Below are 253,497 nucleotides of genomic sequence, written 5' to 3' on the forward strand. Positions count from 1 at the left end.
TTTCTTACAGGAACTTCAAACTGTCCTTTGATCAATGGTCATGAAACCTTCAAATGTATTTTCAAATGGTCCCTGTTGATAATTCTACCCTTTGGTTAACAATTTATTTTTAACATTTCATTTGCTTCATTTCAAAACATTGTTCTTAATCCTGCAAACAGTCAGATTTTAGTGCATGAAAATCGACCTAATTTGTCACCGAAAACCCACACTCTCCGTGAAGGAGACAGGACTACATCGTTTGAGAGATTCTTTGCAATTTTCGCCTCTTTGCTTGCTTTGGACCAGTCTTGCAGATAGCTTAGGGTATGATTTTGGGAGTAGAAGAATTTGAACAATAGAAAGGAAGAAAGAGCCGCTGGCATTTCTAAATAACCTTCCTGTGTTTGCCACTAAAGTAGAGAAGAGCAGGTAATCGTGGAGGCAGAGAAAGGGCCATTTCAGTGCCCCCCAGGAAACTTCTGATGTGATAACTTGGCGGTGGACGCCCACGCCATCGGGGTCCCCAAGTGGTCCCCATGCAGCCTCTACGCTAATGCGGAGTCTTCGTCGTACCCCCCTCCCCGCCCCCATTCCCTCTTTCTTCTCCTTCTCCTCCCTCCTCCTCCTGCTGCTCCCAGGCGAGTTCCTGCCTGCTCTCAGCCGTCCGCCCTGCCCCGCCCGCCCTGCCCGGCTCGCCCGTCCTCCCGCGCCGACGCGGCGGAGCGCACCAGCCGGCGGGGTCAGGTGGTTGGGTGACGCCCGGGGAAAGCGCTCCCCGACCGCGCGCGGGCGGCGCCACCGCGCCCGACGCCTCTGGGGGAGGAGACTTCCCGGGAGCTGCCAGCGGAGGCCAGGAGGAGCGCGGCGCCGTGGGCGGGCGGGCGGACGAGCCGATCCGGGACGGGCTGCCGGCAGGCGGGAGACATGGACCGCGGCGAGCAAGGTGAGGGAGCCTCCAGACTGGGCGCGGGGTCCGGGTGCGGGTCGGGGTAGGGGCCGCGCGGGGCGGTGCGCGGCCTGGCGCCCAGGCAGGTGCAGAGCCTTCGCTGCCCGCGCCGCAAGTTACATCTCCAGGATCCAGATCCGGCGTCCTGGTGCGGCCGAGCTGCAGGGAGCGGAGAGGGCGGATGGGGCCGCGAGGGTGTGCGAGTGTGTTGGAGCGAGACAGCAGAAAGAAAAAGAAAGAGAAGGTTCTGGGAGGCGGCGAAGGGCTGGCGCCGGGCTCACCGAGCCGGGGCTGCAGATTGAGATGCGCTTTGGTAGAAAGCAGCGCCGGGGAGTACTGTTTAGCCAGCTCCGTAAGCGGTGGAAACTGAGGGTCTGAGGACAGCGGGTCTTTTCGCTCATCAAGATGGGAACATGAAATCCTCCCCACCTCGCGTGTCAAGACTCTTCTGCCCTCTTCTACTAACGTGTTTAGGATTTTCGGTGGCGTTTGAGCCCGTTGCGATGGTTCTGGATGCAAACATTTAACATGTGGAGTGGTGTCTCTCGGTTTATTTGGAGGCTGGGAGATTTTCATAGGAAAAGTTCTCTTTTACCCATCAAGGTGAACCCCCACCCAACACAAAACCCTTAGTCTGATTACTCTAGCTTTGGATGCACTTGTTTCTGAAAATAGTATCTCAAGTGAAATTGCCTCCTGTAGACTCATTAAGAGAGATCTGGCAGTAGTCGGGCAACGTTTTCAGATTTAAATTATTGCTACATCATAGAGATCTTTGCTGATAATAACCCAGCAACTGCACACAGATTCGTGGCATGCTTTTAAAGAGATATATAAAGGCTAAAATGAAGATAACACTATAATGGTAAATTTTAGAAAGTGGGGTTAGGAATTATTCCTATTTTGAGTCCTGTCACAACCATTTTCATTTAAAAAATGGTTTTACCCTCCAGTATTTACTTTCATGCATGTGAGTTTTTATTTAGATAAAACCGTATGCCATATATACTATTTTGTATTTTACTTTTGATAAGTTGTAAGATAGAATCTTCAGGGTCCTTCCAACCCTTCCTTTCTCCCCACCCTCAAGTTAATCTCACGCCTAACCTATGAATGCTTATATTATAAACATTTTATACAGTATGTAATATATAGTATATATGTAATGCATTATATATGTGTATATATGTGTGTGGGTGTGTGCGCATATTGTCTAGACTTTATACTTCCTGAGGTTAGAAGCATAATACTTCATCTTTGTCTACATTGGGTAACCTGGTGATTTCCACATGGTAGATATTTAAATATTTGAGTCAGAAAGTTCCCCACAGGTCTTGTATGTATTGTTAGAAGAAGGCCTAAGGGCCACCACATAAGCCAGCATTTTTCTATTTGTATCGTAATGGGGGCAGTGAGGGTGTCAAACATATGAACGTGTGTATTCGTATGTGTCTTCATGGTCATATTTAACATAATGATGTATTTAGAATATGTAACTATGGTACTTGTCAAAGTGGGTGAAATAGCTCTGTTTGACTTAGGTTGAATGGAGTGACTGATTTTATTAGATTTTTGTATTCTAGTTTAGATGGTAAGAATCACAGCCATTAGTACTTCTATAATATTCCAATCTGCTGCTGTACTTTATGGGGTTTTGGGAGGACTAGTTTGTGTGGATGTGTGTGTCTGAGACGTATGTAATAAATTCTTGGTTTATAAGAGGGGTCTTTTTCTGTCTCTAATTTTCAGATGTTTTCTTTGGTCGGGATATTTGTTAGTCATGTTAGTCCTTGCTTTTAATTGTTCTTCCTGGAGGGTGAGGGAAACCCATCCTCTTAAAGTGAAGAATCTGGAGACTCTAAATGAAAGACAAGCCACCTGCCTGGGCTGGTGTGCGCTGCTTTGCTGACTTATGACTACGTGGCTTTTCCTTATCCTTTTGGTTCCTTCTGCCTGTCTATTTTGCCTCTTATGTTACATAGTAGGTATTCAGAAATATCAATCGGCTGCCTCAGATGAAAGAGAAAGGTGCCCAAGAGCCAGCACCTCACAATTGTTAGACCCTCAGTTGTCCCGCTCAGTTGGTCACTGGCTCCCCACTTCCTCCTGTTCTGCCCTTCCTCTGTGTTTTAAAGAAGCAGAACTCTGGTTGGGCGGAGAAGGTTGCTGATGAGGCTGGGTTGGGCTTAGAAGGTGAGTTTTTACCTGTCAGGCCTTTGAACTAATAGAGAGGTTGGGTCAGTGAAAAAGAAGGCATGTGGTTCTGTAAACAAGGTTCGCCAGCAATGTCTGTTGGCTGAAATATGGTTTAGAAAACTCTGTGATTGTCTCTTGAATTTGTGATTTTTTTCAAAGTATCTAAAACCAAATCAGAACATTGCAGGATTTTTTTAAACTTTTTTTTTTTAAACATGCATGGAGTTTGCTTTGTTTGTCCCTTAAAAAAAAACCCAAAAAAACACTAGATGCAAGATTAAATGCCCCACCTCTTGTTTTCAATGCATATCTCTATTGAAATGTCCCCTTGTACCTCCCTTCTTGAATGAAGTTGGCAAACTCTATTCTTTGCTACTGATTTTAACAGAGCTATAAAGTTTTAAAAGGAACATTTCCTTTGTTTTCAATGATGTATTTTTACATTTTTTTTATTAGGGTATAGTTGATTTACAATATTTTTTCAAGTTCTGTTGTACAGCAAAGTGACTCAACCACACACATTTCCCTGTGCTGTGTAGTAAGGCCCCATTGCCCATCCAGTCAATGCTTTTCAGTATCAACCTGAGTTTCTAGTGTTTTTCCTACCTTCTCCTATACCTAGACTTTGTATCCAATACTCTGCTTATTTTGAAAGCGGTCAGCATCAAATGATTCAAAATATACCTTAAACTGCATAGTGTCTCCCAGGAGTGTCTGCGTGTTCAGCCTAGCATAGCACACTTAACGTGTGTGGCATTGCCCACTTTGAAAGCTCAGTGTGGCCTGTTAACGGGAAATACATTGTGTTAAAAAAAACAAACAAACAAACCAAAAAAACTCCCGACTACCTTTTATGGGGCCGAATAGATAATTGTACTGAGTACTCTCATGTTAGTAATAACCTGAGTTTAATGCCATTATATTGAAGTGACAGCCACTTAGCCACTAGGCACATTATCTGTGTTTGAATTAAAACAATAACAACAACACCAAAAGCTTTATTTTAAGGGGACTGGGGAAGGCTGCAAAAAAAAAAAAAAAAACAGTGATATAGTAAGAGCTTACTATACTTTCAGCATGGCAATTAGGCCTTAGAAGTAATTAAAAAAAAAAAAAAGGTGAGATGTTGCTTATTTACAGGTAAAACAAATGTAGAGATGAATGAATACCATTTTGAGGGTTTGCTCACAGATCTCTGGGTGTGACCCACACAGGCTCTCAGTTTCTTTGGTCAGACCTGACTTTCTGTATGGTGCTAATGTCTTTGTCAGCTCACATTCACTTCCTGTGTGTATTTCTGTGCAGCAGTCTGCCTGGTCCCTAGGGGAAAGCTGAGTGGTAGGAGGGGTTGTGCTCTTTCTGCAAGATCTCTAAACAGAATAATCTGTGTACACAATAAAAACAAATATACGAGTTCCTGTTATGGCTCAGCAGTAACGAACCCGACTAAAATCCATGAGGATGTGGGTTCAATCTCTGGCTTCACTCAGTGGGTTAAGGATCCATGTTGTCATGAGCTGTGGTATAGGTTGCAGACAGGGCTCAGATCTGATGTTTCTGTGGCTGTGGTGACTCCATGGCCGCAGGTGAGGCCCTAAAAAGACAAAAAAAAAAAAAAAGGCAAATAAACTCACAGATCCAAGCAAAAAGGAACAGCCAGATCCCCTGAACTTCTGTGCTCCTGGTTCTTTTGTTCTAGGCTCGCATCATTTTATTTTCCTTGTGGGGTTAATTATTTCTGTTTTGATTACTGATGGTTGTAAAATCTCTCCTCTGAGACACTCCCAAATTTTATTTAAATTGGATGGGTCCCAGCTGTACAGAAACCATAATCTTAGCAATGTATTTTTATTAGAAAAGTGTTCAAGGGATCAAGGGATTCAATGTTTTATGGAAATTAAAAAAATGTTTGAATTGAAAATACTTTTGGTAGCTGAGAGTAATTGTTCATTTTAGAAAAATCAGAAAATATAGATGGAGGGAAAAAAAAACATAAAATCACCTATAACCCTACTCTGGAAAATCACCATTAGCATATTGGTTCATACACATCCATATATCTATCTTGTTAAATCACAAAATAATCTCTTATTGAATATTCATTTTATATCTTAACCCCTCTTTTAAGCACAGTATATATTTAAATTTTTTTTATTAAAGTATAGTTGATGTACAACAATTTACGTTGATCAGTTTCTTCTGTACAGCAAAGTGACCCTGTCATACATATATGTGCATTCTTTTTCTCATATTATCTTCCATCATGTTCTATCACAAGTGATTTAAACTCAGTTTTGTTTTGTTTTTTTTTCTTAGCTTTTTAGGGGCGCACCTGCGGCATGTGGAGGTTCCCAGGCTAGGGGTTGAATTGGAGCTAAAGCTGCCAGCCTACACCACAGCCACAGCAACACCAGATCTGAGTCGAGTCTGTGACCTACACCACAAATCATGGCAACGCCAGATCCTTAACCCACTGAGTAAGGCCAGGGATTAAACCTGCATCCTCATGGATACTAGTCAGATTTGTTTCCACTGAGCCACGATGATGGGAACTCTAAACTCAGTGTTTTTTGTTTTTTGTTTGTCTTTTTAGGGCCAAACCCGTGGCATATGGAGGTTCCCAGGCTAGGCGTTGAATTGGAGCTGTAGCTGCTAGCCTGTGCTACAGCCACAGCAATGCCAGATCTGCATTTGCGACCTACACCACAGCTCACGGCAATGCTGGATCCTTAACCCACTGAGCGAGGCCAGGGGCTGAAGCTGTGTCCTCATGGTTACTAGTCAGATTCGTTTCTGCTGAGCCATGAGGGGAACTCCCAGTGTGTTTTTAAAGTACCCTTTTCCAACATCACTTTAACTAGTGTGACTGAGTATTTAATACACATGATACAGTGTTCAGAATGACTGGAAGGTTGCAGAATGCAGTCTGCCTTCCATTCCTGTCTCCTAGGCTATTTCCCTTGGGTAGTGATGTCACCATTGTTAGTAGTGCTCCTCCATCCATCGGAGAGATTCTACTTGTGTAGGTGTGCATACACTTATATTTAAATGCTGTGTGTGATCTGGCTCTGTTGCTCAGTGGATAGTGGATTGGATTTCTAAATATTCTTTGTGTGTGTGTGTGTGTGTGTGTGTGTGTGTGTGTGTGTGTTATAAGCTGTAGCACACAACTTGTTTAGCACCTAACTTCTTTCACTTAAATACAGTGTATGGGAGTTCCTGTCATGGCTCATTGGAAACGAATCTGACCAGGGACCATCGGGTTGTGGGTTTGATCCCTGGCTGTGTTCAGTGAGTTAAGGGTCTGGCATTGCCGTGAGCTGTGATGTAGGTCGAAGACGTGGCTCGGATCTGGCGTTGCTGTGGTTGTGGTATAGGCTGGCAGCTGTAGCTCCGATTAGATCCCTAACCTGGGAACCTCCATATGGCATGGGTTTGGCCCTAAAAAGCCAAGATAGATAAATAAATAAATTAATTAAATAAATACAGTGTATATTTCAGAGATCGCTCAACATAATGTTCTATAGAGCCATTTCATTTTTCGTTGCTATTTGCAGATGTCTCTTTGTAGATGTACCGCAACAGGTGATATTTCCCTTGTTCCCCATTGATGGACATATAGGTTTCCCCTAATAGTGTGCTATTAAAACAAAGCAATAGCAGATCATTTCATATGTGAGTTATTTGATAAATGTGCCAGCATGTCTGTAGGAAGAATTCTTAGAAGAATGTGACTGTTCAGTTTGGATCGTGCTAAGTTCCACTCCATGCAAGTGGTGCCAGTTATACGCCACCAGCAACGTGTGAGCATCTGCTTCCTCCGTCATGCAGCCGGGGTGTTGTCACATTTTGCCATCTTTGCTTATCTTGTAAGGGAGAAGGGGTCTCTCAGTATATGTTTTATTACATATTTTTCTTAATATGGTTGTATTGCTTTTAATATGTTTAAGATCTATATTTTATTTTCTGCGAAATGTCTGATTATACACATTGCCAATTTTTCTATTGTTTTATCTGTCTTTTCCTTTTTGAAAAGAAGGATGTGGCCCTCTGTCCACGGCATGAATTGCTAATATACCCTTGCCCTTGTCTTTCCTTTTTTTTGACTTTCTAGTGATTTTTTTTTCTTGAGCAGAAATACTAATTGATGGCTGTTTTCATTTATAGCTTCCAGCATTTGAATCATTCCTCGAAGTGCTATCCTCACTTTTGAGTCTATGTATTTAGGTTTTTATTTTTTCACATTAAAATCTTTCTTCCAACGGGAGTTTATTTTGGTAAAAAAGTCAGTTATGAATCTTAACCCCTTTCCACCAGCCCCTCAATTGCCCACTCAATTGCTCAGCACTGTTCACTGACTAATGGATCTTTCCTTTACTGATTTGAAATAGTGCTGCTGTCAATACTAAATTGCTGTATTTTTTTCCCATTGATCTCTCTGTTCATTTCCAGCAACTAAACTGTTAAATTGTTGTAACTTCATAATGTGTAAAAATATCAGGAAGGGCTGGTCTCTTCTAATCACTGTCCTTTTTTATTGCTGGATTTTTTTCCTCCTAGCTATTCTTGCCAGATTTTATTTCCAAATGAACCTTACAATCAACTTGTCTGGATAAAAATTCAACAGAAATCCAATTGGTATAGCTCCCCCTCCCCACCCCATACCCTCCCTCCATCTCCCATTCCTCTTTCTTTCTTGCTTGCTTTCTTTTTTAAAATTAGACCTAGCTTCTTTCTTTACTAGATATCCTAGTATATGTTCATCATAGTCACATTGTATAATCAGTTTTGTATTCTTTTGGATACTGTTAGATAATGAAAATTTTTAACACATCATTTAAAAAAGTATCTCTGAACTTGTATTTGTTGATACGTGTTGATACCCTTTTACCACTTGATGTATATTTAACTGTCTCTTTGCTGGAATATGGATTGCTTTCCAATTTAGCTATTATAATACTTAAAAGAGAAATTGTTTTAAGATAAATTTCCTGAGATAGGACAAAGGATGTGCAAATGTTTAGGGTTTCTTTTTTTTTGTCTTTTGTCTTTTATCTTTTTTAGGGCTGTACCCAAGACATATGGAGCTTCCCAGGCTAGGGGTCTAATCAGAGCTGTAGCTGCTGGCCTACACCACAGCCACAGCAACACCTGATCCGAGCTGCATCTGCGACCTACACGACAGCTCAAGGCAACGCTGGATCCTTAACCCACTGAGCAAAGCCAGGGATCGAACCCAAAACCTCATGGTTCCTAGTCGGATTTGTTTCCTCTGCGCCATGATGGGAACTTCTCCAGAAGCTTGTATTTTTAATAAATCAAGAAGAAAATTGTACTTTTTTTATTGTAGTAGAAAATACATAACTTAAAATTTGCCTTCAACATCTTATCGTATAATATAATGGAAAAGAATTTGAAAAAGAATATATGTATGTACATATATAAAACCGAATCACTTTGCTGTACACCTGAAGCTAACACAACATTGTGAGTCAGCTATACTTCAATTGAAAAATAAGTAAAGGGAAAAAAATGTTCTGGAAAAATTTTTTTTTTTTACCTTCTTAGCCATATTTAAGTGTACATGATGGTACCTTATATATACCTTATGGAATCTAGAACTTTTCCATTTTGAGGACTAAAACCCTTCACCCTTTGAATAACACAAATTTCTCTCTCCCCATAGCGCCTGGTAACCACCATTCTGTTTTTTGTTTCTATGAGTTTGATTACTTTAGATACATCATTAAAGTGGAATCATACAGTATTCGTCTTTTTGTGAACTGGCTTATTTCACTTAGCATGAGATCTTCAAGGTTTATCCATGTTGTTGCATATTGTAGGATTTCCATCTTTTTTTTTTTTTTCTTTTTAGGGTCACACCTGAAGCAGGCTAGGGGTCTGATCAGAGCTGTAGCCGCCAGCCTACACCAGAGCCACAGCAATGCCAGATCCGAGCCGTGTCTGTGACCTACACCACAGGTCATGGCAACACCAAATCACTGACCCACTGATTGAGGTCAGGGATTGAACCTTCATCCTCATAGATACTAGTCAGAAATGTTTCTGCTGAGCCATGACGGGAACTCCAGGATTTCCATTTTTTTAAAGGCTGTATAACATTCCATTGTCTGTATATACCACGTTTTCTTTATCATGCTTTCTTTCCTTTCTTCATCCTTCAGTGGGCATTTAGGTTCCTTCTACCTCTTGGCTGTTGTGAGCATGGGTGTGCAAGCACTCTTTGTGTCCTGTTTTCCATTCTTTGAGGTATATATTGTAGGGGAGGAAATTTTTTTCCCTCTACCTTTCTTGGTTCTTTGGCTGGTCTAATGATCAAAATAAAGTAGGACAGATTGACAGGAGAAAAATAAATTTCATTACATACGTACAGGGGTCCTACAAGAATATAAGACCCATGGGCAGTCAGGCAGTTGAGGCTTCTATAGACATTCTGAGCTCAGGGGAAGGGGGTAGGGCTCTGGGTGTTCTAAGGGGGGAAGACAATGCACAGGACGATGGGAAGACCAGATGTTTGGTAAACACCTGTTTGCAGTGCCCTGCAAGACAAGGGGACCCTGAGAAGACTTTGACCTCTAGGCCTGGTCCAGCTGCCCCCAGCTCCCCACACCTAGTTACCTGTGTGACAGTTCCCTTCCTGGACTAGACCCTCTGTCTAAATTCTTTTAGGTTGTTCAGGGAGAGGTAAACACTTTTCTTGAGTCCTCTGGGTCTTGATTGGCTTCAGCTCAAAATAGTCAAATGCCAAGGTGGCATATTTGAGGGAGGCTTATTCTGAACCTCTTCAGTATGCAGAAATAAAATTGCTAGTTCATATGGTAATTCTGTTTTTAGGTTTTTTTTTTTTTTTTGGTGAACATCTATACTGTTTACCATAGTGGCTGAGTGCTGTGCACTTGACATACCCACCAATAGTTATTTTACAGGGACGAGGGAGGGTTATGGGGATCAAAAAACTGAAGGGGAAGGGCGGCATTGGTTCTAATTTCTCCACATTCTCAGCTCCACTTTTTATTTTCTGTTTATCCTCCCCTGCTCCCTTTGCCTGGGCCCATGCCATGTGGAAGTTCCTGGGCCAGGGATCAAACCTGCACCATGGCAGTGACAATGTCAGATTCTTAACCCACTGTACCACCAGGGAACTCCCTATTTTCTGTTTTCGATACTGGCCTTCCTAACTGGTCTGAGGTAATATCTCAGTGTGGTTATGCTTTGTATTTTCCCAGTGATTAGTGATATGGAGCATCTTTTCATGTGCTTGTTGGCCATTTGTATATCTTCTTTGGAGAAGTATCTATTCAAGTCTTTTGCCCATTTTATGACTGGATTATCATTATTATTATTTTTTTTTCTTTTTTTTTGTCTTTTGTCTTTTGTTGTTGTTGTTGTTGTTGCTATTTCTTGGGCCGATCCCACGGCATATGGAGGTTCCCAGGCTAGGGGTCGAATCGGAGCTGTAGCCACTAGCCTACTCCAGAGCCACAGCAACGCGGGATCCGAGCCGCGTCTGCAACCTACACCACAGCTCACGGCAACGCCAGATCGTTAACCCACTGAGCAAGGGCAGGGACCGAACCCGCAACCTCATGGTTCCTAGTTGGATTCGTTAACCACTGCGCCACGACGGGAACTCCTTCATTATTATTATTAATTTTCTGTCAAGTCATAGGAGTTTTTATGTATTCTGGCTACTAAGCCCTTATGAGATGGAGGGTTTGCAGATATTTTTCTACTTTCTGTAAGTTACCTTTTCACTCTTGGTTGTTTTCCTTTTCTGCATAGATGTCATTGCCTTGAAAAAAATAGAATTACTAAGCTTATAGGTAAAAAAAATGCCATCTCCTTTCATTCAAAATTCCTCTAGGGAGTTCCCTGGTGGCTCAGCAGGTTAAGGATCTGGCATTGTCACTGCTGTGGCACAGGTTCAATTCCTGGCCTTGGAACTTCTTCATGCCACTGGCAAAACCAATAAATAAATAAATAATTTAAAAATAAAATAAAATATTTAAAAAATTCCTCAATTTACTAGAGAGGCTAGAGATGATCTTAGCCATTTGTGTTCCCCTCTTGTGATTGTTACTTACTTTACACAGTTGGGATCTTAGCGTGTCTTTGCTCCCCCCCAACCCCGCAACCCTCTGTTCATATTAAACCTTTGTGTTTTAGGGCAAATATTTACTTATTCTAGTTTTATTTTCATTTTGGTTATGGTGGGTCTTTTTGTGTCATTTTTGCTAACAAAAGACATCATGACAAGCGGTATTTCCTCGGTGACAGTTTTTAGATTAACTTGCATGGCTCTGAGTCACTTTCAATACTTCCTTCTCTGTGTCTTTGTGTCTTCTCTTTAGACACTTTTGTAATCAATCCTAAAAGTAGTGGTTTTAGGCAAGACTATTAATTTTCATGCCCTGGCATATAGGCATGGTGAGTGTTTCATGTTACAGCTATGCAAATGGAAATGTCAGTTTAAAAAAGGATATAAAACATTTTGGATTAAGACTTTACTTAATAGGATAAAACTTCACCCATTATTCTGAGCTTTGTTGGTGGCATTGTGGTGTGGAAAAAGAGCTTATGGTGCAATCAATAAGGCTATAGACTAAAGATAGTTTATCCATCCCACTAGGATCTGTACTTAGCTAGAAATGAAGTGTCAATAGGAGACTGTTCCTTTTTTGTGTGTGTGCTTTTTTAGCGCCCCGTGGCATATAGAAGTTCCCAGGCTAGGGGTCGAATTGGAGCTGCAGCTGCTGGCCTACCCCACAGCCACAGCAATACCAGATCTGAGCCACGTCTGTGACCTATACCACCATTCAGGGCAACATTGGATCCTTAACCCACTGAGTGAGGCCAGGAATCAAACGTGTATCCTCATGGGTAGTAGTTGGGTTTGTTATCATTGAGCCACAGTGGGAACTCCCAGCAGGAGAGTGTTCTTAGGTTTGTATTTCCAACTGTCAATTGAGTGTGCATGTGGTAGATAATCCATAAAGATTTATCCTATTGCAATGCATTAATTAGAAAGATTTCTAGGAGTTCCTGTTGTAGCTCAGTGGGTTAAGAACCCGACTAAGTATCCATGAAGATGCAGATTCAATCCCTGGCTTCGCTCAGGGGGTTAAGGATCTGGCATTGCTGTGAGCTACAGCGTATATTATAGATGCGGCTTGGATCTTGTGTTGCTGTGGCTGTGGCAAAGGCTGGCAGCATACATTGAGTTAAAGGGGTTTCGATGGAAAGGTTAAGAATTAGGGAAAGATAATGATTTGGCAGGGATACTAGGATATATGTTCCAAATGTACTTATAGTTTTATATTTAATCACTGAAATTCTGATCTGTAAATAGAAGTCAAATTGGCATTTTACTTCCCAAGTATATAACATGAGTGTGTGTGTATACAGTTACAGATGGAGGAAGAGACAGTGCTGATTCCATTTTTATTCTCCAAAGGATGTTGGGTTGCTCAATAAATCCTTTCATAAATACATTTTCTATGCCTTTTTTTCAAAGTTAGTTATTATTGGCTTCTAATGTATCCTGAACTTAGGAGGCAAGGATGGTGTTGATACATTTTAGAAGTTTTCTTTGTTTGTTTGTTTTTATGTTCTTTTTTAAAATGATTTTTATTTTTTCCATTATAGTTGGTTTACAATGTTCTTTCAATTTCTATTGTACAGCAAAGTGACCCAGTCATACATATATATATTTTTTTCTCACATTATCCTCCATCGTGTTCCATCACAAGGGACTAGATATAGTTCCCTGTGCTGTACAGCAGGATCTCATTGCTTATCCACTCCAAATGCAATAGTTTGCAGCTATTAACCCCAGACTCCCAGTCCATCCCACTCCCTCTCCCTCCCCCTTGACAACTACAAGTCTGTTCTCCAAGTCCAGGAGTTTCTTTTCTATGGAAAGGTTCATTTGTGCCATTTATTAGATTCCAGGTATAAGTGATACCATATAGTATTTGTCTTTCTCTTTCTGACTTCTTCACTTAGTATGAGAGTTTCTAGTTCCATCCATGCTGTTGCAAATGGCATTATTTTGTTCTTTTTCATGGCTGAGTAGTATTCCACTGTGTGTACGTACCACATCTTCTTAATCCATTCATCTGTATATGGACATTTAAGTTGTTTCCATGTCTTGGCTATTGTGAATAGTTCTGCGTGTATCTTTTTCAAGGAAAGTTTTGTCCAGATATATGCCCAAGAGTGGGATTGCTGGGTTCTATATTTGGTTTCCTGAAGTACCTTCATACTGTTTTCCATAGTGGTTGTACCAATTTACATTCCCACCAACAGTGTGGGAGGATACCGTTTTCTCCACACCTCTCCAGCACTTGTTATTTGTTGACTTGTTAATGATGGCCATTCTGACAGGTGTGAGGTGGTACCTCATAGTAGTTTTGATTTGCTTTTCTCTAATCATTGGGGATGGTGAGCCTTTTTTCATGAGCTTGTTGGCCATCTGTCTATCTTCTTTGGAGAAATGTCTATTCAGGTCTTCTGCCCATTTTTCACTTAGGTTGTTGGTTTTTTTGCTTGGAAGTTTTCTTTGAATGCGATTGAGAAGGGCAGCGGGTTTGTTGGCAGTGGTAGAAAGGGTTTGCTACCAGCGAACCAGAATGAAAATTATGTAAAGAAGAGTAAAGGCAAACATTTTGACTGGTTGGGGCTTTTAGCAGAGTGATGACCAACTTTCCATTTTGGTGCATACTGACTGTATCACTCTCAGAGTATCACTTTATTAGCAGCCAGAATAATGATGATGATGCCTCCTGGCTTTAGCAGCACTCTTTCTAATTTTTATTCATATAATTTCATTTCGATCTCTCAATGCTGAAGGGCAGTAGGACCAGCATCATTTTTATTTGATGTGTGAGGAAATGGAAGCGGGGTGATCACGGCTTCCCCATAGATATTCTGCTGGATGTGGAGAGTGTTACAAAAACTTGGTCCCACACCTCTTGTCTCTAACAGCATAACCTGGAGGTCAAGGACCATTTAAAGGACGTTTATAGAGTGACTGTTGTGGCTCAGTGGAAACAAATCTGATTACTATCCATGAAGACACAGATTCGATCCCTGGCCTCGCTCAGTGGGTTAAGGATCTGGTGTGGCTGTGAGCTCTGGTGTGGGTTGCAGATGTGGCTCGGATCTGGCGTGGCTGTGGCTGTGTCATAGGCCAGCAGCTACAGCTCTGATTCATTCTACCCCTGGCTTGGGAACCTCCATATGCCTGGGATGCGGCCCTAAAAAGATAAAATAAATAAATAAATGAACAAACAAACCGCATTTGCAAACCCCTGTAAAGGGCCGGAGACGCTTCATACTTCTTAGAAATGTTTTCCTTCCGACTACTTAAAACAAAATTAGAATCCGAAAAGTCACTGCTTTGAGCCCTGCAGTATAATTACCTAAGTTTTCCAGCTGGGGTTTTACTGGGTCACTTAGAAATACCACTACTACCAGTAATACCAACAACAGCAACATCTGCTGGATCTTCTCTATATACCAAGTTCTGTTCTTAGTGCTTTACATGTTTCGTTTTGACAATTTCTATAACCAACCTGTGAGCCACCCTCCTAATAGCCTTGCTTTACAAATGAAGAAACATGATGTGAAAGTAATAACTTCTCCAGGGGCACGCAGCTTGTCACAGACAGAGCTGGCTTTTAACTTTGAAATATTTGGCTATAGAGTTCACGTCCTTATGCGCCACGTCCTTATACATCCTTTAGGTAGGGTATTATACTACCTCAAAGTTCTAGATCCTCTCTCTTTTTCTTTCAAAGCTGTTGTTCAGCAGGGTGCTATGCCATGGTAGCAGCGATGGAAGGAGCATTAAGAAGCACATGGCTTGTCACGGTCAGCGCTGGCCCCCTTTTTTTTACTTTTCTGTTTAGGCCGCCCCATGGTGTATGGAGTTCTCGGCCAGGAGTCAGATCTGAACCTCAGCTTCATCCTAAGCTGCAGCTGCAGCAACACCCAATCCTTAACCCATCCTGCCAGGCTGGAGACTGAACCTGTGTCCCAGTGCTCCCAAGATGCTTCTAATCCCATTGTGCCAGAACTGGCTTTTATTTTATTATTATTATTTGCTTTTTAGGGCTGCACCTACAGCATATGGAAGTTCCCAGGCTAGGGGTCAAGTTGGAGCTTCAGCTGCTGGCCTGTGCCACAGGCACAGTAACCCAGGATCTGAGCTGCATCTGTGACCTACACCACCACTCAAGGCATTGCCAGATCCTTAATCCACAGAGTGAGATCAGGGATCAAACCCTCATCCTCATGGATGCCGTTTGGGTTTGTAACTCTGAGCCACAGCAGAAACTCCCAGAGCTGGCTTTTAAATCTAAAATATTTGACTATAGAATTCATGTCCTTATGCGCCATGTTATACTACCTAAAAGTTGTATATCATCTCTTTTCCATTCAAAGCTGTTCAAAAGTGTGCCATGCAATGGTAACAACCATGGAAAGGAAGCACTAGGACCTCTGTCTACACCAGAATATGACCCTACATCTGTCCTCGTGCACCAGAACTAATTGAAAATGCTCAAGGCAAAGAATGCTGGCCCTGAACTTACATCTGGGTTCAAAATTTGACTTCATCTTTTTCCGGTTAGGAGACATTGGATAGGCCTCTCGGCCTCTTTGAGGCTGATAATACCTCAGCTATTTGCAAAAATTAAGTAAAAATCCATGACTAGCACTGGGCTGCAGTAGATCCTTATTCAGAAACTGAATAATAGCTAATTCAGTGGTTCGCAATTCAGATTAAAATTTCCTTTATTTAGAGACAAATATGAAATGATGCCTACCTTGAGGTTCACAGGCCAGGCTGGAGAAACACACATGCAGCTCGGCTGCATCACTGGCTGAGGAGGAAGTGAGCAGCTTCAGCTAGTCATTGGGAAAAAGACTCTCACAGCAGGTGACCTTTGAACTTGGACTTGAATGCTAAGTGGGAATCTAGTTAAGAGGTGAGAGAAGGAAAGGTGAGGAAGGGAATTTGGGAAGAAGTTTCAGCATGTGCAAAGGTGCAGAGGCATGAAAGGCAAAGAGGGGCTCGCCACCCTCAGAAATCCCCTGTGGCAGGAGATCAAGGTGGTCACCAGGGGTGCCAGGATCAGGAATCAGGACTGGGTTCTGATGGGCGGGAGGGAGTTGAGTTTTAGAGTAGCATTTTGGCACCTGTGTCAAAGGTACTAGCAAACCAGGTAGGAGGGTCACCATGTTCCCCACCAGGGGTGGGGTGCTAAATTCCCAATAGAATTTTGGGTAGAACAGGTCAGATGCGGGGGGGAGAGGATCTGAGGATAAAGAAGAGCATCAGACCATGAGAAATAGGAAGGAGAGGAAGAAAGAGTGAGTTTCATTTGGTGTGTGTCATGCCTGAGGTCTGTTCCAGTTGTCTGAGGCTGCACAGCAAACCACCCCCAAACCTAGTGGGTTAAAACAACAGCATTTTTTATACTTTGGGCAGGACTTGATGGAGACAGCTTGTCACTGCTCCACTCAGTGCAGCCGGGAGGCTTAAAGCTGAGGCTGGGCTCATTAGAAGGCTTACTCACACAGGGGGCAGCTGGGCTAGGAAGACACCAGCAGCTGGGGCTCCTTGGGCTCCTGACTCAATCTGCATGGTCTCCAGTGAAAACAGCACGACCTGTTTGAGGATGCTCATTTGCTTACCTGTGCTGAGTACTGTTTTTAGCTGGAGACCATGCTGTGGACCCAACAACACGCAGACTGAGGATGCTCGGGCTTCTTCTTGTTCCTTTTTAGGGCCACACCTGCAGCATATGAAAGTTCCCAGGCCAGGGGTCGAATCAGAGCTGCAGCTGCCGGCCTATGCCACAGCCACAGCAATACCAGATCTATGCCACATCTGTGAACTATACTGTAGCTTGCAGCAACGCCAGATCCTTAACCCACTGAGCAAGGCCAGAGATCGAACCTGCATCCTTATGGACACTATGTTGGGTTCTTAACTTGCTGAGCCACAATGGGAACTCCTGCCTGGGCTTCTTATGTGTGACCCCAGGGCTCCCAACTTATCGGTCCTAAGAGAGAGGCTGGCAGAGGTCATGTGGCTTTGTATGACCAACCTTGAAGGCATGTGGCATTGCTTTTGTTAGTTAGACATGTGTCACAAGGGCCAGCCCAGATGCAAGGAGAGGAGAGTTCGAATCCAGTTTTGTTGGGAAGAGGGTGTGCCCAATAAATGCATGCATGGGTTTTATGAGAATGGTCAAATGTGGTAAGAAACACACACACATACATACACACAAACACACACTGAGAAATTACTCTTTTGAGAAGCCAGGTAGTATTTTTAAGAGGAAATTACGTTGGTGATTCGCTTGCCTGTGTGGAGTGTTGTTTTTTGGTTTTTGGGTTTTTTCTTTTCTTTTTTTAGGGCCACACCTGCAGCATATGCAAGTTCCCAGGCCAGGGGTCAAATCGGAGCTCTAGCCGCTGGCCTTCGCCACAGCCACAGCAACGTCAGATCTGAGCCGCATCTGCAACCTACACCATAGCTCATGGCAACACTGGATCCTTAGCCCATTGACTGAGGCCAGGGATCAAACCTGCATCCTCATGAATGCTAGTCAGATTTGTTTCCATTGAGCCACGACAAAAAGTCCTGTTTTTTTTTGTTTTTGAGCCCAGAAAGGATGCTGGTTTGACCTTTGTGCAGGTTGGTGAAATGAGAGAAGGAAGCGAGGCAAGGGAGAGGAACTGGATTTGCTATTCCTGTATATGTCACTGGTTTTAGTTAAGATGCTTTTAATGCAAAATGTATTTTAATAGTCCTCTCCGAGTTTGACCTTCAAGGAGCTCAAGTCTGTAAGCAGTAATTCACTTTAATGTGTAAGAGCCTTGAAGAGAATAAGTGCTTATTAAATATCTGTAAAATGAAAGCATTATACATTTTTTGGGAGGGATGAGGGCCAGAGGAGCAATTTAGCCTCGAGGTCACATTAACCATATCACTGTAAAGCTGTAATTTTTTTTTTTAAACCAGTGATTTCTCAGGGTAGACCTGACATCATGAGCACCCTATTTTCATCATGGAATGTCTTGGCTACAGGGTTGATTTATGCAGCATCTGATTCAGTCAGATAGTCTCTTGAGAAATGACTTCAGAAATCCTTCCAGAGTGACAGTCCCCACACTGGAGAGTCAGCCAGCTGTTCTCCTCTGGTCACTGTTTGACTTTCCAGGTGGATTCTCTTGGTGGTTTTTCACGGGTTGGCTATTTACTGCTCACTGCTTCAGGAATTCAGTGAAGATTTTTGACTAATAGTAAAGATAACATGGCAGATTTCTCTTGGTTTAGGGGCTTTTGTTTCTTCCCAGCATTACAATCCCTTCCCAAACTTCCTACCTCTTTTTAGTCCTGAGAAAGAACTTCAGTCCTGGGAGCCTTGTGGCCCTGCAGGTGGCCTCTGGCTGGGGCTGTCGTCACAGCTGCTCATGAAGGTCTGATGACTTTGTCCAAGTTTGATTATTCTCTTCACAGTGGCAACTGTAGATGTTAAATTTGAAAAGTGGTGACCTCTGATGAAAAGACCAACCTTTCAGGGCACACTGGGTATCCAGTGTTCATAGCAGCATTATTTATAATTGGCAAGGTGTGGAAGCAACCTAAGTGTCCATCAAGAAGTGAATGGATAAAGAGGATGTGGTGTAGATATGCAGTGGAATACTACTCAGCCATAAAAAAGAAGGAAAACTTGCCATTTGCATGATGGACTTGGAGGGCATTATGCTAAGTGAAATAAGTCAGACAGAGAAAGACAAATATTGTATGGTATCACTTATATGTGGAATCTAAAAAATACAACAAACTAGTGAATATAACAAAAAAGAAGCAGACTCACAGATAAAGAGAACAACTAGTGGTTTCCAGTGGGGAGAGAGAATGGGAGAGAGGTGTGGGGGGGAAAGGATATTTTAGGATTATATGAGACTGGGCATGTTAATTTTTTTTTTATTTTTTTTATTTTAGAAAAAAATTTTTGTGGCTGCACCTGCGGCGTATGAAGGTTCACAGGCTAGGGGCTGAATCAGAGCTGCAGCTGCTGGCCTTTGCCACAGCGACAGCAATGGAGGATCTGAGCTGCATCTATGACCTATACCACACCTCAGGGCAATGCTGGATCCTTAACCCACTGATCGAGGCCAGGGACCGAACCTGCATCCCTAGTTGGGTTTGTTACTGCTGAGCCATGACAGAACTCCAGTATTTTATTCTTTTTAATGTGATATTCATAAAATTGTATCCTTAATTTCTCTTTCTGATCTTCTATTGTTAGTGTATAGGAATGCAAGAGATTTCTGTGTATTAATTTTGTATCCTGCAACTTTATCTAATTCTTTGATGAGCTTTAGTAGTTTTCTGATAGCATTTTAGGATTTTCTACGTATGCTATCATGTCATCTGCAGACCACGACAGTTTTACTTCTTTTCCAACTTGGATTCCTTTTATTTCTTTTTTTTCTCTGTGTGCTGTGGCTAGGACTTCCAAAACTATGTTGAATATAAAAGTGATAAGACTAGATATCCTTGCCTTGTTGCTGAACTTAGAGGAAATGCTTTCAGCTTTTTACTGTTGAGTATGATGTTATCTGTAGGTTTGTCATATCTGGCCTTTGTTATGTTGAGGTAGGTTCCTTCTATGCCCACTTTCTGGAGAGTTTTTATCATAGATGGGTATTGAATTTTATGAAAAGGTTTTACTGCATCATGGAAATGATCATGTGATTTTTATCCTTCAATTTGTTAGTGTGATGTATCACACTGATTGATTTGTGGATATTGAAAAAAATCCTTGCAACTCTGGGATAAATTTACTTGATCGTGGTATATGGTCCATATAATGTATTGTTGGATTCAGTTTGCTAGTATTTTGTTGAGATTTGTGTGTGTGTGTGTTCACCAGTGAAATTGGCATATAATTTTCTTACTTTGCACTATCTTTGTCTGGTTTTGGTATCAGGGTGATAGCAGCCTCAGAAAATGTGTTTGGGAGTGTTCTTTCCTTTGAAATTTTTGGAATAGTTTCAGAAGGATAGGTGTTAAAACTCTACTCCAAATGTTTGATAGAATTTGCCTGAGAAGCCATCTGGTCCTAGACTTTTCTGTTTGTTGAAAGTTTTAAAATCGCAGTTTCAATTACAGTGCTCGTGATTGGTCTATTCATATTTTCTATTTATTCCTGGTTCAGTCTTGAAAGATTGTACCCGTGTAATAATTTGTCCATTTCTCCTAGGTTGTCCATTTTATTGGCCTATAGTTTCTTGCAGTCATTTCTTACCATCCTTTGTATTTCTGTGGTGTCTGTTGTAATGTCACTTTTATATTCCTAGTTTTATTGATTTGACCCCTCTACCTTTTTTTCTTGATGAGTCTGGCTAAAGGTTTATTGATTTTGTTGAGCTTTTCAAAGAACTAGCTTTAAGTTTCATTGATCTTTTTGTATTGTTTTCTTCATTTTTATTTTATTTGTTTTTGCTCTGATCTTTATGATTTCTTTCCTTCTACTAACTTTGGGTTTTGTTTGTTCTTTCTCTAGTTGCTTTAGGTGTAAGGCTAGGGTGTTTGAGATTTTTCTTGTTTCCTGAGGTAGGATTGTATTGCTATAAACTTCCCTCTTAGAACTGCTTTTCCTCTGTCCCACTGGTTTTGGATCATTGTGTTTTCATTGTTATTTCTCTCTAGGTATTTTTAATTTCCTCTTTGATTTCTTAAATGATCTGTTGGTTGTTTAGTAACATATTGTTTAGCTGCTATATATTTGTATTTTTTAGTTTTTTTCTTGTAGTTGATATCTAATCTGATAGTGTTGTGGGTAGAAAAGATGCTTGCTATGATTTCAGTTTTCTTAAATTTACTGAGGCTTGCTTTGTGGCCCAGCATGTGATCTATCCTGGAGAATGTTCCATGTGCACTTGAGAAGAATGTGTTTGTTTGCTGCTGCTTTCAGATGGAATGATCTGTAACTATCAATTAAGTCCATCTGGTCTAATGTGTCATTTAAGACCTGTGTTTCCTTCTTGATTTTCTATCTAGATTATCTATCCATCGATATAAGTGGAGTGTTAATATCCCCCACTGCTGTTATGTTATGGTCGATTCCTCCTTTCATGGCAGTTAGCATTTGCCTTATATATTGAAGTGCTCTTATTTTGGGTGCATATATGTTAACAACATATGTGTAAAAAAACTTTGAAAATTGCAAAGCATTATAGAATTTAAAGCATCTTTCATTCAATATAAAAAACAAACAAAAACCAAAGTGCACTAGGTCACTTTGATAGTTCCCTGAAATCCAAAGTGACGCATAAACCTCAAATGCCAGGTCAGTCTGTCCATTCCCCTCAGTTTGCTTGCATGCATGGTTGTTGCTCTCAGTTTTCTGTTGTCCAGCTTCGCTTTTCCTTTCTCCTCTCCTTAGCCTCTCTCTCTTTTCCTGTCTTTTTACTCCACCTAATTAACATTTTCTTCTTTCTCTTTTGATTTTTCCCCATTTGGGGCCATAAAATGGAACTCAGGAGTTGAGTTGTATTGCTCTTGTTCTTTTTGTTTTGCTTTTACTTAAATGAATTTGCTACCCACATAACTTTGCCTAAATGGAGCTGATTTATTTGCTGTCATCAAGTCTCAAATGTAAGGAATCTTGACTGTGAATTGTTGTGTGAATCATCAAGTGAATGGAATGTTTTGAGGGCAGTATGGCAAAATCCTTGGGTCTGCAAATACAGACTTGAGATTGATGTTTTGCAGAGAACAGCAATGGATGGTGAGAGAGCTGGAAAGGAAACTATTTTCTCACCCCTGCCCAACTACATGATAGAACCTTAGCTTCCTTTGAGGAATTAGTTTTTCCTACCGAGGCAGCACACCCTTGCTTATTCCAGTGGGAAACAGTGGGCAGCCCCTGTGTAGTGTCATACATTTCCCCCCCTTTTTGGATGCAGCTATGTCCATGATTAATTTCCTTCCGTTACTGGCATTATGTTGTTAAAGCAGCTGTACCGAACATGTTTAGCAATTTTCTATGCTTTGCAGTAATTCTTTATCATTTTTTTTTTCTGGCAGAAGTTAATTATAGTCTTTGTGGAGAAACATGTAAAAAAAGCAAAGCAATAAAATTTTTTTTCAAAGATATTACATAATTATAGACTGTAATAAAACATTTCTTTTAATGAAAAACCTAGTGACCTCTGTAATCTTAAGCACTCTTCCCCCACATTTATTTGTTACTGTGAAAGCATCATTTTGTCTTTGAATATTGCCTGTTAATTAAGGGCCAGCTCTACTAATGAAACATAAACACATTCTAATGAAAGTTTAATGCAAGGTGCTGGCCTTATTTTTTTAATTTGCTACTGTTAGTCCACCCCCCCCACCCCACCCCGCCCTGCACACACCCTGTCGGGTCAGGATTCAGGTTCTTAATCACAAGCTCTTACTTGAAACACAGGCTGCTTTCTTTGGCAGGCCTTCAGGAGGTCAGGTTTCCTCTGTTCAAAGGGAACCCAAGGCCTGCCTGTGCCTGACATCTTTCACACAAGAGATCAGCTTTAAAGCCGGGTTTGCCAGTCACAGTTTCGGATATGAAAGGCAGTGGATATTTCGGTGGGGGTGGGCAACAAGGAGGGCCGGTGTTTTCACAGCAGCATTGCAGCTTCTCTGGGAGCTTTGCCTGTCTTGGGTCACTGAGCCCAGGTGGCCTTAGTTCCTGCCCATGTGGTTCTGTCAGTTACTGTGGTGGGCTGGCCAGGCTCCTCTGTGTCTGGCCTCTCATCTCCGGGTTGGCTCTCTGCCTCTGGGTGGAGGGGATGGGGATGGGGATGGAGAAGGGCTGGGGGAGGGAAAAGATGCTTGGGATGCACCTGTTCCCCAGGTGGGGGCCGTGGCCTGGAGGCAGGGGCACTGCTCGCCATCTTCCTTTCTCCAACTGTTACTGGGCATTCAGTGATGCCTGTTCTAGAAGGTGCTTATCAAGCCCCACCCCACCGCCAGGAAGGCACGGCTTCTCAGAGCTGCAGTACTCTTTTATGGAACTAACAGGAGAGGTGCCAAGCTCTTGTTCACATTGAAAGCTGCTTATCAGTAAACACCTAGGCCTTCTCTGGCAAATATTGACCTAAAGGTAATTATAACCTGTGCCTTGCTTTTACCTTCCTTTGCTTCCTAACACTCTGAAGCATAGATATATTACAATAGACATATTGCAAGATGATCTTATAATACAGCGTACACCTGACGGGCTCCTTTTCTCAAGTTTTAAGTCTGTCCTCTTTAGAAGTCAAGTCTGTTTTTCTCACTACCCTTGATGTAGTGGCAGATCTTTTTCTTTAATTGGGTATTTCTATTACATGAGGCTAACATCACTTTTTTGCTTCATCTTCTCTGGGTGAGAAAAACCCAAGCTTCTTACATGGATATGGCTAAAAATCCGGCCTTGTTAAAGGAAGACAAAATAATGGGCCGAATGATGGGAGATGAGGAGGAGAACTGGGCTAGCTTTTCGGCTAAAAAAAGAAATTCTTTTTCTCTGTACCATGGAGGAACATGGCCCAGAAAACTGAATGGTGTACAGCTGTTTCTTTGTAGTTCTGCAGTCGCTTCGAGCAGGGGGTTTGGCTTGTATCAAAGAACAAGTGGGTTGTGATGACCTCAAAATATCTAAGAGAATCAAGCTTGAAACTGGAGTAGCTGGTGTTCCCAAACCCCAGGGAGGCAGGGAGAGTACTTTTATTCAGCGTTTTCTCTTCAGTGAAATTTGAAGAGTACTTGTTCTAGAGAGTGAAACTTTTTACTTGATCTTTTGTGGCAAGGTTAAGGTAAGAATACCTAGGCTGTTTTAGATGTTGGCTTTTGAAATTGTTGCAGGTGTCAAAAGTGACAGCATGCACTCTTGATAGCAAATCAGTTAAGCTCTCACATTGTTACAAAAGTGTAGAAGTGGAAAATTTATAAGTCTTTATAAAATACCACTTACTTTTATCCCTGGGTTAGAGCATGACTTACAGCACCAGTATGGGGATTAATAGATCACCTCTTACTGCCATCTCTCAACTGAAAATTAACTATAGCTAACCCTATTTTTAGATATACAGCTTTCTATAAACCTGATTTTAAAGAGTTGCTGACTATGCTTGTGTGTTTATTTTATTTTTAGAAATATTGGCAGTAATGGTTGCTTTTGCTCCTGATGATCAAGTTAAGAAATAAAGTACAATGTGTGTTTGTGTGTTTGTTTATAGGCCTGACTCCCTGGAAGGGGGGTGATCAAGGCTTAGAGGGATAGTGGCTAGACATGGGCACTAAGATTTGTGACTTAGATTTCAAAGGTCCCTTTCTTGTCACCTGCCAAACAGTCCCAGCAGATGTAAGGATGACAGGGGAGGCTGCGAGCGGCATTGGCCACCGCAGTGTGTAATGCTGGAGAATCAATAGAACAGGACAACAAAAGACTTTGTAAAAGTTTAGCTTTTCCAAAACAATGCTTGCATTGTTCCATCTTTTTTCTCCTTTGGTAGTTTGCTGTCCATCCTGCTAGAGTTGACTCTGCTGCACTCTCTCCTCAGGAGGCAACAGTAAGACCAGAGGAACTCTGTTGAGATTTCAGGAGTACAATTCCTCCTGGGCTTGTTTTTTTTATGATGTTTGTGACCTCCAGCATGTCAGTGGCTCTTAGGAACCCCCCGTTCTCCCATTCCATCAGCTTTTCCTCCATCGCAGTTGCATAGCTAATAATCACTCTCCAACCTCCACCTGCAGTATCTTTAAAAAAAATGAGTTTGAGAAGTTCTCTTGTGGCATAGTGGGTTAAGGATCTGGCCTTGCCAGCAGCTACGGCACAGGTTGCAACTGCAGCGCAGGTTTGATCCCTGGCCTGGAAACTTCCACGTGCAGCCAAAAAAAAAAAAAAAAAAAAAAAAAATAGACTAAAACAAAGAGAATCTAAAAAAAAAAAAATTTAGTTTTTGCTTACAGAGCAAATGCATGAATAAAATCTCCTTGTTTGAAAGGGGAGGTAGGGGAGTTCCCTTCATGTGTCAGTGGTTAACAAACCCAACTAGGATCCATGAAAATGCAGGTTTGATCCCTGGCCTCCATCAGTAGGTTAAGGATCCAGCATTACTGTGGCTGTGGCATGGACTGGCAGCTGTGGCTCCGATTCCACCCTTAGCCAGGGAACCTCCATATGCTACAGTGTGGCCCTGAAAAAGTAAATAAAAAGTGGGGGGAAATATAAATAAAGAACTCAGTTTGGTGTGAATCCTGTTAGATCTTTATTTAGGGATGTGCAGATAGACCCGTGTAGACCAGCAGCTTGCTGGCTTTTGCTTGCATTAGAGGACTTGCTCAACACATATTGCCAGACCTGGATTGCTGATTCAGTCCTTCTGTGGGGAGGCTTGAGAATCTGCATTTTGAGCAAGTTCCTGGGTGATGCTGATGCTGCTGGTTTATGGCCACACATTTTTTTTTTTTTTTTGGCTGCACCCTTCGCATATGGAGGTTCCCGGGCCAGGGATTGAAACCAAGCCACATCCTTAATCCACTGTGCTGAGCCAGGGATCAAACCTGCACCTCTGCAGCAACCCAAGCTGCTTCAGTTGGATCCTTAACCCCCTATGCTGCAGCAGGAACTCCCAGGGACCACACTTTGAGAACACCCATAGAACCGATTTGTGCTTATATGTATATATGTGTGTGTGTTCCTTTTTTTTTTTGGTCTTTTTAGGGCCCCACCCATGGCATGTGGAAGTCCCCAGGCTAGGGGTTGAATCAGAGCTACAGCTGCTGGCCTACGCCACAGCCCCAGCAACACCAGATCTGAGCTGCGTCTGTGACCTACATACAGCCCATGGCAACGCCAGATCCTCTTAACTGCTGAGCGAGGTCAGGGGTCGAACCCCTATCTTCATGGATACTAGTCAGGTTCATTAACTGCTGAGCCATGATGGGAACTCCGTGTGTGTGTGTGTGTGTGTGTGTGTGTGTGTGTGTGTGTGCCTTTTGAAAAAGCAAATGCTATTGTACCATACATGCTTCTATATTTCTCATCAGCTCTGTGCCGTGGATGGTGGAGAGCTTTCTGTGCTGGTGCATATAAATAATTTCAGTTTTTTTTTTTTTTTTTTGGCTGCACCTGGTGCAAGTGGAAGTTCTCAGGGATCAAACCTGTGCCATAGCAGTAACTGAGCTGCAGCAGTACCATGCCTGATCCTTAACTGCTAGACCGCAAGGGAACTCCTGGATCATTTCATTCTTAACTGCTCAATAGTGTTCCATAGTATAAATAGGCCTTAGTTTGATTTTTGTTAGTGGACATTTTGGTTCATTATAGTATTTTAAAAAAACTATTATGAATGAATGCCGCACTGAACATCTTTTTTTTAATACCTGTTTTATGCAAGCAGTTCAATTTAGTGTAGTATGGAGAAGTGAAATTGCTGAACATGTATAGTTTTTATTTCATTTTTTTTCTAATAGATGATGTCCCCCTAACTGTCTATGATGGTCACTGCCTTAATGCCCAGCTTCTGGGTTATTTGTTTTATGCACCTTCTAATCTTGGGCTAAGCCAGAATTGCCAGGAAAACTGTAAAAATGTGCTGGCTGAGCTCTTTCCAGATTCAGCCTGAAATGAACTTCAGGCTGCTGGCCAGTCCTTTTTCAATTTTTGTTGACTTCCTAAAACAGTGATACTCAATTGTTTTTCTTCCCCTTGATAATCTTGGTGAATCATAATTGCCCTTAGTAACAATGGCTTGCCATAGCTTCTAGAGGGTTTAGGCCAAATGTATCTTTCTTTTTTATTTAAAAAAAATTTTAATTGTATGGTCACACCCTCAGCATATGGAAGTTCCTGGGCCAGTTTTCTAAGCTGCAGCTGCAGCAATGCCAGATCCTTTAACCCACTGCACCAGACCAGGGATTGAACCTGCCCCTCTCTGTAGGGACTGGAACTGTTGCAGTCAGGTTCTTAACCCACTGTGCCACAGCAGGAACTCCCCAGATGTATCTGTGAAGTCATTGTTAGACTTCTCAACACTGGATGTTCTTTCCCCTGGTCAGACTCTATATACTTATTTATTATTATTTTTAAGAAATGTATAATGTTTTCATTTCTGCTGTACAGCAAAGTGCTTTTATACACACATACACACAAACACACATTGTTTTTAAGACTCTATATATTTATAAGCAAATGCAACATTCCTCATGCCCTCTATCTTCTAAACCAGTTATTCCTCCTTTCTGTTCTGTCCTGGGCAGTGAGTGACATGTGTTAGGTGAGTTGGCAAGTATTAGTGGGGCTGTGGTAAGTCATAGTTCCACCATTCCTAATACCTTGGAGTTCATAGATTGGTGAAGTTAAAATTGGGGGTGGGGAGCTCATGCCGGGTCCTCAGGTACTTGCTTTGCCAAGTCATTAAAACCAACCAACAAAGAGCTGCCATGTCTAAAATTAAATAAGAGATTTTCTAACACCCTTCTACCCCTCCAAAATCAGGAAAAATACCTCGGAATAAAGGTTATTACTTTTAAGTTCAACTTCAGGAAAATTGTGTCTGTTTTCTCCTTTGCCTCGGACAAGCGAAAGTATTGAGATGTAAAGGAACCAGTATCTTTTTGGAGGAAAGTTTTCTCTTTTTCTTTTTCATTTCTTTTTAGGGCTGCACCTGTGGCATATGGAGGTTCCCGGGCCAGGGGTCAAATCGGAGCTGTAGCAGCCACAGCAACACAGGATCTGAGCCGTGTCTGCAACCTACACCACAGCTCCCGGCAATGCAGGATCCTAGCCTCATCTTTGACCTGCACCACAGCTCACAGCAACGCCAGATCCTTAACCCACTGAGTGAGGCTGTGGATCGAACCTGCATCCTCATGGATGCTAGTCAAGTTCATTAACCACAGAGCCACCACAGGAACTCTGGTTTTTTTTGTTGTTGTTGTTTTTTCATTTTTAAAAGTTTTATTGTAGTTGATTTACAATGCTGTGTTAATTTCTGTTGTACAGCAAAGTGATTGAGTTCTACATATACACATATCCACCCTTTTCCAGATCCTTTTCCCATGGAGCTTATCACAGAATATTGAGTAGAGTTCCCTGTGCTATATACACCAGGTCTCCATTGACCAGCCATTCCATATTCAACAGTGTGCATATCCCATCCGAAACTCCCAGTCCGTCCCTTCCCCACCCCTGCCCTTCCCCTTTGGTAACCATAAGTTTGTTTTTGAAATCTGTGAGCCTTTCTGTTTTGTAAATAAATTCCATTTGTATCATTTTTAAAGGATTCCCTATATAAGTGATACCATACATATTTGAAAGATTTGATGTCTGTATGAGGCTTTCCTAGTCTTTCAGAACCTCCGTGATGCCGTTGTCACAGGATTGGGGTGGCTGGGGGTGGTCCTATAATGTGCAGCTCTTCTGAAGGGGAAAGATGCTTAGGATTCTTAGAGTCACTCCTTCCCCTGCTTTGAGCACCTACGGTGGGCCATGCACTGAGTGAGGTCCTGGATAAAAAGAAGCAGAGGAAGAAGTTCTTGCATATCGGCAGCTCCCTGCTAATTCTGTAGCACACAGACTACTGTCCCATGAAAATGTGTTCCAACTTGTATGGAGACAGCTGCCTTGCTGGCCCGAGATCATTTGCCATCAAAACCTTTACTCTTGTTACTCACTTCCAGCCCCAGAATGGGCTTAAACCAAGATCATTGATGTTGGAGTTCCTGTGGTGGCTCAATGGAAACGAATCTAACTAGTACCCATGAGGACGCAGGTTCGATCCCTGGCCTTGCTCAGTAGGATAAGGATCCAGCATTGCTGTGAACTATGGTGTAGGTTGCAGACACGGCTTGGATCTGACATTGCTGTGGCTGTGATGTAAGCTGGTGGCTTCAGCTCCGATTTGAGCTGGGGACCTGGGAATCTCCATATGCCACAGGTGTAGCCCTAATAAGACAAAAAATAAATAAATAAATAAATAAAAGATCACTGATGTATCTTCGAGCTTTTTGGGAGAATCTGCTTTTCAAGCAAAGAAAACCTTTTCTGTCATTAAGGAAACCTGAGTATTACCCACTTTTCACTTCTGTTTTGGGACGTGAAAATACCCTAATGAATTACAACAAAATTTGTGCTCATTTTAACATGAGGGCTTCCCAAATACACGGCAGGCTCCTCCGGTAGTACTTCAGCTGAGCCTGAGACAGTTGTGCAGTGGGAACCTCATGGGGTGTATGGAAACAAATTAAACAATAACCCACAGAATAACTCATTGCAATGTTAATTCTTTTCAAGCAACTAAGATCTAATAGATTTATTAGATTTTAAATAGATACAGTGCATTATTAAACTTTTTTCCCTGTTACAATTTATTGTATGAGGTGCTTGAGGGGATTGAGATGACCTAAAAAAATTGAAAACCCTTAGGTTTGGTTAAAATGGGTGCTGAATGTCATGTAAGGAAATAGACACTGACTACCATATTAAAGGGACATGCTAACACATGCCTGACCAAAGGAACCAGTTGTGGGCCCTCCCTTGCTGGGTCATTTTAGTGAATCTGGTAGAAAGATTTTTTTTTCTGTCTTTTCTTTCTTCCTTTTTTTTTCTTTTTTATTTTTTTTAAAGGGCTGCATCAACAGCATTTGGGAATTCCCAGTGTAGGGGTCGAATCGGAACTACAGCTGCTAGCCTATGCCACAGTCACAGCAACACAGGATCCGAACCACATCTGAGACCTACGCCAAAGCTCATGGCAACACTGGATCCTTAATCCAATGAGTGAGAACCCACATCCTCGTGGATACTAGTCAGGTTCATTACCACTAAGCCACAACAGGAACTCCGAAAGAATGTTTTTGAAGGAAGAACGGTAAGCTCTGAGTCGTCTATACATCCAGTGAACTTCCCCAAGAAGACGCTCTTCTGAAATCTAATAAATATTTAATGTAAGGGGAGGAATCTAAAGGCCTTGTAGAGTCTTCAGCTTGATGTAGTTGCCATAGAGAGGAGGGCGCTGGTCTCAGCAGTGTGACAAGACACTCAGGCCCTTCAGGAAGAGTGGCAGGAAAGGTCATTTGACCTCAGTCAGTTTGAAGAGCCCTGTTGGTTGTGATGAATATTGATCAATTTCCTTATGGATTCCCATGTTGTAATATGTCTGCTGTCTTAACTGTTGAGCATTTTTTTAAGCACTGTATTATTATAGTCAGAATTGGCTTCCTGGTGCAAAATTCTAGCTTTGTGTTTTGGTAAAATTAAATTGTAATTTACTTACTAATTTTTCAAAATACTATCATGGGATTTTTCATAGTAGAGAAAGGAAAAAAATAGGAAAATATACATTTGCCTGACAAGGATTACTTTCATTTGAAGAATCATGACTGCCTTGGTTTGGTTCTGACTATATCGTGAATTTTTTTTAAAGCCGATTACAAAATGTTACTTGTAATTTAAATTTCAAAGTCTTTTATATGGATTTCACCCTACAGATTAACTGACAAATGAAGTAATTATGGCTTTTGTGATTGTTTAAAAATGTCTTACCACCTCACCCTGGTCATAGTGGCTCTCATTAAAAACTCTACAAATAACAAATGCTGCAGAGGATGTAGTGAAATGTGAACTGTCCTCTGTCATTGGTGGGAATGTATGTTGGTATAGCCACTACCAAAAATGGTATGAAGATTCCTCAGAAACTAAGGTTAGAGCTACCATATGATCTAGCAATCCCACTCCTGGGTATATATCCAGACAAAACTATAATTCATAAAGATACTTGTACCCCAATGTTTACAGCAGTGCTATTTACAATAGCCAAGACGTGGAAGTAACTCAAATGCCCATCAACAAATGTATGGATAAAAAAATGTGATACATATATACAGTGGAATACTACTCAGCCGTAAAAAGAGCAAAATAATGCCATTCACAGAAACATGCAACTAGAGATTCTCATACTAAGTGAAATAAGTCAGAAAGAGAAAGACAAATATATAGGATATCACTTATATGTGATAGTGGAATCTAAAATATGACACAAATTAATCTATCTATGAAACAGAAACAGAGTCATGGATAAGGAGAACAGACTTGTGGTTGCCAGGGGGGAGGGTGTCGAGGGAGGGGTGGAGTGGGAGGTTGGGGATAACACATGTAAGCTATCATACATGGAGAGGTTAAACAGCAATGGCCTACTTATAGCACAGAGAACTATACTCAGTGTCATATGATAAACCATAATGGAAAATAATATAAAAAAGTGTATATAGAAGTTCCTATTGTGGCTTAGTGGGTTATAACCTGACATGAGGATGAGGGTTTGATCCCTGGCCTTGTTCAGTGCGTTAAGGATCTGGCGTTGGTATGAGGTGTGGTGTAGTTTGCAGGTGTGGCTTGGATCCCATGTTGCTGTGACTGTGGTGTGGGCCTGCAGCTGCTGCTCCAATTCAACTTCTAGCCTGGGAACCTCCATATGCTTCAGGAGCAGCCCTAAAAAGCCAAAAAAAGTGTGTGTGTGTGTGTGTGTGTGTGTGTATAAAACTGAATCACTTAGCTGCACAGCAGAAATTAACGCAAATTGTAAATCAACTATACTTCAATAAAAAGAAATACATCACAGCTGATCGATTTGATGGAGCCAGTAAAAACAACTCTAAAGGCTATGTGTCATAGGAAAATGTTTATGCTGTAATGTTAAATGAAAAAAAGAAAAACAGAATACAAAATTGAATGTACAGCGACTACTACAAGAAAAAGTAGAATAGCTGGAAATGGTGTTTGTGTTAGGCTGGTAGAATCATAGTGATTTCCTCCCCCCTGCCCCCAACCTCAGCCTCTATTTTCCAAGCTTTCTGAGTTCTTGTCAATTTAAAAAGTTAAGAAATAAAAAATGTAATCTTTATATTCGTGAATAGTGTGAGAACATAACATTCTTTTGAAAAACGTTTTGCTTCTTTTTGTCTGTTTTGGTGCCTCATACTGGAATGTGCTAGAATCTTAATAGATGTCAAAAATTGAACTAGCTAATCCTTAGCGTGTTTTTTAATGTTTCTACTTTATTAGTTTCCAGAGTAGGATTATGTGATACCTGTAAGTTCTAGAAATAATAATTTCTAGTTGATTGGTCAAGTAGTTGCTTTTAAAGTGGTGGACATTGTGTTAATTATGAAGCATGAAACACACACATACACACACCCACACCCACATGGCTGGGACTCCTAAGGAAGGTATAGTGGGGGTACCAGCATATGAATTGGTTACAATTCGTTATATGGCCTAGGATATGCTTATGGGTGGCTTTTTGCTCAGTTTTAATGAGTTCTGGTTAAAGAGAAAATGTATGTTCGACAGGAACCAAATTTTAAAATTGGAGCTGTAAGTCAATACCTAAGTGAATTTGGGCATTGTCTCCCTGACCATAGAGCCTCTTTGGGGATTTGTAGCAACAAAGGTAAACAGAGATGGCTTGACTCTGGGTCCTCGTGTTAGGGCTTAGACCCTCCATTTGAGGCCCTGCTTCTCCAGAAGGCTGGCTTCACTGAGGAGAAGGGAAGTGGATAAGAGAATCACCACTCTTACATAAACTTATAGACTGAGTTACCTTTGTGGCGCAGCAGAAACATATCTGACTAGTATCCATGAGGATACGGGTTCGATCCCTGGCCTCACTCAGTGGGTCGGTGATCCTTTGTTGCTGTGAGCTGTGGTGTAGGTCAAAGGAGAGGCTCAGATCTTGCGTTCCTGTCTGTGGTTGTGGTGTAGGCCAGCAGCTGCAGCTCCGATTGGACCCCTAGCCTGGGAACCTCCATATGCCGCGGGGGCAGCCCAAGAAATGGCAAAAAGACAAAAAAAAAAAAAAAAAAGAAGAATGCCCTGGACTGTCCCCTCACCAGAATTACTCATTCCTTTCTCTTGGTTCAAATTGCATGGGGTCGCTCTTTAACACTGAGGTTATTCTGTCTTATGCTGCAATGAAGGCCCACAGGCCAGCATCCCATAAGCTCACTGAGACACAGATCAGGTCAGGGATTCTCACCCATCCAACATCCGTGTATTCAAAAAACAAAAACCAACCAAACAATCAAAAACACCAAAAAACAACTAGGAAGTAATTCTACCAGGCTTTAGTTCAGATTGGGCTTGTCCCCAACTGTAATAAAGATCTGATTATCCTTGGAGAAGCCTGCTCTGGTCAGACACCACAATGTGAAAAATGGGGAGAGTCAGGGAAAAGGGGGGACAAAACACAATCAGATTGGTCCTGGGCAGAACTCAAGCTTCCCTTCCCTTCCCTTCCTACCCCAGTGCTTTTCCCGGTAACCCTATAAGAGAGTGAGAGCAGAGGAATAATGGAAAGAACCATCGCATGTGCACCTTCCCCAGGGAAGTGAGGAGAGCAGGAGTTCAGGAGGCAACAGAACAACACCCTCCAAGTTAGCTGCGCTGGCTCCCAGCAGCTGATGAGCGTGGTCACGCAGCATAAACTTGGGAATCAGACCGATTTGGGTTTGCATCTTGATCCCACGTTTAGGAAACATAAGACCTAGGAAGAAAGCATCCAGTTCTTGGAATGTCAGATCTCCCACCTGTAAATTACAACAAATTACTATGATGCTGTTGAGAAGATGAAATGATATCAATCTACAATTTTTTTATTTTTATTTTATTTTTTTTTTACTTTTTAGGGCCGCACCTGTGGCACATGGAAGTTCACAGGCTCAGTCTACAAGTTTATGTAAGAGTGGTGATCCTCTTACCCGCTTCCCTTCTCCTCAGTAAAGCCAGCCTTTAGGAGAAGCAGGATCTCAGAGGGTCTAAGCCCTAAACATTTGTGGCTTAAGGGCTCCAGGGAGTAACATCCCCAGGGGCCTTGTTTACTATAAGGAGTGTACCTACCCCCAGATGGACATTGATCCCTAATCCCCTGTGACTCAGTTTATGGAAAGAAAAGGGCAAAGAAACCATGAGACTTCTGGGACATTTCCACCCCTAACACCCCTATGGGACAAGGACTGATACAGGTAACTGAGCAAGGCCAATGGGAGAAAACTACATCTTTCTGGACCCCACGTTGGTACCCCCCCCCCATCTTTAAGGGATAAAAATCCTTATGGGACAATAGAGAGGGGGACTCTTCTTCCCCCTCCCAGCTGTCCTGGGAACTGTTTGCTCTCCTATAATAAAGACCTTGCTTGCTTGCTGCCTGTGTGTTCGCAGAGTTCATTCTTCGGCTCCGTGAACAAGAACCCGGATTCTGGTCACATCTTTCCGGCATCAGCCTCATCAGGTGGTGGGATTGTGTTGACCCCTCCACCTTTTCTCTGTTTTTGAGTGGTGCAGGAACAAAGGGTAGTAGAAATGTTTAATTTCCTAGAGGGCAGTGCAGCTAACCATTTTATTTGTGTGTTATTGTGCAGAATTTGTTACTATGTGTGACCAGTACATATAAAAAGAAAGCAAGTGTGGGAGAGAAGTGTGTGTGTGTGTGTGTGTGTGTGTGTGTGTGTGTGTGTTTGTATAAGTGCATGGCAGTGTCTAGGTGTCCTGCACTGTTTTCTGTAGCCACAGGGAAGCCATAGCCATTGTTACTGACAGTGGATGACTTTCCAGAGATACAGTTAATCTCTTTCAGGCCATTAAAGGCTTAGTGACTTTAATGACCAAACCCACTAAACACTACCTCCTGTCTGGAAAAAGAGTTCCTGTTCCTGGAAAAAGCAAGCTGTTTTCTCTCGTTAACCAACTGGGGCTGGGTGTTCCCAGTGGCTCAGGTTCTATTAAGCACTAGGCAAGTAAGAGATGATGTGATTCAGGAGACAATTAGAATTTTAAGTAATTAGAATTTTACTTCATTTTAATTAAAAGTGTCTTATTCTAACCCATCTTGTCAACCATTTGGTGCTTCTCCTTGTCAGTCAGACCCCACTTGTGCTTTCGGGGTGACCTCAGGACAGCCCAGGACGTGGGCTTTGGAGAGTCTTCACGTTCTCTCTGCTAAACAAAGAAAAAGCATTTACAGAGGCCATCGAACCATTCGTGTGTGTGCGCGCACGCGCGCGCACACGCATCACAGCTGGACCAGTGCTAACAAAATCTCCAGGGCCTCCGCAGAAAACAAAGGCATGTTTTGTTGTGTTGTGAGTATCAGTAGGCTTTCTTTCTTTTCCTTTTTCCAGGCAAATATGAAATTAGAATTGATTAATGGTCACACAGATCCTGCTCCTTGCACTGGCCATGCACTTCCCCCCAACCTGGAGTGCAAGAGTGGAGAAAGTGTGGGTCCAGGAAAGAGACAGAGTCAGAAGAGCTGGACTGGGGGGGGCCTGCCTGGGTGACTGTGTGGGTCAGGCGTGCACCCCTGAACTTCAGGTTCCCCACTTGTAAATGCCCTATATACCTGTCTGGATGCCTGGGAAGATAGAAGAAAATCCATGTATTTGAGTGTATTTTGTAAACCATGAGACTCTATTTAAATACTCATTTTAATAGTTGTCCTGAATGTTTCCCCCAAGGGAAACTTTTTCCTCTGCCCTTTAAGTTATATATACCCCACAGTGGATAATTATTAACTGTAGTATAATAATTATATACTACATCCTGTTTTTGGATAACATGAGTGTTTTATAATCTTAAGTGTTCTAAAGTTTACAAGTCTGAAACTGAAAAAAAAAATTTTTTTTTTTCATAAAAGCACTCTCCTAGATGCAAATGGGTACAGGGTTGTTTCTTTTTGGGGTGACGGAATGTTCTAAAATTAGGTCATGGCGATAGTTTCACACCTCATGTATTCTATAACTACTGAATTGTACCCTTTTAAAGGATGAATTTTTATGGTATGTGAATTATGTCTCAATAATGCTGCTCTTATAAAAAACAAAATAGGGGTTCCCATTAGTAGGTTACGAAGCTGACTAGTATCCAGGCTGTCTCCTGTTTAACCTAATCTTCTACTGAGAAACATTAAATTCTGAAGGACCAAAGGAGCCCCTCCCTGAAAGGACAATGTGAACTAGCACCTCAGTTCATGTGGGACAATCATAGAAGTCTCGCTACTGAGGGCTTCTCACCATCTTCCTTTCATACTTATGAAAAATAAAGCATGGTCAAGGCAAAAGATATCAAGCAGTGCGAAAGGATATGCAGTTAAAATCAGACTCTCTCTCTCTCTTTATTTTGCTTTTCAGGGCTACACCCAAAGCATGTGGAAGTTCCCAGGCTAGGGGTTGAATCAGAGCTGCAGCTGCCAGCCTATACCACAGCCACAGCAATATGGTAATCTGAGCTATGTCTGAACCCCTACACCGCAGCTCAGGGCAGCACTGGATCCTTAACCCACTGAGTGTGGCCAGGGATCGAACCTGCACCCTCATGATACTAGTCAGATTTGTTTCCGACGCGCCACAATGGGAACTCCAAAATCAACCTCTCTTTACCCAAGACCCATCTCCCAAAGGTCACTGTCTTGATCAGGCTCCTTGGATACCCTTCCAGAAATGTCCATGCCGGTAATGTGTAAAACCATTCAAAAAATCCAAGTGAGAACACGTCATACGCTTTATTCTACACTTTATTTATTTATTTATTTATTATTGTGGCATATGGAAGTCCCCAGGCCAGGGGTTCAATCGGAGCTACAGCTGCTGGCCTACACCACAGCCACAGCACCTCAGGATCTGAGCCATGCCTGTGACCTAGATCACAGCATACGGCAATGCTGGATCTTTAACCCACTGAGCGAGGCCAGGGATCGAACCCGAAACCTCATGGTTCCTAGTCAGATTCATTTCTGCTGCACCATGATAGGAACTCCCAACACTTTATTTTAACTACTATGTGTTTTCTTGGATGTTTTTCCTTCTCTAACACACCTGGATTCTTTTTCAAACAGCTTTATTGAAATATAATTTGCAATAATTATATCTGTTCTACTTAAAATTTGCTAGTTTTAAGGCTACAATTCAGTGACTTTTAGTAAACTTAGAGTTGTGCAATTATCACCACAACCCAATTTTAGAATCTTTCCATCAGTCTTGGGCCTATTTGCGGTCACTCTGCATTCCCACCCCCAGGCAACCACTAATCTACTTTCTGTCTCTATAGATTGATTTTCCTCTTTTTAACTGCAACCAGTGGTCCATTTTGTGGAAGTACAAAAAATGTGTTTAACTCTCTTCTCTCCAAGCAAAATTTTTTTTTTTTTTTTTTTTTTTTTTTTTTTGCTGATGTTTTATTTTGCTGCCTTCCTACTTCCTTTTAAAAAAAAATTGACAAGACTGAAAATTTGCCTTTGAGCTAGACTTGGTCAGAGTGATAAGAGACTTTTAGCCAGGGTTGTGTGTGGATTTTTCTAGTCACTTGCTGTAGTACTGGAAGAAAAACTTCAGGGCCTGGGTAATTATCTGCATTTGAATAAAACTGCCTGAGCTTGTCTTTGATTAGATGGAAGCCTAAGCATTAAAGTGCAGTTTATGAATGGGGGGAAGTGGAATTAAGAATTGATGCTTGATTGGGGCTGAGTGAAATTTATTATTTCGATTTCCCTTTTCCTACTTTAACTAGGAGGATTTCAGGAGTTGCTGAGTGTTCAGGAGTATGTCTTAGGGATATATTTTTCACACTGTATGTTAGAATCCATGTATTGGGTGTGGATTCTGACCAATTTTTTTTTTTTAAGTAGAAGAACAGAATAATACTAAGACGCCTTTCGTGTTATAATGGAGAGCATGGTTTGCTGAAAATTCAGTTTTAATTGTAAGTTGTGTGTGTGTGTATGTGTGTGTGTGTGTGTGTGATGTAAATACCAGAAGTGTTGCAAAGTCCAAGCGTTAGGAGTCAGAAGTTCTCAATTTCAGTCAAGGGCACAGATGTTATCCTCAGGCTTCCTTGTCATCTCAGCTGGACTAGGGCTCTTCCTAGCGATAGGCAGGGTGAGCAGACTAGGGCAGGGTAGTCCATTGAGGTCAGATTTGATGGGCTGGGAAAATGAGCCAGCTTGTTTTATGCCATTTGGTATAGACGATGGCTATATAGAGGAGCTATAAGGAGCCTTGCGGCTGACTGGCCACTGCGTCCCTCGTCTTTTAGTGTTGTCTTTTCATAGGGGTCGCTGCAAGGCACCCAGTCCCCAGGAAGACTGCATGTGGCCAAATCTCAACGCTGTTGACTTGGAGGGTGGAGGAAATGAACTGTTTAGCATGGGCCCAATGACTCTTGCTACAGAAGCTACCTTGTTGGTGGTGCTGGCCGTAGAACTGGGGTATTCAGCTGGAGTCTGGCCCAGGAATAGTAGAAGTAGAGGGTTTAGGAGACATACTGATGTTTTGAAGAGAAAGGAAGAGGATGCCACCCGGATATTAGAAAATATCCCATTAGCACTTAAAAGGGTATCTGTTCTTTAGTGTACCAGTTAATATTTGAAGGTATACATTGTGAGTATTTTAACTCATATTTTACTGTGAGTTATGCATACTGTGATTAGCAAATAGACTTCTCGTCCTCAGAATAATAGTTTAGTAATCCCAAAGAGAAACATAACAATCAAGCAAAGTGGAATCATGTGGCTAGTTGGCCAACTTTCTTCCCTTCTAGTAGGTGAGCCTTTTTTTTTTCATTTTTTTGAAAGTTTTATTGAAGTATAATTGATTTACGATATTGTGATAATTTGTGCTTCACAGCAAAGTGATTCAGTTATGTGTATACACACATCCATTCTTTTTCAGATTCTTTTCCCATATAGATTATCACAGAATATTGGGTAGAGTTCCCTGTACTAACAACACCAGGTCCCCTTGGCCATCTATTCCATATACCTCAGTGTGCCTATGCCAATCCCAAACCCCCAGTCCACCCCGATTCACCTTTCCCCTCGGTAATCATAAGTTTGTTTTTGAAGTCTGTGAGTCTCCTTCTGTTTTGTAAATTTATTTGTATCATTTTTTTTGGATTCCACATATAAGTGATATCACATGGTATTTGTCTTTCTCTGTCTGACTTACTTCACTTAATATGATAATCTCTAAGTCCATTCATGTTGCTTCAAATGGCATTATTTCATTCTTTTTTTATGGCTAATATTCCACTGTATATTTGTACCATGTCTTCCACATCCATTCCTCTGTCGATGGACATTAAGGTTGCTTCCCTGTCTTGGATTTTGTAAATAGTGCTGCAGTGAACATAGGAGTGCGTGTGTCTTTTGAAGTAGGTTTTTCTCTGGATAGATTGCAGGAGTGGGATTGCAGGATCACATCTTAGTGAGTCAACTTTGCTGATTCTTCATCTCAACACAAAGCTTTCTTCTTGGCCTTCTGCTCTGTTCCATTGGCACTCTCTAGGTGCTGTTCCCCAGGACCATCCATGGCTTTAATCACCATTCAGTCACTGACTCCTAAAACTACAACTCCTTTCCCTTTAAAACCTGTAATGATTTCCAGAAGGCACTCTGTATGTGAGTGGGAACAAAAAAATAACTCTAACTCTAAAGACTTGGGAAATGTCTGGGAGAACTTCCAGGTAAACTACTTCCTTCCTAGATCTCTCTCTTTAAAAAAATTTTTTTAACCCCTTGTATTGAATGATCATTTATTTTGTATGGTGAAGATAGTTTAAACATGTAAAAATGGTTCCTCTTTTTTTTAATGGAACCGTGAAGTCAGATACTAATTTCCCATCCTTTAGTTGATGTTGTAGTGAGTTTAGGACTCTTCTTGGGAAGAAAATATTTTTAGCGGGTGGGATAAAGGGTGACTGCTGATCTTGAGAGGCAGGCAAGGTTCCACTGGGCATTTCTGCACTGTCCAGCTGGTAGCTCTGTATTTAAATGCTTAACTCCTACCACAGAATACTACTTCAAGCGACAAGCTTCACATTTTTTTTTTCTAGTGTGTCTTGCTTATGCTTTCTAGACTTCATATGGTCCAATTTAAGAGGGTAACTACAAATCCCTGCTGTGTGTGAGAGGAGTGCTTTGGAGGGAACAGCATGTGTAACTGCTCACCAAAGAGAATGGTTAGTGTATGGACTATGATGGGGTTGGTATGCAGAAACCAGAGGGGTCCGGGGGCCAAGGTCTTCAGTGCCCATTAAGGAGTAAGTTTGGTCCTAAGGGCAGTGGGGCATCCTTGTGGGAGTTTACGCTGTGCAGTGACATGTTCTGGCCTTTGTTTGCAAGGTCATTGCGAAAATGAGAAGTTTTTTGTTTGGTTTTCTTTTCTTTTGGCTGCCCTGTGGTATATGGCGTTCCCAGGCCAGGGACCAGATCTGAGCTGCAGTTGCGACCTATGCCACAGCTGAGGTCACACCAGATCCTTTAACCCACTGTGCCCGGCCGGGGATTGAACCTGTGTCCTGGTGCTATAGAGATGCCGCCGATCCCATTGTGCCACAGCGGGAACTCTGGTCTTTAAAAGTGGTTTCATCTACCTGCACTATAGACTTCGTGTGCTTTTCTCTGTGTCATTTCCCTCGCTCTCTCTGCCCACTCTGATCATCATGTCCATCCCAAACTTGTACAAGTGTTTCGAGCCCTGTATTCAGCCCCTGCCTCGTCCTCCACTCAGCAGATGCTCTTGCCTTCCTTCACCCTCATCTGAGCCAGTCACATGTGAGCTCCCTGGCTTCTGACCTTTAAAGCTGAATCACTTTCCCTGTTGAGAGAATGAAATGTGTGGGCCAACTATCTTCTCATCCAGGGAGAAATTCAACGAGAGAAGTGGAGGCTAAGAGGGAGGCGGTGCTAAAGTCAGTGAAATGAGCTGTGTACACTCTGGAACACGAATTGTGGTTCTTTTTTTGGGGGGGAGTGTCTTTTTTTTTTAAGGCCACACCCTGTGTTATATGGAAGTTCCCAGGCTAGGGGTCCAGTTGGAACTGTAGCCGCCGGTCTATACCACAGCTGCAGCAACTCAGGATCCAAGTCGCATATGCAACCTACACCACAGCTGATGGCAATGCCAGATCCTTTAACCGACTGAGCGAGGCCAGGGATCGAACCTGCATCCCCATGGATACTAGTTGGGTTTGTTTCTGCTGAGCCATAAAGGGAACTCCAAATTATGGTTATTTAGGGAAAAATAAAACAACTCCACCAAAAAAAAAAATAAATACAAGAGTGAATAAAAGCTTGAGCACTTAGGTAGAGCTCAACCACCAGATTCCAGTGTTGACATTTATGTGGCTGGTGTTCTGTTTCCAGTGCACAGGAGTTTGTTCCTGTCAGGGCCTTAGGAGATTTTTTAAAGCTGGCATGTGAATTTCACTATAGATTTAGTGGATATATGACTTTCAAATCAATACTGTTTAATTTTAAGAGAAATGATGTGCTTTATTTTAGATATTTTGTAATTAAACATTCATTTGTTCAATATTTTGTGTCTGTGATTTTTTTCGTTTTTTAAAGTTTTATTGAAGTATAGTTGATTCACAAGGTTGTGATGATTTCTGTTGTACAAGAAAGTGATTCAGTTGTACACATACACATATCCATTCTCTTTCATATTCTTTTCCCATAGAGGTTATCACAGAATATTGGGTAGAGTTCTCTGTGCCATACAGCAGGTCCCTATTGGCCAGTCATTCCATATACCTCAGTATGTATATGCCAATGCCAACCCCCCAGTCTACCCCCCATGCTGTCCCCTTTGGTAGCCTTAAATTTTTAAGGTTACTCTTTTTTAAGTTAAGGTTTCTGTTTTTACAAAACAGAGTCTGTTTCTGTTTTGTAAATAAGTTCATTTGCATCCTTTTTAGAAATTTTTTTTCCCTTATAGCTCGTTTACAGTGTTCTGTCAGTTTTCTACTGTACAGTATGGTGATCCAGTTACACATACATGTATACATTCTTTTTTCTCACATTATGCTCCATCATAAGTGACTAGACATAGTTCCCAGTGCTATACAGCAGGATCTCATTGCCTGTCCATTCCAAAGGCAATAATATGCATCTATTAAGCCCAAGTTCCCAATCCATCCCACTCCCTCCCGCTTCCTGTTGGCAACTACAAGTCTATTCTCCAAGTCCATGATTTTCTTTTCTGTGGAAAGGTTTTGCTGTATATTAGATTCCATATATAAGTGATATCATATGGTATTTGTCTTTCTCTTTCTGACTTATTTCACTCAGTATGAGAGTCTCTAGTTCCATCCATGTTGCTGCAAGTGGCATTATTTTGTTCTTTTTTAAGGGCTGAGTAGTAGTCTATTGTGTGTGTGTGTGTGTGTGTGTGTGTGTGTGTGTGTGTGTATATATATACACACACCACATCTTCCTAATCCAATCATCTGTCGATGGACATTTAGGTTGTTTCCATGTCTTGGCTATTGTGAATAGTGCTGCAGTGAACATGTGGGTGCATGTGTCTTTTTCAGGGAAAGTTTTTTCCAGATATATGCCCAAGAGTGGGATTTCTGGGTCATATGGTAGTTCTATATACAGTTTTCTAAAGTATCTCCAAACTGTTTTTCATACTGGTTATACCAACTTACATTCCATACGTGAAGCATTCTCTGACATCAACCTTACAAATGTTTTCTCAGGTCAGTCTCCCAAAGCAACAGAAATAAAAGCAAAAATAAACCAATGGGACCTCATCAAACTGATAAGCTTTTGCTTAGCAAAGGAAGCCAAAAATAAAACAAAAAGACAACATACAGAATGGGAGAAAATAGTTTCAAATAATGCAACTGACAAGGGCTTAATCTCTAAAATATACAAACAACTTATACAATTCAACAGCAAAAAAGCCAACAACCCAATTGTTGAAAAATGGGCAAAAGACCTGAATAGACATTTCTCCAAAGAAGATGTACAGATGGTCAACAAGCACATGAAAAAATGCTTAGCTTCACTGATTATTAGAGAAATGCAAATCAAAACTACCATGAGGTACGGCCTCACACCAATCAGAATGGCCGTCATTAGTAAGTCCACAAATAACAAATGCTGAAGAGGGTGTGGAGAAAAGGGAACCCTCCTGCACTGTTCGTGGGAATGTATCCTTTTAAAATTTATTTTTATTTATTTATTTATTTATTTTTGCCTTTTCTAGGGCCGCACCTGAGGCATATGGAGGTTCCCAGGCTAGGGGTCTAATTAGAGCTGTAGCCACCAGCCTATGCCAGAGCCACAGCAACGTGGGATCTGAGCCACGTCTGCAGCTTACACCACAGCTCACGGCACCGCTGGATCCTTAACCACCAAGCAAGGCCAGGGATCGAACCCGCAACCTCATGGTTCCTAGTTGGATTCATTAACCACTGTACCAGTATCCTTTTTTTAGATTCCACATATAAGTGATATCATATGATGTTTGTCTTTCACTGTCTGACTAACTTCACTTAGTATGATAATCTCTAGTTCCATCCATGTGGCTGCATATGGTATTATTTCGTTCTTTTTTATGGCTGAGTAATATTGGTTGTGATTTTTAAAACCTGTAGCAATTATTCAAATATTGTCCTTCTTTTTCAGAATTCATATTCTGATGCAAGCACATAGGAGTAGTAGGAATAACCAAGAACTTTCCATTAGAAATAAAGTCATGTATATTCAGTATAAATAAGGAGATGAGGATGTGTCAATCTGGAATCTTGCTTATGTATTTAAATTCTTGAAAATAAGTGAAGGAATATATTAACCAAACTTTGCCTGCTAGTTAGAAGATACTCAGGCAAACCTGAAAGGTTCAAAGATTTAAAAGATTCTGTAATTTATATTTTTTAATAGTTGGAATAAAACATTACAAAGGATGACTTCATTCTGGTAGTATTCTATTCACCCTTCCCCCAAAAGACTCTAGATGGAAAAATGATCTGGAGAAATTGAAAAAACACGAAGAAGGCGAAGTGAATATTTATTTATTTATTTGTCTTTTTTTTAGGGCTGCACCCATGGCATATGGAGGTTCCCAGGCTAGGGGTCTAATCTGAGCTATAGCTGCTGGCCTTTGCCATAGCCACAGCAATGCCAGCTGTGTCTGCGACCTACACCACAGCTCATGGCAATGCTGGATCCTTAACCCGCTGAGCAAGCCAGGCATTGAACCTGCAACCTCATGGTTCCTAGTCAGATTCATTTCTGCTGTGCCATGATGGGAACTCCCTGAAGTGAATATTTTTAAAGTTACTGCAAATTGTGATGGAAAAGGTAAAGCATTCAATGACAAGTGATTTTTCTATTCATGTAAGATAGAAGAAATGGAATATACCTGAAATTCACAGATGTTTTCCTTATTGAAAACAGAACTTAACCTCTCTACAGTGTGCCATGTCTTTTCCTTCTGGGTGTAAATATAAGTAAAAATCAGAATAAAAGCTAAAAGATTAAAAAAATCATTTTATGAATTCTTAAGCTAATATGTACAAAATGAACAAATTGCAAGTAAAATAAAAAGACTGAGATATACTAGGACATTATAAATGAGATCATCATTCTGTTTATATAGTGATATGATAAGGTGGTCTGTAGACTGTGGACAGATGGCGATTTGTTTAAGATAACCGTTGACATTTGTGTAGCTCTCTGATTTTCACAAATGCCTTTTCCGTAAATGTAGAACAACAGCAACCTAAAACACCAAACACAGAGGGGCGTAAAGTGGAAAGCAAAAGCATCCCTATCTACTTCCCTGATCTCTAGTCCCATTTCTGAGAGGTAACAGCTGTTAATGGTTTAATATTTACCTTTACATTTTCATATGATATATCTATGTGTAGGTGTGTGTGTGCATGCACGTGCTCATGCATGTGTGTTTATTTAGAGATCACAAGTGGGACCTGTATTTGTCAGGTTATAGGTTATAAGATGACTCTTGTAATAACCTCAACATTTCAGTGGTTTCACATTTTGATTCTCACTCATATGGTGGTTGAGTGTGTGGTATCTTGGTTGGGTGGTGCCTCTTGGCAGCTTTGTATTAAGCAGAATCTTGGGGACTTAGGCTCCTTCCATCTGGCATCTTTACTCCCACTTGTAGGAATGTGGACGTGAGAACATCAGAGGAGACTTATGGGCCAGGTGTGAAAGTGACAGACATCACTTTGACACACATTCTATTGGCTAGTCTTAGTTACAAGCCCCCACTAACCGCAGGGAAGGCTGGGAGATGTAGTCTAACTCTGTGCCCTGGAGGAAGAAGAAGTGTGATTTAGTAAACAAGTATCTAAGTCCCGTAGCACTTTGCTTTTTTTCATTTTAGTGATGTTTCAGGGCAGGTTTTCATATTGATGTTTATAGCAATCAGACTGTTCCATTGTATAGCAGTATCACAATGGACACTTCTTTCCTCCCTTTGTTATAATAAACAATGCTATAAAGAATATCTTTGTATATGATCTAAATATAGCAGTGGGATAAACTCCTAGAAGTAGAATTGCTGGCCCCTTGTTTACTTAGTGTGGTCTTCACAGTATGTATGGCTCTGTTTCCTAGAATGAATACACATCACTTGGCCTGACCATTCAAATCCATGGAGGGTGTTCATTTCCTTCTGTCATACATGGATCATGGTGGTGATTCTGGGATGGGATTTCTTAACTGAATTGATAGACCTTACAGCCATCAGTGGTTTTATGTAGAACTATGCTCTGTCACCTTAGAGACTGTTACCCAGGCTAAGCACATACTGCTCACTGCATAACAGGCACAGTAAATTGAGAGGTGAGGTGTTGGGGCAAGGAATAGCAATTTTATTCAGAAAGCCAACAGACTGAGAAGATGGTGGACTCATGTCCCAAAGAACCACCTTGCCAGGTGTAGATGCTAGTTTCTTTTGTAGAACAAATAGGGAGGTGAGGAGGCAAAGTAAAAAGGGAATAAGTTTTCTTCTTTGTTGCAGCCATTCACTAAAATGGGATGACATCATGGAAGTGAAAAACTATTTATTTATTTATTTGCTTTTTAGGGAAGCACCAACAGCATATGGAGGTTCCCAGGATAGGGGTCAAATTGGAGCTACAGCTGCCAGCCTATGCCACAGCCACAGCAATGCAGGTCCTGAGCTTTGTCTGTGACCTACACCACAGCTCACAGCAAGGCCAGATGATCAAGGCCAGCTATCAAGCCAGCAACCTCATGATTCCTAGTTGGATTCGTTTCCACTGTGCCACGACAGGAACTCTGAAATGAACAGCTATTAAAATATTCTACTTGATTAATTCTAAAATTGGGATACATACCATAGTCAGTGGCATCTCAGATTAGATGAATTGCAGAAAAAAAATTTTTTTAATCAAAGAGACAAAATTAATTTTGAAAAATGTTAACTTCAGATCTCTCAGAACTTATGTCCTGTTTATTAATCAGTGTTTGGAAAGAGAAATCCCCATATCATGTCTCCCTTCCAATTGTACCAATTTTGCATCTTCATCTCTACCCGAGACTCTGCTCCGCAGTCAGCCTCACCCTGTTTGGAACCTTCCCTTTCCCATTTTTGATAAACCAGTACCTCTGAGTCCAGTGGTTCTTAACGCGGTAGCACATTAGACTCACCAGAGGAGCTTTTAACAATGACAGATGTCTGGCCCAGGTTAAGAAGCACTGCCTCAATCTGTGAAACATGCCTCTACCTCTTCTTTGCCCATAGGTCCCTCTTTAGTTTTGTTGAATATGTTGCCTCTTCAACTCTTCAAAGTTCTGCAAGAAGGCTGATCTTTTGAGCTTCACTTCCTCACCCTCTAGTCTTATTCAGCTTCCAGAATGTGATTTCTTTTCACCCCTTTCCTAAAGTGCTGTTGCACCGGTCACCACCTGCTTGCCACTCATTTTTCTCTTTCCTTATTTAACAGGGTATTTCTGCTGCATTGGACACCATTGCCCTTCTTTTTCTTGAAACTCTATTTACTACACTTTGCAGGTGTTGAACTTTCCCAGTGCTCCTCAGACCTCCCTGGATAGTACTCTAGGTTCTCTGTCTGTCTCTTAAAGATATATTTCCCAGCTACCTTGCATATTCTCCTTCAGAGAGCTTATGAATTCTCTCTCTCTCTTTTTTTTTTTGGTCTTTTTGCCTTTTCTATGCCAGGCTAGGGGTCTAATCAGAGCTGTAGCCACTGGCCTATGCCAGAGCCACAGCAACACAGGATCCGAGCCATGTCTGCAACCTACACCACAGCTCACAGCAATGCCAGATCCTTAACCCACTGAGCCAGGCCAGGGATCGAACCCACCACCTCATCGTTCCTAGTCGGATTCGTTAATCACTGCACCACGACAGGAACTCCTTTTTTTTGTCTTTTTAGGACCTCAGTCATGGTGTATGGAGGTTCCCAGGCTAGGGGTCAGATCAGAGCTTCAGCTGCCGGCCTGCACCACAGCTCACAGCAATACCAGATCCTTAACCCACTGAGTGAGGCCAGGGATTGAACTGCATCTTCATGGATGCTGGTCAGATTCTTAACCTGCTGAGCAACAATGGGAACTCCCCTTCTCTACCATTCCATTACCAACATTTATCTCCTTCCTCCCCTTCCCACTCTCATTGTCTTTCTTGAGTCTCAGCTGGTGCCCTCCTGCCCAGAGGTGCCCTGACCACTGTGCTGGCTGTGCCTACTCCTGGGCTGCTCTTCAATGGCCTGTAGGCAAAAGTCAGAATTCTCATCCTGGTAGTGAAGGTTCCCTGAACCTTATTTTTTTTTATTTATTTTATTGAAGTATAGTTAATTTACAATGTTGTGTTAATTTCTGCTGTACAACAAAGTGATTCAGTTATACATATGTGTGTGTGTGTGTATATATATGTTCTTTTTCATATTCTTTTATATTATGTTTTATCACAGGATATTGAATATAGTTCCCTGTGCTATAGAGTAGAACCTTGTTGTTTATTCATTTTATGTATAATAGTTTGCATTTGCTAATCCCAAACTCCTAAACCATCCTTCCCCCCTCCCCCAAACAGTTACTTTCTAATCCACCAATTTACTTGTTATCCTTAGAACTTTCATATCTTTGTTTATTGACATTCGTTCAGCCCAAATGCTGCTCCATCTCAATGCATTTTGCCCTCTGCATACCACCTTGGTTTAATCTTGTTTTCTATTTTGTTTTGAGATGCAGTGGATTGCAACAGAGAAAGCCATAGTCATGGTGTAAGACCTGACTTCTAGTTCTCATGAGACTTTAACCAAATGAAATAATTCATTTGATTTTTCAGTTTTCTCATCTATAAAATGGTAATGGTGATAAACACATCATTGCTCAGGGACTTTTTTTCGAAGGCTTAAATGAATAGTATGTAGGAAGCAAAAGGGGAATCCATAAAGTAGATATAACAATGATAAACACGATTCACTTATTATTAATTATATAATCACTAATAATTGAAAAAGGCATTGTCCATAGCTCTAGGAAGTCAGGCGCAAATTGGTAATAATCTTCCAAATGAATAAAGAAAAGGAAAAATGTCAGATGAGATTGTTGTCCATAAACCTGGCTGCCTGAAAATTCACGGAGAGAAAAAGTAATCAATCAACAGAGATTTAGGGTCTTAAAGACAACCTGGGGACGTCTTGACTTGATTTGTTTTGGAAATAACTTCAGATATTTGTACTGAGAATATATCCCCAATAGGAGCTCCTTGAACAAATGTAGAGATTTCAGGGTCAGATAATGATACTGCCTTTTCTATGTGGCTCCTGAAGTCTCAGAGATTTCCTTTGACTGATCTGTTGAGGGTTGGCTACTTCCACACAGTGTGTTTGTTAGTTTTGCGGTGTGGTGTTCATGAGGATTAATGACTGCATTAAATAAAAATAAACCTAAGACTTTCTGAAAACTTGTTATAGAAACCTCCAGTCAGAACCCCCAGTCTGTGTGACCATAACCTTTTAATTGAATTGAATAATGTGGCCTCTTATGCTTCACAAAGAAGAAAAGGGTTCTGTTATTTCCCGTGCATTTGTGGCTCCTGTCACATCTTGCATTTTCTGGGGCCATGAAAGGGTGGCAGTGTTGCCCTGTTCACCTTAAATAACCCTTAGTTTTAAATTGATTATCTGTTCTGGAATTCCCATCATGGCTCAGTGGAATCAAATCTGATTAGCATCCATGAGGATGCAGGTTCAGTCCCTGGTCTTGATTGGTGGGTTAAGGATCCTGCGTTGCCATGAGCTGTAGTGTAGGTTGCAGACTTGGTTTGGATCCCAAGTTACTGCGGCTGTGGTGTAGGCTGGTGGCTACAGCTCTGATTCGACCCCTTGCCTGGGAACCTCTATATAATCTCAGGTATAGCCCTAAAAAGACAAAAGACAAAAAAAAAAAAAAATTGATTACCTCTTCTTAGTGGAAAATGGTAGAATGTTGATTCTAGTCATCTTGGTAATAATCTTTTTCCTGGCTGGATACATTCACAGATTTGTGTGGTAGCAGAAGAGCAGACCAATGCAAAACAATTTGAATGTTGATTTTAGTGCAGATTTTTTCGTTTTAAACACCATCTGAATATTATCTTGATATGGGAAGACATGTGGTCATTGAAGAAAACATTCTTGGTGAGAAATATTTGTCTCAGATTATTTTTAGCTGAACTGATAAACATTCTTTTATTTTGCTATGTGGAAAGCATTGCTTTCTTATTATATAAGTTTCAAGTGTACAGCATTATCAGGTGACATCTGTATACATTATAGAGTGATCATCACCACCAGTTGAGTTATCATCCCTCACCAGACGGTTGACCCGCATCATTTTGCTCACCCCTCAAACTCCTTCCCTCTGGTAACTACTAATATGTTCTCCATATCTATGAGTTTATTTTTGTTTTATTTTGTGTGTTTGTTTATTTATTTATTTATTTTTGTTATTCCACCTATGACTGAAACCATATGGTATTTGGCTTTCTTCATCTGACTTATTTCACTGAGCATAATACTACCTTCAAGGTCTATCCAGGTTGTAGCAAATGGTGATATTTCATTCTTTTTTGTGGCCAAGAAGTATTCCAGTGTGTGTGTGTGTGTGTGTGTGTGTGTGTGTGTGTACATACCTCACCTTCTTTATCCATTCATCTGTTGAGGGGCTCTTAGGTTGTTTCCATATCTTGGCTGTTGGGAATAATGCTACAATGAACAGATGGGTGCATATGTGCATAACTTTTTTATCAGATAGATTTCTTTTTTTTTATCAGATTTCTTATCTCTGTTTCATTTAGTTCTTTTTCAGAGGTTTTTGTCTTATTTTTTTCATTTGAAACACACTCCTCTCTCTTTTTGTTTTGTCTGATTCTCTGTGTCTGTTTCCATGTATTAGGTAAATCAGCTGTCTCTCCGAGTCTTGAAAGAGTGGCCGTATTTAGGAGATGAACATGGGACTCAGAAGCACAATTCCACCCAGAGACAGGTGCTCTAGGGCTGTCCCTTGTGTGGGCTCCTGCACCCTCCTGTTGTGGCAGGGCAGTGGCTCCTGAAGATGCGGGGATGGGCGGGGCTCGCATTGAGGCACTCCAACTGATTACCGCTTCCCTGGTGGATGTTTCAAGATTGCTAAGTGGGTTCCCATGACCTCTGGTTCCATGCACTTTTCAACCTGGTGTCTTTGCACTGCTTTTCAAATGCAGCGAGTCTGCGCATGAGCCCTTTAAGAGTGGGTTTTTTGTTCCCTGCAGTTTTGTAGTTTTTCTGGATATACTCCTCACTGGTTTTTAAAGCTGGGTGTTTTGGGGGCGTCATTTCCCCTCTGGATGGTCTAGGGTATTGGGGTGCCTGATGTGGAGCTCAAATCCCATGCTCCTCAGAGATCCATACCCTGTGACCCCTCCTGATGGTGGGTCACTTCTGCTGGGATGTGGGTTTTTCCTTGAGCTTCTGTCTCTGCCTTTTCTAGCCATCTCCATGCTACCCTTGGTTGCAGAGGTTCTATTCTCCACTCTTCAGGTCCTTTCCCAAGGGAATGGTTCCCCTTGTAGTTATGGGTTTGATGTCTTCATGGCCGGAGGTGAGTTTGGGATCTTCCTACGCTTCCATCTTGAACCATCTACACATTGTTTTATTCTGCTCGTTGAAGAGGATCAAATGACAGTTTTGATAAAGTTACAAGTTATTTTTAAGTTTAAAGCTGCTCTTCACTTTTACACATAGGCTGCATTTAAGTCCCATCTATAACCTTTATAGAATCAACCTGTAGTTCAGTCTATTCATTATTTTATTTAAAGCCTATTAATTTAATTTTGACTTTGTTATTTTAAGATAAATTTCTTGAATTCTTATTATATATATGGTGCAAAGTACGTAAACCTCCATCTGTTGTAAACGTTTTCTTGCAGGCTGTCACTTGTCTTTTAACTTAGTTTTATTACGACAGAGTTTAGATTTGTATGTGACCAAACTTGTCACTCTTTTAGTAACTTTTGAGTTTTATACCTTAGAAAAGTCATCACTCAAATTATGAAGGTAATCTCCTGTAGTTTTTTCTAACATTTTGATTGAGTATATGTATTTTCTCGTGTTTATGTAGAGCTTTTTATTCCATCTGGAACTTCTGATCTGAGTTAAGGAATGGCTTATCTTTTCTCCACTGATCCTGAATTGTGTCAAATATTAAATTCCTTTGTATGCAAGGATCTGTTTATTCTTGTGCCAGTACAGTGTGGGTTGTTAAAATTTTTTATTGGAATATACTTGATTTGCAGTGTTATATTAGTTTCAGGTGGATAGCATAGTGATTCAGTATTTTTACAGATTATACTCCATTAAGAGTTATTATAAAATAATGGCTGTAATTCCCTGTGCTGTATAATATATCCTTGACGCTTATCTATTTTCTACCTTCTCCCTCACATCTCTTTTTTTTTTTTTATTCTTTTTTTTTTTTTTTGTCTTTTTGCTATTTCTTGGGCCGCTCCCACTGCATATGGAGGTTCCCAAGCTAGGGGTCTAATCGGAGCTGTAGCTGCCAGCCTACGCCAGAGCCACAGCAACGCAGGATCCGAGCCGCGTCTGCAACCTACACCACAGCTCACGGCAACGCCAGATCGTTAACCCACTGAGCAAGGGCAGGGATCGAACCCGCAACCTCATGTTTCCTAGTCGGATTCGTTAGCCACTGCGCCACGACGGGAACTCCTCCCTCACATCTCTTAATCCCATTTCCCTAATGTGGCCTTCTCTTCTTCCCTCTCCCCACCAATAACCATTAGTTTGTTTCTATATCTGTGAAGTACTGTGTGGTTTTAATTACCATACAAAGCTCCTGTTTTTTTAATTTTTAAAAAGTTTAGGAGTTCCCACTGTGGCTCAGAGGTTAACAAATCTGACTAGGAACCACAGGTTTGATCCCTGGCCTTGCTCAGTGGTTGAGGATCCAGTGTTGCCCTGAGCTGTGGTGTAGGTCGCAGATGAGGCTCGGATCCAATGTTGCTGTGGCTGTGCTGTAGGCTGGGAACTTCCATATACTGTGGGTGTGACCCCCCCAAAAAAAAGAAAGAAAAGAAAAAGTTTGCATTTTCTCTTATATGGTGTAAAACAAATTTTAAGTGAACAGCAAGGGATAAAGTGAAAATTGAAATTCCTTTCTTTAACTCATTCTCCATAATCTTCCTTCCTATTATTAATTACTGTTAAATTTTTTCACTTTTTTTTTCCCTAGAAAACTTTTATCCATGTTCCAGTACATCTACTTACCCGCAGGTAAAAATGTACACAAATGGCATCATAATATACATACTATTTTGATTCTTTTTTTTTTTTTTTTTTGTCTTTTGTCTTTTTAGGGCCGCACCCACGGCGTATGGAGGTTCACAGGCTAGGAGTCTAATCGGAGCTGTTGCTGCTGGCCTACACCAGAGCCATGGCAATGCTGGATCCTTAACCCACTGAGCAAGGCCAGGGATCAAACCTGCAACCTCATGGTTCCTAGTCAGATTCGTTTCTGCTGTGCCACAGTGGGAACTCCTTATTTTTATACTTTACCTTGCTTTTTAAAAAATAATGGCTTTATTGAGATAAAATTCTCAATATCATACAACTCACTTGTTTAGTGTTTTTTAGTATGTTCATGTACTTGTGTAGTCTTTACCGAAGTATTTTAGAAATCAACCCAAAAGATACCCCTCACCCATTAGCAGTTACTCTTCACCTCTTCCCATCCCCTGCCTTCACCCTAGGCAAACACTAATCTACTTTTCTGTCTCTATATTTTTATTATTCTGGACATTTCATATAAATTGATTGTTATGTATATGGTCTTTGGGGACTGGCTTCCTTTACTTAGTCTGAAATTTTCAAGATTCATCCATGGTATAGCAGGTATTAGTATTTAATTTCTTTATTGTCAAATAATATTCTATTGTCAAAATGAGGCTATGCCACATTTTTATTTATCTACTCATTAGTTAATGAGCACTTGGGCTCTTCCACCTTTTGGCTGTTTTGAATACTCATGTACATTTGTGTGAATGTATGTTTTCATTTCTTTTGGCTGTATATATAGGAGGGCAATTGTTGAGTCATTAATAACTGTGTTTCACTTTTTAAGGAACTGCTAGGCTGTCTTCTGCAGTAACTGCACTATCTTCATTCTTATTCGCAGTGTAGGAAGAGTCTGTATCTTCACCAACACTTGCTATTATCAAACTTTTTGATTATAGCCATCTTAGTAGGTGTGAGGTGGTATCTCATTGTGGTTTTGGCTTGCAGTTTGCTGCAAGATGCTCTAATGATATGTAAAGATATAGATCATCTTCTTATGTACTTAATGGCCATTTATATATCTTCCTTGGAGAAATGTTTATTTAGATCATTTGTCCATTTAAAAAATTGTGTTCTCTGGAGTTCCCATCATGGCTCGATGGTTAACGAATCCGACTAGGAACCATGAGGTTGCGGGTTTGATCCCTGGCCTCGCTTAGTGGGTTAAGGATCTGGCGTTGCCATGAGCTGTAGTGTAGGTCACAGACACGGCTTGGATCCCACGTCGCTGTGGCTGGGTGTAGGCCGGCGGCTACAGCTCTGATTCAGCCCCTAGTCTAGGAACCTCCATGTGCCGAGGGAGCAGCCCAAGAAATGGCAAAAAGACACACACACACAAAATTGTGTTCTCTTTTCATTATTGAATTGGAAGAGGTTTTTATTTATATATTTTAATTTTTATTTTTTGCTTTTTAGGGTGCACCTGCAGCACATAGAAGTTCCCAGGCTAGGATTGAATTGGAGCTACAGCTATCAGCCTGTGCCACAGCCACAGCAATGCCAGATCCAAGTTGCATCTGCAACCTACACCATAGCTCGAGGCAACGCTGGATCATTAACCCACTGAGCAAGGCCAGGGATTGAACTTGCATCCTCATGGATACTAGTTGGGTTCATTTCCACTGAGCCACAATGTGAACTCCCATAGGAGGCTTTTTATATTCTAGATATAAACTCTTTATCAGCTATATAGTTTTCAAATATTCTCATTCTGTGGATTTTTTAAACTTTCTTGTTGGTGTTCTTGAAGTATAAAAGTTTTTAGTTTTGATGATGTGTGATTTGTCTTTATTTTATTTTGTTGCCCCCGCTTTTGTTGTCATATCTAAGAAACCATTGCCTGATCCAAGGCAATATATATTTATGCCTATGTTTCTTTTAAGAGTTTTATAGTTTAAACCTTTATATATATATATATATATAGGTTAGTGTGCAATTGGAGGCAAAGGTCCACTTTAATTCTTTTACATGTGGATATCCAGTTATTCCAGTACCATTTGCTGAAAAGACTAATTTTTCCATCCCTGAATTGTCTTGGCACTGTCAAAAATCATTTGACTTTCAATGTGTGTATTCACTTCCGGATTTGCAATTCTATTGCATTGATGTATATGATCTATATACGTTATGGACTGAATTCTGTTCTTTCAAAATCCCTGTGGTGAAATGAAGCCCTAACCCCAATATGACTGCATTTGGAGATAAGGCCTTTAAAGAGAAAGTTATGGGGGCATGGTCCTCATCTAATGGGGCTAGAGTTCTTATAAACAGGGACACCAGAGAGTTCTCTCTCTCTGACTGCACAGAGGAGAGGCCATATGAGGACATAGCAAGAAGGTAGCCAGCCGCAAGCCAGGAAGAGAGGCTTCATTGCAAATCAACCCTGATGTCACCTTGATTTGGGGCTTCCATTCTTTAGCACCGTGAGAAAATAGAATTCCCTTTAAGCCACTCAGTCTGTAATAGCTTGTTATGGCAACCTAAAAGGAAAAACAATGTTTTTCTATACTCGTAACGACTCTGGGAGTTCCCGTCTTGTGCCTCAGCAGTTAACGAACCTGACTAGCATCCATGAGGATGCAGGGTCAATCCCTGGCCTTGCCCAGTGGGTTAAGGATCCGGTGTTGCCATAAGCTGTGGTGTAGGTCACAGAGGAAGCTCGGATCCTGCGTGGTTGTGGTAGAGGCTGGCAGCTGCAGCTCCGATTCGAACCCCATATGCCGCAAGTGCAGCCCTAAACAAAGAAAAACAAACACAAAAAAACCCATAATTCTGATACCACCCAATTCTCAAACTCTCCAGATACCAAAAGCTGAGTATTTTACAGTTCAGTTATGATACCTTTTACTTAGAGTCAGCCTAGATCCCACGGATTGCCTAGTTTACTCCTTTTTTAGGCTTGTTTGTCATCTAGGTCACCTCTGCTCCCTTTCTCCTCACTAAGCATGTTATTGACTGGGTCTCAGGTGCAATTTATTTATTTATTTTATTTTATTTTATTTTATTTTCCCACTGTACAGCAAGGGGATCAAGTTATCCTTACATGTATACATTACATTTACATTTTTTCCCCACCCTTTGTTCTGTTGCAACACGAGTATCTAGACAAAGTTCTCAATGCTACTCAGCAGGATCTCTCCTTGTAAATCTATTCTCAGTTGTGTCTGATAATCCCAAGCTCCCGATCCCTCCCACTCCCTCCCTCTCCCATCAGGCAGCCACAAGTCTTTTCTCCAAGTCCATGATTTTCTTTTCTGAAGAGATGTTCATAGTAAACCTATCTCTGTAACACCCGGTTTAGCACTCAGTAAACCTCCACAGGCCAGGAGACTACGAGCAGCTGACTGGCGTATCCTTGTGGGAGATGCCACTTGGTGAGTCGGCCTCCACCAGCAACCAGAATGAGCCTTGGCTCAGGTGGCTTCCCAGAGACTAAGATTCTAGATTCTGCTGTAAAAACTCTTTTGCTTTTTAGATGGAAGGGCTGAAGACACCCCATCATCCGCCTGCTTCTCTCCCTCTGCTTATTCTTAGGCAGTGCCAACTCCAAAAAGGAAAGTCATTTTGGATAGTGTTTCTGGTTTTGTTTCAAAAGTAAGAGAATGTGGCAGAGAAAAATCATTAGGGCTTAAGTCAGTTCATTTAAAGCACTACTCTTCCTATTAAGACAAGTATTCCCAGACTTCTCATTGTGGCTGAGCGGGTTAAGAACCCGACTAGTATCCGTGAGGACACAGGTTCAATCCCTGGCCTTGCTCAGTGGGTTAATGATCTGGTGTTGCTGTAAGCTGTGGTGTAAGTCACAGATGTGGCTCGAATCTGGCATTGCTGTGGCTGTGGTGTAGGCCAGCAGCTGCAGCTCCAACTTGACCCCTAGCCTGGGACCTTCCCTGTGCCACAGGTGTGGCCCTAAAAAGAAAAAGAGCAAAAAGACAAACATTCATTGGCTCTGGCCCTTGGGAGCCTTTTCTGGGTGTCGTTCTCCCCCTCTGCACTTATCACGCTTGATTTCCAATTCTCACAATTTGGAGGTCAGGTTTCTCCAGAGGTTTACCTTTCTAACTCAAATTCTCTTACGGAGAATCTAAATCTGGAATTGCTCTCTGTTCTGATTGACATTTCACTTAAATATTTAGAACACTCTTAAAAGGAGATGTGAGGGCTGCCTCTGTCTTAGAAATCCACAGGAAAGGGTGAGGGTGGCCAATAGGAATCGTATCCTAGGCAGTGATGGGTTTGCCCTCTTGCTAGACTCTCCCTTGAATTTTGCCCAAAATAAAAGACTTGAAGGATCAAGTGTAGGCCTTGAACTTGGTGTCCTACTTCTGTGTTGAATAGATAGATACCTATTTCTCGCTGGTTCTAGAGGGATATTAGCCTATTAGTGAGTTCTGTGAGCCACCCTCCCTGGTGGTGGAAGGTTCTTTGAAGATGAAAATATTTTTCCATAAATTTGCAACATCTTTAGCTAGGAAGCAGGTAATCAAACCACTATGACTGTTGTTTTTATTTATTTATTTATTTATTTATTTTCCCACTGTACAGCAAGGGGGTCAGGTTATCCTTACATGTATACATTGCAATTACAGTTTTCCCCCCACCCTTTCTTCTGTTGCAACATGAGTATCTAGACATAGTTCTCAATGCTATTCAGCAGGATCTCCTTGTAAATCTATTCTAAGTTGTGTCTGATAAGCCTGTTGTTTTTAAATACATGTGAGGAATTTAACTAGAGCTGCTTAGGTGATTGTATAGCTTATGTCAATAATGGATCTTGATAATTGTCATCATTTCTTTTCTTATGAACTCAGACCTGCCTTAAACATGTTTTCTGTGCTGGTCCTTCAAATACTTAAAAAGTCTTGACAGTAGCCCAGGAAGCTGAATTTCAATGCTCTGCGTGCTTTTCCATAGGCAGAGTGGCAAGTAGGTGAATTGTGTTGGTTTGTTTAATTAGTAATTTTTTTTTTTTTTTTTTGCTTTTTTGGGCCGCACCCATGGCATATGGAGGTCCCCAGGCTAGGGGTTGAATTGGAGCTATAGCTACCAGCCTATGCCGCAGCCACAGCAACGCCAGATCCAAACCGTGTCTGTGACCTACACCACAGGTCACGGCAATGCCAAATCCTTAACCCACTGAATGAGGCCAGGGATGGAACTTGAAACCTCATGTTTCATATTCGGATTCACTTCTGCTGCACCGTGATGTGAACTCCTAATTAGTAAGATTTTTTTTGAAGAGTTGTAGGTTTAGAGAAATTGAGCAGAAAGTACAGAGAGTTTCAGTATGTCCCTCTCCTTCCCTGCCAGTTTCCCCGATTTTTAACATCTTGCGTTTTTGCAGAACTTGTGTTATAATTGATTAACACAATATTGACAGACTATTTTTTTAATTCTTTTTTTTTTTTTCCATTTTTGGCCTCCCCACAGCATACAGAGCTCCTGGGCCAGGGATCAGATTCAAACCATAGTTGCAACCTAAGTGGCAACACTGGATCCTTAACTCACTGTGCCAGGCCAGGAATCGAACCTGTGACCCAGTGCTCCCAAGACACCACCGATCCTATTGTGCCACAGTGGGAACTCCTTGACCTATTATTATTAACTAATGTCCATAGTTTATATTAGGGTTCACTATTGATGTTGTATTATTCACTGGATTTTGACAAATGTATAATATAATGTATCTACCCTTACAGGATTGTGAAGAACAGGTTCACTGCCTTAAAAATTTTCTATGCTCTGTCTCCTTATCCCTTGAACCAAGGATCAAACCCCTGGCAACCACTGGTATTTTTACTATCTCCCTAGTTTTGGCTTTTCCAAAATGTCATAGAGTTGGAGTCACATAGTATGTGACCTTTTCAGATTGGATCCTTTCACTAAGCCATGTGCATTTAAGGTTCCTCTGTATATTTTCATGTCTCAGAGGCTCATTTCTTTTTATTGCTGAATAATAGTCCATTGTCTAGATGTACTTCAGTTTATGCAGTCACCTACTGGTGGATATCTTGGTTGCTTACAGTTATGAATAAGTCTGCTGCAAACATCTGTATGCAGGTTTTTGTATAGATATGTTTTCCATTCCTTTGCGTAAACAACTAGGGATGTGATTGCGGGTCTGAAATAGTTATTCACCTGGTGATATACTCTTGTTCCCTAGCGACTGTCCACTTGCTGACAATATCCTCCCTGCTGTGACAACCTAACTAGGCTGCTTCAGACTAGAAGGAGCAGCAAAATATACTTAAAGTGATGAAAGGGAAAAACCTACAACCAGGAATATGGTACATGGCAAGGCTTTCGTTTGGATTTGATGGAGAGATCAAAAGTTTTACAAACAAGCAAAAGCTGAAAGAGTTCACCACCAAACCAGCTTTATGAGAAATGTTGAAGGGATTTATCTTAGCAAAAAAAGAAATGGCACAACTAAAAACAAAAATTATGAAAGGAAAAATCTCATTGGTAAAAGCAGACCTACAGTAAAGTAGGAAATAATCCATACACAAAGCTAGTAGGGAAGTTGAAAGACAAAAGGAGGAAAATTATCGACATCAACAATAAGTAGTTAGGGTATACACATAAAACAAAATGATGTAAAATACATTGTCAAAAACAGTAAAGGGGCTTTCCTGTTGTGGTTCAACAGGTTAAGGACCCAGCATAGTCTCTGTGAAGATGCAGGTTCAATTCCTGGCCTCACTCAATAGGTTAAGGATTTAGCATTGCTCCAAGCTGCAGCACAGGTCACAGATGTGGCTCAGATCTGGTGTTGTCATGGCTGTGGTGTAGGCCTGCAGGTGCAGCTCTAAATTTGATTCCTAGTCCAGACACTTCCATCAACTGCAGGTGAGGGTGTAAAAAGAAAAGAAAACAGTAAAGATTGGCAGAGGTAGTAAATATGCAGGGTTATTAGAATGTATTTGAACTTGAGATCAGCAACTTAATCACATATATTGATCACACGCACGCGTGCACGCACGCGCGCATACCCCCTGGTAACCACAAACTAAAAATCTATGATAGACACACACACAAAAGAAAGGTATTTAAACATAACACTAAAGAAAGTCATCAAATCACAAGGGAAGAGAGCAGCAGCAGAAGAAAGCAACAAAAAAGACTACAAAAACAACCTCAAAACAATTAACAAATGGCAGAATGTACATATCTAGCAGTAAGTAAACGAGAATGCAGTAAATGCTCCAATCAAAAGACGCAGAGTGATGGAAATTCCTCAAAATATTAAAAATAGAACTACCATATGACCCAGCAATTCCATTCCGGGGTATTTATCTGAAGAAAACAAAAACATTCATTAGAAAAGACATACAGACTCCTATGTGTTCATTGCAGCATTATTTACAATTGCCAAGATTGGGAAACAGCCTATATATGTCCATTAATAGATGAATGGATAAAGAAGATGTGTGTGTGTGTGTGTGTATCTCTTACTCAGCCATAAAAAAGGAATGAAATCTTGCCATTTGTGAAAACACGGATGGACCTAGAGGATATTATGCTAAGTGAAATACCAGCTAAAGAAAGGAAAGTACTGAATGATTTTACTTATGTGGAACCTAAAAAACAAAGCAAATGAGCAAATGACAAAACAGTATCAGAGTTATAGATACACAGAACAAACAGGTGAACTGCCAAAGGGAGGTGATGGGGGAAGAAAGAAAAAGGTGAAGGAGATTAAGAGATACAAACTTCCTGCTGCAAAATACATGAGTCACAGGTATGAAAATCTACAATATGGGGAATACGATCAATAGCTGTGTAATATCTTTGTAATAACATTGTTTGGTGACATATAATATCTGGACTTAGCATGGTAATCATTTTGAAATGTATAGAAATATTGAACCACTAGGTTATGTAAAAGGAACAAACAATTATACTTCAAACACAAACTCAGAAAAAGGTCAGATTTGTAGTTATCGGAGGCAGGGGGGTGGAGGGAGGTGTTATTAGAAGGCAGTCAAAAGGTACAAACTTCTAGTTAGAAGATTAATAATTACTAGAATGTAATGTACAACATGATAAATATCATTAACATGGCTATATGTTATGTATGAAGCTTATTACTAAGTGAGTCAACCCTAAGAGTTCTCAACACAAGGAAAATTATTTTTTCTGTTTCTTTAACTTTGTATCTATATGAGGTGATGGCTGCTCACTAAACTTATTGTGATCATCATTTCCTGATGTCTGTTAGATCCTTAGGCTGTATACCTTAAACTTATACAGTGCTGTGTGTCAAGTATATCTCTATATAAAGCTGGAAGAAAAAATAAAAAGAGGAATTTTAAAAATCCATCTGAAGGTCTATTCAGCAAAATAATTTTTGTCATTTGGCTTCCTCTAAATGTTGCTGCAGAAGAAGCCTCAACATCTCAGTGGTGTTAAGTAATCTTGCGTCTCCCCCACACTGTGTAAATATCATTTTCTTTTGTCCAGAGCTTAGTCACATGATCACATCTAAGTGCAAGGGAGCCTGGGAAATGGAGTCTAGCTGTGTGTATGATAATGAGGGGAAATGTGTTCTGTGACTAGTTAGCAGTCTTGGCCGTATTACGTCAGTGATTAAATCATATGGTAGTTCTTTAATTTGCTCTTTCAGGGACAACAGAAGAGTACTCGCATGATTTTGGAGTTTTGGGTGCTTTATAGGAAAGTACTTTTCCACTTCATGCCCCCTTCCCTTTGCATTTTTTTTTTTTTTTTGGTCTTTTTAGGGCCACATCCATGAGCACCCATGGCATATGGAGGTTCCCAGGCTAGCGGTCGAATCGGAGCTGTAGCTGCCAACCTACACCACAGCCACAGCAAGGCCAGATCCAGTCCGCATCTGTGACCTACACCACAACTCACAGCAACACCGGATCCTTAACCCACTGAGCAAGGCCAGGGATTGAACCTGCGTCCTCATGGATCCTAGTCCGATTTGTTTCCACTGAGTTATAACAGGAACTCCCCCATTGCAGCTTGAATTATCCTATTTTATGTGCTGTTTGAGTAAATACCTGTTTTCTAAAACTGAGAAAAGCCAGCAAGATCTCTTAATGATAATAAATGTGGTTGTTATTAAGTCACATGTTTAAAAATTGTCAGGTCCTCAGTCTAGTGTGAGAGGAGAGAGGCTATTTTGAAGTCTTCTAACCCTTGACTTAGTTTCAAGATAATGGGCTTCTCTTCACTTTACTTGTGATGGTGGTATTTTCCTATTGCCTTTAAAAAGGAAGTTGTAATTGGAAATGGCTCTTCTTATTCAGAATAGCAGGTTTTTAGATAGAAATGCTATACATTTTAGCATGAGGCTCTATTTCTTAATAGAATTTAGGAAGAAATAGGCAATATTTGTGCCATTTTTTTTAAATGATCAAGCTGCTGGATATACTTAACTAACTATGGTTAAAAAGCAGTCTTGGCTTCTCTAAATGTATGACTTGGGCGAGAGGAGTATTTTGAGCATGTTTGGTCAGCCTCAGCTTGCTGATGATGGATGTTCATGGCCAAAAACTAATGTTAAATCATTGTCTACTGTTCTCCAACAACTCTCGTTCCCTTCAGGAAAAGTGTTTCCTGCGAGCGTCTGGTTGTTGAGAATTGCTGTGTAAGCATCGTGAAAGTTTTTCCAAATTAAAATTTGATCCTCCAGTTCATTTATTCCTCTCAGGGTTCTGACAGTGGGGTGTTTATTCACCCCCCCCCCCCCCCGCAGAGCTCTCTTTAAACTCAGTCAGCAAATTGGAAACATTCAGCTTGGGTGAAACCTCTTTATCTTCCAATCATCTCACCATGGAGACCACTGTGCTCTTAAATAATGCTTTTAATACCCTTAGACAGGATGGCCTGCTTTCACTCCCTTATTGCTGAGCCAGAGCGCCAGACTCTGTTTATATCATTGTAATTCCAGACTCTAAATCATTATCGTATTGAGAAAGCCGGGCAGGTGTACACCTGTTGTGATGTCGTGACCTAGCCAGTTTTGTCTTCTGTTGAAACTTGCTTGCTTGGTGAACTGCTAGGATAGCGGGAAGGCAAAAACAAACACCCAAGAAGCAAAAGCCCTTTCTTTGGTTACACAGTGTCTCTTATCTTCCAAAATAGGTTATTTGGGAAGTGCTAAGGCCATGTTGAATGACAAGTATTAGACTTTGCTCACGCTTTCATCCTGAAGCACATTGAGCCACTGTTATTTAACATAAGCATCCAAAAGCATCACCTAGAGCTGGTCCAAACGGCAGAACCTTGGGCCTCACCCCAAGTCTGTTAAGCCAGAATCTGTCGTTTAACATGGTCCTTGGTGATTTGTGGACCCTGAAGTTGAGAGGCACTGGTTGGAGAACTTTGGCCTGAGCCTTGTAATTATGAAACCATCCCTCTGTGTGGGGAGGAACCGTAAAACTTTAACTCAGACTCTATTTATAAAATGAAAACTACGTAGACTATAGTTGATTATATGGGTACACGGCGAATATCGAACTATTCTTTTTCTGGTGTGCTGATGAAACCTCCTCAGTCGGAGGACAGTCATGGCAGGAACGCAGCCTGAATGGATAAAACATGACCTCGTTGAAAGAGACCTTTGTGGGGGCAATGGAAACAAATCCGACTAGTATCTGAGAGGATGTGAGTTCAATTCCTGGCCTCGGTCATTGGATCGGGGAGCCAGCATTGCCATGAACTGTGGTATAGGTTGAAGATGTGGCTCGGATCCTGCATTGCTATGGCTGTGGTGTAGCCCGGCAACTGTAGCTCCGATTCGACCCCTAGCCTGGGAATTTCCACATGCCACACATGCAGCCCTAAAAAGAAGACAAGGGGGAAAAAAAGAGACCTTTTTCCATATTTTAGAATCCAGTCTCTGGGCTCCCTCAAGATGGAGAATTCAAGCATTCTTCAGATTTCTCCATAGGTCTGGCTTTCCCAGCTCAAGGCTCAACCAGAAAGTGTTTGGAGGTAAGCTGAGGGGAGGAAATAAAGCCTCATTTTCATTATAACGCTTGCTCTTTAATGTTTCAAGAAACATTTCTTCAAATAAAAAAAAAAAGGCCCCTGGTCTGTTTATTGGACAGGAACTCAATTTCATTTATTTTGAGACAGCAGAAAAACACTCCACCCAGAATGTTCTGAGCTCCTGCCAAGTGGGAATTTCTTTGAATGTCCATGGGTCAAGTAGCAAAGTTGGTTGGAACTCATATCTCACTTAAAGGATATTAGCATTTAGGTCTGATTAATGGAATATGTTCACTAATTTATACATTTTTGTTCTGGAGGAGGATTCCGAAAAGGATTGTTTTTTCTTATAATACAGTGCTGCAGGGATCGAAAATAAAGGGAGAAAGTAATGGGCATTCTCATAGGGAGTATTTCCTAAAAATCTGATGTAAAACTTCTCATCTGAGGGCTGACATATTTTTAAAAGAGAGCCAGGGTTATCCAGTGCAGGAATTGAAGCCAACTTCTTCTCTCTCTCTCCTTTTTTTTTTTTTTTTTTTTTTTTTGTCTAATTAGGGCTGCACCCATGGCCTGTGGAGGTTCTCAGGCTAGGGGTTGAACTGGAACTGTAGCTGCTGGCCTATACCACAGCCACAGCAATGCCAGATCCAAGCCACATCTGCGACCTACACCACAGCTCACGGCAATGCCGGATCCTTAACCCACTGAGCAAGGCCAGGGATGGAGCCTGCGTCCTCATGGATGCTAGTCAGATTCGTTTCCACTGAGCCATGACGGGAACTCGGAAGCAAACTTCTGAGCTGAGGTTGTGATCCCTGAGTTTCCTTCTTTATCTCAGACATCACACACACTACTAAGGAGCACACCAACCAACCCCACCTCCAGTTCACTCGCTTCTAGCCTGTCTTCTCTCCACTGGCCTCTGCTCCCCCTTATCTATCTCCTACCATTGCTGTGACTAAAATTTCTTTGCAGGATCCCCAGGACACCAAGTCCAATGGCTGGTTTTTATTTTTTATTTTATTTTTTGTTTTTGAGGACTGCACGCGTGGCATATGGAGGTTCCCAGGCTAGGGGTGGAATTGGAGCTACAGCCTACACCACAGCCACAGTAACGCAGGATCTGAGCCGCATCTGTGACCTATACTGTAGCTCATGGCAATGCCTGATCCTCAACCCACTGAGCGAGGCCTGGGATCAAATGCATATCCTCATGGATACTAGTCAGGTTCATTACCACTGAGCCACAGCAGGAACTTCTGCAATGGCTTGTTTTTAAATCTCTATAGCATTTGGTCATGTCCACTTTTTCTCTTCCCATTTTTCCTGTGATACAGATCACTGAAGGTTTTCTTCCATGTTTTTTGCTTCTTGAGCACACTTGAGCTACACTGCCCTGGTTTGAATCCTAGTTTCACCACTTGCTAGTTATGTGTCTGGGTCAGGTTACTCAACTTCTGGGTGCCTCAGTTTTCTTTTCCTTTTTTTTTTGTCTTTGCCTTTTCTAGGGCCGCTCCCGCGGCATATGGAGGTTCCCAAGCTAGGAGTCTAATGGGAGCTGTAGCTGCAGACCTACACCAGAGCCACAGCAACGCGGGATCCAAGCTGCGTCTGCGACCTACACCACAGCTTACAGCAACGCCAGATCCTTAACCCACTGAGCAAGGCCAGGGATCGAACCTGCAACCTCATGGTTTCTAGTAGGATTCGTTAACCACTGAGCCACGACGGGAACTCCAGGGTGCCTCAGTTTTTGCATCTGTGAAATGGGGGTAGTGAACAAAATCTACCCTGTGGGCACTGGGAACTCTGTCTAAGCACTTATGATGGAGCATGATAATGTGCGAAAATAGAATGTGTTCATGTATGTGTAACTGGGTCATCATGCTGTACAGTAGATAAAAAATTGTATGGAGGAAATAACTATTAAAAATAATAATAATAAAAAAAAATGCAAGCACACACACACATACAAAATCTACCCCATAGGGTTGGTGTGAGGTATATAGGAGATTGTCTGGCACATAGTAAAAGTTCTTTAGGAGTGAGTCATCATGGTCATCATCATCTTCATCATCACCAGCACCATCATCACCACCATCATCATTACCATCACCACCACCATCACCAACACTGTCACCACCACCATCACCACGACCACCATCATTACTATCACCATCACCACCACTACCATCATTACCATCACCACCACCATCACTAACACTGTCACCACCACCATCATCACCACCACCACTACCATCATTATCATCACCACCACCATCACCAACACTGTCACCACCACCACCACCATCACCAACACTGTCACCACCACCACCACCACCATCATCACCACCACCATCACCACCACTACCATCATTACCATCACCACCACCATCACCAACACTGTCACCACCACCACCACCACCATCACCACCATCATCACCACCACCACTACCATCATTATCATCACCACCACCATCACCAACACTGTCACCACCACCACCACCACCACCATCACCACCACCACCACCATCATCACCACCACCATCACCACCACTACCATCATTACCATCACCGCCACCATCACCAACACTGTCACCACCACCACCACCACCACCACCACCACCATCACCATCACCACCATCATCACCACCACCACTACCATCATTATCATCACCACCACCATCACCAACACTGTCACCACCACCACCACCATCACCATCACCACCACCACCACCACCACCATCACCATCATCACCACCACCATCACCATCACCACCACTACCATCATTACCATCACCACCACCATCACCAACACTGTCACCACCATCACCCCCACCACCACCACTACCATCATCACCACCACCACCATCATCATCAGGCCCTTTGCAGGCTCTTTGGCCTTCATCCTCCCTGCAGGTGTTCACTGCCTTTTGTCTTTCTTTCATAGTATCCCTGTTCTCTTCGGGCTTTTCCTTGACAGTCTTGGGGTTTCTCACATTGATGTCTTTGGCCCTCACTTTTTCCCGAGCCCCAGAGTTTAATTTCTATCCACTGAATGACCATTTACATTCAGAAGTTTTCTGAGCACTATAAACCAAACCTATCCAAATGGAATTCATTCTCTGGTTCTTTTAAAGTGTCTCTACTGGAAAAATAGACCCACAGACATAGAAAAAACAACTTACGTTTCCCAAAGAGGAAAGAGGAGGGGGGGATAAATTAGGAATTGGGGATTAACACATACACACCACTATGTATAAAACTAGATAACCCAACAAGAACTCTACTGTATAGCAGAGGGAGCCACACTCAGTATCTTGTAATAACCTATAAGGGAAAATAATCTGAAAAAGTACATGTATTTTCACTTTGCAACTAACAGAAGATTGTAAATCAACTGCATTTCAATAAAAATTTTCAGCAAATCTTGGTCTTTATTAATTCTGCAGACTCCATACTCTCTCATCTTGACTGTGAATCAGGGACCTTCTGGCCTTCCTCAGGGAATAGGTGACCAGCAGAGGAGGTGAGGGTGACTCTCTACCCCAGAGAGTCAGCCATCTGCTTCTTCAGTGGAAAATGAGGAGAATCCTTTCAGGCCTCGGAAGTGACCAGGAACCAGAATGGACCCGTGTGTCTGTCTAATCTGTGACCAGAACTCAGTTCTTCTGTGCCTCTTTGCCCATGACAGCTGGGAGCAAGGGCCTGCTGCCTTCTGCTCCAGCTCCCTCAAGGCTGCTTAACTCCATAAAGAGGAGTTCGTCTCAGGTGGTTTGAAAAAACCTTTTCAAATTTACAGAAAGGTTGCAAGAGGAAGAATGGTACAAACAACACCTGCATACTCTACCCAGATCACCCGCTGCTCACGTTGTACCCCATTGGCTTTTATTGTTTATATTTTACTTTCTGAACCATTAGGGAGGGAATCATAGCCCTTTGGCCCTAATTCCTCCTGTTTGAATTTGCTAAGGAAAGGGATATTCTTGTCCATAACCACAGTACGGTTGCAACTTCAGTGTTGATAAATACTTCTGTCTCCTCTGCCGTTGTATTCAGAGTTCTGAAAATAACTGACCCAATAATGTCCTTCTTAGAATTTCTTTCTTCTCTTTGGTTCAGGACCCAATATAGGATCATGTGTGTTTTCTAGTGGTCATGTCTTTTTAGTCTTGTAGCATGTGGCAGTTATTGGGCCAAGAATCAAACTGGTGTCACAGCAATGACCTGAGCTGCTTCAGTGACAACACCAGTTCCTTAAGCTGCTGTGCCCCAGGGAAACTCCAGGTTTCCTTTAATACAGATGATTTCCACAGCTTTTTATGACATCTATCTATCTATCTATCTATATATATATATATATTTTTTTTTCTTTTTAGGGCCACACCCACGGCATATGGAAGTTTCCAGGCTAGGGGTCCAACTGGAGTGGTAGCCGCTGGCCTACACCTCAGCCACAGCAACACAGGATCCGAGCCGTGTCTGTGACCTACACCACAGCTCACGGCAATGCCAGATCCTTAACTCACAGAGCGAGGCCAGGGATTGAACCTGTGTCCTCAAGGATCCTAGTCAATTTTGTTTCTGCTGAGCCACGATGGGAATGCCAACATCAGTATTTTTGAAGAACACAGCCTTCTCCTCTTTTTTTAAGAGTAACTTTTTTATTTTGGATTTGTCTGATACTTCCTCATAGTAAGATTCAGGTTCTGCATTCTTAGCATGGATACCTTGCAGGTATTCAGGGTATCACATTTGAAGTCTTTTGTCCACCTGTCTCATGGCAATGCTGACCACTCAGAAAAGATGATGTTTAGTTTCTACTCTGTGTTGTTACTATATTTTCCATTCCAACACCTCGTAAATCTGTGGGGAGGCCCCATGAGACTGTATATATATAAAAATTTCTCCCTAGGTTTAGCTTCTGTTGATGAGACTTGCCTGAGTCTTAATGGTGACAGTCGACATGGCGTTTTTCTGTAAGAGTCGTCCATCTTCCTCTTTATTTATCTATTTATTATTTGTATAGTGTATTAGTCTGAACTCTCCAGAGAAACAGACCAATGGGATTTATTATAAGGAATTGTCTCACGTGGATAGGAAGGCAGAGCACAAAGCAGGGACAAGTTGGAAACCCAGGAGTGTATACAGTAAAAACCCTCCTCTCATCTAAGGTTTCGCTTTCTACAGTTTCCGTATTTGCAAGTTGAAAATATTAAATGAAAAATGACAGAAATAAGCAATTCCTAAGTTTTCCTTTTTCTTTTTTGTCTCTTTAGGGCCACACCCATGGTGCATGGAAGTTCCAGGCTGGAGTCATATGGGAGCTGCAGCTGCCAACCTACGCCACAGCCACAGCAACGCTGGTTCTGAGCTGCACCTGCGACCTACACCACAGCTCATGGCAATGCCGGATCCTTAACCCACTGAGCAAGGCCAGAGATTGCAAGGCGTGAATGCTAGTTGGGTTCGTTACCACTGAGCCACAGTGGAACTCAGTAATTCATAAGTTTTCACTTGTGCGCCAATGTGGTGAAACCTTGTGCTCTGTCCCACTCTGCCCCACCCTGGATGTGAATCATCCCTTTGTCCGGTGTTTCCTGCTTACCTGTGGCTGACTTGGTTATCAGATGGCCTCTCATGGTATCATAACACTCGTGTTCAAGGGTGAGCCTCATTCACTTAATGGCCTAAAGTACAAGAGCAACGATGCTGGATATTCAAATCTGCCAAAGAGAGCTTAAAGTGCTTCTTTCAGTGAAAAGGCTCAAGTTAATAAGGGAAGGAAAATATGGTATGCCAAAGTTGACAAGGTTGGAGTTGCCGTGGTGGTGTAGCAGTAACGAACCTGACTAGTATCCATGAGGATGTGGGTTCGATCTCTGGCCCCACTCAGTGGGTTAAAGATCGGGTAGTGCTGAGAGAGCTGTGGTGTAGGTTGCAGACACTGCTTGGAGCTGGCATTGCTGTGGCTGTGGTGTAGGCTGGCAGCTACAGCTCTGATTCAGCTCCGAGCCTGGGAACTTCCCATATGCTCTGGGTGCAGCCCTCAAACAAACAAAAAAAAAAACAAACAAAAAAAACCTGGCAAAAAATAAAAATAAAGCTGATAAGGTCTATGATACAAACAATCTATTTGAGAAATTGTGAAAAAGGATAAAGAAATTTGTGCAGTTTTGCTGTCACATCTCAGACTGCATATGCTGTGGTCGCAGTGCCTGGTAAGTGCTTAGTTGAGGTACAGAAGTTATTGAATTTTTACATTAAGGTATTTTGAGAGAGACCACATTCACATAACTTTTTTTTTTTCCTTATTTTTACAGCCATACCTGTGGCATATGGAAATTCCCAGGCTGGGGGTCAAATCAAAGCCACAGCTCCTGGCCTATGCCACAGCCACAGCAATGCAGGATCCGAGTCACATTTGTGACTTAAACCGCAGCTTGCGGTATTGCAGAATCCTTAGCCCACTGGAAGAGGCCAGAGATCAAACCTGAATCCTCACTGACACTATGTCAGGTTCTTAACCAGCTGAGCCACAAAAGGAACTCCCACAGAACTTATTACAGTATATTGTTATAATTGTTCTTTTTTTAAATTACTCAGTGAATTTTATTACATCTATAATTGTATAACAATCATCAAATTGTTCTTTTTTATTATTAGTTATTAGTGTTAATCTCATTCTGTGCCTAATTTATAAATTAAAATTTGTCATAGGTAGGTATGTGTAGGAAAAAACTTACTTTGTGTAGCGTTTAGTACTCTCTCTCTATGGTTTCAGGCATCCACTGGGTCTTGGCACATATCCTCCCCTGATAAAGGGGAAGCTCCTGTGCTTCCAGTTTGAGTCTGAAGCGCTGAGAAGCAGGAAAGCTGATGTTGTAAATTTCATTCTGGGTCTGAGTCCAGGTACAGAGGCTCGTATCCCAGCTCAAGGCAGTCAGGCAGAGACAGTGAATCTTCTCTTCTCAGCCTCTTTGTTCTTCTGCTCAGGCCTCCAGCAGATTGGATGAGGCACGTCCTCTTTGGGGAGAGCAGCCGGCTTTACTCGGTCTGTGAACTGAAACATTAATCTTGTCTGCAGACACCCTCCAAGACGCAACTGCAATGATGTTGAATCACATATCTGGGCGCCTCGTGACCCAGTCAAATTGATGCATACAATTAACCATCAGATGCCAACTCTCGGCTTCGTATTTTTAATGGTTTATAATCCACTGCTGTTCTTCATTAGGTTGAGGATCACATTGTCCTATATTTGGCTGGCTGGCTGCTGTGTCATTACACTGTCTCCAAAGGGTCTTCTGTCTCCCTCATGTGGGGCAGTCACACCGTCTGTCTGTGTGCCCTTCAAGCCTCCTCAAAGTAAATTTTTGTTTTTGTTACTTGGCTTTTCTATTAGACTATCTCTTAACTCTTTCCAAATGAGGGAGAACCTACCCAGACATATTTGAATGATGTGTTAATAGACAGGCGAGAACTTAATATTCTTTATAGTCATGTGTACTTATTCCATTTCCATTTGCACAAGCATGAGTCATCCAGCGGCTTATTGCTCAGTCGTATGTACTCTTTCACTGGCTGGACTGTTAACTTTTGAGCTGCGCTTGGGTGCCCTCTGCTGGCACTGCTGTGCATACACTCTTTTCTGGGATTGCTCCTACCCACTTTCTCTTCTGGTTGGTTGATCTCTCCAGTTATCACACAATTACGGATCCTATAGTGATAACAGTTTTGGAAACTGCTTTGTTTACTGCATGTGCCAAGAATATCTTTCCCTGTAAAAAAGTACATTTCCCCATAAAACATGTACATGTTCACGTTTGCATAATTTTCTGTTAAAAAAATGTTCTACTTAGCATGTAAAGAATCCACTTTTAGTAAGCATTTGCATTGTTTAATTTTTCCACTTTGCATAGCACTAAAGTGAACATTTCTTGTATATGCACCATTCGTATGTGTCTTATTAAGTTGAACTTGATAAGTGGATAAAAGTACTTGACTGGTAAAAATACAGGGAAAAGAAACTCTAATTCGAGAAATGTCTGATCAGGTTTAGGATGTGTTCGAGAAAGGGAAATCAAGTTTGGCTGAAACGTGGTGGGGTAATAGTGTGCAGTGGTTGGAAAGTAGGTAAAAAATTATAGATCTCTTTCTATTGAAATGATAGACTCCAACTCCATCTACAAGTGAAACAGAATAGAAATGTGTTTGTTTAATAACTGGGAAGTCCAGGGTGGCTGGCTGTAAGGGCTCAGATTCTGTTGCTCCATCCCTTTGCTGCCTCCAGTTCTCCTCTCCACCTCCCCTCCATTCCCCGTTTAGATGCTGGTTCTCTTGCCTGTTGGCACGGGGAGAAAAAGAGCTCCCAGCTCCTCCAGATGGACATCCAGCAGTTCAGGTTATAGGAAGAGCGTTTTTCTCCTATTACTCATTGGGTAAATACCAGAGAGGGCCTGGAGTTGGTGCTTTTTGGGTCATATGTCTACCCTTAGGCCATTCCCTGTGAGCAAGGGGCTGGGGTGTCTGCAGGAGTCAGAGGCCCAGGGTATAGGCAGGACCTGTGATAACTCTCTCCTGGGAGTCCTGAGGATTTCTCAAGGAAAAGAGGTTGCTAAATAGGCAGACAGGAGACCAAGAGACGTCTGGCACACTGGTGGCTGGGCTGGTCTCTGCTAGTACACTTCAGGTAGGTCTGAAGTCGGTGTGGTCAGTGGCAACGAAAAGAGGGAAAGGATGAAAAAGGCATATTATGCAAGTTGGACGAACAGATCTTTTTTTTTTGTATTTATTTTACTTTTTAAATTATAGTTGATTTGCAGTGTTTTGTCAATTTCTGCTGTACAGCAAAGTGAGCCAGTTATACAAATATGTACTTCTTTTTTTTTTTCTTTTTGGGGAAGCACCTGCAGCATATGGAAGTTCCCAGGCTAGGGGTCAAATCAGAGCTTCAGCTGCCGGTCTATGCCACAGCCACAGCAATATGGGCCACATCTGTGACCTATGCCATGGCTTGAGACAATGCTAGATTCTTAACCCACTGAGCAAGGCCAGGGATCGAACCCAAATCCTAATGGATACTAGTTGGGTTAATAACCCACTGAGCCATAATAAGAGCTCCCCATGTATATACAGTATATACATTCTTTTTCTCATATTATGAACAGATTTTGGCGGTGCTTCCTTATAGAGCAGGAGTATGTGGAAGTGATTCCTCTTGCTTGGACTGTGACAGGCATCTCCTCTCTTTTGGCCTCTTTCCACCTGCATGTGTTCTATATACTATTTCCAGAGTCATTTTTTTTCTTTTTAGGGCCACACCCCATGGCATATGGAAGTTCCTGGGCCAGGGACTGAATTCGAGCTGCAGCTGTTACCTACGCGTCAGCTGTGTCAATGCTGGATCCTTTAACCCACTGTACCAGGCTGGGGATAGAACAGGTGCCTCTGCATCGGCCCCAGCCACTGCAGTTGGATTCTTAACCCAGTATGCCACAGTGGGAACTCCCAGAGTCATCTTCATAAAACTTTTTATCCTATCTCTGCCTGGCTCAAATACCTTCTGTGGCTTTTTTGCACATTATATTAAGTTATGCAAGTTTGTCGCTCCAGGTCTTTAATGGTCTGTCCCTAAGCTACACGTCCCTAAGCTACACACACACACATATATGTATGTCTTACAGCTCCCTACTGCTTATCATATGAATCTTGAGTCAACTAAAACAAAAATTTTTTTTGGCTCTTGTGTGCAGCGGCTTGATATGGGACCTCAGTTCCCAGACCAGGGATCCTGGGCTTCAGCAGTGAAAATACTAAATCCTAACCACTAGACAGTCAGGGAACTCCCCTCAACTGAATTTTTTTTGCCATTCTATTAATATATCCCATGCTTTCTCCACTTTAGTTTTCTATTCTTCCCTCACAGGCTGGAATGTGTTGACTGGAATCTGGCTGGAGAACCACCGCTGGTTCAGAGACAGATTTTACCTAACAGTCTTCAGATTGTCCCTAAGCGGGACGAGTGAAAATTTCAGACGTCATTTAAATTCTGAATCCTAATGTTTATTTATTTATGCCTTTTTTTTTTTCTTTTTAGGGCCGCATCCGAGACATATGGAGGTTCCCAGGCTAGGGGTCGAACTGGAGCTGTAGCTGCTGGCCTACACCACAGCCCACAGCCATCTGGATCTGAGCTGCTTCTGCAACCTACACCACAGCTCACGGCAACTCGTATCCAACTAGCTCATGGATACTAGTCAGGTTTGTTAACTGCTGAGTCACGATGGGAACTCCTATTTTTGTCTTTTTAGGACCACACCTGCAGCATATGGAACTTCCCAGGCTAGGGGTCAAATCGGAGCTGCAGCTGCCAGCCTACACCACAGCCAGGATCCAAGCTGTGTCTGCGACCTATACCACAGCTCATGGCAACACTGGATCCTTAACCCACTGAGCGGGACCAGGGATCACACTGGCATCCTCACAGATACTAGTTGGGTTCCTTACCGCTGAGCTACGACAGAACTCCTGAATCCTTGTGTTTGTAACTAAGGCATGGGATGTGTGCACGACCATCATTTGTTTTCTTCCTTCCAGGGGGATTAGAGCCAGGACCTCAGCATAGGCACTGCAGGAGGGGAGCCTGTGAGGCACAGAGGGACTGGCATGTGGACACATCACGTCCTATGTGCACTGCTGGAAGGGAGAGCTGGGAGGAGGGAGGGCTTCTATGAAGAGGTGGCATTTCTGCCTGAGTCTTGAAAGACCAATGAATTAAGCAAGAAAAAAAAGGGCCTTGGGGGCAGAGGGTCAACACCAAAGATCAAGGACCTGGGAATTTTGAGGGATCCTAGGAGGGTGGAGGCGGCTGTGGTTTGCATTGTGAGGTGTGTCAGTGCTAATCTCTTTTGTCTTAGTTCGGGCTGCTGTTATAAGTTACCATAGAGTGGGAGGCTTATGATGACAGACATTTATTTCTCACGGTTCTAGAGGCTGGGAAGTTGAAGATCAAGGTGTCGGGTGCTTTGATCCTGGTGAGAGTCCTTTTCCTTGTTGGCACATGGCTGTGGTCTTAGGTTCTCATGAGAGAGACATGAACTAGCTCTCTTTCTCGTCTTCGAAGGACGCTTATCCCAGCCTGCCCCCCCCACCATGGCCTCATCTAAACCTAGTCACTCCTAATACCATCACATTAGGGGTTACACATGAATTTTTTAAAAAGTTTTATTGAAGTATCATTGATTTATAATGTGATAATTTCTACTGTACAACAAAGTGATTCAGTTATACATGTATACATATCCATTCTCTTTCAGATCCTTTTCCAACATAGATTATCACAGAATAGTGGGTCGAGTTCCCTGTGCTATACAGCAGGTCCCCGTTGGCCAATCATTTCATATACCTCAGGGTGCCTATGCCAACCCCAGGCTCCCAGTCCATCCCTACGCCTGTCACCAGTCCCCTTTGGTAACCATAAGTTTATTTTCAAAGTCTGTGAGTCTGTTTCTGTTCTGCATATACGGTCATTTGTATCCTTTTTTTAGAGTCCACCAATAAGTGATATCATATAATCACCTATGAATTTTGAAGGGACACAGACATTCAGCCCGGGGTTCCCAGATGGCACAGTGGGTTAAGGATCCAGCATTGTTGTTGCTGGGGCTCTGGTCATTGCTGTGGTGTGGGTTTGATCCCTGGCCTGGGAAGAGCTATGGGCCTGGCCAAAGAAAACCAAACAAAGCAAAAAGAACCACTCAGCCTGTGTAATACTTTCTAATACTTGTGGCTCTCAGAGGAAGAATGAGTGTAGAGGCATGTGTTTTCTGCCAATGATTTGGTGACCAAATGTAGACTATTGAGAGGGCCAGGGATCCCAGTCATCACATTTTGTCCAAGAAAGTGACTCTGATGCTTGTTTTCTCTCGGTAAGACATACTGTGGATTTCAAGATACCAGATGATTCATTCTTTCAAGTAATAATTTTAAAATTTTATTTTATTTCTAGCTCTAGAATGAACAGCATTGACAGTTGCCCAAATTTTGGTATCTTTTAGGAGAAAAACACAGATTGATTTTTTTATTATTGTTGTCTAACCTAAGACAGATTTGCCAAAAATAGAGTACGACTACTGAGACTAATTTTAAAAAAAATAGAAGATGAATCGTAAGATGGATGTAGATGACCTGGCTCCATATATATTTTACACATGAGCCACGGATTGTTTTTGAAAGTTTTTTAGGTGTGTATTTGCTTCTAATCCAGGGAATGTATTGAGTTCCCTTTTTATCAGGTAGATTGGAAGAGGTGGAGCAAGGCCTTTTTTTGCTGTTCAGGAATAAATGATCACCCATCTAAGGGAGGGGTCACTTTTATTCTCAACTCTTTAACCCGAGCCTGGGCCTGTGGGTGAAAGCAGCAGGAATCCGATGTGCTGTGAGTCCTGCAAAGGACCGGGTTTGTGCAGCAGAGAGGGTCCGAGAAGAAACTGGAAAGTAGATCTGGTGACTTAGAGGTTTTACAAGCCAGGCTAGGAGGTGGCCCTTCAGAACCCGTGTGCCATATACCGAAGTTGCTGCCCCCGCAGAGCAGAGGGAACAGGGAAGGCACAAGCGCACCCAGTCTGGTCACCTGTGAGGGGTTTCTTCTCTTCTCTGTGCTTGTAATGGAAACAGCATCTTCTCAGAAAAGGGAAGGAAAAGAAAGGAGGGAAAGACAAGTCAGGCATAGAACGACGTTTCAATGACGCTAAAGCCAGAGGTTGCTTGAAATAAAGTCGCAGTGGAAATGTCGCTGTATTTCTCTACCAGAAAGCTGATCGCTCAACCAGAAACCTTGGCTCTCAGGACTGCCCTATAATCCAGGGTGGAAAAAAGTATCCCCCAGATGGCCTTTGTGGGAGATTACTGGCTGATAATCCTTCCTTGTCCTAGAAGATTAATTCTGCCCTGGTGTAGCTGTGGTCAGCTGAGTGGTTTAAAAAAAAAAAAAAAAAATCGTAGTTTCTTGTAAATCTGCCAGGGTCTGACGTTTGCTTGAACTGTTTGTACATCTGGGCGATGTTACAGCACCGGGCCCTCCTTTGTTGACCCAAGAAAGCGCCGCTCCCTGCCCAGGTGGTGGTTTGTCGGCCGAAAAGAACGGCAGGTGGTGAACAGAGCCTTTCCTGGGGTTGCTGGGGGACAAGTCATTTATTAAACAGCTTGCTTGTCCCGGGGGGTGTGACGGCTGCACCTGGGCCAGAAAGCCAGGCTCTCCGGACCCTGGGCTTGATTTCTTCCATGAGGTTGCACAGGAGTAGTAATCCGAGGTTCTGCAGGCAGAGCTGCCCCAACTGAGGACTCTCTGGTGGTGAGAAAACTATGCGTTCTGCATTGGTCTGGAATGGATGGTAGCGAGATGGATTTTTATGAGGACTACCAGTCCCCGTTTGATTTTAACACAGGAGTGAACAAAAGCTATCTCTACCTGTCTCCTAATGGAAACGTATCCCCACCAGGATCACCTGCTCTCCAGAAACGTGGTAACTACTTGTTTTCTAAGGTTAAGGTTGCTCTAATGAAACCTGGACAGCCCTTGGGATTTGCCTGCCTTGAAAATTATTAGTGTCAAGAGGTCCTATTGTGTTGCCGAGTTGCTGCTAGTTAATAAAGCTGTTACAGATTTCAAGCAGAGAGCTAGATAGCTCATTAAATATTTAGACTATGGAGTTCCCATGTTGGCTCAGCAGGTTAAGAACCCACCTGGTTTCCATGAGGATGTGGGTTTGATCCCTGGCCTCAATCAGTGGGTTAAGGATCTGGCGTTGCCACAAGTGGTGGTGTGTGTCGTGGATGTGGCTCGGATCCTGCGTTGCTGTGGCTGTGGTGTAGGCCAGCAGCTGTAGCTCCAAGTTGCCCCTTAGTCTGGGAACTTCCATATGCCACAGGTGCAGCCCTAAAAAGAAAAAAAAATTAGAATATATGTAGACACACATATATTTTTAAATATGAATATATGGGAACTTGGATTTTAAAAGGCAGAACTATTTGGACATTAGAGGTCTTCTAATCATTTTGAGCTCATTGAGCTAATAAATAACAAAAATAGGAGAATCCAAAGGCCTTTGCTTCTGGTTACCTAATTTATGAAGATTCTGTCTTTGCTCAAATGAGGCTTAGGCATCTGAAGCACTGAATTCAAGTACTAACGGAGGTCCTGGACTTTTTTCTGGAATACACAAGCAATGTGTAGAAATACCCAGGTGAGAGGTTCTGTTTTAAGAGGAGGAAAACTTGAAATGGCTGTGCCTTTGAAAGCAGCCATTCCTTCATAGGATCCGGCCTAAGATTGTTCTAAAGGCCAGGAGCCACCATCAGGGAAGGGCTTCATTTCCCAGCACTGGCTGCACAAAGCTGGAAGCGGCCTCAGCCAGGCCCAGGCCCACCCCCTCATTTTACAGCTAACGCTTGGAGACGGTTTAACGGCCTCGGTGACGTGCCAGAGAAGTCAGCAGGTTTTCCTAGAAGTTAATGTTTTCCTTATTAATGGAGAATTGTGCACATTTCACTTTTCTTAAGCTTAAAAGGAGGGTAATTTAGAAAAGAAAAAAATGATGCTAAATGCTACAGTAGGAAAGCTAGTTATAAGTGTTCTAGGGAGTGTGCTAAAGCATCCTTCCTCTTAAGCCCTGGTCACAATCTGTGGCCACCTTTGGGGGGTGAGGGTAGCTTGGAGTTCCAGGCAGGGAAAAATGTTGACAGTAACAGGGTAGAGCTGGTCTCCAGGTGAGCAGCAGCTAGATGTCAACTGGGGGAGTCGGGTTGCCAGGAAGCCCTGTCCTTTGCTGTCCCTCCTCTGGCCTGTGTCCCCCCACCCCCCTGTGGACCTCTGCAGTACCATACATCCTTCGCTGTGCCTGCCCCCCAAACAGTGACTTCATTCACCCCACCTTCTCAGTCCTACTGAGAAGTATCAGAAATGCTTCAAGAGCAAAACGCAGGAGTTCCCATCGTGGTGCAGTGGTTAACGAATCCGACTAGGAACCATGAGGTTGCGGGTTCGGTCCCTGGCCTTGCTCAGTGGGTTAAGGATCCAGCATTGCCGTGAGCTGTGGTGTAGGTCATAGATGTGGCTCGGATCCCGCGTTGCTGTGGCTCTGGAGTAGGCCGGCGGCTACAGCTCCGATTGGACCCCTAGCCTGGGAATCTCCATATGCCGCGGGAGTGGCCCAAGAAATGGCAAAAAGACAAAAAAAAAAAAAAAAAAAAAAAGAGCAACACACAATAGGAAGTGAGGGCTCTGCGATAGTGAAGCCTAAGTGACAAGGAGCCATGGAAGCCAGGCTCTAGTTATTACCGTAGTTACGACCTAATCTCAGGGAGACCTACCTTGGTGGTCAGTGTGCAAGGGTTCGAGATTCCCAGGAGGATTCTGCTGCTTGTTTGAGTTCTCCCTCCCTTTCCTTGAATTTCTGTTCCATCTCCTTTCATGTTTCCCAGCTGGAATCACTGCTGCTTCTGGATATTTCCTGTTAAAACAGAAGCAGTGAGTAGGGTTGAGTATATTACTAGGCAGATCTCAAACAGTTACCTCCCCAGTTCCTAGTAGCAATCTGTAGGAGTCTGGGCTCATGAGATTCAACATAAAATCATAAAAAAGCAAGCAAACAAACATTGATTAAGACTCCTGGACCCACTAGCACTCAGATTTATTTGACTGCATTAGTTTTTAAAAAGGAAGCGGACAGAGCAGTGAAACAGATAAGCACCATAAGCCATCATCTAGTAAGAACATGATGCTTCTAAAGTAAGCAAATAAGAGGAAGGGTCTGGAAGAGTAATCACCTCTCTCTGTGCCTAGAACCCCTTGGGGCACGAGAAACCTGCAAATCTGTTTGAATGTCCAGTGTTAAGCATAGATGGAATGAATACTGTCTTCTTTATTATTATTATTATTATTATTATTATTATTATTATTTTGTCATTCCTAGGGCCGCTCCCGTGGCATATGGAGATTCCCAGGCTAGGGGTTGAATCGGAGCTGTAGTCACCAGCCTACGCCAGAGCCACAGCAACGCGGGATCCGAGCCGCATCTGCAACCTACACCACAGCTCATGGCAACACTGGATCCTTAACCCACTGAGCAAGGCCAGAGATTGAACCCGAAACCTCATGGTTCCCAGTCGGATTTGTTAACCACTGCGCCACAATGGGAACTCCCTGTCTTCTGTGTGTTTGCAGCCTTTGTATTCCTAGATAGGAGCTCTTAGGATGGAAACATATATTATAAATCCAGGAGTTCCTGTCGTGGCGCAGCGGAACCAATCTGACTAGTATCCATGAGGATGTGGGTTTGATTACTAGCCTCGCTCAGTGGGTCGGGGATCCGGTGTTGCCGTGAGCTGTGATGTAGGTCAAAGATGTGGCTCGGATTCCAAGTTGCTGTGGCTCTGGTGTAGGCTGGCAGCAGTAGCTCCTATTTGACCCCTAGTCTGGGAACTTCCATATGTCTAGAGTGAGGCCCTAAAAAAAAGCAAAAAAAAAAAAAGTTTGTTCAGAAGCTGCCGACCACTACGTATTTTTCTAATCAGCAGACAAGTAATAGTGCACAGAAAGAACTGCTGTTAAAAGGAATCCTTCTCAGAAAGGCTGGAAACACTGATCTGAACACCATATTCTTTGATGTTTATCCAAAATACCATTGTGGGGCAACTGAGAAAGTAATGAGATCTAATCAGTGGGCAGAAGGTTCCTAAGAAGAAATCCCAGTGAAGGACCAGTTGCTGGCACAAAAAGAGATCTTTTATCAGGCACTTGAATACTCCCTTGGTACAAGCAGCCCACGTTGAAAAATGCCTTATTCGTCTTGATCTACAACCCTCATGGATATAAACGTCAATAGCTGAAGCAGAATTCTCCGAAACAAAACTTGTCCTTCCTGTGTGCAGCGCACTCTGATATTCTGTATCATTCCATTTCTTCTGTTAAAAATGCTCCTTTGGGGAGTTCCCATCGTGGTACAGGGGAAACGAATCCGACTAGGAACCATGAGGTTTCGGGTTCGATCCCTGGCCTCGCTCAGTGGGTTGAGGATCCAGCGTTGCTGTGAGCTGTGGTGTAGGTCACAGACGCAGGTTGGATCCTGCGTTGCTGTGGCTCTGGTGTAAGCCGGCAGCAACAGCTCCGATTCACCCCCCAGCCTGGGAACCTCCATTTGCCTCTGGTACGGCTCTAAAAAGGCAAAAGACAAAAAAAAAAAAAAAAAAAAAAAAAAAAAAATGCTCCTTTGGATTTCACAGCCTATAAATTTGCAAAACACTGATTGCAGAATCTGGAAGACAGGCTCCATTAGGGGATGCCAGTTTTCTGTTCACTGCTTTTCCCCAGCACCTGGAATAGTGCTTGACAGCTATGGCTCAACAAATATGTGTTGGTTGAATGAATGAATGAATGAATGCACGAATGCATGAATGAAATGTAACTGAACTGGCAAAGACTAAATCACACTGCAGTTCGTTTTACAGATGTGAACACTGAGGCCAGGAGAGGTGTTGAGAAGTTCCCAAGTCCCAAAGCTTAGCCTAAGTTGGGGACTCACACTCACTCTCAGTTCTTAAGCCCTTTTTTTTTTTTTTTTTTTTTTTTTTTTTTGCTTTTTAGAGTTGCACTTGCAGCATATGGAGGTTGCCAGGCTAGGGGTTGAATTGGAGCTATTGCCGCCAGCCTACAGCATCTCGGGATCCAAGCCACATCTTCGACCTCCACCGCAGCTCAGGCAACACCAGATCATTAACCTGATGAGAGAGGCCAGGGATCGAATCTGCATCCTCATGGATACTAGTCGAGTTCCTTAACCACAGAGCCATGAAGGAAACTCCCCATTTTGTGTTTTGATCACAGGAAATCTCCACCTTTTGGTATCAGATATCACAGAACAGGTTAATCATTCAAAGCTTACTCTTTCCTTTGGTCAAGGGTCTCACTGTGGGGTGGTTTGTTGATTCATCATGGGCCGCTTAGACCTGAATTGTCCATGTTGCCGTGTGGACAGCAGAGGGGTCTCCAGCCAGTGTCCATGGCTGCATTTTCTCTTCCGTTCCATGAACATCTACAAGGTAACTTCCCAAATGTTATTTATGTAGATTCACTCTTCCTCTTAAGACTTTTCTAATGTACAGAAAGATGCAGCCCTGGTTTGTTTATTTATTTATTTATTTATTTATTTGTCTTTTGTCTTTTTAGGTCCACACCCTCAGCATGTGGAGGTTCCCAGGCTAGGGGTCGAATCGGAGCTATAGCCACTGGCCTACACCACAGCTCACAGCAAGGCGGGATCTGAGCCGTACCTGCAACCTACACCTTAGCTCATGGCAATGCCGGATCCTTAACCTTGAGTGAAGCCAGGGATCGAACCTGCATCCTCCTGGATCCTGGTCAGGTTCGTTAACCACTGAGCCACAACAGAAACTCTAGCCCTGGTTTATTTAAAAAAAAAAAAAGCACTTTGGTTATTTCTAGTGTTTGAGAAAATAGGATCCATATAAAAATCTGACATTTTAGTTTTATGCTGTCCTATTTGAAATTCTAAAAACACTGAAAAATATCAAAGGGAAATCCCTTAGCTCAGAGTCCTTTTCCTTCTGTTTTATTCCTTTTCTTGATTTCTACTCTGTGTCATTCTCACTTCTTTTTTAGGGAAGTGGTTATCACTTCTTGAAAGTTTTTCATGATTGTCAAGATCTTACATAGTACATATATGGTTTACAAAATAAAAGTCGGAGCAGAATTGATGTAGAACCTTCTTATTGCTACAGAGGAAATTGAAGGATGGAATGAGTTCCCCTCTGGGGATCCCTAAGTTCCTCAGTGGTTGACCTTTCAGCACCTGCCCCTGTTTCATAGAGTGTCCTGGTTCCTAGTTTTACACTTGACTGGAGTTGAGGGGATGGCTGGCTTTGAAATAACTGACTAAAGATTCCCTCCTCTCTCTTTTTTAAAGGTGAAAGTGATTCAGGGGTCAGTGTAGGAGTCTCTGGAGGGAGCACATGAGGCATTTGAAAATTCTAAAGTCAGAGTTCTCACTGTGGGTCAGTGGTAACGAACCTGACTAGTATCCATGAGAATGCAAGTTCGATCCCTGGCCTCCACTTCTCCTGGTGGCATTGCTGGGGCTGTGGACAACAGCCTCAGCTCTGATTCAACCTCTAGCCTGGGAAATTCCATGTACTGTAGGTGCAACCCTAAAAAGACAAAAAAAAAAAAAAAAAGAAAGAAAGAAAATTCTTTTTAATTTTGTTTATTGCTTAGTGAATTTTATTACATTTATAGGTATACAACAATCATCACAAACAAATTTGAAGGTATTTCCATCCCAAACCCTCAGTGCATCCCCCATCCCCCAACCTGTTTTATTTGGAAACCATAAGTTTTTCAAAGTCTATGAGTCAGTATCTGTTCTGCAAAGAAGTTCATTGTGTCCTTCTTTCAGATTCCACATGTCAGTGATAGCATTTAATGTTGGTGTCTCATTATCTGACTGATTTCACTTAGCATGATAATTTCTAGGTCCATCCATGTTGCTGCAATTGCCGTTCTTTCTTTCCTTTTAATGGCTGAGTAATAATTCCATTGTGTATATGTACCACATCTTCTTGGTCCACTCCTCTGTCGATGGACATTTAGGTTGTTTCCATGTCTTGGCTATTGCAAATAGTGCTGCAATGAACATAGGAGCACATGTGTCTTTTTGAGTCATGGTTTTCTCTGGATAGATGCCCAGGAGTGGGATTGCTGGATCAAATGGTAGTTCTATTTTTAGTTAAGAAAGAAAATTCTAATGCTCTTCCTTAGCCATCTCTCTTCCTCCTCCACTCTTATGTGGGGAGGGTGACCTTCTTGGGCAGAAAGCTGACCGCTGCTCAGGGCCCCACTGCTTTCAGATCTGAGTCCCATTTGACTTGCAAGCTCTCTTTGTCCTTTTTCCATCCCTGCTGCCTGCCCCGCTCCCGGCCTGCAGGAATTTCCTCTTTAATGACCCGGTCACTGCCCAGTTCCTCTCCTAGGCTCCTGGCTCTTTCCCAATGGAGTGACTCTGGTTTCCTCAGCTTTCCTGTTCCTCGCCACCTCGACAGTGATGAGTTGCCTCCTTTTTCTCTCCTAAGGTTTGACTGTTCTCACCATGAGCAAGTAGGGGGAAGTGACAGATGAGACCAAGTTTCATGGCCCCATGCTCCCGAATCCCTTTGTAGATACAGACTGTTGCCTTTGGAATGGGTGGGCAATGAGATCCTGCTGTATAGCACTGGGAACTATGTCTAATCACTTCTGATGAATCTATACATGTATGTGTAACCGGGTCAAAACGCTGTACAGTAGAAAATTGACAGAACACTGTAAACACCAGCTATAATGAAATTAATTAATTTTTAAAAATAAAGATTAATTGGTGTCAAATAGCAGGTATCAGAGACCTCCTTGCGTTAAGTCGGGGGGACACTTTTGCTCCCCCCACCCCGGGTAGGCATCTGGCCACATCTGGAGAAGGTTTGAAGACAATTTTGGTGGTTATTTCTGAGTGTGGGGAGGGGCTGCTGCAGACCCTAACTGAGTGGATGCCTGGACCACCCCCAGGACGATGCCTAGGAGAGAGCCTCTCCCCCCAAGAAGGTCTGGCTCAAAATGTCCATCTTGTCACATCTGGGAAGCTTTGTCTTAAGTGGATCCTTTGCTTTTAGGGTCTCTTAAGGAGAGCCACTTTGATGTGGCCACCTCCAAGTATTCCTCCCCCTCTTCTGGATTTTGTCACATTTGGAAACAAAGAACAAGACCCAGAAAGCTGGAGCCCTGAGCAGAGACTTTGAAAGTGAAAAAAAAAAAAAAAAAAAAACCTTTATCTTGTGATCTTTGTGGATATGACCACTACAGATATTTTGAACTATATGTTGTACTGTTTTTGGTGTCCCTAGGTGAAAAAACAGAGGCACATACTTCTTGTATGTGCTTAAAGAAAAGGATCCTAGAGACACTAGTTTCTTATTCCTACTCTCATTGCCTCTTTGAAGACTACGTAAGAAAGGTGTATACAGTTTTGTTTTCCAGAGATGCTTCTAGGGCTTGATGATAATCTTACAAATTCTTTCTTGGGTAGATAGTGTTTTAACATTGACTTTAAGAGCTGGTATCCTAGACTGCTTTTCTGGCCACTTCTTTCCTCCTAACTGAATTTTCTTGGGTGTGGCTGATGTCTGTTCTTCCTGCTGTGGTGTCATTTGAGCCACACTATTCAACCCTCATGCGTTTGGCTGTGTACACACTCTCTATAAATGAAGACAGGTACCCCGCCCCAAGTCGTAGCAATCTTTTGGTAGATTATGTATGAGACAGAGTGGTATTTCTTTAGGAAAGTGACATTGGGGAGTTCCCATTGTGGCGCAGTGGAAATGAATCCGATTAGTATCCATGAGGATTCGGGTTTGATCCCTGGCCTCAGTGGTTCAGGGATCTGAGGTTGCCATGATCTGTGGTGTAGGTTGCAGATGCAGCTCAGATCCCGAGTTGCTGTGGCTGTGGCATAGGCCGGCTGCTGTAGCTCCGATTCGACCCCTAGCCTGGGAACTTCCATATGCTGCAGGTGTGGCTCTAAAAAGCAAAAACAAAACAAAGCAAAAGAAAAGTGACATTTTATGTCTGTTTCAAATAGGAAAATCCTTTGTAGGGGAAAGCAGTGCAGTGGGAAGGAAATATATAAAATGAAAAGAGAGGCAGTGTAGACAATGACGGGAGATTGGGTTCTTATCTCTCCTTCTAACTCCACAGGGTGTCTTCCTACAATTTATTTATTCAGAATGCTGCTGAGCAACTGCTGTGTGACACACACAGTGCCCCAGATACTGTACAGGGCTGAAGCTTTGGGATCAGAGCACAGGGCTAAGGGCAAATGTTTCCCAGCCTAGCAGGCTGCATTCTAAGTACAGTAGACACTGTACAGAGGGTGTTATGCCCAGAGATAGCCCGGGTTACAAGGTTCAGGAAATTCCTCTAAGAGCAGGAGACTTTTCCTACTGATGTATTAAAATGAATGGCACTTGGGAGTTCCCGTTGTGACTCAGTGGATTAAGGACCTGACATTGTCTTTGGGAGGAGGCTGCTTCAGTCCCTGTCCTCGCTCAGTGGGCTGAGGAGCTGGCATTGCTGCAGGCCGCCTCAGAGGTTGCAGATGGGGCTCAGATCCTGTGTTGTGGTGGTGTAGGCCTGCTGCTGCAGCTCTGATTCGAGCGAGCCCTGGTCCAGGAACTTCCATATGCCACAGATGCAGCTGTAAAAAGAAACAAAAAATAAATAAAATGAATGGGACTTGGAAATAAGAAGGGAATTTCAGGAAGAGAAAATAAAATGCGCAAAGCCATAAACAAGGAAAGCAGCATTTGAAAAGAAATGGTGAAGACGGTTGTACAACATCATGAATATAATTGATGCTGCTGACTTGTATGTTTAAAAATGTTTAAGATGAAGTTCCAGTCGTGGCTCAGTGGAAACGAATTTGACTAGCATCCATGAGGACACAGGTTTGATCCCCGGCCTTGCTCAGTGGGTTAAGGATCTGGCCTTGCTGTGAGCTGTGGTGTAGTTCTCAGACGGCGCTTGGCTCTGGTGTTGCTGTGGCTGTGCTGTAGGCCAGCAGCTACAGCTCTGATTCGACCTCTAGCCTGGGAACCTCCATATGCCAAGGGTGCAGCCCTAAAAAGACAAAAAAATGGACAAACAAAACAAAATTGGTTAAGATGAGTGGTCTAGGGGTTAGGAGTTGGCACTAATCATTGATGTGACTTGGGTTCAGTCCCTGGTCTGGGAGCTGTGATCCCACATCAAGCCGTTACATGCCACAGCCAAAAAAAAAAAAAAAAAAAAAAAAATTAAAGGTGGCCAATTGTATGTTATGTATGTACCATAATAAAAAATTAAATGGAAAAAATAAGTATCGGAGGCAGCTAATTTTTTCTTACTTTTTGAGTTAATACATCCCTTTAAAAATAAACATTTCCCTAAAGGAACTGCAGGTTAAAGGATGGAGTGAGAGCCCTTGGGGTGGGAGTGGGGCTGAGAGTGAACAGCAGCAGAAGATGGGGTGGGTGGCTTCCAGATTGTCAAGAGCAATGAGCTTTCTAGGAGCGGGGCAGCCACACAAGGATTTAAGAACAGGGGTGCCATGGTCAGAGTCTTGTTTTAGAAAGCTCACTTTGGTCGCAGGGCGGTGAATGGATTGACCCGACAGATACCATCAAGGCGCTTTGGGGCAAGAATCTAAGCAGAAAATGGTGAGAGCCTGAACTAAGGCAGGAGTGGTGGGATCGGAGGTGGGTGCGAGGGGCACTCCTGGGAGGGTAAATGGAGAAGAAGGAAAAAAAAAAAAAAAAACAGAGGCGGGCCATGGGAAGGTATCAGAGGACTGGAGACCTCAGACGGAAGGAGCTTTGGTGCTTCATGTCTTGGAGATGTCCAGTGAGACCTTGACTGAGAACTGTCCTTAGTTGAAGCCGTGGAGGAGGAGCAGGTACAACGGCAGGGGGTCCAAGAGTGCTGGGAAGTAAGGAAGTGAGTCTGCAAGCTGAGCTTCCTGGAGAGAAGAGGAGGGAGGAAATAGGATGACTTGTAGGACCTGGGAAAGTGAGGCAACAACAGATCCTTATCAAGCATTGGGTATGTGCTCACTCTTTATATCATCATCCTTTAAAATATTCTTAGGAGTTCCCATTGTTGCTCAGCAAAAACGAATATGACTAGTATCTCTGAGGAAGCAGGTTCGATCCCTGGCCTCACTCAGTGGGTTAAGGATCCGGCGTTGCTGTGAGCTGTGGTGTAGGTTGCAGACTCGGCTCAGATCTGGCATGGCTGTGGCTATGGTATAGGCTAGTGGCTACAGCTCCGATTTGACCCCTAGTCTGGGAACCTCCATATGCCTTGGGTGTGGCCCTAAAAAGACCAATAAATAAATAAATAAATAAAGAATCCTGTCGTGGCTCAGCAGTAATGAACCCAACAAGTATCCGTGAGGTTGCAAGTTCTATCCTTAGCCTCGCTCAGTGGGTTAAGGATCCAGCATTGCCATGAGCTGTGTGTAGGTTGCAGACTTGGCTCAGATCTGGCATGGCTGTGGCTGTGGCCAGCAGCTGTGGCTGTGGTTGGAAGTTGTAGCTCTGATTTGACCCCTAGCCTGGGAACCTCCATATGCCATGGGTGTGGCCCTAAAAAGACCAAAAATAAAAATTTTTAGAATATATATGTGTGTGTGTGTGGTGTGTGTGTGTGTGTATAAAGAATATATATATACACACACATTTTCTTCTAAGAATATATATATACACAAGAATATATATCTCTAAGAATATATATATAAGAATATATATACAAGAATATATATATGTATATATGTGTGTATATATATACACTCACACACACACTTTTCTTTTTAAATGAGCACATACAAGGCATATAGAAGTTCCCTCGCCAGGGACTTAATCTGAGCCACAGCTGCAGCGACACCAGATCCTTTAACCCATCACCCCAGGCCAAGACCACACTTGTGCCTCTGCAGCTACCCAAGCCACTGCAGTCAGATTCTTAACCCTGTGTTCCACAGTGGGAACTCCACCTTTTTATATTTTAAGCCGGTAAAGGGTTTGGAGCTCAGTTTCCTGGGGCTCAGTTCCCTGGGGCCAGACGGAGTGGCTTAAAACAACAGAAATTTACCATCTATAGGGCTTTGGAGGCTCGAAGTCCAAAATCAGGTTGTCAGCAGGGCCATGTGCCTTCTGACACTAGCCAGGAAATCCGTCCTTGCCTCTTCCTGGCTTCCTGCTGCCAGCCGGTGGCTTGCCTTGGCCGGCCCTGCATCCCTGGAGTCCCTGCCCTCCCTTGTCATACAGCGTACCCCCTGGGACGCTGTGTGCTTGGTGTTCTCTCTGGGTCTCTGTGTCCAAACTTCATTTTACTTAGAAGAACACCAGACTAGAGCTCACCCGCATCCAGTATGATCTCAACTTGATTACTTCTGCAAAGACCCTGTTTCCAAATAAAGACACATTTATGGGTCCTTGGAGGTAGAAGTAGAACCCCATCTCTTATGGAGGGGACACAAGTCAACCCTCAACATCATCTAATTTTAAAAATCTCTGCCCTGTGTTTCCTATCTTTATACGATTGAGTTGTTTGAATTTAAATGAGCCAAAATTCTTTACAGATGGATAATTGTATGAAAATGACTTAAAAGGTTTTAAATGATAATCATAGAAAGTCTTGAAGTTGGTCTTAATTGGGGAAAAGAAAAGGTCAAAGATGAAGAACTGAAGGGAAGAGAGAACCATTTAGATGGGGGGCTTTGCTCTGGGGTGACCTGAGCTGCACCCATCACACCTGAGCAGCTATATACTCACCAGACTCAATCATGGCTTAGGAATTTTTTGTTTTTGTTTTCTTTAATAAATTTTATTGGAGTATTGATGACTTAACAAAATTGTTTTAGTTTCAGATATATACAAAGTGAATCAGCCATACGTATACATATATATTGATCTTTTTTCAGATTCTTTCCCTGTATAGGGCATCACAGAGTATTGAATAGATTTCCCTGAGCTATATAGTAGGTCCTTGTTACTGATCAATTTTGTATGTAATAGTGTGTATGTGCCAATCCCAACCTCCCAGTCCAGTCCTCCCCTCAGCGCTTCTCCTTTGGTAACCATAAATGTGGTTTCAAAATCTTTGAGTCCGTTTCTATTTTGTGAATAAGTTCTTTTGTATTATTTTTATTAGATTCCACACATTAGTGATCTCATATTATATTTGTCTTTCTCTCTGATTTATTTCACTTCTTACGATAATCACTAGTTCATCCATGTTGCTGAAAATGGAATTATTTTTCTTTTTTATGGCCGAGTAATATTCCAGTGTGTGTGTGTGTGTGTGTGTGTGTGTCTGTGTGTCTGTGTGTCTGTGTGTCACACAAACATACCACATCTTTTCTATCCAATCCTCTGTTGATGGATATTTAGATTTCTTCCATGCCTTGCTTCTTGTAAATAGTGCTGCAATGAACATTGAGGTGTATACATTTTTTCAAATTATAGTTTTCTCCTGATATATGCCCAGGAGTGGGGTTTCTGGATCATATTATGGTAGTTCTATATTTAGTTTTTTAAGGAATCTCTATGCTGCTCTCCATAGTGGTTGTATCAACCTACATCCCCACCAGCAGTCTAGGAGGGTTCAATCGTGGCTTAGTTTTTCCCTATAGGTTCTAAATTTGTAGTAAAGACACTTTGTATCCTTCTCTGGTTGAAATTTGGGGGAATATGTGGTGAGGGTGGCTATGCATTGGGTGGGGAGAGAAAAGAGAAACTTAAGTTTGAAGAAATCTTTAACCAGTTAAGTCAATTCAAATGAAATATTTGTGAATGTTTGCTTTTTTCCGGGCACCGTGAGTACTGAGGTGAAAAGGTAAAGCCGTGAGGTCAAGACTTTATTGTCTGGATCTAGAGGCTCTTCAAACTGAAGTCTTTTCCCCACGCTTCCTTGTTCTTTCCCACTGTTCTCACTCTTCGCACACATTTCTGCTGAAGCCAAAACCCTAAGACCTTTTTCCTCAAATTAGAACAAATTCTCTGATGACCGAAGTATCATGTTTCATCACATCAAAGATACCACAGATTTTAAGATGTTCCATTATTCTACATTTCATTAAGGGAAAAAAACTGCTGCAAGTCTGAAAGTTAAACTAGAAAACAGTGCTTTGTTTTTGCTTAAAATTTTAATTTTATGCTTATTAATGTTTGTCCAGATTTATTCAGATGTATTAGTTTGACTATAACCCTCCTCTGCATGCTTTTTTTTTTTTTTTTGCTTTTTTAGGGCCAAATCCACAGCATATGGAAGTTCCCAGGCTAGGGCTTGAATCAGAGCTGCAGATACTGGCCTATGCCACAGTCACAGCAACGCCAGATCTGAGCTGAGTCTGCAGCCTACACCACAGCTCACAGCCAGATCCTTAATCCACTGATCGAGGCCAGGGATCGAACCCACATCCTTATGGATACTAGTTGGGTTCATTACTGCTGAGCCACAGTGGGAACTCCCTCTTCTGCATGCATTTTAAAGTCAACGAAGTTAATTTTTTTTTTTTTTTGTCTTTTTGCCATTTCTTGGGCCACTCCCATGGCATATGGAGGTTCCCAGGCTAGGGGTCTAATCAGAGTTGTAGCCACCGGCCTACACCAGAGCCACAGCAACGGGGGATCTGAGCCACATCTGTGACCTACACCACAGTTCACGGCAGCGCCGGATCCTTAACCCACTGAGCAAGGCCAGGGATGGAACCTGCAACCTCATGGTTCCTAGTCGGAGTCGTTAACCACTGCACCAGGACGGGAACTCCCAACGAAGTTAAATTTTTCCTGAAACATCTTGACATGCATTGTGAAACTCACCTGAACTCCTATTCAACTAGGAATAATTCATGTCTGTTTTATTTATTTGGCTCTCACAAAACATCTGTGATACATTCAGCCTCTCTTAAAATAGAGCTCTGCCATTTTTCTAAGCCACTGACACCCATTTTGCACATTGTGAAGCATGGTTACAGGTGATAAACATCTATGCAGAAGGACTGATTAGCTGGCTAGTTGTGCAATGTATCTCAAGTTCAAAGACGTAAAATGTAGAAGATTGCCCCAGGATGAGACCTCCTGGTTTGGGTCCATCTCTGTCGCTCCCTTGGCAGCCAAGCAGTTCGCTTCCTCCCCAGATGAAACTCTTCAGGGTGATTCCATGCTTGCAGTTGAAAACAGATTATCAATCTCTTTGCACAACTAGAAGAAGCATTAAATGGCTGAGATGTTAATAACCCGATGGAACAAATTATCACCAACTTTGCAGTCACTTGGGCCAGATAATGGTATCTGTAACTTGTCAGCCAGGCATCCCCATGTGTTCTCACACACTCAGTGAAGTAAAAAGCTTTAGCCCTCTGCTTCCAGCTTCCCTTCTGACCTGCTCTCTGTCCTCTCTTCTCCTCGGAACTTCTCAAAGAAAAGCGTCTGTGACGGAGCAAGAGTTTAGAGTCAGAAAGATCTGCATTTTAATCTCTGCGACTCTGGGCAAAGTACTGAATCTCAGAAGATCTCAGTTTCCTAATGGAAATAAATATAGCAAATGCTGCTTCTCTCTTTGGGTGTTGGTTGTAAGGTTCTTTTTAAGTTTTTCTTTTCTTTTTTTTTTTTTTAAGATAAGTGTGTAATTGTGTAATACACCTCATGGCGTATTAGACCTCAATAATTATGTCATATTTTCTCCCACTTTTCTGGCTTTTAAAAATAGATTTATGTCATACTCTGAGAAGGAACATTGAAGTTAATGGGCAGATAATTTTAAAAATAGGAGTTCCCATCATAGTTTAGTGGTTAACAAACCCAACTAGCATCTATGAGGACAAGGGTTCGATCCCTGGCCTCGCTCAGTGGGTTAAGGATCCGGCTGTGCTGTGAGCTGTGGTGTAGGTCGCAGACATGGCTTGGATCCCATGTTGCTGTGGCTGTGGTGTAGGCCGGCGGCTACAGCTCTGATCGACCCCTTGCCTGGGAACCTCCATATGCCCTGGGTATGGCCCTAAAAGACCAAAAAAAAAAAAAAAAAGAATTTTTAAAAATAATTTATAGTTTTTAGTAATCGATACTTTAAAACATTTCTATTTCTCAGCTCTCTTGTTATGAATGAGAAATTAATATCTTTTAACTGAATGCCAGATTCTACCTCTGCAATACTCACTCTTACTGAACAGATGAGAAATAGAATAATACCTAGAAACACACAGGAGGCAAAATTTGGATTCCCAGGTTTTGGGGAAACTATACAGTTGGAAATGATTAAAAGGCTGCTTTTGATCTAATCTACCATTTTTTCTAGAGTCTTATTTATTATTGCTTCTAGATATCCCCCAATCTGACCTTCGGCCCCCTTCTCTTGGGGTTTTTTGTGCTTTATACAGTCAGTGCTTTGAAGCATATGCTTTCTTTTTCTCTTTCTTTTTGTCTTTTTAGGGCCACACCCGTGGCATATGGAGGTTCCCAGGCTAGGGGTCCGCAACCTACACCACAGCTCATGGCAACGCTGGATCCTTAACCCACTGAGCGAGGCCAGGGATCGAACCCACAACCTCACGGTTCCTAGTCAGATTTGTTTCCCTTTTGCCACGATGGGAACTCCTGAAGCATATGCTTTCAAACAAGATGTTCAGGTTGGAGTTGCCATCGTGGCTTAGTGGTTAACAAACCCAACTAGCATCCATGAGAGCTCGAATTCAATCCCTGGCCTTGGTCAGTGGGTTAAGGATCCGGCATTGCCATGAGCTGTGGTATGGGTGCAGATGCGGCTCAGACCCTGTGTAGCTATAGCTCCAATTCGACCTCTAGCCTGGGAACCTCGCAGGTGTGGCCCTAAAAAGACAAAAGACAAAAAAAAAAAAAAAAAAAATTCAGGTTCAAAATCCTAACTCCACCTTGTATTCAGGTATGTTACATGGCCAAGTTGCTTAACTTCTGTAAGCTTCAGTTTCCTCATCCGTAAATGGTGATGCCAATCCTTGTCTTACAGAAGTGCTGCCGGTAAATGATGTGTATTGTATTAAAATCACTTGGCTCAAGATTTAGATATAAATAGAATGCACATTGTGGAGGTGGCTGTGGTTATTAATAATTTTCCTACATCATGACTGTTAGATTTTGCAGGCGATTTCCATATCTATCTTTCTGTTCTTCCTTTGTGTCCTTTACTTTCCCATTTTCTCACCGTCAATTGATTATCCTAAAGCAAACCTCACCTTTAAATTTTAATATTGGTAATTTGCTGCCACCTACAGACTAATATGAAAAAAGCAGAACATGTAATTACTAGCCTTTCTAGATTCTGCATGTAAAATCTCCAGGTCATCATGGTACTCCTGAAGCTAACTGAACAACCCAGAACCTCCTTTTCTGAGACACTTATTTTCCCTGGTAGCTCAACTGCATCAACTTGATCAGTATCGGAGTCCTCTTAGAATCTTTTTGGAATTGGGGGCAGTTATGCATAAAGCATTATTAGTAATCAGATATTGCATTTTCCCCCATAAGGAGATTTGCTAAATAGTGTTTATTAAAAAGCATGAAGGAGTCTTTGCTATTTAAGACACTTCAGTTTTGCTGGGCGTTGTTGGATCCTGTTCTAGTTGAGAGGTCTAAGCAGAACATTAAAAATCAAATGAAGAATATTGATAATGTACTCTGTTTTGGGTCTTACTGTCTTGCCTTGTGCACCTGCTGCCTGCATGCTTGTCTCCCATCTTCAGTCTCATGCAGCCTCATCACATAATCTGGTGTGAGGAATACATTTGCAGTCACACATGGACTCTCCTCAGCGGTTTCTGACTACGGCACCTTGTCCACAGTTTGTTTTGATTTGGCTTCAGCTGAAGTCCCCATGCCAGATGGCAGGAATGCGTCCAATAAGGCCTGTGTGCTAAACTATGGGGTTGCATTTTGCCTTGAAAATGAGAAACCACTGAAGGATTTTAAACTGGAGGGTGACATGCTTAGACATCTGTCATTACTTGGATAACCTGTTTGAAGATATTTTAAAGCGGACCTACAGAAGCATGTATTTATTCATTGAGCTTCTCCATCCACTGATTGCATTATTTATGCATTGAGCTTTTCCATCCATTGATGTACCTGCCATGTGTTGTCTCTACCTGAGAGGGCTTAATCGTATTCTGTTTGCACTCTAGTTTGTGGTTTTCGAATTGTTTTCTTCTTTTTTTTTTGTCTTTTGTCTTTTTAGGGCCACACCTGAGGCATATGAAGGTTGCCAGGCTAGGGGTCAGATTGGATCTGTAGCTGCTGGCCTACACCACAGCCACAGCAACGCCGGATCCGAGCACCGTCTGCGACCTACACCACAGCTCATGGCAACATTGGATTCTTAACCCACTGAGCAGGGCCAGGGATTGAACCTGCATCCTCATGAACACTAATTGGGTTTGTTAACCACTGAGCGGAACTCCTCAAATTATTTTATTGGCATTGCTTTATCCCTTTAAAAACTGCGAACACCTTTCAGGTAGGCACTGTTGTGTTATTGATTCTTGTTTTTGTAATTATCAGCTACTATTATGCAGTTAATATATAACAAACTTGGAACAAGTGTCTTTGTTCCTTTTACACAGTGTATGTAGGTGTTCTTCTTCTGGGCTTTCCATGGCGCTGGCTGCTTCTTGAACAGTGTGCTGATTCTCCCTCCTTCTTCCTCTCTGCCTGTTAAGCCTGTCCCCCACTGCCTGGCATCTTGCCTTGGGTGGATGCCACATTGCCACCATGGCTGAACAAGCATTTCTCAGATGTGGATGTCGGGGCTGGTGGGGAAGAGTGTGATTGTTGTGATGCTCACGGGCAGAAAGAGGCGAAGAGCAGGAGGAGGAGGAAACCCTTTCCCTGGGTCCCTATGCAGAAAAGCTGTTGCTGCAAGACACAGTGAAAACTCAAAACATCTTTTCCCATCATGAAAAGGATAGCAGGACTGTGACTTGGGTAAGGCAGGGCTAAAATGTAAGAGGCACCCAAAAGCCCTGCAAGCAAGATGAATATTATGTTAATGCAGTATCTTAAGAAAATTAAAATTGAAGACATCCATGATGAACAGAATACTAATGTCTTAAGACAAGATCAGAAATGGTGCTATGCAAAGCCATTTTTGGAGCTCGAGGCAAAAGGAAACATCAGCCACACTGAGCCTCTCTTTTTAAAAATTTGATATTGTGTTCATCATGAATTCTTTGGAGTAACCTTGTTTTTTTTTAATATTACATTAAAATATTAAAAGTATTTATATTGAGTTTTTAAGTGCCCTCTTAAATTGTATACCCCAGGTTTGAGGGCCTCAGTGGCTTTGGCCTAGCCTTGTACTTGGCTGGTTGGGCAGAAGAGAGGGGAGAATTGCTGAAAGGCAAGTGTTCCCCTGGCCACTTTCTGAAAATGCTGAGTTCTTCCTGATGGACCAGTAGATACTGGCTCTATTACAGGGCAATGGGTATGGCAGGATTGGTCTTAGATAATGTAGAAAGCTTCTGGGGGGCGAGGGTTGGTCATTTCTCTGAATTATACAAATTAGGGTTTTAAAAATATTTTTATTTTATTTTATGTGTATTTTATTTTTTGTCTTTTTAGGGCTGCATCCATGGTATATGGAAGTTCTCTGGCTAGGGGTCGAATCAGAGCAATAGCTGCCAGCCTACACCATAGCCACAGCAACTCGGGATCCAAGCTGCATCTTCGACCTACACCACAGCTCATGGCAACACTGGATCTTTAACCCACTGAGTGAGGCCAGGGGTAGAACCTGAGTCCTCATGAATGTTAGTCGGGTTCATTACTGCTAAGCCACAATGAGAACTCCCATTAGGATTTTTCAAAGGTGTCTGGATGGGATATAGATTTTTGAAAAGGTACAATAAGGGGTTTTCTACTTCCACTAACTAACTAATGGCAAGACATGGAATAAAATTTCTTTAGGCAGTTCTCTGCTGAGACTGTTAGGAGTTGGATCTGATTAGGAGAGGAGGCTAAAGATATTTACAGACTCCTTCTTTTGGTTAATATGCATTATTAGTCATGCTGATTTACTTGTTACGCATTTAAAGTCTTGGCAAGATCCCATCCTTGGCCTCTTCATTCTCCTGCTTTACATTAGCCATATTGTGGCTGGGGAAATGAACAGAAGCTGAGAGAATACTGTATTTTCTAAATCCATATCTTGGCAGAGTGTAATCTGGTGGTTTTTAGTAGTTAGCTCGAACTTTTTTTTTTTTGTCTTCTCCTGGAAGAGCCATGTATTTGAAGGTACAGAAAGATGAAGTGTGGCTCTAACCTAATTGGCTTCGTCTGGCGGGGGCAGTGGAGGAGCCCAAAGGAGAAATTTACTTAGCTTTCAGACCTCACAGACTTTTTTTTTTCTTTTCTATCTCCAACAAGGTCTGCTGAGAACAGACCCGGTACCGGAGGAAGGAGAAGATGTTGCTGCCACGATCGGTGCCAATGAGCCCCTATCAGAGGAGGAGCGAGAAGAGCTGAGAAGAGAACTTACAAAGGTAAAGAAGTGGAACTTTGGAACTTCAGGAACTTCCTGCTTCACACTTAGATATCGTCATTTGTTTTGCGAAAGCACATAGTCTCAAGGAAGAGAAAGCCACCTGACCTTGCCCAAGAGATCTTGAGGCGGGGAGGGGAGATGGGAGAATGTGAGATCATTTGGGTCTTATATGAGGGGAGGTATATGTGGGCTGAGAAGTGGGAAGCTGAAATGGATAAGAGGGGGAGGGGTGCTAGTGAATATCTTCCAAAGGGGAACCTCACTTGCTCCGATGCACTTGGCTTTCAGCTGCTTCCGTGACTTTGTTCTGCCCTTGGCAGTGTTGTAAATAGAGGCACCTTGAAACTTCTTTCCATAGCCCCTTCTCTTCCTCCCTCTAGCCCTCTCACTCTCTTTTTTTCTTAAAATTAACCATTTTAAAGTGTACAATTCAGTGGCATTTAGCATATTCACATTGTTGTACAACTATTAGCTCTATCTAGCTCTTAAACATTTTCATCAGTGTTTAAAGGAGACCCCATACTCATTAAACTGGCATCCCCAGTTTTCCCTCCCTCAGCCCCTGGCAACAACTAATCTGCTTTCTGTCTGTGGATTTACCTGTTCTGGATATTTCATTTAAGTGGAATCGCATAATATGTGATGTTTGGTATCTGGCTTCTTTCATTTAGTGTAATGTTTTTGAACTTCATCCTCATTGTAGCGTGTACTTGACTGCTTTTTAATGACTGAATAATCTTCCACTGTGTGTGTCTACCATGTTTTGTTTATCTGCTCATCTGTTGATGGATATTTGGTGGTTTCGTCCTTTTGGCTGTTGTATATACTAAGCTAAGGAATATTTGTGTAAAAGTACTTGTTTGAATACTGATTTCCAATTCCTTTGGGATATACCCAGAAGTAAAATTGTTCATCATGTGGTAATTCCATGTTTAACTTTTTGGGGGAACTGCCAAACTGTTTTTACAGTAGGAATACCACTTTACATCTCCATTAGCAATTAACTTCTCTATATCCTTGCCAACATTTTTTTGTTCCCTATCTTTTTGATTATACCCATCCTAGTGAGTGTAAAGTGGTGTCTCATTGTAGTTTTGATTTGTATTTCACTAATGACTGATGTTATTAAGCATTATTTCATTTGCTTATTAGTGTTTATATGCCATCTTTGGAGGAAGGTATATTCACATCCTTTGCCACATTCAAAAATTATTTGTCTTTTCGTTGTTGAGATATAAGAGCTCTTTATTTATTCTGGATACTAGATCCTATATGTAATTTGCAAATATCTTCTCCCATTCTATACACTGTCTTTTCATTTTCTTCATAATGTCTTAATACACAAAGGTTTTAAATTTTCATGAAGTCCAGTTTGTTCTTTCTGCATTACTTGTCCTTTTGGCATTGTGTTTGAGGATTTGATTCCAAAACTCAGATTGTGAAAATTTACACTCTTTTCTTCTAAGACTTGCCTCTTATAATTAAGCCTTTGATTCATTTGAATTAATTTTTATATACGGTTTGTGGTAGGGTTCAACTTCATTCTTTTGTGTATGAATATTTAGTTTCTTTAGCACCATTTGCTGAAGAGACTATCCTCAGTGAATGCTCTTGGCAGCTGTGTCAAAATTAATTGACATACATATAAGGGTTTATTTCTGAACTCTCAGTTCAGATGCATTCATCTGTATGTCTGTCCTTCTGAGCATACCACATTGTTTTGATCACTAGCTTTATAGTGACTTTTTAAATTGAGAAATATGACTTTTTCTCCTTTTTCAGAATTGTTAAGATCCCTTGCAATTCCATGTGAATTTTAGAATCTACTTTTATACCCATAAGAAAATGCCATTGGGATTTGTTAGAACTTTCATCAAAATTGAGGATTGATTTGAGGGAGTATTGCCATTTTAACAATGTTAAGTCTCACAATCCATGAACATGGATCATCTTTCCATTTATTTAGGTCTTATAATTTCTTTTAGCAATGTTTTGTAATTTTCAGTGTACACATTTTATATCTCCTTAGTTACCTTTATCCTGAAGTATGTTTTTCTTTTCGATGTGATTATAAATGGATTTTTCTTAATTTACTTTTCAGGTTTTTCATTGCTACTATATAGAAATAAGACTGAAGTTTACATGTTAATCTTGTATCCTGCAGCTTTGCTGAATTTTCTTATTAGCTCTAATAGATTTTTTATGGATTATTTAAGAATTTTCAATGTAGAATATAATATTACCTGCAGTTTTCTCTTTCTTTCCATTTTAGATGCCTGTTTTTTTATAAATACCTTTATTCATGTTGAAGCAATTCCCTTCTATTCCTAGCTTGTTCATTGTTTTTATTTTATTTTATTTCTTAACACTTTTTTATTTTATCATGAAAAGGTGTTGGGTTTTGTCAAATGCTTTTCTGCAGCAATTAAGGTGATCATGTATTTCTTTTCCTCTTTATTCAATCACTATGTTACATTGATTGATTTTCATATGTTGAATCATTCTTGCATTCCTAGGATAAATCCCACTTTATATAGTGAGGGTATGTATTCTAGGTCATGGTGTATGCTGCTGGTTAGGTTTGCTAGTATTTTGCTAAGAATTTTTGCACCTATATTCATGACAGGTTGACCTGCAGTTTTCTTGTGATATCTTTGACTTGCATATTACAGTAACGGTTAGCGTGTTAGAATGAGTTAGAAAGTTATCCATTCCATTCTATTTTGTGGGAGCACTTGAGAACAACTGGCCTAAATTTTCTTTAAGTTTTTGTTAGAATTCACCAGTCATCAAAACAGTGTGGTACTGGTACCAAAACAGACAGACAGACCAATGGAACAGAATAGAGAATCCGGAAATAAACCCTGACACGTATGGTCAATTAATCTTTGACAAGGGAGGCAAGAACATAAAATGGGAAAAAGAAAGTCTATTCAGCAAGCATTGCTGGGAAACCTGGACAGCAACATGCAAAGCAATGAAACTAGAACACACCTTCACACCATGCACAAAAATAAACTCAAAATGGCTGAAAGACTTAAATATACGACAGGACACCATCAAACTCCTAGAAGAAAACATAGGCAAAACACTCTCTGACATCAACATCATGAATATTTTCTCAGGTCAGTCTCCCAAAGCAATAGAAACTAGAGCAAAAATAAACCCATGGGACCTAATCAAACTGAAAAGCTTTTGCACAGCAAAGGAAACCCAAAAGAAAACAAAAAGACAACTTACAGAATGGGAGAAAATAGTTTCAAATGATGCAACTGACAAGGGCTTAATCTCTAGAATATATAAACAACTTATACAACCCAACAGCAAAAAAACCAATCAATCAATGGAAAAATGGGCAAAAGACCTGAATAGACATTTCTCCAAAGAAGATATACAGATGGCCAACAAACACATGAAAAAATGCTCAACATCGCTGATTATAAGAGAAATGCAAATCAAAACTACCATGAGATAACCACCTTACACCAGTCAGAATGGCCATCATTAATAAATCGACAAATAACAAGTGCTGGAGGGGCTGTGGAGAAAAGGGAACCCTCCTGCACTGCTGGTGGGAATGTAAACTGGTACAGCCACTATGGAGAACAGTTTGGAGATACCTTAGAAATCTATACATAGAACTTCCATATGACCCCGCAATCCCACTCTTGGGCATCTATCCGGACAAAACTCTCCTTAAAAGAGACACATGCACCCGCATGTTCATTGCAGCACTATTCACAATAGCCAGGACATGGAAACAACCCAAATGTCCATCGACAGATGATTGGATTCAGAAGGTGTGGTATATATACACAATGGAATACTACTCAGCCATAAAAAAGAATGACATAATGCCATTTGCAGCAACATGGATGGAACTAGAGAATCTCATCCTGAGTGAAATGAGCCAGAAAGACAAAGACAAATACCATATGATATCACTTAGAACTGGAATCTAATATCCAGCACAAATGAACATCTCCTCAGAAAAGAAAATCATGGACTTGGAGAAGAGACTTGTGGCTGCCTGATGGGAGAGGGAGGGAGTGGGAGGGATCGGGAGCTTGGGCTTATCAGACACAACTTAGAATAGATTTACAAGGAGATCCTGCTGAGTAGCATTGAGAACTAGGTCTAGATACTCATGTTGCAACAGAAGAAAGGGTGGGGGAAAAAATGTAATTGTAATGTATACATGTGAGGATAACCTGACCCCCTTGCTGTACAGTGGGAAAATTTAAAAAAAAAAAAAAGAATTCACCAGTGAAGGCTTCTGGTCTTGGACTTTTCTTTGTTGAGAGATTTTTAATTATTCATTCAATCTCTTTACATGTTATAAGTCTGTTCATATTTACTGTTTCTTTTTGGGTCAGTTTTGATCATTTTTGAATTTCTAGGAATTTAATCCATTTCATTTAGTTATCGAGCTTGTTGGCATACAGTTGTTCATGATATTCTTTTATAATCCTTTTTATTTCCATAGATTTGCAACAGTGTCACCATTTTCATTTCTTTTCTTTCTTTTTTTTCTTTTTTTTCTGTCTTTTGTCTTTTTAGTGCCACACCCACTACATATGGAGGTTCCCAGGCTAGGGGTCTAATCAGAGCTCTTGCTGCCGGCCAATGCCAGAGTACAGCAAGACCAGAACCGAATCACATATGCGACCTACACCATAGCTCACGGCGATGCTGTATCCTTAACCCTCTGTGCAAGGCCAGGGATCGAACCCACAACCTCATGGTTTCATTGATTTTTTTTTTGTTTTTGCTGTTGTTTTACCTTACTTTACTTTACTTTCCCTTACTTTACCCTACTTTACTTTACCTTACCTTACTTTACTTTACCCTAGTTTACTTTACTTTACCTTACTTTACTTTACTTTACCCTACTTTACTTTACCCTACTTTACTTTACTTTACTTTACCTTACCTTACTTTACCTTACTTTACTTTACCCTACTTTACTTTACCTTACTTTACCTTACCTTACCTTACCTTACTTTACTTTACTTTACCCTACTTTACTTTACTTTACCCTACTTTACTTTACTTTACCTTACTTTACTTTACTTTACCCTACTTTACTTTACCCTACTTTACTTTACTTTACTTTACCTTACCTTACTTTACCTTACTTTACTTTACCCTACTTTACTTTACCTTACTTTACCTTACCTTACCTTACCTTACTTTACTTTACTTTACCCTACTTTACTTTACTTTACCCTACTTTACTTTACTTTACCTTACTTTACTTTACTTTACCCTACTTTACTTTACTTTACTTTACCCTACTTTACTTTACTTTACTTTACCTTACCTTACTTTACCTTACTTTTTACTTTACCCTACTTTACTTTACCTTACTTTACCTTACCTTACCTTACCTTACTTTACTTTACCCTACTTTACTTTACTTTACCCTACTTTACTTTACTTTACCTTACTTTACTTTACTTTACCTTACTTTACCTTACTTTACCTTACTTTACTTTACCTTACTTTACTTTACCTTACTGAATCCATAACTCACCAATTGAGGCCAGGGATCGAACCTGCAACCTCATGGTTCCTGGTCAAATTCGTTTCCACTGCACCACACGGGAACCCCGATTTTGTTTATATTTAATCTTTATTATTCCCTTCCTTTTTTTTAGCTTTGGGTTTAGTTTGCTCTTCTTTTTGTAGTTCCTTAAATTAGGTTATTGATTTGAGACCTCCTTTGTTAATATAGGCATTTACAGCTGTAAATTCCCCTCTGTACATTACTGCTACTACATCTCATAAGTTTCAATATGTTGTGCATTTGTTTTCATTTTCTCAAGGTATTTTCTAATCTCCTTTGTGATTTCTTCTTTGACCCATTGGTGGTTTAAGAGTGTGTAATTTAATTTTTATAAATTTGTGAATTTTCCAGTTTTCCTTTTTGATTTCTAGTTTCATTCCATTATGGTTGATAAGGATATTTTGTATAATTTTAAATTTATGGAGACTTGTTTTGTTGCCTAACATATGCTCTGTCCCTGGAGAATATTCCATGTACATTTGAGAGGATTGTGTATTCTACTGTTTTGGGGTGAAGTGTTCTATTTCTGTTTTTTAGATCTAGGTGGTTTAGAGTGTTGTTCAAGTCTCCTGTTTCCTTATTCACTTAGATCTGTTTGTTCTACCCACTTCTATATATGAGGTTTTATAAACTAGGTGTGCGATAGCTTGGATAAGGAAGCTCGGTGATAAGAGTATGAATTAGAAGTACTGAGTATTTGTTGCATGCCCAATATTGTTATTTTGAAAAGAGAAAACAAATATACTTTTTCCACAAGTCATATATGTTTATCGTAGGAACATAAAAAAAAAAAACACTGAAGAAAATTAAAATTACCTGCAGAGTAAAGTTTTAGATTAGCTGTTTCCAGACTTTTTTCTACATGTGTATTACTGTATTTCAGTATTTTAAGAAGACATCAGAATATACATCTATAACTTTTCTTCACTAAACTGAATTTCAAAATAAGTTTTATATCACAAATAATCTACAACCTCATTTTAAGTTACTGCAAGCTCATTTTTAATTAATGGACATGTCATTATAATGATTTAGATTGTTTCCCCTTTTTGCTGTTATGAACAATTCTAACATATAGTACTATATATAATACAATAGAATATACATATACTTACATATAACACAGTGGAAATACATATAATCCTTTATGCACCTCTTTAATTAGTTCTTTAGGATAAATTCCTAGAGGTAGAATCCCTAGGTCTACTGGGTTTTAAGGACACAGAGTCATTCCTGTGAACACTAAAAGGCCAAAATGCTATCTAGAAGATTTATCATAGTATGTGAAAGAGCAGGTTTTTCCAAATCTTTGCTAGTGCTCAGTATAATTATTTCATTATCAATTATATTAACATAACAGTAATACCAACTAATATCTACAGACTGTTTGCTGGGTGGCTGAGCTCTTTGCATTCATTATCGCATTAATCCTCACAGCAGTGTTATGGAGAAAGTATTACTGTTATAATGATTTGATGGAGGAGGAAATGTAGGTCTAAATCTCCCAATAGATTATATAATGTTACTTAACAAATGAAGTTATTAGACATGTGATATGTAAACATTTCCTTCCATTCTGTGGGTGTTCCTTTTCACTTTCTTTTCTCTTTGAAGCATGGAAGCTTTTCATTTTGAAGTTCAGTTTATCCATTTCTTCTTTGATGACTTGTGCTTTAGTCATCACATGTCAGAAATCATTGCCTACTCCAAGACTCTGAAGACTGAGGTCACAAGGTAATGCATTCAACAGGGGGTCTTGCATCTAGGTCTTCATGAACTCTAATACTTGTCCATTTACCCTTATATTTGTATAGTATTCATGCTTTATCAGAAGTTTATCCAATTTTTCTAAAAACTCCATAAGATATGGCCAATATACTATTACTTTACTTCATGTAATATTTGAGATTGTGATATCATAATAACAACATCTAATCATAATGATATAATCATAACGATGATAATAATTAGATGTAATAAAGGTCTTTTATGTTGAAAACAAATGACAATTCTCATTGCTTGAAAGGACAGTGACTCCACTGTAGAAACTTAAAATGGAGATTAAAAAAAATTCTTCCACTTATTTTTTTACTCCTTTTGAGGATACAATTTGCATATCATCAGATTCATCCTTTTAAAGTGTACAGTTCATTGGTTTATGTATCTTCATAAGGTTGTACAACTATCACCACTATCTAATTATGAAACATTTTCATCATCCCCCAAAAGGAACCCTGTTCCCATTAGCAGTCATTCCCAACCCTCTCTCTCCACAGCTGCTGTCAATCACTAATCTACTTTCTGTTTCTACAGATTTGCCTATTCTGGGCATTTCCTATAAATGGAATAAAACAACATGTGGTCTTTTGTGATGATGCTTCTTTCACTTAGTATGTTTGCAGAATTCATCCATGTCGTAAGATGTAGCAACACATTCCTTTTTATGGCTGAATACTATTCCATTGTATAGTTATAAACCACATTTTGTGTATTCATTCATCTGCTGTTGGACATTTAGATTGTTTCCATCTTTTGGCCATTGCGAATAATGATGCTGTAAATATTCATGTACAGGTTTTTGTGTGAACAAATGCTCTCATTTCTCTTGTGATATACCTTAGAAAGGAATTTGGGGGTCACATCGTAACTCCATGTTTTTTTGAGAAACTGTCAAACTGTTTTGCTCCCAAACTGCACAGTTGTACATTCCTGCCAACAAGATATAAGGGTTCCAGTTTCTCTACATCCTTGTTAATGCTTGTTATTGTTTGTCTTTTTGATAACAGCCATCACAGTGGGAGTGAAGTAGTATCTCATTTGCACCTCTCTAATTACTGATGAATGGTATTGGCCATCTCTTTATATGATTATTGGTCATTTGTATATCTTCTTTGGTGGAATGTCCATGTAAATCCATCATCCATTTTAATTGGATTATTTGCCTTTCTGTTGAGTTGTAAGTGTTCTTTATGTATTTTGCATACCAGACCATTATCGGATATATAATTTGCAAATGCTTTCTCCATTCTCTCAGTTATCATTTTGCTTTCACAATCATGTCCTTTGAAGCATAGCACTTTCAGATTTTGATAATGTCAGTTTACCTAGTTTTTCTTTGATTGATAATGCTTTAGGTCTCTTATCTAAGAGATGTTGTCTAATGCAGGGTTATTAAGATTTACCCTCTATGTTTTCCTTGAAGAGTTTGGCTCTTACATTGAAATTTCTAATCCATCGTAATTTTTATACATGGGTTCAACTAAGGGTTCAACTTCATTCTTTTGCATGTGAAAATCCAGTTGTTCCAGCACCATCATGGACAAAAAAAAACCCTGTTCTTTGCCACCGAATTTTCTTGGCACCTTTGTTGAAAATCACTTGGCCATAAATATATGGGTTTATTTTTGGACTCTCAGTTCTACCACTCTGTCTTGATTATCATAGCTTTGTAGTAACTTTACCACACATTGTTCTTGATTTATGTCAGAGATTCTTCTATATATAATGAATATATATGTTGACTCTATGTATAACAATATTCATATACTGGAGTTGTTGCTGTGATGTACTGAGCTTAAGCTGGGTTTGTTAGCCGCATAATCTAACCAACAAAAGCAATGAGTATGCTGGCTCATGTATTGTTCAGAAAGATTTACAGCAGTCTTTCTTTCCAGCTTGCATTAGGGGAAATGAATACTTCAGAGACTTGTCAAGGGATTGAGAACTAAACATTTATGTCTACCCTTGGAAGTATCTGAAGATTTGGAGCTTGGATGAAGAGAAATATCTGAAAGCTAACAATGTGTAATGAAATTGAGCCAATAAACTGAGAAGTGGAGTCAGAAAACCTGGGTTGAAATTTTGGCTCCTATATCATTAGTTTGATGACTTAGGGCAAGGCATTTAATTACCTTGATTTTGAACCTTATTCATTCATTTGTTTATATTTTCTTGATTTTGAACCTTATTCATTCATTCGTTTATATTTTCTTCTCCTATTCCACTTGTCAATATACTTCTCAAAATGTGACTTCCAAAATGGGTACAATATTCGGGGTCATGTCTGACAAGCACAGAGGATTATCTTTGTTCTGGGTCTACATTCTTTTTTTTTTTTGGCCTTTTCTAGGGCCGCTCCTGTGGCATATGGAGGTTCTCAGGCTAGGGGTCTATTTGGAGCTGTAGCTGCCGGCTTAGGCCAGAGTCACAGCAACGTGGGATCTGAGCTGTGTCTGCAACCTACACCACAGCTCATGGCAATGCCAGATCCTTAACCTACTGAGCAAGTCCAGAGACCGAACCCTCAACCTCATGGTTCCTAGTTGGATTTGTTAACCACTGCGCCACAAGGGGAACTCCTGGGTCTACATTCTAATTAATGTCATCTAAGAGTGTGTTATTCTTTTTTTTTTTTTTTTTTTTTGGCAGCCACAGCCTCATCACACTTGATTTATCCTTCTTTCCTTCTGTCGAATGCTATCAGTTTGCTTAACAATATTCTACATTGTTTTTAAAGGCCATGTTGTCTTTGAACTCATAGAAGTGTAGGTCAAGGTTGAGAATACAGCTTTACAACAAGCCAAGAGAGGCATCCTTCTAAGCATTCTGAATACCAATGAATATAGAGTCGTCCCTTAGTATCTGCAGGGGATTAGTTCTAGGACCCGTGTGGATACCAGAATCCACAGATGTTCAGTCCCTTATATAAAATGGTGTGGTATTTACAGATAACCTGCGTACATCCTTCCATATGCTTTAAATCACCTCTACATTACTTATAATACCTAATGCAATGTAAAAGGTATGTAAATACATTATAAATGCTATGTAAATCTTTGCCAGAACGTGGCAAATTCAAGTTTCGCTTTTCAGAACTTTCTGGAAGTCTTTTTTCCCCACATATTTTCAGCTAGCAGTTGGTTGTGTCTGTGGATGTGGAGCCCGTGGATACAGAGGCCAAGTGTATTTTAGGGACCCAGTTTTTCAACTTCTCCCAGGACACAAATCTCTTCCCCCTGGTGTCCCTTTCTCTCTATGGGTCTGCCCTTTCCCTCTGTTCTCCTGGTTTAGCCTTTTCCTTTCCTCTACCCTGTAAGTCTTTTTTTTTTTTTTTTTTTTTTTTTTACTTCATAGTTTCAGTTTATAGTTTTGGCCTCCTCAAGTATGCTTAAGCTTCCATAACATCTCACAGTCTCACTGTGTCCCATGTGTACTTCAGGGCTTCTTTACCCAAGTCTTTTTGGCTTCTCTTTCCAACGTGATCTCAGTGCCTCAAACTAGATTCCAGCATGAGAGAGACCTTGATTAGTCAAGCATCTCCTTTCACACCAGGCACGTCACTGGTTGATGTTACTCGATGAGTTGACTGTCCTTGGGTCAGGAGCCCATTTTTCACCACCAAGCTGAGGCTGGTCGGTCTGCATCAAAGGGTCCACATGGGGCTTCTGCAGGGCTCTCTGGGGCAGACAGTTTGATTTATGCCCATGGCTTTAGCAGCCACTGAGACTGCCAGTATAAACTCATGAAATATGCAAGAAGGTTGGATTTTGATTTGACTCGGTCATGTGTATTTTGGTGGGAGATGGAGATTAGTTTGACTTAATATGCAAATATGTGTTTTTATGGGCATTCAAGCAGAAATGTTCAGCTGGAAACGCAGCCCCAGAAGTCAGGCTTGTGGATATTAGAGTGATTTGAATATTATCTGTGTAGAGGCTTGAGGCTTTAGCCTCTATGGGATGATTGACTAAGGAAGTATAGGGAGAGGGAGGACGGTGGGGACAACTCAAGATGGAAACAGAAAAGAAGAAGAGACAAAAGCTGTACAGGCGAGATCAGCATGTAACCAGTTTCCTTAACAATATATTATATGTTGTTTTTTTGTTTTTGTTTTTTTTAATTTGTTGGTTTGTTTCCTTTTTAGGGCTGCAGGTATGGCATATGGAAGTTCCCAGGCTGTGGGTTGAATCAGAGCTGCAGCTGCCTACCATGGCCACAACCACAACAATGTCAGATCCAAGCTGTGTCTGTGACCCACACCACAGCTCAGAGCAACGCCGGATCCTTAACCCACTGAGCAGAGCCAGGGATCAAACCCGTGTCCTCGTGGATACTAGTCAGGCTCGTTACCAGTGAGCCATGATGGGAACTCCAATTATATGGTGTTTTTAAAGAGGCTGAGAAATGAATAAAAATGTTTTAAAATGTCTAGGATTTTGAATACAGTCTCGCACGAATCATCTTAACTTTTTGAACGACTCTTTCTGTATTCCTAATCCCACCCTGTTCCTCCCAGGTAGAAGAAGAAATCCAGACCCTGTCTCAAGTGTTAGCAGCAAAAGAGAAGCATCTAGCGGAGATCAAGCGAAAACTTGGGATCAATTCACTACAGGAACTAAAACAGAACCTTGCCAAAGGGTGGCAGGATGTGACGGCCACATCAGCGTAGGTTCCCTTGATCCTACATTTTTCTAGGGAGGGGACAGAAAGGGAATGAGGACATTTCTGCAGCTTTTTTCTGTCCTGTGCAGGGCACTTCGCCCCAGTTCTCAAGTGTACCTGACTCTTCTTTAAGTGTGGTCTTTCCAGCTGTTCTAGGGAATAGAAAAAAAAAAAAAATAGCTTTACATGTGAGTTGAAGATATAAAATCTGAGTTCTGAAAATGTTATATATTGACTTGCTAGATATATACATGTATCACTTAGTCCTCAGAATAACCTGATAGAGAGGATGGTGAGGTAGCCATAGATAATGAAACAGAATCAGGAAGGTTTTTTTTTTCTTCAACGGCCGCACCCATGGCTTATGGAAGTTGCCGGGCCAGGGATTGAATCGGAGCTGCAGCTGCAGGCTTACACCACAGCCACAGCCACACCAGACCTGAGCAAAATTAGCAACCTACACCAGAGCTTGTGGCAATGCTGGATCCTTAATCCACGGAGTGAGGCCAGGGAAGAAACCTGCATGCTCACAGAGACAATGTTGGGTCCTTAACCTATGAGCCACAATGAAAACTCCCAGGATCAGATATGTTTTGAGGTTACAAACCTTTCAGTGTGTGGAGGTAGGATTTGAACTCATCTCTGGCCAAGTACAGAGCCAGTCTTTTTTACCCTGCTCTGAACATGGCTTAGGACTCCCAAGTCTATGATGTGTGATAGTGGCAGAGGTCCACCCCATAATCTTTTGGTCTTTTTCATCACACAGTTTTTTGTTTGTTTCTTTGTTTTTGCTTTTTAGGGATGCACCCTCCACATATGAAGGTTCCCAGACTAGGGGTCGAATTGGAGCTGTAGCTGCTGGCCTACAACACAGCCACAGCCACAACAACACCGGATCTGAGCCATGTCACCATGTCAGCAACCTATACTAGAGCTCATGGCAATGCCGGATCCTTAACCCACTGAGCGAGGCCAGATCCATACTTAACGCATTGAGTAAGGCCAGGGATTGAACCCGCAACCGGAACCCATAACCTCATGGTTCCTAGTCGGATTTGTTTCTACTGCTCCACAACAAGAACTCCCCTCATCGCACAGTTTGGATATGGTATTATCATGATGCAGTTTTGTTTCTAGGCACAAGGAAGAGCAGGCTTCTAGTAACAACCTCTGACTGTTCAGTCCCATCTTCTGAGCTGGTGACCAGCAGCAGGGGTTGACTGCATCCTGACATGACAGCACCAGGGTGCCCAACCTCTTTGGTCCACTTTCTCCTTATATAAGTAGGCAGTAGGGAGATATATATATAGGACAGTGTTCTTTGTATCATCACAAACTGGAATTTTTAAAGTATTGGATCTTGATGGGTGGAGTTCCTGTTGCGGAGCAGCAGAAACGAATCCGACTAGGAAACATGAGGTTTCGGGTTCGATCCCTGGCCTCCCTCACTGGGTTAAGGATCCAGCATTGCTGTGAGCTGTGGTGTAGGTCGTGGATACAGCTTGGATCTGGTGTTGATGTGGCTGTGGTGTAGGCCAGCAGCTGTAGTTCCAATTCGACCCCTAGCCTGGGAACCTCCATATGTTGCAGGTGCAGCCCTCAAAAGACCAAAGACAAAAAATAAACAAACAAAAAAACCAAAAAAAAAAGATCTTGATGGGTAAGTAAAAATGCCTGAGCATCCCTTTATATAAAGTGGGGACCTTAACCTCTTGGGTGTCATGTAAGTACCATATTCTTTTGTTTGTTCTAGATTTTTCCCTTCACCAATCCCTGCAATGATGGCTTGAAGAGGGAAGTGGTAAATTATACCTTTGTGTTATAGCCCATATCCCACTTGAATTATTTGGAGTATTCTATCTTTTACATCTTCTGTTGATAATCCACCAATTATTTGGTAGCTCCGCAGATAGGCAAAATTGAAAAAAAAAATCTTCATGCCCCGAGAACTTATTTGCATAATAAAAAGTACACATGGGGAGTTCCCTGGTGGCTCAGTGGCTTAAGGATCTGGTGTTATTACTGCTGTGGCTCTGGTTACAGCTGTGGCACCAGTTTGATCCCTGGGCGGGGAACTGCCACTGGATGAAACAAAAAACAACAACAAAAAAAAGTATGCATGGGCCCTACTTTGCTTCTGGCCCCTTTTTAGGAGATGAAGTTGGGAAAGGCATGTGAGGAATTTGATTTCAGTTTTGTTTTGTTTGGCTCCAGTGGAAAAGGAAAAAAGTAAGAGGTGTAATTTCATTCAGACTCTGGCTCATTTTGATCTTTGCTCCATGAGTATTTTTAGCCCTTCCCCTGATTTCTTTGGCCCTGTCTTTATAGACCTCTGTCCTTCTGGCTTTCCTGGGGCACTGCAGAAGATTGTGTCTGAGGTGATGGTTAGATGGAAGATGATGTGATGATGCTTACCTGGTGGTTGTGAAGAAGATTTCTAAAAATCCAAGAGGTGGTGATTACTGAACTCTAAATAATTGCTATTAGAAAGGTTATTAGCTTACTTTTCTTTGCTCTTTTCTTTTCTAATTTAATATAGATACAAGAAGACATCTGAAACTTTATCTCAGGCTGGACAGAAAGCTTCAGCTGCTTTTTCGTCTGTTGGATCAGTCATCACCAAAAAGCTGGAAGACGTCAAGTATGTCCCCATTTTTCCTTGCTTATGTAAACTGAGGCAAATGAAAATCAGTTATCATGGTTGAGGTGGGTTCCTGCCTGGTTCTGCCTGATGCTGGACCCTCTTTCAAACCAGGACCTGAGGGAGTTCCTGTCGTGGCTCAGTGGAAGCAAATTTGATTAGTATCCACAAGGTTGTGGGTTCGATCCCTGGCCTTGCTCAGTGGGTTATGGATCCGGCGTTGCAATGAGCTGTGGTGTAGGTTGCAGACTTGCTCAGATCTGGCGTGGCTGTGGCTGTGGTGTAGGCCAGCAGCTACAGCTCTGATTTGACCTCTAGCAGACAAAAAACAAACAAAGAAAAAAACAGGACCTGAAATATTTCCTTAAATTCTAACGGGCCTAGTCTTCAAACTGATTGTCCTCTGAATGCATTTAAGGATGTTGAAAAATTCTGGTTGTGAACTTTTGTCCTTTTAGCCCTTGTTGATCACAGGGTAAGTATGTCTCTCAGGGTTGCAGACTTGTGATTGTGGGCTGAGCTTGGGGTCTGATGGGGGTGAGTCTGGGAGCCCTGAGCGCACGCTTGGACTGAGTCCTGCCTTTGCTTCTGGTGGCACATCTTTATCTCACCATGTGCTTCCAACATGCTCATTTGTGTACTGATTCGTACCATCTATGTTCATGCCAAGGCCCAAATCGTGATTTTTGAGCTGTTGTTGCTTTTTTATTTTGCATTTATATACTCAGTGAGTCTGCAGATTTTTTCTGGCCACTTTGATAAAACCACTTCATGGTGCTTTTTGCGTCCACTCATGCTGGTGCCACCTCCTCTACATGGATTAAAATAGTGCTGAAAATGACAAACGTGGATTAAATTGGCTGTGCTTCTCTTGGCTTGCAAGATTTGTGTGTGTGTGTGTGTGTGTGTGTGTGGTTTTTTTTTTTTTTAAACCTTCAGCCTGCATGACTTTGTGTTTTCCGTTTGTGGGGAAAGTAGATTTTACAACCAGAATTTTGTTGGTTGAGTAAGTTTGGCTAATTGATGTATTATACTTTGAACGAAAAAAACTCCCCAATGACTTGCTCACTGTATTTGGACTCTTATCATTTAAAACATAATATAATAAACATAGTTTTCTCAATCCCTTTCCCAGGGAAGAACCACTTATCCTTCTCTTAGTGTTCTCTCTTCTTTCTATGCTGACTCCATTGGGTAGCTCTTTAGAATTCAGTTAAAACCTTACGTAACTTTTAAAACATAGGTTCTCGAATTGTGTTAGATTTACCAGAACTTCCTTTCTTTTTTTAATGCTGACTCTGGCTTCTTGCAGATTGCAAGCCTTTTCACATTCCTTTAGGTAAGGAGAGTTTGAACCATCACTGCAGCCCAGCAGTCGTCCAAGACAAGTGCATTTAGATTCTGATGCCACGCTGATTGGTCGTGTTTGTCCGCTACATGATCTTCTTCCATCTTGGAATATCTTTTTTTCTGGTGCATTCTTATTTTCAAGGGAGGGTTTCTTGTATACCATGGGTAATGGGTAAATTGAAAGAAGAATAATTTGACACTGTGGTTCAAGGGACATGGAAACGATTTTGAAGTTGCTTTTTACTTTTTTTTTTTTTTTTTTTGTAAAAAGAAGCAGCTTTACCATGGCATGCAGAATTCCTCCCTTTGAATGTCTGACTTTGTTTGTTTTTGATGCTTTAATTTCTTCGGTGCCTTTGTAAGGATGTTGGAATTCTCCTTCACCTGGGTCCCATTATGTAGTTGTAATGGACAGCATATGTACTGTCTCACAGTGTGAGTCTTCCGTCTTGCACAGGTCACTCGGAAATTTTTTTATTTTGTAAAATATGCCCAAGATTAAATTTACTGTTATTCTGTACTTTTTAGTACTTGTTTTATTAGCTTATACTGTTTACTGTTTTGTTATTTCTTTTTTTAAATTGAATTTTTTTTTGTATTGGTGTATAGTGGATTTACAATGTTAGTTTCAGGTATACATGTGCATAGATGCTTTCTTTTTCAGATTCTTTTCCCTTATAGGTTATTTCAGAATATTGAGTTGAGTTCCCTATGCTAAAAGTAGGTCCTTGTTGAGTAACTCTTTTATATATAATAGTGTGTATATGTTAATACCAAACTCCTAATTTTTCCCGCCCCTATTTTAGTGTTTCTTTAGCTAGATTCTGTAACTACACACCCAAGGAAATTTCATGGTTGCAAAAGGAAAGATAAAGTATAGTCAGCCAAAAAAGTAAGCACATTTAAAAAAAAAAATGTCAGCCCAAACGATGCCTTATAGAAGGGATCTTGGTGATATTGAGCAAACCTCTCCTTTCTCTCCCAGGTAGACTCTCTGGTTAATCTAATTAGTAGTCAGGAAAACCAAGGTGAAGGAAAGTCTTTTGAGTGTGAGTCTTTTGAGAGTCTTTTGTCTCTGTCTCTGTTCCTGTTAATACGAATTGTCTGCTCAAGCATTCACTTGCTATGATGTAGCTATTTGCCTTCTTAAGGAATCAAACACGGACTTATCGTTGAGGCCTAACCCTGGAAGTTGGAGTAAGTCATGGGGGTAAACAAACTCTAAGTGTGGAACTATTGCAAGTTTAAATTGTGCTGGAGTTCCCTGGGGGCTCAGCCGGTTAAGGATCTGGTGTTGTTACTGCGTTGGTTCAGGTCGCTGCCATGGCACAGGTTCGATACCTGGTCCCGAAATCAATTCTGTACTTTGGTGTTCAACCTACAACAGCCTAAGGGCTTTAAGAAACTGTTAAGACGGTTTCCTCTGTCGTCTGTACTTTGTAGTATAAGGTTATTTGAGTTGTGTGAGGATGTATTCACTCACAAAAGCCATTCTGCTAACAGGTGCCTATTCTGGACAAGTTCAAAGGATGTAACTTAGGCCAGATACGGTTCTTGTTCAAAGAGAGCTTAAAGCCTCTGCCTGGACTCTGGTTAGTGGGAGAAAGAAGTGGGGCCTGGGAATGAGTGAAGAATGGAAGAGCTCAGTTAATATCTGATTATTAAACACTATTAGATGTAATATAAACAGAAATATAAAACTATGTCAGTGCTCTTGAGGCATGGTATGTTTTTCATCAGTACTTATCATTGTTCTTTCTCTATACTTTTGAAAACATGAAGTAAGTGTGGCTCAGTATGTGCTGTCTTATTAATTCACCAGAAATAAATTGAATTGGGTACTTCTTTTTGAACTGCTTACATAGTCACATTTTTTCATTTCATTTAAAAAATGCAATTGAGATTTTATTCTTATCTACCATTTTAGTCCGATTTTTTTAATGAATAATATATTGCATATCAATACATGCAGGTTAAAGTAAGGCTTTATGTTATAACCTTGAAATGCGACAGAAGATTATCTTTTGAAAGCTAAATTTTGGAATTATTTCTTCCAGATTAAAAGTTGGGTAAAGTCATTTAAAAAAATTATTTTTAGCCCAAGATGTTCTGTTTAAAATCAGATTTAATGGGTTCATTTATTATTGAAAATATGAGGAGTTCCCACTGTGGCACAGTGAGTGAAGGATCTGGCATTGCCAAAGTTGTGGTGTAAGTCAAAGGTGTGGCTCAGATTTGATCCCTGGCCTTGGAACTTCATATGCTGCGAATGTGGTTGAAACTGTAAAGGAAAAATTTTTTAAAAAAGAAAAAATATAAAAGCAATAATAGAAACATATGCAAACATATATAATAGAAAACATATGTAAAGAGCCAACCTTTGGAGTTCCCGTCATGGCACAGCGGAAACAAATCCGACTAGGAACCACGAGGTTGTGGGTTCGATCCCTGGCCTTGCTCAGTGGGTTAGGGATCCGGCATTGCCATGAGCTGTAGGTTGCAGTCGCGGCACAGATCTGGCATTGCTGTGGCTCTGGCATAGGCCGAAGACTCCAGCTCCGATTCGACCCCTAGCCTGGGAACTTCCATATGCCGCGGGTGCAGCCCTAGAAAAGACAAAAAAAAGACAAAAACAAAGAAAGAACCAACCTTGGAGTTTTGTCGTGGGTCAGTGGTAATGAACCCAGCTAGCATCAATGAGGACAAAGGTTCGATCCCTGGCCTTGCCCAATGGGTTAGGGATCTGGCATTGCCATGAGCCATGTTGCTGTGGCTGTGGCACAGACCGGCAGCTGTAGCTCCCATTCACCCCCTAGCCTGGGAATCTCCATATGCTGAGGGTGCTGCCCTGAAAAGCACAAAAAAAAAAAAAAAAAAAAAAAAAAAAAAAAAAAAGATAAATTAGCCCTTGGGATGTAGATATTTGTCATTGATCTTGGGTGGGTAGGTAAGAAAGAGGAGGAGGAGGGGAGGGTGGGGGAGGAAAGACAGAAGGAGATGGAGGGAGGGAGGAAGAAGAAATAGAGAGAGGTGGCGAGAAAGAGGGGTATATTTGTTTTTGATGCCCTGACAATTAGATGTCAGTGACAGGGAGGTCATAGGCCAGCCCTGGGACATGATAACCAGCGCTATCTTTGGAGGCCCTCTGGGGACAGACAGCTTTTCTCCAAGTGGGTGTTCATATTCCTTCCCCTCCTGTTTGTTTGTTTTCTGCTCATACATGGTAAACATTGACTCATGCCTTTACTTTTTTTTTTTTTAGAGAGAAACTTAATATATATAAAGTTTTGTTTGTTTGTTTGTTTGTTTAATCTACACATGTAGGTCTCACCTGTGGCATATGGAAGTTCCTGGACTAGGGGTCCAATCAGAGTTGTGGCTGCAGGCTTCTGAGCTGCATGTGAGACCTACACCACAGCTCATGGCCACACCAGATCCTTAACCCACCGAGCAAGGCCAGGAATCAAACCCACATCCTCATGGATACTAGTTGGGTTCTTAACCCACTGAGCCACAACGTGAACTCCTATTTAGTTATATCTATTCTGAGTTTGGTAGATATAAGAGCTCCCAAGTTTTACCGACAGGAAACAGTAACAGTACTCAGGGACAGGTGGAGCCATGAGCCCAGAATCACAAGAGAATTATTTCCAGATCTCTAAAACAAAATGGGATTTTCCCATCTGGTTTTTGAACTTATTTGGTAGTGATGACTGCTTCTTGTTCCTTTTATTTTCCCCTTTTAAGTCCTATCATAAAGACCATTGGCACTTGCTAGGTATTTAATAACTTAAAAGCCTCAAGTTATCGTTTGATTTATACCTTGGTTTTCTTGGAGCATATTGATAGTCCTTTTCTATGATCATACTGTAAAAACAAAATATTTTTTAAAATTTTATTTCCAACATGATTGTCTTCTCCTGTGTACCCTGTTTGTCACTTTCCCCTTTTCTCCTGCTGTCCACTGACATTGATGCTCCACCACTATCCATCTCTTCCTTAATCCAAGGAAGAGCCCTTGATTAGTTATGCATAGTTCTCCACTGCTTTCTTTTCTTTTCAATTTTTTTTTTTTTTTTTTTTTTTTTTTTTGTCTTTTTGTCTTTTTAGGACCACTCCTGAGGCATATGGAGGTTTCCAGGCTAGGGGTTGAATTGGAGCTGTAGCCGCCGGCTTCTGCCAGAGCCACAGCAACATGGGATCTGAGCCGCATCTGCAGCCTACACCACAGCTCACCACAATGCCAGATCCTTAACCCACTGAGCAAGGCCCGGGATTGAACCCACAACCTCATGATTCCTAGTCGGATTCGTTAACCACTGAGCCACGATGGGAACTCCATCTCCACTGCTTTCTTGTTTTAATTCTCCATCCCCTGATAATTCCAAGTGACTTTTTCGATTTGATTTCTCAACTTGTATGACCTTAGGACTTGTTTCCTATGTAGCATAATCCTGAATTAATCTGTGCCCTGGATGTTGAATTCATTGTCAACTTGATGCATCTAGAATTCACTTTTCTGATCATTCTTTTTCACTCTGCCTTTGGCCTAGTCCCTTTTAACTAGTTTGTATGCTGGTCAGAGGAGCACAGAACCCATCGAATGGTCTTTGAGAAAATGATCTTTAACGTATGTGCGTAGGGGCAGCGACTAGAATTAACTGTGCATTTCTGAACTTTGTAGTTACTTTATCCACCCGTTTTCTCTCTCTCTCTCTCTCTCTTTTTTTTTTTTTTTTTTTTTTTTTGTCTTTTGTCTTTTTAGGGCCGAACCCAAGGCATATGGAGGTTCCCAGGCTAGGGGTCTAATCAAAGCTGCAGCTGCTGGCCACAGCCACAGCCACAGCAACACAGGATCCGAGCCTCAACTATGACCTACACCACAGCTCACAGCAATGCTGGATCCTTAACCTACTGAGCAAGGCCAGGGATCGAACCTGCAACCTCATGGTTCCTAGTCGGATTTGTTTCTGCTGCACTATGGGAACTCCCCATTTCCTCATTTTGTCAATACTATTGAATTCAGTGTGTGGGTCCTATGGACAAATAATTTATTGCATGTTCAGCCAATAGTCGCTTTCATTTGCCAGGGTTTGGTAATTGCCACCAGAATGTTCTAGCATAGAGTCTGTTAGTTTTGAGGATTAGAAAATTATGTGACTTAGCTCACCTAGAAAGGGCAATGTGTTGGATAGAATGAAAGTTCATTTGGAATCCAAGGAGGCAATAGGAAGCAAACCCAGGTCCTACCCAGACGAGTCCTGCTGACTGCAAAACTGTTAGAAATCAAGGTTGCATCTAGAAACCAAAGAAAAAAACCTCATCCTCTCCCACTTGAGCCTTCTTCCTGGCATGGTAATCTCATTTCCTCTACCTTTTTCTGTGCTTATATTCAATTATTTTTTTGGAAATTCTTTTTTTTCTTCTGCATTCTTGAAGTTTGTCTCCAAAAATGTCTTCCTCAATGTCAAAGCCTACAGCTTTGTAGCTCAGGTGCCTACCATTAGCTAATCAGTGGCTTAATGTTCTGTTGATAAAATCCCAGGATCAGAATCTTAGTTGGCTCAGGTAGTTTGTTTGTTCGTTTGTTTGTTTTCATTCAGTCTAAACAATTTGTAGATTACTGGGAGGTCAGCTGTAGTAGATGGAACTCTACTGATCTGGTTGTTATATTGGTGATGGTGGAAGGTGGCTTTGGCAGTTCTTTAGAGGGGTCTAAGGAAGGGCAGGTGACTTTTGGATTTGTCAACTAAGAAAGAGGATTTTTATTCATCTCTGTCTTTCAGTTATGGATCCAGCGTGCTGCCATAGATGAAGCAGGAAAATAATTAGCAAATTCTTCCCAGAATGTACTCTTATATCAAGGCATCTACCACTGTTATAATAGGATAGAGAGAATGCTGAGCTAATACAGTAGAGCTTTTCCTGTATTATGTACAACATTAAGTACAAAGATGTCTGAATCTTTTACTGATTATCTTGACTATATGAGCTGCTGGCTTCTTTTGATTCATAGCAAGGTTATACTCCATATTATTACATATGAATGCAAAACTAGATTGAGGAGCTATACTTGAAGCAACACATCATCATTGGTAACAATTGAGTCTTGGAGAAAACTAAATCATAAACACACATGGTATTTAAATATAATTGAGAATTGATACCTTGGACTGTTCTGCTTACCCCAAAATGCCGTGTCAGTGATCAGAATATCATAAGCATGTCATTAGTATTAGCAGGGTACATCAGTGACTTTGTGAGCCCAAGAATTGAGGTATTTCCATCTTATGAACTGAGGTGGTCTCTATGGGATATGGCTGGAGAGTAGATAACCTTGAACCTGAGTTGCCTTTGAGTAAAAAGTTGGTCCTAGGAAAACCAGGGACCAAATATTATTTGAATGGCCTTTAAGAACATGTAGTTTAATTGGGATGGAGTACAGGTGTCTCTTATTAGAAAACTGATACCACTACTACTAAGGAGTGATATGTAACTTTAAAGTCACTTGAAATTGTCAAATAGTGACAAACTTTGAAAGCTTCCTGTTCTGGTAACAAGTATGTGGGAGAAAGATAGCTGCAGGTGTCCTTCGGTGGCTTTGCTTGTGTGTGTGTCTGCGTGTGTGTGTGTGTGTGTGTGTGTACATATCTTTATGTGTATGCTTCATTTTTTGAGGGGAGGTGCTGAACACTGGATTAGGAATCTCAAAAACCCAAGTTCTGCTGTGACCTTGGGTAAATAAATTATTTAACATTTGAGCCTTGATGTGAGACACCTTGCAGATACAGGTGAAAACACTTGACAGTTTTCAAAGTGCTGTGAAAATGCAAAGTCGAATTACTAGCTCTGTTAACTACTGGGATTAAATTGGCTCATGAATAAAAGTAAAGTACGTTGGAATAACTTTGATCCCCTCCGCCTCAAAAAGTAGGTCATTCTTCATGGTGCCAGGAGAACAAGCTCCTAGAAAGCTAAGTTTTGTTTGCTTTTTATAATGTCTAATCACCACTTTACTAACTCCATTTCTATCTCTTTTTAATGCTGCCTCTTAGTATACGCTCCATTCAACACTCAATTAGCATGCCTGCTATGAGGTAAAGTATATTTTTTACAAAATGTAGTTGGTCTGATGCTTTCTTATATTTCACTTAGATGTTTTACTTGAACTGTTTGGAAGTAGGAGATAGAATTCTGCTCTAAACAAGCTCTGAAGAGTTTTTAGTTAGTCTTCCTACAGTGTTAGGCTGGGGCAAAAAAAATCCATTAAATGTTTGTGATTTAAAAAAAAAGAATTATTGGGAATTCCCATCGTGGCACAGCAGAAATGAATCCGACTAGGAACCATGAGGTTGGGGGTTTGATCCCTGGCCTTGATCAGTGGGTTGAGGATCCCGAATTGCCTCAAGCTGTGGTGTAGATTGCAGACCCGGCTTGGATCTGGCGTTGCTGTGGCTACAGCTCCGAATAGACCCTTAGCCTGGGAACCTCCATAGGCCTCAGATGAGGCCCAAAAAAGACAAAAGACAAATAAATAAATAAATAAAAGAATTATTGGAGTTCCCACTGTGGCACAGTGGGTTAGGAATCTAACTGCAGCAGCTTGGGTTGCTGTGGAGGCTCAGGTTCTATCCCCAGCCCAGCACAATGGGTTAAAGAATCCCGCATCACCATAGCTGTGGCCTAGGTCACAGCTGCAGCTCAGATTCAGTCCCTTGGCCCAGGAACTTCCATATGTGGCATGTGTGGCCATTAAAAAAAAAAAAAAAAAAAAAAAAAAGGTATTATTGGTGTTCCCGTTGTGGCTCTCAGCAGGTTAAGAGTATGACTAGTATCCATGAGAACATGGGTTCGATCCCAGGCCTCACTCAGTGGGTTATGGATCCAGTATTGCCATGAACTGCGGTGTAGGTCACAGATACAGCTCAGATCTGGGGTGCTGTGGTTGTGGTGTAGGCTGGCAGCTTTAGTCCAGTTCGACCCCTGCCCTGTGAACTTCCATATGCCGCACCTGTGGCCCTAAAAAGACAAAGAAGAATTAAAATTAATAAAAAATAAAAACATAAGTATTACTGTTTCTGCTTTATTTTGTAAGCCTGTTCAGTTGTTTCATTTCTGAAATCTGTTTAATTGAAAAAGTGAACGCTCGTCATCTAATCGGCCTTCTCTTTTCATGGATGTAGGTGTCCACCTCCTCTGTCTGCAATCTGCTTTTCTCTCATCCTCCCTGTTTCTACTTCCCTTATCCCAGTGTGATGTTTGGGGCCAACTGTGATTTGGTTCTGCTGACCTCTTTCATCAGGAAGCCCTTGCAAGTGGCACGTTTTATCTCCTCTCTTGACCTCTCTCTAGGGGCAGAGGATTTTTAACAATATATGCGTAGCTTAAACTTTAGTGTACATCACAACTACCTGGAGGGCTTGTTAAAAGCCCGTGCCCGATGGGCTCCACCTTGACTTTCTGATTCTTAGGCCTGGGGTGGGACCTGAGAATCTGCATTGCTAAGAACTTCCCAAGAGCCAGCAGGCCTGAGGTCCACACTTTGTGGCTAGCTGCCCATCACCATGATGGGAAGGAGGAAACCCTTTGTCCCCTTCTTCTCCTTTTGTATCTTGGTAATAGGAAGGCTCTAGGGGGCCAGTAGATAGTATAAAAGGTGCGGAAACCCAGGGTGGGAGTAACACAGGCGCTGTGACCCTCCTTCATCCCTGTGGATGAGTTTGAAGGCAGGGAAGAGGTTTCAATGGGCTCCAGGGTGCTTCTGTGGCAGTTGGGGCGGGGAGCTTTGTGAAGTGGGCAGAGCCACTCTTTTTTCCTGTCTGTTATGCCGCTCCTGGGAACCAGGGCGTGGAACCCCTAGGGTTTGCCTGTCCGGTTTAGCTCATGTGGGTTCCTGTAGAAATCTTGCCAGGCAGCCTGTGAATGTAAACACGAGTTCTGGAGCATAGCACCTTAACCCAAATCCGACTGCTGTAACATGGCATTTTCTTACACCTTGACACGTTGGTTGAGACAGTGACAATCCGTGTTGAACCTGGCCTTGTTCCCTCTCCTCACACAATTACTTGACTGTATCTATTGTCTAAGTCTAGCTGTCTTCACAGAATCAAAAGCATCATTTGTAGAACTCTTAGAACAGAAGTTGATAGTCTTCCATAATAAGATAAATTTGTATGTATGCCTCCACATCTGTGGTACAGATAAATATATCTGTTGCTTGCTGATTGAGAATAATGGCATAGAGGAATACAGTCAACTAATCATTGTTTTCAGAATTGTTGCATTTCTTTTCTCAGTGGTTGCAACCTTACTGTTTGTTTTTCTCTTCTCTCCATAGAAACTCTCCGACTTTCAAATCATTTGAAGAAAAGGTTGAAAACTTAAAGGCAAGTAGAGGGAGGAACAGGGTCTTTGTGTTATATGTTGCTTAAATTTCTTTGGCGTGGGTGAATTGTTTAAGTTAGCATTTCCTTCTAAAACTATTTAAATAACTTCAATAACTTGATTCTTTCCATTATTAGTGGATATTCAAGGTGATATATACTTTTTTTTTTTTGGCTTTTTGCTATTTCTTTGGGCCGCTCCAGCGGCATATGGAGGTTCCCAGGCTAGGGGTCGAATCGGAGCTGTAGCCGCCGGCCTACACCAGAGCCACAGTAACGTGGGATCCGAGCCGAGTCTGCAACCTACACCACAGCTCACGGCAATGCCGGATCACTAACCAACTGAGCAAGTGCAGGGACCGAACCCACAACCTCATGGTTCCTAGTCGGATTCGTCAACCACTGCGCCATGACGGGAACTCCATATATACTATTTTAATCAATGTTTTTGAGTGAATATCGGAGCGTGGCAGCCTGACGGCTGCAAAGAAATGTGTAATTTAAAAAACAATAGTGTTTTAGAAGTTTGTGCTGCTTTTTGCATTATTCACTTCAAATACTTTTGTCATTAGACAAAGTTGAATATAAACCTTATTGTAGGAATTCCCGTTGTGGCTCAGTGGTTAATGAATCTGACTAGGAACCATGAGGTTTCGGGTTTGATCCCTGGCCTTGCTCAGTGGGTTAAGGATTTGGCGTTGCTGTGACCTGTGGTGTAGGCCGGCGGCTACAGCTCTGATTAGACCCCTAGCCTGGGAACCTCCATATGCCGTGGGTGCGGCCCTGGAAAAGACAAAAAAAAAAAAAAAAAAAAAAAAAAAAACCCTTATTATAGAAAGCACAAAACAATATAGAAAAGCACCAAAAACGCACAAAAAAGAGCTCCTCCAACCCAGAGACAGGAATATATAGTAGGACTGTGTTGTTATGCTTTAAAAAAGAATTAACCATAAATCATATACTTTTTTCTATGACAGTAAGTATTCTTTTTCAATATTATATTTAACAGCTGCTTGCCTTATAATGGATATTGTTTGTTCATTCCTTAATTATCAGACTTCTTATTATGATGCTGCTGCCATGGCGATCATCATTGATGATTCATTGTTTTATTTTTAATCAAAAAATAAATTTTATTTTGGTAGACATTTTCCCATAATAATCAGCTTTATTAATTTGTAGATTGTATTATCTTCAAAATTATACTCAAAACTGTAAAATCATCAAGGATCACAAGTGACCAAAAAGATTTTCTGGTTCCCATCCACAGCCCAGCCTTCTCTACAGGATTTGTGCAAAGCCCATATGTTCATTTCTTTCCAAACTAATTCTGATAATTATGGTGGATGTTTTGTTAAGGGTTAAAACTCATATCTTATATGTTTTATATAATTCAGCTGTAAAATATTCAGATTTTGTCTTTCAGAATTATACTTGAGTCACTTGTTTTTAAATAATACATCTTTTTAAAATTACAGAATCAAGGTATGCTTGTGGAAAGAAAACCACACACTGTATCATGATCTAGATCTTTTTTCCTTGCACATGCCCACACTACTACCCACTGTTTCTGTTTCTATGTAAATGTGTAAATGTTTTTCAAAAAAGAATCACAGTGGAAGTTCCTGTCATGGCACAGTGGAAATGAATCCAACTAGGAACCGTGAGGTTGTGGGTTCAATCCCTGGCCTCACTCAGTGGGTTAAGGATCCAGTGATGCCATGAGCTGTGGTGTAGGTCGCAGACATGGCCTGGATCCTGAGTTGCTATGGCTGTGGCTGTGGCCAGCAGCTGTAGCTCTGATTCGACCCCTAGCCTGGGAACCTCCATATGCTGCAGATGCAGCCCTAAAAAGCAAAAAAAAAAAAAAAGGAATCACACTGTACACAGACTCCTACACTTGGTTTCTTCAGCCTCCACCAGCACACATACTGTATGTGCTGGCAGGCCCTATTCTTTTTTTTTCACTGATGCTTCTCAGGGGCCTCCAGTAGTCCTTGTCATATTGCGGCTACTTGATACGTATTTGATGAACAAAACATATATTATAGTCATCTTCCTTTTTTTCTTTTTTCTTTCTTTCTTTTTTTTTTTTAAGGCTGCACCTGTGGTATATGGAAGTTCCCAGGTTAGGGGTCAAATTGGAGCTTCAGCTGCTGGCCTTTACCACAGCTTATGGCAATGCCAGGTCCACTGAGTGAGGCCAGGAATGGAACCCACATCCTCATGGATACTAGTTGGGTTCGTAACCCAATGAATCACAGTGGGAACTCCCCATAGTCATTCTTCTAGGTCAGTACCAGAGGCCTGCTTTATTCATGTTAATGCCTGGTCAGATATTTGAAAACAAACTGTACATTGCAGGAAGTCAATGCAACATTCAGATTCTCAGTGTTTTAGGAATATCATAGCCTCTCCTTGAAATCTACTCTGAGCATTAGTTTTTGAAATGACCAGCTGGAAAATCAGGCAACCCAGGTTCTCTTGACACTGAAGATGAGGAAAAACCTCCTGGTCATTTGCTATATGTACTTTCCTCCTGAATCTATTTAGACTATAAATTCTAGTGAAATCAGTTTTTGAAAAATGACTAGGCACCATTCAGATAAAAACATGTAATTAAAAATTTTTTTATTATAGTTGATTTATAATAAAACATGTAATTTTTTTACAGCATAGTGTATTAGACAAATATCAGAAGGAAGCTGTAACCTAGAGTTGGATGCTTGGGATACAGTTTTTCTCATGTACATTTATATTCAGTTAAACATTGGGTCTGCATATACTTACATTTAGATTTTGGATTGAGTCATTACTTGTGGTTATTGGGCATTTACTGTGTGCCAGGAGATGAGAATTGGGCGCTGAAAATATCACGATGTGTAGGAGAGACACAGACCCTTTCTGCCAGATGTTTAGATGATTTAAATGGCCAGTGAAAGAAAAGTGAGGTAAGATGCTGTGCCAGTCCGAGGGTGCAGTGAGGACCAGTAGCAGGAACCTCTGTAATGCCTGGCAGGAGGGAAGATCAGAGAGGGCTTCTTGGAGGATGCAGGTATGTAAATAGATGCCTTTAGTTTGAAGGGGACATTTGAAGCTTTGGGGCCCTTTGAGGAACACCAGGAACTTTGCTGTGCTGTAAGGTGCTGAGCAGGAGACGGCGCTAGAGAGTTAGGTGGGCCGCGTGGAGGAAAAAGTGAGCCGCCATTGAAAGGTTTTAAACAACCTGAGTTGTCCATTCTTCTGTGCATTTTAGGAAGATCCCTGGCTGCCCTGCAGATCTAAGGCGAGAAAGACTGGTATAGACAGGCTAGGAGGAAGGCTTGTAATCCAGGTGTCAACTTAAAAAAATGCGCAACCTGAATGTTGAGAGTTAGGTTTTATTTGGGGCAAAATTAGGACTCAAGCCCGAGACAGTATCTCAGGTAGCCCAGAGCAGCTGTTCCCCAAAGGCGAGGGAGGAGCTAGGATATAAAGGAGTTTTTGCATAGAAGGGCAGGGAACAGGAACAAAAGAGGTCTGGGCTCACTGAAATCATTCCTTTGATATGCACCTCAGCTATGGGGCCAGTATCTTGAGTTTTCACAGCCTGCAGGACTCATCAGCTCTCACCCTTGGAAGTGACTGCATTTGCAGATGACCATGACATTCTTTGTTTATCCTTTACAGCCTGGGCAGTGGGCTGCCCACAGAGGAGTGGGGCGGGGGGGGGGGATCAGGATATGATAAAGGTGAGGGGGAGGTGTGTGCAGCCTTGCACACATTTTACAAAAGTTTGTTGCTGATCTCCTGAAGGTCACCACCAGTCACAAGGAGCAGACATCACCATGACGGATTTTAGTGTTTCTAGTTATGAGGAGATGCAAGAATTGGGCACATAAAATCTTCTCCTAAAAATATGTGACTACCTGAAAACCTGTTCTTCCAGTCTTCCCAGATCAGTGCTTCACTCCTGATTTTCACCCTGAGCTCTGTTGAGGGGGTGCTGCAGGTCAGCATCTGCAGTAGCTCATAATTTAGTCCATGTAGAGGCTGATGGCAAGTGCTAAACTTCAATTCACATAGGCCACAGATGGTGATGTAGTGAATTGAGTTAGTGCCAATGGGACAAAGTCAGGAGATACTTAGAAATGACAAGAGTTCCCACTGTGGTTCAGTGGGTTAGGAACCCAGCATAGTGTCTGTGAGGGTGCAGGTTCAATCCCTGGCCTTGCAGTGGATTAAGGATCTGGTGTTGCTGCAAGCTACACTGTAGGTCAAATCCAGTGTGGATGTGGCTGTGGCGTAGGCTAGCAGCTGCAGTTCTGATTCGACCCCTAGATTGGGAACTTCCATATGCTGCAGGTGTGGCCCTAAAAAGAAATTACAGACAAGAAGTTAGTGATCGATTGAGCGTGGAACAAGATGTGGAAGGATCAAGGACACCTCCACGAATCTGACTGGGAGGTGCTACTGCCATTAATAATCTTACAAGAGAGAAGGAACCAGTTGTGTGGAGGAGGAGGTCAGTTTTTAGACACGTTGGGTTACAAGAGGTCTTAACATTTTCTTATAATGAAAGAATATTTTGACGAAGTTAATAAATATGCAGGGATACAAGTCATGCAAATTTTTTGACAGTTCAAAGATTTTTGGGTGGGAGACCAAAAAGAAAGAAAATTGCAACTAGATTCCAATTGTTAATGAGTCTCTGGCCAGTCAGTTAAGACTGAACAAAGGGCCAGGTCAGATGCAAACCCTCTATGAGTTGCATCTTTGATTATTGATTGGTTTCTTTCTTTTTTTTTTTTTTCCTTTTCAGGCCTGCACCAGTGGCATAGGGAAGTTCCCAGGCTAGGAGTTGAAACAAAGCTGTAGCTGCCAGCCTATGCCACAGCCACAGCAACTCGGGATCTGAGCCACATCTGCGACCTACACCACAGCTCAGCTCACAGCAATGCAGGATCCTTAATCCACTGAGCAAGGCCAGGGATTGAACTCACATCCTTACGGATGCTAGTCGAGTTGTTTCTACTGAGCCACTATGGGAACTCTCTGACGGGTTTCTTAATGTTAGTCAGCTGTCCTCTTGGTCAGTCATGAGATGTAACAGGGAGGAGAGTGGGGAGGAAGGGAGCATAGACACATCCTAGTCATTAAAGATGTGTAAGGGTATTTTGAAAGCATACAGTAGTATACAGTTAGTATACAAACGTAAGGTAGATATATTCATTCAAACAAACGTGGGGTTTTTTTGTTTTTTTGTTTTGGCTGCACCTGTGGCATGTAGACGTTCCCTGGGACCAGGAATTGAACCCATACCACAGCAGTGACCAGAGCCACTGCAGTAACAACGCCAGATCCTTAATCCCCTGCACTACCAGGGAACTCCTAAATAAATGTTTATTGACAAAATTTCAGTGCACTTGCAGTGATGCTTTCACATACTGGTTTTTGTTTTTTTGTTTTTTTCATTTTTGGCCTCTTGCTAGCATATGGAGTTCCTGGGCCAGGGATCTGCTTCGAGCCGCAGTCATGACCTGAGCTGCAGTTGTGGCAATGCCAAATCTTTTAACCCACTGTGCCTGACCAGGGATTGATTCTGTGTTCCAGCAACTCCCAAGTTGCCGCTGATCCCTTTGAGCCACAGTGGGAACTCCTTCACATACCATTAACGTGTATAGGAAGCACCTGGAGATCTTGTTAAATTGTGGATTTCAATCCTGCAGACAGAGGCAGGAGGCCAGTCTTGAGGTTCCAAATGTCTAACAAGCTCCCCTGTGATGCTGAGTTGCTAAGTTCTTCTACTGCACTTTAAGTAGCAAAAGGGTAGAAAGTTTATGCTGTAACTGGGAAACATGCATCCATTTCTTTCCTTTGTTGTACTCAGGAATATTTCACAGTGTTGTTCAAATAGAAACAAGAGCTCAATAGATACTTGAGAATAACAGACATATTTCCTGTGAAGAACAATAAGCAGATGGGGGGGAGGGGTAGAACTTCCCAGCTTGAATATTTCAGCAGGGAAGTCTGCATACGTTTTCCAGTGAAATGGAATATTACAGCAGCACTAAATTCAGTACATGTATAATAATCACAGAGCTCTGAGGTTCCTGATTTATCTGCTCTTCAAAGTAAAAATCTGAGTTACTTTGTGCAGAATCAGCAAAGTTTCTGTTGCATAATGTCTCTTCCTTTTTGAACTTTTAACAGTCTAAAGTAGGGGGAAGCAAGCCTGCTGGCGGCGATTTTGGAGACGTCTTGAACTCCACTGCAAATGCTAGTGCCACCACCACGGAGCCTCTTCCAGAACAGACACAGGAGAGCCTGTGAGAGTCCTACCTTTGTTCTGCTACTCACTGCCAGATGCTGCAAGCGAGATCCAAGCACATCTTGTCAACATTCATTGCCCTGAATTTCCACCAGATGTGCTTTTGTTGAGCTTTACATATTCCTTGACCAACTAGTTTGTGGGTGGAACCACGTAAAAAGATCCTTCACCTCTCTTCCTGGGAAACCCCCTCTAATGTGCATTTAAGGCCCTTTATTTAGGAAGCATCATTATACAGACACGGGCAGTACCTGGGGAGCCTCACTAGAATGACCTAAGAAGCTGTGGGTTATTGTAATGGCTTTTCTACTTTACAAAATTGCTCTGGATCTGGGATACGGGATTGATCTTTTTCTTCTACCCTGTTTTTGTTTTGTTTTGTTTTGTTTTCTCTTTGAATCTCTGTATATTTGATTCCTAACTAAGATTGTTCTTTAAAACTTTTCTGGATCCTGGTTATTAAAAGTCTTGGCAAGATTTTCTTTACTTGCAAGGGAAGAACTACCGGCTACAAAAAATATTTTTGAATAAACATTGTTTTGGTGTATCTTACATCCTGGGTGTCTGAAGACACCAAACTAAATAAATCTGCTCTATATTCAATTTGTTAAGAGTTTTGTGACAGTATGTACAGTAATTCAAAATCCTAGCGACTTGAGGGTGGAGCCCTCACATCCTTGTTTATCACCATCTGTGACAGGAACCATTTCAGTGTGGTGGTTATTACGCCACTTATAGCTACTTATTTTTTACCAGATTAAATTTTTAGTTTCAGAGTAAACTATAACGTTCTGAATCAAGCATATTGCATTATCAATAGGTTGAAATATGAACACTCTCCTCAAATGTTTGGTTCAAAAGCCTGAAAGATTTTTAGATCTAGGTCGCTGAAAAAAATGCTAAAATGAATCACATTGGGGGAACATCTTCATTTAATTCATTTAGCACCATTTAAAAGAAGCACACCAAGTTATATGGCTAATATAACTTGAAACTCTTTTATACTAAGGGGTTGGTAATAACTCCTGGGGATTTAATGCATTCATAAAAATCAGCTCATCATTTTCTACTTATTTGTGTTCCGTGTGTTAGAAATAACAAATGATACCATAGACACTGCTCCCTGGTTTGAAAACGGAGTGTCAGGGCTGAATGAACCAAAGCCTCTGGAGATATTTGCATGGAGGCCACGGTACTCTATTAATTCTCATAGCTACTTGCTCATCACCACTATCTTTTCCTTATGCTGTATATGGTTATGGCCTACAATGTTGTATTTGTTATTTATCAAGTTGTGATTGTTTTATCATTGTTTATGCCAAATGTTAAATGCCAAGCTTGGAATATCCTAAAGCATGACTAGATTTACCTTGGGATAAATTATCTTATGAAAACCAAATCTGAAAAGCCACAAGTGTTGATTGCTATAAAATAACATGCTGCAATTCTTGATTGTTAGAGCTTTTGTTAGCACTTCAGATGCAACTGGAACTATGCTCAATGATATGTGAAAAGCTTAATAAATTCTGTATATCAGTAGTATAGGTCTCAATATTTATTATGAGGCCAGTGGTCTGGAAACAGCTTTTTGTATTAAATAGTCAACTTGTGTGTCCATGCTTTTAAAAAGGCAGTTTTTTTTTTTTTTTCCATCTGCTTTAAGTCACTGCTTTCTGGTATCAGACTAACATAAATTATTTACTTGAAGAGGCTTTAAGGCAAAGGTTGCTGAAGCATTGTCCCAGTGGAGTGGATCTGTAGAAAATGATCATTTTAAAAAAATACTGTGCTTACTCAACATAGCTGTTAAATTATTTTTTTTTCAGCCAGTTCATCTTTTAACTTTTAACTCACATCTTCTTTTCATTACATTGTTTCTTGGGTGTTCTGCCCAATTACCATCTTTTTACCAAGAAAAAACAGAGAAGATGGCAATTTCCTTAGTTGAGTGAAATATCATCAAATCTCTTTTTATTTAATGGGAGAAATGAGAGAAATAAGGGTGGGTGGTGGGATGGGTTTATGTGGGTATTGGTGATGGTTGTGAAAGAAGAAATTGGAGAATCACTCTCCAGACATCTGCAGACATTTAATAGAGAAATGATTTATTCTACTGCGAAGGACTCTACCTCTTAAAAGCAGCAAAAAGTAGAGGGAGGATAAATTTAGGAAAATAAACATCAACTTAGAAATATTATTCAAAGTAGTCTTTGTGGAAGAGTCATTATTATGAACGTATAGATATTTGAGCAATTCAAAGCATAATAATTACTTAAAACTCCAGAGGGGGGTTTGGTCACTCTCCTGTGTTTTGTGTTTGACCCTGTAAGAACACAGCAACTTGAGAATGAAATAGCAGCTAGTTAAGGATGCAAGAAGTGGGATAAAAGAAAATAATTCCTGAAAGTATCCCCTTCTTACAAAGGATTGTCCTTAATTTCCGGAGTTTGTGGGAAATAAAGCAAGAATCTGTATACCTTTGAGGCCAGAGTCATCGGTGGAAGAGAGTAGAACTCATTGGATTATCCTAGTAGTAACTCAGATAAGCTGTTGAAGTAGAGAAAAGACATGTTTAATTTGGACTTACTATTTCTGGATCTGTTAATCAAGAAGTACACACCTTTTTTTGTATAGTATTTGAAAACAATAAAAATGTTATGATTTGGGTATGGGTTCTTTTGTATGTATTACTTGTCTGTTGAGGAAAGGGTAAGTCCATTAATTATCCTACTTTCTCTCCAGACCCTTCACATTTTGAGCATAGCAAAACAGGAGCAGCTGTCTGGAATCAATGTAGGAACAAAAAATGCTACATATGTACTACAGAAAGGCATATATGTAAGTGACTATTTGCTATATATGTGCCAGAGGAGATGCTGCCTAAGGCCCTATGTTAGGATCACCTTTGTTTCTTTATAGCTTCCTAAGACTCAGGTGAAAAATCATTTTTTTGCCCATAATGGAGAGATGTCTGCCTGTTAATTTAGTTGTTATAGAGGCCGTATTGGGTTACAGTTAATAATAAAGCATCATCACTTTTAAGTAAAACTTCATAGATTTCAGTTTCCATGTTTTGATTCTGAAATCACAATGAGCCAAAATCAAAATGAGCCAAAAGAACTCACTTTTAGTTTTTTGGTCCCCAGAGGGCAGAACCCATATGTGCATATTACCTGCCAGGATTTCATGCTTAAAATAAATGCTCCTTGGTGACTTCCACTTTAACACTCCATCTCAACATGCATTTAAGTTTTCCCCTTGGTTTCTAGAATTCACTCTTTACTTATTTCCCAGCTTGACTGTTTTCTGATATTCTCTTCTTCCAACTCCTTAAATGTTATTGTCGATCTCTAGTCATCTTCACCAAGACTTCCTTAATGATTGTATTCATCTCTGTGGCTGATAGGACTATCTTTAGAGCCATCCTCCTATTTCCCCAGTGTATTGCTACGCCTGTCTTTTCCCCAAGTTTCCATGCATGTTTGAGAGGCATGAATTTCTTTTCTTTTTAGGGTCACCCCTGCGGCATATGTAAGTTCCCAGGCTAAGGGTCAAATCAGAGCTGCAGGTGCCAGCCTATGCCACAGCCGCAGCAAGGACAAATCTGAGCCACATCTTTGACCTACGCCACAACACTGGATCCTTACCCCACTGAGTGAGGCCAGGGGTTGAACCTGCATTCTCACGGATACTAGTTGGGTTCTTAACCCACTAAGCTACAATGGGAATTCCGAGAGGCATGAATTTCTGAATTACCTCTTTAACCACTTAACCACTATTTATTGAGCTTTCAATAACTGTTGGGCATTTCACACTCATTTCCTTTAATTCCTTACTCAAGGGTGCGATGTAGTCACCATTTTCTAGATGAGATCACAGCTAGTAGATGTGTAACCAGAACCTGAATTGCTTTTTAGTCACTTGTTATCATCTGCCATTACTAATATTTTTACAAAGTGTCCTATCAGTTTTGCAAACTATATGGGAAAAAAGGAGCTTATGTTTTTACTTTAATTTTTTTTTTTTTTGCCCCTCAGGCACCTGTGGCACATGGAGGTTCCCAGGCTAGGGGTTCATTCGGAGCTACAGCTGCCAGCCTACGCCATAGCCACAGTAACACCAGATCCAAGCTGCTTCTGCGACCCACACCATAGCTCACCGCAACGCTGGATCCTTAACCTACTGAGCGAGGCCAGGGATCGGACCTGCAGCCTCATCGTTCCTAGTTGGATTCGTTTCCACTATGCCACAATGGGAACTCCTCCAGAAGCTTATATTTTTAATAAATCAAGAAGGAAGGTGTGGTTCAAGGATTAGAGCAGGATCAAAAGGTGCCATGAAGATATTAAAATATTGCTGTTAAAAGTTCCCTTTGTGGCACAGTGGAGATGAATCCGACTAGTATCCATGAGGATGCAGGTTCAATTCCTGGCCTTATTCAGTGGGTTAAGGATCTGGCATAGCTGTAAGCTGTGGTGTAGGTCGCAAACGCGGCTCAGATCCTGTGATGCTGTGGCTGATTCGACCCCTGGCCTGGGAACTTCCATATGCTGCAGGTGCAGCCCTAAAAAGCAAAATGAAATAAAATATTGCCATTAGTGTTGATGTTACAATTGACCCTGGTATAAGCAAGGACCGCTCAGTCCTTCACCCTTTCATTTGATGCCTTTGATGCTCTACTAGGCATAACCTGAAGTCAGTCGATACAAACATTTTTTAGAGTCAGTATAAACAGATTTTTTTTTTTAAATTTATTGTAGTTTATTTACAGTGTTGTTAGTTCCTGGTGTACAGCAAAGTGATTCAGTTATACATATATATCCTTTTTCATATTCTTTCCCATTATGGTTTATTACAGAATATTGAATATATATTCCCTGTGGTATACAGTAGAACATTATTGTAAAACTTACACCTTAAGAATTATAGGATTTATCCCAAATTGCCTGTTGTCACATTCCTCAAGGAATTTATGATCTGGCTGACATGAGTAGGACATGAGTATAACACATCTGTTGAATTTCAGAGCTGGGGTATTAGTAATCTTGTTTGTTCTGTAGGTGCTGATTTAGTTAAGTGTGCAAAGCACTTCTTTATAACTTCAGATAGGGTTTAATAGCTTTGTTTTATGTGAGGAAACCAGCAACATTAAATTGGCTTGCTTATCATCAGTATTGGAGTTAGGACTAGAACTATGCATTCTTAGTTGGCCAATGCTCTTTACAACTGACGTGTGTGTGTGTGTGTGTGTGTGTGTGTGTGTGTGTGTCTGTCTTTTTAGGGCCACACTCATGGCACATGGAAGTTCCTTGGCTAGGGGTCAAAGCAGAGCTGTAGCTGCCCACCAACACAGAATCTGAGCTGTGTCTGTGACCTACACCACAGCTCACGACAATGCTGGATCCTTAACCCACTGAGCGAGGCCAGGGACTGAAGCCAAGTCTTCATGGATGCTAGTCGGGTTTTTCACCGCTGAGCCACAATAGGAACTTGGACCACACTTTTTCCTGAAGGGAAATAGAGTAGCAGCAGCCATAGAAAATAATGCAAAAATATCTCAGACAAGACGTCATTAATGGTCAGGGGCAATAAATGGTTTATGTACCAAAAGGGAGAACTCACCTGGAGTAGAATTTAAGTCCCCTACGGAATTTGAGAATTACCCTACCTGTGGCTAGTAAGAAGTCACATGTCATTCATACACTTAAGCGCCATTTCAAGGTTAATGCACTTCCAGTGTTGTCTCTACTGTCTATGCAGTTGATGAAAACATCAAATAGGTTTAAAATCCATAGTCAAAGGCATTTAAAAATAAAGACTATGGCCACACATAAAAACGCCTTCCATCAAAGGATTTGCAAATGAGCTGGAAAAGTGCCTGCTGCCTACCCCCAAATAAATAAATGCTCGTTAATAGATAACTGCTGGGTAGAAGATGGATGGACAGCTTAATTCATAAACATTTCAAGTATGGCGTTAGGCTTGGTTTGGAAGAGGGTGGGCAAATTCTGGCAATCAACGTTGTGAGAGAAAAAGGGAGAAAATCATGTGAGGGTGGGGCCCCTAGTGGTACATATTTAGGCATTACGAAACTCAATTCCCTAGAAGGGATTATAGCTAAACCAAAAACATCTAGTATTTTTGTGACGTTGGTGGACTGACTGCAGAGTAGGCCACGAAAGACAATCTTGGATCCAGGCTTTCACAAATGGTTGAGCCCTACTATGTACCCGCGATAGGGGATCCAGCAGCAAAATACTTGCCCTCGTGATTTACAAATTGAGAAGGCAGACTCTAAACAAAATCACTATAAGTAAATGACATGGCATATTAAGAAGCGCTAAATGGTATAGAGAAAATCGCAGGAGCCCAATACTGTCTGGAGTTCCAATTTGAAATAAGATAACCAAGGAGAATGGCGCATTTAAGCAAAGACCAGGAGAGCGGTGGGGAAACAAGCCTTGGGGCCACCTGGGCATAGGCGCAGGCGGCGGGGCCAGCTGGTGTCACATGACCAGAATTTACAGCAGTATTGTAAAAGGAACCTATAGGAAGGCGAAATTACTGCGAGCCAAAAAGCTTCTCATGCAAAATTTAGCGGGTCGCTGCCGGTAAGGAACCTCTAACTACCAGACTTGGTTTAAGAGCCTCTCATATCACACCACCCCGGTGCACAGACTAGGCTACGCCCACAAGCCCAGAGTCCTCTGCAAGTAGGTGGACCTCTTGTTGCTCCGCCCCGTGACCTGCGCGCCTGCGGAGAAGCCAAAGGTCAGGGGTTGTAGAGCCGTCATGGCGGCGCTGTGTAGGACCCGTGCTGTGACCGCAAAGAGTCATTTTCTGCGAGTGTTTTTCTTCTCTCGGCCCTGTAGAGGCACAGGCACTGAAAGTGGCTCCGGAAGCGAAAGTTCTGAGTCCACGGAGCCTAAACAGCGCCCAGGCGGCTTCGCGAGCGCTTTGGAGCGGCACTCCGAGTTGCAGCAGAAGGCGGAGTTCGGGCGGATGAGAGTGAGTCGCGGGAGTTACGCTAGAGACGCGGCGGCGGGCGGGGCCGGAGGGTAGGGCGGAGCCCGGCATCTGGGATGGAGGCGTAGCCCGCCGTTTGGGTCCCTCCGGGAGCCAGGACCGAGCTCGGCGTAGGGGGTGTGGCGCTGGGGTCAGGGCGGAGCACGACGTAAGTGGGTGGGATTGAGAGGCTGGGGCAGGTCCAGCGTGGGGAGTGGAGCAAGGGGTGGCGGTGTGTTCTACTTGTTTTAGCCGCAGTGTGGTTGGAACAGAGCGCGTGGTGATTCTCCTCCGTTTGTAGTACTTTTGTACGGTATCTGTATGCTAGGCCTCCGCTGTTCACACTCCTTTGCACTTGTCCTCCTGAGCCGAGCGCTGCCAAAGCGGCGTCTAGGGCGACTCTGGGGACCTGGAGTAGAGTTGGACTCTCACCGGTAGAGGCAGGGCTCTCTGCAGGTGGTGGTGTTCTACACAGTAGCTACAGCATGGAGCTAGTGTCTGGCGTGCCAGGATCTTCATTTATATTTCTTAATTCAGTGGATAGGCGAATGGGAAAATTACCGCTCCGAACTTGCGCAAGTAATTTAACTTGTCAGCGCTTCAGTTTCTTTTTCTGTAAATGATCTTAAAAAATCCATCTGTTGGGCAATAATTTTGTAAAATACGATAGAGTTACTAGATAAATGAAAGGGAAGAAGTACACATAAATACTATTCAGATTTTTTGAGTCAGCAGACATGGAATTGGATGTCTGGCATTATAATTTAATATTTATATAATTTAATATAAAAATAAACTCAGTTTCTGTGCTTATCTCCTTGGGAACCAGTACCAAACAGTTCACAGTTGGATAGTGTCCTGAATTATAGAAAACTTCCTGGCATCTAGCACAGTGCTTGACTTTTAGTGGGCACTGCATACGTGTTTGCCAAGTGGGTGAATGAATGAATAGTACACATAGTGTACATGTGAACTTATGTTGTGCCTGGGCTGTCTTTGAATTGCTGTCTTTGTGCGACTGCTTACAAACAGTTGTACAAGTGAGGGTAGTACAGGCTTGAGCATGTAAGTTAAATGCGCTAGTCCAGAATGGTAACTGAGCAAAGACAATTGTTAAGCGTAATAATAGAACTGAAAGTTTTATTTTAGTGTTTATTGGAAGTTTTCAGTGCTTTCCTATTATATTTATGGTAAGAAATGTGAGCAGTTGTTAGGCACTGAATAAAAATTCACCTTTGTGAAAAATCTTTTGAAGTTTCTTGATCTATTTAATTGAAGAGTATCCTGATAATACAAGATGAATAAAGTTCGTCTTTATTGTGTGATCAGGACTTTTGAAAAAAAACTGATGCAAAGTATGAAAGTAGTATTTCCTTATTTTAAAAAGAGAATTTAAATATCATTGAAGGTTATTATGTGAAATATGAAAGACCTTTTTCACTTTCTCAAACCTGGAAGGTGTATTTTTTTTAAAATGCCTACTGCTGGAGATTTTATATATGTATATATGAATATAAGCTAACTATATATATATATATGTACTTAAAATCATACAAGTTATTGGTACTCTTTGTTTGTTTTGTCTTTTTAGGGCCACACCCATGGCATATTGAAGTTCCCAAACCAGAGGTCGAATCCAAGCTGTAGCTGCCAACCACGTTCTGAGATGTACACTGTTCTGAGATATCCGCCAGGGGTTGGTTCCAGGATCCTCTACAATAAATACCTGGATGCTCAAGTTTCTTATAAAAATGATACAGTTAGCTCCCTGCAGCTTCCACGTCTGTGAATACAGAGGGCTCACTCTACCTCACTGAAAAAATACTTGTTCAGTATTCCATGGTGTGGACATAGGGTAATTTATTTAACCACACCTTCGCTAACAAGCTTCTAGGTTGTTTCTGTTTTTTTGTTTTTTTGTTTTTTTTCCCCTTAACATAGACAGAGCTACAGTGAGCATTTACATTTTTTTTTCGTGTTTATGGGATATATACTGGGTTAAAATGTACACACGATTTGAGTTGGTAGATACGGATTGTTTATACCACACTCCCACTCACATTGCATGACACTGCCTGTTTCCTCACCCACTTATGCATGTGGGGTATTAATAAGTGGATTTTCTGATACTGGACAGTAGAAAAAATACGGAAATTGGGAACTGGCTTTGTTATCCCTCACCTCCGATACCAGTTGATAATTTTTATTAAAATAACTGCATGCTCACATTTTAAATTTAATATTAAGTAAATGCTATTAATTTGAACTCAAAAAATGCACTTATACCAATAAAATAGTACACTTTATATATATATATTGGTTTCTGCTTTAAAAACTGTTTTTGAAAGATAGTTTACTCTTTCTTAAACAAAGCATTCTTTCTTTTTCTTTTTTTTTTTTTTTCTGTTGGCCATGCCTCTGGCATGTTCCCTAGGTCAGAAATCAAACCCAAGCCACAACAGTGCCAGTGCCAGATCTTTAATCTGCTGTGCCACAGGGGAACTCTACAGCATTATTTCTTTACCTTTGTTCTTTCCCCTAGAATTAGCTTCCCTGCCTGCAAATTCTATTATAAAAATCACCTCTTCTTTTAAGCCTTTGTTATCTCGCCAAGCAGATGAATTGGAATAGGATGTACACAGTTTGATGTCTGAATAACTGTAAGTGAGAAATAACATCTCACATGTTATCAGGTCTAAAAATAAGTATATGGAGTTCCCATTGCAGCTCATAGACTTAAGGACCTGATGTTGTCTCTGTGAGGATGTGGGTTGGACCCCTGGCCTCACTCAGTGGGTTAAGGATCCAATGTTGCTGAAAGCTGTGATGTAGATTGCAGATGTGGTTTGGATCTGGTGTTACCGTGTCTGTGGTGTAAGTCATAGCTGCAACTCCGATTCAAATCCCGGCCTAGGACTTCCATATGCCACAGTAAATGGAATGTGGCAGTAAAAAAAAAATAAAAATAAGTATATATAGGAATGAAAGCTGACATCATGCTCATTGGTTTAATTCTTCTTTTGGGAGAGGCATTTCTCTTTGATTATTTTTTTAAATTGAAGTATAGTTGATTTATAATGTGTTTGTTTTAAGTGTATAGCAAAGAGATTCCATATACATATCTATCTATCTACCTATCTATATGTTCGTTCTTTCTTTCTTTCTTTCTTTCTTTCTTTCTTTCTTTCTTTCTTTCTTTCTTTCTTTCTTTCTTTCTTTCTTTTGTCTTTTTGCCTTTTTCTTGAGCCGCTCATTCGGCATATAGAGGTTCCCAGGCTAGGGGTTGAATTGGAGGTGTAGCCAGAGCCACAGCAATGCGGGATCCGAACTGCATCTGTGACCCACACCACAGCTCACCAGCTCATGGCAATGCCAGATCCTTAACCCACTGAACAAGGCCAGGGATCCAACCCGCAACCTCATGGTTCCTATTTGGATTCGTTAACCACTGCGCCACGACAGGAACTCCTATCTATATGTTCTTTCTAAGATTCTTTTCTTTTATAGGTTATTACAAAATATTGAGTGCAGTTTCCTGTTCTATACAAATAGGACCTTGTTGGTTATCTGTTTTGTAAATAGTAGTGTGTACATGTTAATCCCAAACTCCTAATTTATCCCTTCCCCCCTTTCCCCTTTGGTAGTCATAAATTTCTTTTCTACATCTGTTGGTCTGTTTCTGTTCGGTTTACAAGTTCATTCCATTGGTTTAATTCTTATTCTTTGATTGCAGACTTAGGTATCTATATGTGCATCTCAAAAATAAGTGATATTCAGTAAGACCCAAGCTAGTTATCGTTAAAAGGAACTTCCCCCTGCAGTCAGGTGTTGAATCAAGGGCAGTTCATTGTGAATTCCCTATCCTGAAATTTCAGTGAGCTTACCAGTTAGAGAGATCTCAAGTTTAAATGACCTAGAAGGCCATTTACATATCTGTACTCACTTATCCATTTCTCTTTGGTTCATTACCTTTGAGATTTGTGTATGCATCTGTCTCTTAAAGGTTTTTTTGCTTATTTATTTATTTATTTTTAGGATAGGGACCAACTCCTTTTCATTTTTATAACCAACATGACACATACTTATGTATAGAGGACATGATAAATGTTTCCTAAATATATTTTTTAAGTTAAATACTTTCTTCCTTTGAAAAAATTTTTTTAAAAAATCTTTAACCTTCTTAGGTCATTTAGACAGTAGGGATTTGTAGAACCTGTTAAGTGGATTGGGAGCTGTGATATAGCAGAAGACCATCTTATAGCCACAGGGTGGCAATATTGAGCAAAGAATTGGTTTTCTGCTTTATGAATATTACTGTTTCTTAACAGTAGAGGGTGGCATATTACTTTAAAAATGGTTTGCAGGAGAGTTTTTCAGACCACACAGTAAGACATTTCATTGTTTTAAGATGGAGAATAATGTTTTACTATTTTAGTTTATGTAGAAACTGATGGTGTACTATACTTTAGTTTCATTTTAGTGATATATTAGATTTTATGTAAATATTTTAAATATTATTTTTTACTTTTTCATGAGTATTTCTTTTTTTTTTTTAATTTCAAAATGCTGGAATATTCCAGAAGACAGAATATTTAAAAAAGATATTTTATCCTTTCAGAATACTGGAAGAATCCAAAAAATAGCTTATTTGAAGGATTTGTTTCAATTCTTTTATTTTTGGTATGAGTTTTATGTCTACTAAATTCATGTAATACCACTATTACACAGGTTTATTTAATGCCTGTTTTCTCACTAGTTTTGTTTTGACAACTTAAAAAATTGTAACCATATTTTAAAAACTAGTATATAGAGGAACGATGGAAATAGTTCTGGTTTTAACCCTGGTGCTCCTTGGTTTTTACATTATAGAATTCTAGGAGAGTTGTCCCTGAGTTTGTAATGAAAATCTTCTGAAATGTTTAGTTTCACAGGGAAGTCTAACATTTTCAAAGCAGGTTTGGAGGAAATGACCAGTTAATATAAAAACAATGAAAGAGTGTATTGAGGTAGATATAAATCTCTCAGGAAAGTAGGTTTTTATCAACAGCTATAATATACCTATAAATAATACTATACATTTCCTAAAAGCTGAATATATTCTATATATATTTTGTTTCGTGGGTGGTCGTGTGCTCTGATCATACTCAGTCTGACTCATATTACTTACTTCCCAAGTCAGCATTAGCTTTCATTAATTGTGTATCTTTCTTAATTCTTATTTTTGCTCAGAAATAGCACTCTCTTCTTTTAAAGTGTTTGCATTTTACTGTATTTTGTTTTTTCTTTTAAAGGTTATATTAGATTTTTCTCTTTTGATTAATTTTTGTAATGTGATTATGACCCTCAAATTTTTTTGTCTATTAGCATTAAATAATAGAGGGAAGAAATGGAATCTATCATATTTGGGAGTGGAGCCTGAATTGATTTGGAAGTAAAATTAAATGGTGATGATACAGTTTGTCTTTTCCCTCTTTTTGTAAAACTTTGGGCACCCTGCTCTTGGTAGCTGGCAAACAAGGAATGATAGACTCCTCGTCCAGGAGTCAGCGACTCAACAAGCTGCCTCACTGGTCTCTGCCCAGCTACACAGGTTGAGGCTCTCAGGTCTTCCCAAAGGAGACAAGTGCACCGTGGAGCAGAGAGTGTTTATCCCAGAAAAATGAAAACTTACGTTCATATGAAAACTTGTGCACTAATGTTCATAGCAGCTTTATTTGTGGTTTTTTTCTTTTTGCTTTTTAGGGCCACACTCACAGCATATGAAAGTTCCCAGGCTAGGTGTCGAATCAGAACTATAGCTGCCGGCCTATGCCACAGCCACAGCAACTCAGGATCCAAGCTGCGTCTGCGACCTATACCACAGCTCGTGGCGACACTGGATCCTTAAACCACTGAGCAAGGCCAGGGATCGAACCCGCATCCTCATGGATCCTAGTTGGGTTCGTAAACCGCTGAGCCATGAAGGGCACTCCCATAGCAGCTTTATTTGTAATAGCCAAAACCTGGAAACAGCCCACATGTTCCAGGACTTCAACAGCTTCAACTGGTCAATGGTTAAACAAACTGGTACATCTGTGCTGTGGAATACTCCTCAGAAATTAAGAGGAACAAGTGGTTGATACACACAGCACCTTGAATGACTCTCAAGGGAATTATGCTGCATGAAAAAAAGCCAGTCCCGAAGGGTTGCAGACTTTGTGATTCCATTTATGTGACATTCTTGAAAGGACAAAATTACAGAGGTGGGGAACAGATCAGTGGTTACTAAAAGCGGATAGGACAGAAGGGAGATGGGGAGTTATAAAAGGACAGCACAGAGATCCTTGTATCTTGACTGTGGTGGTGAATATACAAATCCTTACAAATGATAAAACTGTATAGAACTAAGTATTTATACACAAAGGTTAACATCTAAAACTGGCGAAATCTGAATATTGTCAGTGCGTTAAATCAATATCACTTCCCTGGTTGTAATATAACACTTTGGTTTTACAAGATGTTACCACTGGAAGGTCTGAGTAAACAGTTCAGGAGCTCTCCATGTATTTCTTACAATTGCCTGTGGATTTACAATGGTCTCAAAATTGAAAGTTTAATTTTTTTACAAAAAGATTAGTTCACTGGTCTGGGAGGGAAGTCCAGCACTAGTAAGACCAGTGGATTCCATAAGAACAAATTTTATCGTCCCACATAATTTCCTATACAATGATTTTTTTGGTTAGAAGTAGTGCTGTTTGGAATACCCTGGCAATGAATATGAGATCCTGTAAGTCCACAGATGGTGGTTTTGGTAGAAGCTTTTCAGGCAGGGAAGGCAAATCCGTATTAAGAAGTATTCATTGCAGTGATCCTTCCTACCACTGTCCTTTCTATTCGAATGATCCAGTGTAATTAACTTGCTACCAGGCGGCTGGCTAATCCTCTCAGGAAATGATGCTGTGTTGGAAATTTAGGATTGGTTTTTGCTGGGGCAGATTGGCCATTTAGCAGTGACTGTAGCTAGATCACTACTCACAGGATTGAGTGGAAGTGAGTATTCCTGAATCTGTGTGTTACCTCATCCCACAAAAATTCAGGGGTCTGCCACCTGGTAAAATTTGTAGTTGGCCAATGGTCTGGGACATGTTGAGATACTTGCCCTATCCATAAGAAAGAAGCCCATCCCTGCTGTCATGGCAGCTTTGTTCTTAAAACCACAGGGGAGGTGGGCAGGAGTGGCCTGGGAAAGAGGTTGACTGACATTTGCAAGACTGGTTATCTTGTCCCCTGATTAAGATTCTTCTCTGCTGAAGATGTTATTCACATATGACTCATTTATTTTCTTACTCTGCCAGTGTGTGTTTCCTAGACCTTCTTGCCTTCTTTTTCCCAGTTGCGTTCCTGCTAATTTCCTGGCTATCCAGTAAAATCATTAGTCACTTCACACAAATCAGGATAGATCCCTACCTTAGACCATCTCTCTTCCAGGCAGAATTCAATGATCATTCAAGTTCACTGCTCAAAGTCCATTACTGCTGTCATTCAGGGCTACTCTAGCTCTGCACTATGCTTCACCTAGAGAGGCCTGTCAAAGTCTCCATTCTGCATCTGTAACTGCCACAGATACTTCCAAGCACCACCACGTCTGCTGGGATGTGAAACTCCAGTAGCAGAAGAGCTTGCCTGGCAGCTTTGACCTCTTGCAGAGCCTTTTCTTGTTCTGGGCCCCACTCAAAACTGGCAGCTTTTTGGGGTTACTTGGTAAAAGAGTTGAAGAAACATGACCAAATGAGGTATTTGTTGCCTGCAAAATTTAAAAAGACCCACTCGGCATTGAGCTTCTTTCTCTGTGGTACGAAAGGGTATCTGGCCATAGCCCAGACCACTGGCCCCCTAGGAATTTCATCAAGGCCCAGCATTTTTGTGGGACTTACTTCTCACCTTCCTGCATACGTGTGTCTTACCATGTGTGGAGAGGATTGGAGCTTTCTGCTTCCAGGTCCAGTCGGCATGTGTAATGGAGTAGCATGTTGTCCAGTGGAATGGAGTGGCAGTCAAAGTCTCTGTAGACTAGATTGCGACATAGAGCTAGAGAATTAATGTAACCCTGAAGTATATAGTCTTTACTAGCAGGTCTCAAAAAAGAAAGCATTTGTTATATTATTATTGCATGCCAGGTGCTGGGGCATATTTGATTTGCTGTAGCTGTGAAATCACATCTGGAACAACAGCTGCAGTTGGAGTTACCACTTGATTAAGTTTATTATAATAAACTGTCATTCTCTAAGATGTTTTCTGCAGGGACTCATAGGCAAATTGAGTGGGCATGTGGTAGGAAGCAACACCTTGCATCTTCCAAGCCCTTGATAGTGGCACTAATTGCTGCAGTGCCCCGAGGAATGTAATATTGCCTTTGATCAACTTGTTTGGTAGGTAGGGGAAGTTTTAGTGCCTTTCACTTGGCCTTCCCTACCTTAATAGCCTTCACTCCACAAATCAAGGAACCTATGTTCTGGCCAGTTGCTGAGTATACCTTATTCTATTTGTGCGCTCTGGAACTAGGGAAATAACTATAGACCAGATTCATGGGATGGATCTGAGTTAAAACTCCACTTGTGACATGATCTCCACAAGCCCCTGTTCTGACTGGCATTGACTTGGTTCTTGAAGGGTTAGTGTCAGTTCACATAATCCCTGAAAAGTCTGATTTTCTGCTTCTCCAGTGGACAGTCATTCTGGTATATAGCCACAGCTCCCTTTAGGAAAGCCAGAAGGAAGATTGCTGATGCAAAATTTGGTTATATATCAGGGTCCTTCCTTAAGGGGACATGCCTTCTTTTTCATTTAAAAGGCTTGGGATCTGGGAATTGGTTCAAGTTTGAGAATTGATTAAGAGGCTGTGACATTCATATGTGGTGATTCAAGTCAGATTTCTGTTCTCTAGAACTAGAGTTTTTCCATCTATATTATCTCTAAGGACACCATAACCAACTAGCTGACACCAAAAAAGTTCTCTAGTTAGACTGATTGGATCACTGTTAGGCTCTGCTGCATTATGATAACCATGCCCACCATATTGTTGGCTAGGAAGTCTATCAACTTTTTTTCTGGATCTGTCTTCCTTCAGATTGAGTCTGGAACTACTTGGCATCCATTCTATCCTGGAATCTCCCTCCCTTAATCTTTTATTTTACCTTCCATCCTAGATCTCCCTTTTAAATGCAGCTCATGTTGCTTTTCTGCCTGGCCTGCCGTGTGCTGCTGGGTCTGCTTAGTTCAGGGCTTTTCAGTCTTGGACTAGTGACACTTTGGACCAGCTAATTCTTTGTTGTGGGGGCTGTACTCTGAGTTGTAGGGAGTTTAATAGCATCTCTTGCCCATATCCAGTAGATTCCAGTAGCATCCCCCATCATGGCAATCAAATATGTCTCTAGGCATTGCCACTTGTTCCCTGGGCAGGGTGGGGGAGGGGTTAGGGGGTAGGGAGAGTGGGGAGAGGGAGGGAAGGCAAAATTGTCCTGTTTGAAAACTACTAGGATTATCAGTAAAACTTGGTGATGTTTGGGTCGGTAAGAAATGGATTAATTTTTTTTAAAGTTACATTTTAGAGAATTCTTACCCTACCAGAGGCAGTATTTGAGAGCATTACATATGGCCATGTATTTATTTAATCCTTACAACAACCCTATAAAATAGGTATAATTATTAACCTCATTTTATAGGTGAGTAAACAGCAGCACAGAGAATTTAAGTGCATTGTCTCAGCCACAGAGCTGGTATGTGGTGCAGCCAGGATTTGAACCACATGGTCTGACTCTAGAGCCTTTCTTTAGGAGCCTGCCCTCCTACTCCAGGCAGTACTGATTGCTAGCACCTTCCCAAACAGCTGTCATTTTGATTCTTTTCTTTCCTGATGGGTTGAGTTACCTATTGGTACACAACCAACCCTACAAAGTTATTTCTCTAGACAGTTTATTCAATTATTATTTTTTCTTTAGAGAAGAGAAAAAAATATACTGTATTTATTTTTCCGGGGCAATAAATGCATTATTACTAGGTATTGTGCAGTTGAATTTTCTGCCAGATGTTTTGTACGTGACAGAAAATTGCCTTCCCTGCCTATATTCTTTTAATTATTCCCCTATTTTCATCCTCTTTTCTCAGTCCAGCTTCCTGTAATTTCTGGCATGACTTTGTCCCATGCCTTTATGGGATTATTCAGAATAGACTGATTTTCTTAGCTTCATCATTCTGTGTGTATTTTTAGCTTCAGTATAGTCCCCTTATCATCTCTATCCTAGTTACTGGAGGAGCTTCTCAACAGTTTACCATTTTTCCATTTTTTCCCCCTTTCTCTGGTCCATTTTTTATACTTCTGCCAAAGTTTCGAAACAAAGAACAAGTACTGTCACTCCATTAATGAGGAACTTCTGACTACCCACTCCTTATAGGATAATGTCTAAACCACTGAGCTTTTGGTACAGAACTTTTTACAATCTAAGGGAGGGTTGCAGTTGTTCCCAGCAGTTTTTGGACCCTAATCTCTTGTCATATTGGTTTAACTCTGTTCTCCTACTGTTTCATATCTTTTCATAGCAAGATTTGAACAGAGCCTAGGACACATGACAGACACTCAATATTAAACACATATTTGATGAGTGAATGAAGGAAGGAAGGTTCCCTATATCTATTCATTTATCTCCCCCTCTTCTACCTGGACAGTCCTGTTTAAGTTTCAGGCTTCAAAGAGGCAAAAACAAAACCAGTACAAGAATGTACTTAGGAAATCTGAGCCCTATGACCAAATCTGAGCTCTATAACAGGAATACGTGGGAAATATGAGCTCTATTACCAATTCTATGTCAACCGTAAGGCACCTGCTTTGACTGAAAACTCTTATGAATGAGCTTTGTTAACAATATTTTCCATAGCTGGGGTCAGACACTGAGGTCTGTGATATACCCAGAAGGTGACAGTGTGTCTGTAATCTCAGTAGTCTGCATCAGTGTGAGAGGAGCTGAAAGTGTTGCTTGTTATCATAGATTGTGCTACATTTATTATTTTTAGAAGTCATTTGAAGTAAATGAGGAATTCAGAGATGATTCTAGACCATGATTTTTGAAGAAGGGCTTTGTCTAATTACATGTTATATTTTCCAAAAAATATAGTGAGTATACAAATTAAAAGCAAATTCAAGTATTGATCAAGGGATCTTATGCTTGTGGTAAAATTATTTCACTCACTGAAAACACATTGACTTCCAATGTAAAATGTTAACAAAGTGAAGGCAAAAATAATGGAACCCAAAGCAGTAACATTTTACTTACTTGATTTTAAAATCTCCTTTAAAATAATTATTCATAGTTTTATAAAGTTTATAATGTAGTAAATTATTTCACAACAGATTTACTAAAATTCTCAAGAGATCTCATTAAATAGTTGAGAAGTCTATTTCCTAAAACATAGGGGGAAATACCATTTACTCTAATACCAATCTTAACCCAAACAGCTTTGCACAGTTATAGAGATCATTATGAAAGAGGCACTAGTGATGGCTGAATTATCTTCAATAAATATTCAACTATTAGATCTACTATTGTATCTTCCTCTCATCTAATGCTGTTTTAGTGCACCATGGTTTCAATTACAAGTCCCCCCCCCCCCCCCCCCGCCAAAGAAACAGATGAAGAAGAAAGAAGAGTAGATGTCAACCATGAAAGAGGGACAATGGGAAAGCAGCATATAGGGAAACTGAGAAAGACCTTCCCAGGTTGCAGGCTGAGAGTCTGCTCTTGCTTGGAGCAGTAAAGTCTTCCTTCGTGCTCTGGATGGCGTAGTGGCTCCTATCAGAGAGTCAGAGTAGCTGCACTTGTCACTGATAGCATGCTCAGTGTAACTTTCTTTACATTAAGAGGATAATTTGTAGCTGGGTCTGTGTTGAGCCTGTTTCATCCTTGGCTCTCAGCAAAAAAAACTTTTCAAGGTACTTATTTAAGGAATTAAATATTATACTGTGTAGTATCATCAGACTAGTATTATAACTCAAAGTGTAATATTCCTGACTACCTTTTCAGCTTATTTGGCATATAGTTCTACTGAGTTATAGATCATCCTTTATGTGCTGATTCCTTTCCATTGAGTTTCAACCCACTGAAGCAAATTCATCACCATACCCTCCTTCCACCATCTAAGGGACTTGGCATCCATCAGATGTTTTGACTTTCATTTTCTTGAGGCAGGGTCATAAACTTTTGGTGCATGTGTCAAAATGTGTTTTGATTTATAAAATAAAAGACTTTTTTCAATGTATAAAAATTTAAAAATTGGAAAATTTACATTAATGTGTGGATTTCTGACATCTCTTGGAAAGTCAAAAGAAGTAGCAACACTGGACTTGAATTAGAACTGCAGCTGGAACTGAGTAGTGGCTATATTTTTAGTTTGGCACATATTCTTCTGCTTATCAAGCCTCCACCCGGCTGCATATTTCATTTTATAATTCTTGGAGTACCCCATGCATAAAAATTGTTAAGAATGTGTTAAAGGTTTACACTTCTAAAGTAAGTGTATTATCAAACTCTTACTAATTCTCCCTTAAGTATCAGTATATAAAATACCTCCTAAAAAGTGGGTAGTACAAAGCAATTAAAGATGTCTTTCTTTTGAAATTTTACTTTAGGAAAAAGAAGAAAATTATAATAAAGCCAAGGCATTTTAAAAATATTACATGACACGAACTTGTGTTCAGACTGCTAATTAAAGGACACTTAATTTTTATCTTAATGTTTATTTAAACTTGTATTAAAAGTATCATCACTTTTGTTAAACCTGAATGAAAAGGCATTTTTGTTTTTGCAGATGGTCAGTGCTAGGAATGAAGCCAGTTCCCTTCTTGGATGCCGTCCTTGCATGCTCACCTCCCAACTCCCTACTTGCCCCATGTCTGAGGCTTTGTCCAAGGACACTCCTCACCCTGCTCACATTCCAGATTCCACCGTGGACCACCACATCTGCCCCATTCCCCACCGAGCGCAGATGCCTGCTTTTCCCTGGCTCCTCTTCAAGAAAGAGGAAGTTGAAGAGTGTACCTGACTTTTTAAAGCAACAATCCATTTCAGTATTTTTATTATTGCTATAAAATGTAAATATGCAGAAAATTGACTTTAAAAAATTTTCCCTGTAAGCTATTACTGGACATATCATATCTTTGTATTGAATCATATGCATGTACATATCTCTTTTTATGTTTAGGGCTCTCCGAAAAATGTGGAGTCCTTCGCATCTATGCTGAGACATTCCCCTCTTACACAGATGGGACCTGCCAAGAATAAACTAGTCATTGGACAAATCTTTCATATTGTGGAGGATGATCTTTATATAGATTTTGGCGGCAAGTTTCACTGTGTGTGTAAAAGACCAGAAGTGGACGGAGAGTAAGTAGAATCATTTCCAAGTGCTTTTTAAGAGTGTGCATAAAAGTTGAGATACCTCAGAAGTGTTATTGGACTTTAACTGGTGATTTTTGAAAAGACAGAAATATGCTAGTTAATCAAGTTAGGCCAGGTTCATGCCGTGTCATGTTAGGTTAGCCAGATTCATGTTTTCTCAAAGCAATGAGTGAGAGCAGTTTTGGGGAAGATGTGAATGTTCATCCTGATAACACCATAAAATTAAAACCAGCTTTGTAGTAAGTAGTACATGCTGCGCAGGCCGGTTTACATGTAATTTTTTGCCTCTTCTGTTCCACAGTCTCTGCTTCTCAGGGAAGCCTCTGCTTTTTGTTTCTTCATGCTCCTTTCTCTTACTATACCAAATTCTGATGCTGTATCGTTTTCTTTACTTACTACTTTGCATCTGCTTTCAGGATTACAAGTTTTCCTATTATATGGACAGAATTCATTCTGCTTGTAGTCTGTGTAGATAAAGAGATTTGTGAATATCAGTTTACCCTGTGGAAACCACTAAAGTGGGAGATCTGGGCGTAGAAGAGAAAGAGTGAAAAGAGATAATGGAACTAAAATTCTGATATTGGGAAACAATAGCAAACAAACTAGAAATGGATTTTTTTCATCAATTTTTAATATACACATTTTTTTTTAAAGATTTTAATGTTTTTGATGCCAGAGTATATCTTGCAGTTGATGCAATATAATTGGCAATTTAAAAATTCTTAGTAATACATGAGTTGTGGTGACTTTACTAATCAGTGGCGTCTTAGATAGGATGGATTACAGTGATTAAGAAGTCTGCGATGTTTAAGAGTAAGTCAGACTGAGAGATGACTAGGGAAGGAGTCTGCTGTAGCTCTGAGGAAGCAGTTACAAGGATGGCTGCCTTTCTCCTGAGTGCTCAGGATAGCTTAAGGTCTGTTTGATTCCTGGGTTCACTAAGTTAGGAAATAGGAGCTCCTTCTACCTGATTCTGAATGGGACCTGACAGACTTTCCTCTGATCTGTGTGTGTGAGTAGATGTTTCACAGCTAGCTCTCCAATAAGAAAAAGGCCTTGATTTGCCAATTTCCATGGTGTGAAATATTCCCATCGTGGCCAATGTTAAGTTACCCGTGTGAGGTTGTTGGACACGAAGTTGGGTGTGAATGCACCATCAGCTCTCATAAGCTGGTGCAGTCTATCTCCTGCAGTCTTCTGCTTCAGATATTCAGAAGCTAAATGGTGTTTTAGCAAGGTGAGTGGTGTAAACCTGGTGATACCTGGAAGAAAAAAAATGGGTTCTGTGCTACACTACATGAGAGGTAATGGCTTGGTCCTGACTTTCTCTGGTATATTAAATAACATAAAAACTTAGTGAAAAATAGTAAGACCCCCCAAAAAATCTAAGTAGGACATGTTTGTCCATCCAGATTTTTAATAGTGTAATCTGTACATTGTGTAATGTGGTATTGAAGGGGTTAAATTGGATAACATATGTGAGGATTTAAGATAGTGATCAGTATATAGTAAACAGATGCTCCTATTTTTATGCTTTAAATCCTAATGATTTAGGGTTCTTGTGACCCAATGATGACATCCCTCAAGAATTCCTGTTGAGGAGTTTCCCATTGTGGCTTAGTGGCAATGAACCCGCCTAGGATCCATGAAGGTGTAGGTTTGATCCCTGGCCTCGCTCATTGGGTTAAGGATCCGGCATTGCCATGAGCTGTGATGTAGGTCACAGACATGGCTCAGATCCTGAGTTGCTGTGGCTGTGGTGTAGCTGCAGCTCCGATTTGACCCCTAACCTGGGAATTTGCGTATACCACAGGTGTGGCCCTGAAAAAAAAAAAAAAGATTTCTTGTTGAGAAGGGTTTATGTACCAGGCAAGTGTAAAGATATGAGGTCCTAAAATTATCCTTCAAGAGTAGAGTCCTAAACTCTTAGGTACTGTCAGCAGGATCTGTAGTAGGTCATTTTTCCTTAATAGAAAATATATCAATAACTTGAAAATGAAGTTATTGCTTTATTTTATGTAGAGAAATCGTCTCCTCTCCTCCCTAAAATTGATAAGCTTTATATCATGGTTCCATGGATGCTACCCAATTACACTGGCCACATCCTTATTCTTACAAGTTGACCTACCATGAAGCAGCACATCAGGTATTGACCTTATGAAAAGATGTATTTTACTGATAACTCTCCTGAATTATGGATATTTCCCCTGCTCAGTCAAACTTACTTTAAATTGCAAATGCCGGTGATATACGTGTTTCTTTATATTGTGGATGGAATTTTGTTTGTGATATTTCTTTCATGGATGTTTATTTCTTTGTGGATATTCTTTTGTCTACACTTTCTCCCCCCATTTTATGTTATGTTCTTGAACATAATGTTTCTGAATGCCTTAGATAGCTAGAATTTCTGATTTGATTCTCATGTCTTTTTTTTTTTTTTTTTTTTTTTTTTTTGCCTTTTTGCCATTTCTTGGGCCACTCCCACTGCATATAGAGGTTCCCAGGCTAGGGGTCGAATTGGAGCTGTAGCCGCTGGTCTAGGCCAGAGCCACAGCAACGCAGCATCCGAGCCAAGTCTGCAACCTACACCACAGCTCACGGCAATGCCAGATCATTAACATCATTAACCCACGGAGCAAGGTCAGGGATCGAACCCGCAACCTCATGGTTCCTAGTCGTATTCGTTAATCACTGAGCCACGACGGGAACTCCCTGATTCTCATGTCTTACTAACCAAATCACAGAATTTTAAATATCAGTGTTTGCTACTAGATAGTTCTCTAGTCAGTGCTGTAATATGATTTGAATTTATTTTATGTGTAGTATAGCTTTAAATGGTTAAATACTGGAATCTTTTGCAGCATTTATTAATTTTTCATTGAAAACTGTGCACATACCACATAAGCACACATTCTAATAGCAGAAATTACTATGTGGCTGAAACCCCCATATCCACATGCACTCTTCCCAAGTGACACAGTCTGTTTAACAGAAGTGTTTTGGGGGAGAGGAGTGGGTCACAGTAATTTTGCAAATAAATTCTCTAGTCTAGGGGCAGTTAGATATTAATCTTCCTTTTGTATACTCAGGAGAATCAAATGCCTGTATCTCTTTGTTCTGTAGTTACCTGCAATAGTTATCTTTCAACTACTGCTTCCATTTTCCTGCCCAGGATACATCACTCTCACTAGGAATTCTTACTTAAGCTTCCAAAGCAATCACAAAATCAGTGCATTCATGATTGATGATCATGAAGAGGGAGGAGCCATAATGGTGCAGGAGTTGATTTGTTTGTTTGTTTATTCATTCATTCATTCATACAACAAATACTTACTGTACCTTTTTAATTTGGCAGGCACTGTTATAAAGGCTGGTAAACAAGACAGACTAGCTCTCTGCTCTCATGAAGTTGAGGGCACTTAGTCTATTGGGGGAAGGAAGGATAGATAGTAAACTAGTGCACAGATCAGTTTTTAAAATTGGTAACTACATGAGTAAAAGGGGGTAATATGGTGACAGAATGTCAGTGAGTAGAAGATAACAATAGTCAGAGAAGGCCTTTGATATCTCCTTCTATTGCTGAAAGTCTAAGGTGCCACCAGAATGCTTCTTTTTAAAAAAAAGTATTAAGCAGGAGTCAGGGCTTAAGCTTTATTCCTGTCTGGTTCTATAGACCAGTAATGTTATTTCTAACAGTGTGCAAGCATGTCAGCCAAGATTTAACCCGAATAGTTTGATTACTTCTTTTCTCTCCCTACCTAGCTACATACATATCCTCTGTCTATGGCGAGAACAACTATTGCTCTTTATATATTATTTGGGAGGGCATTAAGTAATAAATATGAGTATGGAAAGGATTTTTGTTCTCAAGAAAGCTAATTTTAATGTTTTGGAACAGCTCCATAAAAGAGAGGTTTTTGTTTGTTTGTTTGTTTTGTTTTTTTAACGAAATCGTTATTGAGTTAGTTTGAGCAAGTAAACCATAAAGATGAAGGGGAAATATAAAAATGTAGAAGGATTAGCTTTCCAAGTGTCTTTCTGTCCCTGTGGTACTTTAAAGTGACTGACTCTGGCAAGCCCAGACATTGCAGTATAGATATTATTTATTGAAGGAGGTCAATGAAGACCTCCAATGAGTGGACTTCTACTCAGCCAGAAGGCCTGGCCCTGTATCAGAATATTTGCATTAATTGCTAAGTTAATATCTTTACAATGTATGTGTATACTTTTTTTGTGATTTTTATTTTTTCCATTATAGTTGATTTACAGTGTTCTGTCAATTTCCACCATACAGCAAAGTGACCCAGTCATATATACATACATATATATATGTATATTTTTTTTGTTACATTATCCTCCATCATATTCCATCACAAGTAACTAGATACAGTTCCCTGTGCTATGCAGAGGATCTCATTGCTTGTCCACTCCAAATGCAATTGTTTGCATCTGTTAGTCCATCCTTTTCCCTCGGCAACCACAAACCTGTTCTCCAAGTCCATGAGTTTCTTTTCTGTGCAAAGGTTCATTTGTGCCATATATTAAATGTATACTTTTTTCATGAGTCCTTGCTTTGACCTACTTTTCCATAAACCAACCTGTGAGTCAGAGGGCTTTTACTGTGACTTAAAAGTAAAGCATTTTTGTATGTGTGTTATTAATACAGCACAATTTTACAAAATTTGTCCTAGTGTGGATTAAGGTCATTTCCCTTCTGTACCTGATAATCCTACTAGCTAGTTTTTTGAAAACCTATGTTGGCACTTTATGTCTGGTTTATTCCTCACAAGAAGCATAGAAGGTAGAAGTTCACCCCATTTTCCAAATGAAGAAAACGAGTCTTATGAGCATAAATAAAATAACTTACTGCAGTCACACAACTGTAATTGACAAGGCAGGGGTTCAAACCTAGGGCTGTGTGTATCCATCACCCATGAGTGTTCTTTTCATTCTGCTGTGCTCTTCTCTAAATTCTACAACATATGGTTACTAAAGTGTCATAGATACCTCCTAAAATAGTCTTGCACAGAGCCAGGTTTATGCCAAAAACCCTGAAGGCAGTGTGGTGGTGAAATTCTGTGAGATCTGTCAAAGACTGCTAGGTAGCCTGTTCTAGTATCCCGAGTTATGGTGTCCAGTGTGTTTGGATATTATTACCCTCAATAAGCTAATGACCAGTGGGTGCAGGCTTTGTTTCAGAATGGATGTGAATCATAATTGCGGTGAGACCTGGAGCCATAGGAACTAGTTAATGTCTGACAATGATTGGAAGCTTAGAGTCAGCAGGCCCATGTTATTTAGGAATGATACATTTCAAAAAAACGTGTGCTTGGCAAATAGTATAAAATTGACTCTATGAATGTAGTACTTAATTTCTAATTGATTCTTTTTGTAAAGTATGACAGTTACTTTCTTTGAACCTTGTTACACCTAAAGTAGTTTGACCTGTTTTTGTCTCTGTTTTTGATGACCCAAGGTCATAATTAGAAACATTAACTCCTCTATTGTATCATAACTCATATGTAGAATGATTGTTCCTCAGCCACATAACCCTGCATTTCTGTAGTTTTTGTTTCACCTTTGGATGTCATCTTTCTTTTTCTGCTGTTATATCTTTGTCTGCATTTTTAACTTTCTTAGACTTCCTAATTTTCTTCAAATATTCTGATGCCTGGGAAGGTGGTCACTAAATTTGTTGTGCTTAAAATAGGAACAGCTAGAGTTTGAGTAAGAATCTCACATCCTCTTCTGTAAGTAAAGTGTATGTCTTTTAGTACATGAACTTTAACATGTATTTTGACAGCTACTAACCTCTTCTGCTTAACTCTCATTGGGTTCTATGGAGACTTGATGTCACCAAATAACTAAGTTCCTGATAAGTGAAGTGTAACCAGGTTGGGTTCTTGTCTGTGTTGACTGCCTGTTCACTGATGCCCTGATAAGGGATTGTCACATATCAGAAACATGTTTGTTGAACTAATCAGGGTGCTGAGTGTCTTAGACATGAACAGTTGTCATGGTTGAGACTTTAACACCTCCAGTAGGAACGGTAGTGAAAATAAGATGGGATCATTGGATCTCAAATACTATTTGAGATGGTGTCAATTCTTAGAGTGGATTTGTAGTTAAACAAGTAAATTCCTTAAGAACATTGTTAAGCCAAAGTATTGCTTTATGGCATTGATTAGTTTGATTGGCTTGGAATATACTGTAATACATTTTATCAGTCTCGAGAATTAAGCTACTGATTTTATTTTTTTGTATGTGTTTTATTTATTTATTTATTTATTTATTTATTTATTTATTGCTTTTTAAAATTTGTATTTATTTATTTTTAATCTTTTTAGGGCTGTATCTGTGGCATATGTAGTTCCCAGGCTAAAGGTCCAATTTGAGTTGCAGCTGCCAGTCTACGCCACAGGCACAGCAATGCCGGATCTGAGCTGTGTCTGTGACCTACACCACAGCTCACAACAATGCCAGTTCCTTAATCCACTAAGCGAGGCCAAGGATCAAACCCACATCCTCGTGGATACTAGTTGGGTTTATTACTGCCGGGCCACGACAGAACTCCCTAATTTTATTTTTAAATAAACTGAGCCATGGTACAATTTTTCACTGAGTCTGCCAACATTTAATGAGCAGCTATTATATGCCACCTCTGTGCTTTATGCAAGAGATGAAAGATAGTCCCTGCTTTCAGGGAGTTAATGATTCAATCGGGGGGGATGGAGAAGTAAATCAATATACACAGTACCCTATGCGTTCTGTTAGTGTGTTCTACGGGAATGGAGAAGAGAGGATCAGTCGATGATGGAGGCAGCTTGTGTCAGAGATGTTTTCCCGATTGGTAGGAGATACAAAGTGCAGAAAATGGGAGAGAGATGTCCTTGCAAAAGTTTTCAATTGAGAGAGAGCTCGGGAATTCAAGTGGCTTAGTTGGCTTAAGTTTAGGAGGAGTGAGGGGAGAGTAGGAAGATGGGCAGGAGCCAGATCTTCAAGGGATTTTTATACCATTCTAAAAAATTAGGGCTTTATTCTGAAAGTGGTATAGATACATTGAAATAGTGTAACAGGTAGCATGAACCATACTTATGTTTCAGTGAGATCATTTTGGCAGTGGTGTGGAATATATGTTAGAAGAACAGAGAGTTCCCATCATGGCACAGTGGAAACAAATCCGACTAGGAACCATGAGGTTGCGGGTTTGATCCCTGGCCTCGCTCAGTTGAGTTAAGGATCCGGCATTGCCATGAGGTCGCAGATGCGGCTCGGATCTGGTGTTGCTGTGGCTGTGGTGTAGGCCGGCTGCTGTAGCTCCGATTTGACCCCTAGCCTGGGAACCTCCATGTGCCGAGGTGCGGCCCTAAAAAGGACAAAAGATAAAAGACAAAAAAAAAAAGAAAGAAGAATGAAGCTGGAGTTAGGGAGGCAGTAAAGAAGCTCCTGAAAAGATATTATAAGAATGTGAATTAAGTCTAAGAGTCAGGAAAGGTGACTTTCATTAGTAATTTAGGAGATAGAAGAAACAGGTCTTGGTGGCTGAGTAATTGTGGGTTGTAAGGCAGAGGGAAAATTTTCTGATGATGCTTGATTTCAACATGAATGACTAGGTAGATAATAAGTTAGATTTTATTAGGGAGGTCGAGGAGGGGAATGTATTATATGGATATCTTTGCCTGCTTTAAAAATTAAAATGCTCAGATTTAGATTGGTTTGATTCTTACATTTCCATTCATGGTCCAGTACTTCTGATTGGTATCAGTTAAGGAACATTCTTCTTTTTACTGAAATATAAAATACCTGTGGGTAAACCATGCTTATCTTTTTGGTTAAAGAGCCTTATTCCTAAAGTTCAGTGTTGCAAGTAAAGCCCATTGATTTATTAATGTTTCATGAAGATTGTGTCTCTTAAAGCATTATTTCTACACTTGCATCTCTCTCACAACACATGTGATTGACAGCTCTGAAAATCGAAGAGTTTCAAAACAAGCATGATTGGCACTTCTAAGGTAACTAGCACGTGCTCTGAATATTATTTGTACTTTTGTTTGACACTAAGGTGGAATAAACAAGCTAATTTCCCAGTCTTTGTTTCTATTTCAGGTTGTGTGATATGTAGGGTCACATAGAGAGTGGGATGGATACTGAATGTTTCAAAAACTAAAGTTTTCAGGGTGTATTAGAAAATGAGAATTTCAATTAAGTTGTTCTTTTTATTTCAGAGGATATGGTTCACAATTAAAAAGTATGCATGTTTTTAAATAGATTGATGATTGAAAATCATTCTATAAGCAATTCCTTAAGAAATCTCTGATTATTTTTTTAGGATAAAAGAGCATCTGCTAGGAGTTCCCATTGTGGCTCAGTGGTAATGAATCTGATTATTATCTATGAGGATGTGGGTTCCATCCCTGGCATTGCTCAGTGGGTTAAGGATCCGGCATTGCTGTGAGCTGCAGTGTAGGTCGCAGAGGTGGCTCGGATCTGGTGTTGCTGTGGCTGTGGCGTGGGCTGGCAGCTGCAGCTCCAATTTGACCCCTAGCCCTAAAAAGCAAAAAAAAAGGAAAGAAAAAGAGCATCTGCTGTATTTAACTTTTAAAAAGAAACCTTAAGATTATATATAAATTATAAAATGTCCCATAAATGATCTGAGTTCATAAAACTCATGTAATTCAGACTTTGAATAGAATTAGACTTAAGAAAGAGCTTATAGAGACAGTGAACAGATTGGTGGTTGCCAGAGGTGAGGTTGGGCAGGAGGTGGGGCGGGGGCAGAAGTGGTTAAAAGGTACAGATTTCCAGTTATAAAATAAATAAGTCATGAAGATATCATGTACGACATGGTGACTAGAGTTAATGACACTGGGTTGCATATTTGAAAGCTGCTAAGAGAATAGATCTTAAAAGTTCTCATTACAAGAAAAAAATTTCTTTTGTACCTATATATGGTGATTTACATTAACTAGACTTAAGATAATCATTTCACAATATGCATAAATATTAAATCATTATGTTGTATCCCTGAAACTAATATAATGTCATATGTCAGTTATAACTCAGTAAAAAAATTTTTTTAATGAATAGCATTAAAGGTTTTCTCCCTTTCGATATATGGATTGATTTTTTTTCTATTGGATTCTATTTTGATCGATATACAAAATTGATTTGCTTTATATGGCATATTCACATACATACAACTATATTATCCCAGAGATTGTATAAATTATGTCTACTAAGTTTGCCTTATATGCCTTCCCAGGACTGTAATGGTTAAAAGTGAATCTGGAAAGTACTCTGGTGGTTGCTTGTTAAGGAATGCAAGCAATTAAGTGTTCCCGCGAAAGCTTTGAAGTTAATATCTTAATAGGACAATGAGGAGAAAAAGTCAAGGCTGTACTCCTACAATTGGTTCAGGCTGTAGTTCTATTGACTTGAAAGTAGATTTTAGAAAAATTAAAAGTTATCCTAATAGAGGGTGTGAGTTCCATTTCAGTTTGTAGGATTTCATATTAATTTAGCTTTTTTTTTTTAGGACCGTACGCACAGCATATGGCAATTCCCAGGCTAGGGGTCTAATCAGAGCTTTACCTGCCAGCCTACGCCACAGCTACAGCAATACAGAATCCAAGACACATCTTCAATCTACACCACAGCTCACGGGGATGCCGGATCTTTAACCCACTGAGCAAGGTCAGGAACCAAACCTGTATCCTCATGGATCCTAGTCAGATTCGTTAACCACTGAGCCATGATGGGAATTCCTCATATTAATTTAGATTGCCACTTGATAACATCTAGAGACTTTCAGGGACCTAGAATTTCAACATGTGCATGTCATTTGTGGTTCAAAATAAGAACACTGATAGCTTCCATTTGTTGAGTACTCTGTGCTAGGAATTTTGCTAAGAGATTTGCATGTGTTTTTTAAAAATCTTTTCATTAACCTAAGGTAGGTACTATTAGAATCTTCATTAAAAAGGACTGAAGAAACAAAGGCTTATAGAGATTTTAACATATAAGTTACCCAAGGACAGTGGCTAGTAAGGAAGCAGAACCGAGAGAATGTTAGCTCTAAGTCCGTATTATTAATCATTACTATATACATACTCATCAAAGACACTTCCAGGGTGCATGTTTATGTGTGACTTGCTCGTTTTCTCAGAAAATATTTATTGAGTTTCTTAATTACAGTGTGCTTGAATGCAGTTTAGAAGAACTATATGACATCTTTAGGAGGAAGGATGCATAGAGGGACATATGAATAGATGCCTAAATGAATGATGCATAGAGGAACATATGAATAAATGCCTAGATGAATGATGTGCTCAAGCATAGAAGTGTTTGGAAGAGAAGTGGAGAAGTGAAAGCCTAAATGGTTTTATGAACAAAAAAGGGGGCTCCTCAAAGAGATCAAACTGGCTAGATTCCGAAGGCTAGGGAAGGGGCATTGGGAGGAGGTAGATAATGAGAGGACAGTGGTTGGTGGGGGGAGGCATGAGCAATGACAGAATTGAGAATGAGCTTGGTGAGATTGTATTAGTTGTCTCCATCTGTGTAACATATTACTTCAAAACTTAGCAGATTAAAACAATAAACATTTATTATCTCACACATTGCTCTGGGTCAGGAATCCTTGAGTGTCTTCACTGGACAGTTCTGGCTCGAGATTTCTTATGAGCTTCGGTTCAGTAGAGGTCAGGCTTCAGTCATTTGAAGGCTTGATTGGGACTGGAGGATTTGCTTACAGGTGGCTCCCCCACATGCCTGGCAAGTTAGTGCTGGCCATGGGGAGGAGGCCTCAGGCCTCATTACACAGACCCCTCTGGTGGGCTGCTTGAGTGTCCTCGTGAAATAACAGTTAGCTTCCCCCTGAGTGAATAATCAAAGAAAGTGTTTGGGAGTTCCCTGGCAGCCTGGAAGTTAAGGATTTGGCATTACCATTGTTGTGGCTTGGATTTGATCCCTGGCCTCAGGCACAGCCAAAAATAAGTAAATAAATAAGAGAGAGCTTCAGGTAGTTGTGATGTTCTGTGACCTAGTTACACATTGTCACTCCCACCATATTCTGTTCATTAGAAGCAAGTCACTAAACTCAGCCCACATCCAGCAGGAGAAGAGTTAGTCCCCACCTGTCAGAGGGAGGTGTGTATAGAATATGTGTATGTATGCTAAAACCACCATGGGTCAAGAGCCCTTGGCTTGGCTGAAATTTTAAGTAGTAATGAAATACTTGCTTTGCTACGCAGGCAAGAATCCTTATAGAAAACTCTGACTTTCTAGCTGAAAAGTTGTGACTGTGGAGATAGAAAGGAGTCAGAAAGGAGTCATACTTGGGGATTAGTGTTTTGAGATGTTGACGCTGGTAGTGCCATGTGAGTTGGGATGGACAGGCAGGGCCAGTTCCAAGACTGTCATGGTAATCCAGGCAGGGGCTGACTCAGGGCTAGACTAGTGTGAGAAGAGATGGGAAAGGAAAGCTAGGAGGGACTGAAGAAATGACTTTGGTGACTGGTGCTTGAGGTTTCCAACCCAGGTGACCAGAAAAATGGAGGTCACAGCAAAAGGGAGGTTGTTGCTGCTCATAGGACAGGACATGGAGCTCAGTTCTAAATTTGCTTTTTGGCTGTATGAAATTGAGTTTGTGGGAAATCAGGCTGTAGAATAATAGTAGACCTAGAATTAACTTCATATTGGGCTCTAAGTTACTAAATCTCCTGCCTTTATCAGCCCAAAACAAAACAAAACAAAAAACAAAGGCAACACCATCAGTACAGACTTGTGTTTGTGCCACAGTAAGTGAAAGTGATTTTTTTTTCCCCCAAAGAAATCTTGCAGTATTCAGGTTTAGCATCCTGTTGGAGCTGAATAGCTTTGTTTCTAAAAGTGAAATGCAAATGGAAAAATAGCAGATGGTATCCTTTTGGAGAAGTAACATAACCTTGCCAGATGTATTCAATATGGGTTCATAATATACAACTTCAACCAGAGTTCTGAGAATTCTTTCATTTATCTCTAGTAGATTTCTTATTACTTTACCTTTTTCACTTTCACACTTCTTGTTCCTCTCTTCCACCTCCTTAGCAGAGCACCTTATCTCCTTTTTTACTAAAATCAAGTTCATACATTTGTTTAATCTATATGAAATTGCTGGGTTTTTTATTTATTTATTTATTTATTTTTTAATTTTCCCACTGTACAGCAAGGGGGTCAGGTTATCCTTACATGTATACATTACAATTACAGTTTTTCCCCCACCCTTTCTTCTGTTGCAACATGATTGCTGGTTTTTTGAAGTAAAAAGATAATTGAATATCTGAAATTTTGTATTCAACTCAATACTCTCTGGCTTTCCTACTCTCTACCTTAAATTTTCTGTGTCATCTTTTCTAGACAATTGATAAAATATGAAATATTTTACCCTTCAAATTATTATTCTTTACCTCCCTGTCCCCCAAATTGCCCTTATTTTCTAAATTTCCACTTCTTCCTCAGTTCAGCTCATCTGACTCTGCCCTCGCCATTGTTCTAATTGAAAGCACCTTTTCAATTCATCAGTGACCGTCTGGTCCCCTGGTCAGTCAGATCTGCCCAAGGTCTCTGGAGTATTCAACACTGTTGGTTTTCCCTTTTCTGAAATTGTCATATACCTTCATTGTCTTGGTTCTCCTTCTGTGTCCCTGTTCTTTTTCTACAATTCCCCTACAAGTGCTTTATAAAATTTTAGAGAATAAAAAAGGTAGGAAGGAGATAACCGTTTTTAGAATGTGCAGGAAGTTGAACAAAACAAGTACCAGGAAGAATATGGGCGTGGAGGGCAAGAGGCCTGGGTTCGAAATCCTACATCAGGCAGTATGTGCTGTAAAGCTCAGTTACCCAAGTCTAAGCCTAGGCTAATTTAACCAAGAGAATTGTTCAGAAAGGAGTGTTTTAGAGCCCCAATGTTGAAAAACAGACAAAAAAAAGCATTATAATAATTGAAAATACTTTATAAGCCTATAAATGACACATAAATTTCTCCGTTTATATATATCCCTTCTTTTATTTGGTAAATTCAGGCTCAGCATAGTCATACTTGAAAATATGATGCTTTGCTTTCAGCTTGTTTTAATTTTTCTATAAATATACTATAGCTGGATTTCTTTTAAAGTTTTAATTCAGAACCTTAATTTTGGACCTAAAATAGAACACTTTGTGTTCCTTTTAAAAATGCAAATTAGCTATTAAATAGGTATAATTAGATCCTTAATTAGTACTGATTGAGCATAGTATAATGTTCATGTGGATTTTATACTATTGCCTGTTTTTCATTTTTGAATTTATCAAGCAAATGATTCTTTCCTTGTTGTATTTTCCTTGAAAGCATTTTCTTTTATATACAGTACTTTTTTGAAAATGGGGTTATCAATATTTGTTATGCTATATAATGGAAAGAGCTATACTTCTCTCAGTGTAGAATATGATTTGAAATGATTTGGCTTCCAAGATATATTGCTGTGAATGTACATATTTTGAGACTTAGCATTTTTATCTGAGTTAACCTTACTTCAAAACTTCTATTTTACTCACTGTTTTGTTTCAGTCTTTACATTACATTTATTTTTTATTTACTAGTAATATAACAGGTAAACATAAACTTTAAAAATCTCAATCTCAATATTTTTTCCTAATTGCAATTGCAGATATTTTAGCCTACCTGTTTCCTGAATGTAATTTACTTAGAAACTTTAATTTTGAATTTTGCTTGTTTTTCAAATATTGTCCCTTCAACAAAGAGTTTTTTAAGTTATTTCATTTATTTTACTGAAAGAACATTCTGAAGTTTGAAGGAAAACATTGCAAAGGTAGCACATAAAGTTTAGTAAATGCTAGTTTGTAATGTAAGTACTATATAAGATTTTAGTAATGGTGATGATGTTGTTGATGACTGATAACAGCAGCAGCCGCTTCCTGATTTTTAGTACTTTTTTGAAATTCTGCCTCCAAAGCAATCTTAAGTGACTTCAAGGAAATAAACATATGCTGTATCTTTTGGCAAAAATAATTTTAAAATATCTGGTCCAGTGCCTTGTAGATTATAAATTCACTGTAAATATCCATTGCTTACTTTTTTGATAGGAGTCACAAAAGCATTTAGCTAACAGTAGATGCTGCAATTATTGGTTGACATATTTTATTAGTTGTTCTTTAGTGTTAAAAAGGAACAAAGTTGCCTTCAGTGAAGAGTATTGAGTGTTCCTGTTTCAGTAAAGAAATAAGATTGTCCTGATTTTAAGAAGATAAACTTAATGTTTAATTAAATGAGAATTTATTTTCTAGAATGAAAATTAAGATGCACTTGTATCTTCATAGTTGATTAACATTATTGTAATCATTATAGCCAATAATTATTAGCTTTAGCTTTATAGCCAATAATTACTAGCTTTAGCTTTATAGCCAATAATTATTAGCTTTAGCTCTCACTATATTGAGTCACTTTTCTAACTGTCATTGAAGGAGTATAAGCTCATTGGCTCTGAAATAGGAATTCCTGAATTTGCTTTATCTTGTTTTTTTTTTTTGTTTTGTTTTTATTTTTGTCTTTTTAAGGCCACACCCACAGCATATGGAATTTCCCAAGCAAGGAGGTGAATTGGAGCTGCAGCCATTGGCCTACACCACAGCCGTAGCAACGCCAGATCCCAGTTGTGTCTGCGAACTACACCACAGCTCACAGCAACACCAGATCCTTAACTCACTGTTTTTCTTTTTGGGGGTTACTTCACTTAGTATGAGAATTTCTAGTTCCATCCATGTTGCTTCTGATGGCATTATTTTGTTCTTTTTTATGGCCAAGTAGTTTTCCACTGTGTGTGTGTATATATATATATATATATATATACCACATCTTCTTCTAGACTTCAGCTCACCTTTCCTTGGTCAGACCTGTATAAGATGGCTCCTCCTTAACTACAGGGAAGCCTCTGAAAAGGAGCATTTAATCTTTTCATTGTGAAGTATTGCTGCCCACAAAATTAGGCTTGCTGAATTTTGAGGTGTAGATGATATGTCCCTCCCTATCTTTAAATAAAAATATAAAACAAAAGTTAGTGACTGAATGCTTTTTCTATTAGAAATTATTATCAAGATATGTTTATTTCAGGGAATTTCTGATAACATTTTTCAACTCTTTATAGTAAAAAAAAAAAAAAAACCCATAATACATAATTAAGGTAATGAAGTTTTGCCTCTTTCCGTTCTAATTATTATGTTTTAACTCATGGTAAATGAGTTTGTTCTATGCTCATTTCCTAAGGGGTGGTTATCCACTGATTTCATTTTCTGGAATAAAATTATGCCACAATTCTTGGAAACTGCATATTTATTTATTTTCTTGTTTTTTCAGAGATGGGGGTGGGATGAAGAGTGGATGAAGTGAAGGTCATAATCCAAATTCTCTGTTCAGCCCTCAAATATGTAACTATAGTTTACTCTTTTGTCTTTTTAATATTGAGATGTTACATTGAATTTTGTAGAGAAAGAAAAAAGGATAAGATACAGCAACATTTTGAGCTAGGAGTAATTATCCACACTTTATAGACAGGGAGACTAAGCCTAGAGAAGTTAGGAAATTTAGGCAATCAGTGAACAAGGTGGAGTTTGGATTGGAGCCCAACCTGTTGCACGATGCGTTGGAAGGATAGAATTCTCTGCAGTCTCTTCACTATTCACTTGGGACAGACTGTTCCATTTCTTTTCTTTTTTTTGTTTTTCTGTCTTTTTAGAGCCACACCCTCAGCATATGGAGGTTCCCAGGCTAGGGGTTGAATCCAAGCTGTAGCTGGCCACAGCTATAGCACTGCCAACATGAGCTGCGTCTGCGACCCACACCACAGCTCACGGCAACGCCAGATCCCTGGCTATCGAATCTGTCCTTGTGTATAACTAGTCCAGTTCATTAATCGCTGAGCCACAATGGGAACTCCTCCATTTCTTTTAAAATAGTTAAATGACACATTCATGAAATAAAACATACTCTAGGTATCACTTTTTCCATTTGAACAACTTTTTGTTGCAATGATCTTGTGTAAAATAATCACGAAACATTATTAAGTATAAGCTGTAGTTTATCTTAGGCCATACCTTTTTTTTTTAATGTTCCTTTTAAAAAAAAATTTGAAGTATACTTGATTTACAATGTTGTGTCAATTTCTGCTATATATATATATATATATTCTTTTTCATATTCTTTTCCATTAGTATTTATCATAGGATATTGAGTATAGTTCCCTGTGTGATACAGTAGGATCTTGTTGTTCATCCATTCTCTATAAAATAGTTTACATCTAACTCCAACCTCCCAGTCCATCCCTCTCCCACTCCCCTTCCTCTTGGCAACCACGAGTCTGTTCTCCATGTCCATGAATCTGTTTCTGTTTTGTAGATTGGTTCATTTGTGTCATATTTTAGATTCCACATATAAGTGATATCACATGATATTTGACTTTCTCTTTTTAACTTACTTCACTTAGTGTGATAATCTCTAGTTGCATCCATGTTGCTGCAAATGGCATTAGTTTGTTCTTTTTTATGGCTGAGTAGTATTCCATTGTATATATGTACCACATCTTTATACATTCATCTGTCAATGGACGTTTAGGTTGTTTCCATGTTTTGGCTATTGTGAATAGTGCTGCTGTGAACATAGGGCTGCATTTATCTTTTTGAATTATTTTTTTGTCTGCATATGTATGCCCAGGGTGGGATTGCTTGATCCTATGTTAATTCTATTATTATTTTTTTGAGGAAATTTTATACTGTTTTCCATAGTAAGCTATATTTCTTATTTCTTTTTTACCAAATCATTTTACCAGAGTGTTATCAAATAATATTTATATCATATAAGATAAATTCAGCTAAATTGTCAATGGTAAACTGTCATTGACTAAAAGCAAATGGACTGTTCTCAAGTTTACCTTTCTAAGTCTGAATTGCAGAGTATTTTTTTTTAACAAATGATGTTGTGATGTAGTCTGTATACATTTATGTATACATTTCTCTATTTTCAGGTTCATATTTCTGAATTGATTAATTAACCAAGCAAAATATTTTGAGTTGCATTTTTATTATTAAAAAAGGGAAAGTAGAAAAGAGAAACATTTATACATCTGTCATTATAGATATTTTCAAAAATTGTGTTCTTTCTCATTTTTCCACATACCTTTTTGTTTATTATCAAAAATATGCTACTGACCAAACCTAACTCAATTGATTCTGTTGATTTTTTCATTTTAGATTAAAACTTTAATTCATTTACTTAATGTATATATTGATGACTTCAGTGTCAGTGCTAATATTCTTCAGTGGTCAAACCAAATTACTAAAATTATATTTCTGTGGGTATTTCTGTCATTGATTTTTTTTCTTTTTGTTTCATATTGTAAAAGTAATTCAGTCTCATAAAAAAGCTGTGGGGAATTCCCCAAGTAGGAAAATCCTAAAACTTCATAGGTTCAATTTTCTAACTATGTATGGCGATGGATGTTACCTATAAGACTTATTGTGGTGATCATTTAGCAGTATATACAAATATCAAATCATTATTCTGTATACCTGAAACTAATATATAGTCTATATATAGATATATAGTCATATGTCTCTATCTCAATTTTAAAAACTGCAAAAACTCTAAAAACAAAACAAACAAACAACAACAATAACAACAAACCCTACATAGATTTCCCTAGTTACTTTGGCAAATTTCCTTTCAGGACTTTCATCTAGACACAGATTTTTGTTTTGTTTGTATATGGTTTTAATCATACTCTCTAAATAATTTTGAATCACAAGTTTCTCAATTTTATTTTATTTTTTTCAGTTAATGTTATAGCCTTTTTCATTATGAAGGATGCTTTATTTTTATTTATTTATTTATTTGAAGGATGCTTTATACATCACTGAATATAACACAGTTTTTAAAATCAGTCCTATGTATTAGATATTTAGGTTGTTTCTACTGTGTTAACTCTTATAAGTGACATCTGTGATCATCTTTGAGGGGTAAGACTTCTAGGACCATTTCCCGAGGAAAGATTAACTGGAATAACTAGGCTTGACAATTATTGATCTTTTTCAGGCTTATGCATATAGGTTGAATGTTTCATTTTATTTATTAATTGTATTTCCTTTTTTGTAAGTTGTCAGTTTCTTTGCCTGGCTTATTTATCTTTTTGGGGGATTATAGTTTCTTCCTGATCTATCTATCTTTTTATTTTTTTATTATTTTTTTTTTAGTAGCTTCTTTAATAGGTTTTATTTGTTTGTTTATTTGTCCATGACACACAGCAGCTTTTATAATGGGATCTTAATTCCCAGACCAGGGACTTGAACCCAGGCCGCAGCAGTGAAAGCACCACATCCTAACCACTAGGCCACCAGGGAACTTCCAGGTTGTTCATCTTTTTATTTTAAAAACATCATTTTGTTACAAAAATAATTCAGGCTTACTACAAATTGCAAATTCAAATAAATTAATGGAAAAAAGATTGTCTATTGAAAATATAGGGTAAAAAGAGTTCTTAATTTAAAAAAATCATATTTTTGAATACTATTTTATAACTACATTTTCCTTCCAAATAGTTGGCTGTCCAAATATGTCATAAAATTGTTAAGGTATAGTATTCTGTTACTATAATTTAACTAGTGTCATATTGATATATATTGACATTTCCTTTTTTCACTATTTTTATAAACAGCACTTCTGAGATAGTTCTGTGCATAAATCTTGGTATGATTATCTGACCATGTCCTTGGTATAAATTCTTTGGAGTGGGAAGACTGGAAAAGATATACATTCCTTGAAAGTTTATACATATTTCCCACTTGCAACAAGGAACTAACTACTTGTCCCTAACACTAGTTATCATTTCAGTTTACTTTTACTTTTATTTTTCATGTTTGCCAGTCTAATAGAAATACTGTCATTGTTTTATTTTGTGTTTTTGGTGAATAGCAATAGTGAACATCTTGCCATTTATTTAATTTTGAAATGAATGTTGTATTGCAGTTGGATTGGCCTGTTCCAGTTGCTCATTAGTCTTTTGGATTTATCACTTTCTTCTTAATTTATACCCTTTGTCACACTGTTCAAACTCTTTACTACCTGTTTGTTATCAGTTATATTTGCTAAACAATATATTTCTGTTTTATATAATTGAATTTACTTTTTTTTTTTTTACTTTATAGTTTCGAGTTTGGTTGTCATACTTAGAAAAACCATTGTTCCCATGGAAATATTGGCATATGTTTCCTTCTAGTATTTGTTTTATATTTCAATCTTTATTTTAAACTATTTAAAATTTATTTTGTATAGTCAGGACTTTTACTCACCCCTACCAATAATAATAATTGCCAGTATGCATTGAGTTCATACTACCTTATTTTATTGTTCCTAAGATACATTTATTTAAATTTGAACCTCTCTCACTTCCGTGAAATCACTGTTGTCCGAGTGACACTTGTGATATAGTTGTCATTGCCTGCCCATATGCAAAGTTGGTCTTGACTGTTTATATTATTAACTTGTTTTTTTGTGCTATGTTCTTTATGGACTGTAAACCACAAAATATTGGGTCATTCTCAGCATTTTTTTTCTTTAATGAAATAGAATAGGAGATATTAGAATGTCCTGCATATAGTAAGATTAATTACTGCTTTAAGGAAACTTATTTCAGCTGTGTGTTAATATGCATGTAGAAGGAGATCTCTTTTTTTTTTTCATTTTTTTTTATTATTTGAAGTGAGAATTGCAACAATTTTTAATTTTTATTTATTTGTTTATTTTGCTTTTTAGGGCTGCACCCAAGGCATACGGAGGTTCCCAGGCTTGGGGTCCAATCAGAGCTATAGCTGCAGGCCTATGCCACAGCCACAGCAACGCAGGATCTGAGCCGCATCTGCGACCTACACCACAGCTCACTGCAATGCCAGATTCTTAACCCACTGAGCGAGGCCAGGTATTGAACACGCAACCTTATGTTTCTAGTCGGATTGTTTCTGCTGCACCTCGACAGGAACTCTGGAGTTCTCTTTATGAGAGTGCTGGTTTATGATGTAAACTGTGAGCCATCATTGTCCAGAGATTGTGATGGTGATTTACAGGCAGTTATGAAAGATTGTAACCACTGCTGACAAGAAAAGACAAAGTGGCTGATGCTGGAATGTGTTACAAGTTCAGATTTCTGTACACACCTACCTATATCTTCTGAAGATCTTCACCCTCTCTTCTGCTCCTATTCACACTTGTCCCTGGGCCCCTTCTCTGCCTGCTGCTGTTCCCAATGTTGGTCCCTCTCTCCTTGGTGGAAGCAACAATGGGAGTTAGTGCGGTGCTTAGCCAGATTTTCCTTTAATCTCTGCTTCACACTTGGTAGTCATAGGTACTAACTTGCCTTGCCTTCCTATATAGGAAATACACCCAGAATACAGAAGCAAAGCCTCTTGCTGTCCACATACAGAGTTTACTGCATAGTTTACAAAGTTATTGTTCCCAAATTGTTTACCGCAAACCACTGGACAGTAACTATTATCTTTACCACATGGTTGAGAAGCTAGCTTTCATTTTCTTTTCAAAATCAGCATACTGCCTTTACTTTGCCCTGTTGAATAACCATCATTTTTTCCATCTTAAAGGCTTTTTTTTTTTTTTTTTTTTGCTTCTAATGACTGAGAGAGTGTGGGCCTTCACCTGATTAGATAAATTCTAATTTAGTTTTTGAGAAAATTTAATTTGTCCCTTTTTATTCATGTTTAAGATTTCTCCCTATTTCAGAGTATTTGACATACAGCTGTATCCCATGTATATACTATTTTCATTTGGTTTGAGTAATACAGGGAATATTACTACATGGTAACTGGTTCTTTTTAAAATAGCAATTTAAAGCTATCCTTCTGTGTTGTTAACTCTGCATCTGAATTTCATGTGCTAATGGTATTTAAAAAGAGCATTTTAAAAAGCACATTTTGGAGTTCCCGTCGTGGCGCAGTGGTTAACGAGTCCGACTAGGAACCATGAGGTTGCAGGTTCGATCCCTGGCCTCACTCAGTGGCTTAAGGATCCGGCATTGCTGTGAGCTGTGGTGTAGGCCGAAGACACGGCTTGGATCCCCCATTGCTGTGGCGCTGACTTAGGCCAGCAGCTATAGCTCTGATTAGACCTCTAGCCTTGGAACCTCCATATGCCGTGGGAAGCGACCCTAGAAAAAAGGCATAAAGGCAAAAATAAATAAATAAATATAAATAAATAAAAAAGCACATTTGTCAATACTTTGTCAATACTTGGGTTTTTTCTTCAGTTACTTATTAGTAGAAAATAAGTTTGTATTCATTATCTGTTCATTATTTGTTACGATTTTTAACAGCAAGAGCTTTTTGATGGATGGAAATGCAAAATTGTGTAGCCACTTTGGAAAATTGTTTGGTAGTTCCTTAAACAGAGTTTCCACATGACCCAGCAGTTCCATTCTCAGTTAAATAACTGAAAGAAATGAAAACGTATATCTACTCAAAAACTTATAAACAGATGTTCACTAATTATTATTCATAATAGCCAAAAGGTGAAAAGAATCCAGATGCCTACCAACTGATGAATGGATAAACAAAATGTGGTATTTGTCTGTGTGTGTGTGTTTCTATGTGTGTGTATCTGTGAATATTTCAGCCATAAGAAGTAATAAAGATACTACTTGGCTAAGTATCTACCATGCCTTGAAAACATGCTCAGTGAAGGAAACCAGTCACAAATACTCTATGATTCCATGTACATGAAATGTCCAGAATAGGCACATATTTAAAGGTAGAAAGTAGATTAGTGGTTGCCTCGGGATAGGAGGATGCGGAAAGAGGCTTAAGGGTTTGATGGCTGAGGGATAAAGAGTTTCTTTTTGGGAGTGGTGATAATATTTAAGAATTGATTGTCATAATGGATGCACAGCTCTTTTTAATGAGTATATTTAAAGCCATTGAAGTGCTTACTTTAAATGGGTATATTATATGGAATGTGAATTTTAACTTTTTTAATGTAGTTATCTCCATTATAATTCATGAGTCCATTAGAAACTGATATAGATCTCTTTGATAATGAAAAATAACCTAGGTTTTCATAGGCTTCTGCTTTCTATTCATTCAGTGGTGTAGTTAGAAAATCCACTGTTTACTTGAGAATGGTGAAGAAGGCCAAGTCATGCTGTAGTGGCAACACAAGTTTTCACCTCATAAGTACTCTGCAAGGTCTCTGGGACCCCATACTGTCTTAAGAGAACTGCCCATCTTCATTGTCTTCTGGAATTCTTTATACATTCCATCGGGCACCTGGCCAAAAGAACGTTCTGTTTCTTTACTTACTTTCAAGGTGTGGTTCTGGGGCTACACATTAGAATTTGCGTTTCTAACCTCCTTTTCTCTTTTAATTTGCTCTAAAGGGTAATTTTTAAAAGGATTCAAACTTAAGATTTTCAAATTGTCTATGATTATTTTATTTAAAAAAGTATATTAATCTCTTGACCAACTCTGCAAAATGAAGGCTCCAAAAGCTTTGTGTCAGCCGCCAAAGAGCTAGGTGAGGCTCCTCTTTTCTCCCCAAATCAAGTTATTTGGAATCCTGAGCCAGTGCAAACACAGAGCAATAGTCTTCCTCTACTCCCAAGAAAAAAGAAAATTGTAATTTTTCAAAAAAGAGCTTTTCTGTGTAAGAATGGCAACATAAGGGACTCAGAACACTGTTTCTTTCTGTTCTGTTTGTGAACTTGAGCAAGTCATATATCATCTTTTGTCCTCAGGCCCAGTGTCTTGTTGATTTTTTTTAGAGCCTTACCAACTTCTAAAATGTATGATTTTAATTTTGAGTGAAATGATCTGATTATAGCTGTCAACAAATATGCATTTAGATACACTGACTACTCTTATTCTTGGTTTCCCAAATTGCAGGCATGCTTATTTAGTAGGACTAATCCTGCTACCCTCCCCTCCCTTATCATAGCTTCTAAAGGAAAGTCCATTGTTTGTTTATATTAAAGGCAGCATTTTCCCAAAGTTACTATACAGTGTAGTTCACCTCATTTTTTAGCCCAAACAATGCATGTGGTGCCACAGAGTCTGCTGTCAAATAGCTTTAGTTACTCTTTTATAAAACAAGCTAACAGTAGCTCTTGACCCTGCAATGTTAGAGAATCTCAGCAAATAACCACAGACGTTATTTATAGCAATGTATGTTTTGGATTTATAACATTTTATCTGTTATAGGCATAGTATATTATTTGCTTGGTTACTTTATAATTGTGATAGTTTCATGCCACCCACTGTAGGTTGTTCTGCAGTGGTTATTCTAGCCACAAATTAAGGAGTTATTTTTTTTTTTGTGGTTCGGTTATACACAAGAATTATATTGCAAGAGTTGCTGGAGCCCAAGTTCTATAAACAGTTTTTGGGAAGAAGTCTTTGTATAAGGGACTGACTAGATTGCTGGTACTCAGAACAGGAGAGGACAGAATTTAGATGAGTAAAACATAACTTGTCAATAAAGTTGTTGAATATTGAGCTATAAAATGTCAAATGAGAATTTGCCAACTACTGTTCATGTTGGTATATGGCAGCAGTCTTTTCATTAGTAACAAATTGTAGGAATTTTCCTAAGCCTAGAACAGTGATGGTTTACGCTTTTGGGGGTCATAGAGAATATCGTAAAAACACATTGCGTGTCTAGGAAACCTTACACATGTATGTATACACACACAATTTGCATGTGATAGTACAGGGTTTACAAATTCCCTCAACACATTCATTAACCTTTAGGTTTAAAAACCTTTAGGCTTAAAAACCCATGTTCTGGAAGTCTAGGAGCAAGGTAGTTTTTATCTTCCGGAGTCACTAATGGTGATAATTTAGAGATGAAGCCATCTGTTCCTTATGGCTGCTGCTATATAAGGTGTGCTAGATTTGTTGAAATATAGACATTGTTTTTATGATAGGCACCATAGGAATGGCACCACATGTGCCTGGCTTTTTTGTTTACTGCTATGTCCAAACACATATAATAGTAGGTGCTTAGTAAATATTTAGTGAATGAGTGAGAGATGCAAGGAGGTATGTGTTCTATGGAAGAAGAGCTGACACCTGTTTCCAGATTTCACTGTACTTGTTTCTACCCTTCTATTAGTACAAAAGGAAAATTAAGAAAAAATGAGAATGCATCTAGTAATACTACAGAGGATGCTTTGAGCACAAATTTAGTTTTCCTATTTACTTCTTACCTTGCATGACCATAATATGTTTTTCTTTTGTTACAGATGACCAGATTTTTCTCTCACTCTCTCTTCCATTTCAAACATGCTTTTAGTGATTAGAGAAAAGGTAGGATCAATAAAAAGTTTTTGTATTATTTCTAGTTATTTTGAAAAGTTACAGGATTTCTTGAAATATGCTTTTGACTAAAATTTTGGATTTATAAATAAAGGAAAATTTGTTTTGAGAGATTTCAGTCCATATTTTTATTTTATTTTTTAAATTACTCAATGAATTTTATTTAGTCCATATTTTTAAAGGTTTTTTTTTTTTTTTTTTTTTTTTTTTTTCTATCCAGTTAAAAAATATTGGCCTAGGGTGGCTCTCAGCAGTAATGAACTGGACTAGTATCCATGAGGATGCAGTTTCGATGCCTGGCCTCACTCAGTGGGTTAAGGATCCAGCGTTACTGTAAACTATGGTGTAGGTCACAGATGCGGCTCAGATCCCACTTTGCTGTGGCTGTGGTGTAGGCCAGCAGTTGTAGCTCCTCTAATTTGACCCCAGGAGTGGGAAGTTTCATATGCTACGGGGGCAGCCCTCAAAAGACAAAAAAAAAAGGCCCAAAGCTAGACTCAGTATTTGTTTTCTTCTTTGAAATTCAAGCAGACATCTAAGATTTCTAAGTTTTTTCTACCTCCCTACTGAATTGTCGAAAGACAGCCCTCATATAAATAACTTTTTTTTCTTAAATAGTTTTAATACATTACCTTTGTCACCTTTTGAGAGGTAAATGAAAAGAAATTGCATTGCAGTTTGTATATAAATTATCTTTTTTTTTTTTTTTTTGGTTTTGTACCACAACTAAGAAAGGGAATTCTTAAATTGATTGATTTAATATAAAAAAACTGGTTCATAGTCTTAAGTGATAGGAATAACTTCTAAAGAGGAAGTTAATGTTTAATGACCAATTGCTATGACCCAGGCAGATGCTTTACATGCATAAAATCATTAACCCTTATAACAATTATAATCAGCACACAATATTATTATCCCTATTTTCCAGTTGAGAGCACAGAGAAGTTCAGTAACTTGTCCATGGTTGCAAAGCCATCCTAATCACCTCTAGACTGCCTCTTAAACTTTGTAATCAAGAGACTGTCAAGGAAGGCTTCACAGAGGAGGTTATATTTAAATTGATTCCTAAAGAATAAGTGGAAGTTCCTTAAGTAGAGACGAGAAGAAGGCAGAATGTATGGATGCCCAGTAGTATGAAAGGGTCCTTCGTTGTGATGAAGTTTGGGAAGGGCACTTGCAGGGGATGAGACTAGAAAGAGGCTGAACTCAGATTGTGAATTGATTTGTGTTCCAGTCAGGGAGTCTGGACTTTATGTCATAGAGGAGTTCCATACCACCAATCCAGAGTTTGATTGTAGGCTGGTTACTTTAAAATCAAGTGGAAAGATTATTTATAAGGCAATTTCCTAAGCCCCATTCTAGGAGATTCTGATTAAGAAAGGTTAGGATGGCAGGTAGGAATCTAAGTGGTTCTGATGTACAGGTGTGTTTGGGACCTGTGCTATTGTGAAGAACTATTCAAGATTTATAAGCAAGGAAATGACAAAGGCACAATTTTGCTTTAAAAATGGAAATTATTGAAGCTAGTACAAAATATATTGGACATTTGGAGGCAGGGAGATCAATTAAGCTATTCTAAAAATTCATAAAACATGATAAGATTTTGAATTAAAACTGGCATTATTGATGGAATTTAGAATGATGAAAAAGATATTTCAGAGTAAGAATCGATAGGTAAATAAATAGGAAGGAGACAGAAGAGATAGAGGATTATGTGAGGATTAATAGGCTGAGCAAATGAGTTGATAGCTTTTCTTTAGCTGAGAGATGAGCAAGATCATTTTGCTATACTAACTTTTACTTATTTAAATATCTATGCAGTCCAGATAACATAAATAGTATGCATCAAATTATGAATTGAGGCCAGGCAATGTTTAGTATAGGAAACAAAAACTCAAGATATTTAATAAAGGCTCCAGGGAGAAGGAGCTCAGCCATTGTGTCAGAAGTCTCTGACTTAGCCAAATGGAGAGAAACTGGAGGGTCATATTCAAACATGACCTGTCAGCTTCTTGGGGCAGTACTGGCCACACTTCTCTTCGCTGTACATTCTTTTGCTATTTGAGGAAATCTACCCTTCACCTCTTTGTCTGAGCTGGATTGGTATCCCGTAACCTTCCCCAAAGCCTCAGGCAGTGCCTTCAGCTTTGGTTATTCAACTTGACTCCTGCTCACCAGGCACGGGATGATATGATACTCCATCAAAAAGGGTTTTGCTCATGCACAGCATTTGTCTCTTGCTTATGCAAGTGCTTTTTGCAGTTTCCAGCACACAACAGCACCTTCAGCTACCCTGACCACCCAAGCAGTGGTCCATGGGCAGCCATGTTAAAGCCATGTGGCCTTTTCACCTGATTAGACCAGAGTAGGCATCAGAACCAAGCTGGAACCAAACCAAGTTCTATCCCCTAGATTTTGGAATTGTGAACAAGAGGAGATTAATTAGTCTTTCATGTGTCTGAGGCTTTAACTTGTAAATTCAAAGGGCGTTGAGCAGCCGCATTGAATGCCATGCCAGGGTACAGAGAAGGCTAGTTGAAAGGAAGAGAACAGAATTATGTAGACATGTGGAGTGAAGAGAGGTGAGATTCCTGAAAGAGAGCTCACTGCCGGAGTCTCCCTTGGCTTCTTAGTTTCTGCACCCAGCCCTTCCTGAAATCTGATCTCAGGTTTCTTTAGGCACCCATGTCTTCTTAATAATGGATTCTTTGTTTTTCCCTCTTTCTCTCTACTTAAACTAGTTTAATTTCTGTTTGGGGGAGCCAAGAGTCAGTATCTACACACCAAATGCTTCTTGTTCTCATTTTCTTTCTTGGTTGTTGTCAAAAGATATGCTACCAGGATGTACTGTTAGGAACACTGCACTACCATTTTTGAAAAATATGGCTTTCAGAAAACATCCTTGGATTCAGTGATTCAAAATAGAGGTTAAGCCTTCATATTTTCAGTTCAGCTTAGGCATTTGAATTGAACATTACCAAAATTAGTTATTTAGAGTGGGAGACACAGTAGCCTGGGTTCCAACACAAATTTTTGAATCTAAGTACATTTCCATTGTGTCTCTAAACACTTAATTCAGAGTTCTAATTTTTACTGTCCCCCCCCCCACAACTTTCTTCAAATGATTCTTTGATTTTTGCCAAGTTTTTTAGCCAGTTTTTAAATATAAAGAAAATGCAGCTGAGTGTCTCAGACTCTTGAGGCTGCTGTAACAAAAATATCATATATTGAGTGGATTAAACAGCAAATGTTTATTTCTCACAGTCATAGAGGCTGGAAAGTCCCAGTCTAGGCACTACCAGATTTGGTGTATGGAGAGGATCTACTTCCTGGTTCATAGCCGGGTTTTCATGTTCTCTTTCTCATATGGCCAGGTGCAAGGGAGCAATTTTTGGGGTCTCTTTTATAAGGTCACTAATTCCATTCATGAGGGCTCTACCCTTGAAGGCCACATCTCCAGACACCTTGGGCATTAGGGTGTAACATATGAATTTTGGAGGGACATAAACATTCTTTCTGTAGCATTCAGGAATCAAGATTGCTTGAAATGCATGTGTGCAATTGCTTAGAAGTTTTTGTTTGTTTGTATTGCCTTTTTTTTTTTTTTTAAAGGGCCCAGGCTAGGGTTCTAAGCAGAGCTATAGCTGTCAGCCTACACCACAGCCTCACCAATGCCAGATCTGAACTGTGTCTGTCACCAACACCAGAGCTCATGGCAATGCTGAATGCTTAACCTACTGAGTGAGGCCAGGGATCAGACCCACATCCTCATGGATACTAGTTGGATTTGTTACTGCTGAGCCACAAAGGGAACTCCCTAGAAGTTTTTTTGAAAAGGATATATACAATGGAGTCAAAGAATATAAAGGTATAAATATATACCTTCAAGACAGAAAATTTTAAGATGCCAAACTAACTCAAACAAATTATACCTTGGAATAGTCTAGTCAAGGAAGCATCCTAGTAAATGTAAAGTAAGATAGAACATAATCTATAATAATGAAAAGTATCGGTCACATTTTCATACATAGCATACATGATTATACTGTACCAATCAGTTATTCTTATAAATTATAAAAGAACTAAAGCCCAACAAGCTGCAGGCTGTTAAATAAATTAGTTTGAAGAATTAAAAGTACTTTGTGAACATATATTATGTTGTTATGTAGTATATTTGAACAACTTGGCTAGTTAATTAATACATTTTCACATTATTTTCTAAGTTCCATTATTTCTTCTTTGACTCATTAGTTGTATAGAAGTGTATTTAAAATTTCCAAACAGTTGAGAAGTTTTTATTATTATTTTATAGCATAATTGTATTGCAACCAGAGGAAATGATGCCAAAGTTTTGAAATTTGTTAAAGCTTTTTTTTTTAGCCCACTGTTTGGTCAATTTTTATAAAGGTGCCATTTTAAAAACAGTTTTGATGGCTTGTTTTTTCTGCTAGTAATCTTTTTAATTTTTACTGTGTATGACTTGAGCTGTTTTTACCTCTTTCACACAAATTTAGAATTTTCCTTTCTTCTAGGTAATTTTCTCCTTTTCCCCCCATTATGTAGTGATGAGTTGTGTCTATAGAAATGTTAAAAGCAGCCCAAGCTTCACTGCTTCCCTGCTGTTTATTCTTTGAGTTCCAGCTCTCTTTTCTTTTTCTGTCTTTCTATAATCAATTCTAAATTACTGACTGAATGATACAATTAAAGAAAATGTTTTTTGGTATTTTAACCACTGTGTTCATTTCTTTCTATCAGGCTCTTTGGTCCATTTACTCATTCTAGCATGCTACTGGGTATGGACGTCTGTTACCTTTATTTTTAATTGTAATCAAGGTCATTCATGAATATTTGTCTATGTTTATGTAAGTTTAGATTCTGAAGAATAAATTAAATCAGGGCCAAATGGGATGAACTTGTAAATAAGTGCAAAATTTTACTTAAACTTCTGATGTGGTTCTTGCTTGGTATTGCTGTTCTATTGACCAATACCATGGGAGATTTAAATGTGAGGAGGCATTCTGAAAGTTATTGAAATGGAGGACATTTTTTTTTTTCATTTTGTAATCATTTATATGCTTAAAGCATCTATCAAGACAGTTATTTTTCATTAATTAACTTCGTTGCATTCTCAGAATCACTGCAGATATAATTAACATGTGAGATTAAATTCATAAGCATGAAACTAATTACGGTTGTGTGGTGATGAAAGCTATTAAACAAAACATTTTGCTTTTTAACTTTTAGACTAGATGTGGTCAGCAATTGCCTGTTCTTCTAAAAGGATATACCTTAAATGTATTTTAATTCACAATATATTATCATTCATGAGGCTACTGTGGATATATGGTTTGATTCTATGCCACAATCTTCTATGGAAAGGACTTCTTTCCTTTGCTAAGTATAAGAATAAGAATAGTACTACTTATTAACAAGTTGTGATGATTGTTGTACACCTATAAATGTAGTAAAATTCATTAAGTAATAAAAAATAATTATGAAAGAAAAAAAAAAAGTGGAGTTCCCATTGTGATTCAGGGGGAACATATCCGACTAGTAACAATGAGGTTGCAGGTTTGATCCCTGGCCTCAATCGGTGGGTTAAGGATCCTGTGGTGCTGTGAGCTGAGGTGTAGGTCCCAGATGCGGCTTGGATCTCTTGTTGCTGTGGCATGGGCCAGCAGTTGTAGCTCCGATTCAACCCCTAGCCTAGGAACCTCCATATGCCACAAGTGTGGCCCTAAAAAGCAAAAAAAAAAAAACAAAAAACAAAACAAAAACATGTTATCCATGCTTTCATAGGAATGTTAATGAAATAGTATAGTATAATGTTTATGGGTACGAGATGAGAAGTCATATTGCCTGGGTTTACTTATTTAACAGTGTAATCTTAAGCAGGTTACTTAATGTTCTGTCCTTTAATTTCTTTTCTGTAAAAATAATACTACTTTAGATAAATCACTTAGAAGAGGATCTGGACCTTAAATATCAATTACTTAATTAAATTTGCTGTTGTTTTCCCCCTTAGGAACAATTATTAGGCTGTACATTGATGTGGATTTGGGAAAAAATTCAAATCATATACATTTTTTAAAGTTTTAATATTAATAGACTTATGTGTCTTATATTTACTTATATCGCATACATTACATCCATGAAGTTTGAATTTATTTACTAGAGATCATTAAAAACAGCCTCCAAGTGTATGAAATATCCTTCTGGTCTCAAGGATCAGTGATCTCCATCATCTGGTAAGAATCTTCTGTAGAGTCTTGAAAAAGCAGTTCCCTCTCTGTGGGAATGGTAATGGTGTTTATGATGTTAGTTAGAAAATTATAGTAGAGGTTATAATAACAATAGGGGCTAGCACTTATATTTATTGAGTACTTACATGGTACCAGGTCTTTTTCTAGGTATTTTTTTCGTCATCGCAACCAATGAAATAGGTACTATTATTATCTCAGTTTTTTTTTTTTGAATAAAAAAATGGAGGGAAATGTCATTTTACAGATGCAAAAATTAAGATATGGAGGGGTTATACATAGTCATACAGCTAGTAATTGGCAGAACCAGAATTTGAACACAGTCTAATTACATAATATGTACATCGGAGTTCCCATTGTAGCTCAGCAGGTTACAAACCTGACTAGTATCCATGAGGGTGTGGGTTCGATCCCTGGCCTTGCTTGGGTTAAGGATACAGCGTTGTTCTGAGCTTGGTGTAGGACACAGACACCGTTCCGATCTGGCGTTGTTGTGGCTGTGGAGTAGGCCAGCAGCTGTAGCCCCTATTCAACCCCTAGCCTCGGAACCTCCATATGCCACAGGTACGGCCCTGAAAAGGCAAGAAACAAAAACAAGAAACAAAATATGTACATTAATACAGATGCATTTCCACCAAGATAGTTTTGGCTTAAGGCAATGACATTTCATTCATCTCTGGCACTTGTCCCTTACTTTAGGTTTCTTGGCTAGTATCAAAGAGACCAGTCTTAAGCCTTAAAGTACTGTCTAGTCAAAGTCTCCACTGAATTGTCTTTGAGCTCTATTTTATCCCTGAGTTGGATTCTTTATTGTTACACTCCCTTTACCTTGGGAAGTAGTCACAAAGAGAGATGTGTATTTACTTGGGACTATATACTGTTAACATACAAGCAAAGAAATGCCACTGCCAGCCTTGCTAATGCCTCACGTCCCCTACCTGGATCTTGCTTCCTCATCAGCTTTCAGGCCCTATTCCAGTGGTCTCTATTGAGTCCTGGCCTACCTTACTTTAGTTCCCTACTTTGAGCCAGTCCCAGTTTCTCTTTGCATCTAACATAAGCTTTTGAACAAGAAATATGAGAAATCTAACAGAAAACAAAATGCCAAAAGACCAATAATTCAATCAATAACCATATTGATATCGAATGGTGACTTTTCTGTTCTTTTCTAGGCACTCTAAATAATGCATTCATTGTATTTTAACTCAAAAAATCACTTTCCTTGTGTAAGCTGGGATAGGAGGAGTTTTAGTGAGTGACTTTCCAGTTCTCTCTTGACCTGTTCTGTGCAGATAGATACAACTGCTGGCCACAGGGAAGAGTGTGGAGCATTCTTCCGCCTTCACTTCCTCGGCTCTTTAGCCTCCATTGAGCTGTGAACAGTGGCTGAGGACAAAAGCTGTATACACTGTACAAACAGAGCACCAAAGCAGCAGTACACTGAGTCATTCTTCGCTCTGTGTGAGAACTGAGGGGGACTCTATTCATTTCCTTTGTGCTGGTGTCTGTCAACAGCGCTGTTTGAGGCAAGGCCTATTGTGCTGGCCAGTGTTTCTTATTGACCTAAGTCTGTGCCTGCTATGTTCCCAGGGTCGAAGTTGCGAGTGAGAGAATGTTTGAAAGAGGGTAATCATAGGCTAAATGCATTTTGCTGCATTGTCATCTGACCTATTAAATCTAAACTGTGGTCTCCGTTAATGCAAACAGGTAATTATATAGTCACAGCTGCAGCTATTGACATCTGGTTACCACCCCCATAGGGAAAAAAAATACGTGTTTTTTGTCTGTGTCTAGGTTCTTATATGCTGGACCTTAATGATTTTTAACTGAAAAGAGATAATGGATTAGGAGGACTCAAAGAGCCACAAGGTGGATACTTTAAAATAGCTCTGCCACAGCTGTTCGAATACATTTTCCTTTGATGACACAGTACATTCCCATGACTCTAGGTTGAGTAATCTTGGTTTAGTTTTAGTTGTTAAGGTGTGTAAGGTAGAGAACTTTTACATTTCCATCCCGTATGATCCCATCATAATAAGTCACTTTGAAAGGTCTACTTCTCATAACTTCATCTTGCTTGCCCACTGGTTTTACCCATTGTATTTCATTGTCCTGATGCCCCTTGCAAATAGGATGGTATTTGCAAGAGGTCCATGTCCCCCAGTCAAGACAAGGACATTGGAGTGAATTGAGGCTTTATGGCTATTAATTATGTTAGTAAATGCTGTCCTTTCTAGTTTCTTTCAGTTTTCTAAGGAGCCAAAGTTATGAATAAATCAGTCCTGGTATATCACATCCCTAATATCCTTTGGAGACAAAATACGTTTATATTAGTAGAAGAAAAAAATGTTTAGAAATGTATTCCAACCAACCATGAAAATTCATATACCAGGAGAGCATCTATTACCTAAATTTCATTTACTTCCATAATTCATTATTTAGCAATATTTATTAAAAGCCTAGTAGGTGGTCAAGTCTGTGATAGGTATTGGGTTACAATTTAAAAATAAAAATCTACCATCTTAGTTTTTCTGATTCATGCCAACACTAGTGGCATTATGAATTATATTAGGAGTGGAACTCATATAGGAAACAGGAAAACAGTTTTAAGATCTTGTAACTTCAAGGTTTTTCTAATGTTTTGACACTTTCTGTCTCCTAAATGTTTTGCTGCAGTGTCTAAGAGAATACTTAAATTTCCATTGGGACCTTGAAGAGAAGGCACTCTGAATGCCCAAGCCCTTGGGTTATGCCACCTTTTGAGCCAGAGTCCTGTGGACCAGGCTCAGTCCATGCCTTCTTGCTGTGCACAACTCCAAGTGTGTCTAGGCCTGGGTGCATGCGGTTCTTTGAGGTTGTAGTTATTCAGAGGATGGCAATTCATCATTACCTTCTGGGTTGTAGGTATTGGAGATATAATGAGGAATAATATAAAACTCTTACTGTCCAGGAACTCAGATTAAATAACTTTTATTTTTTTTAACCGTCCTCAATACAAGCACAATTTGGGGCGAGGGGGAATGGCATAGTGATTGAATTTAACAGAATAAATAATACAATAAAAAATCAAATCTTAAATATATTCTACCTTTGGAAATGTGGGCCAATAATGAAGAAATAATCTTTTCACTTTAAAAATAATATTTACCATTAATGCTCCTAAGTAAAGTTGCATATTCTACATGGATGTGTGAAATTAAAATATGTGAAACTAAAATACTAAAATACATGCCAGTCATTATCTTAACTCTTAGAAATGAAAACTATTTTCAAATTCTTTTAATTAAATATTTTAAGTTTTTTGGTAGTTTCATATATAGAATTATTTTGGCAGATACTAAATTCAGTGACTGCAAAAGGCTTTTCATATTTGTAAGAAATAACAAACCATATGCTGTCTTGCAGAAGCCTTGATTTGGAAAGAATATGGCTCTTGGCCAGCAATTAATTCAGCCACTCTTTTGTTTTGACCACATTGTGGTGTTGTATAGGTGTGAAATTTTCTGTCTTCACCAAGTAGGAATATTCCTTTATATTTATGATAGTTATTAGGGGAAGCAGTCAGCTTTTGTTGTTTTCCTCTAAAGTAATGGGAATTGTAAATACATGTACGTGAAAAACAGGATAAATGGGGGAAAACTATTGGGATAAAATGGGACTGTGGATTTGGTAGTGGATGGCTGAAAAGTGACTCCTGTCATTTTGCTCCCTTTAAAATTGTCTCGTTGTTATTAGGAAGATGGAAGCTGAATATCTGTAGATGTCTGTTGCTAAAGAAAATAGAATGAGAGATTATTTAATTATCTGTTGTGTAGTGGGATACCTTGTTGTCAAAAAGAGAAAGTAATTAGCCTGACGAATCGATTTCCTGCATTTCGCCTGAATCCAATTTAGATATTCTTAAATTATCTTCAAATACAGATCTTCTCTGATATCAGATTGTAGGGGCTCAATTAGGTTACTCAGTCTTCCTCTCATCATGCAACTTCACTTGCTTCTCATTAGAGCAGAATTAACTTTTTATTCAGGATATGGTAGTTAAACAGAGTTATGGGCTTGGGTCTCAAGATCGCAATCAGGGCAGGCTGGCCTCAACAGAGAGTTTCCTTTCACCCATTTTGACCATTGTCACCGCTTCCCCTCATTCATCCTCACTGCTGTTGATCTTAGCAAGAGACCCAGAGACACTATTGCTTTGCTTACAAATAAGGTTTTATGTTTGATCTTTTCATTTCATAAAAGATAAAGCACCTAAGTCTTAAAAGGGTGCTTTCTTTTTTTAATGAACAGCGGAGGCTCTGGGAATTTCAAAAGCTCTATAATGTTTTGTTCATATAGTAAAAAGGATTCGCAGCAGACATTGTGATCTGAATACTTGTTTTCTTTTTCTTAATGGAAAATTATTTCCCTAAGATTGAGCATAATTAAACTGTAGAATTCTGCATTCTACTTCAAATCGTAATAAACAAAACCAAACTCCACATATATCTTGGAGTGGCTTCCCAGACCCTAGCCTTAGCTATTGAGTTTCTCCTTCTTTACAGTAAGTACTGGTAGCAGGTACTGGACTGTAGGTACCTGTACATACCCCTTGCTGTACATACCCCATCCACACCCCTTGCTGTACACTAGTACAGTCTGATCTTTGGAAAAAGTGAAAGCATATTGAAATGCTTTGCAAATAATTGTAGGTGGGTACAGTACAGAGAGGGTTAACTATCCGGCATATTCAGTGGCTTAATTAAGCTCTGGCAAAGAGCCAGGATCAGTAGAATATGGGACAACCGCAGAAACCAGTGGGTTTCAGCATCTTGGCAAGGTCTGAAGCATTCAGCTGCGGTCTGTGCTTGTGCCTACCTGTTGTGGGAAAGTGAGAGGCTGTCCAGACGAGGGACAAAGCAACCAGGCACTTTCCCATCCAGCTTTCTTATTGTTTTGGCTCTTTAAAAAGGAGGCAAGAGTACCTGTCACAGAGCACGACTGTAGTGGTTCACTGCACCTTGCTTTGCGCAGTGCAAGGAGGGGCTAGCTTAAACCTCCTGAGGAAAACGCCCTGTCATCTCTCTGAGGCTGCACCGTGTGGAAAGCAGCATTCCCTGTAAAAGAGGATATTGTCAGGATTGAGGTTTGGGAGTGATCCATGGGGAGATTTGGCAATGTTGAGAAGTTTCAGTCAATGTTTATGTAGCCTCAGTGTTTTTTTAAAAAAGAAAGTACTAGAGTTTTATCATTGTTATTGATCAAATTAATATTGATCATAAGACTATGAGCCTATAAAATATTATTATCAATATATTATTTTAAAAAACATACACTAATTTTGTGAAGTGTACAGATCTAAAGGATCAAGGATCGCATTTATATATTTTCTACTTCTTTTTTTAGCTAAAATAAATTGATTTGCTATGAGAATGGTCATAACTCAAGTTTTTAGGACTAAAGCCTCTATAGTAATCTTTCTTTTACACCCAAAATCCATGTTATAAATATGCTTGAATTTCCTCTTGCATATAATTTTTCTGGGTAAAATTTTTCTGGGCATAATTTTTCTGGGTAAAATTATTTTAGATGGGGAAACCGCCTTGCGTTAGAAACTTCCTTCTGTCTCATTTATTTAGAGTTGTACTGTTTAATCTCTCAGGATGAAATCCAACTCTATAAACTGTAACTACAACAAAAATATTTCTTAAAATCTTAATAGATCTCAGAAAAGGCTGCATTATCTTTTTATTTAGAAAAGCCAATTTTGTTATAACTCTTAAAAATAGGTAGAATACCCCCCAAGGAATAACAGTTCTATTTTTTTTTTTCGTGTTTTATAGCCCTTGTGTAACAAAAATCTCTAGCTTTCAGCCTGAGACCTGCTTTTTGAAGCACTACTTAATATAGTACTATTTCACCATCATAAGAAAATTAGTAACAGTATTTTGGAGCTGATTTAGTCTTACCCTTAAAGTCAGATTAACAATAGAATGTTATTATTGAATATTCAGTAATCTTTGCTGCAGTTAAAATAACATAATTCTCTATACTCTAGTGTTTTATGAGCTCACATGTGAAAACAGGAAAGAGTTTCATTTTAAAATCTGTTATGTAGCTCTAGCTGTTAAAGGGCTCCTGCCATTGTCTGTACCACACTTTTTGTTTTGTTTTGTTTTGTTTTGTTTTGTACTCATTCATAGTTGGGCTTATATTATTTATTTAACTCTTCAGAGTAAATCGTCACCCATATCTATCCTTAAGTCAGTGTTGTACAGAGACTTAACAGTGAGCCCTTATTAACTTCATTTGTATAATTTGCTTGATTAAGCAAATCCAAACTAGTTTTGATATACTTGGGGGTTAAATTTGAAACACTTCCACAAGATATAAGAAAAATCTATCCTGACTCTTTATACGAGCAGAATTCAGTGTCTGTGGTTTTGAGCACACGTCACATTTGTGAGTGTTTCAGCTGTGTGGACAGAGTGGAGCAAGGGGACAGCTGTCATTCTGTAAATCAATTTGTGTTGATACACACCCATCAACAAAGTCTCCAAACTCCCTTTTGCCTTAAGGAGAAACCCAACAAAATCAATTAGTGATCTATCTTTCTTTCTTTCTTTCTTTCTTTTCTTTTTCTTTTTTTAAAGTAAATGTCTTTAAAAGAATTGTTGATGTACCAAGTAAAATTAGTTACCAATAAATAAAAATTATTTTTTAAATAATCTTTGAGTTTCTCTGATTCTCAAAATTTTCTCCTTCACTTAGGGATCTCTTTTCATATTATGCTGTCTGGGGGGGGAGATTTTTGAAAGTAATGGTAATGTGTTTCTCTTCTACCTCTTGCTTTTAAAAACATTGCAGAAGATGAAGTGGTAATAATGCAACAGGGATGAACCCTAAAAACATCATTATGCCAAATGAATGGAGACAGTCAGAAAAGACCATATATTGTATAATTTTATTTATATGAAATGTCCAGAATAGGCAGCTCCATAGAGACAAAAAGTAGACTTGTCATTGTCAGTGCCAGAAGAGGGGGAAATGGGGAGTGAGTGTTAATGAGTACAGGGTTTCTCTTTGGGGTGATGAAAATGTTCTTAAATTATGTCATGACCATAATTGTACAGCTTTGTGAAAATGCTAAAAATCACTGGATTGTATACTTTAGATAGGTAAATTTTATGATATGTGAATTATAGCTCAATAAAGCTATTTTTAAAAGCTTTAGTAATGGGAAATATAGATTTTAAAAACTACTAATATTCTATGCTTATAGTAAATGTCTCCCAAAGTACCCCACTTTAGCACAGTAAATATAATTTCTGTGTGAACTAAATAAGCCATTAAACTCGCTTGATTTTAATAGCTTGTAATAATACCCATAATATAACAGTATTAATCTGTACAGTCCTGAAAGTTGACCATATAAAAGACTTTGTGGCTTCTTGGATCACATTATCAGCAGAGTTAAAGTACATTCATTCAGCAAATAGTTGTTGATTTTTCTAGTGTATTTCAAGTATGGTCCTACATGTTAAAGACCTGGAGATGACTGAAGTATAATTTCTGCCCTTCGGAGTCTCCCACAAGTAGGATGGACAGGCAGAAGGAAGAGCCTGCCCGTCGTCATCCTTGAGTGTGTTTCAAGGACGCTGTATTCCATCTCAAGGCATAAGGGAAGTTTCTTTGAGAACGAGTTTGATCTAAGCTGGAAGAAAAAGACAATGGGCCAAGGAAATGAAATGAAGCCTTCTAGGCCAAACAAATGAATGTCTTCTGTCAAGGCATGGGGTGAAGGGAAAACAAGCAAAACAAGCCCAAACCATTTGAGAACTGCCAGTGACCCAGTTCTCACCTGAGGTCAGGGTTCATGTGGTGGGAGCTGTCATGCAAGGCCACCTGCATAGGTCCTACTAACAAGGGCCTGATAGGATTTGCTAAATTCACAAAAGAACAACTCTAAGGAGGACCGTTCATTTATTGTTTAATCCAGTTAATTTTGATCACTCAATTTAAGTGCAGAAAGGAGGTTATTCAGTTCAGCCTTTCATTTTTTTTTTTTTTTTTTAGATGAGTTAATCGAGAATCAGAGAACTTTGTGCTAGGTCAGATAGTATGAGGTGAAACCAGGATTGAAACCTAGAATTCTTTGAGTCCCCTCATCCAGCAGCTTTGGTCCTGTATTACTTGCCTTTGGAAAATCAGAGGATGCAAGGTTTAGGAGCACTCAGTAAATGTTGGCTATTCTTAATCTTCAGAAACATTCCTAATACTGTCCCGTGATAACTAAGAAGTACTAAAAAGTTATCTTTACATATAAAATGTCAACCCACAGAACAAATGTTTCAACCAAAATTTTTGTTTTGAAATTAGATTAGAATCATAGGTTTATTAAGTCTATGACTGTTTTTGTTTTAAAGCACTAAGTTTTGTAGTGGCATTTTACAAAGAAAAAGGTAACTGGCATAGATTTTTTAGTACCTGAAAGAGGAATGCTGATATAAAAATAACCTAAAAATGTGACTTTGGCTTTAGGACCAGGCAGTGGATGGAAGTGCATTGACTTTGACAAGTTAGCAGAAGCCTAAATTGCATCAAGGAGACTGCCACTGAGGGTTTTGATGTTATTTGAAGGTGAAGGAAGGGGCACCTTTGCTATAAAGTGGAAGCAACATAATCATAATAGTATGGAAATTAGGAAAAGCACCTCATGAAGTAGATGATCTAGCAAAGGAACTTTCCATGTGGAGGTTAAAGGTGCCACCCTCTTCTATCCTCTATAATAAAATGAGGAGAGAGGAAAGAGAATAAAATACAGAATGTTAACTGTAAACCAGCCAGGACTTGTTGGATTCAAAAATAAATTTGTGGAGTTCCTCTCGTGACTCAGTGGTTAACAAATCCGACTGGTAACCATGAGGTTTCGGGTTCAATCCCTGACCTTGCTCAGTGGGTTGAGGATCCTGTATTGCCGTGGGCTGTGGTGTAGTTTGCAGACGCAGCTCGAATCCCGCGTTGCTTTGGCTCTGGTGTAGGCCGGCAGCTACAGTTCCGATTTGACCCCTAGCCTGGGAACCTCCATATGTCACGGGAAGCAGACCTAGAAAAGGCAAAAAGACAAAAATAAATAAATAAATAAATAAATAAATAAATAAATTTGTCATTCTCAGCCTCTTCAGATAGTAGATGATTCTAAAATTAAGAAATGGCTTATGGGCAAAGTGAAATCCAAGGGTTTTGTCAGGGAAACATGAGCTAAAGATGAAGTCAAAGATGTCGCTGTAAAACTGTCGAGACTTCAGGATGATTTAATAAGATGGTGTCTTATAGACCCTTTCAAATAGAACAAAGGTCCTCTTAAGATCTTGAGGATGTGCCTCACTGGTCCTCTTGCATTACATAGATTAAGTTATTCTGTAGCACTTTTAAAATTAGAGAAGGGCTTATCTCAATAAGATTTGGGGGTGTGGAGTGAATTCCATTATGGCTCATAGAAAACTCACAAAATTTTTAAGAGAATTGTATTAGAGGAAACATTGCTGGCTTTGACTAAAAGGGACAGAAAATGTCTAAAATGAAGAGATACTTAGACTTCTGAATTACAAGTGGAGGAAGCAGGCTGAGAAAATTACTATTTCACTTCAAGTGCAGGCTACATTTTATAAAAAGGGAAGGATAGTTCAGAAGATTGAACCAAGAACCCAGAAGGCAGAGAAGAGTCCTGGAAAGTCATTCCCAGATAGTGGAACTAAGCCCTAATCAAAAAAACTGGCAACATTGGTTGGTTTCCAGAGTTGTAATGAGTGAGAATATGCTATGTGCCTCTCATTTCCCCCTTTGAGGACAGAGGGTCTAGAGTAGTTATCTTTATGCCTGTCCCACCAGTGTATGTTGGGTGTTTATGCATAGAGGCATGTACTTTGTATTTTTAGTTATAGGTTTTCATATCAATAGGAATGGTAGTAAACGATCTGTTCCCCGGGAACCACATGTGCACCTGAACTTGATTTAGATGATGAGATCTTGGAATTCATCCAAGAAGTCTGATGCTGCCTTAATAAATGAGGCTTTCTGGAGCTTTTGGAGGAAATGGGTATATTTTTCCTTTTTTTTTTTTTGGTCTTTTTAGGGCTGCACTCACAGCAGGAGGTTCCCAGGCTAGGGGTTGAATCAGAGCTATAGCCTCTAGCCTCCACCACAGCCACAGCAACGCCAGATCCAAGCCACATCTGCTACCTACGCCATAGCTCACAGCAATGCCAGGTCCTTAACCCACTGAGCGAGGCCAGGAATTGAACCTCCATCCTCATGGATCCTGGTCATCTTCGTTTCTGTTGAGCCACAACAGGAACTCTGGTATATTTTTCTTGTGAGAGGAATGTAAATAATTTGTGGTCTGCTTCAGACTGTGGTGATTTTAAAACATATCCACAAATGTTCTGATGCTGTTCTCATTTAGAAGTAAAGTCTAATTCCCTTCCTTTTGAGTTTAGGCTTGTCCTACAGTATTCACTTCTCACAAATAGAATGCAGTGGAAGTGGCCTCTTGCCTCTGTCTGTGGAGTGTGTTTCTCCCAGGGCTGCTCTCTTGCCTTTTGAAATGGACCACATTCTGTCTACGAAATATGTATTTTCCAGGCCACTAACACCTTTTGAGATAGCCCACACTCTATCTTTCTCAGTGAATCTACTTTTTAAGTAAGTAAATAAATAAATAAAGGAATGCAGTGGAAGTAACTGAGAAAGTGACATGATTTCTGAGGCGAAGTCATAAGGCAATTCTACCGCACTTTCTCTTCTGGAATTTAGCCACCGTGCTGTGAGGAATCCCAGACCACACGGAGAGGCCAAAGGTAGGTCTTCTGGGTGACAGCCCTAGCTGAGGTCCCAGCCAACATCCAGTGTCACATACCATGCTTGCAGCTGAGGAAGCCATGTGGGAAACCTCGGGTGAGCGGGTGAGAGCCGTTTGCTTGTTTGGGGGGGATAAGTTGCTTAGGCAGAGTAGTTATGAGTTTTATTTTGCTTGACAATCTGGTTTTTTTTTCCAATTGTTTAATTGAAAAGTACTATTCATAAAGAGAAATGTACCAATACTAAGAATACAGCTCTATAAATTATCCCAAAGGAAACACATGTGTCACCACCACCCAGTTTAAGAAATAGGAAACTGCTGGTCTGCCCCTCCCAATCCCTGCCTCCTCTCTCCCCTGCAGAGGGCATCCATATTCTGACATCTGTACCAGAGATAATTTGGCTGGTTTTTAACTTTATTTAAGTGAAATTATAGAGTGGATGGCCTTTGTGCCTGGCTTTTGCTAGCCTGCTGAGATGACCGTGTTCCCATGTGTGACAGTAGTATATTCATTTTTGTCGCCGGACAGCAGTGTGCTAACGGAACTGAAACCTCACTGTCCTCTGTGGTACCAAGAGAATTATGCACACCGCTGGTATTATGAAATATGCAACCAGAGTGGCCTTGTATTTTTTTTTTTTTTTTAAGCCAAGAGAAAACGGCTGCAGCCTGCTAAGCGCAAGCAGCTGCTACTTGATGTCTTCCACTGTGAGAGCACCTTTCTGACAGGTTCTCAGGCTCAAGTCTGAGGTCAGAACAGGATTAGGGCAGGAACCCACTTTGCACTGACAGCTGCTCCGTTAGTCAGTGCACTGACTTCAGCTCCATGGCTTCCGAGGAATGCTTAATTAATTTTCTCACTACCAAAAGTTATCTCTAAGAAAACTGTAATCATGTGTTTTAGCTGGTTTAGTTTCTTATGAGCAGTTGTGATTTCCCCCCAAATCCAATGAATTTTTTGTCCCTGGCCCGCTCCTGGATGCTTTACCCAACACAAATTTATCAAATTTATCTAATTGTGAATGTTACTATCCACTCTTCTCTTTATTAGTATTTGGGAATAAATCATTTGCTTTGCAGACCTAGGCAACTCTCAAGATGCCCAGTCATCCATCACATTGAACAGCTGGTTCCCTGTAGCACGGGAACTGCTCATGGGAAATAAGGAGCTCTTCTGAGGATGTGGGACCCTTTCTAATGTGGAGGACCCTGATGCAAGGATGTAGGAGTTCAGCTAGTGTGAGCAGAGATGCATCTGCTGGTGCACTTTCTGTGACGGTGGTTTAGCTTTGTGAAGATGAGGTTCCAGACTGCTTGGATCTTGATACCAGAATGTTCCACAGGAAGAACATTTCCACCTCTACATGAAAGCTAATGCCATTCTCTTGCCAGATAGAGTATAGGACATTTTTATTCCTGGTGGAAATATTTTTGTTCCTATTCTCTGTTTATTTAGGACACAGCTCATTGATGAACTTAATTTTGGATGGCTGGGGTAGAAAGAGAAAGAAAATAGGCTTACTAGAAAGTTAGTTTCTTTAAGTCCATCATGACGATACATCTGTATGAATAAAATTATTTCTATCTATCCATCTATAATCCTAGAAACCACTGACAATAGTCTAACAAGTTTTAAATGTGTGTGTGGAGGGGGTTGAATGATTTGTTTTAAAATATGGGCAGTGTAATACATAAAGTCCACTTGGAAAGGCAGTTATTTCCAAAGTTGATAAAAATGGGTTCTGTGAGATCTGTATTAGTATCAAATGTGCTCTATCTTATGGGTCGAGATGTTTTCAGCGCTTAGAATGCGTCAGCTGACATTAACAGAAAACCCCACTTTAACTGTCTTAAACAATAAGGAGATTGATTAACTAACATAACAAAGAATTCAGAGGTCGGGCAGTTGTAATTTAGGCGTGATAAGCACCCTGGGTCCTCCCCTTTGTAATTTTTTAGTCTAGACTAGCCTTCCTTCCCTTGTAGGTTTATACTCAGGCTGATTCCTTTATGGTTGCAAAGTAGTGGTGTCGATCGATACCAGGTGTCACATCCGGAATTGACAATTACAGATGCAGAAAAGGGAGCATCTTTCTTGTGTGTCTTTGAAGAATATGGAAATTTTCCAAAAGTTCTCCTGCAGATAGTCCTTCATATATTAATTGCTTGGAATTTCATCACATGCCAAGATATATAGAGCAGTCATTAATAGAGGGAGAGATCACCATTACTGATTCAGACTTACTAAGACCTGCTATGGCTGGCAGCAAAATTTTCAGAGTTCAGTGCAAACTGAAAAAGTGATACCCAAGCCAGGGACAAGGAAATTAATCTTCCCTTCCCATGGCTCTACGCCCCTACCCCACTGTGGAGGGCAACCCCAAGGATCTCTGCTTATGTGCCAGGATGCGCTTGGGAAGTGGATTGTGGATGGGTGAGAGGCCCCCACCTATTCTCTCACAAACCTGTGCCTGTGTCCAGGCCCCCACTGTAGGCAGAGGGTGGAAGTGGAATGTGAGCTTTTCTCCACTGATCATGGGATAGAAGAAAGTAGCTGAGAACCTGTCCTAAGGAGACAGGACCACACACAAGCCAAGGCTTGAAGCCTTGAGTACATACACCATTGTCCCATCATATTTCACTTAAAAAATACAAATGTAGAGATAAATACATTTAAATTTTCAAGTCAGGGACCACAGAGCATTGAACCCCAAACACACGACCCTTCTATGCATGAGGCCCTGAGTGACTGATATTGGTCACACACCCATGAAACCTGCTCTGAGATCTCCTTGGGATGGAACTGCAGGCGGAAATACATCAGGGTGGCTGCCTAAACAAAATGAGACTGTCAGCACAGCAGACATGGAGGTGAGAGAGAAGATGGGGTATTAGGGTGGGTATCAAGAGTATCTGCTGGAGAAGATGCAGTGATATAGAATATGAGTCCCCAAGTGAGACTCACAAGGGATATGCTCTGTCCACACTGAGAGCTCCAGGAGGGTGAGCAGCAGAGACTTACTCAGTCACCGTTGGTTAATACTTATGTTGACATTTTTAAAATTCTGTTTACAATAGCATAAAAATGTTTAGGAATAAGTTTAGTGGAAGATGGATATGTGAAGTGTTCACACCAAAACCCACAAAAGATCACAGCAGGAAATTACAGAAGACCTAAATAAATGAAGGTATCAATATTCCAGATTAATCCATAGATTCAGTACAATCTCAGCCAAAGCCCTAGCAGACTTTTTTGAAGAAATTGATGAGTTGGGTTTTTAAATTTATATGAAAAGGCAAAAGACCTAAAATAGCCAAAACAATCTTCATTGCTTCTTATATGATTTCAGTACTTATTTTAAAGTTGTAATAACCAACACAGTTTGGTACTGACATAAGACGAGACGCATAGACCAAGATTTTAAAGGGTTTATTGTTTGGTTTCATGGAGATCTTGCACATGTTTTATGTTAATTCCTAGGTATTATATCTTTTTGTTGTTGTTATTACTAGTGGTGTCTTTTCATCTGTTATGTCTTCATACTAACTTTTGTTTACATGTATGAAGACTGCTTGATTTTATGTTAATTTTGTTATCTAGTCACTTTTGTTTGTAATGTTTATTACTTTGATTAATTTAGGTTTTCCAAAGGCATTAACCATCACTGTGAACAATGAAAAATGTATCTCCTCCTTCTAATTTTTATTTTTTAAATTTCTTTCTGTTTTCTAAATTCATTGCTAATTCTTGTTATTAAGTACAAGAGTACTAAAGTACAGATTTTCTTTTTCATCTGTTTACTTAAGCTGATTTTTTAAAATACTTAGGGAACATTCTGAAATTTTAAGTTGTAATGATGCCTTTTAAGAAAAGCTGCAAAAAAAAAAAAAATAAAACCTATCATTTTAAGTGGAAAGTAATCATTGTAGATCTATAAGTAGTAACATGCTGATGAATTTTTTCTTTACCGTAAAAGTAACTGGAAAATTTAGAAATTATATGAGAACAGGAGTTCCCATCATGGCTCAGTGGGTAACGAATCCGACTAGGCACCATGAAGTTGCGGGTTCGATCCCTGGCCTTGCTCAGTGAGTTAAGGATTCAGTGTTGCTGTGAGCTGTGGTGTAGGCTGGCAGCTACAGCTCCGATTGGACCCCTAGCCTGGGAACCTCCATATACCACTGGTGCAGCCTAAAAAAGACAAAAAAGAAAAAAGAAAAATTATATGAGAACGAAGAAAGAAGAAAATTAATCCTACCACTCGCGAATGATTGTTGGAAATATAATGGTGTGTTTTTCCCAAGTAGGATATCTTGAAAAGAGAAGATGTATTTTAATATGTAGTCAGTGGTATTTTTAAGAGCTAGGTTATAACTTTGGCAAGTTGGTTCTCTTCCTATAAGATTCCGAACCTTAGAGGAATATTAAATTAGATTTCAGTTTTCAAAAGTAAGGCTGTTGGCTTGGAGTATTGTTTGTACTTTCATTAATCAGAAAGAGCTTATGTTCCAACATCTATTTCTTCTTCAGTTCAAGCAAACACATATTAAGAGGATAATCTAAGAATGCCACAGTGTAGTATAACAAAACATGCCTATTGTTGGAGTTCCCTGGTGGCCTAGTGGCTAAGGACTTGGTGTTTTCACTGCTGTGGCTTGGGTTACTCCTGTGGCTTGAGTTCTATTCCTGGCGCAGGAACTTCTGTATGCTGAGGGTACAACCTTTTTAGGGCCACACCTGCAACATATGGAAGTTCCCAGGCTAGGGGTTGCATCATAGCTGAAGCTGCTGGCCTATGCCACAGCTGAAGCTACATGGCATCCTAGCCGAATCTGTGATCTACACCACAGCTTGCAACAATGCCAGATCCCTAACCCACCAAGCGAGGGCAGGGATCAAACCCGCATCCTCACAGACACTCTGTTGGGTTCTTAACCTGCCGAGCCACAATAGGAACTCTATGTCATAGGATTTTTATCAGTGTTTGGGGGGTTTTCCACCTACTACCTAATCTTATACTATTTGAGTATTCAACTTCAGTGAATTTATATAGGAAAATTATTAATTCATGCTGAAAAAGGTTTGTAGACTTATTCATCAGAAATATGTAGATGTGTGTTTTAAAAGTTTACCTTTAGAATTTATTAAGATTCCCTGTGTTGCTAACTTTGAAAATAAATGTAACATTTCTAAAATGTAATTATCTCCTTAACTTTTATTATACTGAAATTTACTTTTAAAGTTTTAATTTGGGAAAGAGTATTAGGAAGCAATGTTGTTATAATGGAAATATTTATTATGTTTGAACCAGGCAAACCTACGTTCAAACCTAAGTTCAAACCTGGTTCAAGCTCCATTTTGTATGATTGGGTGAAGCTAACTGAAACAAACCCCAGGATTCTAATCGCTTCCCACTATTTCTCACTCGTTAACACTACCATGTCATTGTTCCTGATTGGTGGCTGGTAATACAAAGACCTAGACTCCTTCCGTTTTATGGCTCTACTATCTTCAGCACATGTTCCAAGGTCACAGTGCTCATATGTATCAAGCTGATAAAAAAAAAGAGAAACTGTTGAAGGCATTTCCATTGCTTAAGTTCCTTGGTCTTTGTCTTCCTGTGACCGGTCTCATTTCTGCTCCTGTTATTCCATTGGTGAGAAAGTATCATGTGACCTCACCCCCTCACCTCCATGTAAAGGTGCTGGGAAATAGAATCCTTGGTCCCCCAGTAACAACATGAAGAGGGTGCAGAAATCTTTGGCGAATGGCCAGTAAATTCTCTGGGATATTTAATAATTACTTTGTTCAGCTCCTCCATACCATTTACCTTCCTTTCCAGGGACAGCTACCATCTGGAATATGTAGCATGTACTTCAAGTTTTTAATATTTTTACTCTTTGTGTATGTAGCCATAAAGAATATATGAGACTGCTTTCTTTGTGTTTTTTAACTTAAAAGTGCTATTTTATTTTAAAATGTTACATTTTTGACTCCACATTGTATTTTTATAGCTGTTCAAGAATCTACATTAAGATCGAGTTCATTCATATTAACCGCTATATGGATTCTACTCTATAGATATACCTCAATTATTATTTATACTTTTCCCTATTGATAAAACTTTAGGTAGCTTCTACCTTTAAATTATTATGAATATCATGAGCATTAGCATTCTTTTATATGTCTCCAGAGACAAACACATTATTTCCCTATGTTATCTGAATGCTTAATTGTTGGGTTGAAATATACATATGTTCATTTTGTTTTATTAGATACTGCCAAATTGCTTTCTAACATTATTATTCCATTTTAAACTCAAAGTTTATGGTAGTTCCCATTTTCTCTCATATTCATCATCAAAGTTTGGGGTTTTTTGAAGACCTTATTTTATTTTGACAGTCTAATAGATGATATGTTTTGATTTGCTTTTTCCTAATCTCTATTAAGTGACGTTGAACATCTTTTTATAAATACTGGCCAATTAGGTGTCCTCTCCCATGAATTGACTGTTCATATTCGTCAACCATTTTTCCACTTGATTTTATCTTTTTCGTACTGATTTACATATTTTTTATATTCTAGATATTCTTTTTTATACATGTTATAAATTACTTCTTTTCAAATTGTCTCATCTTTCACCTTTTTCACAGTGACTTTTGTCATGCAAGGGTTTTAAATTTTGATATAGTCAACTCTTCCCATCATTTCCTTCAGGAGTAGCTATTATAGTCTAAAACACAGCCTTCAAATTCTTTGCACATTCTTCCCACTAAGGGGGTCTGTATCTCTCCCTTGAACCTGGGCCATATGATACCTTGAACAATATAGACTGTAGCAGAGGTGATATTGTGCCAGTTTGGGGGCTCAGGCTTTAAGAAACAGGCAACTTGCAATTCCTGTCTCATGGGATGCTTTTTGAATACAACTACCGTCCTGTGAGGAAGCCCAAGCCCATAGGAATTTACTCATGGACAACAACCAACAGCCAGTTCTAACCTGCCGTCTTTGAGAGTGAGCCATCTGGGAAATGGATCTCCAGTCCCAGCCCAGCCATCCCAACAGGCATGGTGTAGAGCAGAGATGAGCTATCACTGCTGAGTCCTGCCCAAATTTTAGATTCTTGAGCAAAATAAAATAATTGTTATTTGAAGCCACTGTTTCATGATAATTTGTTATCCAGTTGTTTTCTGTGTGTCTTATCAGGAAGAGCCTTTCCTACCTTGAGGTCAAAAAGATATATCCCCTATTTATTCATTTATTTTTGCTTTTTAGGGCCACACCTGCAGCATATAGAAGTTCCCAGGCTAAGGGTCAAATTGGAACTGCGGCTGCCGGCCTACGCCACAGCCACAGCAACGGGATCTGAGCCACGTCTGCAATACCACAGCTCACGGCAATGCCAAATCCCCTATCCACTGAACGAGGCCGGGGATTGAACCTGCCTCCTCATGGATACTAGTCAGATTTGTTTTCTGCTGCACCACAATAGGAGTTCCCTTTCTTCTATTTTTATACAGTATATTCCCAAACTTGATTTTTCACACTTAGTTTCTGTACTGTATCTGCAACTTACTGTTTTTATTGTGATAATATACATAACATAAAGCTTGCTCTTTTAACCATTTTAAAATATAAAATCTGATGGCATTTATGTTCACAGTGCTATGCAACCATCATTACTTCCAGAATATTTTCATCACCCTAAAAGGATACCCTGTACCGATATATAGCCTAGTTTTATGTATGTCGATATGATCGACATAATTTCTTTTTTCCAGATGTAAAGCCGGTTTTCCCAACATAATTTATTGAATGGCCCTCCCTTTTTCCTATAAGATTAAAATGCTTTCTCCATTATATACTAAGTTCTCTGTGTATACTTAGGTTTGTTTCAGGACTATTTATTCTTCTTAGTCCTCTTGCCCGGGAATTTTAGGAAAGTAAATTTATGTTTATAAACATACTGCCTTTTGGTTTGGCTTCTTTCCAACATCCCTTTAGTTGTTCTCTCCGTATGGTTATATATGTATAGTTTTCTCTAATACTATAACATCTCTGATTAGCTTTCCATGTGACCGAGACGCTAGGACTTTCCAAAATTATATACTGGCTTTGTTGAAACATACGTTTATATAAAATCATATGTTCCTATGCAGATCAGTCTACCTATATTATTAATAAACACCCCTTGGTAGTAATAGTGTGTTATTTGAAATTTTGTATTTGTCAAGATTATATGGGATTATTCTGAAGTAAACACACCTTACTATTCTTCCACATTGACCTAAGCCAGTGCGATCATGCCCTGATCTTGGATTCCTTTTGGAGATAATGGTAACCTCAAAAGAAAACTTGAAGTAGGTAAGGACTAGCACCTTCTTACAACCTCATTATCAAATTATAACGAAAGCAAATCTCAGACCTGATTCTGCTGCACATAAGCACACATGTAGAGATTTGTTAGCTAAGTTTAAATAAGCAGACATAAGGCAGTTCTTAAAACAGGAGGAAACCCCTGTTTTCAGTCCTCAGGGGGGCTCTGACCAACACCTTGAAGAAAAGGGGTCGCTTAAAAAAAAAAAAAAGGCAAGAAAAGGGGTCACTTAGAGGGGAATTTTGCCTCCATCGTACCAGCAACAGGCAAACAGATAGAATCCTCCACATTTCAGGCTGATAGAGGAGTGTTCAATTTAAAAGACGGCATCATCCATAAGGGAAAATCTTCCGGGCCCAATTGGTTCCTAGGCTACATTCATGAAAGGATGGGACAAGTTATTAAAATACTATTTAGCCAGCCCATTTTTTTTTTTTTTTTTGCTTTTTAGGGCCACACTGTGGCATATGGAGGTTCCCAGGCTAGGGGTCCAATCAGAGCTACACCTGCTGGCCTGTATCACAGCCACAGCAACACCAGATCTGAGCCGTGTCTGCAACCTACACCACAACTCAAGGCAACGCCAGATCCTGAACCCACCAAATGAGGCCAGCGATCGAACCCGAATCCTCATTGTTCCTAGTCAGATTCATTTCTGGTGCGCCACAACAGGAACTCCTAGTCAGCCCATATTTCTTAATGCTTTTTATTTCACAAATGGGACCCCATTTTTAATAATTATCATGCTAGTTATTGGCCACAGTATTCACCAATGAAACCTTTTCTGACATTCAGTTTGGTGATTAGCAAAAGGTCAGTTGTCCACTGAAATGCAGATAATAGAGGCACTTATAGTAGCCAACTTTAGAATATGAATTTTTATTATAACTACAATTGACCATCCACTGAAATGTATGTAAGTATATTTTAAATATTTCAAAGTAAATAACAGACATCGTGATCTAGTATGCACATTTTCCATTAAAGTAAAAATGTTTTCTGAAAGAGAAATATAAATATCGACTCTCCTCATAAACTCTATCAAGACTTTTAATCCTTATTAAATGTATGCAAAGAGGGCCTTTTTCTTTACTTTTCTTTTGGCCATGCCTGCAGCATGCAGAAGTTCCCAGGCCAGATATCGAACCCACACCACAGCTGTGACAACACCAGATCCTTGGCCACTTGGCCACCAGGGACCTCTGGCCAGTTTTAATGAAACTAAAACACCGTTTCTTACAACTTTTAGTTCCAAATTGTTGTCAGCCTCAAATTCAGTTGTACCCTGGGTGATTCTCAGATTACTTTGAAGCTTTATAACAGTGCTAATGTTAGAAAAATTAATTGTTGATTTTTCTCAAATTTTTGGACACAAATCTTTAAGATTCTTATTGCTTATTCTTAAAGTAGAAATCAGTATGGTTTATGTGGTAGTGAGGTTTGGCTTCTGTGCATAGAATGCTGAAAAATCTAACATTTCAATGTCAAAAACAATGTAATATCCCATAAAGAAAACAATTTGGTAATAGAATTTCAGTAGAAATTAGTTGTAGTCATCCCTTCCTTGGTCTCTTGTATCTGTTGTCACATAGCACACTCTACAGCAGTATGACAGGCAGGCAGCTGCCTATACAGCCATTGCCAGTACTAGAGATTTTTCTAGGCCTTTAGCACTCTTCTTTCATCTGTAAGGACAGGCAAGGCAGCTGTCTTTATGCATTGGTGTAGTGTTGGTTGGCATGGTTTGCTAAGGCAGCTGCTAGCCCAACTTCACAGCTGGAAATAGCACTTGGTATTAACAAAATTTAACAGAAGTATAAAAAAGACAATTGGCTGGGGCCGTTGGGGGGGGGGTGACTTTTAATCTTAGATCTCAGCCAATTCAAATGGAATAGGGCTGTTGATTCCTCCTAAAAATATAATAGTTAATGGAAGGATACTGAAGTACTTTTAATTGCATTTCCTACTAGCCATTTTCCCCCTCCAGAACCTCCCCTTCCTGAGTTATTTAGGACAGGGACACACAACCGTAAGTTCTTGTTTATTTTATTCAAAAGTAGGTCACATACCCCAAATCCCTTTTATCTATAGGACAGCACATGAGGTTTTGTCTTATATTAACCATAGATAATAACGTGTTAGGAAGTTTTAGATAATTTATTATTTTCGTACCTTTAAAGCAATCTCAAGACCAGTTTTAATTAATTTTAAATGATAAAAGTGCACAAATAGTGGTTTCTTGTTGCCCAGAGATGAGTTTTGATGAAGTCAGTGAACATGCTGGTATTCTTGGGAACTTTTGGATAAATTCACTTTGACCCGTAACAACTCTGGCTCCAGGCTTCTGGTACTGGTCCTCTCAGCTTTGTTTACAGAAATTTCATGAAAGAAACTAGTGTCGCAGAACCAGATGGATACAGACATTGCCTGGAATTGGTTATTTAGCCAGAAATTTAGGGATAATTCTGGGATTTTGAGACTCATCTTCAGAATCCCAGAGATGACATGCCTTCACTTTAAGCAGAGTAAGTTCTTGAAACCAAGCCATCTTGAGATAGCTCCAAAGCATAGTTCACACTAATGACACTCTGTGACTCTTGAAATTGTGACTTTATTTTTATTCGTCTTCCAAAAGTATCACTTCCTTAAGTGGCCTGACCGGGGAGTCAGTACAGTCTCTGTCACTTTCTCTTTACCTCCTTTCCTATGGGATTAAAATACAGTCCCAGAATCTCTTCAAGCAAGTCAGAAATGTTCTCATTTTTACCCCCAAATTTTAAGTTCACTGGGCTCAACATTTTGTCACCTCAGTAAGACACTCTTGTGTGCATTAAGGGGTCTAAATTGAGTCTCAGCCCTCCAGGTGCTTTATCTGATGTAGCTTATTTACTAACCTCTTCAACAAATTTCCCTGCCACCTGACCACATTAAACTAAGTTAAATGCATATAACACCTTTCATCTTAATTCTTTTCTCCTTACTGTATAATACTCAAGTTATTCATTCTTATGAGGGATGACACAATGAAGATATGCATGTCTGTCTTCGCTTTAGATCTAAATAAATTGTTGGCCGTTTTCTCTTTCTTTTGCAAGTAACAATGAGCTTAACTTTTCAACATTTAAAATCAGACTTCTCAAGTTCATTTCCACCCATTAGTTCATGCTGTCCAACCTGACTTAAAAAAAAAATGAGTCTAAAATCTTGGAAGAGGGAGTTCCTATTGTGGCTCAGCAGTAACGAATCCAGCTAGTATCCATGAGAATATGGGTTCAATCCCTGGCCTCATCACTCAGTGGGTTAAGGATCCAGCATTTCCATGAGCTGTGGTGTAGGTTGGGAGACATGGCTTGGATCCCGAGTTGCTGTGGCTATGGTGTATGGCAGCTACAGCCCCAATTCAACCCTTCGCCTGGGAACTTCCATTTGCTGGGGGTGAGGCCATAAAAAGACAAATAAAATAAAATCTTGGAAGAGCTGTATTTCAAGCTCCTGCATGTTGATTTAGGAGGACTAGGGGCAGGAGGTTTGACTGGGTGACTTCTCAGAAAGCCCCAGAAATGTAAATTTTATACTATATACAGTTTGGTTTTGTTCTGATATCTTTCTGAGTCAATAATGGCTTAGTATGGGGAATTGAGCTTTGAAGATCTCTGGCTTTAAGATTGTACAAATGTGGTATGTTATCAACAGAGACTAATAGAGGGTATGGAAAATAATAGTTAGATTTTTATGCTCTTTAGAGGATCTTTCTTCAGTTGGTGTGCTGGAAGAATAGAGAGGGCAATGGATCAAGATGTTTCCACATTTGGAATTGAGGAAGGACTGAAATATTTGAAGATTTTCATATATTCCTCCAAACAATTAAATTTATGAAGTAACAGCCAAAGATGATATGTTTCACCTTTTCTAAAGACATATTTTTCTAATGTCCTACCAATCTGATTTAGTGTTTTAATTTTATATTTAAGCATAGGATTGTATCACTGAATTATCTATTAGTGGGGGAAAAGGGATTATACATATTCACAAATGATGGCTTCTCAGATATTTCAAAACCCAGGTCCAAAAAATAATGAAATGTAATCAATGATATATGCTTCATTGCTTTTTCATGTGTGAGAAAGCTTTCAACATTTCTTTTTGCCCCGAGGGTACTGTACTATGGATTGCTTGTACTGTCAATACTTTTCTCTATTTCTTTTGTCCAGTACAATACACCTCCTTGTCCCTTTTTTTGAGAGTGGTGGTAGAATTTCACCTACCATTAAAATGTAAATGATGCATTGTTTGGAAAAGTTGGCTTTCAAAAAAGTAGTTTAAATCTAAGTGAATTATCACCTAGGTTGTGTGTGTACCTAGACCAGCAACCCGACACTGTGGGAAAGCTACGCGCACCACCTTTGGAGATGGTGAAGAAAGAAAGATTCTGCTGTGTAGTTTCTTTGGCTGCGAAATAAAGCCAGGGCTCCTTAATCACTTGCCTATTGTTTCCAAATTTATAGTATATACCCCATCCTGCAAGACTGATGTCAAAATCAAAATTTATCAGGAAATCTTTAAAAATTATTTGTCTAGAATAAGACTCCTATAATGACAGCTCTTCAGAATGGAGCAGAGAACCTGAAAATAACATGGAATTCTAAAAACAGCGGCCACAAAACCTCTGTATTAAAACCTAATATTTTCTTACTAGACATTTCTGCTCAATATGTAATTCCTTAATTTCACCCCAAAAGTAAAGGACCACACTATTTGGGTATTGGGCCCCAAAATCAGCCTTCAGCACAGCCCCCAGCTACTTCAAGCACTTACTAAAAATGAATGTTTCTTTGCTTCCAGCTTTCACAAAGAGCCTTACCAAGCCTTATTAACCTGTATCTCTTAATAAGATTTTTTGATTTCTCAGCTAAGAGATCAGAAGTGGTTTACTTCTAATAACCATGTGGGAGATTGAGGCAAGTACTTGGGCAAGTACCAAGTCATCTTAATGATGACTGAGACCAGGCTGGGCTTTTTTTTTTTTTTTTTTTTTTTCGGTCTTTTGTCCTTTTAGGGCTGCACCTGCTGCATATGGAGGTTCCCAGGCTAGGGGTCTAATCAGAGCTATTGCTGCCAGTCAGATCTGTGCCACGTCTGCAACCTACACCACAGCTCACAGCAACGCTGCATCGTTAACCCACTGAGCAAGGCCAGGGATCGAACCCGCAACCTCATGGTTCCTTGTCAGATTCGTTTCCACTGCGTCATGACAGGCACTCCCGGGCTGGGCTTTTTGGGGTTTTATTTCTTATTACAGCATTGCTCATGCAGTATAATTTAAAATGCAGTCATATTCTCAGTGACCCAAAAAGGGCAAAGAATTATGTGTATTGTAGGCAACTGATTAGGTATGCTTTCTGCTTTTTAAAAATCACCATGCAGGCAAAGTAATTATTAAAAAAAAAAAAAAGGCTGATTGATGACAGTGAAGATGTTTGATTACCTGATTGCATCACGATGAAACTTTAGGAATCAGTATACCCCTCAGCAAGCAATGACTTTGTCACAGGGATGCTGACCCTCTTTCAAATGTGTAAGAATGTGGTATAACCACAAAACATGTTTTTTTCAGTGTGAGCAAAATCATTTTGAAGGGAAAGACGAAAATCATTCGTGGAATCAGGTAACTAAATCCAGTCTTATGGAATTTGTAGAGAAACTCTGATCTTTCAATAAGTATCTCTGAAACTGGGATTGCTAGTGCCTATCAATAGAAACTAGAAGTGGAAGCAGTTGTCACCACAGGCATCCTGCCATTTCCTCATTCCCACAGGCAGCTCAGCACATCCAGAGAATCCTCTACTCATAGATTTTATGTTAAGTGCTTGGTTTCTCTTATTAATATTTGTAAATGCATATAAAGATTAATTTTGTTTCTTTTTCATTTATTTATGTGTTCAAATCAAAGTTCCCTGAACAGAATACTCATTTATATCGCTGAACTTTCAGTTCAGCTTCTCCAGAAATCAAGTTATGACTTGTCCAGTTAGCTATAAATTCTCACATGTAAAACACTTGGTTTGAAACTAACTTTGTTAACAAATGGACTTTGCCGATTCTGGAGGGGCAGGTAGACATCAGCCACAAATAAGGTGTTTTTGATTTGGTGCTGTCACTGCTGAAACTTTAATTGTAAGGTGTCCCATAATTTCAGCCTTTGATCTGTTTACTTCTCTTGACTCAATAGCACTGAAAAAGAGCACAAGAGTTTCTGTCGTGGCTTTGTGGTTTACGAATCTGACTAGCATCCATGAGGACACAGGTTCGATCCCTGGCCTCGCTCAGTGGGTTAAGGATCCAGTGTTGCTGTGAGCTGTGGTGTAGGTTGCAGATGCAGCTCAGATCTGATGTGGTTGTGACTGTGGGGTAGGCTGGCAGCTGTAGCTCCAATTGGACCCCTAGCCATGGAACCTCCTTATGCCGCGGGTGCAGCCCTAAAAAACAAAAAGAAAAAGAGCACAGGGAGTTCCTGTCGTGGCGCAGTGGTTAACGAATCTGACTAGGAACCATGAGGTTGCGGGTTTGGTCCCTGCCCTTGCTCAGTGGGCTAACGATCCGGCGTTGCCATGAGCTGTGGTGTAGGTTGCAGACTTGCCATGAGCTGTGGTGTAGGTTGCAGACGCGGCTTGGATCCAGTGTTGCCGTGGCCCTGGTGTAGGCCAGTGGCTTCAGCTCCAATTAGACCACTAGCCTGGGAACTTCCATATGTCATGGGAGCGGCCCAAGAAATGGCAAAAAGACAAAAAAAAAAAAAAAAAAAAGAGCACAGACTGGAATCAGAGAGATCAGAGTCCAAATCCCACCTCTACTATTTACTAGCTGTGTGACTTTGGGAAAGTTTTTTCACTTGGTAAATGATTAGTAACACCTACCTCTATAGTTGTTTGCATGAGAATAAATGAAATAGCATGTAAAGTGCAAAGCACAATGTGTGGCAAACAGTAAGGATTAGTTAAACCCTAAAAAAGTCCAGTGTTCAGCACAGGCGTATGTGTTTCTCTGGCATAGCTCCCCAGCTGTGTCTTAGTAATACTTGGTAATATGGCCTTCATATTTCACTTGATAGACAAACATTCCCCCCAGTACATTTATTCAGCAATTGAATCAGAAGGAATCTATACATCCTTTAAATGTTATATTATTTGTTGACAAGTCTTCACATATCTAGTTTGCCATTCTGCCTTTAATTTTATTTATGAACATTATTTGGTCATATACTAGTGAACACAAAGAACAGATGAATTAACTTCTAGAATAATAATACTTTAAAAATATACCATTAACTAACTCTGCTTTGTATATGCAGTGAGGATATCACAAAGTAGGACACTTTTTATTGCTTTTCCAGTGATGGTTTTGAAAGACCATCTAGTAAACTGGTGTCAATTAATAAGAGTGCAGCTCTTTCTCTCTCATTATTTAACAGCTGCTTTACAAACACTTTTGTTTTGTGGGAGGGAGGGGGCCACTTTAAGCAGATAATATTCTTTCAAAAGAATTACAGGGACTTCAAAAGAATTACAGGGACATGTTACTATAGCAGAATCACAAACAAGCTAAGTGATTTAAATCTAGTTTATGGAATGTGTCATGGAAAAAGAGTGATATCATTTGAGGGATGAGGCCCACACTTTGCCTGCTTTCATAATTCATAGATCTTGTGTGTATAGCTTCCTGGCTCCTATATAAGATATCAGGGAAGAGTAAACATGTTAAATGTAAAGTGGTGGACAATTCCTTTTATTCTTTTAGAATAAACCTGGAAAGTGATTTCCTTATTAATCCACTTTTGTAGTAAAGTTAAGATAGATAAAAATGCATATTGTCTTTGGCTTGAATTAAAAATCTATTATTTCCCATTTATTTCATTTCCATCAATAATTACACATGAATACACACACACACACTTAATGTAAATTGTAGTTATTTGTTGTTTATATTGTTTCATGGTTCCAGTCTGCTGAAAATAGTGATGCCTTTTACATGGACTTGGTCTTTCAGGCTGTGAAATCTGTATCAGTCAGCTCTAACTATCTGCATTAAACTTTTTGAGCTGTTATTTTGTGAATGCCAACTACTACTTAAAGTAATAAATCTAAGTAATTTTTCCATTCAAAGCCTCTTAAATTACTGTACTGATTCCCTCTTCCAATTTGTCTCTTGCCACAGCTCTCATGTGAAATTTTACATGATTTTCAGTGGAACAGTTTTGGAAAACCCAGGAAAACGTTAATGTGTCTTTGAGAAAAAATGAATTACCCTTTATTTCTTTAATGATAAGAAAATTAAATTTTGCCATCAATTCTAAGAAGAAATAATTCAGGGACTTCTTTCTGGTTCTGAAACTAAGGGCAGGTTTATTAGAAAATAGAGAAATTTATTATCACACCACCATGAGAGAATACTGTTGTTAACATTTTTATTTTTCCTAAGCAGGCATATGTTTTTAAAGGTGGATTGTCATTATATATTATATTTTATAACCTGCTACTTTCACCCTATTATGCAATGACTTTTTTATTTTATATTCTCTTAAACTATATTTTTCTTGGCTGTATAGAACTCCTTGAAGAGATGTGTCATAATTTATTTAAAAGAGCCTCTACAATTGGACATTTATCTGTTTCTAAATTGTTTCTATTTTAAATAAAGCTATAGTAAACATCTGGATGCCTAGCTCTTCTCACTTGTTTTGGATAAAATCCTAAAATTGTCATTGCTAGACCAATTGGTATAAATACTCACACTACCAAATTGTTCTCCAAAAAGGTAGTACTAATTTACTTCTACCTTTTCCTATTTCTTGCAAACATGGGTACTCTATTTTTAAATATTAACCATATTGATAGCAAAAGTATCTAGATTTAATTTGTATTTACTTTGTCATTAATGAAATTGAGCATTTTTTTTTCTTTTGATTGGGGAGTAGATAGAACTTGTGTGTCTTCAATATGTAATTTTCCTGTGGTGAATTCCTAGTCATATTCTTTATGCATTTATCTCTTGGTATGCCTTAATTTCTTAAAGCCCAAATATTGATTTGAGGTGAAGGTAAACAATGGAAAAGTCTTTCTTGGGCATGAAACACCAAAATTTAGTATTCCTATGGAAATAATAGTTTTTATTGTAAACTAAATAGTTATAAACTTTTTACAGAGAAGATATAGTTTACATGTTTTTTACTCTTGAGAGTTTAACATTTTTTAAGTTTTCATTTGTATTTTTCACTCTATAAATATAAATGAAGTTCTAGAATATTCTTAGAATTAGGTGACTTCTTTTCGTTAATATACCTTTAAGGATCTTCATCTTTAAGTCAGCACTTTTCAAATGAGCACATGGGGAGTTAGGATTTGGACTTAATGTGTTTTCAGGATGGCAGATGTCGTTGTTTGTCACGTTAAACAAACAAACAAATAAATAAAAGGGAAGAGGAAAGGAATGAAAGACCATTTCCTCACCAGCAATCACACTGTTGATTGTCTAGCAAATAAAAAAGAAGAAGAAAACAGAAAGTAAAAGAAAGAAGGAAAAGAGGAAAGAGCCAGTTTTGTGTACTGTCGAGCACACAGATGTTCCTCTTGGCAGCCACACAGTACTAGTCAGGATCAGGGTTTGTGCAGACGTCGAATGTGAGGCTTCTTTGTTGGAGACAAAGTGTTGCCTGTGGTGGGAATTGCTGCAGTGATGGGAAAGTATCGTAATGTATTGTTGGATTACTGTGATTTTCAATAGAGACAGTACATTAAAGTAGCTTTGTGGGCAGTGGATTGTTTCAGCCTGGCTAATAACACACTCATCTTGGCAAACTCTATTTAAAAAGGTAGAGCTGGCATAGTTTTGTGATCATGGAGCCTGTTCCATACTGGGGCATCAGAATTACTTTTGTATGCACTAGTTTTTAACAACCAATTTATTTAACGTGATCCAACAAAAAAGTTTGTGACTGTAAAGTCAGAACTGTAACCAGCTTTTCAATCGCAACTTTTTTAAAAAAAATTACCAAACTAGTTTGATTTCAGAATTTTTATAGAAAATATATCTTTTTTTTTTTTTTTTTCTTTTTGCCACTTCTAGGTCCACACCCGCGGCATATGGAAGTTCCCAGGCTAGGGGTCTAATCAGAGCTGTAACCCTAACCCTAACCCTAACCCTAAACCAAAACCACAGCCACAGCAACGTGGGATCTGAGCCACGTCTGCAACCCCACACCATAGCCCACAGCAATGCCAGATCCTTAACCCACTGAGCAAGGCCAGGGATCGAACCCGTAAACTCATGGTTCCTAGTTGGATTCGTTAACCACTGAGCCACGACCGGAATTCTGAAAATATATGTTTTTTAATTGATTTGTTTCTTCTTCTCTTTTTTGGTTTGTCTTTTTAGGGCCGCACCCTTGGCATATAGAAGTTCCCTAGCTAGGGGTCGAATTGAAGCTGTAGCTGCTGGCCTACACCTCAGCCATAGCAACTTGGGGTCCAAGCCAAGTCTGCGACCTGCACCACAGTTCACAGCAACACTGGATCCTTAACCCACTGATTGAGGCCAGGGATTGAACCTGCATCCTCATGGGAACTAGTCAGATTCATTTCTGCTGAGCCACAAGGGGAACTCCAACTTGTTTCTTCTTAACTCATTGTTCATTGGGAATGAGATTTTGTTACAAAATAGAAGGTGTGTGATTTACATGTCTTACATTTTAGCAATCTCTTTGTATCTAGCTGGAGTGGGTTTTTTTGTTTGTTTAAATATAAGTACTGTGATGTGAAATGCTTAAACCATGTATTTAATCACTAGCAAACAAAGTTAAGTATTTAAACTGTCCTGGTTTTCCATACAGTTTTCTTGAAGTAAAATAGTTACCCTAGATGTTGACCATATATTAAGATTAAAATTTAAACTTTGAAGACTGATAATTGAATTTCGTTATTGTTCTTTCCTTCCCCCCTTTTATGTTAAATATAATATTGAATTATATTGAATGTTTATGAACTTTTAATTGCTTGTATAAAATCTGAACAAGAAGGGAAAGGAGATTTTTTTTTTTTTTTTGTCTTTTTTTTTTTGCCTTTTCTAGGGTCGCACCCGTGGCATATGGAGGGTCCCAGGCTAGGGGTCTAATTGGAGCTGTAGCTGCCAAGCCTACTCCAGAGCCACAGCAACGCGGGATCCGAGCCGCATCTGCAACCTACACCACAGCTCAGGGCAACGCCGGATCCTTAACCCACTGAGCAAGGTCAGGGATTGAACCCACAACCTCATGGTTCTTAGTTGGATTCGTTAGCCACTGAGCCACGATGGGGATGGGAACTCCGGGAAAGGAGATTTTTAGCAGTAGTAAAGACTGGTACCTTTAGGATCACTCCTGATTAGATGTGGTTGTTGAATAAGAGATTGAACTAGTGTGTTTTGAGGGGTTTTTTCATTTGTTTGTTTGTTTGCCTTTTTAAGGCCACACCCTTTGCATATGGAAGTTCCCAGGCTAGGGGTCAAATGGGAGCTGCAGCTGCTGGCCTACACCACAGCCACAGCAACGCCAGATCCTTAACACACTGATCGAGGCCAGGGATCGAACCTGTGTCCACATGGATACTAGTTGTGTTTGTTACTGCTGAGCCACAATGGGAACTCCCGAACTGGTGTGTTCATAGAGCTTGTCAGAAACATAGATATCTAGTCAGCCCTCCCTTTTGTCAGAAAAAAGTGGGACTCAGAGAAATTAACCAGGCATATTCTCTTCATTTATGAGGTGTCAGAACCTGATTATAATGCTCCTAATGCTCACCTCTGAGTTCTCTCTTGTACATCCTTTAGTCTCATCAAATCGAAGTACATTCATTTACTAAATTCCTACTCTATTAAAGGATTCGTCAGCTAGTTTCAAGAAACCTAGCCATGCACTCATTAAAACTTGTTGATAATGAAAGACTGTAACAATGGTTGAAGATAATGGTGGAAGCTGTATCTCAGAGAACTACTTTAATGGCCAAGGGAACTGTGCAAACAATAATTATTCTTGAAACTCAGTAAAACCATATATGTCTTCAGGCTGGAGTCAGAGGAAGATCTTTTCCATAAAGGCTGGGTTTTGAAGTACGTCTGGATTTTCTTGTCTGCCTTGGTGGTGAATTCCCACTCATAAAATTTACCCCAACTGTCAGCTCTTCTCCTTATGGTTCCCTGACATTTTTTTCCCTAATAGAATTATTTGCATTTACATATACTACCTCTAGTGTAGCCTGCATTTCATTGTAATCGTTTCTCTCTCCTGCTAGACTCTAAATTCCTTGAGATGAAAGGCTTATTCTTCATATCTTGAATATCTCCTTGATATATATAATGGTAATAAATATGTGTTTCAAACAAATTTAACATTTGTGTGTAATTGCACAAAATAGGAATTCGCAGTAATGCATTGCTGTGGACTGAATTGTGTCCTTTCCCCACCAAAGTTCATACATTGAAGCCTTGACCTCCAATATGACTTTACTGGAGATAGGGCCTATAAAGAGGTAACAAAGATTAGTGAAGTCATAGGGTGGAGTCCTAATCCAGTGGGATCAGTGTCCTTATAAAAGGAGGAGGTGGAGTTCTCTGGTGGCCTAGAAGGTTAAGGATACAGTGTTGTCACTACAGTGGCTGGGGTCACTGCTGTGGTGCAGGTTTGATCCCTGGCCTGGGAACTTCCACATGTTGCAGTGCAACTTGAATGAGTGAATGAATGAATGGTTTTTTTTTAAAGAGGAGACTTGTGAGCACTCTCTTGCTGTGTACACACTGAGGAAGAGCTTTAAGGGGACACAGTGAGAGGGCACTACAAGGTGGGAGAGAGTCTCTTCCAGAAGCCAAACCAGACAGAACATTGATCTTGGGCTTCTAGCCTCTGGGACTATGAGAAAATGCATTTCTGATGCTTAAGACATCCCGTCTATGTATTTTGTTATGGCAACCCAAGCACGCTAATACACACTTATATAAACAAGCAAATGTAGGAGTAGATTATAACTTCAGAAAATTTCAAAAGTCCTACCTCCCCAGATCCCACCACACATCTTTGAAAACTTTAATTGCTGTTTATGTTCATAAGGATTCAACTCTATTTCCAAGTCAGTTGGCTACCCCAGAGGACCTGACAGCCAGGCTGTGCCATACATGGTTCTACGTTTGCATAAATTGTTTGTTAAAAAGAATACAAGCAGTGTGTTAAAGGATTGGGCCCAGCTCTACTGTCATCCTGAATGAATGACAACCAAGACACTCGGTGTTGTATCAGTGGAATTAGACCTGGCTGCTATGAGCCTGGAGTATGGTGTGCCCGCAGCTGTATCTCACTGCAGTGCCTTTGCTCCTGGATAAGTTTCCTAATTAGCACCTCAGACCTCCCCACCCAGCATCTCCCCATCCTTGTTTGCTAAAGTTTGTTTTCCAAAGAGTAGCCAGAATGATCTTAAAAACAGAAATTTGATCATGCATTTCCCTAAAATAAAACCCAAACCCTTTCCACTAGGGTCTGAGGCACTCTGCGGTCCTTTTATTGGTGTCTCCGTCACCCAGTCCTCTTCTAGTCACACTGGCCTTCTCTTGCTTCTTTAAACAGACCAACTGTTCCTGCCTTTGAGCCTTTGAACTAACTATGCCTCTGCCTGACATGCTCTGACCTCATCCTTGCACAGCTCCTTTTTTGTCATTTAGGCTTCCACTTAAATGTCACTTCTTCAGAAATTCCTTCTTTCACCACGCAATTGAATATCATCCCTCTCTCTCATATCACCTTATTTTAATTTTCTACCTAACACTTACTCCCGTCTGTTTATTGTCTTTTTCTCCCTACCATAGTGTAAGCTCTGTGAGTACTAGAACTCTGTCTTTCTTGTACATTGGTTACTATAGCACCTGGAACAGTGCCTGACACAGATGATCCTATAAGAAATATTTGGTGAATGAATGAGCCAATAAACCAATAAACAGATTGACAGCTTGGAGCCCCAGACCCAGGGCAAGCCCTCATGCTGGGCCCATCTTTCTCAGGGATCATGTTCTTTTCCTATATCCTTAGTCACATAGGTCCTGCCATCAACAAAATAAGGCCCTGTAGGGCCTAGAAACAACTTCCTCGGAAGTCTAGCTGATTATTTAGTAGGTTAGCAATTGGCACCCATCAAAAGTTAAACCCTGGAGTTCCCGCCATGGCACAGCAGAAACAAATCTGACTAGTTACCACGAGGTAAGCGTGGTACTTCTTGTTTTAACAAACAGGGATCAGGTTTGATCCCTGGCCTCGCTCAGTGGATTAAGGATCCGGCATTGCCTTGAGCTATGGTGTAGGTTGCAGACGTGGCTTGGATTTGGTGTTGCCGTGGCTATGGTGTAGGCCAACAGCTGTAGCTCTGATTAGGCCCCTAGCCTGGGAAACTCCATATGTCAGGAATGAGGCCCTAAAAAGCAAAAAAAAAAAAAGTTGAACAAGACATCTTTGAAAACTTTCTTGTCAACTACTATCCATACCCAATAGGCATCAGCCCTTCTGCCAAGTCACTTTGCCATCCCCAGTAAGCCCTTCAGCCAGACCTGTGTTAATTGTGACAGAGCTAGTTATGTGCCGGCGCAATTTTTTTGTTAAATCAAACCCTGTCCTGATTAGACTGCCACTGAGCATTTCCTAAGTCCCATATATGCACTGTCTTGTACAGTCTTCACATCAATCCTAGGAAGTAAGTACTGTGGTGATTCGCATTTTACAGTAAAGATAACCTTGCCCAAGATTACATAATGATCACAGAGTTGTTCGCATAAAATGAGTAAATTTAGGAACAGAACTGTTCACAAACTGTCAATTTGTTATCCATGATCTAAGATCATAGTTTGTTTAATAGCTAAACAAACTATGGCTTTCTTTAGCTATTAATATGACATGATATATTCTCTCTGAACAGAATTCTGCTGTTCATTCACCTTTTCTTGGCAACTTAAAAAGGTCTAGGATCTTGAGATTTTTTTTTTTTACCCTTCATTTTGTAGGCACTGATTTAGGAAGTCCATCTACATGGACGAGGAAAGCTAGATACAAGTAATCTCTATAAAATGGAAGTTGAGAGGGGAAATGAATGCTTATCAAAGTTGAGTGTCTTATTGGGGACCACTAATCCCCTTTTTAATAGTGAAGGAAAAAATTTAATCACTATTCTGCCCCGTTTTGTTTTATTTTAAAAGCGTAAGAGTTTATTCAGAGATGCTAATATTAATTAAAGTGCTAACCTAACACAATTCTTTTGGAATGTTCATATTTTTGGACTGTTGTTTCTGGGTAGCAAAAGTTCTAAATTAATATTACCTAATCCCAAGGAAATAGCTATAACCTCCTACCAAATAAAAGGAAAAAAAAGCTTTTATTTACAATTTTAAATCATAAAGAGATGCTTTGATTTTGATCCAGAAACTCTAGAGTGTGTAATATTTCTTTTTTGGCAGAATTTTATTCCAAAGACATTTGACTCTTGACAGTATTTTACCCGATTAGCATTTAGAACAGTCACCCTAGAGACAGCAGTCTGCTCAGAAACAATTTCTTTTCTCAGATCAGAAGCCAAAACATCATCAGCCAGCTGAGTATAAGCCCCTTAGTCACTGTGCGGTCACACCCCTGCTCTGATAGGAATGACTCAGATTGGGGAGTACCTGCAGCATTCTGAGTAACGTACTGTCAACACTAGGTTTCTGCTCAGGATTTAAAATAAATGAATTCAGCAAGATTGGGAGCCAGGTTAAGGTACACACAACTGGCAGTGGAATGCCCCCATGGTCTACTTAAGTAGACTCCCAGTTTACAGAACCAGTTGCAGAAGTTTTGTGTAGCACTTCAGCGTAAGTATTCACGGTAGTCTTCCACAAACGTTTATCAGATGCCTGTTATTTATAGTGTAGTGCAGTGCTATAGAGTGAAATTCAAAAGTATCACGTTAACATAGATTTATTAATGAGAGTACCATAGGTAGCAAAAAAGGTTAACTCTGTTTGGCCTCTCTGTCACTTTTCTCATTTGTATCCAAGTGGAGGGTAATTTAGAAATTGCCTACCTAGGGAAATGACAAATAGAAGGGGTAAAACATCTGTTTTTTCTAGTGAATCAGGTGTGTATTCTATCCGAAAATTTAGCTGGCCATTTAGCAGTTACATCAATTTAGCAGTCACATCAAGAATCACCTATTTTCAGATTTGAGCCTAATGAAGAAGTTAATCATGCCTAATGGATATTGCTATCTGGAAATAAGTCAAGACTGTGGTAAGTCATTACTGAGAGTGACTGTACTTCATGGTCTGAAAGAGATGAAAGGGAGACTATAAATGATCTGATTTAAAGTGTTTTACTGTACACCTGACCTGCCTTCTGACTGGCCAATCTTTTAAGCTTGCTTTCTAGTTTTCATGCTTCCTAATGGTGAAAGACCTAATAAGTATTCTGAGTCATAGAATCATAAAAGTTTAGCTATGGAAGGAATCTTCGAAATCATCGAATTTAGCTCTTACTGAATTCAGACTTTGTCATTGCCGCAGTGGTCATCCATCCTGAAAATTCTGATTTTTTTCCACGGATGTACAAAACAACCAGTTCCCTTTCATGCCAACTCTGTTAGAAGTTCTGCCTCATATTAAACTGAAATCTGCTAAGTCTGCCATCCTGTAACTTCTTATTTCTACTTTTTGGAGACACATAAAATAGATGCACAAAAATAAATATTGTGACCTCTTTAATATTAAAGCCTTTCAAATTCTTCAGGCATGTAAGAGGTCCTTTTTTTCAACCTGCTAAGTGCCCTCCTTCCCTTAATTCTTCATTCACATAATGCAAGATTCTTTCACCATCTTCTTTTAGACAGACAGTTCTGTAGACATGATCAGAAAAGTGAAAGGAGGTTGGAATTATTATGTGGAATATATAATGTGGAATATATACTTGTGCTAATTCAGCCTAAATTACATTAACTTTTTGGGAAATAAAACCACATTGGTGACTTATTGAGCTTGCAATGATCTAAAACCACTTTATCGCATGTAATGCCCTTAAACTACTTGCTTTTCTGAAATTGTATAGTTGGTTTCTTTTTTCTTTTTAATTTCACGGTACTTCTCTAGGCTTCATTGTCCTCAGTTTTAATAAAGGGCAAGAACTAGAGTGTTTAATGCATATACTCAGATTTGGGGGTGCCAAGGGCAAATACCAATCAGGGCCTATAAATGTCAAGTCACATGCTCTAGTCCAAGCCTTGAGGATCTTCCTAAAACCTACCTAACTTCAGTTCTAGTCAGCATGTGATGGGAGTCTGTGCTCCACCCCTGCCTCCTCAACGAGGTCTCTACTTCATCCCCCCACCTCAGGGACACTGGGTCTTGTCCTTCTATTTAAAACACTGTAGATTGCATGAAATCTGCAGACATTGTTCTGATTCTTTTATGAAAGGTTTTTCTCTCTCTGACCCTCTCAGCCCACTTAGGCCACTGTGATAACAATCTCTTAAGTGTTTGGACTTCCAAAAGGCATTTGATACAGTCACATCTCTTGTTGAAAGGGCATAGAAATCAGGACTGACCTGCTAAATTAGTTCTACATCCCACTGAGGGAATTGGTTGAAGGATGGTTTTTCACTCCATTTTTGCCTCCATAGATTGGGAGGGGGCAGGATAGTTTCGCTGTTTCTTGTTGGTATCCCCTTACCCTGGTTGAGCAGATATTTGTTGAAAATTCAGTAAACTTATTTAATAAGTAACTAATTCAGAGAGACAGAAATAAGACTAAAAGAAAGGAAACTCTAAAAATGTGTTGGTCCAATGAATTTAGAAGTCTTCTATTCCCTTAATGTAGTCAAAAGTGCAGGTGTTAGGAATCTAGAGACAGAGGTTCTGCCATTGAAGGACATTATTAAGGACATTTTAGAGACAGGATAATCAGGAGATAACATCTGCCATAAGGCAATTCTCAAGCTAAATTTGACTGCTGTGTTATATGCTAGCAAGTGTTAGGTTTTCAAGCACTGTGTGTGCTTTTTGGAAATTTTTTGGTCGTGAAAATATATTTGTAACTGCAGTAATCCTTCTATGGCCTACCTAAAATGATCTAGCCCTTTGTTTAATCTTTTCAGTTTTTATAGTGGAATAACAACTTTGCTCATTTCATATTTGATATTGAAAACATGTAGTTCTAACTTTGACCTTCTATGTAATATCTATACTGCACTGCATGCCTTGTTAGGGAAATTAAAACTTGAATTGAGCAGGATTCAACTTGGCCCCCAAACTGCCATGAACCACTCATTTGGAATTTGAGACAAAGAGTTAGAGAATATAATTTATGAACATTTTAGCCAATGTTTTTTGAACCAGTCCCATTTGAGGAGCTTTTTCTAAATATGCATGACTCTCCAGCTCTACCCTATTGATTTTGATGGAGTAGGTCTTGGTTGGACCCAGGGCATCAATATTTTTTTAAAAAAAGAAAAAATTGTGAAAAGCTTCCAAAGACAATTGATTGTATTTTATCTCAGAGTTCCTTATAATGTCACCAAGTCTGTCCCTATAAATCAAAAAGTAACCCCTGGATTTTATTCTCCTCTCTCAGCCCCAGATTCAGACTCCAAGAAGCCCTTCAATGAGTTTTATTTTCTTTTTACTTCTCTTATATATTTTTAAGATTGCCATCAGACCTGCCTATTTGTATGGTATTCTAGTTGTCTTTAATAAAATTATGTTTGAAGTTATTATCCTTTCAGTTAAGCTTTATATAATTATCAAGGCAGTGAATTTTATAATATTATAAAATTATATAATAACACACTGTTTACTGAGTGTGTGTTATGTGTCAGGCACTTCCCGTACCTTATAATACATTAGGTATCACATCAACCTTGCCAGTCGCTCTGTATTGAACCCTCACTTTACAGATGAATAAACAGTCCACATAAGGTAAATTTCTTGTACTCACTCACAGGCAAACCTAGACCTTTCAATAACTTTCTAAAGCCCATATTCCTTCCTCTGTTCTACAGTAACAAAACTTATCTCTGGCAATAAATGTATGTATTTCCTTCTCTCATAAAATAAAAATTGCATATGCCACAAAATGTATCCTTTTTTGCTTAGATGCTGTCATTCTGGCCCCAGCTGTGATCTAATGCTAGTCATCAAGCATATCTCAGGTGCCCGAAAGCATTTATTCCTTCTGTTTCCTTTGGATTTTTTTTTTTTTTTTTTTTTTGTCCCCTCCAAATATATACACATATTCTAACCAGCAACAACTATTCTGTCTTGGATTTTTGTTTTATAGAAATAGACTTGACCCATCTTATTCTTTTAACTCTGAGAAAGGATTTTAACTCATTATTGATGCTATATGTAATATATTACATTACATGCATATTCCACATTACTGAAAGGTGAAATTATTTATGGGATGTTTTTAAATGTTCCATTTTTACATTTCACAGAATAAATCATTACTTGAATAAGAGACAAAACTTCTGCTTGTGGTGGCACAAAATACGCAAAGTAAGGTTTAAAAAGAACTTGGTTTAAGGGAAAAACGTAATCATACATTTATATTAGAATTGCAGAAAAAGATTAAAATCCTTATCTAGGATAATTGCAACTTTAGGAAATGCATTTCTGTATTATGAACAATATTTGTTGCCTCTTTCCATGAAGGCATGTAGATTGCCCGTTGCCAGTTGATAGGCGTTTCTTTTGGCCTAGTTGATAGGCACATTCTGTGTAGTATTTTTAAGAGATAATCATTTGTTTTTTTCAGAGGGCTAATTCAGGTAGCAGAAGTTATGATCATAATAATTTTTGTTTTCCATTTACATCATCTAGTGGCCTGGGATAATAAATTAGGACTTTAAGATTTATATTTTTAATTTTAATAACTTGAAATGCCAAGGAGCTCTGGAACTTTATGAGCATTCTCTACCTTTATTTTGTTAACTATGGGTGCTGTGCTTGATAATACAGTATAGATAGCATGGTGACAAGACATCCTTGATAGGCACCTTACAAACTGAGCAGAAGGAAGCAATAGGCTGAAAACACGGTCAAGGAAACATAGAGGATGGTACTTTGATAAAGGAATACAGATCTGAAATACAGCAGACTCTGCATATAAAAGTTTACTTGTTAATTGAATATTTAAAACTACAATAATATTTTATATAACTAATAAAAAGTCTTAAAATTTTGCATTTTGTATGCAATTTAATCAGTTTGCCCTTAAGAGTTTAATCAGTTTGCCCTTAAGAGCTCTCTATCTCAGTTTTTAAGTGCTTAAAATTGTATAAAAGTAGAATTCATTCTCATAGAACTGCAGAAGACCTTAAGTCTGTTCTTTAGGTGATGTTGTTTTCAAAGGTGAAGAAATTGATGCCCAGACAGTTCATTTAGAGCACAAAGTACACAGATTCCCTCATGCACAGGAGCAGTGCTCTTGCTCTTTCTCACTCTTTCACACACAGGGACAAGGCACTGGCTTCACAGAGAGATCAACATTACTGTGAACATTTGTATGAATTAGAAAAAACAAATAGGTGTTAACTGAACCATTAGAAATATTTTAGCTTTTTCTCTTCAAAAAAGAAAACTTTACTTCTAAAGTCTTAAAGCTTTAAATAAAAACTTGTGAGAAAATCAGAAAGAGTTCTAAACTATCCTAACTTATTGAGGTGAAAACTTAAATGGTTAATGATTTCAAAAGAACTGTTTTTAAAACCTATGAGAATTATGATTGCAGCAAGATAGCTAAATTGACTAATTTAGACAGAATCCCTCACAAGATTCTCTCTCGATATTGAGGTTCAGCCCAAATCTTGTGTTTGTGGACTTTGTATTATTTAATATATGTATTTCAAAGAACTAATCAGAGAGATTCTATTTTCAGTCTAAAGAGAATGATTAGCAGCATGCACTGACAGATGTTAAAGAATGTCTGTGGAAAGAGTGTCAAAAACCTCTCCAAAGGAAAGTCTTTAAGCCATGTCCTTAATACAGAAATGCAAAAGCAGATTTAATTGCCCTTTTCCTAAACAGCTCAGACATGCAGGCTCACTTACTATAGCATATGGTCTGTGAAAGTGCTCAGTGAAAGAGAGCAGCCCCAGTGGAGGCGGGGACTGAATCCATTTAGGCTGGAGTTCGCAGAGATCAGTCAGAGGCAAGCACTTGAAGTTAAAGAAACATACCAAGCAGTGAAAACACGGGCTATTTTCATTTTGAACCATGCTCATTGGAGACATCCTATTTGCTTTCATGACAGCAATATTCAGTGGCTTTCATATGAAAAATAGCATTTCCAGAATGCCGATGTCTGAGTTTTTGGGTTTTTTTCTTAATAAAAAACAGGTGTAAAAAATAGTCAACATTGAATAATACCCTGGAGATTTTTTTCTGGTAATTTAATTAATTATTTGTTACCACTGAAAGTAACAATTTTTCTAGTAGGGAGCAATGAAAATAATGAGTTAAATGGCAGCACCATGGCTTACATTATATTTCAAAGGGAAGACATTATGAGACCACATGAAATGGTAACTTCTTATCACCCCTAAAGGGATTAGGTTTATAGTTCTTGCAAGAGGTCAGAGATAACTGACAACTTAAGAAAAGGACAAGGAAAGCAACTCTGAATCCTTTTATACAACTTTGTGGTATTAAGCAAGTGATTTCCATGTATCTTAATTTTCTATCTGTAACATGGAGGATGCTATCTTTATGGAGAATTTTGTTTTAACCTCTAAATATCTAAAAGATTGTTGTTACTGTATGTCCAGTACAATGTCACACAGATTTGAGGAAAAATACAGAAAGTAACAAAAAGGAAGCAAATATTTTAAGAGTTAGGAATAGCAAACATGGATCTGATGACTTATTATTGCTGGATCTAACTGCTAATAGCTATTTATTACCACAAATTATTTCTAAGTGCTATTTTTCTTGTAAAACTAGCCTGTCTCCCACAGTATTACATATTGTAGGACAAGTATGCATACTATTTTTATTGTCAATTTGGTTTTTTGGGGGTTTTTTTGTCTTTTGTCCTTTTTAGGGCCGCACCCACGGCATATGGAGGTTCCCAGGCCAGGGATCCAATAGGAGCTGTTGCTGCTGGCCTACCCCAGAGCCATAGCAACACCAGATCCAAGCCATGTCTTCGACCTACACTGAAGCTCACAGCAGTGCCAGATCCTTAACCCACTGAGTGAGGCTAAGGATCAAACCCTCAACCTCATGGTTCCTAGTCGGATTTGTCTCCACTGTGCCATGACGAGAACTCCATCATTATCAATTTGAAATTGTCTAGAGCTATACTGTCAAGTGGCTATTTAAATTTAATTCAAATTCAATAAAATTTGGGATTTCTGTTGTGGCTCATAGAGTTAAGAACCTGACATAGTGTCCATGAGGATGCACGTTCCACCCCTGGCCTCACTCAGTGGGTTAAGGATCCAGCATTGCCACAAGCTGCAGCCTAGGTTACAGATGCAACTCAGATTTGGCATTGCTGTGGCTATGGCATAGGCTGTAGCTGCAGCTCCAATTTGACCCCTAGCCCAGGAATTTACATATGCTGCACATGCGGTCTTAAAAAAAAAAAAGAGACTTAAATAAAATTGGAAACTTGGTTCCTCAATCACATTAACCATAGTTCAAGTGCTCAATGACCGCATTATATAGAATGTTTCTGTCATCACAGGAAGTTCTGTTGGGCAGCAGTGTTTTGGTATTATCAATATTACTAATATTTTAATTAAGTTTTTATCAATGCATTTCACAGAAAGGTGAGAAGATAAATCATATATTTTTAGTTAGCACCTGTAGAGGAGACTGATCCCTTCCCAATGCAAAGATTAAGCCAAAGTTTAAACCGTGAAGAAGTTATGTGTAGCCCGTGTAGCAAGATACAAAATTGAAATGGCAGTGTTGTTTGTGGCGGTGTGATTTTCTGAAATAGTGAACAACATTCTTGCTAACATTCTAGACAAAGTCAGACTTCCATCAATTTACAGTAATCACATTCTTCGAAATTTAGTATACACTTAAACTCATTTTTAAAAGACTCTTTTTTATATTTAGCAGATAGAATTCTAGACTTAGATAATTATAAGCACGTTTTTCACCTGCTTTCAGTATCTAGCACCGATGCAGGGCAGCTCTGTTGTACAGAGGAGTCCTGTGCATTACAGAAGGTCTCCATCCCATCCACCCTACAAAATGTCAGCCTGATTATTGTGACAACCAAATAGCACCCCTGAACATATTTAGCACAGTTTGGTATAAATAAAGCTTTATGGTATAAATATTCAAGATGGTGGACCCATTCAGCTTTGTAAGAAGAGTCACTTTAAGCCTGTTCCTTTGTTGGATACCTTTTACCATGTTTTTAATTTTATTTATTTACTTATTATTTAAGTCAAAGTACAGTAAATTTACAGTGTTGTGTTTCTGGTGTGCAGTAAAGTGATCTTATACATATATACACTCTTTCATATTCTTTTCTATTATAGTTTATTATAAGATATTAAATATGGGAGTTCCCTTCATGGCTCAGCAGAAACGAATCTGACTAGTATCCATGAAGACTCTGGTTCGATCCCTGGTCTCACTCAGTGGGTTAAGGAGCCGGCATTGCCATGAGCTGTGATGTAGGTTGCAGACAAGGCTGGGATCCTGCATTGCTGTGGCTGTAGTATAGACCAGCAGCTACAGCTCCAATTAGACCCCTAGCCTGGGAACCTCCACATGCCACAAGTGTGGCCCTAAAAAGACAAAAAGAAACAAACAAACAAACAAACAAAAAAACAGGTATTAAATACTAGTTCCCTGTGCTAAACAGTAGGACCTTGTTGTTTATTTTATATATAGTAGCTTGTATCCGCTAATCCAAAGTTCTAATTTATCCCTTTCCTCTTCCTTTCTGTATTTTTTAAATTGAAAATATTACACTGCTGTGGACCTAATTCTCTTTTAACACCTGCCTTTATTCACTCCTAATAGGGTTAAGCTTAAAAAAGTAACTAGGGGTAATGAAAGAAAAAAATCCTTCTTTACATACGTCATGGACTTTTGTCCTATCTCCATTGGAAAGTGAGGCTGTGGTGAAGGTTGGCCCTACCACTTGCCAACTATGTGGCTGTGAACAGTAGCCCAGTGAGCTTGTTCATTGAAGACCTAGGTTTCCTTAAGAAATACATTGGAAATAAAACAACAGAAATAATTATCACAAGGTCATGTTGTTGTATAGACAGAATGAGAACCCATTTCTTTTACCTGAAGAAAAAAGTCTTAAAATCTAGAAGAAAATTTCTTAACCTTAGAGGTCCATATATTACCTTCAGGTAGCCTGTGAACCTCTTGAAATTGTAGCAAAATTATGTTTATGAGCACTTATGCAGTTTTTAGAGAAAGAATACAGACATATAATCAAAGGAATGAGGAAAAAATAAAAGCACAATACAACCTCATTATAGAACGAAAACATAGAGAAGATGGAGTTGGGTCTATGAAGAAAGGCGATGGTTGATTAGAAGTTAAGTCTATATTGAAATGTTAAATTTAAAAAGAAGCTGAAAAATGCTTCTTGCAAGAACAAATTATGAGCCTGTCAAAATGATCATCTTCCCCTTCCAAGAAATAGTATGTGCTAAAAATAGATTCATTGCTGGCTTAACTCCATCAAGAATTAAAAAAGGAAAAGTGATAGGAGGTAGGTAAAATTAGGTAACTCTACCTGCTTCTTAGTATTTCTTGAGGCACTGTCAAAAAAAGAATACTAGAATAGATAAGTCACTGTGACCCTTTTGTGACTGACCTTATACTCTATTTTCTTGTTTTTAGTTGTATTGTGATTACTGCTGGGCAATGTGGACTGTTAAGTGTGTAGTTTTCTGAATTTTACTTGCTTTTTTTCAGTGCTATTTTGCCTCACATCCTCAAGGGAAATTCAATGTTCGTTGTAAAAGAAATTGTTTTCTTTTTTTGCTTTTTAGAGCTGCACCTATGGCATATGGAAGTTCCCAGGCTAGGGGCCGAATCAGAGCTATATCTGCTTGCCCACACCACAGCCACAGCCACAGCATTGGCAACACAGTACCCAAGCTGTGTCTATGACCTGCAGCTTAGCAACGCCGAGATCCTTAAGCCACTGAGCAAGGCCAGGGATGGAACCCGCGTCCTCAAGGATACTAGTCCAGTTCCTTACTGCTAAGCCACAACGGGAAGTCCAGATATTTTCTTTTTTTTGTAGAACATTTCTAATACATTTTTAAGGGAAGAATGTCTACACAATTGTATACGTCATATTTGAGTCAAAACAAATTATTGAAATTTTTCCATCCCAAAGCTTACCTTTTAGAGGAATCCTTTATTGATTTAATTGTAGCTTGGAATTATATCTAGAAGTGCTCTTGTATTCTCCATCACGCCAAGGCTGAAATATCAGGTGCCACTGGGTTTGTTTTGATTGTGATGGTGGTGGTAGTGATTGATGATGATAGCTAACATTGATAAGCATTTATAAGATGCTAAGTCATTTCATGCTTATAAGAACCAACCTAGGAGAAGGCATAATTGTTATTCCCATTCTACAAATGAGGAAGCTGAAAAAGAGAGATCAAGTAACTAGCTCAGAGTTGCATATTTATGCAACAGAACTGGGCACATACCTAGTCCTCTGGCTCTAAAGTCCACACTCCTAACCACCACATTGCCTCTTCTGGCTTTTTTTTTACTTAGGCCAAAACCTTTGAATAAAATGACCACTTAGGAACTGCATACCAAGGGGGAGGGGGAGGGACAGATTGGGAGTTTAGGATTAGCAGAAGCAGACTAGCATGTATAGGATGTATAAACAGCAAGGTCCAACTGTATATCATAAGGAATGTATAAAACTGAGTCACTTTGCTATGTGACAGAAATTAACACCACATTGTAAGTCAGTTACACGTCAATAAAATTTTTAAAAATCTTAAGAAAATTATTTCATTACAAAACATTAATAAAGAATAAAGGCTCTAGAGCCAGACTTCAAGAGCCTGAATCCTGGCATGTGGCTTCACCTCTTGTACTTCTTAGGATGAGATGACAGAGGTACCTGCTGAATAGGGTTGTGTGAAGACTGACTTGTATAACACATGAAGCACTTAGATCAGTGTCAGGTACACGAATTCTCAAAAACTTTTCTTATTATTACTATTATTATTAAAAAGAAACCATCTCAAGAAGTAGAGTTGTTAGGCTTAGACTGGGACTGAGAGAGAACAAAATTTTTCCAGAGGCCAAACCAAGTCCCGCCCTTTGTGACAACATGAGTGCCCCTTGAGGGCATTATGCATGCCTAAGTGAAATAAGTCAGCTAGAGAAAGACAAAAGTCTGCATGGTATCACTTATATGTGGAGTTAAAAAAAAAAGTCAAATTCATAGAAACAGTAGAAAGTGGTTGCCAGGGGATGGGGAAAACAGGAGAAGTTGGTAAAAGGGTACAGACTTTCAGCTCTTCAATTACTAAGGTCTGAGGACCTAACGTACATCACGGGACTATAGTTAAAAACAATGTGGTGTATAGTTGAAATTTCCTAAGAGAGTAGAGCTTAAATGTTCTTATCAAAAGCAAAACAGAACCAAAAAACAGCTATGTGAGGGGATGGATGTGATCACTCCATTCGGGGAATCCTTTTATGATGAAACAGTATATCAAATTGCCATGATGTACCCTTTAAGTATCTTACAAATTTTTGTATGTCAATTATACATCAATGAAGCCAAAATCAAAAAAAAAAAAAAAAAGACGACTGTATGAACAATCTTGGGAAAGAGCTTAAAGAGCTTACTGGCATATTCATTTTAAATCTTGTTATGGGGAACAATGGAAACCCAAATGGGAAGCCTAAGTAGTAATAAGTGATTATCAAAGACTGTGGTACTGAAGGTTCACCTCCAATTACATTGGCAGAAATGGAGTTCTCAGAAATACATTACTTATTTCTTCATTTCCCCTTAATAAAGTGTCCCAAAGTTAAAGCAAGGATAAATTCCACTTTAATTGTATGGCTGCTGTTCCTGTTGAGGGCAAAAGATGCTAATGTTTCTATGTCATTTTTCAGAAAGGACAGTCTGTATGTGGGAGAGGCAGCCCTCCCTCCCCACCAGCTGTGAGTGGGCTTTCTTCAAGCGATTCTTTTTAGGTGCATTTTGCAATTATATATTGTCATTGCCTGACTTCTTTTTGTTTGTTTATCTTAATTACTCACCTGAAGGCTGTTAATGGTGACCACAAAGTTCTGTCAGAGGTCCTCATTTTACTGGCTGTGTGTGTGTATGTGTGTAGGATGTTATATTCTGTATACAACACTAGGCCAGATATTTCTCAAATGTTGTTCAGAGAAGACTGCATCAGAATCACCTGGGAAGCTTGATAAAAGGTCAAATGCCCAATTCCCACCTCAGATTTGCCAGCTTACTCTCTGAGGTTGCTTCCCTCATTTGCATCTTTAATAAGCACCCCAGGTGCTTCTGATGTCCTGGGAAGTGAAAAACCACAGCATAAAAGGTTCCATTGAGTGAATGGTATACATCAGATACCACAGGAGATATAGATGTGGATTCCAGCCATGCCCTTAACCAGCTTATAGTCTGCTAGGGAAGATATCATAGAAATAATGCAGAGTGAAAATTAGGTACCAGGGAAATAGAAACAGCTACTTCCAGATAGCAGAAGTCCGAGAATCTTCTAGAAGTGTTTTGTTTAGTGCACAGTATGTGTATGTGGATAATTCTTCATTCATTTGGCATACATAAAGGCCTGCAGTTGGCTTTTCATCTCCTTTACCAACTAACTGGGTAACTTCTAGAATTTCCCTAATTTTTAGAGATGACGGCAAAACCCTCATATTATTAAAGGCTATGGGACCTAAAAATAGGACAGTTTTGCTTTCCATAAGTTACCAAGCACACTGATCATTCATGGTGTTTTTTATTTTAATTAACCAATTAATTTGTGCTTTTTAGGGCCACACCCTTGGCGAATGGAAGTTCCCAGACTAGGGGTCCAATCAGAGCTGTAGCTGTCGCCCTATAACCACAGCCACAACAATGCAGGATCTGAGCCTCGTCTTCTACCTACACCACAGCTCATGGCAATACCAGATCTTCTCCCCACTGAGTGAGGCCAGGGGTTGAACCGCTTCCTCATGGATGCTAGTCGGATTTGTTTCTGCTGCATCACAATGGGAGCTCCCTATTTTATTTTTTAACAGGAGATCGTTAGCATTTATATGACACAGAACCGTCTACACCAAGAGCTTCACCTTCAGTGTTACTATGCTGAGAAATGTTGTCCCAAATGTTTGTGAATGTTCAATTCTTTTTATAAAAAGTCACTGTTCCCCTTCATCATGGTTAGTTTATAGTGCACCTGTGAGTAATACTCCTAAAAATAAGTAAAAAGAAATAGGCTAACTATGAACAATAGAAAGAGAAAAAAAAAAAAAAAACCCAACATTTATTAGCTATGGTGTGCCAGGCATTGTGCCAAGCAAACTTCAGAGAGGTTAAGTAAATAAACCAAGCCACACAGCTGCTAAAACCAAGAGAATTTTCCAGAAAGTCTAGATAATCGGTGAGGTGTGGTGGCTTTTGTCAGTAAGCATCTCCTTAATTAATTTGCTGCCAGACATTTGAGTATCTGCTGCATTGGCACTGGAAGGATACAGAGGGAAATACAGTGCCAGATCTGGGGGAGCATAGAGTCTAATGAGAAATCATAGATTTTCATAGATAACCAGTACAGCTAAATCAAGGGCACTGACATTTATATTTACTCTGCTGTGCTTACTATGATTGATAATATAATCAATATATTATCCCATTCAACTCTCCCAGCAAACCTGTGAAGGGTCAAAATCTGTTCTATAGGTAAGGAAATTGAGGTTCTGAGAAAGTTGATTTCTCAAGACTACCCAACTAGTAGTATCAGGGTTCAGATTTGAATCCAAGTCTATGACTACAAAATCTTTATCTTCCTGGGGAGTTCCAGTGACAGAATCTGCATTCTAGTAAGAGAAACATGAGGCTCTTGGGAGCTGCATTTGATGCATCCTACCTGGATACTTAGGAATCAATAGGACTTATTGAGAAGGAAAGTCCAAGCTGTGCTGGCAACAGAAGCAAAGGTGCAGAGGAGTAGAAGTGTGGGAATGGATATTAGGCCATATCCATGTAAGTAGAGCAGTGTGGAGCCCATAGTGAGAGGAGACTGGGAGGGATCTTGTCATACCTCAACCTTTAGCTAAGGATCAGGAGACTTAAAGGACCAAGCTCAAGAAATATGTGTTTGAAAATGAACAAAACAATAACTAATTGTATGTTGCAGGAGACAAGGGTAGGGAGAAGGGTCAGCCTGAATCAAAGCTGATTAAATGAACCACTATGAGTAGTGCTGTGAGGACAACTGGAAAGATCCACTAGAACACAGGTTACAGCTCCAACTAATGTAGAAAATAGTGTTCAGCTTTACCTCGTCTGAGAACTAACCCTATTCTCCTGTGGTTAATTTATATGAAATATGTTCTATAATTGCTGTTTTCTAAGAATACAAAACTATACCTTAATTAATATTCTAGGATATCTCTAATTTTTTTAAACAAAGGCAGAAAATATCTATGCTGTCAGATAGAAAACATAAATATACACACGCATATACACATACATGCGCATAGAACTAGGAAATGTGACTAACGTCATGATTTTCCAGATTTTACAAAAGCACATTTCCTCCTATAGTCAGAAAAAAAAAACTTAAAAATAAAAAGCCAAATAGCCTATACATTTACTTAATGAACCACCTATAACTTCCTTCAGAATACCTAATCAAACATTATATGGAGACTCTTCATTGTATGTTCTACCAAAATAATTTTCCAGTGACTCTTTTAGATAACTTTGTTTCTTCATTTTCTGTTTATATAAAATTATTTTAATTTCAATTTTAAAATTAGAGTACTTAAGGTATATATTTAGATTTTGTTTTTATTTTTTAAAATAGTTATTTCCCCGGTACAACTTTTTTTTTCTACTATATAGCATGGTGACCCAGTTACACATACATGTACACATTCTATTTTCACACATTATCATGCTCCATCATAAGTGACTAGGCGTATTTCCCAGTGCTACACAGCAGGATATCATTGCTAATCCATTCCAAAGGCAATAGTCTGCATCTATTAACCTCAAGCTCCCCAACCACCCCCCTCCCTCCCCCTCCCCCTCGGCAACCACAAGTCTATTCTGCAAGTCCATGATTTTCTTTTCTGTGGAAAGTTCATTTGTGCCTTATATTAGATTCCAGATATAAGTGATATCATATGATATTCGTCTTTCTCTTTCTGACTTACTTCACTCAGTGTGAGAGTCTCAAGTTCCATCCATGTTGCTGCAAACGGCATTAGTTTGTTCTTTTTTATGGCTGAGTAGTATTCCATTGTGTATATATACCACCTCTTCCGAATCCAATCATCTGTCGATGGACATTTGGGTTGTTTCCATGTCTTGGCTATTGTGAATAGAACTGCAATGAACATGCAGATGCATATGTCTTTTTTAAGAAGTTTTTTCTGGATATATGCCCAAGAGTGGGATTGCTGGATCATATGGTAGTTCTATGTATAGATTTCTAAGGTATCTCCATACTGATCTCCATAGTGGTTATACCAGCTTACATTCCCACCAAAAGTGCAGGAGGGTTCCCTTTTCTCCACACCCCCTCCAGCATTTGTTATTTGTGGACTTATTAATGACGGCCATTCTGACTGGTGTGAGGTGGTGTCTCATGGTAGTTTTGATTTGCATTTCTCTAATAATCAGTGATGCTGAGCATTTTTTCATGTGCTTGTTAGCCATCTGTACATCTTTCTTGTGAAAATGTCTATTCAGGTCTTTTGCCCATCTTTCCATTGGGTGATTGGCTTTTTTGCTGTTGCGTTGTATAAGTTGCTTGTATATTCTATAGATTAAGCCCTTGTCGGTTGCATCATTTGAAACTATTTTCTCCCATTCTGTATGTTGTCTTTTTGTCTTATTTTTGGTTTCCTTTGCTGGTTTTCTCTTTTGGAGAACTTTGTTTCTTCATTTTCTGTTTATATAAAATTATTTTAATTTCACTGTTAAAATTAGAGTACTTAAGGTATATAGTTTAGATTTTAAAAGATCTGTGGTTTTCATTCAGTAGAGATATTTTCACTGTCTAATACCTTTTCATAATCTTGATATTAAACTCATGAAATAATTGATCAAGGAAAAAGACATATAAGTATCAGTTTTCATTTGGTTTTATAAAATACTTGAATATTTGTTGACCAAATTGAGCCATCATGCATGTCATAGCCAGCATTATCCTTTAATTACAGTAGATCCGCAATACTAAGTACCTTGCACTTAGACTTTTTTCCATTTTCTGTTTGTAAAATTTCTTTTACTTTAAAAGAAGATTTTAATTTTAGAAGACAAAATGTTTCTGAAAACATTTTTTCCCTTTGGTACTCTTTGACTTTAAAAATGAATGACATTAAAATAAATGTCAGTTTCAAGAACGGATTTGTTTGAATTTCAGTTTGGAATACATTTTTATTCTGGTTATAAAATCTGTAAAGGCAACTTTGAGGTGAAAATTCTGATACAGCTAAATAGCTTTTCTGTCAAAAACAACTATTTCTCAGGTACTAGTGTTAATTTCTTTACCTTGAGCCAACACAAATTAAAATTAGAATTTGGATTTTACGTCAAACTAGTTGTTCATTTTATGACATACAGAATTAATGGCATTTTTTTTTTTTTCCCTTACTATTTAGGAAATACCAGAAAGGAACCAGAGTCCGACTGCGACTATTAGATCTTGAACTCACATCTAGGTTCCTGGGAGCAACAACAGATACAACTATCCTAGAAGCTGATGCAGTTCTGTTAGGACTCCAGGAGAGTAAAGACTCAAAATCAAAAGAGGAACGTCATGAAAAATAAAAGAACTTTGCTTAGTGCATTCCCTCCTTTTTTGTTGAACCCAGGTATTATTCATCAAGAATGCAATTAGACAATTATGAGTAAATGATTGAAAGGCATAATAAATGGAAGCTATAATTATAGCCCTTATTTGTTAGAATTTTCTTTAGCTGTATCTCCCCTCCCCCTATTTTATACCCATTCTTTCCTTTGATTGGGATAGTGTAAAGTGCACTGAGAAATCCTGTCATTCAGTAAATATGTTTTGAGTGCTCTCTATGTTCATGACACTGTTCTAAATACCAAAGAAATAGCAGTAAACAAATTAGACAGAATTTGCCCACCCAGCAGAGCTTACCTTTGGCTAGGGGAAATTGACAACAAATAAGTAAAATATGTAGTATGTTGGACCGTGATGTGTGCCAAGGACAAAAATAGAGCAGGAAGGACAGAGGACTTCAATTAACATTTTTTCCAAGGAAGACATAGACAGATGGACAAGAGGTACATAAAAAGATGCTCAACATCAGGGACATGTATCAAAACCACAATGAGAACCTCATATCTGTTCAAACGGCTGTCATCAAAAAGCCAAGAAATAACAAGGGTTGGCAAGGATGTGGAGTTTTAAAGGGGAACTCTTTATGAGAATGTCAATTGCTGCAGTCCCTCTGGAAAACAGTATGAAGGTTCATCAAAAAATTAAAAATAGAACTACCACATGATAAGCAATTCTACTTATGGGTATTTCCAAAGAAAATGAAAACATTAACTTGAAAAGATATATGCTCCCCCAAATTCATTGCAGCATTATTTGCAATAGCCAAGGTACAGAACTTAAGTGTCCATCAACAAATGAATGGGTAAAGAAACTGTGAGATACACACACACAATGGAATATTATTCAGCCATAAAGCATAAGGAAATTTTGCCATTTTTGACAACATGGATGGACCATGAAGGCATTGTGCAGTATGAAATGAGTCAGACAAAGAAGGATAAATCCATATGATCTCACTTATGTGTGAAATATAAGAAAAAGCTCATGGGTACAGGGATCAGATTGGTGGTTGTAGAACAGGGGTCAGGGGCAGGGCGAGTGGGCCAAATGGGTGAAGGGGGTTAAAAAGCAGAAACTTTCAGCTGCAAGGTAAATAAGTCATGGGGATAGAATGTACAATACAGTGACTATAGTTAATTATACTGCATAGTATACTTGAAAGATACAAGAGATCTTTAAAAGTTCTCGTTACAAGGAAAAAATTCATAGCTGCGAATAGGACGGATGTCAAATAAACTTAATTTGGTGACCACTTCTCACTACATACAACTATCAAATCATTATATTGTATACCACAAGCTAATGTTGTATCTCATTTGTATCTCAAAAACATAAAGCAAGGAATGGGATTATTAGGTATCAGAGTGACAGATTGAAATTTAGGTTGTGTTGTCAATGGAAGGCTTCAGAAGAATTTACTTTTTTTGATGTATAAGATTTTATTTTTCCACTGATACAGCATTTAGAAAAAGCTCTTTAAGAGCTTCTTTTCTAAATTGAGGCATAATTGGCATATAACATTATGTTAGTTTCAGGTATATACCATGATGATTTGATATTTATATATATAATAAAATGATCACCACAGTAAGTCTATTTAACAACTGCCATTATTCATAGTTACTGGAAATTTACCTTTGAATAATATCTGAAGGAATTAATGGTGCTAGTTTCATGAGCCCTGGGAAAGAGTATTCTAACAGAGGGTATGGCTGGTACAAAGGACAGGATTGTGCCTGTCCCATTTAAGGAACTGTCCCATTTAAGCAATAGTAGATGAGCAGAAGGAGGGATAGGAGATGAACCTAGAGAAGTGGGGGAGGCTTTGTAGGACCTGGTATGAACTTTGGCATCTATTTACTGATTGGGGTGGAGGGTTCTGCAGGATTCTGAGCATAGCAGACTAAAATCTGAAAATATCACCAGATCCCTTTCCAGCTGAGTGGACTAAAGATGAGCAACGGCAGCAGTGCAAGACCTTAGGAGACCTGTAGCAATCCAGGCAAAATATGATGGCAGCTTGGACAGCGGAGTAGCAGTGGAGGTGGTGAGAAGTGCTTGCGATCTCATTATACTTTGGAGGTAGAGACAATGGTGTTTCCTAACATTGGATATGGAATATGTGATAAAGAGAGGAGGGACAGATGACTCCAAGGTTCTTTGGCCTGTGAAACTTAAAGAACCGAGTTGCCTTTAACTGAAAAGGGAGGAGCAGGTTAGAAGGGGACTATGAGGGCTCAGTTTTGGACCTGTTAAATTTGAGATGCCTGTTAGCCATCTAAGTGGAAATCTTCTGCAGGCAGTTGGATACATGGGTCTGGAATTCATGGGAGAGGTCTGGGTGTAAGATAAAAACTTGAAAATCTGGAGTTCCTGTTGTGGCCCAGGGCAAACGAATCTGACCAGTATCCATGAGGAAGCCGGTTAAAACCCAAACCCCCCCAAAAAAAACCCTTGAATTATAAACATCTTATTATTTTTCACAAATTATATAGTTCAGTTGCCCCAGAACAATGATGATCCATCAGAAGCATCCCAAAATGAGTAGGAATGTCCTCTCTCGTCCTCCCACCCAGCTCCATCATTGGAGATGCCCCGGGTATCACCTCGGCTTGAACACCGGGCTGGATATGAAGGGACAGCAGCTAGAGGCTGTCTATGAGCTACACTCAAGTAGACTCTTGTACTTTTTTAAACCACTTTATTGAGGCATGATCAACATGTGAAAAGCTGTACAAATTTAAGGTATACAACGATTTTGAGGAGAAGCATACAGCCGTGAAAACATCACGCTATCTGTCACCTCTGGAAGGTTCCTCCCACCTCCTTTATTATTATTTTTTTTTTTTTTTCAGGAAGATCTGAACAGTGTGTCTTTATGCTTGGGTCACACTTTTCAAACATCCAAGTGCGACATATAAAAACTACAGCTCTGATTTGTCGTTTGGTTTTCTGAGCAAGAACATAAACTTGAAATAAGTGAATTTTCAGTCATGACGGGTTTATCGTATCTTTGTAGGTTTCTAATTTTATTTGAAATATAGATATGTCATAAGAGTTTCTCAGCCCTTGGCAGTTTCATTTTTATTTAGCCTCAGATTTCATTACTCTAAGTATGGTGAACTCTAGTTACCCATCATGTAGAAAGATACAGTGGTATAGATTACCCTATTATTTGAATTTAGCTTTGGAATATGTATTTTTTTTTTCTATGAAGCAAATCCTTCCTTTAAGTTGTGGTAAAATATACATAATATAAGATTTACCATTTTAACTACTTTTTAAGTGTGCAACTCAGTGGCTTTAAGTACATTCTCGTTGTGCAATCATTATATTTAAGTATATTCTGTGTTGTCCAGAGCTTTTTTGTCATCTCAAACTGAAACTCTGTATCTAGTAAGCAATAGCTCCCTGTCTCTCTGCCCCCATTCCCCATAATTGTCTTTTTACTTTTATGTTTCTATAAATAATTTGACTATTCTGTTGTTGTTGTTTTTGTTTTTGTTTTGTTTTTTTGTCTTTTTGCCTTTCTGGGGCCGCTCCTATGGCATATGGAGGTTCCCAGGCTAGGGGTCTAATCAGAGCTGTAGCCACCGGCCTACGCCAGAGCCACAGCAACACGGGATCCGAGCCTCATCTGCAACCTACACCACAGCTCACGGCAACGCCGGATCCTTAACCCACTGAGCAAGGCCAGGGATCAAACCCACACCCTCATGGTTCCTAGTCAGATTCGTTAACCACTGAGCCATGACGGGAACTCTAAATTTGACTATTCTAGGTAATGTTTGTTATATGATAAATGGAATCATACAGTATTAATCCTTTTGTGTCTGGCTTATTCCACTTAGCATAAATGTTTTCAAAGTTCATCCATGTCGTAGCATGCATCAGAATTTCATAGTAGTCATTGCATATATATGCCATATTTGCTTATCTATTCATCTACCAATGGACATTGAGTTGTTTCCATCTTTTGGCTGCTGTGAACATTGTTGTGCTAGAATATATTTTTGAACTTAGAATTAAATGAGTCTGTGACCTAAACAACTTTTGGGGTGTAAGAAAAATATGCTATGTCATAATAAGTAATGAGCTGATGCTGGATAAGCTGTTTAATTGTGCGGCATCTTGATAAACTTCTTTCTTGCACTCCTTTCAGGTATCTGATGAAATCTATAACCACCCCCAGTCCTTTGCTGATGAGAACGGGCCTCGTTCTGTATTTGCTGATTTGCCCTTTTATATACAAATGTTCTCTCTGTATCCCTGGTGTTTCAAACTGGAAAGACATTAGAAATCATTTAGGCTAGGAATTTAAACCATTTGTAGGCCTAGAAACCCTTATTCAGATAAAATTTTTCTTTTATTTGAAACATTGAATTATTGATCTCAGTTCTTCCCCTCAATGCAGTAATATTGTAAATGCATACTCTTAGTGTGGCCTTGTGATGATGAAGTCAACGTTCCTATCCCTTGACTCTGGACTTAGACATATGACTTGCTTTGGCCAATGGGATTTTAGTGGCAGCAAACAGAGGCTGAAACATGCTTTTGAGTTTGATCTTGCTCTGTGGCACAGACCTTCAGAGTAGAACCAAGACTAATGGACCCACAGCCTAAAACAGAGCCATCCCAGACCAAAGAGTGAAATGAAAGCTTATTGTTGGAAACCACTGATAGTTTTTGGGCTGTTTGTTAGGCAGCAATAGCTAACTGATATAGAAAGTATCACCTACAAGTAGCATTGGTACTGGGATTGGGTGGTAGGCAGCAGGAAAATTGATATGAGGGACTAGAAAAATAGCCTCTGTAAAGTAGTAACAAGACATTTGGTAAAACTGTCATGTGAGGTAACTTGGAAGGTTGAAAAGATATCTAATTAAAAGAGACATTTGAGCAAAAAAAGTTTGAGACAGGATGTTGAAAGTGTAAGCTGCATTTACTAAGGTACAGCAAGAAATAGACAACTTCGGGAACAATCTTATCAAACCAAAAGTGTAGGCATTAAAACATAGTTCAAGCAAAAATGATATCTGTGGTGTCCATATGACCTTAGGGTAAAGACCAAATCTTGAATGTAGCTGAAACATTTTTAAAGACCTTTTGAGAGGACTAAAATATGCCTAGTAGATTCTTGAGATAGACAGGAGAACCCACAGAAATCTTAAGGGCAAAGTGTCACAGAAGCCTGAATGTGCCCAAAATGAGGTAATTTAGAGAAATAAAGGTTTATCTCAAAAAAAAAGAAAATGTGAATGTGCCTTTTGACATATGAAATTTATTTTAATTGAATAGGTAGAAAACCCAAAAAGTTTTAGGGAGACACCTTTTACAAAAGTGTAAACTGAAAGAGACTGAAGTCTAGACTAAAAGAGACTGAAACTGTTCAAAATATAAAAAGACTTGATGGACCTCAACTTCTACAGCCAGAAAGGGGGCTTTAAAATGGCTTAGCTGAGAGTTCTCATTGTGGCTCAGCAGGTTGTGAACCCAACTAGTATCCATGAGGATGCAGGTTCAATCCCTGGATCTGGCATTGCCATGAGCTGTGGCATAGGTCGAAGATGCTTCTGGGATCCCACGTTGCTGCGACTGTGGTATAAGCCGGAAGCTGCAGCTCCTATTAGACCCTATGCCTGGGAACTTCCATATGCCTCAAGTGTGGCCCTAAAAAGCAAAAAAAAAAAAAAAAAAAAAAAAAAGGCTTAGCTGTTAAGACCATATACTCCTCTTGTGTTCTCTTCCCAGATGGCAGGTGGTATGATAGAACAGAAAGAACCACAGAGAGGCCAGGAACAATGGGGGAAAATGGACTTGAGAGATACCTCTGTGAAGCAGAATAGGGATCTAATCAGGGAACCTCCCTTACCTTAAGACAGAGGGGCCTAGCTAGTTAACAGTAGGGATTCCCATGACATTTACCTAGTGGGATTTCAGAATTGTTATAATCTAGTGATTGCTATGTGCCTTCTGTTCTTTTCCTTTTCAAACTAGAGTATTTATTGCAGTCATCATATTCCACCATTATACATTAGGTGTTATAGTAATTACCTATTGCCAAGTAACAGATTACCCCCAAATTTAGCAATTTAAAACAATACACATTTATTAGCTCACAGTTTCTGTGGGTCAGGACTCCAGGTACAACTTAACTAGGTCTCTGATTCTGAGGCCTTCATTCAAGTTATCAGCCAGGGCTGGGGTCTCATCTGAAAGTTTGACTGGGGAAGGATCCTCTCCCAAGTTCACCTACATGGTTGGCAGGATTCAGTTCCTTGAGGGGTTTTATACTGAAGGCCTCAACTCCTCAGTGGTTATTGAGTGGAGGTAACCCTTAGAACCTTCTCCACATGGTGCCTTGCTTTAGCAAAGTCATCAAGAGAGAGAGACACTCCTGGCAAGATGGAATTGACTATTTTATGTGACCTGATTACAAAAGTGACATCCCCTTAACATTGCATATCCTGTTGGTTAGAAGCAAGTTACTCAAGGGAAGAGGATAAATTCAAGGCCATGAATGTCAAGAGGTGAGATCTTGGGGTCATCTTGGAAGGGGTCTGCCTTAGGTATGTGGAAGGCAGCTCATTTTCTGTTGAATTTGTAGGTCTCTGGGTCGGAAGTAGAAGGATCTGAACCTGACAGGGGTCACAAGATCCCATAGATCTGTGGGGACTTCTGGCAGGTACCATAGTTGGAGGAGGCTTTGGGGAGCGGGTGGTCATCAGGTGGAAGTGAATTCTGTTTATGTGAATGAGATGTGAATAGTTGTGATCTACAAGATGACCATGATAGATTGGTTCATTCTTCCCAATACTTTGCTCCCCTGTAGTGGAACCCTTGCTATAGTCTCATGATGGATGGAGTGTAGCATTCTTGCTATTGGGAAACTCATTGTTTCTATAATTGATAGAAGTTAAAGGTACAAGTAAGTCCAGGAAAGAGTTAGACAACTCAATGAATGGTAAATCCAGATTTGAGTAATAAAGGAAACCAGGGAGTTCAAAATAAATCCCAAAACTTCTGAGGCCAACATTAATAGAACACTACAAGACTTTGAAACCACAGGCTGGTTAGACCATTGGGCTGACCCAGTATTGCATTTCTTATATTCATATCATTTGGTTTTTAAAAGTAAATACACATTATAGTATAAATTCCTAAGGGAAATTTGTAGTTTACTTGAAAAGAGTAACTTTCCCCCCATTTTTCTTTAAAGTAATTACAAAGAACGCAGAGATGCTCTAAGCCAAAGGATGTAGGAAACTCTATGAATGACTGTGATTTTGTGTTTCCACACCTGCATTCTGTGTGTGAGAAATGGAAAACATCGGATGTGAGCCTCCAGGTAAGAAAGTTTATGGGACCCTGAAATCATCCTGTGGACAGATGAAATCTTTAGAAACCAAAAAGTGGCTCAGATTACTACCATTTGCTTCACAAAATTGCCTGCTTGAAAAAACAATCCAACTTTTTTTTTTTTTTTTTTTTAACCATACTCTATAAGTCTCAAATCATTATGGTTTGGGAAAAATGCTCATGAGACTGTGATAGCAATAATTATTTCAAATGAATAAAAGAAAGGAAGATATTGCATTTTTTTCCAGGCAACATTTAAATGCAGAAGTTTTCATTTTACATGCTGTAAATACCACAGAAGCCAGTAGATAAAAATGATGCCCTAACTCGCAAAACCATATAAAGAAGTGGATATTCCACTCAGGCAGACAGCTGAGACAAGGATTGTGGGTAAATGCTGAAAGCCTGTTGGAGGGAAATAATGGTAGGTCTGAGTTATGTTGCTGCATAAGTATCTTTTAGATATATTTAGTGATGACCAATACACTAGCAATTTCCAAATAGAACCACCAAATAGATGACAATTGAAAGTAATCCCATGCCTGTAATTTTTTTTTTTTTAATTTTGGTCCATTAGTCATTTCTATCCTTGTTAACACCTTTCCCTGCCCACTCATCCTCTGGTGCAGGTGTCACAAAATTGAAATGACTAATGGATCAGAAAAAGTCCTGGAAAATCTACCAAGTGCGTATTATAATCACGTTCCACCTATCCTCATTTAAATGTTACTTGATAGGTCTAGAGCAAGAATTAGAAAAAAAAGATTCCACAAAGAGCAAGGAGAATGATTATAAAGTTGGATCCTGGAGTTCCCTGGTGGTGCAGTGGGCTAAGGATCTGGCATTGTCACTGCTGTGGCACAGGTTCAGTCCCTGGCCTGGGAACTTCCGCATGCTGTGGGCATGGCGAAAAATAAAAATAAGTTGGATCCTCTGGTAAGACACAAAGTCTTACTCATGTGAGGAGAATTAACTTTACAGTGGCTATCTTCTAAATAATTCTCTAAGTCTAGGAAGAAATCCTTCATGGCTGTTTACAGTGTAGACTGAATGAGCACTTGATAAGTGGGTGTAATGTGCAGGAAAGGTTCTACAGAGGTTCCATGGTTATTCAGGAGAACAGACTCAGAATTCACTTAAAACAAGGAACTCAAGCTATTAAACCAGACGTGGGCATCCTTATAGGACCCTTGGATATGTTTTGGCTTATGTTCCTGCCTTCCTGTCCCAAGACAGAGACCGGCTTCTACATTCATCATAGCTTTCCTTCACACAGCACTCTTAAGCATATCCAAACAGCTCCAAATGAGGCCCAGAGAAATGTAGGTATCCGCTCTTCCCTATGATTTATTTTTCATTCCAAAACCATCTTCCTCCACATGAAAGATGGACTGTCCACCAAAGTATGGCCCTTCCCCCACGCCTGGACAAGATTTGCATGTTGGGATAAAACAATGTAATCTTTACATCTATTGCAGAGAGATATATAGAGGCATGGTCATTACCTTATGTTCTCCAAATTCCACAGCCTCACCTGTGGTGTTCTACCTCTGCTTTCCACCACAAAATCTCTGTGAAGTTGTAATAAGGAAGATCAAATCTGACTCCCTATTGGACCTGTTTCTTTTACTTTAACCTTTGTATCCTATTGCCTTTGTTACAAGTTAATCACTAAAGGCATGTTGCCTGTAACTTAGAGTACACATGCTGCCCATCTCTGGGAACCCTGCCTTCCACGCCTGAGCTTTAAGCTGTAATACCTTGGTTTAGCTCTCAGGAAACATCCTGACCAGGGCCACCTATGAATGGCTGAAGGAAAGAAGATATTAACACCTCCCCCCTGGAGTCTGGTGGGAAGCAGGAAATATTTGCAACAACAACTTATTGCCTTTTTTCTTTTACCTCCTTATCTCCCCCTCTTTGTTCTATAAAAGAAACCAGCATCCAAATCCAGGCAAGATGGTTCTTCAGGATACTAATCCACCACCATCTTGGTCTGCTGTCTTTCTAAATAAAGTCCCAGTTCCTTGCCCCAGCACCTCATCTCACCGGCCTGGCCTGTGAGAAGCAGTATGAACTTGGACTCGGTAAACATAGTGAGTTCATACTGGCATCAGCAAGGGTGCAAATAACCCCATGTTCTTCATGCTGTTTCTACCACTCTCAACCTCTCCATCCATATACATTCTACACAAAATACCTTCTCCAGCAAAGGTCAGGTTTAGTATCCAAAAATAATTTCAGGAATATATGGTAAACATAATCTACTATTTTTCTGACTGTTTCTAATGCTATGTTAATGTGGTTGGTATTTATTAGAGAAAATTCTTTTCAATGTTTGTTGATCAAAAGGACGGTAAACTCTTACTTAATCAGAGAGCTCTCAGTTGCTTGGAAAAACAAAAATGTCTACATAACCAAATCTTGCCTAGAAAACTCTAAAATGGATTACTCAGTCTCCTGCCCTCAAAGCATTTCCTGCTTTTTAAAATAGAGAATACTGAACAGGATTTAAAGTTTTCCTTGATGACTCAGGGCCACCATTATGGAAAACAATTTCATAATGATGTGATTTCCCAGGGATTTTTAAGATGGGTAGAGCTGCCAACTCCTACTGAGTGGCCCAGGACCATCCTTTGAAATTTTTCACCTTTACCTATTCATCACTCTTACTATCAGCTGACACTTTTTACTTATGTCAATGTACCAGCTTCTTGGAGTAACCCCCCTGGTGCTCTTCATCTATGTGAGGGAGCTTTGGGTTATACACTAAATGGTCCTCAGTGAAGATCCTTCAGTTATTCTGTTTGCTTTAAACATTTTTGCCACCTCCTTTGTCTGCTGTCAGCTGTCTCTTCTGTTGGTGTCAGTGTGTTTTTCCGTTTCAAACTTAAATGCTCGTTTTACAGTAGTTCAGAAGAGGGTTGAGAGTAATTTTGTAGAATTGTTGAAATGTGCAGAAATTTTTTGACATCTATTTTTTATTTTGAAGTTTTTTTAATCCATTATTTCCAAAACCACAATTCTGTTTTAAACACTAAAAATTTCTGTCATTGAAATGAAGGTTTTTTTAAAAAAGAGAGAAAATAAGAAAATAATTGACTATTTTTCAATCAATTTTAAGAGTATCCTGATACAATACCCCAGGCCTGCCGTTTCTAAGTAAATAAGTGGATGAAAGGATGGTTGGTTTAATTATTTCTGCTTTGAAGCCTATTAATAATTTGTAGATTTATCTTTTAGAGGGTTATTTAAATTTTCTTGTAATTTTCAAGTAAATTCTAAATATCTCCAAGATATGGATTATGTTTTACTCATTTTTGTGTCTTCTGTGACCAACATAGTGTCAGGCACAGAGAAAATATTAATCTCTATTTGTTTAATGTAATTGAGTTGATTGAATGGCCATCACTGTACAAAATCCTCTATCAACAGAGAAAGTTTAGATGTTCTGCAAACTCTGCGCCCCAAGGTAGGAAGCAGACCGTTTGAGCAATGAGATTGGTATAGATAATCTCTAGACTCCCCTCCATTGGCTCTTCCATAGTCTTACCCAACCCCACTCCCCACCCCACCCCTGCCACCATTTTGCTTTAGGGGCTTTGAACAGAAGCTCCGAAAGATCATGCTACGTGAACAGATTTCATATATCCATCTGAATCTGTTTTATATCTCCTGGTCATTTTCCAGCCAAAAGCTGGTCCCTGGGCCCATGTCCCCATGTTTAGTGTTTTGCCGCCCTCCATCCATATACATTCTACACAAAATACCTTCTCCAGCAAAGTTCAGGTTTAGTACCCAAAAATAATTTCAAGAATATATGGTAAACATAATCTACTATTTTTCTGACTGTTTCTAATGCTATGTTAATGTGGTTGGTATTTATTAGAGAAAATTGCCCTCCAGGGCAGAGGAAGTGACTGTACGTGTGACTTGAAAGGGTGACTTACTACTTTATGTTAACTGGGCTCTTTTACTTCACTGTTGGCATAGACATTAGAGTATTCACAATATTCATTGCAGCCAGGGAAGAATTTCTTGAGTCTAAAGGCTGTGGGGGATTTGAGGAGACAGAAGAGGAAAAGGCCCAGAACTCTATTCTCTTGAGCATTCTGGTACATTCAGGAATTGCATGCAGGTCTGGTAGATTTTCAGTGCCCGCTGCTTTCCTGCCTCTGAGGACTTTTCCCTCCATCACTCACAGATGCTGTTTACCCAAGTGTTGACAAGCAGCTTTTTCAAGGATGCTGGAAAGATGGTTACATTGAAGCTAAGCTTTTGGTTCCCTGCTCAATACCACAAAAAGTGGACAAGTGTGCCTCTTAATCAAGTTTGTCCTCACAAAGAGATAATCTCTGCTTTTTGGTTTGAGAACCACTCATATGCCCCCATTCTCATAGTAAATGATAGCTTGTTAAACTTTTCTCCATGTATATACACAAAACAATGTCACTCAGGATGAATAATTGTATTGTCCGCACAGTAAAACTCCCATTCCGTCTGTGTTTCTTCTAGCCCAAGCCCCAGAGATTAAGCTGTGACATAGCAGGTGAAATATTTCTACTATTTACCTAAAGATGAAAATGCAAGCAGAAGGAGCTATGAAAGAGGCTCAGCTAGACTCTGACATCAGACAGCCTTCCTACATATAATCTCATGGGCAAGTTCTAGGGATTTATTTATTTATTTATTTACCCATTAGGACTTCAGAACAGATAAGTAGAACTGCTCTTTTTCTGTGCCCATGCCACGTTGCAGTTAAAACAAAACAACAGCAACAACATTTTTTAAGCAATTGTGTATACTTTTTGGCACTAATATAAGCTGTATACTAGAAGCTACTCATTTTTCTGATCTCAAGTTCAGCTTTATGAGTGTGATCTTCCAGAGAGTAGATAAGAAAGGGCACCTTTTTTTGTAGACTTGAATGTGACTTTAAGTACATAACTTCCAGATGAATATTCTGGCCTATCAGGCTTCATTTAAGAAAAAAAATTGATGTTGAGTTGTATGAGCTGTTTATATATATGTTGTTTACTAACAACCCAATTAAAAAAATGGGCAGAGCTGAATAGATATTTCTCCAAAGAGGAAATGCAGATGACCAATGGGCACGTGAAAAGATGCTCAGCATCACTGATCACCAGGGAAATGCAAAGTCAAACCACAATGAGATATCTCTTCATACTTGCAGAATGGCTAACATCAAAAACACAGATAGCAAATGTTGGAGAAGATGTGGAGAAAAGGAAACCCTTGTACACTCTTGGTGGGCATGTAAATAGATATAGCCACTGTGGAAAACACTATGGAGGTCTCTCAAAAAACTAAAAATAGGAGTTCCCATCATGGGACAGCAGAAACAAATCCAACTAGGAATCATGAGGTTGCAGATTCGATCCCGGGCCTCCCTCAGTGGGTTAAGGATCTAGCATTGCCATGAGCTGTGGTGTAGGTCACAGATGCGACTCAGATCTGATGTGGCTGTGGCTGTGGGGTAGGCTGGCAGCTGTAGCTCCAATTGGAGCCCTGGTCTGGGAATCTCCTTATGCCGTGGGTGTGGCCCTAAGAAGCAAAAAAAAAAAAAAAAAAAACCTAAAAATAGAATTACCTTATGACCCAGCATTTCCACTCTGGGATATAGATCCAAAAAAACCAAAAACATTAACTCAAAAAGATACATACATCCTAATATTCATACAGTAGTATTTACAATTGCCAAGATTTGGAAGCAACCTAAATGTCTGTCAACAGATGAGCGGATAAAGAAGATGTGGTGTATACACACAGCGGAATGCTACTCAGCCACCATAACAAAGACTGCAGTTTTGCCATTTGCAGCAACATGGATGGACTTGGAGGACACTCTGTTGAATGAAATAAGTCAGACAAAGGAAGACAAATACCACTTATGTGTGGAATCTAAAGAAACACAACAAACTAGTGAATATAACAAAAAAGAAACAGATTCACAGATACAGAGAACAAACTAGTGGCTACCAATGGGGGGTGGGGAGAGGGGCAATATCAAAGTGGGAGAGGTGGAGGTACCAACTATTGATTGTAAGATAGGCTCACAGATGTATTATTGTACAACAAGGGGAATATGGCCAATATTTTGCAACAACTGCAAATGGAAAGTAACCTTGAAAAATCTTATAAACATTTTTTAAAAATTAAAAAATGTTTTCCAGTGAAATAACATTCAAATGTAATATTTCTGTTTCTGTCAAAAGCAATACCTCCTCTTTGGATTGAAATTTAATACCTTTATTATAGTGATATAGAAAGTACAGACATATACAGTTCTCTACCTTAGATTTATTAATTCCATGTTTCTGTTATTTTCTGGTCTATTCTTTTTTTATAAGAACATTTTAATTTTATTATTACTATTATTGTCTTTTTAGGGCCGCACCCACGGCATATGGAGGTTCCCAGGCTAGGGGTCCAATCGGAGCTGAAGCCACTGGCCTATGTCACAGCCACAGCAACATCAGATCCGAGTCACATCTGCTGACCTACACCATAGCTCACAGCAACGCTGGATCCATCACCCACTGAGGGAGGCCTGGGATCGAACCTGTGTCCTCATATATACTAGTCAGATTTGTTTCCACTGAGCCACGACGGGAACTCCTGGTCTATATGATATGTCAGCTCTGCAGTGGATAACTAACTCCTTGAAAAGTTCCTGTCTAAAAGACACTAAAAACTATAATCAATTTTTAAAAATGTTTTTTCTCACAGTATTTTTAGTGTATTGAGATTATATTTTTAAAAAAACCTCAATAATAGTATATTTTCCCTCTTCAAGCAGATCTCTCAAATGCTAAACGAGTTGTAAGCTGATTTGTAACCCTCCTCATTTGGTCTATTTTATATTAATGTTTAATATTTAAAATACTAATTTTTTAGGATCTATAGCCTAATTCCAGGAGAAAAAAAAAATGATCAATATATAAAATTACTACCTTGAATTCAATCACTGCTGAGACTTAGTTTATTCAATAGATATTCTTCTCCTTGGCTCCTGTGGAACCTGAGTAATCTGGATATATAAGAACCCAAATATACCAGACCCTGCCTCAGCTGACCCGCTGTAACTGAGACCCTTCAGCCCCACTGTGTGTTGCCTCTGCCTGGAAATGCAGCTTCCAGCCCACCTCTACCTCCTCACCTGTCTCTCTTCTCCCACTTCATGCCTCCCTGTCATTCAAGCCTCAGACTTAAGGCTTGATTAGCCTGGCTTAACCAGCCATCCTGGTAGGCAGGACACAACTACAGGCATTTCCACTGTAGTAGATCCTTAAAAGAAACAAAGAGAAGCATCAAACAGTAACTTATTTTCTAAGCAGGTATTATATTTTCAAAATTTCTTATGACTTGTTGGATTCCTTTCCATTTTTTCCTAGTCTTTTCACTTCAGTTTGCACATTTTTAAATATCCTCAAAATAGCTTATCTTGAAATCTTGCTTCCCATTTGGTAGAGAACCCAGAAGGAGAATGGTGCCTTTCTGAAAAGCCAAATAACTCTGTGTCATATCGTAACAAACAAAACCTTTACTTGGGAGCAAAGTATCACCATAGTTAAATACTCCCCAGATGCCTGCTCTACTACCAGAGTGTAAACAGATATTTCCCAGTCTGTATTTACCTCTTCAAAATGCAGCCCTTTAAAATACACTCTCACACACACACACACACACACACACACACTGCACTGAGGTTCTCAACTCTTAATTTTGGTTTCCCGCCCCCCACCCCCTGTTTAGGGAGACTAATGGGCATTAGAACCCGACCTATTATCCTGGAAACTTGATTGATTGGCCAGACTTCATAGAAACACACCTGGCCTGCGAGGGGGAGGTCCCCATTGGTGGGAGCATTACTGCTCCCTAGGGGCTTCCAGTGAGGAACATGCAATAGCAAGAAACAAGAAGAAAAGCTTAAACATCTCTACGAGTAGAATCCAGTATGGGGACCATCTCGGAGTGTCTAAATTTACTCCATCCTTGGAACTTTCCAGGGCTTCCTTGGAAGAAGTGCAGCCATCATGTTCCACCTGGCACTGCTGTACAGACTGGCGCACAAGGGTGAACAAAAGCAGTATGGCCCCAGCCTCCCAGAGCTTAGCTTCAGTGGGGAAACATAGTATACACATACTCTCAAAAACAAATATATGAGCAGAAATTTGGTTCCAGAAAGTTCCAGAAAGAAAAAGTTCTGTTTGCATGGGAATGTAACTGGGTGACTTGGTTTAGATTTGAGGAGTCAGAAAAAGCCCCAGTAAGGAAATGTGGGGGTACTTGGGGCAGGCACATATATAAAGCCCCAAGGGTCTGTGAGAGCTCAGTCAACTGCAGAGACTAAAGAAACGTCAGTGGGCAGAAATGTCTGGATCATCATGGGCGATATTTTTCTCAGGAGAAGATCAACAGTGATGGTTTTACAAACCTAACAACTTTTATTTGTTTATTTATTTATTTGTATTTTTAGGGCTGCACCCGAAGCATATGGAATTTCCCAGGCTAGGGGTCCAATTGGAGCTCCAGCTGCCAGTCTACACCACAGGCACAGCAAGGCCAGATCCGAGCCACATCTGCGACCTACACCACAGCTCACAGCAATGCCAGATCCTTAACCCACTGAGCCAGGCCAGGGATCAAACCTGCATCCCTCATGGATCCTAGTCAGGTTCCTTTCCACTGAGCCATAATAGGAACTCCAAACCTAACAGCTTTGAAGTTACTTCTTTGAAGATAAAATTTGACAATGCAATAAAATTACCACTTGGTTAGGGGTGATCTAAAAATATTCATTAGGGATTCAGTTCAACCATACACAAAAGAGAAGCTAACAACAGTGACTAACACTGTAGTGAGGTTTCTTGTTCTCAGTTACTGGTTGTTTGGTGGCTCAAGGTCTCTGTGATTCTTGGCTTTTCCTACTTGGATTCCAGTCACTACCGCAACCTTCTAGGCAGGGACAGGAGTGATGTGCATATCAGGAAAGCAAAACTTTAGAGCTTGTCAGTAGACTTCTCATAAATTTTATTGGTCAAAACACTGTAATGTGGCCAATCCAAGTTGCCAGAGAAGATGGGAAGTGTTTTTAAGCTGGGCATCAAAATTGGGTTCTGTAATTAAGGAAATAAGGGAAGATGGATATTGGATGGACAATTACTTATCTTTGCAACCAATGTTTTTTTTTTCTGCCTACTCTGTAGGTGGAAATGCTTTTTTCTACTCCTATGCAAAATTTGTCATGAGTTTCAATAAATTATGACTTTGAGGCATGTGTTTATTATTCTTTCATTATTCTGTATGGTCCCCAATAGTCCAAGGGAGTCTGTTGAGTATTAAGTGCACTTCAACCAAAATGAATCTTCTCTGATGAATCATTTGATTAACAATTTGTGTTTAACATGGATTTGTTTCCTTTAGAGTTGGGTTTTGTCCCAGTCCCTAAAACCAGAGCATCATTATCTGTTCTGCTCCCCTGTTAAAGGCAGACAGCCATGTATTGGTTTCTGAAGCCTGCCTGCTGTGGTTCGGGAATAAAAGAAAACAAACTTTCAGAATGATTTTATCCAGCCAAGATGCATGCCATTTTCAGATCGGCTATTGCATTTATATTTTAGAACTGTAGATAGACTTTTCCCATCAGTATTTTCTGAGATCTTTGTTTAATTGAACATCACATTGGGTTGAACTTAGGGAGCCAAGAAGATGATCAAATCTGAGAGATAGAAGGCATGAAGGGGCCATATCTCCAACAGACATGTGGAACCACAACATATCCGCATTGTGTTAATTCATCCATGGTTGGGGTACACAGTTCTGTGTAGGTTTTGGTACATTTTGTATGGACAGTGCTTTAGCCAGCCTATATAATGGCCTCTGTTTATCTCTACATTTTGGTATTCTTACATTCTATCAGGATTGATATCTGTGACCAATAACATAAATACTATTGGCTTAGGTCATAAAAGATATTGCAACTTCTGTCTTGCTCTCTCTCAGAACTCTCATTCTGAAAGAAGCTAGCTGCCATGCTGTAAGGACACTCAACAGCCCTATGAAGAGACTCACATGATGAGTTTAAAGACTAATGCTAATAGCCAGTAAGGAACTAGGATCTTCTGCCATCAGCCATGTGAGTGAGCTGTCTTGGAAGCGGATCCCCCAGCTCTCATTAAGCCTTACGAATGCAAGACGCCTAGGTCAACATCATGAGAGACCCTGAGCTAGGATGACCCAGCTGCTCCTATATTCCTGACTCATGGAAACTGTGAAGTAATAATTGTTTGTGGTTTTAAGCTACTAACTTTGGGGATAAGTTAATTTGCAGCAATAGGTAATATATCACATATTTTTGCTTTATACTCTGGGGTCATCATGGTACTGATGAGTGGTGGCTTGGCCCAAGCATGCGCATAGATCGTGAAGTTAACACTCTTGACGATGATCATTGACTAGCGAGATGGAAGCTGATGGATATATGGACCTGCTGCCTATATCTTTCAGAAGATGGTTCTGGAAGCCATTAGGTGGATTTCTCTGGTGGTCCTTGAGAAGAATCAAGCCCTTGGTTCCTGAAATCATGTATTCCTCTCCTTTTCTTCTTCTTTTTAATTTTTTCATTTTCTTTTTTTCCCCTCTTTTGTTTTCTTTTTTTGGGTTGCCTCCACAGCATATGGAAGTTCCCAGGCCAGAAGCTGGAGCTGCAACCTACATCACAGCTGCAGCAAAACAGGATGCTTAACCCCCTGTGCCACACTGGGAACTCCTCCCCTCCTTTGTTGTCTTACTTTTCCTGATCTCTCTCTCCTGCTTCCTAGGACCGCCTCCCAGATCATCTATCTGCACACAAGCCCTGGTATGGGGCTCTTGCTTCAGGGAAACCCAAGCTAGGACAAGGAGGGTGTGAATAAATACCACATGCCCCCAGGACTGTCCTCAATGAGAGTGTACATTTGACTTAGTGGATGAGAGCAGCAGCTTAGCCTAGCTTGAATGGAATGTACAAATAAGAAGCTTATTTTATTGGAGGACTTCTTTAGCAGTCTAATGATAAATTCTTGTTTCTTTTTCTTCATTTAAAAAAAAAAAAAACCTGAGCATTTTAGATGATGTCAGCTTTGAAAATTTCCTAATTAGACATTTACATGTCAAGGGCCCTTATAGGCCCTTTCTCTTGGCAGTAATGAGGAATAAAATAGCTTGTGAGGAAACGAGGTACATTGTGCATGTTGTATGCCTTGATCCTCAAAAAAGAGAGCTTATTCTCAATAGATGTGATTGCCAAGTGCAGAAGTTGCTTGGGGCTTTGGTGTCCACAAAGGGTGTACCCCGCCCCCACCCAGCAGCCTGCACGGTGGTCTGCTGGAAGAGTGAGGTCTCACGGAAAGAATTTTCTTAAGGATAAGGACTTCACACTTCTTTCACTGTGTGTGGGGGGAGGTAGCTTTCTTGGTCTCTGTCCATGTACAGAATAATTGCATATGGAATGTTTTGGGGTAATAGTGGACTGAATTCTTTCAATTTCACACCAGCCATGGAACTCCAACAATGAGGGACAAAGGTGGATCTTTTAACAGATGTTTGGGTCCATTTGTCTCTCTTCTATGAAAAGAATTGTCATCTGGAGTTCCCATTGCGGCACAGCGGATACGACTAGTATCCATGAGGATGCGGGTTCGATCCCTGGTCTTGCTCAGTGGGTTAAGGATCTGGCATTGCTGTGGCTGTATCGTACACCAGCAGCGGTAGCTCTGATTCAACCCCTAGCCTGGTAACTTCCATATGCCAAGAGTGTGGCCCTCAAAAGCAAACAACAACAACAACAAAACAATTGTCATCATGCCCTAGAATTTCTTTTTCTTAACCAAAGAGTTCTCTTGCATTAACCTAATTTTATGACCCATCTGAAGTCTGAGGGACTACATTAAAGCCCTTTGACTTCAAAAATTAAGGGAACTGTATTGACGGGGTAACTTTGGTTATGACACCCTTCTTTCTCTGTCTGAGAGATGGTCAACAAAAGGAGGACAGAACAGCAGTCTAAGTCCCTTTCCAAGTGATTGAGACCCAGGCTTGTAATACTGCTCATTCACTTTTCATAGCTCCAACCTTAAAAAATTCACATTCAGAGCTGTGATGAAGCCATGGGCAAAGTTTTACTATACATTTGGGTTTCAACGTGAAGATTACAGAAGGAGAGAAAATCAGGTGGTAATGGGACAGAGGTGGAAACCATGAGGAAGGATAGAGGAATTACAGGAACTGAAAACTTAGGTAAGGGCTCTGGGTCGTTCATTCAACATTTATAGAGTGCCACTAAGTGCCCGACATTGTGCTGAACTGGGAAGGCAGGTGATGGCACTGACCCCACCCTCCAGGAGCTCAGTCTAGTGAAAAATAGGACTCCGTTTTTTTAAAAAAATAAATGAGATTCTTAGTGTCATTTTTGAAATTTTTCCAATGGGATATTAGCAGACAAGGACCCTCGGTAAAAGCAGAGATTGATGCAATGATGACAGCGACCATGACTCCTATTTCCAAAGTCCTCTTTTGTGGTGAAATAACTTTACAAGACAATGGAATGGAAAGCTTTTTGGAAAGTGTCTGACAAATGTTAAGTCTCCACCCACTGAAGGGCCTATTACAGCTTAAGTTTCCCAATTTCAAGCAGAGTTATTTTCCCTCACGACACAAAAGCCTAGGTTCCTCTGTATGGTTCTGTGTTTTCATCATGACCCCCACCTTCATTTGTTCCTTCTGAGGGCAGAAGAGAGAGGGCTGCCTTGGAGCTTGCCCATGAACTGAGCCCCATTGAGAGCTGATCCTTTGACCACAGTATCAAAGCAATCCAGCTGCAGATTAAGGAAACAGAAGGCTCTGGAGCTTTAGTTTAAGAGTCAGGTCATGGAGCTCTTTGAAGCGCTTGAGCTTTTGGGGGGAAAAAAAAAAGCATGAGACAAGTTCCAAATGCACATGCATTCTATTAGATAGAAGAGGCAGGAGTATAAAATAAAGCAAATATAACCGAGCATACAGATCTTGATGAGTGTTATATCCTTAATGCTAGTTACCCTGGGAGACTGAACACTCATTTCAACTCTATTGCTCTTGCTCAAAGCAATTTCCTTTCAGAATTGCCTTCAAAGTTGGCAGAGTATTCTTTGGAATATCCTCAGTACAAGGCATTTTATCCTTTAAGAGAGGATTTGATTTTTTGTTAAAGAGTTAAAAGCCATTTAAAGCCAAAAAAGCTAGTGATTAAGCTTGTGACTGTAAAATAACAAGGCCGATTTGGGTGCATAGGCTTAAACTAATTCTGAGGCAATTCCATAAAAGCATCCCAAATCTATTTTTGTAACCAGTTTTGCTAGGGCTGCCTTAGCAAAATAACAGAGACTGGGTAGTTTAAATAAGAGAAATGTGTTTTCTCACGTTTCTGGAGGCTGAAAGTCCAAGATCAGGTTGTCGGCAGGTTTGACGTCTCCTGAGGCCTCTGTCCTTGGCTTGTAGGTGGCGGTCTTCCCACTGTGTCTTCCCATGGCGGGTTCTCTGTGCATACATCTCTGGTTTATCTCTGTGCGTTTAAATTTCTTCTTCTTACAAGGACACCAGTCAGATTAGATTTGGACCGATTCTAATGGCCTCCTTTTAATTCACTCACCTCTTTCAAGGTCCTACCTCCAAATACGGTCACAGTCTGATGTACTTGGGCTTAGGGCATCAGCATTGAATTCAGGGAAAACGTAATTCAGCCCTGAACAAATAACTTTCCAAGTGTGCTAATCCGAAAGACGGCATCATTTTTATGTGTAAACACTGGCCTGCTTGTTAAAAGATTAATAACTTCCAGAGTTCCCGTTGCACCTCATGCAGTTAAGAATCCAACATAGTGTCTGTGAGGATGCTGGTATGATCCCTGGCCTCAATCAGTGCACTACTAAAGATCCAGTGTTGCCACAAACTGCACTGTAGATCACAGATTCAAGTTGGATCTGGTGTTTCCATGGGTGTGGTGGAAGCCTGCAGCTGTAGCTCTGATTCAGCCCCTAGCCTGGGAACTTCCATATGCTGCAGGTGTGGGCATAAAAAGGAAAAAAAATTAATTTCTTCCATCTATGGATGAGTAGATAAACAACATGTTGTATATACCTACTCAGCCTTTAAAACAAATGATATAAACTATTGTATTTGAAGTGGATAAACAATGAGATCCTGCTGTATAGCACAGGGAACTACATCTAGTCACTCACTTGTGATGCAACATGATGGAGGATAATGTGAGAAAAAGAAAATAAATGTATGTATGACTGGGTCACTTTTCTTTACAGTAGAAATTGACAGAACACTGTAAACAACTGTAATGGAAAAAATTAAAATCTTTAAAAAATAAAATGAATGAAAATTCTGACATTCTAAAATATGGATGAATTTGAAGTTATTATGCTAAGTGAGTTAAGCCAGACACAAAAGGACAAATATTGTAGGATTCCACTTATATGAGGTTCCTAGTCAAATCCCTAGTGACAGGGAATAAAAAAACAGTGGTTACCAGAGGCTGGGGGGAGGGGAGGATGGGAACTTTGGTTTAATGGGTAGAGTTTCAGTTTGGGAGAATGAAAAAGTCCTGGAGATGAATCATGGTGATAGTTGCACACAGCATTGTTAATGACACTGAACTGTATGCTTAAAAATAGTTAAAATTTAAAATATCATATATTTCACCACAATAAAAAGTGTTTAAATAATTATTCTATAGTTGTTGGTCAAGAAATAATGCCTAAGTTTTCCAGTAAAATGTGGCTTACTTAGTAGGGCCAGTCTATTGAAACAAAAGATAAATGTATAAACCTAGGGGAATAGATAGCCCAGGAATTCGGGAAAGTTGAACTGTTATGTTTTAGGATGCCATGCTTTAGTTATTATTTCTAAGCAAGAGTTGCCTCAATCATATATAGTGATAGCAGTTTAGTAACCTCTATTTCTGACATA

General features: G+C 39.8%; 2 protein-coding genes across 9 annotated transcripts; both read left to right on the forward strand.

The window, feature by feature from the left end:
- Window positions 1-848: 848 nt before the first annotated feature.
- TPD52 (tumor protein D52) lies at window positions 849-131,358 on the forward strand. 4 transcript variants are annotated; one of them, XM_021088495.2, is made up of 8 exons: window positions 77,121-77,372; window positions 96,880-96,995; window positions 108,862-109,010; window positions 111,547-111,648; window positions 112,961-112,987; window positions 120,054-120,095; window positions 122,336-122,384; window positions 128,574-131,358. In XM_021088495.2, the coding sequence occupies exons 1-8, from the start codon at window positions 77,234-77,236 to the stop codon at window positions 128,691-128,693; spliced, it is 744 nt and encodes a 247-aa protein (XP_020944154.1). In that variant the 5' UTR covers window positions 77,121-77,233; the 3' UTR covers window positions 128,694-131,358.
- Window positions 131,359-135,472: 4,114 nt separating this feature from the next.
- On the forward strand, window positions 135,473-231,205 carry MRPS28 (mitochondrial ribosomal protein S28). Of its 5 annotated transcripts, XR_014842727.1 has the most exons (4): window positions 135,473-135,699; window positions 148,927-149,108; window positions 173,444-173,507; window positions 230,915-231,205. XR_014842727.1 is itself a non-coding variant. In NM_001185168.1 (3 exon segments), coding segments are annotated over 3 exon segments (567 nt in total). In that variant the 5' UTR covers window positions 135,479-135,483; the 3' UTR covers window positions 231,084-231,195.
- The last annotated feature ends 22,292 nt before the right edge of the window (window positions 231,206-253,497 follow it).

The sequence above is a fragment of the Sus scrofa genome, chromosome 4 (assembly GCF_054392235.1).
Source record: "Sus scrofa isolate SSC_HxYL_T2T_F1_AM1 chromosome 4, Sscrofa_HxYL_maternal_Yorkshire_Landrace_v2.0, whole genome shotgun sequence".
NCBI lineage: Eukaryota > Metazoa > Chordata > Mammalia > Artiodactyla > Suidae > Sus > Sus scrofa.

Bases quoted from the DNA above. Each gene is read 5' to 3' on its own strand.
- MRPS28 (XM_085020346.1), top strand. From the start codon at position 135,484: ATGGCGGCGCTGTGTAGGACCCGTGCTGTGACCGCAAAGAGTCATTTT. The intron at 135,700-137,287 runs GTGAGTCGCGGG...TTGTCTTTTTAG, and splicing joins CGGAGTTCGGGCGGATGAGA to GGCCACACCCATGGCATATT.
- TPD52 (XM_021088495.2), top strand. From the start codon at position 77,234: ATGGATGGTAGCGAGATGGATTTTTATGAGGACTACCAGTCCCCGTTT. The intron at 112,988-120,053 runs GTAAGGAGAGTT...GCTGCCTCTTAG, and splicing joins GCCTTTTCACATTCCTTTAG to TATACGCTCCATTCAACACT. The intron at 120,096-122,335 runs GTAAAGTATATT...TTCTCTCCATAG, and splicing joins ATTAGCATGCCTGCTATGAG to AAACTCTCCGACTTTCAAAT.